The sequence below is a fragment of the Mobula birostris genome, chromosome 10 (genome assembly GCF_030028105.1).
Source record: "Mobula birostris isolate sMobBir1 chromosome 10, sMobBir1.hap1, whole genome shotgun sequence".
NCBI lineage: Eukaryota > Metazoa > Chordata > Chondrichthyes > Myliobatiformes > Myliobatidae > Mobula > Mobula birostris.
Window position 1 is genome coordinate 147,677,122 of NC_092379.1, and position 243,793 is coordinate 147,920,914.

The 243,793-nt window shown below is 44.4% G+C and overlaps 1 protein-coding gene across 14 annotated transcripts; it reads right to left on the bottom strand.

Annotated features, from left to right (window-relative positions):
- Positions 1-47,310: 47,310 nt before the first annotated feature.
- On the bottom strand, positions 47,311-242,050 carry ints6l (integrator complex subunit 6 like). Of its 14 annotated transcripts, none has more exons than XM_072271086.1 (18): positions 241,866-242,047; positions 241,703-241,780; positions 213,537-213,686; positions 199,692-199,781; positions 189,912-190,095; positions 178,466-178,594; positions 175,857-176,017; positions 172,706-172,858; positions 163,624-163,756; positions 161,595-161,689; positions 144,695-144,808; positions 140,819-141,034; positions 140,535-140,661; positions 121,495-121,637; positions 109,362-109,590; positions 98,650-99,036; positions 79,047-79,140; positions 47,311-49,404 (listed from the first exon to the last, which is right to left on the bottom strand). In XM_072271086.1, the coding sequence occupies exons 1-18, from the start codon at positions 241,974-241,976 to the stop codon at positions 49,305-49,307; spliced, it is 2,694 nt and encodes an 897-aa protein (XP_072127187.1). In that variant the 5' UTR covers positions 241,977-242,047; the 3' UTR covers positions 47,311-49,304. The 14 variants fall into 14 exon arrangements, 12 of the variants coding, with proteins under 12 accessions (XP_072127187.1, XP_072127188.1, XP_072127191.1 ...); XM_072271088.1 differs by lacking the exon at positions 47,311-49,404 and adding an exon at positions 94,273-94,335 and having other exon boundaries at positions 79,060-79,140; XM_072271087.1 differs by lacking the exon at positions 199,692-199,781.
- Between the last annotated feature and the right edge of the window lie 1,743 nt (positions 242,051-243,793).

Sequence of the window (243,793 nt, forward strand, 5' to 3'; positions counted from 1 at the left end):
ATTGTAAACTTTGGAGAGAATATATTTACTGATAAGTACATGATATTTAAAGACTGTTTAATTTCCTGATGGTGTTTTGGAAGCATTCTGGGGTCAGGGCAGCGATTCAACTGTGAGTCATTGTTAGTGGAATTTAAGGTCATTACAAGCCCAGAGCAAAATGAGACAGCAACAAACACTTATAAATTGTCCTGAAGAACGGACTCAGCCCAAAATGTCAGCAGTTAATTCCTCTCCATTAACACTGGCCGACCTGCTGAGTTCCTCCAGCGGTTTGTGTGTGTTATACAGATTGTATGTTCCATTCTCCATCTCAAAGGGCTCACTTTAAATGAGAACCCATAGCAAACGATACAACTTAAATCAATAGCTTAAAATGTGAGTTTTAATGAAGCTGCATTATAATTACGAAGTCTCAGAGATATGGAACACTACAGGCTCTTCAGCCCATAATGCTGTACTGACCCTTTAGCCTGGATAAATCTAACCGTTCCCTCCTACACAGCCCCCAGTTTCTCTATTATCCATTTGCTTAACAGTTTCTTAAATGCTGCCCCTGCCACCACCCCTGGCAGAGTATTCCACGCACCCACCACTCTCTGCGTTAAAAAAAAAACTATCTCTGACAACCCCTCTATACATCCCTCAAATCACCTTATAATTATGACCCTTGTATTAGCCATTCCCATCCTGGGAAAACATCTCCAGCTACCCACTCAATCTTTTCCTCAAGCAACACACATCAAAGTTGCTGGTGAACACAGCAGGCCAGGCAGCATCTCTAGGAAGAGGAATTTGAATTTCAAATCTCTTACTAATTCTTTCTTCAGTTAGTCCTGACGAAGGGTCTCGGCCTGAAACATCGACTGTACCTCTTCCTAGAGATGCTGCCTGGCCTGCTGCGTTCACCAGCCACTTTGATGTGTGTTGCTTGAAATTCCAGCATCTGCAGATTTCCTCCTGTTTGCAATTTTTTCCTCCATCAGGCTGCTTTTCATCTTCCTGCACCTCGCTTACTCAGCCTATCCTCATAAGACACCCTCTCTAAACCAGGCAACATCCCGGTGAATCTCCTCTGCACCCTCTCTAATCTAGCCAGCATCCCGGTGAATCTCCTCTGCACCCTCTCTAATCCAGACAGCGTCCCGGTGAGTCTCCTCTGCACCCTCTCTAATCCAGACAGCATCCCGGCGAATCTCCTCTGCACCATCTCTAATCCAGACAGCATCCCGGTGAATCTCCTCTGCACCATCTCTAATCCAGACAGCGTCCCGGTGAATCTCCTCTGCACCCTCTCTAATCCAGGCAGCATCCTGGTGAATCTCCTCTGCACCCTCTCTAATCCAGGCAGCATCCCGGAGAATCTCCTCTGCACCCTCTCTAACCAAGGCAGCATCCCAGTGGCTCTCCTCTGCACCCCCTCTAATCCAGGCAGCATCCCAGTGGCTCGCCTCTGCACCCCCTCTAATCCTGGCAGCATCCCGGCGAATCTCCTCTGCACCCTCTCTAATCCTGGCAGCATCCCGGTGAATCTCCTCTGCACCATCTCTAATCCAGACAGCATCCCGGTGAATCTCCTCTGCACCCTCTCTAATCCAGACAGCGTCCCGGTGAATCTCCTCTGCACTCTCTCTACACCAGGCAGCATCCTGGCGAATCTCCTCTGCACTCTCTCTAATCCAGCCAGCATCCCGGCGAATCTCCTCTGCACCCTCTCTAATCCAGGCAGCATCCCAGTGAATCTCCTCTGCACCCTCTCTAATCCAGGCAGCATCCCGGTGAATCTCCTCTGCACCCTCTCTAATCCAGGCAGCATCCCAGCGAATCTCCTCTGCACCCTCTCTAATCCAGGCAGCATCCCGGCGAATCTCCTCTGCACCCTCTCTAATCCAGGCAGCATCCCGGTAAATCTCCTCTGCACCCTCTCTAATCCAGGCAGCATCCCGGTGAATCTCCTCTGCACCCTCTCTAATCCAGGCAGCATCCTGCTGAATCTCCTCTGCACCCTCTCTAAAGCTTTGCCATCCTTCCTGTAATAAGGCGACCAGAACTGAACACAATTTTCCAGGGTTTAGAGGTCTAACCAGGATTTTATGGAGCTGAAACATTACCTCATGGCTCATAATGCAATCCCCCATAAAAATTGTTAGTACGTTTGCTGATGACACAAAGGATGGAGGTGTTGTGGATAGTGTGAGGGGCTGTCAGAGGTCACAGTGGGACATTGATAGGATGCAAAACTGGGCTGAGAAGTGGCAGATGGAGTTCAATCCAGGTAAGTGTGAAGTGGTTCATTTTGGTAGCTCAAATATGATGACATGGCATGGCATGTGGCCTCCATCGGTCGTGGTCGACCATGGGTACCGCGCCTCTGGTAGTCACTGGTTTGTCGAGCAGCATCGACTGTGGCTATTGAGGCCAATTGTGGAATAGCAGGCTCTGCCACAGTTGCTGCATGTGTAGGGCATTGTGGAATTGTTGTCCGCTGTCCGCTGTGCCCTCCGTTTAGCTCTCTGTTCCTCAAACTGACTCAGGATCACTCTTTCACCTTGCTCTAGGTGTTGCTGAAGAGTACCTTGCCATTTGTTGCGGTCATCTGCTGTATCCTCCCAGCACTCTGTGTTGATTTTTAAGGCTTTCATGTCGCGCTTGCAGAGGTCCTTGAAGCGAAGCTGGGGTCTACCAACGTTCCTCTTGCCTGTTGCTAGTTCTCCACAGAGGATCTCCTTTGGCAGTCTACCATGCTTCAAACGACGGACATGGTCCAGCCAGCGCAGTCTGTGTTGTCTTAAAAGCGTGAACATTGCGAGAAGTGCAGCGCGGAAGAGGACCTCAGAGTTTGGGACTTTGTCTCTCCAGGTGATGCCGAGGATGCGCTGAAGGCTGCGCAGGTAAAAACTATTGAGCTTCCTCTCCTGTTTGGAGTAGATGGTCCAAGTCTCGCTATCATACAGGAGGGTGCTGATAACGCATGCAATGTACATGGCAGTCTTGGTCTTTGTAGTGAGCTTCGGATTTCAGATGATGGCAGAATATAGCATTAATGGTAAGACTCATGGTAGTGTGGAGAATCAGAGGGATCTTAGGGTCCGAGTCCATAGGACGCTCAAAGCAGCTGCGCAGGTTGACTCTGTGGTTAAGAAGGCGTACAGTGTCTTGGCCTTCATCAATCGTGAGATTGATTTAGGAGCCGAGAGGTAATGTTGCAGCTATATGGGACCCTGGTCAGACCACACTTGGAGTACTGTGTTCAGTTCTGGCCACCTCACTACAGGAAGGATGTGGAAACCATAGAAAGGATGCAGAGGAGATTCACAAGGACGTTGTCTGTATTGGGGAGCATGCCTTATGAGAATAGGTTGAGTGAACTCGGCCTTTTCTCCTTGGAGCAAAGGAGGATAAGAGGTGACCTGATAGAGATGTACAAGATGATGAGAGGCACTGATCGTGTGGATAGTCAGAGGCTTTTTCCCAGGGCTAAAATGACTAGCACGAGAGGACACAGGTTTAAGGTGCTTGGAAGTAGGTACAGAGGAGTTATCAGGCATAAGTTTTTTATGCAGAGAGTGGTGAATGTGTGGAATGGGCTGATGGCGAAGGTGGATACAATAGGGTCTTTTAAGAGTCTGTCATGGTCCGGTCCATGAAGTCCGTATTCCGGTTCACGGTCCTGTCCATAGCTCCTTATTCCAGGGTTTCTGGTTTTCCCCAGTTTCTGTTGTAGGCACATGTTTCTCATTTTGGGGCTGAGACATAAATACCTCTGTAAACCAGGGATTCTCTGCTGGACTGTCCTGTTCCCCTCCCTGTCTTTTCCCCCTCGCCTGCACCACTGTCGAGTTCAATCGCCAATGCAGAGATGGAACTGTCTGTCGTTCTTCGGTTTTAGTCTCTTCTTGTCCTCGTCTCCGTGGGGTAAGTCAGGCCGTTCTGCCGTTGCCCTGCAGCGGGATCTGTCTTGTCTTGTCCTCGCCTCCACGGGATAAGTCAGGCCATTCTGCTGTTGCCCAGTGGGGGGATCTGCCTAGTCTTGTCCTCACCTCCGTGGGGTAAGTTAGGCCGTTCTGCCATTACCCGATGGATGGTCCTGTCCCACCTTGATGTGGAGATGAAGTTGAGTCCCAGCTTGTCTAAGTATAAGACCCAGCTCTGTGTCTATGTACTGTCCTGTCTCATGTTGGAGTTGTGTTGAAGATGAATCCCGGTTTTTCGAAGGATCAGTCCTGGCTCCATGTTGATGTACAGTTCCCAGTCTGTCTCCGAGTTCCAGCCTCCAAGTTATTACTGTCAATCCTCAAGACCCCAAGCCTGTCTCCAAGCCTCAAGCCTCAAGACCCCAAGCCTGTCTCTAAGCCTCAAGCCTCAAGACCCCAGCCTCCAGTCCTGCAGTCATAACATGTCCTTGCCTGGTTCTGGGGCCTGAGCCCGAGACAAGACCCAGGTTCTGGGTCCTTGTCCAGTCTCTAGCTCGGGGTTCAAGCCCAGGCTCCTAGTTCATAGTTCCTTGTCCAGTTTCCCTGTTCCTTGTCCATGTCCTAGCCCAAGTCTGCGTTCTTGTCCTTGCTCCTTGTCTGTATCCTGTCACGTCCCTACCCTAGTCAAGTCCTGTTCCTTGTACTTCAATGTCTGTGTCTTGCATTTGGGTCCACCATCAACAACACCCTTTGTGACAGAGACTCCTGGACAGGTACATGGAGCTTAGAAAAATAGAGGGCTATGGGTAACTCTACGTAATTTCTAAGGTAGGGACATGTTCGGCAGAGCTTTGTGGGCCGAAGGGCCTGTATTGTGCTGTAGGTTTTCTATGTTTCTAAATGGTTCCATTATGAATTGAATGCCAGTTGAAATTCTGGAGATGTGGAAAGCAGGTGATGTATGGTGGGAGCTGGTCTAAGTGACCAACAGCAACTTCATACCAACGTTGGCTCAAAGCTGAGATGAAATCTGAGCTGGCAACACCGTGATGCATCATGTCCGTTGGGTTAGAAGCAGACAGTAAATGACAGGTGAATCTGCTACAAGTGTAGGCGGCTCTGACTTCCGTCTTGTCCTGAGATATGAGTTATTCACTGCCTGTGGAAAAGCACTGAGGACAGAGGGTGGGTGAGTGAGTGAGGGGAGGAGACCAGAAACTGGAGTGAGGGGAGGAGACCGGGAACTGGAGTGAGGCGAGGAGACCGGGAACAGGAGTGAGGCGAGGAGACTGGGAACAGGAGTGAGGCAAGGAGACTGGGAACGGGAGTGAGGGCAGGAGACCGGGAACGGGAGTGAGGGGAAGAGACTGGGAACGGGAGTGAGGAGAGGAGACTGGGAACAGGAGTGAGGAGAGGAGACTGGGAACGGGGGTGAGGAGAGGAGACTGGGAACGGGAGTGAGGGGAGGAGACTGGGAACATGAGTGAGGAGAGGAGACTGGGAATAGGAGTGAGGGGAGGAGACTGGGAACAGGAGTGAGGTGAGGAGACTGGGAACAGGAGTGAGGAGAGGAGACTGGGAACAGGAGTGAGGGGAGGAGACTGGGAACAGGAGTGAGGTGAGTAGACTGGGAACGGGAGTGAGGGGAGGAGACTGGGAATAGGCTTGAGGGGAGGAGACTGGGAATAGGAGTGAGGAGAGGAGACTGGGAATAGGAGTGAGGTGAGGAGAGTAGATTGAGGACAGGAGTGAGGGGAGGAGACTGGGAATAGGAGTGAGGTGAGGAGAGTAGATTGAGGACAGGATTGAGGGGAGGAGACTGGGAACAGGAGTGAGGGGAGGAGACTGGGAATAGGCGTGAGGAGAGGAGACTGGGAACGGGAGTGAGGGGAGGAGACTGGGAACGGGAGTGAGGAGAGGAGACTGGGAATAGGAGTGAGGAGAGGAGACTGGGAACGGGAGTGAGGAGAGGAGACTGGGAATTGGAGTGAGGTGAGGAGAGTAGATTGAGGACAGGAGTGAGGGGAGGAGACTGGGAACAGGAGTGAGGGGAGGAGACTGGGAATAGGCGTGAGGAGAGGAGACTGGGAACGGGAGTGAGGGGAGGAGACTGGGAACGGGAGTGAGGAGAGGAGACTGGGAATAGGAGTGAGGAGAGGAGACTGGGAACGGGAGTGAGGAGAGGAGACTGGGAATTGGAGTGAGGTGAGGAGAGTAGATTGAGGACAGGAGTGAGGGGAGGAGACTGGGAATGGGAGTGAGGGGAGGAGACTGGGAACAGGAGTGAGGTGAATAGACTGGGAACGGGAGTGAGGGGAGGAGACTGGGAATAGGCTTGAGGGGAGGAGACTGGGAATAGGAGTGAGGAGAGGAGACTGGGAATAGGAGTGAGGTGAGGAGAGTAGATTGAGGACAGGAGTGAGGGGAGGAGACTGGGAATAGGAGTGAGGTGAGGAGAGTAGATTGAGGACAGGATTGAGGGGAGGAGACTGGGAACAGGAGTGAGGGGAGGAGACTGGGAATAGGAGTGAGGTGAGTAGACTGGAAATGGGAGTGAGGGGAGGAGACTGGGAATAGGCGTGAGGAGAGGAGACTGGGAACGGGAGTGAGGGGAGGAGACTGGGAACGGGAGTGAGGAGAGGAGACTGGGAATAGGAGTGAGGTGAGGAGAGTAGATTGAGGACAGGAGTGAGGGGAGGAGACTGGGAATGGGAGTGAGGTGAGTAGACTGGGAATAGGAGTGAGAAGAGGAGAATGGGAATAGGGGTGAGGGGAGGAGACTGGGAACGGGAGCGAGGGGAGGAGACTGGGAATAGGCATGAGGAGAGGAGACTGGGAATAGGAGTGAGGGGAGGAGACTGGGAATAGGAGTGAGGAGAGGAGACTGGGAATAGGGGTGAGGAGAGGAGACTGGGAATAGGAGTGAGGTGAGGAGAGTAGATTGAGGACAGGAGTGAGGGGAGGAGACTGGGAATAGGAGTGAGGTGAGGAGAGTAGATTGAGGACAGGAGTGAGGGGAGGAGACTGGGAATGGGAGTGAGGAGAGGAGGCTGGGAACAGGAGTGAGGAGAGGAGACTGGGAATAGGAGTGAGTGGAGGAGACTGGGAATGGGAGTGAGGGGAGGAGACTGGGAATAGGAGTGAGGACAGTAGATTGAGAACAGCTCTGATTGGGTCAAACCATGTCTTACATGTGGGAGCTGTTTAATGACCAGCCGGTCAGAACTTTTGGATCAATGTGTTGTTGTGGTGCAGACTGACAAGGCTGTCAAGGTTTGGAAACCTTGTCTGTCTGATGAGAGATGTAAATTTAGTCAAAACGCAAGAAGACGCAAATGTGAGGTTTAGGAATCTGAAACTGGACAATGTCACCAAGGAATATTAAGGAAAACAGGCAGAAACTGGGAAGTAGGAGGGCTAAAATGGGCCATGGAATGTCCTTAGGAGGTAGGATTAAGAACAATCACAAGGCAGGTTATAGTTACATTAAACACAAGAGGTTAACACAGGAGATGGTAGGACCACTCAAGCACAGAGATGGACATTTATGCCTTGGGTCACAAGAAGTCTCCAGGACTTTCTATTGGAGCATAGGGAGGAGTTTTCTCATATTCTAGGGTGCATTGATAACAAAAAGGAGATGGTATTGGTTCCCTTGAAGGCCTTAAATTGGATGGGATTTATTTGAGGTTATTGATAAAGGTGAGAGAGGAGGTTGTTGGAAATCTGACAAAGATATTTATATCCACTTTGGCCACAAGCAAGGTCCCAGAAGGTGGGAGAACAGTGATTGCTGTTCACATGTTAAAGATGAACAATAAAGACATACCAGGAAACAATAGGCCAGTGAACCCCACATCTGCAGCAGGAAATTACTGGTGAAGATTCTTAAGGATCTGATCTGATCTCATTTGAAAAAGCAAAGATTAATTAGCAGAGATCATGTCTCATAAATATGATTGAATTTTTTTTGTGTGGGTGGAAGATAATTACTGAGGACAAAGTTGTGGATGTTGTCTACATGGAGTTTAAACCTTTTAACAATGTTTTTCATGGTGGCTGGTCCAGAAAAGTAAGCCACATGCATCCAGGGATACTCAGCAGATTAGATTAAAAATTGGCTTGGCCACTGAAGACATGGGGTAGTGGTAGAGAAATGTTATCCTGACTATGACGAGTGATCCTCTGTAGAAATCAATGCTGGGAGCCCTGCTCTTTGTGATGTAGATTAATAGAGGATTTGGATGAAAAATGATGTGAGCTGATCAGTTAATTTGCAAATGACATGGAAACTAGCTGCATTATTGATGGCATGGAAGGTTGTCAAAGGATTAATCAGGATACCGAGCAGTTGGAGATATGGGCAGAGAAATGGCACATGCAGTGTAATTCAGACAAGTGTGAGGAGTTGCTGTTCAGGGTGCCAAATGCAAGAGGAAAGTGGACTGTAAATGGCAGGACCCTGACGACCACTGACACACGGGGATGTCGAGGTGAAAGTCCACAGTTCTTTGAAAGGGACAGTGTGGTAAAGAAGGTTCATTGGTTAGTAGTCAGAAATTCATGTGTAATGCTTTGGTTAGGCTACATCTGGAGTACTGTGTGCAGTTCTGGTCACCCAGGAAGGATGTGGAGGTTTGGGCGGGGGGGAAGAGGAGGTTCACCAGGACGCTGTCTGGAATAGAGGCCATGTGCTGTAAGGGGAAATCGGAAAAACTCCGGTTGTTTCTTCTGGAGAGGTGGAGGTTGATGACAGATCTGATAGAGGTTTATAAGATCATGAGCAGCATAGATAGAGAGTTTGTCAGAGTCTTTTACCCTGTGTGAAAATGTCAAATACTAGAGCGCATAGCTTTACGATGAGAGGGGAACTGTTTAAGGAAGATTTATGAGCAAGTCTTATTTTACACACAGAGGGTGGTAGGTGCCTGAAACAGGCTGCCAGAGGTGGTGGTGAAAACAGATTTGATAGCAGTGTTTGAGAGTCATTTAGCCAGGCGCAGCAAGAGGCTGGGAACAGACAGATATAGAATAGATGCAGGCAGATGTGCAGTTTAATCTGACACAGACACGATGGCCAAAGAGCCTGATTCTGGCGCACTATTTGATGTTCTGTGTAATCCTTACAACAACATCCCGGGCGGGGTTCTCAGCAACAGAGGAACAACAAGTTATAATTAGCACAGGGCGACAGTTGCTATTTCTGCAAAAGCTGTCATAGAACAAACATCACAGGAGTGTTATCACAGCGAGAGCCCAGTGATAGGGCATCTTGATGGAGGGGTGAGAGGTGAGGAGGAACTGGGAGTTCGGAGGGGGGGAGGATGGTGGGTTTCCCACAGGTCGTGCCTCCTATTCCTATGTGGAAGTCCGCGTGGAGCTCCGTGCACTTCTGGCCACCCGATTGCACAAAGAATGTGACTGAGCTGGGGAGGGTGCCGGAAGGATCTGTGAGGACTGGAGGGCTTGAGTTATAGAACAGTAACTCAACAGTGGACACAACAGCGTGTGTGTCCTTGAGCAAGGCACTTAATCACACATTGCTCTGCGACAACACCGGTGCCGAGCTGTATGGGTCCTAATGCCCTTCCCTTGGACAACATCAGTGTCGTGGAGAGGGGGGAATTGCAGCATGGGCAACTGCTGGTCTTCCACTTTGAACAGTACAGTCCCTGAAGCTCACGATATTGTGCTGACCTTTTAACCAAATCTAAGATCAATCTAACCCTTCCCTCCACATAGCTCTCCAATTTTCTATCTTCCATATGCCTGTCTAAGAGTCTCTTAAATGTCCCTCATGTATCTGCCTCTCCCACCACCTCTGGCATGGTGTTCCACACACCCATCACTGTCAGTGTAAAAACCTACTTCTGACATATCCCTTTCCTTTCCTCCAATCACCTTAAAAACCCTCTCATATTAGCCATTTTCAGCCTGGGGAGAAGTCTCTGGCTAAACACATTATCTTTGCCTTTTATCAACTATCAGTCACCTCTTGTCCTCCTTCACTCCAAAGAGAAAATCCTAGTTCACTCAGCCTCGCTCCTGCCATGCTCTCTAATCCAGGCAGCATCGAGGTAAAACTACTCTGCGCCCCCTCGAAAGCTTCCACAACCTTCCTACAATGTGACCAGAACTGAACACAATATTCCGAGTGTGGTCTAACCAGGGATTTCTGGAGTTGCAACATTATCTCGCGGCTCTACAACTCAATCCTACGACTAATGAAGGCCAGCATGCCATATGCTTTCTTAACCACCCTATCAACTTGCGCAGTGACTTTGAGGGAGCTATGGACGTGAATCCCAGGATTCCTCTGTCCATCCACACTGTTAAGAATCCTGCTAGTAATCCTTTATGCAACACACATCAAAGTTGCTGGTGAACGTAGCAGGCCAGGCAGCGTCTCTAGGAAGAGGTACAGTTGACGTTTCGGGCCGAGACCCTTCATCAGGACTAACTGAAGGAAGAGTTAGTAAGAGATTTGAAAGTGGGAGGGGAGGGGGAGATCCAAAATGATAGGAGAAGACAGGAGGGGGAGGGATGGAGCCAAGAGCTGGACAGGTGATAGGCAAAAGGGATATGAGAGGATCATGGGACAGGAGGCCCAGGGAGAAGGAAAGGGGGGGGGGAGGACCCAAAGGATGGGCAAGGGGTATAGTGAGAGGGACAGAGGGAGAAAAAGGAGAGAGAGAGAGAAAGAATGTGTGTATATAAATAAATAACAGATGGGGTACGAGGGGGAGGTGGGGCATTAGCGGAAGTTAGAGAAGTCGATGTTCATGCCATCAGGTTGAAGGCTACCCAGATGGAATATAAGGTGTTGTTCCTCCAACCTGAGTGTGGCTTCATCTTTACAGTAGAGGAGGCCGTGGATAACATGTCAGAATGGGAATGGGACGTGGAATTAAAATGTGTGGCCATACCAGATCTTTGAATTTGACCTTCCAAAGTGAAGCACTTAACACTTTTCTGAATTGAATTCTATCCACGTTTCTGAATTGAATTCATGTTTCTGAATTGAATTCCATCTGCCACTTCCCAGCCCAGCTCTGTCCCTTTTTGTGAAGATAATTTATTTTGCACTTGAGCTTTATATTTAGAAGTTCCAGTTTTTGTTGTTTTCTTTCTCTCAGTATCTTGGTCTGCTGCACCCTTTACACACTTGGCACAGATTGCAAACAAGCAGGCATTTGCTTGGACCTTGCTATTCGCCGCATCCTCTGTTATTACCCGTGCTCTCTTCTTTTTGACCATAAGACATCAGAGCAGAATCAGGCCATTCAGCTCCTGCACATTCTTAATTGGCATGGCTGAGTGGTCACTTTAATTCCTTCAGCTGAAAAATCTCTTTCCTTGGGCGTAGCCCTCCTTCCCACAGTGACGCTTTCTGCGCCATTCCCCTGCCCTTTTAGTAGGATCGCAATATCATAATCCCACTGAGTTGAACCCAAAAACAAGACATTTTCCTGTTGTGAACAAGGCAGCAGTGTTGTTTTGGGGCCAGTAATTCTGAGCTGAATATTTCATGGTGGAAGTGTGTGTGTGAGTCATTGTTATAACTTCAGATGTTTTCCCTGTTGCTAAGGACAGCACATAACGCAGAGGAGATAAGTATCTGACACTTCACACAGCTGTTAGCATAACTGCCTTCTGTAGCCAGACTTATCCAAGGCTACATCTAACATCAAAGATCGCCACCATCTGATCCACGTCTTCGTCCACAGCTCCCATCGGGCAGGAGATATGAAACCCTGAAGCCCCACACCTCCAAATTCAAGAGCAGCTATTCCCTGCAACCATCTGGCTCAACCCTAATCATTACCTCAGTACAACAACGTTGGCCTAAAATATTTGTTTTACTCTACTAGTACTTTCCTGAATGTATGTTTAATCTGGTTTTCTTGTAACTGCTGCTTATCTAACGCTCTGTACCTGTGATGCACCTACAAGTAGTGTAGCCATTAGCATGACGCTGTTACAGCTCGGGGCATTCTGAATTCAGAGTTCATTTTCCAGCACCGTTCAGTAAGGAGTTTCTGTACATCCTCCCCGTGGAATGCATAGCTTTTCTCCAGGTGCTCTGGTTTCCTCCCACAGTCTAAAGACATCCCCGCAGGTTAACTGATTGTTGTAAATTGCCCTGTGATTAGGTTAGGGTCAATCGGGTTTGTCCAGGTTTGCAGCCAAAAGGGCCGACTATGTGCTGTGTCTCTGCACCTGTGCACACGTGGACCTGTGGCTATGACCATAAACTTGACTTTGACCCCACACTGAGGAAACACAGAGACTGAACTGGGCACAGACAGGAGCCAGCATTTTGTCTGGTGGAACCTGGCCTCACTCTCAATAAAATCTCCTTTGGCTACTCCCACTTCCTTCAAACAAAAGCTGTGGCCATGGGCACTCGCATGGATCCCAGCTACACCTGCCTGTTAGTCGGCTATGTAGAACAGTCTATGTTCCCAGCCCAGTCTATATATCGCAAACACCAGGAAATCTGCAGATGCTAGAATTTCAAGCAACACACATAAAAGTTGCTGGTGAACGCAGCAGGCCAGGCAGCATCTCTAGGAAGAGGTACAGGAGATGTTTCGGCCGAGACCCTTCATAGGAAGGGTCTCGACAAAGGGTCTCGGCCTGAAACGTCAGCTGTACCTCTTCCTCGAGATGCTGCATTCAGCAGCATTTTTTGTGTCTGTTGCTCCAGTCTATATATCACTCACCAACGTTTCCCACGCCACATCGACAACTGCATTGGTGCTGCTTTCTGCCCCCATTCTAGGCTCATTGACTTCATCAACTTTGCCACCAACTTCCACCCTGCCCTCAAATTTACCTGATCCATTTCCGCCACCTCCCTCCCCTTTGTCGATCTCTCTTTAACTATCTCTGGAGACAGCTTATGTGTGGATATATTTCATAAACCCACTGATTCTCACAGCTACCAGGACTACAGCTCTTCCCACTCTGTCACTTGTAAAAATACCATCCCCTTTTCTCTGTTCCCCCATCTCCACTGCATCGCTCTCAAGATGAGGGTTTTCATTGCAGAATGAAGGAGATGTCCATCAAAGAAAGAGGCTTTCCTTCCTCCACCATCAATGCTGCTCTCACCCACATCTCTTCCGTTTTCCACATGTCTGCCTTCACTCCACCCTCCCGCCACCCCACCAGGAATGGGGTTCCTCTTGTCCTCACCTACCACCCCACCAGCCTCCATGTCCAGCACAGAATTCTGCAGAACTTCCACCATCTGTAACTGAACCCACAAAGGACATCTTACCTTCTCCTCCCCCCAAAACTTTCCACAGGGATCGCTCCCTGCACGACTCCCTTCCCCACTGATCTCCTTCCTGGTATTTCTCCTTGAGTCCTTCCAGGTGAGGTGACACTTCACCTATGAGCCCGTTGGGGTCACCGACTGTATCCGGTGCTCCCAGTGTGACCTCCTATATATTGGTGAAACCCGACAGTAGATTGGGATACCCCTTTGACTGGTACCTATGCTGCTCCCCCAGAAAAAAAAGGGATTTCCTGGTGACCAACCATTTCAATTCTACTTCCCATTTTCATTCCGACATGTGTATCCCTTCTCCAGCCCTTTATCTCTTTCACCCATCAATTCCCAGTCCTGCTGAAGGGTTTCAGCCCAAAACGTCAACTGTACTCTTTTCCATGGATGCTGCCTGGCCTGTTGAGTTCCTCCAGCATTTTGTGTGTGCTGTCCAGCACCTCCCCCCCCCCCCGCCAGTTTCACCTATTACCCAGCACCTTGTACCTCTTCCTCTCCTCTCCCTCTCCTCTCCCAACCTTCTTATCTGATTTCTCATCTTTTTTCCCAGTCCTGATGAAGGGGTCCAGCCCGAAACGTCGACTGTTTACTCTTTTCCATAAACGCTGCCTGGCCTGCTGACTGCCTTCAGTATTTTGTGTGTGTTTAATGGCATCCTTCCTGTTCCCCAGTGATCAGAAGAGTACACAACAGTGTTTGTACACGATAGAATAGATTGATTCTGCAGCTTTTCCAGAGGTGAAGAATTTCCGTGGACGAGCGTGGAGAGTGTGCCAGGGGTACACCAGCGTTCCAGAGTCCTGCAACAGTTCCAGCCGCTCTCTCCTTGCTGACTTTTTAACTAATGTTGCAACCATATTTTCTGCAAAAAAAATTATCCTAACTTAATTGTTCTAGTAAACAATTCGAGCGTTTTCTTCCCAGCGAGGGTGTGGTGAAGGTCCGGTCGCTGTGGCGCAGTAGCCCCGCCGTGTGGACAATACGGTCATTGCAGTCAGCGGGCGTCGCACTGCCGGCGGCAGCAATGAATCTGAGGGAATTTCTGACTCAGAGCGGCCTCTCCAGCAGAGGTAGGAACCCTCACCCTCCACCTCGACCCGCCCTCTCACACCCCGCATTTCATTCAAACTCATTCCGTATCACAAAACAACAAGCTAATTGAAACGTCCCAGTGGTGTGGACAGGCTGCGTGCTCGGACCCGCACCTGTTGCGGGTAGGGCTCCGTGCCCTGCCTGCCTGGGGCATTTCAAAAACCGGCTGCTGGAAGATGGCCGGTTCCGCGTTTCGTTCCGTCAGTTTTGGAAGACTTAGCAGGCAGGACAGAGGAGTTTCCCTCCCTGAGATTCTGGTGGGATATGGGCAAGGTTCACGTTCACGTCCGACTGTCCTGCTCGTGGATCGACCAAGCGGCGGAGGTCTGGGATCGATCGGCTTGAGGACCTGATCGACTTGGAGTCCCAGCTAGGACCGACCGATGGGGAGCAGCCCTGGGGAATGAGTACAGTACCAGAGGAAGAAGGAGGCGCTGAGGCACCTACCAGAGCTCCCGAGGCGCTCAAGTGAGGTCACCGTTCCAGAAGGTGCAGGATCTGGACCACGCTTCGCCCTTCTTCTACTCTTTCTCGCAGAGCTGCTGGCTCCTCCGTCATGGATCCGGCAAAAATTATTGCAGGCCCATTCCTCAAATGAGGCTCTGTTCTCGCCATGTAGTGAGGACGCAAGCAAGGCTCCGGGGGAGGGCTTGCCAAGGGTGCTGAGCGGTGAGATGCTTCACTATCTTTGGAGGAGCTGACCCGTGCCCTCAACCAGCTGCAGAGAGGCGAGTCCCAGGGCTCGACGGGTTGACCGTTCAATTTCTCCGGGCCTTCTGGGACATCCTGGGGCCTGATTTGCAAGGATATTTCGGGAAAGCACGGCGACGCGTGAGATAGCCCTGTCTTGGCGCACAGTTGTAGCCCTGCTGTCAAATCTCTGTTGCCTAAATAAATGGCGTCCAGCATCTCCCCTCGGGCGGAGTATTAGATCGTTGCCCGGGCAACAGCCAATCGCCAGGGTTCTGTGCCGGTTCAAGTGATCCACCCTGATCCGAGCGCGATCCCTCCAGGGCAACATCCGCCTTCGCCGGGATCCGAATCACCTGTGCCGGGAGGCTGGTCTGTCAGTCACCTCTCCCTGCCTCGACCAGGAGAAGGCGTTCGATAGGACACCACCACTGCCTTTTGGGACTCTGCAAGCGTTCGTGATCGCGCCTCGTTTTCTGCCACGCTCCCAACTGTTGTACACCGGTGCGGAATGCCTCGTTAAGCTGAATGGATCTTTGACAGAGCCCTTGGGCCTTAGGAGTGTTTCAGGGGTGCCCCATTTCGGGGCGGTTGTATTCTATTTCTGTGGAACCATTTCGGTGCTTCCTCCGTAGCAGGTTGACGGGTTTGGTTCTACGCGAAACAGACAGGGAGGTTGTCCTGTCGGCTATGCCGATGACATCCCCCTCATGGTCACCGAGCTGATGCGATACAGCCAGCAGATCTTCTCGGCCGCGTCCTCTGAAAGGGTTAACTGGGAGACGAGTGCGAGCCTCTTGGGTTTGTGGCAGGTGGACTCCCTACCAGACGGGTTGAGGCCCGATCGCATCTCTTCAACTTGGTGGTCAACCTGAGCTCAACGGAGGATGCCTGGCTGACGAATTCGTGGGACTTGGAGACAAAAATCTCTGCCCGTTGGGACCTCAGTCAGGCCTCCTTCGTGCAATCTCATACCGAGTTAGAGCGTTGGTCGTGATTCAGATGGCCACCTTCATAATATGATACCGGCTGATCGCTTTAATCCCGCAAACAGCTTTTGTCTCCAGGACCCAAACGAATCTGGTGAACCTCTGGGGAAATATGAAGCATTGGGTCTTTGCTGCAGTCCTGAGTCTTCCGACTGCAGACCCGGCTGGTGGCTCTCCGCCTCAGGATGCTGCAGAGATACCCTTCGAGGTGGCATACGCTGGCCAGGCACTTTCTCCAGCGGGGACATTGCCTTGCTGGAAAGCACGCAAGCTTCAGCCGCGCCGCTTTGCGAGAACTATCTCCGCTTATTGAGATCTGCTGTGGGTATTAGGTTTAGTCTCGTCCAGCCAGTGCGCTGGTGCGGGATGGTGCTCTGGCTGTGAGGAGGACTGGTCCCCATCCCATTACGGTGGATGCCGAGGAGGCTGGAGGCTGCACTAACAGCTGGTTAGCCGGAATTGCTCATTGTACCCAGGCCTCGAGATACTTCACGGGACCGGGTCCAACATAACGTCTCGGGGTGATGCCCACCGTGAAACTCCAAAGCGTTTCTTGTACGGGCTGCTCCTGCACACCTTTCACCTCCTTGCCGACCAGACTCGCCTTGGCAGTCTGTTTTACCATCTACCGGCAGGGTAGGTCGCCAGTGGAAATCTCTTTATGCTGGGGTCCTTCCCCTGTACATTGGGGACCTGGGGTGGAAGGTGTTGTATAGGACAGTACCGTGCAACAGGTTTTTGAGCAGGTTCTCTGACACCCCGTCCACCTGTCCATTCTGTGGCTGGGAGGAGTCATACATGGAGTGTGAGAGGTTTAAATATCTGAAGCGGTCGCTCCTCGGGTTCCGGTTACATTTCAGCCCTGCGCTCCTTATATATGGACACCCATTCCTCTCTCTTTCTCTCTGTATCTTGTTTTACGACGGTTGGCATCCAGCTTAATGGTGCATTACTGCCACCCTCTGCTCCAGAATGTGCACTAGACATACATACTAAATCCCTTCACCCAATCTCTCTCTCACACACACACATATATATATATATATATATATACATATATATACAAACCTACGCTTCACCCTCCCATCTTTGACCATCCTAGTATCCTATTCCTGTTTATTCGTCATATTCTATAAAAAAAAACCCTGTACCCCTTAAAAACGCTAAAAATACCTGGACGTGCTCTCTCACCCATGCCCAGCATCCCTTTTAATGTGAATTCCTGCATCCCCAACTCCCTTAATTTATTTCTCATCATCTCTCTCTGTATCCCATACTTCCTGCAACACAAAACTACATGTTCTACTGACTCCTCTTCCTGACATTCCTCACACAATCCTGTCTGGTGTTTCCCTATCATTTTCAATGTTTTGTTTAATGCACAATGCCCCAGCCTTAGCCTAGTCCACACAATTTCCTCTCTTCTGTTTCCATTACCTACCCTAGTAACTGCAACACTCTTTTGTATTTGATATAAATGCCTCCCTTTCCCCTCCCTGTCCCATCTTTCTTGCCACATTTGGTTGACTTTTTCCCCAGATTACACACTTAACCTCTGCTTTACTGATACTAATGTGCATTTCCACATTTTCTTTCTTTAACGCCCTCTTTGCCAACTCGTCCACCCTCTCATTCCCCTTCACCCCTACATGTGCTGGAACCCATAGAAATTTTACCTGACCTCCCTGATTTGCAATTCTTGTAACTAACTGAAGGACTTCATAAAGTACATCTTGCCGACTGTTTGTGTGAAAAGACCTTAAACTTGCTAGAACTGAGGATGAATCTGAACATATCAATGCTTTGGCTTGTCTGGCTTTCTGCACCCATTGCAACGCAACCAACACTGCCAGCATCTCCACTGTAAGCACCCCTAACTTATTAGATGTTCTTCTGCTGATTCCAATTTCTTTTGCTGGTATTACCACCCCAAACCCTGTCACTCCTGTTTCAGGTTCCTTCGCACCATCCGTATAAATGTGAGTATAATCACTATACTTTTCCATCACATCTGTTTTATATCTTTCTTTCCTTTTTACCTCTAACAAATGCCAGTCTGTATCAGGCCATACAAGCTTCCATGGAGCTACAACCGGATAAACTACTGAAGGACTTATCCTCAGATCAAATACTCCACATTCTTTCATTCCCTACCCGACTAAGGGTATCCCTCTGAAACCTCCCATTTTCCCAGCACTCCTGCAACACTCCTTTAGTAGGGTGAGAATCATTGTGCCCCTGCAAGTTAGCCCAGTAGTTTGCCATCAGTTGCATCCTTCTTAGTTCCAAAGGTATTATTCCCATTTCTACCTGTAGGGCTGACACTGGTGACATTTTAAAAGCCCCACTGCACACTCTCAAGGCCTGAGCCTGAATCACATCCAGTTTCTTTATAAGAGACCTAGCTGCTGATCCATATACTATATTTCCATAATCCAGTACAGATCTTACTAAAGCCACATACATTCTCTACAATGCTGAACAACTTGCTCCCCATTCCCTACCAGTCAAACATCTCATCACATTTATTACTTTTTTACATTTCTCCTCAACTTTCCTGATATGGTCTGCCCATGTTAATCGTGAATCAAATATAACTCCCAGAAATTTAAATGATGCAACCCTTTCTAATTCAACCCCATACATCCTTAACTTCTTCCCTACCTCAACCCTTTTCCTGGTAAAAAATACAGTTTGAGTTTTGTCTACTGAAAATCCACATCCCCAATCATAACCCCACTCCACCACTTCATCAATTGCTTCTTGTAGTTTCCTGATTATATGGTCCATGTTCCTGCCTCTTTTCCACAAGGCCCCATCATCCGCAAACAGTGACCTACCTATATCCACTGGTACCTTTGTGAAGACATCATTGATCATAATGATGAAAAGTAACAGGCTAATCACACTACCTTGAGGTGTGCCATTTTCCACTATGTACTGTTTTGATAATTCTGATCCAATCCGAACTTGAATTTTTCTACCAAACAAAAAATCTTTAATCCAATTAAAAACTCTCCCACCAACCTCCATCTTGTGCAGTTTAATTAATAATCCTTCCTTCCACATCATATCATAGGCTTTTTCAATGTCAAAGAACACTGCCACTACTGACTCTCTATTTGCCTGGGCCTTCCTTATTTCAGTCTCTAACATAATCGCTGAGTCCATGGAATTCCTTCCCTTTCTAAAACCACTCTGATAACTTGCCAGCATTCCCCTTTTCTCAAGCTCATATGATAACCTTTCTGTTATCATCCTTTCCATTATCTTACATATACTTGATGTTAATGCAATTGGTCTGTAGCTAGTGGGTTTTGACAGATCCTTGCCAGGCTTCCTTATTGGAATTACTACTGCTTCCTTCCATGCACTTGGTAATCTTCCCTCCTCCCACACTCTGTTATAAAAATGCAGCAACTTCAAGAGCGCTCCTTCTCCTAGATTTTTTAGCATCACAGAGCATATCAGATCTTTCCCTGGGGAGGTTGGTCTCGATCTCTTTATTGCTCTCACCATTTCTGCTAATGTAAATGGATCATCAATTATATCATCTGTTCCTTCCCTCCTGCTTAACACACCTGGGTGTTGGCTCATTATTCTTTCCCTTCTTCTTCTCCCTTCTTCAGACAAATTTTCTGAACTGTGTATCAGTACAAATGACTTGGCCATGACCTCAGCCTTATCCCTACTGGAGACTGCAGTTTCCTCCTCAGATATCATTACTGGATATTCCCATTCCCTTCTATCTCCTCCCATCCTCTTAATCATTCCCCATATCTCTCCCACAGGTGTTGTTCTTCCTACCTTGTCGCAAGAACTCCTCCAACTTGCCCTTTTAGCTTGACGTATAGTTCTTCTCACCACTGCCTGTGCTTTCTTATATTGAACCAAATGCTGCATATTATGGGTTCTTTTAACTAGTCTGAATGCTCTATTTCTGTTTTTTACAGCCTGACAACATTCCTCTGTCCACCATGGTACCAGTTTTCTATTCATCCTATTTTTACTCCTAGGTATAGATCCTTCTGCTGCCATGATAATTGCTGAAGTCACCTGACTGTTTAATTCATCTACATTTCCAGAAATATCAATCTTTGTCAACCCTTCTTCACTCAACTTCTGGAACTTACCCCAATCAGCTTTTTCAAACACCCACTTTGGGGTTCCACCACCTGGTCTTACTTCAACTCTTTCACCCACTGAACACAAAACTGGGTAGTGATCACTGCCTACTGTTGAAGCAGTCCAAACTCCCCAGTTACTAACGCCAGCCAAGGTATTAGACACTAACGTAATATCTAACACTGACTCAGTTCCTGTTGTTATATCTATCCTTGTGCCGCTACCATCATTCATACACACCAAATCCCTTTCTTCCATCAAATCTTCAATTACCTTTCCATTTGGATCTGTAATCTGATCCCCCCATATTGTGCTATGAGCATTGAAATCTGCACACCACACTACTTTATGTCTGTTTTGTCCTTGTATCTTTAATAGGCTATCCAAATCCAATCTTTTACATGGATTGTAGTAGTTAATTATAACCACTCCCTCCCCTCTCTCCCACACTTCCACCACTATGTATTCCTGATCATCTCCTTTTTCCAGTACCCTGTATGGTATACCTTGCTTGATTAACATAGCACAACCCCCTCCTCCCCCTAGATTTCTATCTTTCCTTATCATACCCATATACCACAAAGTCTAAAGTTGGTTTTAACCAAGTTTCCTGAATACACACTACATCCGGTTTTACAACCATTTCTTTAATAAAGTGCTTGAATTCCTGGCTATTGGCCAGTAAGCTCCTTGCATTCCATTGTAAAAGAATCACCATAATTAGTATTAACGAACACATGACACTTCCTGGCTTGACTGATTACTGACGTTCTCCCTCACTTCCTCCCATGTCAGTCCTACTAACCCTAAATGGTTTACTGCTGCTTTTACCACCAGCTGAATTTTGTCACTTTTTGACTTTACCTCAGCTGTACTATTAATCACTCCTGCAATGAATGTTACTAGAGCCTTTTTGTCTACATAAATCCTGTCATTTGTTCTTTGTTGTATCTCTCGTATCCCTATTGCTCCCTGTTCATTAGGGGCATTATTCTGTTCTCTTGACATTCTTACAGCTTCTGCAGAAGTGATCTTTCTTTTCACTCTTATTTCTTGAATTTTAGTCTCCCGTCTGACAACCTCACACCCACTATATACAACATTATGAGCTCCTCCACAATTGCAACATTTTGGTTGATCTCCTGTTCCGCACTTTCCATATTCATGATCACCCCCACATCTAGCACATCTCCTCTGCCTTTTACAGTTTTTAGCCACGTGTCCAAACCTTTGACAATTATAGCACCTCAGTGGCTTTGGCACATACGCCCTTACTGAGTAACTCATGAAACCCAGGAACATCTTCCTTGGCACTCCTTCAAATTCAATCAATACTGATTCACTTTCCTTTTTCACTCCCTCCTTTGTTGTTTTCAGTCTTTGAACATTCATTACTTTCCCTCCTTTGATATTCCTCTATCTCCTCCATATTTATACTCATTGGTATCCCCGTGATCACTCCTTTACAACCACTGTTTTGTGCTCCCACCCTCCCAGTGTATTCCACCTTGCATTTTCCTATCTCTTTTAGCTTGAGTGCTTTCTCAAGTTGTTCCTCATTCGCACATCTTACCAATAAGTTGCCATCATTAAGGACTTTTGCAAATACTATTTCCCCTACCTTATTTGTCAGAGTTGTTGTTAGCACAAACGGGTTAATTTTCTTCATATGTCCCTGAGCCTTCTCATTAAACCTAATTATGACAACACCTCCTCTCTGAGCTTGTTCATCTTCCTCACTTTCAGAGCTTTCTCCGCTATCATTTCTTATTCTTTTATTCCTTTTGTCTTGGTTTTTATTCATCCGACCCCTCACTACCTCCTCATTCCCTTTATTTCTCCCTTCACAATAATCCACCTCTCCCCAGCTGCCTATCTCTGGTCCCAAGTCTCTATCCCTCTCCTTCTCCACTTTCTTTCCCTCAACCCCACCTCTTATCTTGTCCGCCATTACCGGACCCACACAACCCCCTCCCAGCAATTTCCGTTCCTTCCCCACTCTCTTTCCCTCAACAGGTTCCAAACCACATTCGCGCATCAAGCAAAACACAGCCAGTTTCCAGTCGAGCCAACTCAGCCGGCCTCCCTAGCCTCGCCAGAGTCCTGATCCCCAGATACCCATTCCAGAAGGGGGAGGGTCTTTTGGAGGATTTACCGGTGGGCTTGCTCCCAGGCCTGGCCAAGATAGCCAATCACGGGTTCAGGCCGCGATAGCCAATCAATCACGGGTTCAGGCCGCGATAGCCAATCACGGGTTTAGGCCGCGATAGCCATTCACGGGTTTAGGCCGCGATAGCCATTCACGGGTTCAGGCCGCGATAGCCAATCACGGGTTGAGGCGACGGACGGTCGCGGGCTCTGTTGGCGCCGACTGCCTGCCCCTCTCCTGGGGATGTGTCGGTGCCCAGCTGCCCTTGGAGAGGGTGAATGCGGTCACAGTGGGTCCAGTGGGGAATTTCCGCAAACGGTGCCCCCGGGGAATTGACTGTTTTATAGACAGTAATAATCATATTTTAATTTGAATTTGTTCACTGTCTTGTAAATACTTGATGTTTCTATTTTGTGTAAATTAACTTATGTAGTTTTGTGTAAGCGGCGGTTCTGGGGGGGTGGGGGAGATACCGAGGGAGCACTATGATGTGGGAGAGGTGATACTGAACGACGGGGGTGGGGTTAGGGACCCCAACGTCTTCCCTCTCCCCTTCCCCCGAAAGATCGGCAGCTACAGGCGCTGTCCGAGCCGTGGGTTCCCTAGCACCCTGATCCTGTGTGTCTACGGCAGTCTGGCCGGTCAGTCCCGGTAGGGCCCGGGGCCGCGCCTGGTGACCAGCCTCAAACCCCGGCAGGAGAAATCGCCTCTCTCCCCTCCGGCCCACAACCACGCCCGCCCCCCCCCCCATCTCGCAGACTTCCCCATCTTAACAATGAACTTCGGGCAGAATGGTCGTTCCGATCTGCTGTCATTGGTACTGAAGCCCTCCTCCTCGCCCGATGACCGCTCGGCCCTCCCTGGCGTGCCTCTCCCCTCCGCAGAGTCCATACCCCGGTCTGATTCTGAGGACATCCCAGAGCCGTCCCGCGCCCGAAGCCATTGGTCCCGCACCTCACCGTGGACAAACGTGGCAGCACCGAGCGCGCCGGGACAAGGCAATACCAAGTTAGAGGGTCTAAATCCACAGCGAGATGCCAGCGCCTCAGCCGATCTACAGACCGAATGTCCAAAAGCCTCAGCAGAATGAATATGGAGAGGAAGTTTATGGTGAGGAAGTCTAGGACCGGAGGACACAGCCTCAGAATAGTGACTCGTCCTTTATGAGATGGAACCTCTTTGGCTAGATGGTGGTGAATCATAAGACCATAAGACATGGGAGCGGAATTAGGCCATTCAGCCCATCGAGTCTGCTCCACCATTCCATCATGGGTGATCCTGGATCCCACTGAATCCCATACACCTGCTTCAATGAATCTGTGGAATTCATTGTCACAGATGGCCATGGAGGCCAAGACATTGGGCATATTTAAAGCAGAGATTGATAAATTCTTGATTGGTCAGGGCATGAAACGAATCGGGGAGGAGATTGGGCCTGAGAAGGAAAAAGAATCAGCCATGATGAAATGGCAGAGCAGACTCGATGGGCCAAATGACCTAATTCTGTTGTCACATACCCCGTGACGGGTTAAAGAACCAGCAGAAATGGAAAACACTTTGGAGTCCAGTATTGCTATTAACTAATGGTATTTATTAGGGGAGGGAGGGAACGTCGACTCAGACCATGAGAGGCCTGCATCGGACATTTTCATGCCTTACAAGGGGCAGATTGGAAGTCTGTGTAGGGCGCCACTCCTCGCACAGATACTAGAGCAATGTGTGGTTAAGTGCCTTGCTCAAGGGCACAAACACGCTGCCACAGCTGAGGCTCAAACTACGACCTTGAGGTAACTAGATGAACGCCTTAACCACTTGGCCACATGTAACTATGCAATACGGTAATATAAATGCAGATATATCAAATAGGTTAGCAATAAATAAATAAATAAATATATGGAAATCAAGCTTCTTCAAGTCTATGGGTAAATAGATAGTCTTACGATGATGAGTAAAGTTCAGTTCAGTTCGTGCTATTGAGTTGAGTAGTGATGGAGAGAGAGAGAGAGGAAGAGATTTGAGTCTTCAGGTGAGCTGACGCTGTCGATCTTCCCGTTGTCCTCTGAAATCCTTTAGAAGTCACCGACTGTGACCACAACAAAGGGGACCGGTCTTCTGTGGTGGAATTACCAACCCAGGCGAGGGTTGGACACACCCTTCTCACACTGACAGCCTAATGATCCTCCAAAACCCACCCTTTTTGTGGGCACATCAATGTAGTCACGCTGATACACTACGAGTGAAAACATCACAACACACTGACTCGACCAGGGTCGGGTGGACCATTTACTGTTTGAATCGGCGCGCACTTAACTACCAGCTCCCAGCAACCGCTGCTCTTTGCGGGGCAGAAGCGATGTCGGCTTCCAGGCCAAGGTCTGCCCCGCACTCAGAGTCCTCCCGGTTGCCGCTGGCTGCGGGCTCGCCGGCGACTGCTGGAGCCGGTTCGCTTGCTGCGTGGGCGAGCCACCACATGACCCCCCCTCCCCCAGAACCGGCGCTAGGAGGTGCAGAGTCCGCAGCCTGCACACTCCCAGCTCTTTTAGGTGGCCGGCCTCGACATCGTGGGCACAACAAAGCTCATTCAGTGTCCAAAACCAAGTGTCTGTAGGTCTATCATCTGACTTTCTATTTATCTCACCGTGCTGAATACCAACTGTCTCTCAAGTAGCTCCTCCCTTCTGTCAGAACTTACAAGCAGGCAGTGTCCTTGTAGAAAGTATAAACAAACTGTGAGCAGTCCTCCCCTCTCTCTCTCTTTCTTTCTCTTTTTTTAACAAGGTGTCTGTGTTCCACAACTCCCTCTCTGTCTTTTAAAAGCACAGTTCATAGGAGTAATTCAGGACCTGTCAAACTGTTCTCATATCTTATGGTCCAGGTAGGCCTTTCAACGTTAAATAGGTTTCAATGAGGTACCCCCATGTTCTCAAACAACAGAAAGTCTGCAGATGCTGGAAATCTGAGCAACACAGACAAAATGCTGGAGAACTCAGCAGGCCAGGCAGCATCCATGGAAAAGAGTGAACAGTCGACGTTTCAGGCCAAGACCCTTCATCCCCACTTATTCTAAACTTCAACAAGAAAAGGCACAGAGCCATCAAGGTCTCATGTTAACCCTCTCACTCCCAGAATCATTCTCATGCCAGCACATCTTTTCTGAGATAAGGGGCCCAAATATTGTTCACTATACCTCGAGTGCAGTCTAACCAATGCCTTATAAAGCCTCAATCCCTGCTGGGATTTAAGAAATCTGTTCTTAACTATCTGCAATGGCTTATCCATTTACTTTTCGGTCTCTTGATGGCCTTTTAGAGAAATTTCAGACCTAACTATTCACAGAATCCTTTATCTGACCAGGAATCACGTTTATTATCACAGGCATCTGTTGAGAAATTTGTACCTAGCAGCAGTTCAATGCAATACAAAACAGAAGAACAAAACAAAATAAAATAATACGGAGCCTTTATTGTCGCTGGGGACTTTAATCATTGTAACCTACGTACCATGCTTCCAAGATTTTACCAAACTATATCATGCACCACAAGGGGAAATAAAACCTTAGATCATGTCTACACAAATGTGGCTGATGCTTACAAAGCCACTACCCTCCCCCACTTGGGACAGTCCGACCATCTTTCATTCTTTCTGCTTCCCAAGTATAGCTCGGTCATTAAACATGTGAACCCCACAATGAAGACTATTAAGATCTGGCTGGAAGGTCCTGACTCTGCTCTTCAGCACCAATTCCAGCACACAGACTGGGGTGCGTTTGCTGCCCATGCCACCACAGACTCTCAGATTAACATTGACTTATATACCAACTCTGTCCTTGAGCACATCAACAAGTGTGTAGATAGAGTGACATCACAAAAACAAATAAAACTTTTCCCCAGTCAGAAACCATGAATGAATAGAGAAGTTCACCTCCTGCTCAAAGCCAGAGATTCAGCCTTTAGGTCTGGAGACCGGGAGGCTTACAGCTCAGCCAGGGCCAACCTGAGGAGGCACAACAACAGGCTAGACACACATACAAACAGAGAATCGAGGAGCATTTCAACTCCTCGGACCCCCGGTGCATGTGGCATGGCATACAGGTCAATACAGACTTCAAACCATCTAGTACTGTGCCCCCTCCCAGCTCTGCTTCCCTCCCTGATGAGCTCAATTACTTCTACGCTCGCTTTGACTGAGAGAACAAGGAGGTCACCCTCAAAGCGGATCTCCCACCTGGTGAACTGCCTCTCTCACTTCCCACCTCCGATGTTTGCGCCACCCTGAGCAGGGTGAATGTACGGAAGGCAGCTGGTCTGGATGGAATACCTGGCCATGTACTCAGAGTCTGTGCAGGACAGTTGGCCGGGGTCTTTACGGACATTTTTAATCTGTCCCTGGCCCAGGCAGTTGTCCCCACAAGCTTCAAGATCGGCACCATCATACCCGTGCGGAAGCATTCCACAGCCACGGGCCTGAATGCACTCACCCTCATCATTGCAAAGTGCCTTGAGAGACTGATTCTATCACATCTGAAATCCTGTCTGCCCACTGCTCTGGACCCCCATCGATTTGCCTATCGCACCAACAGGTCAACAGAGGACACCATCTCCACGGCACTTCACTCTGTCCTGACCCACCTGGACAGCCCCAACTCTTACGTCAGAATGCTGTTCATTGACTTTAGTTCGACATTGCATACTATGATCCCCTCCAAGCTGATCACCAAACATCGCTAGCTTGGTATCAGCTCATCCCTCTGCAATTGGACCTTGGACTTTCTGACTAACAGACCCCAATCAGTTAAGTTAGACAACCTCTCCTCCTCCACTCTCACCCTAAACACCGACGTGCCCCAAGGCTGTGTGCTGAGCCCTCTTCTGTACTCCCTTTTCACCTATGACTGCATTCCTGTACATGGTTCTAACTCCATAATCAAGTTTGCAGACAACACCACGGTGGTTGGCCTGATCAGAGGAGATGACAAGACGACCTACAGGGACGAGGTCCAGCACCTGGCTGCGTGGCGTGCCGACAACAACCTGGCCCTTACCACCCAGAAGACCAAGGAGATCATTGTGGACTTCAGGCATGCTAGGAGCTACACTCACGTCCCCAGCTACATCAATGGAGCTACAGTGGAGCATGTATCAAGCTTCAAATTCCTTGGTGTCGACATTTCCGAGGATCTCACCTGGTCCCTCAACTCCTCCATCCTGATCAAAAAGGCGCTACAGCGCCTTTATTTCCTGCGGAGCATGAAGAAAGCTCACCTCTGTTCCAGGATACTGACGGATTTTTACTGCTGTACCGTTGAGAGCATACTCACCAACGGCATCTCAGTGTGGTATGGCAATTGTCCCGTATCGGACCGCAAAGCACTCCAGCGTGTGGTGAAAACTGGCCAGCGGATTATCAGCACCCAGTTGCCCACCATTGAGAACATCTACCATAAACGCTGCCTGGGCAGGGTGAAAAGCATTATCAGGGATGCATCTCACCCAAACCATAGACTTTTTCCTCTCCTCCCATTCGGTAGGCGCTACAGGAGCCTTTGCTCCCACACCAGGAGGCACAGGAAGAGCTTCTTCCCTGAGGCTGTGACCCTGCTGAACCTCACATCACAGTGCTAAGCAGTATCGCACCCATACTTCTATATTTGTGTGGTGTAGCACTTACTTTTTATTCACAGTTATTTTGTAAATAACACTATTCTTTGCATTTCTGGTTAGATGCTAACTGCATTTCATTGGCTTTGTATCTATACTTGGCACAATGACAATAAAGTTGAACCTAATCTAATCTTTCCCCCTCTACCCCTCTCCGCTTTCCGCAGGGATCGGTCCCTCCGCGACTCCCTGGTCCACACGTCCCTCCCCACAGATCTCCCACCCAGCACTTATCCCTGTAAGCGTAAGTGCTACACCTGTCCCTACACCTCCTCTCTTGCCAACATTCAGGGCCCCAAACAGTCCTTCCAGGTGAGGCAACACTTCACTTGTGAGTCTGTTGGGGTCATCTATTGCATCCGGTGCTCCCGGTGTGGCCTCCTCTACATCGGTGAAACCCGACGCAGATTGGGGGACCGCTTCGTCAAGCACCTCCGCTCCGCCTGCCAAAACAGACAGGATCTCCCGGTAGCCACCTATTTCAACTCTGCTTCCCACTCCCTTTCAGATATGTCCATACATGGCCTTCTCTACTGCCATGATGAGGCTAAACTCAGGTTGGAGGAGCAACACCTCATATACCGTCTAGGTAGTCTCCAGCCCCTTGGTATGAACATAGAATTCTCCAACTTCCAGTAATTCCCTTCCCCCATCCCAGTTTCACTCTTCCCCCTCCCCCAGCTGCCTATCACCTCCCTCATGGTTCCCCCTCCTTCTACTACCCATTGTGTTTTCCCCTATTCCTTCTTCACCTTTCCTGCCTATCCCCTCCCTGCTTCCCCTCCCACACCCCTTTAACTTTCCCCTTACTGTTTTTTCACCTGGAACCTACCAGCCTTCTCCTTCCCACCCTCCCCCCACCTTCTTTATAGGGCCTCTGCCCCTTCTCTCTACAGTCCTGACGAAGGGTTCTGGCCCGAAACGTCGACCGATCTTTTTCACGGATGCTGCCCAACCTGCTGAGTTCCTCCAGTGTGTTGTGAGTGTTGCATAGGGTCTTTTAAGAGACTCCTGGATAGTTACATGGAGCTTAGAAAAATAGAGGGCTATGGGTAACCCTAGGTAATTTCTAAGGTAAGGACATGTTCAGCACAGCTTTGTGGGCCAAAGGGCCTGTATTGTGCTGTAAGTTTTCTATGTTTTATGTTTCTTTCCCTACCCTTCTGAGCCACAGGGCCAGACTCTGTGCCAGAGGCACAGACACTGTTGCTTCCCCCAGGTAAGTCGACCCCGCCAACAGTACTCAAACAGGAATATTTGCTGTTAAGGGGGGCAGCCACAGGGGTACTCTCTAATATCTGACTCTTGCCCTTCTCTCTTCTGACTATTAACCACTTAATTGTCTCCCGAGGCCCCGGTGTGACTACTTGCCTATAGCTCCTCTCTATCACCTCCTCACCTTCCCTGACCAGCCAAAGTCATCTAGCTGCATCTTCAATCCCTAACACGGTCCCTGAGGAGCTGCAGCTTGACACACCTGGCGCAGACGTGGCCATCTGGGAGGTTGGGAGTCTCCCTGAAATCCCACACTTAACACCCAGTACAGAACACCAGCCTCACAGACATACTTCCTATTCCTCACAAGTAGCTTACCTCGCATCAACCGGCTATCAACGAAGCCCTGTTGATCCAAAGCCCTCCCACTCTTTCTCCCTCTACTCAGTCGCCTGCTCTATAACACTGTCTTCTTTTAAATCCTTCCCGCCGGTCTAACTTGTTGACATCCATGCCCTTGTGCAGTTGTGCCTCGATCAAAACCATGCCACTTTGGTAGTGATATACATCCCACCTCAGGCCAATATCAATCAGGCTTTAGATGATCTGAGCAATGGGATCAATATGCACGAAACAGCTTCACCATCGTTTTGGGGGATTTTAACCAGGCTAAAATGAAAACATCACTAAGTCGAGGATCCATTTGCAGAGGGAGATACAGAGGCCCAGGTTCCGCAACTTCTCAACCAGGATTGTGGGAATGATGGTATTAAATGCTGAACTATAGTCGGTGAACAGCATCCCGACATAGGTATTTGTATTGTCCAGGTGGTCTAAAGCCGTGTGAAGAGCCATTGAGATTGCATCTGCTGTTGACCTATTGTGGCGATAGGCAAATTGCAATGGGTCCAGGTCCTTGCAGGAGGAGTTCAGTCTAGTTATGACCAACCTTTCAAAGCATTTCATCACTGTCAATGTGAGTGCTACTGGACAATAGTCATTCAGGCAACTCACATTATTCTTCTTAGGCACTGGCATAATTGTTGCCTTTTTGAAGCAAGTGGGAATTTCCGTCCGTAGCAGTGAGAGGTTGAAAATGTTCTTGAATACTCCCACCAGTTGGCACAGATTTTCAGAGCCTTACCAGGTACTCCATTGGGACCTTCCACCTTGTGCGGGTTCACTCTCTTTAAAGACTGTTTAACATCGGCCTCTGAGACAGAGATCACAGGATCATCAGGTGCAGCGGGAATCTTCACAGCTGGAGTTATATTCCCCCTTTCATTGCAGGCAGAGAAGGCTTTGAGTTCTGGTACTGAAGCATTGCTGCCATTCATGCTATCTGATTTTGCTTTGTAGGAAGTAATGTCTTGCAAACCCTGCTAGAGTTGTTGTACATCTGATGTCACCACCAGCCTCGTTCGAAATTGTCTCTTTGCCCTTGAAACAGCCCTCCGCAAATCATACCTAGTTTTCTGGTACAGGCCTGGGTCACCAGACTTGAATGCCACAGATCTAGCCTTCAGCAGACAACGTACTTCCTGGTTCATCCACGGCTTTTGGTTTGGGAATATAGGCACACACTTATCCACACAGGTTTTAATGAAGTCGGTAACAACTGCGGCATATTCATCCAGATTCAAAGATGAATCGCTGAACACAGTCCAGTCCACCAATCCAAAGCAGTCCTGTAGGTGCTCCTGTGCTTCATCCTTCAATTATGTGAAGAACAAAAGGATGACAGGAGTGAAGGTAGGACCGATTAGAGATAAAGGCGGGAAGATGTGCCTGGAGGCTGTGGCAGTGAGCGAGGTCCTCAATGAATACTTCTCTTCGGTATTCACCAATGAGAGGGAACTTGATGATGGTGAGGACAGTATGAGTGAGGTTCATGTTCTGGAGCATGTTGATATTAAGGGAGAGGAGGTGTTGGAGTTGTTAAAATACATTAGGACGGATAAGTCCCCAGGGCCTGACAGAATATTCCCCAGGCTGCTCGACGAGGTGAAGGAAGAGATCGCTGAGCCTCTGGCTAGGATCTTTATGTCCTCGTTGTCCACGGGAATGGTAACGGAGGATTGGAGGGTGGTGAATGTTGTCCCCTTGTTCAAAAAAGGTGGTAGGGATAGTCCGGGTAATTATAGACCAGTGAGCCTTACGTCTGTGCTGGGAAAGCTATTGGAAAAGAGTCTTAGAGATAGGATCTATGGGCATTGTGGTAAACCATGTATATAGGTTGTAACTGAGTTACCTGTCTGGACACGCCCTTCTGCCGACTGCTCCTGTGGCTCCTCCCACAGGATCCCTGAATAAAGGTGATTGTGCCACTGCTCCTCCCTCAGTCCAGGACAGACATACAGCATGGACGTGGATCCATTTTACTGTTAATAAAATTGATGCACTATCAATTACTCCAAAAGACTGGAAGTACAGTAAATACTGAAAGGCTTTTATTAACAGTACAATGGATCCACGTCCATGCAGTATGTCTGTCCTGGACTGAAGGAGGAGCAGTGACACAATCGCCTTTATTCAGGGACTGTGGGAGGAGCCACAGGAGCAGTCGGCAGAGGGGCGTGTTCAGACAGGTAACCCAGTTACAACCTATATACATGGTTTACCACATTCACCCCTCCTTTTTAAAAAGAGTTCCACAGGGTGAAGTGACTGACAATATTTAAAACAAGTATATTTACAGGTCAAGTCTATCAGGCGGTCGAGTCCGTCACTGTGATCTATGTAGCCCCGGTGGTGATTGCATCGGTGACGGCGGTTGTGCTGGCTCCAGCCTGACTTGAGGTGCCAGCACGTTAGGCGTCGGTAATCCCTCGTGCGTGTGCATCGCGCCCGGTATGGGAGTGTCGTGTGGTGTCTGTGTTAGGCTTGGAGTGCGCGGTGTCTCATGGGTATATGTATCAGTGGGTATGGGGTTAATAGTCACCACGGAGTGTTCAGGGTAAGGGCCCAGTACTCCTGCGGGCGCCAGGTCACGGATGGAGACCGTGTCCTCCTGCCTATCAGGTAAAACCATATAGGCATACTGGGTGTTCGCATGAAGTAAGTGAACCCTCTCGACCATCGGGGAGTATTTATTGGTCCTCGCGTGTTTCCGGAGCAGCACTGGCCCCGGGGATGTCAGCCAAGATGGTGGGGTGGTTCCAGTGGTCGATTTTCTGGGAAAAGAAAAGAGCCGCTCATGAGGGGTGGCATTGGTGGCTGTGCATAACAGGGAGCGGATGGAGTGGAGTGCCTCGGGAAGGACCTCCTGCCAGCGGGAGACCGGCAGTCCCTTTGACCTGAGGGCTAAGAGTGTGGCTTTCCACACCGTGCCATTCTCCTTCTCCACCTGTCCATTCCCCCAGGGACTATAGCCAGCAGGTATTGGTACAACACTCAGTCCCTCAAAGGGGCGGGTGGCCTTGATAAGTTGTGCCTTTTTGGGTCGGCAGAAGTGCGGTTTGCACTCTGTGCAGACTTGGCAGTCCCTGGTCATCGTTCTGATCTCCTCAAGGGAGTAAGGCAGATTCCGGGCTTTCACTAAGTGGAAAAGCCGGGTAACCCCCGGGTGGCAAAGATCTACATGTAGGGCGTATAGCCGGTCGATCTGCGCGCTGGCGCATGTTCCCTGGGATAGGGCATCGGAGGGCTCATTGAGCTTCCCAGGCCTGTACATGATGTCATAGTTGTAGGTGGAGAGTTCAACTCTCCACCTCAGAATTTTATCATTTTTGATTTTGCCCCGCCGTTGGTTATTAAACATGAATGCAACTGAGCACTGGTCAGTCAGCAGGGTGAACTTTTTGCCGGCAAGATAGTGCCTCCAGTGCCTAATAGCTTCCACTATGGCCTGGGCCTCTTTCTCCACCGCAGAGTGCCGAATTTCAGGGCCTTGAAGGGTACGGGAGAAGAACGTCACTGGTCTTCCTGCCTGGTTGAGGGTAGCAGCCAGCGCAAAGTCGGAGGCGTCACTCTCTACTTGGAAGGGAATGGCCTCATCCACCGCATGCATTGCTGCTTTGGCAATGTCCCCTTTTATGCGGCTGAAGGCCATGCAGGCCTCGGCAGAGAGGGGGAATGTGGTGGACTTGACCGGGGGCGGGCCTTGCCTGCATAGTTAGAGACCAATTGGGCGTAATATGAAAAGAAGCCCAGGCACCTTTTGAGGGCTCTGAGGGTGTTGGGAAGAGGGAGTTCCAACAGGGGGCGCATACAGTCGGGGTCAGGGCCAATAACTCCATTCTCCACGACACACCCAAGGATAGCAAGTCGGGTGGTCCTGAACTTGTCCTTGTTATAGGTGAGATTGAAAGCTTTGGCCAATTGGAGAAATTTTCAGAAGTTGTTGTCATGATCCTGCCGGTTGTGACCACAGATGGTGATGTTATCCAGATATGGGAACGTGGCCTTCAGTTGGCACTGGTCCACCATCCGGTCCTTTGCCCTCTGGAAGACAGATACACCATTCGTGACACCAAAGGGGACGCACAGGAAGTGATAAAGCCTGCCGTCTGCCTCGAAGGCGGTGTAAGGGTGGTCCTCCCAGCGGATGGGGAACTGATAGTAAGCAGATTTTAGGTCTATGGTCGAGTACACCTTGTACTGTGCTATCTGATTGACCATATTTGCGATGCGGAGTAGAGGGTACGTATCAAGCTGCGTGAACCTATTGATGGTCTGGCTATAGTCCATGACCATCCTATTCTTCTCCCCGTTCCGAACAACAACGACCTGCGCCCTCCAAGGACCTGTGCTTGCCTCAATGACCCCCTCCCTGAGCAGCCGCTGCACCCCCGACTTAATGAAGGCTCTGTCCCCCGCGCTGTACCTCCTGCTTTTAGTTGCCACAGGTTTACAGTCGGGGGTCAGGTTAGCGAACAGCGGTGGGGGAGGGATCTTGAGGGTGGAGAGGCCGCAAGTGGCATCGGTAGTGCAGCAGTTGGCATGATGTTGGGTGGGATGCGCGGGTCGGTGTGTGTGTGTGGTCAGTTGCAGGGTATGTGACATATTCCTACAAAACTGAGGATTTCTGACAGTGATTGATGGGAGGGGCCCATCATACTCCATTATCACGCTTTTCAGTTGGCTCTGTAGGGGCACATAGTTGAGACATTACCAGTAATGTAAAGTCTTGATATTCTGTGCCCTGCACCACTAGCATCGCTACATAACCCCCCCGGATGTCTGTTGTATGCAACCCAGAAGCCACAGCGACCCTCTGGCTTACCGGCTGTATCGCGAGTCCGCAACGCTGCACCGTGTCCAGGTGAATAAAACTCCCTGTGCTGTCCATGTCAAATAGGCAGCTTGTCCTGTGCCCCTCCACCAGGATGTCCATCATTGACCTTGCGAGCTGGTGGGGAGCGCTTTGGTCGAGGGTCATGGAGGCCAGAGGTGAGTTGCTGTCTTGGTCCAGCGCGGTGGGGTGCCTGGTGAGCACCCATGGGAATAGGCGGCCTTAGCTATGTTTCACTCGTTTCAACTGAAACGGGCCCCACCCTCCCAGGGGCCCCCGATTGACATGCAAAAATTTAATGCACAGCTCTCAGACGCCACAATATTCTCCTGCTATTGCCAGCCAAACCACCAGTGGGCATTCGCTGACTGACATCTGAGAAAATACATTAAGATATTTACTTCACTTCTAAACATTGCTCCTTGCAAAGAAGGCTGCTTTTCGATGAGAGGAAAATGAAACGCTCCTATCCTAGTGGTACTGAAAAACAGAAAATATTAGACAACGAAACAAAACGTCTAAATAATCTCCCAAAAGTTACATCTTTCTTTGGTCCAGCATCTGTAAAAGGCCTGCCGACTGCAGTTGCTGCTGCACCATCGTCACAGCATGGGGCTGCAGTGCCAAGTGACAGTGTAAGCGGTACAGGAGATGCTGATAATCAAAGCAATGAAAATGAGAAGAACAATTCTACTCAAACAGATGGTGATAATGATGACCAAACGTCGTTTGATGAACAAGCACCACAGCATGATGACAGTCCTACAACTGAGACAGGTGAGGGAGATGCCACCACCAGCACACCAGACAGAGAGAAAGCCCCACTAACATTCACAGACACCGATCCGGCACGTTGGCCAATGTATATTACCAGTGACTAATGGATCGACATTGTTAGGAGAGAGGTAGAGATAAGGATTTCTGTGGCAACAGGCGGGATTTAAGGATGGTGTGTTGCCTCCCTGGTGCCAGGATCCAGGACATCACGGACCAATTGCAGGGCATCCTCAAGGGAGAAGGTGATCAGCCGGAGGTGGTGGTGCATGTCGGCACAAATGACGTCGGGAAGAAGATGAGAGACATTTTGCAGCATGACTTCAGAGGACTCGGAAGAAGGCTGAAAAGCAGGACCTCCAGGGTGGTTATCTCGGGTTTGCTTCCAGTTCCTTGTGCTGGAGAGGACATGAACAGGGAGATAGGGGATCTGAATGTGTGGCTGAGGAGCTGGTGCGGGGAGCAGGGATTTAGATTCTTGGACCACTGGGATCTGTTTTGGGGTAAGGATGAATTGTACAAAAGGGAGGGGTTGCACCTTAACAGACGGGGGACCAGCATTCTGGCAGGCCGGTTTGCCACTGCTACACGGGTGTGTTTAAACTGAGTAGTGGGGGGCGGGGGGGGAGGGGACTAACTGGAAATATAAGGATGGAGTTAAAGGGAATGAGAGAATAAGAAAAGTTAAGGAAGACAACAGAATCAAAGGGGCAGAAAGATCAGGAAGGGATCGGAGAGTATGGCCAAGTGCAATAGGAATCGATGTGAAAGGTGAGGGGAGTAAAAGTATTATTTTAAAAGGATTAGAAGTATTATATATGAATGCACAAAGTATAAGAAATACAATGGATGAGCCTGAGGCTCAGTTGGAAATTGGCAAGTATGATGTTGTGGGAATAACAGAGACATGGCTGCAAGAGGACCAGGGCTGGGAAATGAATATTCAGGGTTATACATCCTATCGAAAGGACAGACAGGTTGGCAGAGGGGGTGGGGTTGCTGTGTTGGTGAGGAATGAAATTCAGTCCCTTGCGGGGGGGGGGGGGGACATAGAGTCAGGAGATGTAGAGTCAGTATGGATAGAACTGAGAAACTGTAAGGGCAAAAAGACCCTAATGGGAGTTATCTACAGGCCCCCAAACAGTAGCCTGGATATAGGGTGCAAGTTAAATCAAGAGTTAAAATTGGCATTTTGCGAAGGTAATGCTACAGTTGTTATGGGGGATTTCAACATGCAGGTAGACTGGGAAAATCAGGTTGGTACTGGACCCCAAGAAAGGGAGTTTGTGGATTGCCTCGGAGATGGTTTCTTAGAGCAGCTTGTATTAGAGCCTTTCTGGATTTAGTGTTGTGTACTGAACCGGATTTCATAAGGGAACAGGCAATTATAGACCAGTTAGTCTGACATCAGTGGTGGGGAAGATGCTGTAATCAATTATAAAAGATGTAATAGCGGCATATTTGGATAGCAGTGGCAGGATAGGTCTGAGTCAGCATGGATTTACGAAGGGGAAATCATGCTTGACTAATCTTCTGGAATTTTTTGAGAATGTAACTATGAAAATGGACAAGGGAGAGCCAGTGGATGTAGTGTACCTGAACTTTCAGGAAGCCTTTGATAAGGTCCCACATAGGAGATTAGTGTGTAAAATTAGAGCAAATGGTATTGGGGGTACGGTACTGACATGGATAGAAAACTGGTTGGCAGACAGGAAACAAAGAGTAGGGATTAATGGGTCCTTTTCAGAATGGCAGGCAGTGACTAGTGGGGTACCGCAAGGCTCGGTGCTGGGACCGCAGCTATTTACAATATACATTAATGATTTAGGTGAAGGGATTAAAAGTAAGATTAGCAAATTTGCAGATGACACAAAGCTGGGTGGCAGTGTAAAATGTGAGGAGGATGTTATGAGAATGCAGGGTGACTTGGACAGGTTGGGTGAGTGGGCAGATGCATGGCAGATGCAGTTTAATGTGGATAAATGTGAGGTTATCCACTTTGATGGCAAGAACAGGAAGGCAGATTATTATCTGAATGGTGTCAAGTTAGGAAAAGGGTTAGTACAACGAGATCTAGGTCCTTGTTCATCAGTCACTGAAAGCAAGCATGCAGGTAGAGCAGGCAGTGAAGAAAGCTAATGGCATGTTGGTTTTCATAACAAGGGGAGTTGACTATAGGAGCAAGGAGGTCCTTCTGCAGCTGTACAGGGCCCTGGTGAGATCACACCTGGAGTATTGTGTACAATTTCGGTCTCCAAATCTGAGGAAGGATATTCTAGCTATTGAGGAAGTGCAGCGTAGGTTCACGAGGTTAATTCCCAGGATGGCAGGACTGTCATATGTCGAAAGATTGGAGCGACTGGGGTTGTATACACTGGAACTTAGAAGGATGAGAGGGGATCTGATTGAAACATATAAGATCATTAAGGGATTGGACATGCTAGAGGCAGGAAACATGTTCCCAATGTTGGGGGAGTCCAGAACCTGAGGCCACAGTTTAAGAATAAGGGGTAGACAATTTAGAACGGAGTTGAGGAAAAACTTTTTCACACAGAGGGTTGTGGTTCTGTGGAATGCTCTGCCTCAGAAGGCAGTGGAGGCCAATTCTCTGGATTCTTTCAAAAAAGAGTTAGATAGAGCTCTTAAAGACAGCGGAGTGAAGGGATATGGGGAGAAGGCAGGAAAAGGATACTGATTGTGGATGATCAGCCATGATCACAGTGAATGGTGGTGCTGGCTCGAAGGGCTGAATGGCCTACTCCTGCACCTATTGTCTATTGAGAGGTCCCGTTCAGTTAGAGGATATTAACTTTCCACAGAGACAATCACGCTGTCGTTTTACCAAGGACAGATAGCTTATGAAGATGAAAAATGGAGAAACCATTTGTAGGTCATGGTTACTGTACTCAGAATCATCTGATTCAATCTTCTGTTTCTGCTGTACCTTATTTGACAAGCGAAATCACAGTCTCACTTGCGGAGGTTTCAGAGTGTGGGAGCGACTCACTCTCACACTCCAGGATCATGAGAAGTCAAATGCGCACCGTGCCAACATGAATAGCTGACGCGAGCTGGAAACTCGCTTAAGAAAGCACAGTGCCATTGACAGCACTTACCAAGAAATGCAAAAGCTGGAAAAAAAACACTGGAATGATATCATGAAGAGGTTCATTGCCATAGTCTGTCACCTTGCAGAACGAAACCTTGCTTTCCGTGGCCACAATTCCACCCTACATGAACCAAATAATGGGAACTTTCTAGGTCTGGTGGAGCTGCTTGCCGAGTTCAACCCAGTGATGAGCGAACATGTCAGACAAGCAGAGAAAAAAGAGATCGCTGACCACTACATGGGGAAAACCATACAAAATGAGTTCAACACACTTATTGGAGACAAGACACTGGAAGCGATAACAGAGAGTAAAACAATCATGTTACTACGCGGTGATAATGGACTGCACCACTGACGCTGCACACACAGAGCAGTTCTCTGTGACACTGCGCAATGTCACATGCCAAGTCAATGTCGAAGCTTAAACACGAGGAATTCTGCAGATGCTGGAAATTCAAGCAACACACATCAAAGTTGCTGGTGAATGCAGCAGGCCAGGCAGCATCTCTAGGAAGAGGTACAGTTGATCTTTCAGGCCAAGACCCTTCGTCAGGACTAACTGAAGGAAGAGCTAGTAAGAGATTTGAAAGTGGGAGGGGGAGATCCAAAATGATAGGAGAAGACAGGAGGGGGAGGGATGGAGTCAAGAGTTGGACAGGTGATTGGCAAAAGGGATATGAGAGGATCATGGGACAGGAGGCCCAGGGAGAAGGAAAAGGGGGAGGGGGGAAAACCGAGAGGATGGGCAAGGGGTATAGTCAGAAGGACAGAGGGTGAAAAAGGAGAGAGAGAGAGAAAGAATGTGTGTATATAAATAAATAACGGATGGGGTATGAGGGGGAGGTGGGGCATTAGCGGAAGTTAGAGAAGTCAATGTTCATGCCATCAGGTTGGAGGCTACCCAGACGAAATATAAGGTGTTGTTCCTCCAACCTGAGTGTGGCTCCATCTTTACAGTAGAGGAGGCCATGGATAGACATATCAGAATGGGAATGGGATGTGGAATTAAAAATAAGGGTCCCTCCACTGGGAGATCCTGCTTTCTCTGGTGGACAGAGCGTAGGTGTTCAGCAAAACGATCTCCCAGTCTGCGTCTGGTCTCGCCAATATATAGAAGGCCACATCGGGAGCACCGGACGCAGTATATCACCCCAGCCGACTCACAGGTGAAGTGTCGCCTCACCTGGAAGGACTGTCTGGGGCCCTGAATGGTGGTAAGGGAGGAAGTGTAAGGGCATGTGTAGCACTTGTTCCGCTTACAAGGATAAGTGCCAGGAGGGATGGGGGGGACAAATGGACAAGGGAGTTGCGTAGGGAGCGATCCCTGCAGAAAGCGGGGGGGGGGGGGGGGAGGGAAAGATGTGCTTAGTGGTGGGATCCCGTTGGAGGCGGCGGAAGTTACGGAGAATAATATGTTGGACCCGGAGGCTGGTGGGGTGGTAGGTGAGGACGAGGGGAACACTATTCCTAGTGGGGTGGCGGGAGGATGGAGTGAGAGCAGATGGTGAAATGGGGGAGATGTGTTTGAGAGCAGAGCTGATGGTGGAGGAAGGGAAGCCCCTTTCTTTAAAAAAGGAGGACATCTCCCTCGTCCTTGAATGAAAAGCCTTATCCTGAGAGCAGATGCGGCGGAGACGGAGGAATTGCAAGAAGGGGATGTCGGAGCTACTGTTAGTGAGCATCTTGTCGGTTTCCTACCAGTGCTCGACACAACAGGTGCAGGCCTAACCGACGTTTTCTTGACGCATATGGAGAAGTTGGGATTAGATACCTCAAAATGCAAGGGGCAGGCATATGCTAACAGGAGCAATATGCCGGGGAAAATAGCGGGGCGCAGAAGAGGGTGCTAGGTATTAACAAAAAAAACAGTTCATGCCATGCGCCAGCCACAGCCTAAACCTAGTCATTGTCGATGCTGCAAAATCAACAGTGGAGTCTGTGAGCTTCTTTGGGGTGCTGCAACATCTATACACACTATTCAGCTCATCGACACAGAGACGGGGGCTTTTCAAAGAGAACGTGCCACAGATGACCCTCAAGGCCATATCCAACACGCGATGGGAGTGCCACATGGAAAGTGTTAAAGTCCTGCGCTACCAGCTTCCTGATGTTGGCAATGTGCTCCTGTCACTGATTGAACATGCCACGCAGAAAGGTGACAGTGAAACTACATCTGCAGCCAGAGGCCTAGAACAGGAGATCATGTCATGGAAATTCCTGCTGACTGTTATCATCTGGTACAAGGCTTTACATGAGGTGAATCATGTCAGCAAGCTGCTCCAGAGCCCACAAGTGGGAATCGATGTGCTACAGCGCGAAGTGGAATATGTTCTGAAATTTCTCAAGGAATACCGAGAGAACGGCCTTTCATCCACCCAAACAGATGCCAGAGACATAGCTGAAGAGATAGGGATGCCAATGGTCTTTCCTGCTGCACGAATCAGAAAACCAAAACGTCAGTTCCAGTACGAGTCCCAAAGTGCAGATCCTTCCTTGACGGTGGCACCCAAGGAACGGTACAAGAGAGAAGTTTTCCTTCCACTAGTGGACTCTGCCATCACAGGCATTAGTGAGCACTTCAAGCTGATGGAGTCATTTGACAGTCTGTTTGGCTTTATTTATGGAAGAGGGGAAATGAAAAAAGCCACCCAAAGTCGCACACTGCATAAACATGGAGAGGACACTTGGTGATGTGGGTGCTGAGGACCTTTTGCGCGAGGTGTCGGCTGCTGTCAGTGCCGTGCCTGCAAAAGAAACCACTAGCCTGCAGATTCTGAGCTACATTTACAGCAACAATCTGGTTGAACTGTATCCTAACCTCACCATTGCTCGAAGACTCATACTGACAGTGCCCGTGACTGTAGCGAGTGAAGAGAGAAGTTTTTCGAGGCTAAAGCTCATCAAAACGCATCTGAGGACAACCATGCTCCGGGAGCGTCTGACAGCTCTTGCTCAGGTATCAATTGAGCATGAAATAACAAGATTGCTGGACAAGGATAAGCTCATTAAAGCATCCTCAGCACTCAAGCACAGGATGGTGAAGTTCTAGTGGTAAGTCTTTTAACACATTTTTAGCAGAAATAAAGTTTATAATTAAAATAATAAAATAAACCACGTATTTCACTCAAAATGTGTATAGGCGATTAGGCGGCGTTTCCGCAAATCATAATTTCTCTCTCCCGCTTGCGTCCCCTCTCTCTCTCTCCTCCTGTTCGCTCTCCAGGCCTTACATGAGCTGTCCGTGGTGCTGAAAGAGTGCGAGACAAAGTTTGTTGTAAACTTCCAGTAGTTAACTTTCAGACACTGTCCATTGAATAAATAAAGTATGAATTTTCATTAAATATGATATTGCTTTTGTTATTAATTTAATTAGTGTGAAATTGTTTAAGCTGTTGTTATGTCAGCTGATACCTAACACATAATGCCATTCAATGCAGACTATTTGCTGAAAAGGGCGAGGCTTCTCACTCCAAAGCAAAAAATGTCATTTTTTCAGTTTTTAATTAAGAGAATTGTTTGGATTATGTTGAGCTGTCTGTCCATTATGCTGAAAGTGCATATAATGCATCAACGTTTAAGTCCGAAATTATACCATTATTGATGCAAACCAACTTGAATATTCACCTTTTTAATTTTTTTTTTTTTGGGAAGCGGGGGTAAGGGCCCCACATTAACTCTTGAAACGGGCCCCCAGATGCTTAAGGTCACCTATGCCCCTGGGTCGTAGGCGGTGCGAGGTGGTGCCGACCAAGATGGCGACCTCCATGCCTTGCACGTGGTGCTGCTCGATCCCGGTCACAGTTTGGACTTACGGGCCTTGATGAAGTGGCCCTTCTTTCTGCAGCTGGAGCAGGTAGCTTCTCGGGCCGGGCAGTGTTTCCGGGGGTGCTTCTCCAGTCTGCAGAAGTAGCACTTTGTGGACTTGCGACTGGCAGCAGCCATGGTCGATGCGCTGGCAGGTTGCGGGGTCTGCGGCATCCATGAGGCTGTTGGGAGATCGCGTGCCTGGAGAGTGTCAGAGTTGTGCAGAGCCAGCCTCCAGCATGTCGGCCAGCTCAATCGCTGAACGTAAGGTAAGATCGGCGTGTTCCAGCAGCCGCTGGTGCACATATACTGACCTGGTCCCCATGACAAAGGTGTCTCTTACTAGGAGCTCTGCATGCTCTTCGGCCGTCAGCCCCCGGCAATCGCAGGCCCGCAGGAGTGTCTGTAGGGCCCGGACGAACTCAGTGCTCAACTCTCCAGGCCGCTGCTGCCGCGTCGCTGAGCGATGTCACGCATAGACAGTGTTTACCGGCCGCAGGTATTGTCTTCTAAGAACGTTCATCGTGCCGTCGTAGCCCGGCTGGTCTCTAATCATTGAGTAGACCTGTGGACTGACCCTGGAGAGGAGAACTCTGCGTTTCGCGGCGGACTTGGTCACTTCAATCTCCTCCAGGTATGATTCGAAGCAGGTCAGCCAGAGTTCAAAAGCGTTTCTGGCTTCAGGTGTTTGCGGGTCGAGGTCTAACTTGTCGGGTCTCAGAACCTTAAAATTATTGTTAATAAAATTGATGCACTATCAATGACTCCAAAAGACTGGAAGTACAGTAAATAATGAAAGACCTTTATTAACAGTAAAATGGATCCACGTCTATGCTGTATGTCTGTCCTGGACTGTGGGAGGAGCAGTGACACAGGCATTTAGAGAATCATGGTCTGATCAGGGACAGTCAGCATGGCTTTGTGAAGGGCAGATCGTGTCTAACAAGCCTGATAGAGTTCTTTGAGGAGGTGACCAGGCATATAGATGAGGGTAGTGCAGTGGATGTGACCTGTATGGATTTTAGTAAGGCATGTGACAAGGTTCCACATGGTAGGCTTATTCAGAAAGTCAGAAGGCATGGGATCCAGGGAAGTTTGATCAGGTGGATTCAGAATCGGCTTGCCTGCAGAAGACAGAGGGTGGTGGTGGAGAGAGTACATTTGGATTGGAGTGCTGTGACTAGTGGTGTCCCACAAGGATCGATTCTGGGACCTCTACTTTTCGTGATTTTTATTAACAACCTGGATGTGGGGGTGGAAGGGTGGGTTGGCAAGTTTGCAGATGACACAAAGGTTGGTGGTGTTGTAGATAGTGTAGAGGATTGTCAAAGATTGCAAAGAGACATTGATAGGTTTCAGAAGTGGGCTTAGAAGTGGCAGATGGAGTTCAACCTGGAGAAGTGTGAGGTGGTACACTTTGGAAGGACAAACTCCAAGGCAGAGTACAAAGTAAATGGCAGGATACTTGGTAGTGTGGAGGAGCAGAGGGATCTGGGGGTACATGTCCACAGATCCCTGAAAGTTGCCTCACAGGTAGATAGGGTAGTTAAAAAAGCTTATGGGGTGTTAGCTTTCATAAGTTGAGGGATAGAGTTTAAGAGTCGCGATGTAATGATGCAGCTCTATAAAACTCTGGTTAGGCCACATTTGGAGTACTGTGTCCAGTTCTGGTCGCCTCACTACAGGAAGGATGTGGAAGCATTGGAAAGGATACAGAGGAGACTTACCAGGATGCTGCCTGGTTTAGAGAGTATGTATTATGATCAGAGATTAAGGGAGCTAGGGCTTTACTCTTTGGAGAGAAGGAGGATGAGAGGAGACATAAGACCATAAGATGAAGGAGCAGAAGTAGGCCATTCGGCCCATCGAGTCTGCTCCGCCATTTTATCATGAGCTGATCTATTTTCTCCTATTTAGTCCCACTCCTCTGCCTTCTCACTACAACCTTTGATGCCCTGGCTACTCAGATACATATCAATCTCTGCCTTAAATACACCCAATGACTTGGCCTCCACTGCTGCCTGTGGTAACAAATTCCATAGATTCACCACCCCCTGACTAAAAAAATTTCTTCGCATTTCTGTTCTGAAAGGGCACCCTTCAATCCTTAAGTCATGCCCTCTCGTACTAGACTCCCCCATCATGGGAAACAACTTTGCCACATCCACTCTGTCCATGCCTTTCAACATTCAAAATGTTTCTATGAGGTCTCCCCTCATTCTTCTAAACTCCAAGGAATACAGTCAAAGAGTGGACAAACGTTCCTCATATGTTAACCCTCTCATTCCCGGAATCATTCTAGTGAATCTTCTCTGTACCCTCTCCAACGTCAGCACATCCTTTCTTAAATAAGGAGACCAAAACTGCCCACAGTACTCCAAGTGAGGTCTCACCAGTGCCTTATAGAGCCTCAACATCACATCCCTGCTGCTATACTCTATTCCTCTAGAAATGAATGCCAACATTATATTCGCCTTCTTCACTACTGACTCAACCTGGAGGTTAACTTTAAGGGTATCCTGTATGAGGACTCCCAAGTCCCGTTGCATCTCAGAACTTTGAATTTTCCCCATTTAAATAATAGTCTGCCCATTTATTTTTTCTGCCAAAGTGCATAACCATACACTTTCCAACATTGTATTTCATTTGCCACTTCTCTGCCCATTCTTCCAATCTATCCAAGTCTCTCTGCAGACTGTCCGTTTCCTCAGCCCTACCGGCCCCTCCACCTATCTTCGTATCGTCAGCAAACTTAGCCACAAAGCCATCTATTCCATAATCTAAATCGTTGATGTACAATGTAAAAAGAAGCGGCCCCAACACTGATCCCTGCGGAACATCACTGGTAACCGGCAACCAACCAGAATAGGATCCCTTTATTCCCACTCTCTGTTTCCCGCCAATCAGCCAATGCTCTATCCACGTTTGTAACTTTCCCGTAATTCCATGGGCTCTTATCTTGTTAAGTAGCCTCATGTGTGGCACCTTGTCAAAGGCCTTCTGAAAATCCAAATATACAACATCCACTGCATCTCCCTTGTCTAGCCTACTGGTAATTTCCTCAAAAAACTGTAATAGTTTTGTCAGGCAGTATTTTCCTTTAAGGAATCATTGCTGAGTTCTGCCTATCTTGTCATATGCCTCCAGGTACTCTGTAACCTCATCCTTCACAATCAACTCCAACAACTTCCCAACCACCAGTGTCAAGCTAACAGGTCTATAATTTCCTTTTTGCTTCCTTGCCCCCTTCTTAAATAGCAGAGTGACATTTGCAATCTTCCAGTCCTCCGGAACCATGCCAGAATCTATTGACTTTTGAAAGATCATCGCTAATGCCTCCGCAATCTCCACAGCTACTTCCTTCAGAACACGAGGGTGCATTCCATCTGGTCCAGGAGATTTATCTACCTTCAGCCTATTCAGCTTCCTGAGTACTTTCTCTGTCGTAATTGTGACTGCGCACACTTCTCTTCCCTGCCACCCTTGAGTGTCCGGTATACTGCTGTCTTCCTCAGTGAAGACTGATGCAAAATACTTGTTCAGTTCCTCTGCCATCTCCTCATCTCCCATTACAATTTCTCCAGCATCATTTTCTCTCAGTCCTATATCTACTCTCACCTGTCTTTTACTCTTTATATACTTGAAAAAGCTTTTAGTATCCTCTTCGATATTATTTGCTAGCTTCCTTTCATAGTTAATCTTTTCTCTCTTAATGACCTTCTTGGTTTCCTTTTGTAAGGTTTTAAAAACTTCCCAATCCTCTCTCTTCCCACTAATTTTTGCTTCCTTGTATGCCCTCTCTTTTGCTTTAACTTTGGCTTTGACTTCTCTTGTCAACCACGGTTGCATCCTTTTTCCACTCGAAAATTTCTTCTTTTTTGGAATATACCTGTCTTGCACATTCCTCATTTCTCACATAAACTCCAGCCACTGCTGCTCTGCTGTCTTTCCCGCCAGTGTCTCTTTCCAGTCAACTTTGGCCAGTTCCTCTCTCATGCCACTGTAATTTCCTTTACTCCACTGAAATACCGACACATCAGATTTCGGCTTCTCTTTTTCGAATTTCACAGTGAACTTAATCATGTTATGATCACTGCCTCCTAAGGGTTCCTTCACCTCAATCTCTCCAATCACCTCCGGTTCATTACACAATACCCAATCCAGTACAGCCGATCCCCTAGTAGGCTCAACAACAAGCTGTTCTAAAAAGCCATCTCACAGACATTCTACAAATTCTCTCTCTTGAGATCCAGTGCTGACCTGATTTTCCCAATCTACTCGCATGTTAAAATCCCCCACAATTATCATAACACTGCCCTTCTGACAAGCCTTTTCTATTTCCCTCATGATAGAGGTGTACAAGATAATCAGAGGAATAGATAGAGTGGATAGCCAGCGCCTCTTCCCCAGGGCACCACTGCTCAGTAAAAGAGAACATGGCTTTAAGGTAAGGGGTGGAAAGTTCAAGGAGGATATTAGAGGAAGGTTTTTTTTACTGAGAGAGTGGTTGGTGCATGGAATACCCTGCCTGAGTCAGTGATGGAGGCAGATACACAAGTGAAATTTAAGAGTCTACTAGATAGGTATATGGAGGAATTTAAGGTGGGGCGTTATATGGGAGGCAGGGTTTAAGGGCCGGCACAACATTGTGGGCCAAAGGGCCTGTACTGTGCTGTACTATTCTATGTTCCCTTGTCCATACCTTCTTGGTCCTCACTACTGGTGCTGCCCTCTTCAGTCTCTGCCTATACTCAGGGAGTTGTAGAAGTACAACCAGGTGATCAGACTTCCCAAAGTGAGGGCGTGGAATAGCACGGTAGGCATTCTTGATGGTGGTGTAGCAATGGTCCAGTATGTTGTTTCCTCTGGTATTGCAAGTGATGTGTTGATGGTAATAGGAATGTATATTGCGACCAAAATTGCACCGTTATTACATTTAACCCATCTAAAATAGCCTGTACTTGGTTGTTTCCACAAAGTATTGTTCAAAGTAACTATCCCAAATACACTGGGATCTTATTCCCCTTATAGAACATAGAAATCTACAGCACATTACAGGCCCTTCAGCCCACAATGTTGTGCCAACCATGTAACCTACTCTAGAATCAGCCTAGAATTTCCCTAGCGCATAGCCCTCTATTTTTTTATGCTCCATGTACCTACCGAAGAGGCTCTTAAAAGACCCTATTGTATCTGCTCCACCACCACCACCAGCAGTGCATTCCATGCACCCACCACTCCCTGTGTGAAAAACTTACCCCTGACATCCCCTCGGTACCTATTCCCAAGCACCTTAAACCTATGCCCCCTCGTGTTAGCCATTTCAACCCTGGGAAATTGCCTCTGGTTATCCACATGATCAATGCCCTTCATCATCTTATACACCTCTCTCAGGTCACCTCTCATCCTCCACCCACCTTATAAGGAAAAGATTCTCATGATCAAACAGTAAAGTGCATTTGAGTTTACAGTCAACTCAGCCCGAACACTGTCATCTGCTATGAATCTGTAGGTGTTGAACTTCTCACTGTTCAGGACATTTACAGAGACAGGTGTGAAAAAAGGGCCTGAAGGATCATTGGGGATCCGAGTCACCTCAAGCACAAACCGTTCCAGCTGGTACCATCTGGGAAACTGTACCGCAGCATAAAAGGCAGGACCAACAGGCTCCAGGACAGCTTCTTCACCAGGCCATCAGACTGATTAACTCATGCTGACACAATTGTATTTCTATGTTATAATGACTGTCCTGTTATACATACTATTTATTATTAATTAATATAAATTGCACATTGCACATTTAGACAAGAGACGTAACGTAAAGATTTTTACACCTCATGTATATGAAGGACACAAGTAATAAAAGTAATTCAATTCAATTCCATTCCAGAACGTACATGCAAATCCTCAGTGCAGAGTGACCATACCAAAATTATTCAGAATCACACACAAAATTCAGGAGGAACTCAACAGTCAGATAGAGGAATAATGAGTCCATGTCTCAGGCTGAGACCCTTCATCAGAACTGGGAAGAAGCCAGAAAAAGAAGGTTGGGGAGGAAGGTAGGGGGAGCAGGTAATAGGTAAACAGGTGGGGGTGAAATGAGAAGCTGGTAGGTGATAGGTGGAAAATGTGAAGTGACCTGATAGGTGTAGATCACGGGAGAAAGCGAAGGGGAACCAAAGGGAGATGATGGGAAGACGAGGGGAATGGAAAAAGACTGAATGGGGAGGAGAGAAATTACCAGAAGTTGGAGAAATCAATGTTTATCCCATCAGGTTGGAGGCTACCCTGATGGAATATCAGGTGTTGCTCCTCCAATCTGTGAATGGCTTCATAATGACGATGATGCAGTGGGAATATTCCTAGCCTGTTACTAACCTGCATGTGAATGTGGTTGTGCTGTATGCAGTCATAGGCATTTCATCTGTTGAGGAGCTGAACATCCACTGACCTTGGTCAGTGATTAGCTGGAGATGGCTGGGTTAAGGACAATATTCTGAAGAACACCTGTAGTAGTGTCCTGGAGATGATAGACCACCAACACCCTCACCCACCTTCCTCTGTGTAAGGTCTACCTCCAACTGTGTAAGCTCAGCTCTGTGACACTGCACCTGCACGTGATCACCAGTATAAAACTCCATGATAGACGCGTTTATTTTTTCAATAGATAAGTTACAAAAGTAATTTTACCCTTAAAAATATGACAATTTGGTGTTTTAGTTTGTAATAATGTAGTCAAAAATAATCTCTCAAATCAACAATAAAAAGGTGAAGATACCCATGCAGCGTTCATGCACCGTACAAAGCACCTTGTGTACAGGCTGTGCACAGTACGGATGAATCGGTCACGTCATTATCTACAAAATTGTAAAGTGACTCTGAGGTAGATGGTGTCCTCCACATATTTAACTTTTTATTTTCTCTTAAAAATAAAAATTCACATTTCTTCCCTACAGCACAGTGCTTAGATCATGTGCCAAAGGTGGCACCATAACTGAATGCGGAAGCCTTCAACAACCAGGTGAACAATAGTACCAAAAAGGTAATTATTTTAAATCATCAGTTGTTCTTTCTGCCACTCCTTGACGTTCACCATATCCATCGCTAAAAACAACAGCTCCCACAGAACCTAAATCGGTGTTCAGAGACTCTGTGCTGTACCACAATGGGCTGACAGGATGCCCAAATCAAACTGGTTATGAGCAATTCAGTATGACAGGGAAGTAAACTGCTGGTCCTTCATCCTACAATTGAACTACCTATTGTTGACATGGTTGATCTGCCCTGCCAGAGACCTTGAAGTAACATCTTCCAGTACTCTTTCTAATTGCTGGATTAATACTCGTCTTTTAAACCTAGGGAATAAAATGAGAGCAAGAATTAGGACAAAATATTTACTTTCTACATTATATTCAACACACCCAAATGTTTACGACTATTCAAACAGCATCAAACATCTCAGATCAAATTATGAACACCAAACATTTAATGAAGTGTTATAAACCTGAAACCTTTACCCTCTGTGAATATCACCAGACTTGTGGACTACTTCCTGCCTGTGGATAACATTGGAGCCACCGACTATTCCATCTGTGGATACTGTCGGACCCACCGACTATTCCGTCTGTGGATACTGTCGGACCCACCGACTATCCCGTCTGTGGATACTGCCGGACCCACGGACTATTCCATCTGTGGATACTGTCGGACCTGCAGACTATTCCGTCTGTGGATACTGTCGGACCCACTGACTATTCCGTCTACGGATACTGTCGGACCCACCGACTATTCCGTCTGTGGATACTGTCGGACCCGCAGACTATTCCCTGTCTGTGGACACTGTCGGACCCGCAGACTATTCCCTGTCTGTGGATACTGTCGGACCCGCCGACTATTCCGTCTCTGGATACTGCCGGACCAGCCGACTATTCCGTCTGTGGATACTGCCGGACCAGCTGACTATCCTGTCTGTGGATACTGTCGGACCTGCAGACTATTCCGTCTGTGGATACTGCCGGACCCACCGACCCACGGACTATTCTGTCTGTGGATATGTCAGACCCACCGACTTTTCACTTTAAGTTGGGTGGGACTACAACCAGAAGTCATGTGCTAAGAGTGAAAGGTAAGAAGTTTAAGGGGATCACCAGAGAAACATCTTTGTCAGAGCATCATGAGAGTGTGGAATGAGCTGCCAGCACAAGTGGTACATAAGGGCTCGATTTCAACACTTAAGTTTGGATAAGTACATAGTAGGGATATGGAGGACCACGGTCCTGGAGCAGGTCGATGGGAGTAGGCAGTTAAAACAGTTTCAGCATGGGCTAGATGGGCGGAAGGGTCTGCTTTGGTACTGTACTCCTGACTCTATAACCCGCAGACTATTCCCTGTCTGCAGACACTGCTGAATCCGCTGACTATTCCATCTATGGATACTGCTGGAGCCACAAAGAATCCCATCTGTGGATACCGCCGGATCTGCAGGCTATTCCCTGTCCGTGAATACTGCTGGACCCGCCAACTATTATGTCTGTGGATACTGCTCAAGCTGCGGATCATTCCCCACCTGTGGATACTGCTGCGCTCATGGTCTATTTACAGCATATTTTATTTTAATTAAACAATATTACAGAAACAAAGCTTCTCAATCCTCTATCTTCCTGCTAATTTTTGCTTTGATGTATGCTCTCTCTTTTGCTTTTACATTAGCTTTGACTTCCCTTGACAGTCATGCATTTTGCCATTTGAGTATTTTGTCGTTTTGGAATATATCGATCATGCACCTTCCTGCTTTCCAGAAATTCATGCCAATGCTGCTCTGTTGTTGTCCCTGCCAGACCGTCCACCGACCGCGGTGGGTCTCATCAGCAAGAACAACGAGTCAGCATACAGAGAGGAGGTAAGAGATGGTTGTTGACTTCAGGAGGACACGGAGCGACCACTCTCCGCTGAACATCAACGACTCCTCCATTGAGATCATTAACAGCACCAAATTTCTTGGTGTTCACCTGGTGGAGAATCTTACCTGGTCCCTCAACACCAGCTCCATAGCAAAGAAAGCACAGCAGCGTCTCTGCTTTCTGTGAAGGCCGAGAAAAGTCCATCTCCCACCGCCCCCCATCCTCACCACATTCTACAGGGGTTGTATTGAGAGCATCCTGAGCAGCTGCATCACTGCCTCGTTTAGAAATTGCACCATCTCGGATCGCAAGACCCTGTAGCGGATAGTGAGGTCAGCTGAGAAGATCATTGGGGTCTCTCTTCCCGCCATTACAGACATTTACACCACACGCTGCATCCGTAAAGCAAACAGCATTATGAAGGAGCCCACGCGCCCCTCATACAAACTCTTCTCATGGTGGCCGAATAGGAAAAGGGAAGGTGCAATGAGACCTGGGTGTCATTATACACCAGTCATTGAAAGTGGGCATGCAGGTACAGCAGGCGGTGAAAAAGGCGAATGGTATGCTGGCATTCATAGCAAGAGGATTCGAGTACAGGAGCAGGGAGGTTCTACTACAGTTGTACAAGGCCTTGGTGAGACCACACCTGGATATTGTGTGCAGTTTTGGTCCCCTAATCTGAGGAAAGACATTCTTGCCATAGAGGGAGTACAAAGAAGGTTCACCAGATTGATTCCTGGGATGGCAGGACTTTCATATGATGAAAGACTGGATCGGCTAGGCTTATACTCTCTGGAATTTAGAAGATTAAGGGGGGATCTTATTGAAATGTATAAAATCCTAAAGGGATTGGACAGGCTAGATGTAGGAAGATTGTTCCCGATGTTGGGGAAGTCCAGAATGGGGGGGTCACAGTTTGAGGATAAAGGGGAAGCCTTTTAGGACCGAGATGAGGAAAAACGTTTTCACACCGAGTGGTGAATCTGCGGAATTCTCTGCCACAGGAAACAGTTGAGGCCAGTTCATTGGCTATATTTAAGAGGGAGTTGGATATGGCCCTTGTGGCTAAAGGGATCGGGGGTATGGGGGGAAGGCTGGTACAGGGTTCTGAGTTGGATGATCAGCCATGATCGTACTGAATGGTGGTGCAGGCTGGAAGGGCCGAATGGCCTACTCCTACACCTATTTTCTATGTTTCTATGTTTCTCCCTCCTGCCATCTGGCAAAAGGCACCGAAATATTCAGGCTCTCATGACCAGACTATGTAACAGTGTCTTACCCCAAGTCATCAGACTCCTCAATACCCAGAGCCTGGACTGACACCAACCTACAGCCCTCTACTGTGCCTATTGTCTTGTTTATTATTTATTGTAATGCCTGCACTGTTTTGTGCACTTTATGCAGTCCTGGGTAGGTCTGTTGTCTAGTGTAGTTTTGTGTTGTTTTACATAGTTCAGTGTAGTTTTTGTATTGTTTCATGTAGCACCATGGTCCTGAAAAACATTGTCTCTTTTTTACTGTGTACTGTACCAGCAGTTATGGTCGAAATGACAATAAAAAGTGACTTGACTTGACTTGACTTGATCTCCTTCCAATTCACTTTAGCCAACTCCTCTCTCATACCACCATAATTTCCTTTACTCCACTGTACAGGGTCCCTAATGCTACATCAGACTTTACTTTTTCCCTATCAAATTTCAAGTTGAACGCAATCATATTGTGATCACTGCCTTCTAAGGGTTCTTTTACCTTAAGCTCCCCAATCATCTCTGGTTCATTACATAACAGCCAATCCAGAATAGCTGATGTCCTAGTAGGCTCAATGACAAACTGCTCTGAAAAGACATCTCATAGGCATTCAACAAATTCACTCTCCTGTTCTCCTGAAATCCATTATCAACTTGATTTTCCCAATTGACCTGCAAGTTGAAATCTCCCATGATTATTATAACATCGCCCTTTTGACATACTTTTTCTATTTTCTGTTGTCATCGAGGGTTCACATCCCAGCTACTGTTGGGATGCCTGTACATAACTGCCATCAGGGTCCTTATACCCTTGAGGTTTCTTAACTCAACCCACAAGGATTCAGCATCTTCCTATGTCATATCTTTCTACCTCTTTGATGTCATTCTTTACCAGCAGATTCGCACCCCCACCCACTCGCCTACCTTCCTACCTCTCTGATACAACGTATTAACCTTGGACATTCAGCTCCCAACTACAACCATCCTTCAGCCATGATTCAGTGATAGCCACAACATCATACCCAACAATCTGTAAAAGTGCAGCAAGATAATCCACTTTATTTCTTATACTCCATGCACTGAAATATAACACTTTGAGTACTGTATTTGCTACCCTTTTTGATAATGTATGCCTAATGCACTGATATTCACCCTGCTGCTGAGTATCATCTGCCTGCCCTTCCTGACAGTCTGACTGAATGCTATCTTTGCTTTTTTACCATCCATCCTACCCTGAGTCTCTTCGCTCCAGTTCCCACCCCAACCTGCCAAATTAGTTTAAACCCTCCCCAACAGCTCTAACAAACCTGCCTGCGAGAATATTGGTCCCCCTTGGGTTCAGATGCAACCTGTCACTTTTGAACAGGTCATACCTCCCCCAGAAGAGATCCCAATGACCCAAGTACCTGAAGCTCTGCCCCCTGCACCAGTTTCTCAACCACACACTAATCTGCCAAATCATCCTGTTTCTTCCCTCACTGGCATGTGGTGGAGGCAGTAATTCAGAAATTACTACTGGGAGGTCCTGCTTCTTAGCTTTCTTCAAAGCAAGAAGGCTGCAAGTGGAATGGCTAAGAATTTCCAGAGTGAAGGCATTTTACTGCTCGAGGTAAAGAGAGGCAAGACTGCGCAGGCATGTGATGTCAGCCAGAAGAGTGGGAAAAGTTTAAAAAGAAGGCTGCCATATCCAGCGGCAGCAGAGTGAGAGGCAGCAGAGCGATAGGGCTTTGGCTCAACGGGCTTAGGCGGTAACGAGACGAGGCGAGGTAGGTTTACCTGTGTTAATTGCGGAAAGGAAGTATGTGTGTGAGGCCGGTGTTCTGTGTTTGGTGGATGTGGGAAGTCCTGGAGTCTCCCAGCCTCCCGGAGGGCCATACCTGCACCCGGTGTGTCAAGCTGCAGCTCCTAAGGGACCGTGTTAGGGAACTGGAGTTGCAGCTCGATGACCTTCGTCTGGTCAGGGAGAGCGAGGAGGTGATAGAAATGAGTTATAGGCAAGTAGTCACACCGGGGCCACGGGACACAGACAAGGGGGTAACAGTCAGGAGAGGGAAGGGGAAGAGTCAGGTATTAGAGAGTACCCCTGTGGCTGTCCCCCTGAACAATAAGTACTCCTGTTTGAGTACTGTTGGAGGGGACAGCCTACCTGGGGGAAGCAACAGTGGCTGTGCCTCTGGCACAGAGTCTGGCCCTGTAGCTCAGAAGGATAGGGAAAGGAAGAGGAAGGCAGTAGTGATAGGGGACGCTATAGTTAGGGGATCAGACAGGCAATTCTGTGGACGCAGGAAGGAAACTCGGAATGGTAGTTTTCCTCCCAGGTGCCAGGGTCCGGGATGTTTCAGATCACGTCCAAGATATCCTGCAATGGGAGGAAGAACAGCCAGAGGTCGTGGTGCATATCGGTACCAATGACATAGGTAGGAAAAGGGAAGAGGTCCTGAAAACAGACTACAGGGAGTTAAGAAGCAAGTTGAGAAGCAGGATCGCAAAAGTAGTAACAGTGAGAATACTTTATACTTCATAGTCGCCAAACAATTGGTACTAGAACGTACAATCATCATAGCGGTATTTGATTCTGCGCTTCACACTCCCTGGATTACAAATATTAAATATTAAAAATAGTTAAAATTAGTAAGTATTAAAAATTTAAATTATAAATCATAAATAGAAAATAGAAAAATGGAAAGTAAGGTAGTGCAAAAAAAACCCGAGAGGCAGGTCCGGATATTTGGAGGGTACGGCCCAGATCCAGGTCAGGATCCATTCAGCAGTCTTATCACAGTTCGAAAGAAGCTGTTCCCAAATCTGGCCGTACGAGCCTTCAAGCTCCTGAACCTTCTCCCGGAGGAAAGAGGGACGAAAGGTGTGTTGGCTGGGTGGGTCGTGTCCTTGATTATCCTGGCAGCACTGCTCTGACAGCATGCAGTGTAAAGTGAGTCCACAGATGGAAGATTGGTTTGTGTGATGTGCTGCGCCGTGTTCATGATCTTCTGCAGCTTCTTCCAGTCTTGGACAGGACAACTTCCATACCAGCTTAAGATGCACCCTAGAAGAATGCTTCCTTCTGCGGATCTATAAAAATTAGTGAGGGTTTTAGGGGACAGGCCAAATTTCTTTAGTTGTTTCAGGAAGTAAAGGCGCTGGTGGGCCTTCTTGGCAGTGAACTCTGCTTGGTTGGACCAAGTCAGATCATTTGTGATATTGACCCCGAGGAACTTAAAGCTTTTGACCTGTTCCACTTGCGCACCACTGATGTAAATTGGGTCGTGTGGTCCGCTACTCCTGAAGTCAACAACCAATTTCTTCATCTTGCTGACGTTGAGGGATAGGTTATTGTCTTCGCACCATGCCACCAGGTTCTTAATTTCCTCTCTGTACTCAAACTCATCGTTACCCAAAATACGGCCTACAATTGTTGTGTCATCAGCAAACTCATATATTGAGTTTGATGGAAACTTGGCTACACAATCATGGATGTACAGTGAGTACAGCAGGGGACTGAGTACACAGCCTTGTGGGGCACCGGTGTTCAGAGTGAATGTAGAGGAGAGCTTGTCCCCTATTTTTACAGCCTGGGTCCTGTCTGTGAGGAAGTTGAATATCCAGCTGCAGATCTGAGTGCTAATAGGAATAGAATGAGGTGGAGGATAGGCAGGTGATAGAAAAGGGACGCACTCAGACCGACGGTTTGAGATGTGTCTATTTTAATGCAAGGAGTATTGTGAACAAAGCGGGTGAGCTTAGAGCGTGGATCAGTACTTGGAGCTATGATGTGGTAGCCATTACAGAGACTTGGATGGCTCAGGGACAGGAATGGTTACTTCAAGTGCCAGGTTATAGATGTTTCAGAAGGACAGGGAGGGAGGCAAAAGACGTGGGGGCTTGGCAGTGTTGATCAGAGATACTGTCACGGCTGCAGAAAAGGTGGACGCCATGGAGGGATTGTCTACGGAGTCTCTGTGTACTGGGTGTTTTTTATAGGCCGCCCAATAGTAACAGGGATATCGAGGAGCAGATAGGGAAACAGATCCTGGAAAGGTGTAATAATAACAGAGTTGTTGTGGTGGGAGATTTTAATTTCTCAAATATCGATTGGCATCTCCCTAGAACAAGGGGTTTAGATGGGGTGGAGTTTGTTAGGTGTGTTCACGAAGGTTTCTTGACACAATATAGATAAGTTTACAAGAGGAGACTGTACTTGATTTGGTATAGGGAAATGAACCTGGTCGGGTGTCAGATCTCTCAGTGGGAGAGCATTTTGGAGATAGTGATCATAATTCTTTCTCCTTTACAATAGCATTTGAGAGAGATAGGAATAGACAAGTTAGAAAAGCATTTAATTGGAGTAAGGGGAATCATGAGGCTATCAGGCAGGAACTTGGAAGCTTAAATTGGCAACAGATGTTCTCAGGGAAAGGTACGGAAGAAATGTGGCAAATATTAGTGGGATTGTATTACAGACCACCCAATAGTCAACGAGACTTGGAAGAGCAAATCTGCAGAGAGATAGCAGGCAACTGCAGGAGACATAAAGTTGTGCTGGTAGGGAATTTTAATTTTCCATACATTGATTGGGACTCCCATACTGTTAGGGGTCTAGATGGTTTAGAGTTTGTAAAATGTGTTCAGGAAAGTTTTCTAAATCAATATATAGAGGGACCAACTAGAGGGGATGCAATATTGGATCTCCTGTTAGGTAACGAATTAGGGCAAGTGACGGAAGTCTGTGTAGGGAAGCACTTTGGTTCCAGTGATCATAACACCATTAGTTTCAATTTGATCATGGACAAGGATAGATCTGGTCCTAGGGTTGAGGTTCTGTACTGGAAGAAGGCCAAATTTGAAGAAATGAGAAAGGATCTAAAAAGCGTGGATTGGGACAGGTTGTTCTCTGGCAAAGATGTGATTGGTAGGTGGGAAGCCTTCAAAGGGGAAATTTTGAGAGTGCAGAGTTTGTATGTTCCTGTCAGGATTAAAGGCAAATTGAATAGGAATAAGGAACCTTGGTTCTCAAGGGATATTGCAACTCTGATAAAGAAGAAGAGGGAGTTGTATGAAATGTATAGGAAACAGGGGGTAAATCAGGTGCTTGAGGAGTATAAGAAATGCAAGAAAATACTTAAGAAAGAAATCAGGAGGGCTAAAAGAAGACATGAGGTTGCCTTGGCAGTCAAAGTGAAGGATAATTCAAAGAGCTTTTACAAGTATATTAAGAGCAAATGGATTGTAAGGGATAAAATTGGTCCTCTTGAAGATCAGAGTGGTCAGCTTTGTGCGGAACCAAAGGAAATGGGAGAGATCTTAAATAGGTTTTTTGCGTCTGTATTTACTAAGGAAGCTGACATGAAATCTATGGGATTGAGGGAATCAAGTAGTGAGACCATGGAAACTGTACAGATTGAAAAGGAGGAGGTGCTTGCTGTCTTGAGGAAAATTAAAGTGGATAAATCCCTGGGACCTGACAGAGTGTTCCCTCGGACCTTGAAGGAGACTAGTATTGAAATTGCGGGGGCCTTGGCAGAAATATTTAAAATGTCGCTGTCTTTGGGTGAAGTGCCGGAGGATTGGAGAGTGGCTCATGTTGTTCCGTTGTTTTAAAAAGGATCAAAAAGTAATCCGGGAAATTATAGGCCGGTGAGTTTAACGTCAGTAGTAGGTAAGTTATTGGAGGGAGTACTAAGAGACAGAATCTACAAGCATTTGGATAGACAGGGGCTTATTAGGGAGAGTCAACATGGCTTTGTGCGTGGTAGGTCATGTTTGACCAATCTGTTGGAGTTTTTCGAGGAGGTTACCAAGAAAGTGGATGAAGGGAAGGCAGTGGATATTATCTACATGGTCTTCAGTAAGGCCTTTGACAAGGTCCCGCATGGGCGGTTAGTTAGGAAAATTCAGTCGCTCGGTATACATGGAGAGGTGGTAAATTGGATTAGACATTGGCTCGATGGAAGAAGCCAGAGAGTGGTGGTAGAGAATTGCTTCTCTGAGTGGAGGCCTGTGACTAGTGGTGTGCCACAGGGATCAGTGCTGGGTCCATTGTTATTTGTCATCTATATCAATGATCTGGATGATAATGTGGTAAATTGGATCAGCAAGTTTGCTGATGATACAAAGATTGGAGGTGTAGTAGACAGTGAGGAAGGTTTTCAGAGCCTGCAGAGGGACTTGGACCAGCTGGAATAATGGGCTGAAAAATGGCAGATGGAGTTTAATACTGACAAGTGTGAGGTATTGCACGCTGGAAGGACAAACCAACGTAGAACATACAGGGTTAATGGTAAGGCACTGAGGAGTGCAGTGAAACAGAGGGATCTGGGAATACAGATACAAAATTCCCTAAAAGTGTCGTCACAGGTAGATAGGGTCGTAAAGAGAGCTTTTGGTACATTGGCCTTTATTAATCGAAGTATTGAGTATAAGAGCTGGAATGTTATGATGAGGGTGTATACGGCATTGGTGAGGCCGAATCTGGAATATTATGTTCAGTTTTGGTCACCAAATTACAGGAAGGATATAAATAAGGTTGAAAGAGTGCAGAGAAGGTTTACAAGGCTGTTGCCGGAACTTGAGAAACTCAGTTACAGAGAAAGGTTGCATAGGTTAGGACTTTATTCCCTGGAGCGCAGAAGAATGAGGGGAGATTTGATAGAGGTGTATAAAATTATGATGGGTATAGATAGAGTGAATGCAAGCAGGCTTTTTCCACTGAGGCAAGGGGAGAAAAAAACCAGAGGACATGGGTTAAGGGTGAGGGGGGAAAAGTTTAAAGGGAACATTAGGGGGGGCTTCTTCACACAGAGAGTGGTGGGAGTATGGAATGAGCTGCCAGACGAGGTGGTAAATGAGGGTTCTTTTGTAACATTTAAGAATAAATTGGACAGATACATGGATGGGAGGTGTATGGAAGGATATGGTCCGTGTGCAGGTCAGTGGGACTAGGCAGAAAATGGTTCGGCACAGCCAAGAAGGGCCAAAAGGCCTGTTTCTGTGCTGTAGTTTCTATGGTTTCTATATTTGTGTGGAGTTCTGCATAGGTACATTCCAATGAGACAGGGAAGTTATGGTAGGGTATAGGAACCATGCTGTACAAAGGCTGTAGTAAATCTAGTTAAAAAGAAAAGAAAAGCTTACAAAAGGTTCAAAGAGCTAGGTAATGTTAGAGATCTAGAAGATTATAAGGCTAACAGGAAGGAGCTTAAGAAGGAAACTAGGAGAGCCAGAAGGGGCCATGAGAAGGCCTTGGCAAGCAGGATTAAGGAAAACCCCAAGGCATTCGACAAGCATGTGAAGAGCAACAGGATAAGACGTGAAAGAATAGGACCAATCAAGTGTGACAGTGGGAACAACAGGAATTCTGCAGATGCTGGAAATTCAAGCAACACACATAAAAGTTGCTGGTGAACGCAGCAGGCCAGGCAGCATCTCTAGGAAGAGGTGCAGTCGACGTTTCAGGCCGAGACCCTTCGAAGTTAGTCCTGACGAAGGGTCTCGGCCTGAAACATTGACTGCACCTCTTCCTAGAGATGCTGCCTGGCCTGCTGCGTTCACCAGCAACTTTTATGTGTGTGACAGTGGGAAAGTGTGTATGGAACCGGAGGAAATAGCAGAGGTACTTAACTAATACTTTACTTCAGTATTCACTATGGAAAAGGATCTTGGTGATTGTAGTGATGACTTGCAGCAGACTGAAAAGCTTGAGCATGTAGATATTAAGGGAGAGGATTTGCTGGAGCTTTTGGAAAGCATCAAGTTGGATAAGTCGCCGGGACCGGATGAGAGGTACGCCAGGCTACTGTGAAGGACAAGGGAGGAGATTGCTATGCCTCAGGCAATGATCTTTGCATCATCAATGGGGACAGGGGAGGTTCCAGAGGATTGGAGGGTTGCAGATGATGTTCCCTCATTCAAGAAAGGGAGTAGAGATAGCCCAGGAAATTATAGACCAGTGAGTCTTACTTCAGTGGTTGGTAATTTGATGGAGAAGATCCTGAAAGGCAGGATTTATGAACATATGGAGAGGCATAATATGATTTGGAATAGTCAGCATAGCTTTGTCAAGGGCAGATCATGCCTTATGAGCCCGAGTGAATTTTTTGAGGATGTGACTTAACACATTGATGAAGGAAGAGCAGTAGCTGTAGCGTATATGGATTTCAGCAAGGCATTTGATAAGGTACCCCATGCAAGGCTTATTGAGAAAGTAAGGAATCATGGGATCCAAGGGGACATTGCTTTGTGGATCCAGAACTGGCTTGCCCACAGAAGGCAAAGAGTGGTTGTAGACGGGTCATATTCTGCATGGAGGTTGGTCACCAGTGGTGTGCCTCAGGGATCTGTTCTGGGACCCTACTCTTCGTGATTTTTATAAATGACTTGGATGAGGAAGTGGAGGGATGGGTTAGTAAGTTTGCTGATGACACAAAGGTTGGGGATATTGTGGATAGTGTGGAGCGCTGTCAGAGGTTACAGCGGGACATTGATAGGATGCAAAACTGGGTTGAGAAGTGGCAGATGGAGGTCAATCCAGTTAAGTGTGATGTGGTTCATTTTGGTAGCTCAAATATGATGGCAGAATGTAGTATTAATGGTAAGACTCTTGGCAGTCTGGAGGATCAGAGCGATAGAAACATAGAAAATAGGTGGAGTAGGCCATTCGGCCCTTCAAGCCTGTACCACCATTCCATATGATCATGGTTGATCATCCAACTCAGAACCCTGTACCAGCCTTCTCTCCATACCCCCGATCCCTTTAGCCACAAGGGACATATCTAACTCCCGCTTAAATATAGCCAATGAACTGGCCTCAACTGTTTCCTGTGGCAGAGAATTCCACAGATTCACCACTCTCTGTGTGAAGAAGTTTTTCCTCATCTCGGTCCTAAAAGGCTTCCCCTTTATTCTTAAACTGTGACCCCTCGTTCTGGACTTCCCCAACATCGGGAAGAATCTTCCTGCATCTAGCCTGTGCAATCTCTTTAGGATTTTATATGTTTCAATCAGATCCCCCCTCAATCTTCTAAATTCCAGAGTGTATAAGCCTAGTCGATCCAGTCTTTCACCATATGAAAGTCCTGCCATCCCAGGAATCAATCTGGTGAACCTTCTTTGTACTCCCTCTATGCCAAGGATGTCTTTCCTCAGATTAGGGGACCAAAACTGCACACAATATTCCAGGTGTGGTCTCACCAAGGCCTTGTACAACTGCAGTAGTACCTCGCTGCTCCTGTACTCGAATCCTCTTGCTATAAATGCCAGCATACCATTCGCCTTTTTCACCACCTGCTGTACCTGCATGCCCACTTTCAATGACTGGTGTATAATGACACCCAGGTCTCGTTGCACCTCCCCTTTTCCTAATCAGCCACCATTCAGATAATAATCTGTTTTCCTGTTTTTGCCACCAAAGTGGATAACTTTACATTTATCCACATTAAATTGCATCTGCCATGAATTTGCCCACTCACCTAACCTATCCAAGTCACCCTGCATCCTCTTAGCATCCTCCTCACAGCTAACACTGCCGCCCAGCTTTGTGTCATCCGCAAACTTAGAGATGCTGCATTTAATTCCCTCATCCAAGTCATTAATATATATTGTAAACAACTGGGGTCCCAGCACTGAGCCTTGCGGTACCCCACTAGTCACTGCCTACCATTCTGAAAAGGTCCCGTTTATTCCCACTCTTTGCTTCCTGTCTGCCAACCAATTCTCTATCCACATCAATACCTTACCCCCAATACCGTGTGCTTTAAGTTTGCACACTAAGCTCCTGTGTGGGACCTTGTCAAAAGCCTTTTGAAAATCCAAATATACCACATCCACTGGTTCTCCCCTATCCACTCTACTAGTTACATCCTCAAAAAATTCTATGAGATTCGTCAGACATGATTTTCCTTTCATAAATCCATGCTGACTTGGTCCGATGATTTCACCGTTTTCCAAATGTGTTGTTATCACATCTTTGATAACTGACTCTAGCAGTTTCCCCACCACCAATGTTAGGCTAACCGGTCTATAATTCCCTGGTTTCTCTCTCCCTCCTTTTTTAAAAAGTGGGGTTACATTAGCCACCCTCCAATCCTCAGGAACTAGTGCAGAATCTAAAGAGTTTTGAAAAATTATCACTAATGCATCCACTATTTCTTGGGCTACTTCCTTAAGCACTCTGGGATGCAGATCATCTGGCCCTGGGGTTTTATCTGCCTTTAATCCCTTCAATTTACCTAAAACCACTTCCCTACTAACATGTATTTCCCTCAGTTCCTTAATCTCACTGAACCCTCTGTCCCCTACTATTTCCGGAAGATTATTTACGTCCTCCTTAGTGAAGACAGAACCAAAGTAATTATTCAATTGGTCTGCCATGTCCTTGCTCCCCATAATCAATTCACCTGTTTCTGTCTGTAGGGGACCTACATTTGTCTTAACCAATCATCTGCATACTTACTAAACCAATTTACCACCCCATCATCCAGATCATTACTATACATGACAAACAACACCGGACCCAGTACAGATCCCTGAGGCACACCACTAGTCACCGGACTCCAATCTGACAAACAGTTATCCACCACTACTCTCTGGCGTCTCCCATCCAGCCATTGCTGAATCCATTTTACTACTTCAATATTAATACCTAACGATTGAACCTTCCTAACTAACCTTCCCTGTGGAACCTTGTCAAAGGCCTTACTGAAGTCCATATAGACAACATCCACCACTTTACCCTCATCAACTTTCCTAGTAACCTCTTCAAAAAATTCAATAAGATTTGTCAAACATGACCTTTCACGCACAAATTCATGTTGACTGTTCCTAATCAGACCCTGTCGATCCAGGTAATTATATATACCATCTCTAAGAATATTTTCCATCAATTTACCCACCACTGACATCAAACTCACAGGCTGATAATTGCTAGGTTTACTCTTAGAACCCTTTTTAAACAATGGAACAACATGAGCAATATGCCAATCCTCCGGCACCATCCCCGTTTCTAAAGACATTTGAAATATTTCTGTCAGAGCCCCTGCTATTTCCACACTAACTTCCCTCAAGATCCTAGGGAATATCCTGTCAGGACCCAGAGACTTATCCACTTTTATATTACTTAAAAGCGCCAGTACTTACTCTTCTTTAATCGTAATACTTTCCATAACTACCCAACTTGTTTCCCTTACCTTACACAATTCAATATCCTTCTCCTTAGTGAATACCGAAGAAAAGAAATTGTTCAAAATCTCCCCCATCTCTTTTGGCTCCGCACATAGCCGTCCACTCTGATTCTCTAAGGGACCAATTTTATCCCTCACTATCCTTTTGCTATTAATATAACTGTAGAAACCCTTTGGATTTATTTTCACCTTACTTACCAAAGAAACCTCATATCTTCTTTTAGTTTTTCTAATTTCTTTAAGATTCTTTTCATATTCTTTATATTCCTTGAGCACCTCATTTACTTCAAGCTGCCTATAATTATTGTAGATCTCTCTCTTTTTCCAAACCAAGTTTCCAATATCCCTTGAAAACCATGGCTCTCTCAAACTTCTAACCTTTCCTTTCATCCTAACAGGAACATAAAGATTCTGTACCCTCAAAATTTTACCTTTAAATGACCTCCATTTCTCTATTACATCCTCTCATAAAACAAATTGCCCCAATCCACTCCTTCTAAATCCTTTCGCATCTCCTCAAAGTTAGCCTTTCTCCAATCAAAAATCCCAACCCTGGGTCCAGACCTATCGTTCTCCATAATTATATTGAAACTAATGGTGTTGTGATCATTGGACCCAAAGTGCTCCCCGACACAAACTCAAAATAATCTTCAGTCCTGACGAAGGGTTCCGGCCCGAAACATTGACTCACCTTTTCCACGGATGCTGCCCGACCTGCTGAGTTCCTCCAGCCTGTTGTGAGTGACCCCAACACAAACCTCTGTCACCTGACCTATCTCATTCCCTAACAGGAGATCCAACACTGCCCGTTCTCTAGTCGGTACCTCTATGTATTGCTGCAAAAAACTATCTTCCACACATTTTACAAACTCCAAACCATCCAGCCCTTTTACAGAATGGGTTTCCCAGTTTATGTGTGGAAAATTAAAATCTCCCACAATCACAGCCTTGTGCTATCTGCTATCTCCTTATAAATTTGCTCCTCCAATTTTCTCTCCCCATTAGGTGGTCTATAATACACGCCTATGAGCGTTATTACACCTTTCCCATTCCTCAATTCCACCCAAATAGCCCCCTAGACGAGTCCTCTAATCTATCCTGCCAAAGCACCGCTGTAATATTTTCTCTGACAAGCAATGCAACACCTCCCCCTCTTGCCCCTCCAATTCAATCACACCTGAAGCAATGAAATCCAGGAATACTTAGTTGCCAATCACACCACTCCTGCAACCATGTTTCACTAATCACTACAACATCATACTTCCAGGTATCAATCCATGCTCTAAGCTCATCCACCTTTCTTACAATGCTCCTAGCATTAAAAGAGATGGATTTAAGAAGCTCTCCACCTCTTACTCTCCGTTTATCCCGAATGGTGCAAACAACTGTATTATCTTTTTCTTTCTTCTCCCCTACATCTTTGGTCTGAGTGCTCCCGTTCTCTGTCCCCTGCCCATCCTCCTTCACACACTGTCTACTGGCTTTCTCTATTTGTGAACTAACCTCCTCCCTCCTAGTCTCTTCAATTTGATTCCCACCCCCCAACCATTCTAGTTTAAAGTCCCCCCAGTAGCCTTCCACTAGGGAGACTTCTAACCTTTCTCCCACTGAGTCAGGTGCAGTGGGGGGGGGCGGGGGGAGTGCTATCTGTGGACAGCCTGGGTTGCAGCAGGACCCTGCAAGGGATGAAGTGGGGCTTGGCCACGGGACCGAGGGGTCCGAGTTGCAGGTGGGTGCGAGTGATAGGCCAGGGAAGGCCTTGCCAGGCAGACCCAAAGTACCTCCAGTAGTGTCTGAACCTGAAGAGTTAGCTGGGGGGGTGGGGGGGATGAATTGAGGTCTCAGAGAATTAGGAGACCACCAGATAGGCTGGCCTACGTAGCACTAGGAGAACAGAGTGTGACCCCTACCGTTTTGGGGAACTATGTCACTGCCTTTTACAGCTGGGTTTTACACTTTGTGCTTTGCAGGAAGGGTTGGCGAATTATCTCAATGCCATGAGGACATGAATAAATTTGGTGGGGGGAGAGTGTAATGCGCTGTAATGTTACACTGCTAAGGTAACGGTTTCTCTGTAGCAGCAATGTTTGGGTTATGAATAGAGATAATGGGGGTTTTGGAGTGTACGCCATCCAATGAGAGGCATGTTGTTCTTTCTTCTGGGTCTGAGAGAAGGGATTTTGTGGTCTTTTGTTGGCAAGAGATTAAGAGAGAAGAAGCGAGTGGAGAAAGTTGGTAGACCGCCAGACGGAGTGAACCAAGGGTCAGCAACACTCAGAGGAAGTCGATGGGGAAGAAATGGACGGAACCGTGAGGTCCAACGTTCACATTAGACTGTTTCATTAAAATGGGCCCTTGTTCTTTTTATTTTCTTTACTAACCCTATAGTCAGATTAAGATTTATAAAGTTCAATTGTTTAATTGCATATGGTGTACTGCCTGACATTTTGCGGTACGGACTTGTAACCGGGCAACACATCACGCAACATCCACCCAAACGAGATTTCTCAGTTTGGCTGGGCCAGAGGCTGTCTTCCCCCAGACACAAGCATGCTGGTCGAACCTGAGAGTTACATAAAGAAAGCACGGCAGCACCTCTACTTTCTTTGAAGTTTGTGAAGATTCAGCATATCATCTAAACATTCTGACAGACTTCTTTACATTTGTAGTGTAGAGTATAGTGACTGGTTGCATCACAGCCTGATATGGAAACACCAATGCCCTTGAACAGAAAAGCCTACAAAAATTAACGGATACAGCCCAGTCCATCATGGGGTAAAGTCCTCCCCTCTACTGAGCACAAGATGCATACATCAAGGAAGCTCTTTTTGATTACAGCTCAGCATTTAACACCATCATCCCCTCAAAACTAATCAGTAAATTCCAAGACCTGGGCCTCAAAACTCCCATGTTCAATTGGATCCTGGATTTCCTCACTTTTAGACCCCAGTCAGTTTGGATTGGCAAAAATATCTCCTCCACAATCTCCATTAGCACAGGAGCATCACAGGGATGCTCTACTTGGTTTTTGCCTTTAACTGTGACAGCTCCAACATGATAGAATATAGATATTGCAACAGCTTCAGCCTGATAAAGCATCTGGCCCTGACCAGATTCCAACTAGGGTCTTAAAGGAATGTAGTGCAGAACTTGCAAGTCCTCTGTACTGCCTCTTCCAGCTATGCTTCTCGAGTGGTGTATTCCCAGAACAATGGAAAATAGCATCAGTAACACCAGTACACAAGCGGGATTCCAGAGCTGATCCTACAAATTACCGCCCCATATCTTTACTCAGTGTCATCAGCAAGGTAATGGAAGCAGCAGTCCACAAACAAGTTCAGAACTATACCTACTCCGTAACAACTTAATTTCAAGTAGGCAGTATGGATTTAGACCTGATCACAGTACAGCCGATCTCCTCACCACCTTATCTCAAATGTGGAACACCTCCTTAGACAAAAGTGGAGAAGTGTGTGTCATAGCCCTGGATATCAAAGGAGCATTTGACAAGGTCTGGCATAATGGACTCTGTGTTAAGCTGAGATCCAAGGAATATCTGGAAAGCTGCTTAGATGGCTGCAGAGCTACCTTCATGGACAGACCATCAAAGTTGTTATCTCTGGTCAGGCTTCTGATTCTTCAACCATCAACGCATCTGTACCACAGGGTTCAATACTTGGGCCACTTCTGTTTTCCATCTTTATTGACGACTTGATTGATGCATGCAGTAACGAGCTATATCTGTACGCTGACGACTCCACACTATTTGCACCGATTAGAGCAGGAGAGAGTAATACAGTGGCAGCAGGCCTGAATAGGGATCTTGACAGGATGAAAGCCTGGGCAGACGACTGGAATGTCACCTTTGAGCCTACTAAGTGCAAGGCGATGGTGATGTCTAGGAAGAGGAATCCATCTAACCCTGACCGGTATTTTGGGAACTGCAAGCTGGATTTAAAGAAGGAGCTAGTAATCCTTGGTGTTAATATTGACAGCAAGTTGGTGTGGGATAAACACCTTTCCACTATTTCAAACAAGGCTGGACAAAGGCTTGGAGCCCTGCGGAAAGTGGCATCCAAGCTAGACAAAGAGGACAGAGCAACTGTTTACAAAAACCAGGTACGAAGTATCATGGAGTATGCCTGCTTATCATGGATGAATGCCTCACAGAGTGTCCTCAGCCAGCTTAATTCAATTCAAAGAAAGGCTCTCAGGATTATAGGTGTAGATGAAGCCACAGCTCGTGAGAAGCTAGCCATCAGTAGCTTACACCACAGACGACAGGTTGCTGCAGCTACTGTGCTGTACAAAATGCACACCAGCCACAGCCCTGCAGACCTTCACACCATGCTGCCTTCATCTTATGAGAGATGGCGCACCACACGATCAAGTTTATCTCTGCCTACTCATGCTGTTTCTATGCCTGATGCGAGAACCTAGACACTGGATAGAAGCTTCCTTCACTGTGCTATCAGAATTTGGAACAGCTTCCAGATGCTGTGGTTGGAAACATCTGCGACAATAGGGTTTATCGATGGCCTTCAAGAGTCAAGTGCACAAACACCTATCATCTCTGGGAGGGAAATCACATGCTTCTTCATAAGCTATCATGAAGGGGTAAGGATGGCAATGCTTGGTCGTTGGTTGACTTTCAAGAGCACTTGTGAGTTATGTTCCAGCTGGACTTAGTCCTTAAACAGCTGGAGAACAGTGCGGAAAGAACAGGTGCTGTTTTCACCCGGTAGGGATTAGTTTTTAGTTCCAAGTGCTCCTGCCACGTTTTATCACCCTGCAACCTTATCCCTCAATCTCTTTGAATTATGGAGGACAGCATGTGTATAAATGTCTCTCTCCAGCAGACTTCATCATGACTCCAGTATTTCTACTATTTTTTACTGTTTCTTAATTGTATATATGATTTTTTTGTGTTCTATCGCTGAGCAGCAGTGAACCATCTGATCGGCGTATCAGAGCTCTCTTTGGGAACTAGTTGACTTGATCAGCATTTCTGATCTGGCTATTGTTCACGATTGCACTTAATAAAAAAAAAAGGAGGGAACCACAACTGAAAGTAGAGAGAGGTTAAAGAATGTTTACAAATACCCCCACCGGTTGATCTGCACAGGATCTAACATGGGCAGGGACACCATCTGGGCCAGATGCCTTCTAAGGGGTTCACCCTCCAAATGACTGATCTTACATCCAAAGTGGTGACTGTAGATTCTGTCAGGGTGGGTGGTGACGTATCGATTCCTTTCTATTCAAAATGTATACAGAATATGTTCAGCTTATTGGGAAAGGATGGTGCTGTTATTGGCACTAATTCCCAACTTCATTTTGTAGCCCATTAGAGCATGCAAGCCCTATCACAACTAACAGCTGGTCTGAGACTCTACTTTGGACTGGTGCTGTCTCTTTGCTTTACGAAGCCGTATCTCGATTTCTTCTAAAGATCAGGTCCTCTGATTTGAATGTTGCAGACCTAGACTTCAGAGACAGTGATCTCCCAGTTCATCCATAGTACCGGCTTGGAAATACTCTTGCTGATAAAAGTTGTCATGGTGGTGAAATACTCGTCTAGGCTGGCTGCTGAGTCTTCGAATACAACTCTAAAGACAAACATCATAAGACCGCAATAGATAGGAGCAGAATTAGGCCATTCAGCCCAGAGTCTGCTCTGCCATTCCATCATGGCCAATCTGGATCCAACTCAACCCAGTACACCTGCCTTCTCGCCATATCCTTGAATGCCCTGACTATTTGAAGCTATCAAATTCCACTTTAAATATACCAAGGGACTTGGCCTCCATCGTAATCTGTGGCAGAGCATTTCACAGATTCACCACCCTCTGGCTAAAAAACTTCCTCCTTGCCTCTGTTCTAAAAGGTTGCCCTGCTAATTCTGGATACTTTCACCATAGGAAACATCTTCTCCATATCCACCTTATCTAGTCCTTTCAACAATGGTACGCTTCAATGAGATCCGTCTGCATTCTTCTAAATTCCAGTGAGTACAGGCCCAAAGCTGCCAAACACTCCTCATATGTTAACACCTTCATTCCCAGAATCATCCTTGTGAACCTCCTCTGGACTCATCAATCACAACAAATCCTCTCTGAGATAAGGGGCCCAAAACTGTTGGCAATACTCCAAATGCAGCCTGCCCTGTGTCTTATAAAGCCTCAGAATTACTCCGTGCTTCTATATTCTATTCCCCTTTAAATAAATACCAACACTACATTTGCTTTCTTTACCACAGACACAACCTGTAAATTAAGTATAGTGTAGAGGATTGTCAAAGATTGCAGAGAGACATTGATAGGATGCAGAAGTGGGCTGAGAAGTGGCAGATGGAGTTCAACCTGGAAAAGTGTGAGGTGGTACACTTTGGAAGGACAAACTCCAAGGCAGAGTACAAAGTAAATGGCAGGATACTTGGTAGTGTGGAGGAGCAGAGGGATCTTGGGGTACATGTCCACAGATCCCTGAAAGTTGCCTCACAGGTGGATAGGGTAGTTAAGAGAGCTTATGGGGTATTAGCTTTCATAAGTTGAGGGATAGAGTTTAAGAGTCGCGAGGTAATGATGCAGCTCTATAAAACTCTGGTTAGGCCTCATTTGGAGTACTGTGTCCAGTTCTGGTCGCCTCACTATAGGAAGGATGTGGAAGCATTGGAAAGGGTACAGAGATTTACCAGGATGCTGCCTGGTTTAGAGAGTATGCATTATGATCAGAGATTAAGGGAGCTAGGGCATTACTCTCTGGAGAGAAGTCATAGTCATACTTTACTAATCCTGGGGGAAATTGGTTTTCGTTACTGTTGCTCCATAAATAATAAATAGTAATAGAACCATAAATAGTTAAATAGTAATATGTAAATTATGCCAGTAAATTATGAAATAAGTCCAGGACCAGCCTATTGGCTCAGGATGTCTGACCCTCCAAGGGAGGAGTTGTAAAGTTTGATGGCCACAGGCAGGAATGACTTCCTATGACGCTCAGTACTGCATCTTGGTGGAATGAGTCTCTGGCTGAATGTACCCCTGTGCCCACCCAGTACATTATGTAGTGGATGGGAGACATTGACCAAGATGGCATGCAACTTAGACAGCATCCTCTTTTTAGACACCACCGTGAGAGAGTCCAGTTCCATACCCACAATATCACTGGCCTTACGAATGAGTTTGTTGATTCTGTTGGTGTCTGCCACCCTCGGCCTGCTGCCCCAGCACACAACAGCAAACATGATAGCACTGGCCACCACAAGGAGTATGAGAGGAGACATGATAGAGATATACAAGATATTAAAAGGAATAGATAGAGTGGACAGCCAGCGCCTCTTCCCCAGGGCACCACTGCTCAGTACAAGAGGACATGGCTTTAAAGTAAGGGGTGGGAAGTTCAAGGGGGATATTCGAGGAAGGTTTTTTACTCAGAGAGTGGTTGGTGCGTGGAATGCACCACCTGAGTCAGTGGTGGAGGCAGATACACTAGTGAAATTTAAGAGACCACTAAATAAAATATGGAGGAATTTGAGGTGGGGGGGTTATCTGGGAGGCAGGGTTTAAGGGTCGCCACAACATTGTGGGCCAAAGGGCCTGTATGGTGCTGTACTGTTCTATTAACCTTCTGTGAGCCTTACACAAGAACTTCCAAGTCCTTCTACACCTCTGATGTTTGAATTTTCTCCTCATTGGATAATAGTCTGCATTATTATTAGATAATACTCTGCGGAATGATAGAGCGGAGGAAGGGGAAAACTGAAATAAATCTAAGATAGTGAGCAGTAAAGATGTCAGGAAAGACAGGCAGGTGATGGGGCAAATTTGTAGCCATTGGGATGAGTTGCAGTGCAATAAAGTTGCAGTGAAATCAAAGCGTAAAGTACCAAATACTGGTCTTAAGGTGTTATACTTAAATGCATGCAGCATAAGCAATAAGGTGGATGACCTTGTCGTACAGCTACAGATTGGCAGGTATGATATTGTGGCCATCACTGAGACATGGCTGAAGGATGCACATCTCTGGGAGCTGAACGTCCAAGGACACACGGTGTATCAGAAGGATACGAAGGTAGGCAGATGGGGAGGCGTGGTTTTATTGGTAAGACATGATATTAAATCATTAGAAAGAGGCGATATAGGATCGGAAGGCGCAGAATCTTTATGGGTTGAGCTAAGAAATCGCAGGGGTAAAAGGACCCTGATGACAGTTATTTACAGGCCTCCAAACAGCTGCAGTGATGTGGACTACAAATTACAACAGGAAATAGAAAAAGCTTGTCAGAAGGACAGTGTTATGATAATTGTGGGGGATTTTAATATGCAAGTGGATTGGGAAAACCAGGTCGGCACTGGACCTTAAGAGAGAGAATTTGTAGAATGTCTGTGAGATGGCTTTTTAGAACAGCTTGTTGTTGAGCCCACTAGGGGATCGGCTGTACTGGATTGGGTATTGTGTAATGAACCGGAGGTGATTAGAGAGATTGAGGTGAAGGAACCCTTAGGAGGCAGTGATCATAACATGATTGAGTTAACTGCGAAATTTGAAGAAGAGAAGCTGAAATCTGATGTGTCGGTATTTTAGTGGAGTAAAGGAAATTATAGTGGCATGAGAGAGGAACTGGCCAAAGTTGACTGGAAAGGGACACTGGTGGGAAGGACGGCAGAGCAGCAGTGGCTGGAATTTATGAGAGAAGTGAGGAAGGTGCAAGACAGGTATATTCCAAAAAAGAAGAAATTTTCGAATGGAAAAAGGATGCAACCGTGGCTGACAAGTCAAAGCCAAAGTTAAAGCAAGGGAGAGGGCATACAAAGAAGCAAAAATTAGTGGGAAGAGAGAGGATTGGGAAGTTTTTAAAAGCTTACAAAAGGAAACTAAGAAGGTCATTAAGAGGGAAAAGATTAACTATGAAAGGAAGCTAGCAAATAATATCAAAGAGGATACTAAAAGCTTTTTCAAGTATATAAAGAGTAAAAGACAGGTGAGAGTAGATATAGGACCGATAGAAAATGATGCTGGAGAAATTGTAATGGGAGATTAGATGGCGGAGGCACTGAACGAGTATTTTGCATCAGTCTTCACTAAGGAAGACATCAGCAGTATACCGGACACTCAAGGGTGGCAGGGAAGAGAAGTGTGCGCAGTCACAATTACGACAGAGGAAGTATTCAGGAAGGTGAATAGTCTAAAGGTAGATAAATCTCCTGGACCAGATGGATGCACCCTTGTGTTCTGAAGGAAGTAGCTATGGAGATTGCGGAGGCATTAGCAATGATCTTTCAAAAGTCGATAGATTCTGGCATGGTTCCGGAGGACTGTAAGTTTGCAAATGTCACTCTGCAATTTAAGAAGGGGGCAAGGAAGCAAAAAGGAAATTATAGACCTGTTAGCTTGACATCAGTGGTTGGGAAGTTGTTGGAGTCGATTGTCAAGGATGAGGTTACAGAGTACCTGGAGGCATACGACAAGATAGGCAGAACTCAGCATGGATTCCTTAAAGGAAAATCCTGCCTGACAAACCTATTACAATTTTTTGAGGAAATTACAAGTAGGCTAGACAAGGGAGATGCAGTGGATGTTGTATACTTGGATTTTCAGAAGGCCTTTGACAAGGTTGCACACATGAGGCTACTTAACAAGATAAGAACCCATGGAATTACGGGAAAGTTACATACGTGGATAAAGCGTTGGCAGATTGGCAGGAAACAGAGAGTGGGAATAAAGGGATCCTATTCTGGCTGGCTGCCGGTTACCAGTGGTGTTCCACAGGGGTCCGTATTGGGGCCGCTTCTTTTTACCTTGTACATCAACGATTTGGATTATGGAATACATGGCTTTGTGGCTAAGTTTGCTGACGATATGAAGATAGGTGGAGGGGCCAGTAGTGCTGAGGAAACAGAGAGTCTGCAGACAGACTTGGATAGATTGAAAGCGTGGGCAAAGAAGTGGCAAATGAAATACAATGTTGGAAAGTGTATGGTTACGCACTTTGGCAGAAGAAATAAACAGGCAGACTATTATTTAAATGGGGAGAGAATTCAAAGTTCTGAGATGCAACAGGACTTGGGAGTCCTCGTACAGGATACCCTTAAGGTTAACCTCCAGGTTGAGTCGGTGGTGAAGAAGGCGAATGCAATGTTGGCATTCATTTCTAGAGGAATAGAGTATAGCAGCAGGGATGTGATGTTGACGCTCTATAAGGTGCTGGTGAGACCTCACTTGGAGTACTGTGGGCAGTTGGTTCCTTATTTAAGAAAGGATGTGCTGACGTTGGAGAGGGTACAGAGAAGATTCACTAGAATGATTCTGGGAATGAGAGGATTAATATATGAGGAACGTTTGTCCGCTCTTGGACTGTATTCCTTGGAGTTTAGAAGAATGAGGGGGGACCTCATAGAGACATTTTGAATGTTGAAAGGCATGGACAGAGTGGATGTGGCAAAGTTGTTTCCCATGATGGGGGAGTGTAGTACAAGAGGGCATGACTTGAGGATTGAAGGGCGCCCATTCAGAACAGAAATGCTAAGAAATTTTTTTAGCCAGAGGGTGGTGAATCTATGGAATTTGTTGCCACGGGTGGCAGTGGAAACCAAGTCATTGGGTGTATTTAAGGCAGAGATTGATAGGTATCTGAGTAGCCAGGGCATCAAATGTTATTGGTGAGAAGGCGGGGAAGTGGGACTAAATGGGAGAATGGATCAGCCCATGATAAAATGGTGGAGCAGACTCAATGGGCCGAATGGCCGACCTTTGCTCCTTTGTCTTATGGTCTTATTATTGTTCCTTTTACTAAAATGCATTTCCCAACACTGTGATCCATCTGCCAGTTTTTTGCCAATTCTTCCAATCTGTCTAAATCCTGTTGCAATTACACTGCTTCCTCAGCACTACCCACCACTCCACCTATCTTTGTATCATCCGCAAACTTTGTCACAAAACCATCAATTCCATTATCCAAGTCAATGACAAAAAATGTGAAAAGTAGCAATCCCAATACTGACCCCTGATGAACAGCACTAGTCACTGATAGCCAACCATAGAAACCCACTTTATTCCCACTCACTGCCTCCTGCCTGTCAGCCATTCCTCCATCCATTCCTGTTTAACTCCATAGAAGTTAATCTTGTTAAGTAGTCTTATGTGTGGCACTTTATCAAATGCCTTCTGAAAATCCAGGTAAATGATATCTACTGCCTCTCCTTTGTCCACCCTGCTTGTTACTTCCTCGAAGAACTCTGACAGATTTGTCGGGCAAGATTTCCCCTTTACAGAAACCATGCTGACTTTGACTTATTTTATCATTAGTCTGCAAACACCCCAAAACTTCATCCTTAATAATAGACTGCAACACTTTCCCAACCACTGAGATTAGGCTAACTGGCCTACAGTTTCCTTTCATTTGCCTACCTGCCTCAGTGAAGAGACATTTGCAATCTTCCAGTCCTCTGCGACCATGCCAAAATCAAAAGATTCTTGAAAGTTCATGACCAATGCATCCATTCTCTCTTTAGCAACCTCTCTCAGGGCTCTGGGATGAAGTCCATCTGGTCCAGGTGACTTATCCATCTTAAGAACTGCCAGTTAGCCTAGCATTTTTTCCTTTGTAATAGCAATGGCATTCACTCCCGCTCCTTGGCACTCACGAGCCTCTGGGACACTGCTGCTGTCTTCCACAGTGGAGACTGATGCAAAGTACTCATTAGGTTCATCAGCCATTTCTTTCTCCCCCATTACTACCTCACCAGCAGCATTTTCCAGTGGCCCAATATCAACTCTTGCATCCCTTTTACTCTTTATAAAACTGAAAAAACTTTTGGTATCCTGCTTTATACTATTGGTTAGTTTGCCCTCAATTTCATCTTTTTCCTTCTTATAGCTTTTTAATTGCCTTTTGTTGGATTTTAAAAGCTTCCCAATCATCCAACATCCCACTCACTTTTGCTACCTGATATGCCCTTTCCTTGGCTTTTATGCAGTCTTTAACTTCCGTTGTCAGCCACGGATGCCTTCCCCTGCCATTTGAGAACTTCTTCTTCTGTGGGATATATCTATGCTGCACCTTGTGATCTATTCCCAAAAACTTCAGCCATCTCTGCTCTGCCATCATCCCCGCCTGTATCCTCCAATCCATCCGGGCAAGCTCCTCTCTCATGCCTCTGTAATTCCCTTTATTCCATTGTGATACTGATACACGTGACTTGTGCTTCTCCCTCTCAAACTGCAGATTGAATTCAATCATATTATGATCACTGCCTTCCCAGGGTTCCTTTACATTAAGCTCACCAATGAGATCTGGGTTGTTACACAACACCCAATCTAAGATAGACCTCCCAGAGTAGGCTCAAGCACAAGCACAAGCTGCTCTAAAAAGCCATCTCACAGGCATTCAACAATTCCCTCCCTTGCAATCAAAAACCAACCTGATTTTCCCAATCTTCTTGCATATTGAAGTCCCCATTATAATCATGATATTACCCTTATTACATGCTTTTTCCAGATCTCTTTGCAATCTCAACCCCACAACTTGGATGCTATTTGATTTGTATTGTACATGATACCTTGACAATAAAATGAACCTTGAACTTTGAACACAGACCTCTCTACTGACTCATCTATTACCTCAGATCGGTACCGTATGACTTTCTGTATTGGATCCTCCTGTTTTATCATCTGTTTGATGGCAGGGAGAAGCAACACAGCCTGGTGGTCTGATTTACCAAAAGTGGAAGGGGGTGGGGGGGTTAGCTCAGTAGATGACTTTGATGGTTGTATAGCAATGGAATATAATGTCGGAAAGTGTATGGTCTTGCACTTTCCAGCAACACACACAGAATGTTGGTGGAACGCAGCAGGACAGGCAGCATCTATAGAAAGAAGTACAGTCGACGTTTCGGGCCGAGACTCTTTGTCAGGACTTTCTCATGTTTGGTCATGCACTTTGATAGGAGAAATAAAAGGGTAGACTATTTTCTAAATGGACAGAAAATTTAAAGATCTGAAGCACAAAGGGACTTGCAAGTCCTGTAGCAGGATTCCCTAAAGATTAATTTTCAGCTTGATTCTGTGGTGAGGAAGGCAAATACAATGTTAACATTCATTTCAAGAGGACTAGAAGATAAAAGCAAGAATGTAATGTTCAGGCTTTATTAAGCAATGGTGAGGCCTCACTTGAGCAGCTTAGGGCCTCGATAGAGTGGATGTGGAGAGGATGTTTCCTGTAGTGGGAGAGTGTCGTACCAGAGGACACAGCCTCAGAATACAGGGACGTCCTTTCAGAACAGTGATGAGGAGGAATTTCTTTTGCCAGAGAGTACTGAATCTGTGGAAGTTTGTTGCCACAGGCAGCTGTGGAATCCAAGTCTTTACGTATATTTAAAGCAGAAGTTGATAGATATGTAGCCCCCTGGTAAGCCTCAGGCTCGCTCAGCTCGCTTTTGTCTGGGGGAGCAGCCTTCAGCTCCGCCAAACTGGGTAATCAAGTTTGTGTGGATGCTGTGTGATGTACCCCACCCCGCCAAATAACAGACAATACATCATATGCGAGTAAATGATTACAATTTATAGATCTTGCTGGAACTATGTAATTAATAGAGATAAAATATAAAAGGAAAATAAAAGGCGCCAAACTTATCAAAGTTCAACCACTTCATGCACAACAGTTGGAGCTCAAGTAACGGAGCCTTCTTTCTACCATTTGATCCCCTCCGACCCCCTCGACCTGCCACGGTGGTTGACCAGACGCTCCACACAAGTCTGTCTTCACCTCCTCTCCTCGCCAAAGACCCTGGGCCTCGGAGTCCCGCTCGGGGTCTGTCCCGTCAGCCAGCTTACAGCATCGCGTCCATTGTCTCTGTCCCCATCGCACCTTCTCCCCCAAAGCCTGCGCAACACAATCGCTTACAGACACACGAGAAAGAATAACATCTATCCCAATTGGTTTGTTCCCTCTCTTATCAATAATATAACCCAAACAAGGGGGGGGGGGGAGAGAGAGAGAGGAGAAGAGAGAGAGAGGGAGAGAGAGAGAGAGCGCAAGAGAGAACGAGAACTCCTTACATCGCAGTTATTTCAGAAAAGCCATTTTAATTATAACATAACAAAGAAGCCATTTTGAATAGCCTACGCAGTAACATAAAAGAAGGAACCCCTTACAGATACTTGACTGGTTAGGGCATGAAGAAATTTGGGGAGAAGACATGAGATTGGGGCTGAGAGGAAAAATGGATTAGCCGTGATTAAACGGCGGAGAAGGCCCGATGGCCCGAATGCTCTAATTAGGCTCCTATATCTTATGGTGTAGGGTGTTTAAGCCCCCGATGGGATATTTCCAACTGCTGACAGCCTCTCTCACCATCCACATCTCTACCATTTGTGTCTTCCATAAACTTGTTTATCATTCTACATACAGTACATATTTATTGAAAATCATTTTTATGTATCATGAACAGAGGTCCCATCACTGATTCTTGTAGAACCTACTGGTCACAGACCTCCTGCCAGAATAACACTCCTCCACCAATACCCTCTGTTTTCTAATGGCTAAGTTAATTTTGATTCCAATCTACCAAGGCCTCAAGGAACCCACACACCTTAATCTTCTGGTTAAGCCTATACTGAGGGATCTTGTCAAAACGTTACTAACATCGAGCACCTCCGCTCAGTCCACAACAGATAGGATCTCCCGGTAGCCACCCACTTCAGCTCTGCTTCCCACTCCCATTCAGATATGTCCATACATGGCCTCCTCTACTGCCATGATGAGGCTAAACTCAGGTTGGAGGAGCAACACCTCATATACTGTCTAGGTAGTCTCCAGCCCCTTGGTATGAACATAGAATTCTCCAACTTCTGGTAATTCCCACCCCCTCCCTTCCTCTATCCCTATGTCACTCTGCCCCCTCCCCCAGCTGCCTATCACCTCCCTCATGGTTCCGCCTCCTTCTACTACCCATTGTGTTTTCCCCTATTCTTTCTTCACCTTTCCTGCCTATCACCTCACTGCTTCTCCTCCCCCACCCCTTTGTCTTTCCCCTTACTGGTTTTTCACCTGAAACCTACCAGCCTTCTCCTTCCCACCCTCCCCCACCACCTTTATAGAGCCTCTGCCCCTTCCCTCTTCAGTCCTGACGAACGGTTCCGGCCCGAAACATTGACTGATCGTTTCCATGGATGCTGCCCGACCTGCTGAGTTCCTCCAGCATGTTGTGGGTGTTGCTTTGACCCCAGCATCTGCAGAGTATTTTGTGTTTACTAACATCCATTCCCTTCCCTCAACGATTATCTTCGTCTCCTCCTTAACAAACTCAATCATGCTTGTACGACAGAAACTGGCCTGCACATAGACATGCTGACTATTCCTAATAAATATTTGCTTTTCCAAAAGCAGGCAGATCCTGCCCCTTCTTCAATAATTTTTCTGTTGCAAATCTCAACTGGGATAATTTGCACTTCATAAACAAAGGAAAAACACTTGTTATTCTCTAGTCATCTGGGATCTTGCCTGTGGGTAACAATGACCTGCCCCAGCAATCTCCTCTCTTGCGTCTCTCAATAACCTGGAACAGATCTCATCACCCTGAGACTCAATTTTAATGCTCTTCAAGAAACCAAATCTCTCTTTTTTTCAGGGAGCTAGAGATTTAAATTAGTGATGGTTTGATTACAAACATACCTGGCAGCTTCTTTGATGGTATTCTGAATAAAATTCCTATGAATCTCTGAAGGACCTTGTATGTGCTCCAATAATCTGAAGAGTCTGTCATAATCTGAAATTAAAGATCAATCAATGAATCTGCAAAATGGAGGAGAGATTCCAAACCATTAAGGTAGATTAAGTGGCCACTGTAAATCATTCCAATGAATCAAAAAGGAGTTGATGAGACACAATAAATTACAGATCTAGAGGGAAATAAAGAGAAGGGGAAAGGAACTGATAAGACTGCTGTTGGAAGCCAACATGAATTTAGACTTCCTCCTGTCACAGCATGGAAAAGCATTTTCTGCAAAAAAAAGTGTTGCATTTTATTAAACTGAAGTTTAGTTTTAAAAGTTTTCAATTATGAAGCAACAAGACCATAAGATATAGGAGCAGAATCAGGCCATTTGGCCCATCCTGTCTGCTCTGCCATTTCATCATGAATGATCCAATTTTCCTCTCAGCCCCAATCTCTTGCCTTGTTCGTGTATCCCTTCATCCCCTGACCAATCAAGAATCTATCAACCTCTGCCTCAATTATACATAAAGACTTGGCCTCCACAGCTGCCTGTGACAAAGAATTCCACAGATTCACCACTCTTGGGCTAAAGAAATTCTTCTCATCTACATTCTAAATGGACACCCCTCTATTCTGAGGCCCTGTCCTCTGGTCTTAGACTCAACCACCATAGGAAACATCCTCTCCACATCCACTCCATCAAGGTCTTCCACCATTTGAAGGGTTTCAATGAAGTCACTCTTCCTTCTTCTGAATTGTACTGAATAGAGGCCCAGAGCCAACAAACGCTCTTCATTTATCAAGCCCTTCAATCCTGGAGTCATTTTTGTGAACCTCCTTTGAACCCCCTCCAGTTTTAGCACATCCTTTCTAAGATGAGGGGTCTGAATCAGCTCACAATACTCCAAGAGAGGCCTCACCACTGCTTTATAAAGTCTCAACATTACATCCTTCCTTTTATATTCTGGTCCTCTTGAAATGAATGCTAACATTGCATTTGCCTTCCTCACCACAGGCTCAACCTGCGATTAAACTTTAAGGAATCCTGCACAAGCACTCACTAGTCCCTTTCTTTACACCTCAGTTTTTTGTACTTTCTCTCCATTTAGAAAATACTCAACCCTTCATTTCTTCTGTCAAAGTGCATGACCACACACTTCCCAACACTATATTCCATCTAAAAGAGAAAATCTGCAGATGCTGGAAATCTGAGCAACACCTGGCAAAGGGTTTCAGCTCAAAACGTCAACTGCACTTTTTTCCATAGATGCTGCCTGGCATGCTGAATTCCTCCAGCACTTTTTATGTGTTACTGTATTCCATCTGCCATTTCTTTGCCCATTATCCTAATCTGTCCAAGTCCTTCAGTAGCCTCTCTACTTCCTCAAAACTACCAGCCCCTCCACCTATCTTCATATCATCTGCAAACTTAATAACAAAGCCATCAATTCCATTACTCAAATCGTTGACATATAACGTAAAAAGAATTGTTCATACATAGATCCCTGTGGAACACCACTAGTCACTGGCAGCCAGCCAGAAAAAACTGCCTTCATTCCCATTTTTGCCTCCTGCCAATAAGCCACCACTTTGTCCATGCTAGTATCTTTCCTGGTATACCTTAGGCTCATAGCTTGTTAAGCAGCCTCATCTGTGGCACCTTGTCAAAGGCCTTCTGAAAATCCAGGTACACAACATCAACTGACTCTCTTTTGTCTATCCTGCTTCAAGAATTCCAACAGATTTGGCAGGTGAGATTTTTCCTTGAGGAGACCATGCTGCCTACTGCCTATTTTGTCATGTGTCTCCAAGTACCCTGAGACCTCATCCTTAATAATCAACTCCAACATCTTCCTAACCGCTGAGGTCAGACTAACTGACCTATAGTTTCCATACTTTTGCCACTCTGCCTTCTTAGCTAAGATAGACTGGCAAATGACACTTAAAAGGGTTGACGGTGGATATGCAATGGCAAGCATTTCAAGATCGCATGGATGAACTACAGCAATTGTTCATCCCAGTTTGGCAAAAGAATAAATCAAGGAAGGTAGTGCACCTGTGGCTGACAAGGGAAATTAGGGATAGTATCAATTCCAAAGAAGCAGCATACAAATTAGCCAGAAAAAGTGGCTCACCTCAGGACTGGGAGAAATTCAGAGTCCAGCAGAGGAGGACAAAGGGCTTAATTAGGAAGGGGAAAAAAGATTATGAGAGAAAACTGGCAGGGAACATAAAAACTGACTGTAGAAGCTTTTGTAGATATGTGAAAAGAAAAGGATTGGTTAAGACAAATGTAGGTCCCCCACAGACAGAAACAGGTGAATTGATTATGGGGAACAAGGACATGGCAGACCAATTGAATAATTACTTTGGTTCTGTCTTCACTAAGGAGGACATGTAATCTTCCAGAAATAGTAGGGGACAGAGGGTCCAGTGAGATGGAGGAACTGAGGGAAATACATGTTAGTAGGGAAGTGGTGTTAGGTAAATTGAAGGGATTAAAGGCAGATAAATCCCCAGGGCCAGATGGTCTGCATCTCAGAGTGCTTAAGGAAGTAGCCCAAGAAATAGTGGATGCATTAGTGATAATTTTTCAAAACTCTTTAGATTCTGGACTAGTTCCTGAGGATTGGAGGGTGGCAAATGTAACCCCACTTTTTAAAAAAGGAGGGAGAGAGAAACCAGGGAATTATAGACCAGTTAGCCTGACATCAGTGGTGGGGAAAATGCGAGAGTCAGTTATCAAAGGTGTGATAACAGCACATTTGGAAAGCGGTGAAATCATCCGACAAAGTCAGCATGGATTTGTGAAAGGAAAATCATGCCTGACAAATCTCATAGAATTTTTTGAGGATGTAACTAGTAGAATGGATAGGGGAGAATCAGTGGATGTAGTATATTTGGATTTTCAAAAGGCTTTTGACAAGGTCCCACACAGGAGATTAGTGTGTAAACTTCAAGCACACTGTATTGGGGGTAAGGTATTGATGTGGATAGATAATTGGTTGGCAGACAGGAAGCAAAGAGTGGGAATAAACGGGACCTTTTCAGAATGGCAGGCAGTGATTAGTGGGATACCGTAAGGCTCAGTGCTGGGACCCCAGCTGTTTACAATATATATTAATGACTTAGATGAGGGAATTGGAATAAGGAACCTTGGTTCTCAAGGGATATTGCAACTCTGATAAAGAAGAAGAGGGAGTTGTATGAAATGTATAGGAAACAGGGGGTAAATCAGGTGCTTGAGGAGTATAAGAAGTGCAAGAAAATACTTAAGAAAGAAATCAGGAGGGCTAAAAGAAGACATGAGGTTGCCTTGGCAGTCAAAGTGAAGGATAATCCAAAGTGCTTTTACAAGTATATTAAGAGCAAAAGGATTGTAAGGGATAAAATTGGTCCTCTTGAAGATCAGAGTGGTCGGCTTTGTGCGGAACCAAAGGAAATGGGGGAGAACTTAAATAGGTGTTTTGCGTCTGTATTTACTAAGGAAGCTGGCATGAAATCTATGGAATTGAGGGAATCAAGTAGTGAGACCATTAAAACAGTAAAGATTGAAAAGGAGGAGGTGCTTGTTGTCTTGAGGAAAATTAAAGTGGATAAATCCCCGAGACCTGACAGAGTGTTCCCTCGGACCTAGAAGGAGACTAGTGCTGAAATTGTGGGGGTCCTGGCAGAAATATTTAAAATGTCGCTGTCTACGGGTGAAGTGCCGGAGGATTGGAGAGTGGCTCATGTTGTTCCGTTGTTTAAAAAAGGATCAAAAAGTAATCCGGGAAATTATAGGCCGATGAGTTTAACGTCAGTAGTAGGTAAGTTATTGGAGGGAGTACTAAGAGACAGAATCTACAAGCATTTGGATAGACAGAGGCTTATTAGGGAGAGTCAACATGACTTTGTGCGTGGTAGGTCATGTTTGACCAATCTGTTGGAGTTTTTCGAGGAGGTTACCAGGAAAGTGGATGAAGGAAAGGCAGTGGATATTGTCTACATGGACTTCAATAAGGCCTTGACAAGGTCCCGCATGGGAGGTTAGTTAGGAAAATTCAGTCGCTAGGTATACATGGAGAGGTGGTAAATTGGATTAGACATTGGCTCGATGGAAGAAGCCAGAGAGTGGTGGTAGAGAATTGCTTCTCTGAGTGGAGGCCTGTGACTAGTGGTGTGCCACAGGGATCAGTGCTGGGTCCATTGTTATTTGTCATCTATATCAATGATCTGGATGATAATATGGTAAATTGGATCAGCAAGTTTGCTGATGATACAAAGATTGGAGGTGTGGTAGACAGTGAGGAAGGTTTTCAGAGCCTGCAGAGGGACTTGGACCAGCTGGAAAAATGGGCTGGAAAATGGCAGATGGAGTTTAATACTGACAAGTGTGAGGTATTGCACGTTGGAAGGACAAACCAACGTAGAACATACAGGGTTAATGGTAAGGCACTGAGGAGTGCAGTGGAACAGAGGGATCTGGGAATACAGATACAAAATTCCCTAAAAGTGTCGTCACAGGTAGGTAGGGTCGTAAAGAGAGCTTTTGGTACATTGGCCTTTATTAATCGAAGTATTGAGTATAAGAGTTGGATGTTATGGTGAGGTTGTATAAGGCATTGGTGAGGCCGAATCTGGCGTATTGTGTTCAGTTTTGGTCACCAAATTACAGGAAGGATATAAATAAGGTTGAAAGAGTGCAGAGAAGGTTTACAAGGATGTTGCCGGGACTAGAGAAACTCAGTTACAGAGAAAGGTTGAATAGGTTAGGACTTTATTCCCTGGAGCGTAGAAGAATGAGGGGAGATTGGATAGAGGTGTATAAAATTATGATGGGTATAGATAGAGTGAATGCAAGCAGGCTTTTTCCACTGAGGCAAGGGGAGAAAAAAACCAGAGGACATGGGTTAAGGGTGAGGGGGGAAAAGTTTAAAGGGAACATTAGGGGGGGCTTCTTCACACAGAGAGTGGTGGGAGTATGGAATGAGCTGCCAGACGAGGTGGTAAATGCGGGTTCTTTTTTAACATTTAAGAATAAATTGGACAGATACATGGATGGGAGGTGTATGGAGGGATATGGTCCGTGTGCAGGTCAGTGGGACTAGGCAGAGAATGGTTCGGCACAGCCAAGAAGGGCCAAAGGGCCTGTTTCTGTGCTGTAGTTTCTATGGTTCTATGGTTCTAATTAAATGCAGCATCTCCAAGTTTGTGGATGACACGAAGCTGGGTGGCAGTGTCAGCTGTGAGGAGGATGCTAAGAGGATGCAGGGTGACTTGGATAGGTTAGGTGAGTGGGCAAATTCATGGCAGATGCAACTTAATGTGGATAAATGTGAGGTTATCCACTTTGGTGGCAAAAACAGGAAAACAGATTATTATCTGAATGGTGGCCAATTAGGAAAAGGGGAAGTGCAACGAGACCTGGGTGTCATTATACACCAGTCATTAAAAGTGGGCATGCAGGTACAGCAGGCGGTGAAAAAGGCAAATGGTATGCTGGCATTCATAGCAAGAGGATTCGAGTACAGGAGCAGGGGGGTACTACTGCAGTTGTACAAGGCCTTGGTGAGACCACACCTGGAGTATTGTGTGCAGTTTTGGTCCCTTAATCTGAGGAAAGACATCCTTGCCATAGAGGGAGTACAAAGAAGGTTCACCAGATTGATTCCTGGGATGGCAGGACTTTCATATGATGAAAGACTGGATCGACTAGGCTTATACTCATTGGAATTTAGAAGATTGAGGGGGAATCTTATTGAAACATATAAAATTCTAAAGGGATTGGACAGGCTAGATGCAGGAAGATTGTTCCCGATGTTGAGGAAGTCCAGAACGAGGGGTCACAGTTTGAGGACAAAGGGGAAGCCTTTTAGGACCGAGATTAGGAAAAACTTCTTCACACAGGGAGTGGTGAATCTGTGGAATTCTCTGCCACAGGAAACAGTTGAGGCCAGTTCATTGGCTATATTTAAGAGGGAGTTAGATATGGCCCTTGTGCCTAAAGGGATCGGGGGTATGGGGGGAAGGCTGGTACAGGGCTCTGAGTTGGATGATCAGCCATGATCATACTGAATGGCGGTGCAGGCTCGAAGGGCCGTCTGCTGCACCTATTTTTTTCTAAGTTTTCTACGAAGAGCGGAGTGACATTTGCAATTTTCTAGTCTTCCTAAACCATTCCGGAATCTAGTGATTCTTGAAAGATCATTACCAATGTCTCCCATAATCTTTTCAGCCACCTGTTTCAGAAATCTGGGATGTATACCCATCTGGTTCAGGTGGCTTATCTACCTTCAGACTTTTCAGTTTCCCAAGAACCTTCTACCTAGTTATGGTAACCACACACTTCATGCCCTGACACCTGGAACTTCCACCAGATGGCTAGAGTCTTCCACAGCGAAGACTGATGCAATACGTATTCAGTTCATCTGTCATTTCCTTGTCCCCCATTACTACCTCTCTAGCATCTTTTTCCGGCAGTCCGATATCCACTCTTGCACTATGTATCTGAAGAAACTTTTGGTATTATATTCAATATTATTGGCTAGCTTACTTTCCTATTCCATCTTAATGACGTTTCTGTGGACCCACACAAAAAAAAACAACTATTTTTAGTGTTGTTTTATCCTTAATAGAGCTGCATAAAGGGAACTGAGGAGCAATGTTTATCACACAGGGGGTGGTGTGTATATGGGATGAGCTGCCAGAGGATGGCCGGTACAACAGAATAATTGAAGAGGAATTTGAGTAAATACATGGAGGGAGGGGCCTGGAGGGATATAGGGTTGAACACAAAATTACAACTGTCAACATTGTAGGTGAAAGCCCTGCATCAGGCCTGTGATGCTTGGTCCTTTTTCACAGCTCTGAGCATTTCCTGAAGTAATGTTCTGGAATGGGATGGATCACCTCCAACTATCTTCTTGAACGGCAAAAACTAACTGGTTTGTTTTGTTTTTCTGCTCTTTATGAGCAGGGCATACTTGGGCTAGTTTCCACATTATTGGGTGATGTCTGGAAATGTAGGTGGTTCTGCACTTAGCTTCAGACTACAGTCACAGTGGTGTATGATTGCCTAGCCTTCGCAATATCCAATGCTCTCAGTGGCCTCTTGCTATAGAAACACAGAAAACCTACAGCACAATACAGGCCCTTCGGCCCACAAAGCTGGGCGGAATATGTCCTTACCTTAGAACTACCTAGGCTTACCCATTTTTCTAAGCTCCATGTACCCATCCAGGGGTCTCTTAAAAGACCCTATCGTTTCCGCCTCCACCACTGCCGCTGGCAGCCCATTCCATGCACTCACCACTCTCCGTGTAAAAAACTTACCCCTGACATCTCCTCTGTACCTACTTCCAAGCACCTTAAAGCTATGCCCTCTCGTGCTAGCCATTTCAGCCCTGGGAAAAAGCCTCTGACTATCCACATGATCAATGCCTCAAACATGGAAGGAATCAAACTGGCTAAATTGCTGGTAAGTATATTTGGTATAGATGGATACTTGATGCGCAAGAGATGAACAAGCTTGTTTCCGTGTTCTGTGAGATTATTTAATCAAAACTTTGTATTGTTTTTCTCTATGCATCTGCATCTGTTGAAATTGTAGGATGGCTGCGAAGAAATGTAAACAAGTTGACTTCCTTACCCACTTGCCAAAAGAACCAGCAACCCCACTACTTCAGTCCACTGATAGTTTTATGTCCCCCATGCACTCCCAGAGTCTGCTGTATCCATCCAATCCCAGAACACAAATGTTTCACCCAGTCACGAGGAATGTGAAGTTGGTTGACTTGGGGCAGCAGGAATCATTGCCCACTAATCTGAAATATCCCGGCTGGTTATGGTGAGCGGAAAAGGACAAAATGAGTGACAATAAAATTGTTAAGAATGGGAACAAGAGGCTGAATGCTGACCCAGTATGAGCAGATGGACAGATCATCCAGGAAATAATAACATACACTTTCACTGCAACTCCTGAAGTAATGTTTTCTGCAGATATGTCTACATGCTTCAATTAGTCCAGTGGACGCATTGTTTAATAGTTATTCTGTGCATTTGGTCCAAATGCCTTAGTGTACTTCAGCAGACGGCTTACTGGAGTTTTTTCATCAAACTGACTGGCATCAACTCCCAGTTTGAAATATTTTCATTAATTCATCAAATGTGGTTATGTTAGATTCATAGAGTAATACTACATGGAAATTCTCCCTTCTGCCAAACACATCAATGCTGACCACAATGCCCATTTTAACTAGCCCCATTTGCCTTTGTTTGACCTACATCCCTCTAAACTGTCGAAATGTCTTTTAAATGTTGTTATTGTATGTGCATCAATCACTTTCATAGATTTCACAGAGAAGAACAGCACAAAAACAAGCCCTTCGGCCCCATCAGCCTGCAGTGAGACCATAGCCCTCCATACCCCTACTATACATGCACCTATCCAAACTTCTCCTAAATGTTGAAATTGACCTCACATGCACCACTTGTGCTGGCAGCTCATTCCACACTCTCACAACCCTTTGAGTGAAGAGGTTTCCCCTCACGTTCCCCTTAAACTTCTCACCTTTCAATCTTAACCTCTGGTTGTAGTCCCACCCACCCTCATAAAAGCAGAGTTAGGCCATCTGGCCCATCGAGTCAGCTCCGCCATTCAATCATGGCTGATCCTTTTTTTTAAATCTCCTCCTCAACCTCAGTTCCCGGCCTTTTCCCTGTAACCTTTGATGCCATATCCAATCAAGAACCTATCAATCTCTGCCTTAAATACACCCAACAACCTGGCCTCCATAGCTGCATACGGCAACAAATTCACCACCCTTTGGCTAAATAAATTTCTCTGCATCTCTGTTTTGAATGGGTGCCCCTCTATCCTGAGGCTGTGCCCTCTTCCCCTAGACTCTCCCACCATGGGAAACATCCTTTTCACATCTACTCTGTCTAGGCCTTTCAACATTCGAAAGGTTTCAATGAGATTCCCCTCATCCTTCTAAATTCCAGTGAGTACAGACCCAGAGCCATCAAATGTTCCTCGTATGATGATACTTTCATTCCTGGAATCATCCTTGTGAACCTCCTCCGGACCCTCTCCAATGCCAGCACATCTTTTCTAAAATGAGGGGCCCAAAACTGTTCACAATACTCAAGGTGAGGCCTCACCAGTGCCTTATAAAGCCTCAGCATCACATCCTTGCTCTTGTATTCTAGACCTCTTGAAATGAATCCAAACATGGCACTTGCCTTCCTCACCACCGACTCAACCTGTAAGTTAACCTTCAGGGTGTTCTGCACAAGGACTCCCAAGTCCCTTTGCATCTCTCCGTTTAGAAAATAGTCCACACATTTATTTCTACTACCAAAGTGCATGACCATGCATTTTCCAAATTGTATTTCATTTGGCACTTTCTTACTCATTCTCCTAATCTGTCTAAGTCCTTCTGCATCCTACCTGTGTCCTCAACACTACCTGCCCCTCCACCAATCTTGCATCATCTGCAAACTTGGCAACAAAGCCACCTATTACAACATCTAAATCATTTATAAATCATTTTTTTTCTTCGGCAGTTGAACAGGGCACGACTGCGCAAGCGCGTGTAAGTCGGACCATGAGGCAGTGGGAGTATTTAAAAGAGAGCAGATTAACGGAGCGGGCGACGAAGTAGACAGAGACAGAGTAGGAAGGCTTTGGCTCCTGACGATTCATCGAGCAGAGGTTGAGGAAGAGCTTCACTCCAAGTAAAGTAAGGCCGGGTAAGTTCCTTTAATAAATCTAATTAACTTAAGAGTAGATAATGGAGGCAGCAGTCAGGGCAGTTGAGTGCTCCGTTTGCAGGATGTGGGAAGTCAGGGACAGCACAATTGTCCCTGATTACTACACCTGCAAAAGGTGCATCCAGCTGCAGCTCCTGACAAACCGAGTTAGGGAACTGGAGCTGGATGAACTTCGGATCATTCGGGAGGCAGACGCAGAAATAGAGAGGAGTTACAGGGAGATAGTCACCCCTAAGAGTCAGGAGACAGGTAGCTGGGTGACTGTCAGGAGAGGGCAGGGGAAGAGACAGAATGAGCAGAGCACCCCTGCGGCCATTCCCACTAATAATAAGTACATCGTTTTGGATACTGTTGATGGGGACGACCTACCAGGGACAAGTTGCAGTGGTTGTGTCTCTGGCGCTGAGATGGGACCCTCAACTCAGAAGGGAAGGAGGGAAAAGAGGAGAGCAGTAGTGATAGGGGATTCTATAGTTAGGGGGACAGATAAGAGGTTCTGTGGAAGAGATCGAGAATCCCGGATGGTCTGTTGCCTCCCTTGTGCCAAGGTCTGTGATATCTCAGATCGAGTTCTCGGAATTCTCAAGAGGGAGGGTGAGCAGCCGGATGTCATGGTCCACGTAGGGACCAATGACATGGGTAGGAAGAGTGAGGAGGTCCTGAAAGGCGAGTTTAGGGAGTTAGGCGCCAAGTTAAAGGACAGGACCTCCACGATAGCAATCTCAGGATTGCTACCAGTGCCATGTGCAGGCGGGTTTAGAAATAGTAAGATAGCGCAGATCAACACGTGGCTGAAGGCATGGCGCAGGAGGTAGGGCTTCAGATTTATAGATAATTGGGCAGTTTTCCAGGGAAGGTGGGACCTGTTCCGGCGGGACGGTCTACATCTGAACTGGACGGGGACAAATATTCTTGCGGGTAGGTTTGCTAGAGAGGCTCCAGTGGATTTAAACTAGATACAAGGGGGGAGGGGAACCAGAGTGTAGGAACAGTTGTAGGGAAGAAGGAAGAAAATAGTAAAATTGTTGGCACAGTTCATGATAAACAGAGAGTAAAAGGTGGAAAGTTTCTTAAATGCATTTATTTTAATGCTAGGAGCATTGTAAGAAAGGTGGATGAGCTTAAAACATGGATTGATACCTGGAAGTATGATGTGGTAGCTAATAGTGAAATACGGTTACAGGAGAGGTGTGACTGACAGCTAAATATTCCTGGATTTAACTGCTTCAGGTGCGATAGAATCGGAGGGACAAGAGGGGGAGGGGTCGCATTGCTTGTCAGAGAAATTATTACAGCGTTGCTATGGCAGGATAGATTAGAGGGCTCGTCTAGGGAGGCTATTTGAGGAATGGGAAAGGTGCAGTAACTCTTATAGGGATGTATTATAGACCACCAAATGGGGAGCGAGAATTGGAGGAGCAAATTTGTAAGGAGATAGCAGATATTAGTAGTAGGCACAAGGTTGTGATTGTGGGAGATTTTAATTTTCCACACGTAGACTGGGAAGCCCATACTGTAAAAGGGCTGGATGGTTTGGAGTTTGTAAAATGCGTGCAAGATAGTTTTTTGCAGCAATACATAGAGGTACCAACGAGAGAAAGGGCAGTGTTGGATCTCCTGTTAGGGAATGAGATAGGTCAGGTGACGGAGGTTTGTGTCGGGGAGCACTTCGGGTCCAGTGATCACGATGCTTTTAGTTTCAATATAATTATGGAGAAATTATAGATCTGGACCCAGAGTTGAGATTTTTGATTGGAGAAAGGCTAACTTTGATGAGAGGCGAAAGAATTTAGAAGGAGTGTATTGGGACAATTTGTTTTATGAGAAGGATGTAATAGAGAAATGGAGGTCATTTAAAGGTGAAATTTTGAGCGTACAGAATCTTCATGTTCCTGTTAGGTTGAAAGGAAAGGTTAAAAGTTTGAGAGAGCCATGGTTTTCAAGGGATACTGGAAACTTGGTTCGGAAAAAAAGAGAGATCTACAATAAATATAGACAGCATGAAGTAAATAAGGTGCTCCAGGAATATAAAGAATGTAAAAAGAATCTTAAGAAAGAAATTAGAAAAGCTAAAAGAAGATATGAGGTTGCTTTGGCAAGTAAGGTGAAAGTAAATCCAAAGGGTTTCTACCGTTATATAAATAGCAAAAGGATAGTGAGGGATAAAATTGGTCCCTTAGAGAATCAGAGTGGACGGCTATGTGTGGAGCCAAAAGAGATGGGGGAGATGCTTAACAATTTCTGTTCTTTGGTATTCACTAAGAAGAAGGATATTGAATTGTGTAAGATAAGGGAAACGGGTAGGGAAGTTATGAAAACTATGAAGATTAAAGTAGTAGTAGTACTGGAGCTTTTAAAGAATATAAAAGTGGATGAGTCTCCGGGTCTGGACAAGATATTCCCTAGGACCTTGATGGAAGTTAGTGTGGAAATAGCAGGGGCTCTGACAGAAATATTTCAAACGTCTTTAGAAATGGGGATGGTGCCGGAGGATTGGCATATTGCTCATGTTGTTCCATTGTTTAAAAAGAGTTCCAAGAGTAAACCTAGCAATTATTGGCCTGTGAGTTTGACGTCAGTGGTGAGTAAATTGATGGAAAGTATTCTTAGAGATGGTATATATAACTATCTGGATAGACAGTGTCTGACTAGGAACAGTCAACATGGATTTGTGAGTGGAAGATCATGTTTGACAAATCTTATTGAATTTTTTGAAGACGTTACTAGGAATGGACGAGGGTAAAGCAGTGGATGTTATCTATATGGACTTCAGTAAGGCCTTTGACAAGGTTCCACACCGAAGGTTAGTTAGGAAAGTCCAATCATTAGGTATTAATATTGAAGTAGTAACATGGATTCAGCAGTGGCTGAATGGGAGACGCCAGAGAGTGGTGGTGGAAAACTGTTTGTCAGATTGGAGGCCGGTGACTAGTGGTGTTCCTCAGGGATCTGTACTGGGTCCAATGTTATTTGTCATATACATTAAAGATCTGGATGACGGGGTGGTAAATTGGATGAGTAAGTATGCAGATGATACTAAGATAGGTGGAGTTGTGGATAATGAAGTAGGTCTTCAAAGCTTGCAGAGAGATTTATGGCAGTTAGAAGAGTGGGCTGAAAGATGGCAGATGGAGTTTAATGCTGATAAATGTGAGGTGCTACACTTTGGTAGGACTAATCAAAACAGGACATACATGGTAAATGGTAGGGCATTGAAGAATGCAGTAGAACAGATGGATCTAGGAATAATGGTGCACAGTTCCCTGAAGGTGGAATCTCATGTGGATAGGGTGGTGAAGAAACCTTTTGGTATGCTGGCCTTTATAAATCAGAGCATTGAGTATAGGAGTTGGGATGTAATGTTGAAATTGTACAAGGCATTGGTGAGGCCAAATTTGGAGTATTGTGTACAGTTTTGGTCACCAAATTATAGGAAAGATGTCAACAAATTAGAAAGAGTACTGAGAAGGTTTACTAGAATGTTACCTGGGTTTCATCACCTAAGTTACAGAGAAAGGTTGAACAAGTTGGGTCTTTATTCTCTGGAACGTAGAAGGTTGAGGGGGGACTTGATAGAGGTATTTAAGATTATGAGAGGGATAGATAGAGTTGACGTGGATAAGCTTTTTCCATTTGAGAGTGGGGGAGATTCAAACAAGAGGACATGAGTTGAGAGTTAAAGGGCAAAAGTTTAGGGGTAACATGAGGGGGAACTTCTTTACTCAGAGAGTGGTGACTGTGTGGAATGAGCTTCCAGCAGAAGTGGTTAAGGCAGGTTCAATGTTGTCGTTTAAAGTTAAACTGGACAGCTATCTGGATAGGAAAGAAATGGAGGGTTCTGGGCTGAGTGCACATTGGTGGGACTAGGTGAAAGTAAGAGTATTTGTCATATGGTTATATATGGTTACAGCATAAAATGAAGTGGTCTCAACACAGATCCCTGCAGAACACCACTAGTCACCGGCAGTCAACCAGAAAAGGATCCTTTTATTCCCACTCGCTGCCTCCTACCATTCAGCCAATGCTCTAACCATGCCAGTAACCTTCCTGTAATACCATGGGCTCTTAGCTTGGTAAGCAGCCTCACGCGTGGCACCTTGTCAAAGGCCTTCTGAAAGTCCAAATATTCAACATTCACTGCATGCCTTTTATATCCTACTAATAATCTCCTCAAAGAATTCCAGAAGGTTCATCAGGCAGGATTTTCCCCGAAGGAAACCATGCTGACTTTGTGCTATCTTGTTCTGTGTCACCAAGTACTCCATCACTCCAAGTACTCACCACCTTCTGTGAAAAGCGGTTCCTCCTCACCTCTGTCCTAAATCTACTCCCCCGAATCTTAAGACCATATCCCCTAGTTCTAGTCTCACCTATCAATGGAAACAACTTTCCTGCCTTTATCTTATCTATCCCTTTCATAATTTTATGTTTCTATAAGATCTCCTTTCATTCTTCTGAATTCCAGTGAGTACAGCCCCAGATGACTCAATCTCTCCTCACAGTCTAACCCCTTCATCTGTAAAATCAACTTGGTGAACCTCCTCTGCACCGCCTCCAAAGCCAGTATATCCTTCAAGTAAAGAGACCAGAACAGCACATAGTACTCCAGGTGCGGCCTCACCTGTACCATTGCAGCATAACCTCCCTGCTCTTAAATTCAATCCCTCTAGCAATGAAGGGCAACATCCCATTCGCTTTCTTGATAGTCTGCTGCACCTGCAAATCAACCTTTTGATTTGCAAGCACTCCCAAGTCAGTCTGCACAGCAACGTGCTGCAAATTTTTACCATTTAAATAATAATCTGCTCCATTTTTCCTTCCAAAGTGGATGACCTCACATTCTCCAACATTGTATTCCATCTGCAAAAGCCTTGCCCACTCAATTAACCGATCTATATCTATCTGCAGGCTCCCCATATCTTCTGCACAATTTGCTTTTGCACTCAATTTAGTATCATCATCAAATTTTGATAGAGTACACTCTGTCCCCTCTTCCAGGTCGTTAATGTATACCATGAAGAGTTGTGGGCCCAGTACCAGCCTGCACTGTTTGCCAACCCGAGTAAAACCCATGTATCCCAACTCTCTGCTTTCTATCAGTTAACTAATCCTCTATCCATGCTAATACATCACCCCCAACTCTATGCATCCTTATCTTATGGATAAGTCTTTTATGTGGTACTTTATCAAACGCCTTCTGGAAATCAAGAAAATAACACCCATCTGTTCCCCTCTATCCACTATGCTCCTTATATCCTCGAAGAACTCCAGTAAGTTTGTCAAACAGGGCCTGCCTTTGGTGAATCCATGCTGCGTCTGTCTGATGGATCCATTTCTTTCCAGATGCCTCACAATTTCTTCTTTAATGATAGGTTCAAGCATTTTCCCAGCTACAGATATTAAACTAACTGGCCTACAGTTACCTACCTTTTGCCTACATCCTTTTTTGAACAGTGGCGTGACATTCGCCATCTTCTAATCCGCTGGTACCTGCACAGAGTCCAAAGAATTTTGGTAAATTTTCACCAAAGCCTCTACTATCATTTCTGCCATATCTATCAGTACCGTGGGATGCATTCCATCAGGACCAGGGAACTTAACTATCTTTAGGCCCACAAGTTTGATCAGCACTACCTCTGCAGTGATAGCTATTGCATCGAGATCCTAAGGCAGAAGGAGATGAGTTATTAACTTCAAACTTCCTGCATTTTCACTCAAAGAGATGAACTGCACATGCATGTAATGAGAGCTCTATAACTCATCTCCTTCTACCTTAGGCTACAAACTATCAATCACCCCTGCTGTAGACCACCTGGAGGTCCAAGACACTCTCGTTATATGTACGTGCAGTTCAACTCTTTGAGTGAAAATGCAGAAAGTTTGAAGTTAATAACTCATCTCGTTCTACAAACTTATCAATCACCCCTGCTGTGGACCACTTCTACAAAGAAGAGATCCATATGCTCTATGACCACTGGACTAAGTGTGCACATGTAGGAGGGGACTAGGTTGAAAAATAAACGTGCTGGGTTTTCTAAATTTGACTCTTTCTACCTTAGGCCACAAACTTATCAATTACCCCTCATCTTTCATTTGCCACTTTCTTGCTCAATCTCCTAAACTGTCTAAGTCCTTCTGCAGTCTATCTATTTCTTCAACACTACCCACTCCTCCACCAATCTTCATATCATTTGCAAACTTGCCAACAAAGTCATCTATTCCATCATCTAAATCACTGATATACAACATAAAAAGCAGGACCAACACTGACACCTGCGGAACACCGCTCGTCACTGGCAGCCAACCAGAAAAATCGTTTGATTCCCACTCACTGCCTCCTGCCAATCAGCCAATGCTTGAACCATGCCAATAACTTTCCTGTAATACCTCTTAACTTGGTAAGCAGCCTCATGTCTGGCACCTTGCCGGAGGCCTTCTGAAAATCCAAATATACAACATCCACCACATCTCCTTTACCTTTCCTATGTGTAATCTCCTCAGAGAATTCCAACAGGCATGTCAGGCAAGATTTTCCCTTGAAGGAAACCATACTGACTTTATGCTGTCTTGTCCTGTGTCACCAAGTACTCCATAACCTCATCCTTAACAATTGACTCCAATATCTTTCTAACCACTGAGACCAGGCTAAATGGTCTATAATTTCCTTTCTGCTGCCTCCCTCTTTTCTTAAAGAGTGGAGTGATATTTAAAATTTTCCAGTCCTCTGGCACAATGCCCATACAATGATTACTACTGCCTCCACAATCTCTACCACTACCTCTTTCAGAACCCTAGGGTGCAGTTCATCTGGTCCGGGTGATTATGTACTCTTAGGTCTTTCATCTTTTCGAGCACCTTTTCCCTTGTAATAGTAACTGCACTCACCTCTCTTCCCTCATATCCTTCAACACCTGGCACACTGCTAGTGTCTTCCACAGTGAAGACTGATGCAAAATACTCAGTTAGTTCATCTGCCATCTCCTTGTCCTTGCCTTATTTCTCCGGTCTCATTTTCTAGCAGTCCTACATCCACTCTCATCTCCCTTTTATTTTTATATCCTTGAAAAAGCTTTTACTATCCACTTTGTTTTCCAGCTTGTTTTCATATTTCATCTTTTTTCTCCTAATGATTCTTTTGGTTGCTCTCTGTAGGGTTTTAAAAGCTTCCCAATTCTCTATCTTCCCACAAATTTTTGCTTTGTTGTGTGCCCTCTCTTTTGTTTTTACATTAGCTTTGTCTCCCCTTGTCAGCCACAATTGTACTATTCTGCCATTTGAGCATTTCTTCATTTTTGGAATACATCTATCCTGCACCCTCCTCACTTACTTCCTGTGTCCTGCACCTTGGGTGACTATCTCTCTTTATGTCCTATCCATCATCCCTTCAGCCTCCTGAATGATCTGGAGTTCATCCAGTTTCAGCCCCAACTCTTAACATGGAATGTTAGAAGCTGCATCTGGATGCACTTCTCACAGTTGTAGTTGTCAGGAACACTGGAGATCTCCTTGTCTTCCCACATCTTACGAGAGGAGCAGTCAATTGTCCTACCTGGCATCTCTGCTATGCTAAGCACATATAAAGAAGGGAAGCGGAAAAAAAAAACTTTACCTATAGTTTTTCCTTTTTCCTTCTCTGACTGAAGCCTCAAGGAGCTCAGCACCTGGCTGTGTCGTGTGCCAACAACAACCTGGTCCTTAACACCCAGAAGACCAAGGAGATCATTGTGGACTTCAGGCATGCTAGGAGCTACACTCACGTCCCCAGCTACATCAACGGAGCTGTAGTGGAGCGTTTATCAAGCTTCAACTTCCTTGGTGTCCACATTTCTGAGGATCTCACCTGGTCCCTCAACTCCTCCATCCTGATTAAAAAGGCACAACAGTGCCTTTATTTCCTGCAGAGCATGAAGAAAGCTCACCTCTGTCCCAGGATACTGACGGACTTTTACCGCTGTACCATTGAGAGCATACTCACCAACTGCATCTCAGTGTGGTACGGCAATTGTCCCGTATCGGACCACAAAGCACTCCAGCGTGTGGTGAAAACTGCCCCGCAGATTATCAGCACCCAGTTGCCCACCATTGAGAACATCTACCATAAACGCTGCCTGGGCAGGGCAAAAAGCATTAACAAGGATGCATCTCACCCTAACCATGGACTTTTTACTCTCCTCCCATCCGGTAGGCGCTACAGGAGCCTCTGCTCCCGCACCAGCAGGCACAGGAAGAGCTTCTTCCCTGAGGCTGTGACTCTGCTGAACCTCACATCACAGCGCTAAGCAGAATTGCACCCATATTGTACTGTCTCAGTACTTTTATATTTGTGTGCTGTAGCACTTACTTTTTATTCGCAGTTATCTTGTAAATAACACTATTCTTTGCATTTCTGGTTGGATGCTAACTGCATTTCATTGGCTTTGGATCTGTACTCGGCACAATGACAATAAAGTTGAATCTAATCTAATCTAAAGCCTCACCTCGCTAACTCAGAATATGGCCGTTGTGCTTGTCTTCCTTAAATTCGCTCTTGCTTATCAATCCCAAATGCCAATTGGTCACTGGTCACTGGTCAGAGCTCAAATAAGCTACAGTGATCTGGCGCTGCCTTTTTCTACTCAGGCAGTGGACATGAGTGAAATCCCCTCCTCGCAAACTTCCTAGTTGTCCAGCAAGGACCGACAGTGCCACCCTCAGTGACTGAGTTGGCATCAAGCACACTGGAGCATACTCGTGACTGGAACATAGCGGTCAACCTTGACAAAAGGCTAATATTGCCCCCGGAGATATCCACTACCACCCTCAGACCAGACTTGGTCTTGTGGTCCAGCAGTCTGAAGGCTGTAGTAATTTCAGAGCTCACAGTGCCCTGAAAAGATGCAGTCTGTGAGGCGTATTAGGGGGAACATGTAAGATACGCTGAGCTGGCCACAGGGGCGAGGCAGTGTGGATGGAAGGTGCAGATTTTCCCAGTGGAGGTTGGCTACTTCCATGGTCAGATTGCTGAAGGGATTGGGAATCCGTGGCCAGGGCCGGCGGCAAGCTATAACGAACTTTCGGAGGCAGCTGAGCGAAGCAGCCACTGGTTATGGACGAAGAGGAGTGATGGCAGCTGGGCCCTAAAATGACCCATGGGTGGCCAGATGTGGAGGGGGTACACTTGGGATGCCAGGTCGCACTGTTGAGCCCTCTGGAGATGTAGTGGGCTTAAATTGACAAAACATCTGGGAGGGGTGCTCACCTGATGACCCCAGGAAGCATCTGCCACCCACCAAGCCCTACCTCAAGATCTCTATGCTCTAGACCTGAGGTAGGACCTGCTTATCAAAAGGATTGAAACATCTAGTCCCATGAGCTCAAACTGATGTCTGGATTGGCTGGTCGCCAGAGCTCAAATAAGCTGCCGCAATCTCTGGTAGCTAAGCCTCTCTGAAATTGCCACACATGTCCTGTTTAAATCTTTCCCTCTCACTAATACCTATGCCTTCTAGTTTCCTATTCCCTGGGAAAAAGACTGTGTGCATTCACCCTATCTATGACCCTCATTATGCACTTCTATAAGACAGTTCCTGAGTTTCTTACATTGCAACGAATGAAGACTTAGTCTGCCCAACTGGTACCTGTAATTTAGACCCTTGAGTCCCAGCACCATTCACATAAATCTTCTTTACACTCTTTCCAGGTTAATGACATATTTCCAGTAACAGGGTAGCTAAAACTGAGCACAATGTTGTCAAGAGATTTTGATCAATTCCTGCTCTTCACACATCAATTCTGAGATCAATGAGCAGTGTAAGGTACACTTACTCCTTCCAGGTTTGCGAATCTCCTTCATGACTTTGATCCTGAGCTCTGCATTATTCTCTTCTGCCACGGGCTGAACTTGCTCTGCGTTCATGGTAGGTGAGGATATACCCAGGATGCCCTCCCGTGTCACATCTGCTTCAACATCACTCTTAGATGGGCTCTCCAAGCAGTTCCTCATTTCAACATCCAGCCCAAATTTATAATCCAGTGTATCATCAGACACGTGATTGAGTTCTGGCACAGAGTGGCAGTCAGGGGGCACTGGGGGGGCTGATGCTGAAGCAGGTATTTCAGCAGGTGCTGCTTCCACTGCATCACCAATGGCTTTACCCAGGAGCTGCCACACATCCTTTTCTGTGCTCACTTCATTTGTTGCACCACTTGTATCTACATGTGAAAGAACAAAACTTCAGCAATAAATCTAGTTTTAATGCTAGTAAGTAATGAACAATTCTTCATTGGCATACGAAAACAAGGACAGGCCAGATGCCCCCTTGTGCTTCCCCTGCAAGGTCTTTTACATCCATGCAACTTTCTTGCACAAATCCTATCATATTGATTACTTTAATTAATCAGCACCATCAGTTCACAAGAATACAAAGAGGCAAGGGGAGAGAAGGGCTAGATTGATCTTGGAGTAGGTTAAAGGGTCAGCACAACATTGTGGGCCAAAGAGCACGTACTGTTCTGTTCTATGAGGCTGCCCCATATTCACATAACAACCTGGCTCACCTTCTGACTCAATGCCACTTTCTTGCATTAATGTCCTGTTGTTATCCAAAAATTTGCTGACCTGCCTTGAATGTCCTCAGATTGAGTCTCCATGTTCCTCTTTGGTACAGGATTCTGAAGATTCAGTATCCTCCAGGTGAAGAAATTTCTTCTCATATGTGCATTGAGCTCAACACTTTGAAACATAGAACATAGAAATCTACAGAACATTACAGGCCCTTCAGCCCACAATGTTGTGCCAATCATATAACCTAATCTGGAAACTGCCTAGAATTTCCCTACCACAGAACCCTCTATTTTTCTAAGCTCCATGTACCTACCCGCCTCGACCACCATCACTGGCAGTGCATTCCACGCACCCACTATTCTCTGTGTGAAAAACTTACCTCTGACATCCCCCTCGTACCTACTTCCAAGCACCTTAAAACTATGTCCCCTCGTGTTAGCCATTTCAGCCCTGGGAAAAGTCTCTGGCTATCCACACGATCAATGCCTCATCATCTTTTGGGGTCTAACTAAGGTCTTATATAGCTGTAACATTACCTCATGGCTCTTGAACTCAATCCCATGATTGATGAAGACCAACCCTCTAAACCCCTTCATAACAACACTGTCAACCTGCGCAGCAGCTCTGAGTGTCCTATGGACACAGGCCCCAAGATCCCTCTGACCCTCCACACTGCCAAAAGTCTAACAATTAATATTATATTCTGTCTTCAAGTTTGACCTACTGAAATGAACCACTTCACACTCATCTGCCACTTCTCAGCCCAATTCTGCATGCTATTGATGTCGCATTGTAACCTCTGACAACCTTCAAGACTATCCACAACATCCCCAACGTTTGTGTCATCAGCAAACTTTAACCCACCCTTCTACTTCCTCATCCAGATCACTTATAAAAATCGCAAAATGGAGGGGTCCCAGAACAGATCCCTGTGGATCTCCGTGCAGAATATGAACCATCTACAACCACCCTCTGCCTTCTATGGACAAGCCAATTCTGGATCCACAAAGCAAGGTCTCCTTGGATCCCATGCCTCATTACTCTCTGAATGAGCCTCACATGGGGAACCTTACTGAAATCCATATACAGTACATCAACTGCTCTACCTTCAATGTGTTTGGTTACATCCTCAAGGAAGTCAATCAGGTTCCTAAGGCATGACCTGCCTTTGACAAAGCCACACTGACTATCCCTAATCAGATTATTCCTCCCCAAATGCTCATAAATCCTGCCTCTCAGGATCTTCAACAACTTGCCCACCACTGAAGTAAGATTCACTGGTCTGTAATTTCCTGGGTTATCTCTACTCCCTTTCCTGCACAAGGGGACGACGTTTGCAACTTTTCAATCCTCTGGTACTTCTCCCATCCATATTGATGCAACGATCATTGCCAGAGGCTCAGCAGGCACTTCCCTCGCTTCCCACAGCAGCCTGGGGTACATCTCGTCTAACTTTTTTTCTAAGGCACCCGTTAGTCTCGTAAGACCATGGATTTGTGCCTTGGAAGGTTTCCAGGGCGCAGGTCTGGGCAAGGAAGACCAGCAGTTGCCCATGCTGCAAGTCCCCCCTCTCCACACCACCAATGTTGTCCAAGGGAAGGGCATTAGGACCCATACAGCTTGGCACCGGTGTCGTCGCAGAGCAATGTGTGGTTAAGTGCCTTGCTCAAGGACACACACGCTGCCTCAGCCAAGGCTCGAACTAATGACCTTCAAATCACTAGACGAACGCCTTAACCACTTGGCCACACGCCAACACAACGTCTCAGTTAATACCTTTCAAAAGCTCCAGCACATCTTCTTTCTTTTTTTCTCAACAATATTTTTATTGTTTTTTTAAATAAAGAGAGCATAGTATAAAGGAGATTTGTGCAGTGCATAACAAGTGTATCAAATGTACAATTCATATTTATGAAAATGATGCACCCAGAGTACAATCATTCTTTGATTATCTCCTCACTCCTCCCAGTCCCCAACTCCAAGCCATCATTGCATTAGCAAATAGAGTTAAACAAAATCTTTGTCCCCACAGAGCTGCATTGGTATGGAGAACCCACATCAAAGTTGCTGGTGAACGCAGCAGGCCAGGCAGCATCTCTAGGAAGAGGTACAGTCGATGTTTCAGGCCGAGACCCTTCGTCAGGACTAACTTCGTCAGGACTTGTTTGGTATAGAGAAGGTGTATTTTCCTGATACATAGACTGTTGTATGTTTACAAGTCTGAGTCCACAGAATTTTACTGGAAAATGCTGGAGGTCAGGGATTTATTTACTGAGGAAAGAAAGAAAGGATGGACCTTTAGTCTGGCTGAGAATTCTGAAAATATTCAGGAAAGGGTCCCCACACCTTTTGGAACTTTATGTCTGAGTTGAGAATTGAATAATGGATCTTCTCAAGGTGTAGACTGGACATGATGTCTCTGAGCCACTGAACGTGGGCGGGTGGGGCAGCATCCCTCTACCTGAGCAAGACTGCGCGCCTGGCCAACAGAGAGGCAAAAGACAGTGTGCACCGTTTGGTCGGACTTAGGTGCATGTCCCGCTCTCCAGAGGTGCCGAAAAGAGCAATCAAAGGGTTAGGTTCCAAATTGTAATTAAGAATTTGGGATGGTGTTTGGAAAACATCTTTCCAGTATTTTTCCAAGCTAGGGCATGCCCAGTACATGTGAATAAGGGAAGCCTCACCCCTTTTGCATTTGTCGCAACAGGAATTAACATCTGGGTAAATGTGAGATAATTTAGTTTTAGACATATGGGCCCTGTGTACGACCTTGAACTGTAACAGGGAGTGGCGGGCACATAAAGAGGTTGCGTTAACTAACTTGAGAATTGCATCCCATACCTCATCTGACAGTGAGGAACTTAAATCTTGCTCCCAGGCAGTTTTAATTTTGTCAAGGGGGGCTCACCTCAGAGCCGCTAGCTTGTTGCAAATAGCAGATACTAGACCTTTGCGCAATGGATTCATGCAGAGAAACATATCAATGACGTTTGTGTCGGGTGTCTCAGGGAAGTTTGGTATCAGAGGGCTGATAAAGTGTCTAATTTGCAAATATCTGAAGCAATGAGTGTTGGGTAGGTTAAACTTTGCAGACAGTTGTTCAAATGATGCAAAGCAATTGTTTATAAAAAGATTTTTAAGGTGCCTGATGCTCTTTCTGTACCAGTCTTGAAATGTTGGATCATGTATAGAAGGCTGGAAGAGATGATTATATAGAATAGGACTTGAAAGAGAGAAGCCATGGAGACCACTATGCTTTCTGAACTGAGCCCATACTCTCAGGGTGTGCCTGATAACAGGATTAGTAATTGGTTTAGGCGTAAGAAAAGGGAGTGCGGAGATGGAGACTTTTTTTTGGCATGTACCTGCGTGCGTGCAAGTCTGTGCATGCGCGTCTGCGTGTACGTGTATGCATCCATGATGATGTCTTTTTCATGGCTTTTTTACAGATATTTACAAGGCGCAGAGCGAGAGAGAGAGAGACTGTGTGGCGCGCCACTCCTCACACAGCCATTTCGCAGTATTCTTCCCTTTATTTTTTACGAGGTTGAGTTGTGATCTCGACACTCAACCCGGCACGGATGGAAAGTGTACTTGGGAGCGGACCCAGCTGGTTTCGGACCTGGGAGCCTCTGCTCCCGGGTCCAGCGCCGATGTCATTGCGCCACCAGCCGGCCCAGGAGCCGGAGACATTCTCAATAGAGTTCAGCTCATTGTCACCCATACTGGGCAGTCAGATTGGTTGTAAAAATGAGACCAAAAGATGAGACAGTGTATGTTAGCTGCCCAGTAATATAAGCGGAAATTGGGCAAAGCCATGCCCCCATCTCTTTTAGATTTTGAACATGGACTTTATTCAGTCGGGAATGCTTGCCCTTCCATAAGTAGGACGATATGGCTGAGTCTATTGAGTCAAAGAAGGCTTTAAGAATGAAAATTGGTATGGATTGAAAAAAATATAAGAAATTAGGAAGGATGTTCATTTTGACAACATTGATTCGGCCCATCAGGGACATGGACAGGGGTGACCATTGTGCTAGGCCCTGTTTTGTATGATTTAACAAATTAATAAAATTTTCTCCAAAAAGACACTTATGTTTCCTTGTTACTGTGACGCCAAGGTAAGTAAATTGGTTATTCACTACCTAAAAAGGGAGGTTATGGAACTCTGATGTTTGTGCTTCTAGATTTATTGGAAAAAGTTCGCTCTTGTCCAAGTTAAGTTTGTATCCTGAAAACTGGCGAAATTTGTTATAGTGAGAACATGGAGTGGGGGTTAAGGAGGTGATCGGGTTTGACATAAAAAGTAAAAGATTGTCAGCATAAAGGGAGACTTTGTGCTCAACTCCCTCCCTGCAAATCCCTGTCAGATCCGCACAACTACAGAACTCAATCGCCAGTGGCTCTATGGCCAGATCGAAAAGTAAAGGGCTTAAAGGGCACCCTTGGCGGGTTCTGCGTTTGAGGTTGAAAAGTTGGGATTTCTGAGAATCAGTCAAAACAGAGGCAGTGGGACGCAAATATAACAGTTTAATCCACGTTAAGTCAAACTTTTCTAAAACAGCAAAGAGGTAATTCCACTCCACACGGTCGAACGCTTTCTCTGCGTCTAAAGAAATGACACATTCAGATCCCAACTGAAGGTGAGTATAAAATATTTAAGAATATGTTAAAAAAGGGGAGGCAGTTTTTGACAAAGCCGGTTTGGTCTTCAGCAATCTACGGGCCAAAACTTTAGCTAAAATTTTGACATCGACATTTAACAGAGAGATTGGCTTGTATGAGGAGCATTCTACTGGATCTTTGCCTCTCTTCGCTAAAAGAATGATGCATGCCTCATTAAATGATGCTGGCAGTTTACCTTGTTTAAACGAATCAGATAGAACCAAAGTTAGTTGAGGTAAGAGAAGTGACAAAAATGATTTGAAGAATTCAATAGGGAACCCGTTGGGTCCTGGAAATTTACCAGTCTGCTGTAACGAGATGGTTGAGGATATTTCCTATAATGATATTGGCTCATTCAGTCTCATTTTGAGATGAGGAGAGAGCGTGGGGATATTTAAGCCGTTTAAAAAATTCTCGACCGAAATGTTTCATTTGGGGATTCAGAAGTGTAAAGTCAGGAGTAAAAATTCCTGAATGTGTCGTTGATTTCAGAATAATTCGAGGTGAAGCTTCCGTTATCCATTTGAATTTCTGTGATGTGTTGTTTGGCTTTCAGGCCTCTTAATTGGTTGGCTAAAAATTTGCCAGATTTGTCACCATGGATATAGAACCAGCTCTTGCTCTTCAAAAGTTGGCGTTCAATTGGATGAGTGGTAATAAGGTCAAATTTAGTTTGGAGTTCCACTCATTTTTTGTACAGTTCCGGATTTTTAATTTGAGCATATTGTTGGTCTATTTCTTTAATTTGATTAGTTGTTCTTTATGGGTCTTTCTTTTCATATTCGCAGTGTAGGAAATTATTTGACCCCTGAGGTATGCTTTCATAGCGTCCCAAACAACTAGACTTGAGGTTTCAGGTGATGTATTGGTGAAGGAAAAAAATTATCTGGTCCTCCATAAATTTTACAAAATCATTATCTGACAGTAAGGTTGAATTAAAACGCCAATGCTTATTTATTTGAGGAAAGCCAGGAAGAATTATAGACAGGACAACCGGAGTGTAGTCTGACAACACTATACTCTGATAAACACAGGAACAGACCGATGGAATCAGCTGATTATCGACTAAAAAGTAGTCAATTCTAGAAAAGGTGTGATGGACGTATGAGAAGAAAGAATATTCTCTCTTATTTGGGTGGAGAAAACGCCATACATCGGAGATGCCATAGGTGGACAGGAAGGACTGAGCTAATGACGCAGATTTGCTTAGTACTCTAGGCATAGGAGACGATCAGTCCAGCACTGGATCTAACCAACAGTTGAAGTCTCCACCAAGTGTGAGAGAGTATGAACTCAAGTCAGGCAGCACAGAAAAAAAACGTTCAAAGAAGCCCACATCATCCGAGTTAGGCGCATATATGTTAGCCAACACTACCAATGTGTTACATAATTTCCCCGAGACAATGACAAAATGGCCATTTGTGTCTGATATTGTGTTGTGAAGCTCAAAGGGAACATTTGGGTTTATGAGAATTGAGATTCCCCTGGCTTTAGCCTGAAAAGTGGAGTGGAGTGGAAGTGCTGCCCCGCCCATCGTGACATAAGACGGGCATTATCAGAACTGCGAATGTGTGTTTCTTGTAGAAATGCAACTGCTGTATTAAACTGTTTGAGATGTGAGAACACCTTCCTTCTTTTAACAGGGTGATTCAGCCCCTTGACATTCCAGCTCACAAAATTTAACGGACTCAACATTCTCCTTTAAATAAGATACAGATTGATAGGCATAAGCGCTGTCAAGATTACCGGTATCAGCTCTGAGGCAAAAGTGTAAAACAAAGAGAAACAGGGCAGAAATAGATCCTGTATAACAAAAGCTTCTAAGGGTTCTTAAAACAGTACCAGCATTGGAGTACCCTCCTCCCACCGCACCCCCCCCAACCCACAACAAGACAGCTGTCAAAGAACATAGCAGCAAGCTCTTAAGAACAATAGTCATCCAACAGTACAACTTCCTGTCACTCATAGCGTCATCTTCAACTCCATTATTGTTATTTAAAGGAAACAGTAAGCATTTAATACCCCTAAACTGACATTATACTTAGTGAGAGATAAACAATTCCCCCAAGGTTTGTTAAACATGTCTCTGAAAAATGAACCATAAAACAGAAATATAAGCTTATATTTGAGAAAAGTAAAAAATAAGCAGATTTTACCCAGTGCTCTTCCCGCGGAAGGTTGTAGAGTTCATTGAATTGGAGGTAAAAGAAAAGAAAAGAAAAGGAGAGAGAGAGAGAGAGAGAGAGAGAGAGAGAGAGAGAGAGAGAGAGATAGATATCGAGAGATCTGAGTGAATTATTATTCCACCTATCATAGTAGTCAGTACCTAACCCGGCCAAGTCAGACCAGACCTCGCTATCCAAGCACTACTAACGTTACCTGCGGAGGGTATAGGAGAAAAGTATTTTATTGAGAGATCAATGTAGTTGGGAGGCTATCGATGCATTTCCCTGCTTCATCCACTGAGCGTAGCCACTGCTTGTCACCGCTGGGAAGTGTGATGCGGAGCCGTGCAGGGTATGGTAGAGAAGGCCTGAGTCCTCGGTTGTATAGCTCCATCATTACTTCTCTGTACTCAGCTCGCAGGCTCAAAACTTCGGGAGAGTTATCCTCCACAACCTGAATCTGCTGGCCGTGGTATTCTAGCTTCCCTCGTTGCTGGACCTCTCTAATCAGATGATCTTTAATCTGGTAGCGGTGCAGGCGAAGAATAACCAGACGCGGTCTCTGTCCTGGGGTTGGTTTAGCTGCTCATGAACGGTGGGCTCTACCAATCTCCGGCGGGGATGAGAGTGTCTCCTTCCCGAAGATCTCACAAAGCAGACTGGAAAAAAATTCAGTAGGACGCCCGCCTTCAATAGATTCTGGCAGGCCCAGGATGCGTAGGTTCTGCCGTCTGCTCCGGCCTTCCAGGTCACTAACTTTAGCCATTAGCTTGATATTATTTTCACATAAGCTGGAGCAGATATTTTCCAGTTCACTGGTGCACTGGCTCAGGTCGTCCATAGCGAGCTCGAAAGAGGGTAAGCGTTGGCCATGGTCCTCCACTTTGCATTGAATTTGGTCGAGTTTCGTTTCCAGCAGACTGGAAGAGGATTCAAATTCGGCCGCTAACACGGCACGGTGTTGGCCTAGCAGCGTGCAAATAGCCTTTACTCTCAGGCCAGCCGCCGAATCGTCTTTTTTCCTGGGTTTAGTACTCTTTGAAGTCATTGTGAAGCGAGCGTAATCACAGGCGGGGGGAGGGCAAAAAGTTTGGTATGAGAGAAGGGGGAAGAAGGAGTGTGGAGATAAAAAATAGGACGGAGCGCTCGTTCTCTGCGACTACTCCATGCAGCCGCCGACCGCAAGTCCAACCAACATGGTTCACATCCTCTTTCTTAATGTCTACACACTCAAGCATTTCAGTTCGCTGTAATGAACATTTCAAACATCTTCTGTTCTTAACATAGAAAATAGGTGCAGGAGTAGGCCATTCGGCCCTTCAAGCCTGCACCGCCATTCAGTATGATCATGGCTGATCATCCAAATCAGAACCCTGTACCAGCCTTCCCCCGATACCCCCGATCCCTTTAGACACAAGGGCCATATCTAACTCCCTCTTAAATATAGCCAATGAACTGGCCTCAACTGTTTCCTGTGGCAGAGAATTCCACAGATTCACCACTCCCTGTGTGAAGAAGTTCTTCCTAATCTCGGTCCTAAAAGGCTTCCCCTTTATCCTCAAACTGTGACCCCTCGTTCTGGACTTCCCCAACATTGGGAACAATCTTCCTGCATCTAGCCTGTCCAATCCCTTTAGGATTTTATATGTTTCAATAAGATCCCCCATCAATCTTCTAAATTCCAACGAGTATAAGCCTAGTCGATCCAGTCTTTCATCATATGAAAGTCCTGCCATCCCAGGAATCAATCTGGTGAACCTTCTTTGTACTCCCTGTATGGCAAGAATGTCTTTCCTCAGATTAGGGGAACAAAACTGCACACAGTACTCCAGGTGTGGTCTCACCAAGGCCTTGTACAACTGCAGTAGTACCTCCCTGCTCCTGTTCTCGAATCCTCCTGCTATGAACGCCAGCATACCATTTGCCTTTTTCACCGCCTGCTGTACCTGCATGCCCACTTTCAATGACTGGTGTATAATGACACCCAGGTCTCGTTGCACCTCCCCTTTTCCTAATCGGCCACCATTCAGATAATAATCTGTTTTCCTGTTTTTGCCACCGAAGTAGATAACCTCACATTTATCCACATTAAATTGCATCTGCCATGAATTTGCCCACTCACCTAACCTATCCAAGTCACCCTGCATCCTCTTAGCATCCTCCTCACAGCTAACACTGCCGCCCAGCTTCGTGTCATTCGCAAACTTGGAGATGCTGTGTTTAATTCCCTCATCTAAGTCAGTAATATATATTGTAAACAACTGGGGTCCCAGCACTGAGCCTTGCGGTACCCCACTAATCACTGCCTGCCATTCTGAAAAGGCCCCGTTTATTCCCACTCTTTGCTTCCTGTCTGCCAACCAATTCTCTATCCACATCAATACCTTACCCCCAATACCATGTGCTTTAAATTTGCACACTAATCTCCTGTGTGGGACCTTGTCAAAAGCCTTTTGAAAGCCTTATGTTAGACTTTCACACCAATTATTTCCCTCTTGCACTTTTGTTTAATGAACTCTACTTTGAATTTAGACTTAGTCTTGTTACTATCCTTTTGTTACTCATCCTTTCGAGGAAGCCCTAGTGGAGATACTTGCCTTCTTGTTAGCCACTGGTGAAGTTCCAGAAGACTGGAGGGCAGCTAATGTTCAAGGGTAGCAAAACAGGCCAGTAAGCCCAACTTCATTTTTTGGGATGTTACTGGAGGGAATTCTGAGGGACAAAATCTACCATCACTTGGACAATCAAGGCCTGATCTGGAATAGTCAGCATGGTTATATGTGCAGTGGTCACATTTGACAAATCTTTTGGAATTTTTCAAAACGTAAGGTGACAGATGAAGGTAGGGAAGTAGATATTGTCTACATGGACCTTAGCAAGGCCTCCGGCAAGGTCCCACACATCAGGCTGATTTGTAAGTTTAGGTTGCATGCGATTCAGAATTGGCTCAAAGATAGGAGACAGCAGGTGATAGTTCGAGGTCGATTCTCCACTGTAGGGTGACTCAGGGATCAATGTCACTCATTACTTGTGAGTGTTGTTGATAGTGAAGCAGGTTACAGGGAACTGTATAAGGTCTTGACAGCTGGAACCAAGAGCCAGGCATACAATTTCTAACACTGCAGAAATAGAAGTGCCCTTACCATTATGTATTTCCAGAGGCTTCACAGGACAGCCCTGAGATTGGACTCCTGCAGTCAGAGGTCCCTTTCCTCCAACGTAATTAATGACAGGTGAAGTCTGAGGTCGTCGCAGTAATGGCGACATGCTATGTCTTCTCTTCAGTGACCCTGGTGCGTTGTACCCTCCAGATCGTTTCACCTTGTTCTGTGGACCCGCAACAAACTCATCAGCTTCATCGATCATCATTCCCTTTAACAGAAAATAAAACACAATTATAGCAAAACCAAACTCATGAGAGCTGTAAGATGAGATTAAACAGAACACATGGTTAATGCTCACTCCTCTCTTATGGTATTTAATAGAACGTCAAATGATCAGAAACTAGAAGATCAAAGAATAGACAAGTGAACCCTGAAAAACTTCTGTTATCTGGAACAGCTCATTAGATCAGCAGCCGGTTGACAAATGTTTCTTATGTCATGGGGTGGTGAGTGAGCGATGGGCGCGGTGGGTGGATATTAGTGAGACGACATGTTTTGAGGCATTAGATGCTTTGAGAAATGAGACAGCCATAAGTGGAAAAGAGTGGTTGTAGGATTTAAGAATGTGATGCTGGGAATTAATGTTTTAAAGTTCAAGTAACGCAACCCAAAGAAGGCCAGCTCTAGTACATGCTGGCCTGGAACTTGCTCAGGCAGGTCACCTTTAGAATATAGAAAATAGAATAGTACAGCACACCCTTCGGCCTACAACGTTGTGCCGACCCTTAAACTCTGCCTCCCATATAACCCCCCCCACCTTAAATTCCTCCATATACCTGTGCACTAGCAACAAAGCAGGACTTATCCATGGGGATCTGTACTGGCACCTCTGTTGTTTGTCATATAAATAAATGATTTTGATAAAAATGTGATAGGGTTGGTAAGTTTGCAGATGACACAAAAATTGGTGTTATGGTTGGCAATAGAAGATTGCCAAAGAATACAGCAGGATATAGATCCAGAGTAGATACTTTATGGATGGAGAAGTAGTAGATAAAGTTTAATCCAAGCAAGTGTTCACTCGAGTGAGTAACCTGCACCATCCAAGAGCCAAAGATGTGCTAATAAAGATAACAGTGGTGAACAGATATGAAACATAATTTGCCTCATTTGCTGTAATTGTCACAGATGAAGAACCTGAAGAAAAATGGTGAATGTTGTGATCCTCACAGCACACCATGAATCTCTTTAATAAAAAGTTTTTTCAGAAATTCAAACAGCCAACACTCCAGAGTTGCTTGAGAATTTCTGAGCCATAGAGGGGAAGAGGTGGGGTTAGAGTTAGGGTTTTTTTCCCATTGGGTGGTTCCGGAGCATGCGTGTTTTCTATGCGGTTGTATTCTTCATCGCCGCCATTTTTGATCATCCCATATTGGTATGTGCTCTGCGCATGTATAAAGTAGAATAGAATTAGAGTATGGTATTTAAACGGATTAATGTAATAAGTTGGAATGTACATGGTTGGAATCATCCTATCAAACAAGAAAAGACTTTCAAAAATCATTAGCCAATTCCAACCTGATACAATTTTTGCCCAAGAGACACATATCAGGGCGGGACATCAAAACAGATTTTTTTGGATGGTGGAGGGATTTGCAGTTTCACTCCACTTCTCAGAGTAAAACTAAGGGAGTGTCCATCTTTATTAAATCCAATATATTTCCTCAAGAGGATATTGAGTAAGATTTTAATGGTAGATTTTTAATTCTTAAAGGAGTAATCTGTAACAGAAAAGTTGTTTTGGTCAATTTGTACGGTCCTAACTTAGATGATCCTTCTTTTTTTAAAAAGGTATTTGCTTTACTGCCTGATTTAAATGAATATATGTTGATAATGGGTGGGGATTTTAACTGTTGTTTAAATCCTTTGATTGACAAGGGCTCAACCAATCAGCGACTTCCAAATCACTCCGTGTCACTTATTGACTCCTTTTTGACTGATTTTGGATTGATTGAATTATGGAGATATCTACACCCTGATAACAGAGAATATTCTTTCTTTTCACGTTTATAAAAATAATTCGAGGATCTATTATATTATAATCGATCCTCACTTCTTACCTAGTGTTAAAAATTGTGAATATGACGCTATTGCTATATCTGATCATGCATCTTTGAATTTGTCTTTTCAATTTGATGATGTCATTCTTGCCCCGTCCACCATGGCGCATGTTTCAGACATTATTGCAAAACTCTGACTTTGTCAGCTTTATTGAAACCTAGATAAAAGAATTTTTTCTTTTTAATGATATGGGGGTATGCCTAAATTAATCATATGGGATACATTTAAAGCATTTTTAGGTGGTCGGATCATTTCTTATTCAGCTAAGCTAAAAAAAAAATGGACTACAGTAGAATTAGATAAGATTTCAAAACAAATTAAAGACTTTGATAATATTTATGCAATTTCCTCTAATACTGATTTATTTAAACAAAGGGTGGAACTTCAATCACAATATAATCTATTATTAACTCATCCTATTGAAGGCTATTTGCTTAAGTTAAAGAGCCAATTTTATATGTTTGGAGATAAAAATCATAAACTGCTTGCATCTCAATTAAGAACGGCTAGAGCCAAAAGGCAAATTTTGAAAATTCGTAGGAAAGATGATACCCTGGCTTGGGAATATGAAGAAATTAATAAGATTTTTCAAGATTTTTATACTGAACTTTATAAATCTCAACGTCCATCAGATTCTTCTAAAATGAATGCTTTTGTACGAAAGATTGCTTTTCCTAAAATTTCTGTTGAGGATCAAAAAACGCTTGATGCCCAAATTACTAAAGCCGAAATTCGTAAAGCTATTTTTTCAATGCAATCTGGTAAGGCCCCTGGACTTGATAGCTATCCTGTAGAATTTTATAAAAAATTTGGAAAATTGCTTTCTCCGTGTATGTTGGAAATATTTAAAGATTCTTTTGTGAAAGGTGACTTACCCTCTACTTTCTATGAGGCTTCTATTTCTTTAATACTTAAAAAGGATAAAGATCCTACTGATTGTGCCTCATATAGACCTATTTCATTATTGAATGTTGATGCGAAGATTCTGTTAAAGATAATGGCCAATCGGTTGGAGAATATTTTGGGTAAAATTATTTTTAAAGATCAAACGGGCTCTATAAAGGGTTGTTATTCTTTTTCAAATGTTCAGAGATTATTTAACATTATATATTCGTCCTCTTTTAAAACTCCACAATGCGTCGTCTCTTTGGATGCTGAAAAAGTGTTCGATCAAGTTGAATGGAAATATTTATTTAATGTTTTAGAGAAATTTGGCTTTGGTGTTAATTTTAATAATTGGATTAGAATGATATATAAAACTCCGATTGCTACTGTTATTACTAATAACTGTAGGTCTCCTTTTTTTCAGCTTTCATGGGGGACAAGACAAGGTTGTCCATTAAGTCCTTTGTTATTTTATTTAATATTAGAACCCCTTGCTATTGCTCTTCGTGCAGCTAAAGATATTTATGGGATTTTTGTAAATGAGACCATTCATAAGATTTCTCTTTACGCTGACGATTTATTGGTTTATATGTCCAGTCTCAATGAATCTATTCCTGCCTTGCTAAAATTATTTAATGAATTTGGAGATTTTTTGGGATTATAAAATAAATTTTAGTAAAAGTGAATTGTTTCCTTTAAATGAATCTGTTTCTATATATGATAACACTCCTTTCAAAGTCACGGATTCTTTTAGATATTTAGGTATTATTATCGCTAAAAAATGAGGATCTTTATAAAGCTAATTTTGTTCCCTTGGTAGATTCTATGAAGTATTTATTTAGTAGATGGAATCCACTTACATTTTCACTTGTTGGTCACATCCATATAGTCAAAATGATGATTTTACCAAAATTTTTATATTTATTTCAGAATATCCCTTTTTTTTGACTAAGAAGTTTTTTGATCGGATTGATTCTATTATTTTATCTTTTATTTGGAATAATAAAAACCAAGAATTAGTAAATGTCATTTACAAAAGTTGAAAAAGGATGGACATCTCGCTTTGCCTAATTTAAGAATGTATTACTGAGCTGTTAATGTGCGATACGTGTCAATAGACAATAGGTGCAGAAGTAGACCATTCGGCCCTTTGATCCTACACTGCCATTCTGAGATCATGGCTGATCATCTACTATCAATACCCGGTTCCTGCCTTGTCCCCATAACCCTTGATTCCCCTATCCATAAGATACCTATCTAGCTCCTTCTTGAAAGCATCCAGAGAATTGGCCTCCACTGCCTTCTGAGGCAGCACGTTCCACACCTCCACAACTCTCTGGGAGAAGCAGTTCCTCAACTCTGTCCTAAATGACCTACCCCTTATTCTTAAACCATGCCCTCTGGTACTGGGCTCTCCCAGCATCTGGAATATATTTCCTGCCTCTATCTTGTCCAATCCCTTAATAATCTTATATGTCTCAATCAGATCCCCCCTCACTCTCCTTAATTCCAGCGTGTACAAGCCCAGTCTCTCTAACCTCTTTGCGTAAGACAGTCCGGACATCCCAGGAATTAACCTAGTGAACCTACGCTGCACCTCCTCCACAGCCAGCATGTCCTTCCTTAACCCTGGAGACCAAAACTGCACACAATACTCCAGGTGTGGTCTCACCAGGGCCCTGTACAAATGCAAAAGGATTTCCTTGCTCTTGTACTCAATTCCCTTTGTAATAAAGGCCAATATTCCATTAGCCTTCTTCACTGCCTGCTGCACTTGCTCATTCACCTTCAGAGACTGATGAACAAGTACTCCTAGATCTCTTTGTATTTCTCCCTTACCTAACTCCACACCGTTCAGATAATAATCTGCCTTCCTGTTCTTGCTCCCAAAGTGAATAACCTCACATTTATTCACATTAAACGCCATCTGCCAAGTTTCTGCCCACTCACCCAGCCTATCCAAGTCACCTTGAATTCTCCTAACATCCTCATCACATGTCACACTGCCACCCAGCTTAGTATCATCAGCAAACTTGCACCTCTTCCTACAGATGCTGCTTGGCCTGCTGCGTTCACCAGCAACTTTGATGTGTGTTGCTTGAATTTCCAGCATCTGCAGAATTCCTGTTGTTTGATGTTGTTCACAATGCCTTCCTCTAAATCATTGACATAAATTGTAAACAGCTGCGGTCCCAATACCGAGCCTTGTGGCACCCCACTAGTCACCACCTGCCATTCCGAGAAACACCCATTCACTGCTACCCTTTGCTTTCTATCTGCCAACCAGTTTTCTATCCATGTCAATATCCTCCCCCCAATGCCATGAGCTCTGATTTTACCCACCAATCTCCTATGTGGTACCTTATCAAATGCCTTCTGAAAGTCAAGGTACACCACATCCACTGGATCTCCCGCGTCTATCATCCTGGTTACATCCTCGAAAAACTCCAATAGATTAGTCAAGCATGATTTGCCCTTGGTAAATCCATGCTGGCTCGGCCCAATCCTATCACTGCTATCAAGATATGCCGCTATTTCATCTTTAATAATGGACTCTAGCATCTTCCCCACTACTGATGTTAGGCTAACAGGGCGATAGTTCTCTGCTTTCTCCCTCTCTCCTTTCTTAAAAAGTGGGATAACATTAGCCACTTGCCAATCCTCAGGAACTGATCCTGAATCTAAGGAACATTGGAAAATGATCACCAATGCATCCGCAATTTCCAGAACCACCTCCTTTAGTATCCTAGGATGCAGACCATCTGGACCTGGGGATTTGTTGGCCTTCAGTCCCATCAGTCTGTTCATCACCGTTTCCTTCCTAATGTCAATCTGTTTCAGTTCCTCTGTTACCCTATGTCCTTGGCCCATCCATACATCTGGGAGATTGTTTGTGTCTTCCCTCGTGAAGACAGATCCAAAGTACTTATTAAATTCATCTGCCATTTCTCTGTTTCCCATAACAATTTCTCCCAATTCATTCTTCAAGGGCCCAACATTGTTCTTAACTATCTTCCTTCTCTTCACATACCTAAAAAAAACTTTTGCTATCCTCCTTTATATTCCTAGCTAGCTTGCGTTCATACCTCATTTTTTCTCCCTGTATTGCCTTTTTAGTTAAGTTCTGTTGCTCCTTAAAAATTTCCCAATCATCCGTCTTCCCCCTCACCTTAGCTCTGTTATACTTCTTTTTTAATGCTATGCTATCTCTGACTTCCTTTGTCAACCACTGTGGCCACTTTCCCCCCTTTGAATCCTTCCTTCTCCGGGGGATGAACTGATTTTGCACCTGTGCATTATTCCCAAGAATACCTGCCATTGCTGTTCCACTGTCTTTTCTGCTAGGATATCCGACCAGTCAACTTTGGCCAGCTCCTCCCTCATGGCTCCATAGTCTCCTTTGTTCAACTGCAATACTGACACTTCTAATCTGCCCTTATCCCTCTCAACTTGCAGATAAAAACTTACCATATTATGGTCACTACCTCCTAATGGCTCCTTTACTTCAAGATCACTTATCAATTCCTGTTCATTGCACAACACTAAATCCAGAATAGCCTTATCCCTGGTCGGCTCTCAAAAAAGCTGCTCCAAAAATGCATCCCGTAGGCACTCTATAAACTCCTTATTCTGGGGTCCAGTACCAACCTGATTTTCCCAGTTCACCTGCATGTTGAAATCCCCCATAACTACTGCAACATTTCCTGTGCCACATGCCATTGTTAACTCCCTATTCAACTTGCACCCAATATCCATGCTACTGTTCGGGGGCCTGCAGATAACACCTATTAGAGTCTTTTTGCCTTTACTGTTCCTCAGTTCTATGCACACTGATTCTACTTCTCCTGATTCTATGTCCCCCCTTGTCGTTTTGGTTACATTGGGTTGATAAGAATGATCGGTCAGTTTGGGTAGATTTGGAATTGAAAGCTGCAAAAGAGTTTTATTTAACCTCATTATTGGGAGCTGCTTTACCTATACAATTAACTAAAGTTGCTAATTTAAATTTATACCCTGTGATTAAGCATTCTTTACAAACTTGGCTCCAGTTCCACAATTTTTTTAATCTTAGAAAATTTAAACTTTGTAGTTTATTTTATCAAAATTACTTTTTTAAGCCTTCTTTGAGTGATCCAAATTTTTACTTTGGAAAAATAAAGGTATTAATTCTTTTTTGGATTTATTTAAAGAAGATGTCTTTTGAACAATTAGTTGATAAACATTCTCTTCATACTGACACTTTTTACAATACCTTCAAGTTAGACATTTCTTACAAAAATATTTAAGTAATTTTCCTTACGTATTGGATGCTGACCTGTTAGATATTATTATGAGTATGATCCCTTCGATGAAGGGTTCCATTGGAAGAATTTATAATTTACTATTACAATGGGATAAGCATCCCATTTAAGATTAAACAAGATTGGGAAAAGGAACTCAATTTGACTTTTATGACGGAGGATTGGATGCGGATTCTGAAACTGGTTAACTCTTCTTCGATCTGTGCTAGTCATTCACTGATTCAATTTAAAATTGTACATCGTTACCATTTGACGAAGGAGAGATTGTCTAAAATATTCCCTAATGTTGATAGTCATTGTGATAGATGTAAAACTGAGACAGCTACACTAACACACGTTTTGCTCTTGTTCTATACTGGAACAGTTCTGGAAGTCAGTTTTTTCGACAATTTCTAAAGCACTTAAATTAATTTACAACCTAACAAATTAACTGCGCTTTTTGGAATAATTCCTCAAAATATCCGTGGTATCTCTTTGTCTGACCAACATGTTATTGCATTTGTTACATTGATAGCTAGGAGGGCCATTTTGTTGAAGTGGAAGGATACATTGGCTCCCACTTTGTCACAATGGTTCTCTCAAGTGATGCTATGTCTTAGTTTGGAGAAAATTAGAAGTTGAACCTTTGAACCTATGTTTGAATTTGAGAAAAGATGGGGTTCATTTGCTCGTTATTATCATTTGGGTTAAAATTCCTCCACGATCTAATTGTAAATTTTTGGTACATTTTTTTTCTTGTTGGCGATTTGATATTTATCTTTGGAAGCTTTTTGTATGAAGCATGGCTCTGGGGTTGAACACCTAATGGGTTTTTTTTTCTCACTTTCTCTTGCTTAGTAGGGTTTTCCCCCTCTTTTTTTAATCACCAAAAATTTTTCAATCTTTAAAATAATATTTTTTTTTTCTTGAGACATTGTAAGTGTTGCTTACTTCGATGTACTCTCGTTAATTTTGGATAATAATTAACCAATCGGCAGGAGGAGAAGATGGCGGCGCGCAGCGTGTGCGCAGCTCTCCGGTGAAAATGATATCGTATCTGTTAAATAGGGGCCGTGGACAATTCTGATTTGATGGAGAATGGATGTGAAAGCACAGAGGAACATCTGGAGAAATTTCTGAAACGCCCGTTCGCTGCTGTCGTTACTGTGTGGTCATGAATCTGTCGGAGAGTAGGCCTCAAAATCCCTGGCCTTGCCTACTTTTGGCGACCGAGAAGGAGGTCGACTCGTTCGGACAGAGATGGCGCTCAGTACTCAGTGTCGGAGAGCTGATCAGAGCTCGAAGTTTTCGGATGACTCAGAGTCTGATTGTGGTCAACATGGCAGGGAGAGTTTTTCTTCCTTCTCCCGTCTGCGTGAGATGCGAGACATTTGAGAAACGTTGAACTTTACTGTGCTCACGGACTTCTTCTTCAAGTTATGGTATTGTTACACTGTTTGTAACTATATGTTATAATTATGGGGTTTTGTCATTTTTTTCAGTCTTGGTTTGTCCTGTGTTTTGTGATATCACACCGGAGGAAATAATTTATCATTTCTTAATGCATGTGTACGGGGTCTTTCTTTTGTTACATTTAAAATGGCGATTTTGTTATGTTAATCTGTGGAATGCGGCTTTGTTGTGTTTTAACGCTGCAGAGAGTTTGCGCTAACAGTTTGTTTTACTTTAAATGAGATAACCAGGTTCTATTAGCCAATGGGTGGTTACGTATCGTTTTGTTTTCGGATGCCATGCTGTATGATATGACTGTGGACTGAGTTTTGGCGGGGAGTCGGAGGAGAGACGAGGAGGACGGCGGACGTGCGGAGAGGCTCCGGTCGATCACTTCGGGTGGTCCCGAGCCGTGGGTCGACGGAATTCGGGTGGTCGTCTGACGTCGAACTTGAGCTCCAATGGTAGCGCACGAAGAACTTGGACTTTGATGTTGGCGCCTTTTTTTTTCCCCATTACTTTCCTCTCTGTATCAAATGTATATTAATACCCTAGAATTAGTAATATCTATAAAGTGTATGTGTTAAAATTTACTGGGTGTGCTGGCTGATGATTGATGTTTGTGATTGATTCGGGCGACAATTGACCCTGAGGGGAGTGTTGAAGCAGGTGCTGGGCGGGATTTCCCCTAGACATTCACAAGCCAATATAACGGAACGTTACAAGTGGGGGCTACCGTCGGGGATTTGGATTTTTTTTTCGGGAAAGTTGTACTTGTTGTTGCGGTAAGTGGTGTGAAGATGGAGCGAGACTGATAAGGAGAAGACAGCCTTTATCTGTCCCCTGGGGTTTTTCCAGTTCGAACGAATGCCCCAAGGTATCTCGGGGGCCCCAGCCACCTTTCAGCGGCTCATGGAGCGGACAGTGGGGGACATGAACCTGCTGGAGGTATTGGTGTACCTGGACGACCTGATAGTGTTTGGATCTACGTTGGAGGAACATGAGGAGCGGCTGCTGAAGGTGCTGAGTCGGCTGAAAGAGGAAGGGTTAAAACTTTCCCTGGATAAATGCCAGTTCTGTAAGACGTCGGTCAGCTATGTCGGGCACATAATCTCGCGAAATGGAGTGGCCACCGATCCGGGTAAGATAGCCGCAGTCACCACCTGGCCGAGACCTCAGAAGGTGAGCGCCTTACGCTCGTTTTTGGGGTTTTGCGGATATTACCGGCGATTCGTGAAAGGATATGCGAAAATGAGTCATCCATTGAACCAGCTACTGTGTGGCTATCCACCTGTGGGGAGGAGGAGGAAGGGAGACTGAGGGTCGGAGGTAGGAGGATACTTGAACCCAGGGGAGCCTTTTGGATTGAGGTGAGATGCTCAATGTGAGGAGGCGTTCCAATCTCTAAAAAGGGCGCTGACACAGGCCCCAGTGTTGGCTTTTGCTGATCCCCGGAAGCCGTATGTTCTACACACTGATGCCAGTCACGACGGTCTGGGGGCTGTTCTGTACCAGGAACAGGGAAACGGATTGAGGCCAGTGGCGTTTGTCAGTCGGAGCTTGTCGCCATCTGAGAGAAACTATCCCACTCACAAGCTGGAGTTCTTGGCGTTGAAATGGACGGTGGTGGACAAGTTGAGTGACTACCTATACGGGGCCCAGTTTGAGGTGAGAACTGATAACAACCCATCACTTATATCCTGACCTCGGCGAAGCTGGACGCTACTGGGCACCGGTGGTTAGCAGCCTTGTCTGCCTATGAGTTCAGCCTGAAGTACCGCCCGGGGAGTCGGAACATCGATGCAGATGCCCTGTCTCGTCGGGCGCACGATGAGTCGGGCACGGCCGAGGAGTGGAAGAGTGTCCCTGCCCAGGGAGTAAAGGCCATGTGTCAAGTTGGGAGCAACGGGGAAGTAGGAGCACAGATGGGAACGGATCGAGCAGTAGATCAACTGGGGGCTGACGATGACGCGCTACCCACTGTTTACTGGTAATGTGACTGCTCTGAGGAACAGGCAGCTGCCGGAGTTGAGTCCCCAGGAAGTAAAGGCGGCTCAGCGTGATGACCCAAGCATTGGCACTATCTGGTACGCGGTTAGCCGGGGTGATATGGGGCAGGTGGAGAAGGCGAAACATGCCTCCGTTCCTCTACTACTGAAGGAGTGGCCCCGGTTGAAGCTGAAGAACCACGTCCTGTACCGAGTCACATCGCCTCCGGACCACCCCCGGCGCTGGCAGCTGGTCATGCCTGAGAAGTATCGAAAGGCTGTGCTTCAGGCTCTACATGATGATTCCGGGCACTTAGGGGTAGAGAAGACCTATGGATTAGTCAAGGACCAGTTTTACTGGCCCTGGATGAGGGGGGAGGTGGAAGAATACTAAATGACAATAAAAGAGGACTACGTGTCTTCATAATCATCATCATAATAATAAAAAGATTTGAAAAGAAAAAGAAAGGAATTTCTGAGCCAGTTAGTGTTTCTTAAGTGTGAAATTTCAACACTGATTTGAGGTCTCATTTGAAACCTCTCCTATTCCAATCTGGACAACCAAGTGAAACCCTGCTGGATTCCTTGCTTGCATAAGTCTAGGGAATACAGTCTCCGGTCCCGCCAAATCCATGAGATTGAGACTGCTCTCCCACCTCAAACCCCGGTTTGTGTGGATGTTGTGTAATTTGCTACTCTGTAACAAATTCTGTGCCAAGAAATAACAGACAGCACACTGCATACAAATGAGGAATTCTATTTAATGAATCTTAACTGAAGGGTAGCAAAGAAGAAAATACAAAAAAAAGGGCACATTATAATTAAACAGTCAAATATGCACAAGTTGGAGCTCAAGTCTTTCAAAGGCATACTCACTGATCCTCGGTCAACTGTGGACTCTTGCTCCATCAAAGCACAGTCCCCCACCAGGTCGAATCTTATGATCAGTTCTCTCCAGCGTCCTCTCTCTCCATTTCCCGCCACACAAAGGACGCAACTCACATTCCAAAGCACCCGTTATCTCTAACCATAACCCAAACACTGCTTCTACAGAAAAACCATTACGTTGGCAATGAAACCTTTCCCAGGGAGTTACAGAAGCATCCCCACTAATCCTCACGATCTGTGGGAGAGCCCTTAGCCATCTCACCACCACACTCAAGAGTTTTCACTAGCTTTATTCCACGTCTTCAAATGACTAATTCTATTGTCTGTTCAATTGGTGTTAAGATACATTGTGAGCAGCTGATGGCCACTTCTAAGAACAAGCTAACCCAAACAAGATTTCAAAATATCATGGTCAGCTCCAAATTTGAGAGGATTTCACAGCCTATGTCTGCTATTTTATTGCTTGAAGTTGGTTAGGGTGCATAGCACAATTTCACATCCCATGCTCTAAATTTGCTCCATCTAACACAAAACTTGGAGATGCATTCAGCAGCCTACCTTCTTGTTCTGCTTGAAAGGATTCCCAAATGTGTGGAGTCGTTTAGGTTGGTCTGGATCAATCTCCCGAAGAGGCAGGGGCATAAGTTTCAAGTATTCTTGATAGTTGCCCATTTGTGCCACAGGAATACTGTGCAGAAAATCTGAAATAAAGGTGGCACTAATTGCTACAGATTTGTATAGCAGTAACATTGCTACAATGCATGTCTGTAGTTTTAATTATTAACAAGTCATAGAATCATAGGAAAAGTACAGCACAGAAACAGGCCTTTTGGCCCATCTAGTCCATGCTGAAACATTTAAACTACCCAATATGATTGCTATATTGTATTGAAGATAATAAAATAATTCATATATTTTGTCTAAATTCATTCTCATGACATGAATGTTTAATTAGATCTGCAGCATTTTTTTTTAGATGAGGCACACTAAGTTATCGTTCCGCCAAATCATGCATCTCAATCTAGTGATTCTACAACCTACAGACTCACTTTCAAGGGCTCTTTACAACTCATGTTCTCAGTATTATTTTTATCTGCAGTTTGCCTTCTTTCCTATATTGATTGTTCATCAGTCTTGTCTGTTAATATATAGTTTTTCATGAAATTCTACCGTATTTCTTTTTTCCTCAAATGCCTGCAAGAAAATGAATCTCAGGTAGTATATGGTAACATAGTAGTGCAATCGCTTGAGTCGAGTAAGATGTTCTCCCAGGGAGTTGTCTATTGGTGGGTTTCCAGGTGGCTGTAGAAGCTGGTCCAGGATCCACATATTCTGGTACAGTGTGGGCAAGAGCAAGTGGTGGCTGTGGTTAGGTCTTTTGGTTGTTCAGTCTCTCCTTTCACAGCTGCCAGTTGTTCTCTGCGGCACAGCAGAGGTCATTCTCATGTAACACAGATCTATCTTGAACAGATTTCCTTCAGGTGTATCTATTGTGTGCAATGTCCTTGCAGCTTTTAGATGTAATGTTGGATTTCTTCAGGCTGATTTTGATGTTATCTTTGATACGTTTCCTTTACCACCAGAAGCTCTCTGACCTTTCTTCAACCGAGAGTAAAAGATCTGTTTGGGAAACTGCAAGTTAGGCATCTAGCCAGAGAGTAGTAAATCTGTGGAATGTTCTGCCACAGACTGCGGTGGTGGCCAAATCCATAGGTATATTTAAGGCAGAAGCTGATCGTTTCCTGATCGGTCAGGGCATCAAAGGATATGGTGAGAAGGCAGGTGTATGAGGTTGAGTAAGATCCAGGCTCAGTTATGATGGAATGGCAGACAGATTCAATGGGCTGAATGGCAAATTTTGCTCCTATGTCTTACGGTCTTATATAGATGACACGACCAATCCATCAAAGTTGGGACTGTAGTGGAGATGCTGTTCATGTTGGCCACCTTCAGTACGCTGGTACGCTGTCCTTCCAGCTGATCCTTAAAATCTTTCATTAGGATCTTTGGTGGCACTGTTTCAGGGCTTTCAGAAGCCAACTGTACATGGTCCATGATTCAGGTCCATACAGTAGTGAAGGGAGGACAACTGTTCTATAGATCAAAAGTTTTGTTTCAACCTGTACATTGCCACCTTCAAAGACTCTTTACCTTAATATTGCATAGGCACCACCAGCACAACTCAGGTGGTGGTTGATCTCTGAGCCAATGTCTGCTTTTGAGGAGTGACTGCTGCCAAGGTAGGGAAAGTGGTCTACATTTTCAAGGGTGATAGATGGTAATATGTTCAAAGTACATTTATTATCAAAGTATGTATGCAGTATACAACCCTGAGATTCTTCTTCCCATAGAAAGCCACGAAACAAAAAAACACCATGGAACCTGTTAAAAAAAAATCAAACACGCAACATGCAAAAAAAAAAAAAAAAAACAAATCATGCAAACAGCAAACATACGTATTTTGGTAATAAATTTACTTTGAATTTTAGGAATGAATTATTTCAGCTGTAGGGTTCAACGAATGTGCGGGGGGGGGGGGGTGCTCTCCCTGGAGCAGAGAAAGCTGAAAGAAACATGAAATGGTGGAAACACTCAGTAGGTCAGGCAGCAACTGTGGAGAGAGTAACTGAGCTAATGCTTCAGGTTGAAAACGTAGTCAGAACTTGGGAAGAGAGTAAACAAACTTAATATTAATGAGTATAATCAACTCAAGCTGCTAGCCCAAAATATTTCAAAGTTCATAGTAAAATTTATTATCAGAGTACTTACATGTTTCCACATACAACCCTGAGATTCTTTTTCTGCGGGCATACTTAGCATATCTACAGAACAGTAACTGTAAGCTGTAAACATCAGGAACTGTTAACTGTAAACAAACTGCAAATGCTGATATAAACAAATAGCAATAAATAACAAGCAAGAAATAACAATATAGCAGTCCTTAAATGAGAGTAGCTATCCCCTTTTGTTTAACAGCCTGATGGTCGAGGGGTAGTGACTGTCCTTGAACCTGGTTCGTCGTTCGCCCATTGTCGTCGTCAATGAAGATCTCAACACCATTAGTCACTTTGAGACTGGATGCGGTGTCCGAAGATGACTGGTCAGGCCGATTCGGGCATGAAATGTCCTGGCACATGTTGGGCAGACATGTGTGGACACTGCAGTTGTTGCGCTGGTGGCTCTGGACTTGCGCAGCTCGCACTTATGTTCTGCTTCAGCAATGTGCCTTGCTTCGTAAGCTTGACAGTCCTTGTGGATAAGGCCGTGCCAGGTAGGGCGGTTTTGTGCCAGCGTTTCTCAGGTGGTTGTGTCTATGTCAAGCACTTCAGGGAGGCCTTCAGTGTGTCTTTGTAACGTTTCTTCTGCCCTCCATGCAAGCGTCTTCCAGCAGAGAGTTCCCCAAAAAGGAGCTGCTTGGGTATGCGCTCGTCCGGCATGCGGATGACATGACCTGCCCACCGGGACTGTGCTCTCATCAGCAGTGAGTGGACTGATGGTAGACTTGCTCTAGAGAGAACTTCAGTGTCTGGTACTTAAAATTGCCATCTGATGCCTAATATTCTGCGAAGACAAGTCATGTGGAAATGGTTGAGCTGTCTTGCATGCTTTCGATACACAGTCCATGTTTCACAGGCATACAAGAGGGTAGCAAGTACCACGGCTCTGTAGACCTTCAGTTTTGTTGCTGTACAGATTCCTCGGTGTTCCCATACAGTGCAGCGCAGTCTACCGAAAGCAGAACTTGCCTTTGCTATTCTGCAGTTAACTTCTGTACCAATTGTCACTGCTAACTTATGTATCAATAGTCAGTGCTCGGGAGAGGGTGCTGCCAAGGTCAGTAAACTGGTCAACTGCCTGCAGTTTCTGTCCTTTGACTGTGATTTTCAGTTCTGTGTACGTGAACCTGGTGGTGCGAGACCCAAGGCACCTGTACCTTCTACCTGATGGTAGCAGTGAGAAAAGAGCATGGCCTGGTTGGTGACAATTTTTGATGACTGATGCTGCTTTTTTATGGCACCGTTTCATGTAGATGTGTTCAGTGGTGGGAGGGTTTTACCCGTGATGTACTAGGCTGAATCCACTATCTTTTGTAGGATTTTCCGCTCAAAGGCATTGGCATTCCAAAACCAGGCCTTAATGCAGCAGGATAGATTAATTTAAAAATATACATTAAAAAATCAGATAGTAAATATGGAGGAATTTAGTCGAAATGATTGCATCACAGAGTGGTTTTCAGGGAATTGCTCAGACACAAGTTGAGATGCACCATGTGTCCCAGATGGAGGGAGTACACAGTAACCAATGGAATAACACAGGACAGCAAATTTTTTCGTAAGTGTTGCTTCCTCAGAAATTCTTTTGTTTGTGATAAGACCATCAGACATAGGAGCAAAATTAGGCTATTCAGCCCATCAAGTCCCGTCCACCATTTCATCATGGCTGAGCCCGGATCTCATCCAACCCCATACACCTACCCTCTCACCAGACCCCTTAATGCCTCAACCAATCAGGAAACTATCAACTTCCACCTTAAATATACACACGGACTTGGCCTCCACTGCAGTCTGTGGCAGAATATTCCAGATTCACCACTCTTTGGCTAAAAAAACTCCTTTTTTCTGTTCTAAAAGGTCACCCCTCAATTTTGATGCTGTGCTGTCTAGTTCCGGATATGCCCACAATAGGAAACATCCCCTCCAAATCCACTTTATCGGACTTTCCAGGGGGACGCTCATGGAGTGAGCTGTATTTTGGCGTCGCTCCATACCCTTTATCTTTTTTACATATAACCACTCTTATTTACTTTACCTATACCTACACTAAACGATTTATACTACAAATATATCTTTGAACTTTGACTTTTACTTACTGAAAACACTTACCAAAGCACGAGAAGTTAAAAACGGAAAGGGCTCCGGCGGGAACGGAAAAAAAAGATGGTGATCCTGAAGCATCGAAGGAGGCTCCACTAACTGCTGAAGCAATGAAGAAACTTCTAGACTATACAGTTAATCGAAGACTTGCCGTAATTGAAGGTGTGGTGAAGACGACTCAAGATGATCTTAAATCGTTCAGACGTGACATCAATCAACAACAAATTAGAATCACGGAACTAGACGAAGATGGCTGCAAATGGGTTCGAAAACTTGAAGCTCTTGAAAAAAAAATTAACTGCGGTAACTCAGCAGTTGGAGCGTTATAAAGCTAAGACTATTGATCTTGAAAATCGTTCTCAACGACAGAATCTGCGAATAATCGTTTTTCCTGAAGATGTTGAGATGGGAGATCCTACTAAATACTTCTCTAAGTTGTTAGCGGATGTGTTTGGTCCAGATATATTGGAGGAACCCCCACTGTTAGACCGTGCACACCGTTCTTTACGTTTTAAACCGGCGAAACAGGCTAGACCAAGGCCAGTCATCATTCAGTTTCATTATGTTCATGATAAGGAACAGGTGATTCGAGCTGCTCGGCAGAAAGGCATGATTGAGTTTCAAAGTTTTAAATTTCTAAATGTTGAGGATTACAGCCAAGAAGTACTGAAAAAACAGATGGTTTTTAAACCACAGATGTCAGAATTTTATCATCAGGGCTATAAAATAGCGTTACTGTTCCCAGCCTGTCTGAGAATTGTTCTGCTGGACAACTCTCGTCATTTGTTCAAAAGTCCGACCAAAACTCAAAGTTTTCTCGACAATTTGTCTTCCTCTGTCCAGGACCAATTAATGCACTGTTTTTTTCCCCCATCCTTGATCTGTTTTTCATTTCCTTTCTTTTTTTAAAAAAAGTTAATATTTAGCTTATAAAATTAGAACTTTATATTCTGAGGGTTTGTGCCTTGATCTCGTAGCGTAGGTACGTTTTACATTCTTAAATGATCGTACGCTTTTTTCTAGTGATTTTGTATATCTCACTTTTAATATTTTTTTCTTTTTGAGAGTTATTTAGTTACAATTTTAATGCTTGTGTTCCTTTTTTTTGAATTGTTATTGGAGAAGTATTATATTTTAAGATGGTGGATTGCTTCCTCCTTCTTCCTAGGATTCTCTCTTTTTTCTCGCGTCACTTCCAATCATTTATATACGAAAAACTAATAATATGAACTGGCGCTTGGTCTTTTTTTTTTTGAAATATGAGTAAGAAGTAACTATTTTATGTTTGTAATTGCTTTTCCTTACCTTTATAGTAATTTTTTCTTCACTTTTTTGAATATGGATGGTGTTTCTTATGATAAACATATTTCTTTTGGGTTGCCTTCTGGAAAGATGGGGTTAGACTTAGCTGTAGATTTAGCATTGGCCACTTTCTGGCTTTTTTCCGATTTTTTGTGGGAGGAGGGTGACATTTTTGTTCTTATTTTTAATTTTCTTTTTCTTTTTAAACGGGCTGACCTAAAACTACCAAAATGTCCAAAATCTCGTAACTTCCGGTTCCTCTTTGGACCTTTTTCCCTCTTCTGGAGTCATGAGTTTGTACTCTGGTTAACTCTTTACATACCTTATGCTTGAGTTCAGTACGATGGATAAGATTATTAATTTGGTTTCTTGGAATACAAATGGTTTAAACCACCTGATTAAATGGAAGAAAATTTTTAAAGTATTCCATAGGATGAATGCTCACATTATCTTTGTACAAGAAACTCATGTCCGCAAAGAGGATAATCAGCGGTTTTTTAGGTTCTGGAAGGGCCAACAGCACCACTCAAATTCACAGGCCAAAGTAAAAGGCGTTTCTATTTTTATAGAACCATCAATTTCATTTCTGCACTATGAGACGGTTTCAGACCCGAATGGCAGATTTTTGTTGATTACTGGTTTGTTATTTAACAAAAAAGTTGTTATGCTTAATGTTTATGCCCCAAATATTGACTGTCCCGATTTTTTTAAGAACCTCTTAACATCGCTTCCTAATTTAAATGATTATATGTTGATTATGGATGGAGATTTCAACTGTTGTTTAAATCCTTTGATGGATAGATCCATGTCCAATCAAGTACTTCCGAATAAATCGGCTACTCTTATTAACTCTTTTATGACTGACTCTGGAATCTCAGAAATTTGGAGATTCTTCATCCAAATGAGAAAGAATTCTCATTTTTTTCACATGTATATCATCACTATTCAAGAACTGATTATTTTCTTATCGATTCTCGATTAATTCCACTTGTTACTGGTTGCAAATATGATTCCATTGCTGTTCCTGATCATGTGTCGTTGAAACTATCTATTAAGTCAAGGGATACATCTTCTAGTTCTAGACAATGGTAATTTAATACCACTTTGCTTCAAGTTTCGGAGTTTGTCAAGTTTATTGAGGAACAGGTTAATTTTTTCTTCACAACGAATTCTACAGAGGATATTTCCAGTGGGACACTATGGGATACTTTTAAAGCATATATTTGTGGACAAATTATTTCATATACTGCTGGATTAAAAAAGCGAACTAATAATGAAATACTTAAACTAGTTGACAAGATTAAAGAAATTGACAAGAAATATTCTATAGCCCCTAATCAGGAGCTTTACAAAGAGAGAGTTGAACTTCAAATGGAGCATAATCTATTACTATCATCTTCCACTGAAAGTCAATTAACCAAAACTAAGAGTCAATTCTATATACACGGTGATAAAATTGGGAAACTATTGGTTAATCAATTGAAATCGGCCTCAGTTAAGTGACAGATTGTTAAGATTCGTAAACAAGATGGCACTTTGATGGTTGACCATGACGAGATAAATAAATCCTTTCAAGAATTTTATACCTCCTTATATCAATCAGAATTTCCTGATGACTCCACTATACTGCATGAATTCTTAAAGAAATTGAATATTCCAAAATTATCATCTAGTGAACATTTAAAACTAGATGTACCTATTACGGTAGAGGAAATTAAAAATGCTATTCTTTTGATGAACTCAGGTAAAGCACCTGGCCCAGACGGATATACAGTAGAATTTTTTAAATTTTTCTCTACTACACTGACTCCTTGGTTATGTAGAATTTTTAGGGATGCAGTATCTATAGGTAAATTACCACAATCTTTTTATCGAGCTTCTATTTCTCTAATTCTAAAAAAGATAAGGATCCTACTGAATGTGCATCTTATAGGCCTATATCTTTGTTGAATGTGGATTCTAAGATTTCTTCTAAAATATTGGCAATGAGATTGGAGAATGTATTACCTCAAATTATTTCTGCTGATCAGACTGGATTTATTAAAAATTGTTACTCTTTTTTTAATATTAGAAGATTAATGAATATTGTTTATACTCCTTAACCCAGAATTCCAGAATTCATTGAACGCTGAGAAAGCCTCTGACAGAGTTGAATGGACATATTTATTTAATACCCTTGAGAAATTTAATTTTAGTCCGATATTTATATCTTGGATTAAATTGATATATCTTACTCCTTTGCCTTCGGTATTTACTAATAATCAAAGATCTCCCCTCTTTCATTTATTTCGTGGTACTAGGCAGGGTTGCCCTCTTAGTCCACTACTATTCGATATTGCCTTGGAACCGCTAGCTATTGCTATCCGTGACTCCCCTAATATATCTGGCATTACCCATGGAAATGAGACACATAAATTATCTTCCTTTCTTTTCAAATCTTTTTACTGTATATATAGGAAAAATAAGATGAGTACATCGAAGTAACAACACTTACAATGCCTGAAAAAAACCCATCATCTTAAAGATCGAAAACAAAATTTTGTGATAACAAAAAAAACCTACTAAGCAGAAAAGTGAGAAAAAAAAAGAGAACCCATAGGTGTACAACCCCGGAGCCATGTGTCATACAAAAAGCTTCTAAAAATAAACATCAAACCGCCAGCAAGAAAAGAAAATATACTAAAAAAGTTTACAATTAGATCGTGGAAAAATTATATCAATTAACTCAAATGATAATAACGAGCAAATGAGCCCCATCTTTTCTCAAAATCAAATACAGGTTCAAAGGTTCGACTTCTAATTTTCTCCAAACTAAGACACAGCATCACTTGGGAGAACCATTGTGACAAAGTGGGAGCTGATGTATCCTTCCACTTCAACAAAATGGCCCTCCTAGCTATCAATGTAACAAATGCAATAACATGTTGGTCAGACACAGAAGTACCATGAGTACTTTGAGGAACTATTCCAAAAAGCACAGTTAATTTATCAGGTTGTAAATTAATTTTAAGTGCTTTAGAACTTGTTGAGAAAACCGACTTCCAGTACTGTTCCAATATAGAACAAGAGCAAAACATACATGTCAGTGTAGCTATCTCAGTTTTACATCTATCACAATGACTATCAACATTAGGAAAGATTTTAGAAAGTCTCTCCTTTGTCAAATGATAACGATGTACAATTTTAAATTGAATCAATGAGTGGCTAGCACAAATCGAAGAAGAGTTAACCAACTTCAATACCCGCATCCAATCCTCCGTCATAAAAGTCAAATTAAGTTCCTTTTCCCAATCCTGTTTAATCTTAGACAAAGGACGCTTATCCCATTGTAATAATAAATTATAAATTCTTCCAATAGAACCCGTAATCAAAGGATTCATACTCATAATAGTATTTAACAGGTCAGCCTCCAATATGTAAGGGAAATTACTTAAATATTTTTGTAAAAAATGTCTAACTTGAAGGTTTTGCAGAAAGTGTGAGTATGAAAGAGAATATTTATCAATTAATTGTTCAAAGGACATCAATCTATCTTCTTTAAATAAATCCAAAGAAGAATTAATACCTTTATTTTTCCAAAGTAGAAAAATTGGATCACTCAAAGGCGGCTTAAAAAAGTACTTTCGGTAAATGAAACTACTAAGTTTAAATTTTTTTTAAGATTAAATAATTGCAGAACTGGAGCCAAATTTGTAAAGAATACTTAATCACAGGATATAGGTTTAAATTAACAACTTCACCTAATTGCATAGGTAAAGGAGCCCCCAATAACGAGGTTAAATAAAACTGTTTTACAACCTTTAGTTCCAGGTCTACCCAAATTGGCCGATCACTCTTATCAACCCAGTGTAACCAAAAAGACATATATTGCAGTTTAACAGCCCAATAATACATTCTAAAATTAGGCAAAGCAAGACCTCCATCCTTTTTCAATTTTTGTAAATGACATTTACTAATTCTTGGTCTTTTATTATTCCAAATAAAAGATAAAATAATAGAATCAATCCGATCAAAAAACTTCCTAGTCAAAAAAACAGGAATATTTTGAAATAATATAAAAATTTCAGTAGAATCATCATTTTAACTATATGAATACGACCAACAAGTGAAAATGTAAGTGGACTCCATCTACTAAATAAATACTTCATACAGTCTACTAAGGGAACAAAATTAGCTTTATAAAGATCCTTATATTTTTTTAGTAATTATAATACCTAAAGTATCTAAAAGAGTCTGAAACTTTAAAAGGAGTATTATCATATATAGAAACAGAATCATTTAAAGGAAAAAATTCACTTTTACTAAAATTAATTTTATATCCTGAAAAACCTCCAAATTCATTAAATAATTTTAGCAGGGCAGGAATGGATTCGTCAGGGTTAGATATATAAACCAATAAATTATCAGCATAAAGAGAGACATTATGCATGGTCTCATTCACAAAGATCCCATGGATATTTTTAGCCTCACGAAGAGCAATAGCAAGGGGTTCTAATATTAAATTAAACAACAAAGGACTTAATGGACAGCCTTGCCTTGTCCCCCTGACACATAAATTATCACTATATGCAGATGATTTACTATTATATATTTCTAACCCAGGGAAATCTATTCCGGCAGTATTAACTCTACTTGCTCAGTTTAGTAGTTTTTCTGGTTATAAATTGAATCTAGGTAAGAGTGAACTTTTTCCATTAAATATTCAAGTTTCCATTTACAGATGTTCTCCATTCAGAGTGATTATTGACTATTCTACTTATTTGGGAGTTAAAATTACTAAGAGACATAGGGATTTATTCAAGTTCAACCTTTTACCATTAATTAGTCAGGTTAAACAACTGATTACTAAGTGGTCCCCACTGTCTCTATCACTGATTGGTCAAATTAATGCTATTAAAATGATTATTTTACCTAAATTCTTATATTTATTTCAAATGATACCAATTTTTATTCCTAAATCCTTTTTTGATACTATTGATTCTAAAATTTCCTCTTATATATGGCAGAACAAAAATCCCAGATTAAGTTAGAAATATTTACAGAAGTCCAAAAAAGATAATGGTTTAGCGCTGCCTAATCTAAGAATCTATTATTGGGCAATTAATATTCGATATTTAATATTTTGGACACAAGATTGGAATATAATTCCAAGCCCACACTGGGTAAACCTTGAAGGCTACTTTGTATAAGGGTTCTCTTTGGCTTTTCATTTTAGGAACTTCATTTCCTTTTGTACTATCTAAATTGAATAAACAAATGGTTAATCCAATAATTAAACATACATTACGAATATGGTTTCAATTTTGTAAATTTTTTGGCTTGAACAAATTTATATTATCAAGCCCTATTATATCTAGTTTTGTTTTTCAACCTTCAGTTATGGACCAAGCATTTCTGATATAGAAAATGAAAGGTATAACATGTTTTCGTGACTTATTTCTAGATAACTGTTTCACGTCTTTTGAACGGTTATCTAGCACAGGGGTCCCCAACCTTTTTTGCACTGTGTACCAGTTTAATATTGACAATATTCTTGTGGATCGGCCAACTGGGTGCCGGGGGGGGGGGGGGGGTAGGGTTGCCAACGCACAAGAGTAGCAGTCAAATACATTGAGCTCACCCCGAGAAAGACTACAATTACTATGAAGCCTTGCGCGGGCACCAGTGCGCATGCATGATTTTTTTCTACAGATCGTTTTTGGCGATTCTGTATTCTGTTCGGGGGGCGGGGGGGTTGTTAATCACGACCGGAATAGGTGATAAGTGGCTAATACACTCAATTTCGTTTATAAAAGGGTTTATCTAACGAATTTAATATTAAACACACAGCGCATATTTCCCTCGCATGAATATAGTGATGTCAATTATAAGTCACTTATAAGTCAATAGCATCATAACATTTTAACTAATGTTTGGATATTAAACACACAGCACATATTTTTCCCGTATGAACACATAAAATCATTGCAACACACCAATATCGCTGAATCAGTGGGAGCACTGGGCTTGTTTCCCTGCAACACAACGGTCCCATCGAGGGGTGATGGGAGACAACGATACTCCAAGGGAGTTCCTTATGTCCAGTCTATTCTGCAATTTAGTTTTTGTTACATTCATTGCAGAAAACCCCACTTTGCAGAGATATGTTGGAAATGGAAGCAACGTTTTCAGTGCTTTTGTGGCTATCTCAGGATATTTAGCCTTAACTTTGATCCAGAATGCCGGCAGAGATGTTATGTCAAACATACTTTTGAGCCCGCCGTCATCTGCAAGCTTGAGGAGTTGATCTCCTTCCCGCGCTGACATGGATGACGCATGCGTAATGACCTCGCATGCGTTCAAATTCAACAGTGCGTGACAGGGAATGAGGAAAGGTGCAGCTGACTCATATCATCTCCTCGCGGCCCGGTACCGGTCACAGGCCTGGTTGTTGGGGACCGCTGCTCTACGAAATTTGATTTGCCTAGATCCCATCTTTTTTTAAAGATATTTACAAATAAGAAATTTTTTAAATACCATGTTGCCTACCTTCCCGACTTCATACCCTACTGATATCATCGATAAAATTTTAGGTTTAAATCCTCTTCAGAAGGGATTAATAGCATCTATCTATGATATAATTATGAAATTACAGACAGGTATATCTGATAAAATTAAAAATGAATGGGAAAGGGAACTTCAACTTTGCCTACCGATAGAGAAATGGGATAAAATTTTTCAATTAGTCAGTACTTCTTTTATATGTGCTAAACATACATTAATACAAACTAAAGTAGTGCATAGGGCCCATATGTCTAAAGATAAATTAGCCCATTTTTATTTCCATATAAACCCTATTTGTGACAGATGTCACTCTGAGGTGGCTTCTTTAACTCATATGTTTTGGTCCTGTCCTCTTTTGGAAAAATATTGGAAAGATATTTTTGATATTATCTCAACAGTTCTGTGTTTTGATTTACAACCCCATCCTATTACAGCAATTTTTGGATTGCCAATGGTAGAACATAGATTTTTATCTTCTTCAGCCTGTTGGATGATTGCATTTGTTACTTTAATGGCCAGAAGGTCCATTTTATTGAACTGGAAGGAGACCAATCCTCCTACTACATTCCAATGGTTTTCCCAAACTATATTATGTCTAAATTAAGAAAAAATTAGAAGTGATATTTTTGATCCTTCAGTTAAATTTGAAGAGACTTGGAAACCATTTATTCAACGTTTTTATATGATGTAATTTGACCTTTCCAAATCCTTCTTATTAACTTATTCAGCCATTCCGAATTTATATTGATATGTGGAACTAGGGGGCCGTGCATCAATCCGGATTTGATGGGGACAGCCGTGAGAAGCGCAGAGGAACATCTGGTGAAACTTCTGAAATGCCTGCTTCGCTGCCGCTGCTATTGTGCAATCGAGAATCTCTGGAGACGGAGGCCCCAAATCCTCGGCTTTGCGTATCGCCTGTTGCCGGGGCCGGGATCGAAATGCTCGGCAGAGATGGTGCTCAGTGCATTGGTGTCGGGGAGCTGGTCGGAGGCTCGGGTTTTTCGGACGGACTCGGACTGTGGTCGGGTGCTTCCAGGATGCTGCATCGGCAAGTTGGTGGCGCTGGGAAGTTTACCGTCTGCGTGAGATGACGGAACTTTCGAGTGACTCAGACTTTTACCGTGCTATGGTCTGTTCTTATCAAATTACGGTATTGCTTTGCACTGTTGTAACTATATGTTATAATTATGTGGTTTTTGTTAGTTTTTAAGTTGGTTTGTCATGTGTTTTCGTGATATTCCGGAAAAACATTTTTATCATTTCTTAATGCATGCATTACTAAAGGACAATAAAAGGGGACTGCGTGTCCTCATAATCATAATAAAAATATATGAATAGAGGAGCAGAGTTGACGACATTATTGAACGTGTTCGATTTAAGATAATGGTCTAGCCTTGTTTTGTTCCGTTTGCTTGTTTGGGTTTAGTATTTAGTTCTTTTCTTTTGTTTCTTTTTGGGGTTTTTCTTTGTACTTTTTCCTTTTTATTTCTTTTTTCTCTATGATTAATTACATCATGAGTTTGGAAGTCTATTATACCTGTGTTATCTGAAATCTTTTCTGTACATGCTCATTAACAATAAGATTATTCCAATCTCTCTGTATCAACATTGTTATTTTGTTTATAACTTTGGAAAATTAATAAAAAGATCTACAAAGAAAGAACAAATCCACTTTATCTAGTCTTTCGATAGGTTTCAATTAGATGTGGAATTAAAATGTGTGGCCACTGGGAGATCCTGCTTTCTCTGGCGGACAGAGCGTAGATGTTCAGCAAAGTGGTCTCCCAGTCTGCGTCGGGTCTCGCCAATATATAAAAGCCCACATCTGGAGCACCGGACGCAGTACATCACCCCAGTCGACTCACAGGTGAAGTGTTGCCTTTACCTGGAAGGACTGTCAATATATAAAAGGCCACATTGGGAGCACCGGACCCAATATATAAAGGGCCACATCGGGAGCACCAGACCCAATATATAAAAGGCCACAATCCTGGTGAGGCAACACTTCACCTGTGAGTCGACTGGGGTGATATACTGCGTCCGGTGCTCCCGATGTGGCCTTTTATATATTGGCGAGACCCGATGCAGACTGGGAAACCGCTTTGCTGAACATCTACGCTCTGTCCGCCAGAGAAAGCAGGATCTCCCAGTGGCCACACATTTTAATTCCACATCCCATTCCCATTCTGACATGTCTATCCACGGCCTCCTCTACTGTAAAGATGAAGCCACACTCAGGTTGGAGGAACAACACCTCCAACCTGATGGCATGAACATCGACTTCTCTAACTTCCGCTAAGGCCCCACCTCCCCCTCGTACCCCATCTGTTACTTATTTTTATGCACACATTCTTTCTCTCAGTCTCCTTTTTCTCCCTCTGTACCTCTGAATATACCCCTTGCCTATCCTCTGGGTCCGCCCCCCCCACCCCCCGTCTTTCTTCCCGGACCTCCTGGTCCATGATCCTCTCGTATCCCTTTTTACTAATCACCTGTCCAGCTCTTGGCTCTATCCCTTCCCCTCCTGTCTTCTCCTATCATTTTGGATCTCGCCCTCCCCCTCCAACTTTCAAATCCCTTACTCACTCTTCCTTCAGTTAGTCCTGACGAAGGGTCTCGGCCTGAAACGTCGACTGCACCTCTTCCTACAGATGCTGCCTGGCCTGCTGCGTTCACCAGAAACTTTGATGTGTGTAGCATACAGAGTAGAGCAGTGGGCTAAGCACAAACCCCTGAGGTGCACCAGTGTTGATCGTCAGCAAGGAGGAGATGTTATCACCAATCCGCAGAGATTGTGGTCTTCCGGTTAGGAAGTCGAGGATCCAATTGCAGAGGGAGGTACACAGCCCAGGTTCTGCAACTTCTCAATCAGGATTGTGGGAATGATGGTATTAAATGCTGAGTTGTAGTAGATGAACAGCATCCTGACATAGGTGTTTGTGTTGTCCAGGTGGTCTAAAGCCATGTGAAGAACCACTGAGATTGCATCTGTCATTGACCTATTGTGGCGAAAGGCAAACTGCAATGGGTTCAGGTCCTTACTGAGGCAGATGTTCAGTCTAGGCATGATCAACCTCTTGTACCCAGTTGCCCTTATACCATTTCTCCATGACCGCAATGTCCTGGTGAAACCTTTCAGCATGCTTGTCACTGACACCGCCAAGATTGCAGTAAAAAGTCTAAATAGCAATACAGAAAGTAAACCTTTAGTGACATGTTGCACTTCATGGTTTTTTATGCTTGAAGCATGTTGTCAACCAGCTGCACGTAGTTTGGTGCTCTGTAGTTGCTGAAAAAATTTTCAACAACATCCTTGAATGCCTTCCATGTGATTTTTTCCAGTCCCACTGGAAGTTCTTTGAGTTGCCTTTCAGTGATGACCCGTTTGATTTGTGGACCAACAAAAATGCCTTCCTTAATCTTGGCATCAGCTTTTCTGGAAAACATGTGACTCAAATATCTAAATCCTGAACAGAATTTTTTGTGCCTGCTAACAGCAGATTGTTAGTCCTTCAGTCTTGAACTCAGTAATTCTGGTTTTGTCTTTGACAAACCCATCTCTGAACAATCATTTAGTTCACATTGAGTTATCAGATAAGACTCACTCGACATAAAGGGTTCAAAATCTGTACTGGTATCAGTGTTGTTTTCCATTCCTGGCTTGTGCATCATGGCACCTTTGTCTGCCTCCACTAGACTCCACGTCTCTGGTGGCTTCAGTATCATCATGTGGCACAGGTCTCATGGCTGAAGCGAGATTGGGGTAGTCAATGGATTTCTTGTTTTTAGCAGAGGAACCACACAGTGGTCAGACAGAAGTAGCGGTCTGTCACATGATCCTTCTGTTCTCGCCATATCGGGACAGTGAACAGCACTGACTTCCAAGTGCCTCTGACCTAAGCTCTCAGATTGACAGTGCATCTTGCGTAACAACTATGAGGAGCCCAGGCTTTATCTTGGTCATCAATTTTACACCCAAAGTAAAGATCATAGGCTTTTTTAATAAGCGGCGTCATGTTCTGTCTTTGCGATTTAAGCGTACATTGTGCGCGTTTTAATTGACTTGAAATAACAAATACAGTATAGGCAATTTCAAAAAAATGATGGTGATGGGGCAGCCCCAAATCCACAAGATACACCCAAAAGTATTCAGGAAGCAATATCTTTGTTGTCCAGTAATTCCTCTTCATACGGATTGCATTTTAACTATTATTAAATAACAGGTCTGGTTCTTAATGACATTCATACAAACACAGGATTTATTTTAGTTTTAGGTTATTTTATTAACTGATTTTAAATTTACTAGCTAGAGGTGGGATTTAAATGTTAGACTGGATTACTAGGAACACCTGAGATGTTGAAGGAACTCAATGGTCAAACAGTATCTACAGTTGAAGTCAGAAGTTTACATACACCTTAGCCAAATACATTTAAACTCAGTTTTTCACAATTCCTGACATTTAATCCTAGAAAACATTCCCTGTCTTAGGTCAGTTAGGATCACAACTTTATTTTAAGAATGGGAAATGTCAGAATAATAGTAGAGAGAATGATTTATTTCAGCTTTTATTTCCTTCATCATATTCCCAGGGGGTTAGAAGTTTACATACACTTTGTTAGTTTTTGGTAGCATTGCCTTTAAATTGTTTAACTTGGGTCAAACATTTTGGATAGTCTTCCACAAGCTTCTCACAATAAATTGAGAGCAGAGTCCATTGCCAAGAAGGCCCACCAGCGCCTTTACTTCCTGAGAAAGTTAAAGAAATTTGGCCTGTCCCCTAAAACCCTCACTAATTTTTATAGACGCACCATAGAAAGCATTCTTCTAGGGTGCATCACAACCTGGTATGGAAGTTGTCCTGTCCAAGACCGGAAAAAGCTGCAGAAGATTGTGAACACAGCCCAGCACATCACACAAACTAATCTTCCGTCCTTGGACTCACTTTACACCGCACGCTGTCAGAGCAGTGCTGCCAGGATAATCAAGGACATGACCTACCCAGACAACACAGTTTTCGTCCCTCTTCCCTCCGGGAGAAGGCTCAGGAGCTTGAAGACTCATTCGGCCAGATTTGGGAACAGCTTCTTTCCAACTGTGATAAGACTGCTGAATGGATCCTGACCCGGATCTGGACCATACCCTCCAAATATCCGGACCTGTCTCTTGGTTTTTTTTTGCACTACCTTACTTTCCCTTTTCTATTTTCTATTTATGATTTATAATTTAAATTTTTATTATATTTACTATCGATTTGTACTCCAGGGAGCACAAAACGTAGAATCAAATATCACTGTGATGATTGTACGCTCTAGTATCAATTGTTTGGCAACAATAAAGTAATTTTGTTCTATTCCTCCAGACAGATCTGGTGTAACTGAATCAGGTTTGCAGTCCTCCTTGTTCACACACACTTTTTCAGTTCTGCGCACAAATTTTCTATCTGATTGAGGTCAGGGCTTTGTGACGGCCACTCCAATACCTTGACTTTGTTGCCCTTAAGCAATTTTGCCACAATTTTGGAGGTATGCTTGGGGTCATTGTCCATTTGGGAGACCCATTTGCTACCCAGCTTTAACTTCCTGACTGATGTCTTGAGATGTTGCTTCAATATATCCACATAATTTTCCTTCCTCATGATGCCATCTATTTGGTGAAGTGCACCAGTCCCTCCTGCAGCAAAGCACCCCCACAGCATGATGCTGCCACCCCCATGCATCACGGTTGGGATGGTGTTCTTCGGCTTGCAAGCCTCACACTTTTTCCTCCAAACATAACGAAGGTCATTATGGCCAAACAGTTCAATTTTTGTTTCATCGGACCAGAGGACATTTCTCCAAAAAGTAAGATCTTTGTCCCCATGTGCACTTGCAAACTGTAGTCTGGCTTTTTTTATGGTAGTTTTGGAGCAGTGGCTTCTTCCTTGCTGAGCAGCCTTTCAGGTTATGTCGATATAGGACTCATTTTACTGTGGATATAGATATTTGTCTACCTATTTCCTCCAGCATCTTCACAAGGTCCTTTGCTGTTGTTCTGGGATTGATTTGCACTTTTCGCACCAAAGTACGTTCATCTCCAGGAGACAGAATGCGTCTCCTTCCTGAGCGGTATGATGGCTGCATGGTCCCATGGTGTTCATACCTGCATACTATTGTTTGTACAGATGAACAAGGTACCTTCAGGCATTTGGGAATTGCTCCCAAAGATGAACCAGACTTGTGAAGGTCCACAATTTTTTTTCCTGAGGTCTTGGCTGATTTCTTTTGATTTTGTTTGTAAACTTCTGACCCACTGGAATTGTGACATAGTTAATTAAAAGTGAAATAATCTGTCTGTAAACAATTGTTGGAAAAATTACTCGTGTCATGCACAAAGTAGATGTCCTCAATATCTTGCCAAAACTATAGTTTGCTAATATGAAATCTGTGGAGTGGTTAAACAATGAGCTTTAATGACTTCAACATCAGTGTATGTAAACTTCCGACTTCAACTGTACGTAGGAAAATGGATGTTTCAACTTGGCTCAAGATCCTTCATCTGAACTGAAAGAAGGAATTGGGGAGCGAGGAGGTGGCTAATATAAGAATGGAGAAAGGAGCAAGAGTAAGAGCTTTCACCAGCTGATCAGTACAGCTGTGACAACCTTCCTGTTGTTCTTTCTCTGCTTGGTGGGACAGGCACCACTGTTCTCCACTTCTGTCTCTTTCCATCACCTGTAGTCTTCAACTTCTCAAGATCCCGAGTCTACAGGTTTTCCCTACATTTGACGCCATTTTTGCATCTCCAACGTCGTAGCTTACAATGGCCCCTCTGTATTCAGCAAGATGTAAAAGGAGTTTGCCTGCATTATTTAGGACTATCTCAGTAATTTTCCTTACCTTCATCTTGCCCTTGAATCAATTTCTGTGTAGTTTTCAGTAGATTTGATCTCATTCTAGTTAGCTGATCCAACAGGTTCCAGCGAGAAATGTCATAGGCATTCCTATAACTCTGAGGTTTAACATCCTGTGTTTGAAGACAAGGCCACTTTTAAGTGAATTTCTTGCGAAGATTTTCCAAAAAAACATTTATCAAAATATTTCATAGGTCAACAAACCTTCTGCTCCAGCACAAGAAGCTAATTTTATTTCCATGGACATTACAAAATGGAAGCATCATTTACCTTGTTTAGGATTGCTATCTGAAAGCCACCAAATTCCTTCATGCTCATCTCCAAAGGTCGGAGAGGTGCTTCCCCTGTGATTCCTTGCAGAAGTTGCTTAAAATCTTTGCGATAAGCCAGAGACAGTACACTAGATTGGTTCTTAACCTTGATTCCCAGCTGCTGAGGAGTCTTTTTCCCAACAGATGCAACGATACGATCTGACTCGATTTTGGCCTGAAACACACATCAACTCTTATCATGGCAAACAAATATTTCAAATCTGAAAATGCTAGACCATACTTATACATCGTTCAGATCACGGGTTCCCAGCCTTTATGCCATGGACCAATACCAAGACCAAAGGTCCAACTGCTGGTGAATCAGAATCGTGACAAAAACTACACCAAGACAAAAAGAACACTCCAAACAACTCACCAAAAGCTAATTGAAAAACACAAGTCAGGAGATGGATACAAGAAAATTTCCAAGTCACTGAATATCCCTTGCAGTACAGTTAAGCCAATAATCAAGAAATAGAAAGAATATAGCACAGCTGGAAATCTGTCTAGAGCAGGCCGTACTCAAAACTGTGACCATGCAAGAAGGGGACTAGTAAGGGAGGCCACCAAGAGACCTATGAAAGCTCTGGAGGAGTTACAAGCTTCAGTGGCTGAGATGGGAGAGTGGCAAAGAGAAAGCCACTGTTGAAAAAACTTACATGAAATCTCGGTTAGTTTGCCAGATGCATGTGGGAACTTTGAAGTCAGAGCTGGAAGGTGGTTCTATGGTCTGATGAAACCAAAATTGAGTTTTTTGGCCATCAGACTAAATGCTATGTTTGGCGTAAGCCAAGCATCATACACCATCTCAACTGTGGCATCATGCTGTGGGGATGCTTCTGGAAGGCTTGAGAAGGTAAAGGGCAAAATGAATGCAGCAAAATACAGGGAAATCCTGGAGGAAAACAGGATGCAATCTTCAAGAGAGCTGGGACTTGGGAGAAGAATTATTTTCCAGCAAGACAATGACACCCAAGCATAAAGCCAAAGCTACACAAGAATGGCTTAAAAACAACATGATTAATGGCCTGGAGTGGACAAGTCAGAGTCCAGACCTCAATCCAATTGACAATTTGAGGCAGGCCTGGAAAAAGGCTGTTAATTCAGGATCAACATGCAATCTGACAGAGCTTGAGCAATTTTGTAAATGTAACGCCTTGGGAAAGGTTTCACTGCTAATGTAATGGTTTCTCTGCAGCAGTGTTTGGGTTATGACTAGAGATAACAGGGGCTTTAGAATGTGCGGCGTCCAATAAGGGGAGAGGTTTTCTTTCTTCTGTGCCTGAGAGTGGGGGATTTGCAGGCTTTTATTCGGTGGAGACCAGAACAGACAGGTCGTAGACTGCAGGACTGAGTGAACGTGGAATGGGGTTGGGAGTCAACGACACCTGGGGGAAATTGATGGAGAACGAACTGCTAGGAAAGTCGTGAGCTCCAACGTGCACATTAGACAGTTTTATTAAAATGGGCCCTTTTCCTTTTGTTTTCTTTACTAACTCTCTAGTCAAATTAAGAATTATAAAGCTATATCGTTTAATTGCATATGGTGTACTGTTTGTTATTTCATAGAACATATTACAGTACAGCATAGTACAGGCCCTTTGGCCCACAATGTTGTGCCGACCCTCAAACCCTGCCTCCCATATAACCCCACACCTCAAATTCCTCCATATACCTGTCCAGCAGTCTCTTAAATTTCACTAGTGTATCTGCCTCCACCACTGACTCAGGCAGTGCATTCCACGCACCAACCACTCTCTGAGTAAAAAACATTCCTCTAATATCCTCCTTGAACTTCCCACTTCTTACCTTAAAGCCATGTCCTCTTGTATTAAGCAGTAGTGCCCTGGGGAACAGGCACTGGCTGTCCACACTATCTATTCCTCTTAATATCTTGTATACCTCTATCATGTCTCCACTCATCCTCCTTCTCTCCAGAGAGTAAAGCCCTAGCTCCCTTAATCTCTGATCATAATCCACACTCTCTAAACCAGGCAGCATCCTGGTAAATCTACTCTGTACCCTTTCCAATGCTTCCACATCCTTCCTATAGTGAGGTGACCAGAACTGGACACAGTACTCCAAGTGTGGCCTAACCAGAGTTTTATAGAGCTGCATCATTACCCCGCGACTCTTAAACTCTATTCCTCGACTTATGAAAGCTAACACTCTATAAGCCTTCTTAACTACCCTATCTACCTGTGAGGCAACTTTCAGGGATCTGTGGATATGTACTCCCAGATCCCTCTGCTCCTCCACACTTCCAAGTGTCCTGCCATTTACCTTGTACTCTGCCTTGGAGTCTATCCTTCCAAAGTGTACCACCTCACACTCCTCCGGGTTGAACTCCATCTGCCACTTCTCAGCCCACTTCTGCATCTTATCAATGTCTCTCTGCAACCTTCGACAATCCTCTACACTATCCACAACACCATCGACCTTTGTGTCGTCTGCAAACTTGCCAACCCACCCTTCTACCCCCACAGGTTGTTAATAAAAATCACGAAAAGTAGAGGTCCCAGAACAGATCCTTGTGGGACACCACTAGTCACAACCCTCCAATCCGAATGTACTCCCTCCACTACGACCCTCTGCTTTCTGCAGGCAAGCCAATTCTGAATCCACCTGGCCAAACTTCCATGGATCCCATGCCTTCTGACTTTCTGAATAAGCCTACCGTGTGGAACTTGTCAAATGCCTTACTAAAATCCATGTAGATCACATCCACTGCACTACCCTCATCTATATGCCTGGTCACCTCCTCAAAGAACTCTATCAGGCTTGTTAGACACGATCTGCCCTTCACAAAGCCATGCTGACTGTCCCTAATCAGACCATGATTCTCTAAATGCCCACAGATCCTATCTCTAAGAATCTTTTCCAACAGCTTTCCCACCACAGACGTAAGGCTCACTGGTCTATAATTACCCGGACTATCTCTACTATCTTTTTTAAACAAGGGGACAACATTCGCCTCCCTCCAATCCTCCGGTACCATTCCTGTGGACAACGAGGACATAAAGATCCTAGCCAGAGGATCAGCAACCTCTTCCCTCTCCTCGTGAAGCAGCCTGGGGAATATTCTGTGGTACCGATTTGTAACAGGGGAAAACATTATGCAACATCCACACAAACGAGATTTCACAAGTTTGGCGGGCTGGAGAGTGTCTTTCCCTAGACTAACACAGCCCACTGAACCTGGAGGTTACATAAAGAATGGGAAAAATTGCAGTGTCCAGATGTCCAAAGTCTATCCACACAGACTCAAGGCTTTAACTGCTACCAAAGGTGCATCTACTAAATACTGATTTGAAGTGGGTGAGTAAGTATACAATTATTTTGTGTTTAATAATAGTAATAAATTTAGACCAACTTATAGAAATTTGTTTTCACTTTGACACGAATCTTTTCTGTTGATCAGTGTCAAAAAGCCAAATTAAATCCACTGTGATTCAATGTTGTAAAATAATAAAACATGAAAACTTCCAAAGAGGGGTGAACACTTTTTATAGGCACTGCATATAGTCACTGGGGTGATGGTTTAGAATTGCTATCTGCAAGCCAGCAAATTCCTTCCTGCCCATCTCCAAAGCAGTATTCAAAAACAGTATTCCGATCTGTTACCAGACTTGTATCCTTCCAGTATTATACAGTTCATGTTGTACCATGCTGTTTTCCCCATCACTGCCTCCACCAACACCTCGCTACCCTTCCCTCCTCTGCAGTCATTTCCTGTACAGAAATAACCATTATCATTCCGTGCCTTACGGAGTCATGTTTTGCAATGCCCTGCAGGCAGCCTGTCCCATACCAAATACTGAGAGGAAGCATTTACCTGCTGGCTAAGTTTCTTGAGGTAAGAAATTACACTGTAACTCAGTCCACAATCCAGGCTGCTATCGCTGATTAAGTTGGGAACCCCCATCATCCGCAGTGCCTTCTTCAGTGGCTGCAACCATAAACAAATATCAGACATCAGAAGACAGGACAACAACTTAAATATATCAACTATATTATATTGTTAATTATCACAAAATAAAGTTTTTGAATTCCTTGGGTACTTAGGACAATTGTGCAAGACAGTGACTTTGCAGAGGCAGGAGGCTGCAGTGAAAGGTTGTGGTAGCATACCCCATTTACTAGTGGATTTCTATGGCCAGTTGCAGTCAATAAGGAGATGATTACATTTGAACATATCTTAACCCTCATCTGCCTATATTTTCAAATAGTTATACTGTGTACAGTCTGATATTGAGTATGGAAACCACACTGCAGCTGCACTGGGAGCAATGTGTGCAATTCTGGTCACCACATTACAGAAGAATGGGAAGGATACAGAAGATGCTGTCTGGAATAGAGGGCATGAGGTATATGGAGAAACTGGACGGAACTGTCGGATTGTTTCCTCTGGATCATTGGAGGCTGAGGGAAGATCGGATAGAGGTTTGTAAAATTATGAGAGGCAGAGATAGGGTAGACAGATAGGGAAAAAATGTCAAATATTAAACACGAGTTCAAGTTCAAAGTAAATTATCAAAGTACATGTATATCATCATATACAACCCTGAGATTCACTGTCGTGCAGGCATGTTCAATAAATCCAATAAACATAATAGAATCAACGAAAACCTGCACCAACTGGGCTTTTAACCAATGTGTAAAAGACAAACTGCGCAACTAAAAAAAGAAAAAAGAAATAGTAATAATAAATATACAGGCAATAAATATCGAGAACATGAGATGACAGATCCTTGAAAGTCAGTCCATAGGTTGTGGAAACACTTCAATGATGGGGCAAGTGAAGTTATCCCCCCTGGTGCAAGAGCCTGATGATTGAGGGGTAACAACTGTTCCTGAACCTGGTGGTGTGAATCCTGTACCTCCTTCCTGATGGCAGCAAAGACCTTGGCCTGGGTGGTTGTGGTCCATGATGCTGGATGCTGCTTTCTGTGACAACGGTCCATGCATATGTGCTCAGTGGTGGGGAGAGTTTTACCTGTGATAGACTGGGCATTATCCACTACTTTTTGTAGGATTTCCTTTCAAAGACATTGGTATTTTCATAACAGGCTCGGCCACACATCTAGAAGCTTGTCCAAGTTTCAAATGCCATGCCAAATGTTGACAAATCTCTAGGGAAGTAGAGGTACTGCCATACTTTCTTTGTAATTGCACTTATGGACAGGTCCTCTGAAATGAAAACACTGAGGAATTTAAAGTTGCTGACCATCTCCACATCTGATGCCCCAATTAGGACTGGCTCATGGACCTCCAGCTTCCTCCTCCTGAAGTCAAATCAGCTCCTTGGTCTTGCTGACATTGAGTAAGAGGTTGTCACTGCACCACTCAACCAGATCTTCAATCTCCCTCCTATATGCTGATTCCTCACCACCTTCGATTCAGCCTACAACAGTGGTATCATCACCAAACTTAAAGATGGCAGTGAAGTTGTGTTTAGCCACACAGTAATAAAGTTAAAGTGGGTAGAGCAGGGGGATAAGCATACAGCCTCGTGGTGCACCTGTGTTGATGGGAGATTGTGGAGACATTGTTGCTAATCTGAACTGACTGGGGTCTTTAAGTGAGAAACTTAAGGATCCAATTGCACAAAGGTTATTGCATCTTAAATCAGTTTAGCAGTTGTACTGTGAACGGTCAAGCCTTGAGGAGCGATGTGGAACAGAGGATCCTAGGGGTACAAGAGAAAAATTCACTCTAAACACAAGTAGACAGGATGGTAAAGCAGATGTTTGGCACGCTGACCTTCAGCAGCCTGGCAGTGAGTTGAGGACTGTGGATGTTATGTTGCAACATCTTTGGTGAGACTGCATTTAAGAGTATTGTGTTCAGTTTTGGCTACACTATTACATTAAATATATTACACTGGAAAGAGTGCAAAGATGATTTAAGAGGATGCTGCCAGGACTCGAGGACCCAACTTATGCGAAAGAAGTTGTGCAGTCTAGGACTTTAATCTTTGGAACGTAGGAGATTGAGTGGTGATCTTATAGAGGTGTATACGATCATGAGAGATAGGGATAGTGTCTAGATAAAGATCTATCACACAGATAAAGCTGGAGGACACAGGTCTGTCACACAGATGAAGCAAGATGTCACAAGTTTATCACACAGATAAACCTAGAGGTCACAGATTTAAGTTGAGAGGACACAGGTCCATCACATAGATAAAGCTAGAGGACAAAAGTCTATCACACTGATAAAGCTACAGGACAAATTTCTATCACACATAAACTTAGAGGTCATGGGTTTAAGTTGAGAGTCACAGGCCCATCACACAGATAAAGCTAGAGAACAAAGGTCTATCACACGTAAACCTAAAGGTCATGGGTTTAAGTTGAGAGGACACAAGTCTATCACATAGATAAAGCTGGAGGGCACAGGTTTATCACACAGATAAAACTAGAGGATAAGTACATGGATTGGAGGGGTCGAGTGGGATATGGACCAAATGTAGGCAAAAGACTAGCTTGGTGGGCACTATAGTTGGAACATAGGGCTTATTTCCATGCTGTAGTGCCTAATGACTCACTTTGAGCAACTCATGCTTAACTGCGCTTTCCCTTTTTCCCAATCTATCAGAATTAATATCACCAGCATGTGTCTTGAAATTTGTTATCTTTACAGTAGCAGTACAATCAATACATGACAACATAGAGAAAAAAGGTAAATAAGTAAATCATTAAAGTATATATTTATACATTAAATAGTTAAATTAAAAATACTACTGTCCATTTAGGAATCGGATGACAGAGGGGAAGAAGTTGTTCCTGAATCACTAAGTGTGTGCCTCCTTCCTGGTGGTAACAATGAGAAGAATTACTTTACCGTCAATGCCCTGGGTGACTGGGGTCATTAATAATGGACGCTGCCTTTCTGATTCACTGCTCCAGGAAGATGTCTTGGATATTATGGAGGCAAGTACCCAAGATGGAGGTGACTAATTTTACAACTTTCTGTAGCTTCCTTCAATCCAGTGCAGTAGCCCCTCCATACCAGACTATGATGCATAATGCTCTCCATGGTATATCTGTAGAAGTTTGAATGTTTTAGGTAACTAACCAAATCTCTTGCCTTTTTTTAAAATATATAGCTGCATCAATATGTTAGGACCAGGTTAGATTCTGAGAGATATCAACATCCAGGAAGTTGAAATTACTCACACTCTTCACCTCTGATCCCTCAGAGGATTGGTTCATGTTCCCTCGTCTTACCCTTCCTTAAGTCCACAATCAGCTCTTCGGTCTGACTGATGTTGAGTGCAAAGTTGTTACTGTAACACCACTCAAATAGCTGGTATATCTTGGTCCTGTATGTCCACTCCTCTTCATCTGAGATTCTGCCAACAATGGTTGTATCATCAGCGAATTTATAGATAGGATTTGAGTTATATGTAGCCACAGTCATGGGTATAGAGAGAGTAGAGCACAGACACCTGAAGTCAGCCAGTATTGATGGTCAGCGAGGAGGAGATATTACCAATTTGTACAGGTTGTGGTCTTCCGGTTAGGAAGTCGAGTATCCAATTGCAGAGGGAGATACAGAGGCCCAGGTTCTGTAGCTTGTCGATCAGGACTGTTGGAGTGACTATGTTAAATGCTGAGCTATAGTCAACAAACAGCATTCTGTCATAGGTGTTTATATTGTCCAGGTGATCCAAGGCTATGTGAAGAGCCATTGAGATTGCGTCTGCGGTAGACTATTGTGGCAATAGGGAAGTTGCAATCAGTCCAGGTCCTTGCTGAGGCAGGAGTTCATTTTAGCCATGACCAACCTCTCAAAGCATTTCATCGCCACAGAGTGAGTGCTACTGGACGATAGTCATTAAGGCAGTTCACACTACTCTTCTTGGGCACTGAAATAATTGTTGCCCTTTTGAAGCAGGTGGAAACTTCCTACTGTAGCAGTGAGAGGTTGAAAATGTCCTTGAATGCTCCCGCCAGTTGGTCAGAGCTTTACCAGGTACTCATGGGGGCCTGTCATCTTGTAAGGATTTATCCTCCTTAAAGACAGCTTGACATCAGCCTCCGAGGCAGAGATCACAGGGTCGGGTGCAGCAGAGATCTTCACAGCTGTAGTTATATTCTCCTTTAAAGCAGGTATAGAAGGTGTTGAGCTCATCTGGTAGTGAAGCATCACTGCCATTCATACTATTGGGTTTCACTTTGTAGGAAGTAATAACCTGCAAACCCTGCCAGAGTTGACATGCAATTGATGTCACCTTCAACCTCGCTCGGAATTGTTTCTTCACCCTTGATATAGTCCTCCGCAAGTCATACTTGGTTTTCTTGTACAGACAAAGGTCACAAGACTTGAATGCCACAGATCTAGCCCTCAGCAGACAATGAACCTCCTGGTTCATCTATGGCTTTTGGTTTGGGAATGTACAGCAAGCTTTCATAGGTACACACTCAGCCACACAGGTTTTAACGAAGTTGGTAATAGTTGCGGCATACTCATCCAGATTCAAAGATGAATCCCTGAATACAGTCCAGTCCACCATAGAAACAAAGAAAACATATGGCACAATACAGGCCCACGGCCCACAAAGCTCTGCCGAACACGTCCCTACCTTAGAACTTCCTAGGTTTTACCCATAGCCTTCTATTATTCTAAGCTCCAGGTAGCCATCCGGGAGTCTCTTAAAAGACCCTATCATTTCCGCCTCCACCACTGTTGCTGGCAGCCCATTCCACACACTTACCACTCTTTGTATAAAAAACTTACCTCTGACATCTCCTCTGTACCTACTTCCAAGCACCTTAAAACTATGCCCTCTCGTGCTAGCCATTTCAGCCCTGGAGAAAACCCTCTGACTATCCACACAATCAATGCCTCACGTTATCTTGCACACCTCTGTCAGGTCACCTCTCATCCTCCATCGCTCCAAGGAGAAAAGGCCAAGTTCACTCAACCTATTCTCTTAAGGCATGCTCCCCAATCCAGGCAACATCCTTGTAAATCTCCTCTGCAGCCTTTCTATAGTTTCCACATCCTTCCTGTTGTTGTATGCTGGGGCAGCAGGCTGAGGGTGGCAGACACCAACAGAATCAACAAACTTATTCAAAAGGCCAGTGATGTTGTGGGGATGGAACTGGACTCTCTCACGGCGGTGTCTGAAAAGAGGATGCAGTCTAAGTTGCATGCCATCTTGGTCAATGTCTCCCATCCACTACATAATGTACTGGATGGGCACAGGAGTGCATTCAGCCAGAAACTCATTCCTCCAAGATGCAGCACAGAGCGTCATAGGAAGTCATTCCTGCCTGTGGCCATCAAACTTTACAATTCCTCCCTTGGAGGATCAGACAGCCTTGTGCTGATAGGCTGGTCCTGGACTTATTTCATAATTTACCGGCATAATTTACAGATTACTATTTAACTATTTATGGTTCTATTACTATTTATTATTTATGGTGCAACTGTAATGAAAATCAATTTCCCCCTGGGATCAATAAAGTATGACTATGACTATGACTGTAGTGAGGTGACCAGAATTCAGCACAGTACTCCAAGTGGGGTCTGACCAAGGTCCTATATAGCTGCCACATTACCTCTCGGCTCTTAGACTCAATCCCACGGTTCCTGAAGGGAAATGCACCATATGCCTTCTTAACCACAGAGTCAACCTGCGTAGCAGTTTTGAGTGTCCTATGGACTCAGACTCCAAGATCCCTCCGACCCTCCACACTGCCAAGAGTCTTACCATTAATACTATATTCTGCCATCATATTTGACCTACCAAAATGAACCACCTCACACTTATCTGGGTTGAACTCCATCTGCCACTTCTCAGCCCAGTTTTGCATCCTCTCAATATCCTGTTGGAACACCCAACCTTTGTGTCATCAGCAAATTTACTAACCCATCCCTCCACTTCCTCATCCAGGTCACTTATGAAAATCACAAAGAGTAGGGGTCCCAGAACAGATCCCTGAGGCACACCACTGGTCCATAAGACCATAAAACCATAAGACAAAGGAGCAGAAGTTGGCCATTTGTCCCATCGAGTCAGCTCCGCCATTTTATCCTGAGCTGATCCATTCTCCCATTTAGTCCTACTTCCCCACCTTCTCACCAGAACCTTTGATGCCCTGGCTACTCAGATACCTATCAATCCCTACCTTAAATACACCCAATGACTTGGCCTCCACTGCTGCCCGTGGCAACAAATTCCACAGATTCACCACCCTCTGGCTAAAAAATTTTCTTCACATTACTGCTCTGAATGGGCGCCCTTCAATCCTTAAGTCATGCCCTCTCGTACTAGATTCCCCCATCATGGGAAACAACTTTGCCACATCCACTCTGTCTATGCCTTTCAAAATTCGATATGTTTCTATGAGGTCCCCCCTCATTCTTCTAAACTCCAAGGAATACAGTCCAAGAGCGGACAAACGTTCCTCATATGTTAACCCTCTCATTCCCAGAATCATTCTAGTGAATCTTCTCTGTACCCTCTCCAACATCAGCACATCCTTTCTTAAATAAGGGGCCCAAAACTGCCCACAGTACACCAAGTGAGGTCTTACCAGCGCCTTATAAAGCCTCACCATCGCCTTATAAAGTCTCACCATCACATCCCCACTCCTATACTCTATTCCTCAAGAAATGAATACCAACATTGCATTCGCCTTCTTCAACACCAACTCAATCTGGAGGTTAACCTTAAGGGTATCCTGCACGAGAACTCCCAAGTCCCATTGCATCTCAGAACTTTGAATTCTCTCCCCATTTAAATAATAGTCTGCCCGTTTATTTCTTCTGCGAAAGTGCATAACCATACACTTTCTAACATTGTATTTCATTTGCCACTTCTTTGCCCATTCTCCCAATCTATCCAAGTCTCTCTGTAGACTCTCTGTTTCCTCAGCACTATCGGCCCCTCCACCTATCTTTGTATCATCAGCAAACTTAGCCACAAAGCCATCTATTCCATAATCCAAATCGTTGATGTACAACGTAAAAAGAAGCGGCCCCAACACGGACCCCTGTGGAACACCACTGGTAACCGGCAGCCAACCAGAATAGGATCCCTTAATTCCCACTCTCTGTTTCCTGCCAATCTGCCAACGCTCTATCCTTGTATGTAACTTTCCCGTAATTCCATGGGCTCTTATCTCGTTAAGTAGCCTCATGTGTGGCACTTCTTGCCCCTTTCTTAAATAGTGGAGTGACATTTGCAATCTTCCAGTCCTCCGGAACCATGCCAGAATCTATCGACTTTTGAAAGATCATTGCTAATGCCTCAGCAATCTCCACAGCTACTTCCTTCAGAACACGAGGGTGCATTCCATCCGGTCCAGGAGATTTATCTACCTTTAGACTATTCACCTTCCTGAGTACTTTCTCTGTCGTAATTGTGACTGCGCACACTACTCTTCCCTGCCACGCTTGAGTGTCCGGTATACTGCTGATGTCTTCCTCAGTGAATTCTGATGCAAAATACTCGTTCAGATCCTCCGCCATCTCCTTATCTCCCATTACAATTTCTCCAGCATCATTTTCTATCGGTCCTATATCTACTCTCACCTGTTTTTTACTCTTTATATACTTGAGAAAGCTTTTAGTATCCTCTTTGATATTATTTGCTGGCTTCCTTTCATAGTTCACCTTTTCCCTCTTAATGACCTTCTTAGTTTCCTTTTGTAAGCTTTTAAAAACTTCCCAATCCTCTGTCTTCCCACTAATTTTTGCTTCCTTGTATGCCCTCTCCTTTGCTTTAACTTTGGCTTTGACTTCTCGTCAGCCACGTTTGCCTCCTTTTTCCATTCGAAAATTTCTTCTTTTTTGGAATATATCTGTCTTGCACCTTCCTCACTTCTTGAATAAATTCCAGCCACTGCTGCTCTGCTGTCTTTCCCGCCAGTGTCCCTTTCCAGTCAACTTTGGCCAGTTCCTCTCTCATGCCACTATAATTTCCTTTACTCCACTGAAATACCGACACATCGGATTTCAGCTTCTCTTTTTCAAATCTCACAGTGAACTCAATCATGATATGATCACGGCCTCCTAAGGGTTCCTTCACCTCAATCTCTCTAATCACCTCCAGTTCATTACACAATACCCAATCCAGTACAGCCGATCCCCTAGTGGGCTCAACAACAAGCTGTTCTAAAAAGACATCTCGCAGACATTCTACAAATTCTCTCTCTTGAGATCCAGTGCTGACCTGATTTTCCCAATCCACTCGCATGCTAAAATCCCCCACAATTATCATAATACTGCCCTTCTGACAAGCCTTTTCTATTTCCTGTTGTAATTTGTAGTCCACAGCACTGCAGCTGTTTGGACGCCTGTATATAACTGCCATCAGGGTCCTTTTACCCCTGTAATTTCTTAGCTCAACCCATAAAGATTCTGCACCTTCCGATCCTATGTCACCCCTTTCTAATAATTTGATATCATTTCTTACCAATAAAGCCACACCTCCCCCTCTGCCTACCTGCCTATCCTTCCGATACACCATGTATCCTTGGACGTTCAGCTCCCAGAGACATGCATCCTTTAGCCATGTCTCAGTGATGGCCACGATATCATACCTGCCAATCTGTAGCTGTACGACAAGGTCATCCACCTTATTGCTTATGCTGCATGCATTTAAGTATAACACCTTAAGACCAGTATTTGGTACTTTACGCTTTGATTTCACTGCAACTTTATTGCACTGGAACTCATCCCAATGGCTACAAATTTGCCCCATCACCTGCCTGTCTTTCCTGACATCTTTACTGCTCACTATCTTAGATTTATTTCTGTTTTCCCCTTCCTCCGCTCTAGCATTCCGGTTCCCATTCCCCTGCCAAATTAGTTTAAACCCTCCCTAACAGCTCTATTAAACCTTCCCGCCAGGATATTGGTCCCCTTCGGGTTCAGGTGTAACCCATCCATTTTGAACAGGTCATACTTCCCCCAGAAGAGATCCCAATGATCGAAGAATCTGAAGCCCTGCCCCCTGCACCAGTCTCTCAGCCACGCATTCATCTGCCTGATCCTACTATCCTTGCCCTCGCTAGCACGTGGCACAGGTAGCAATCCTGAGATTACTACCCTGGAGGTCCTGCTTCTCAGCTTCCTTCCTAACTCCCGGAATCTCTCTTCAGGACCTCCTCCCTTCTCCTATCTATGTCATTGGTACCAACATGTACCAAGACAACTGGCTGCTCGCCCTCTCCCTTCAGAATATTCTGAACCTAATCCGAGACATCCTGCACCCTGGCACCTGGGAGGCAACACACCATGCATGTAGTCACCAGCCTCCATGCAGAATATGACCTGTCTACAACCACTCTTTGCCTTCTGTGGGCAAGCCAGTTCTGGATCCACAAAGCAATGTCCCCTTGGATCCCATGCCTCCTTACTTTCTCAATAAGCCTTGCGTGGTGTACCTTATCAAATGCCTTGCTGAAATCCATATACACTACTTCTACAGTTCTACCTTCATCAATGTGTTTAGTCACATCCTCAAGAAATTCAATCAGGCTCGTAAGGCACGACCTGCCTTTCACAAAGCCATGCTGACTATTCCTAATCATATTATGCCTCTCCAAATGTTCATAACTCCTGCTTCTGAAGGACCCCACGCACCCCTCATATAAGCTCTTCTCCCTCCTGTCACCTAGAAAAAGGCACCGAAGCATTCGGGATCTCACGACTAGATTATGTAACAGTTTCTTCCCCCAGGCCATCAGACTCCTCAATACCCACAGCCTGGCTTGACACCAACCTACTATACCCTCTACTGTGCCTTCTGTCTTGTTTATTATTTATTGTAGTGCCTGCACTGTTTTGTGCACTTTATGCAGTCCTGGATAGGTCTCTAGTCTAGTGTAGTTTTTGTGTTTTTTCTTACACAGTTCAGTGTAGTTTTTGTATCATTTCATGTAGCACCATGGTCCTGGAAAATGTTGTCTCATTTTCACTATGTTCTGTACCAGCAGTTGTGGTTGAAATGACAATGAAAGTGACTTGACTTGACTTGATCTTCTCCATCAACTTACCAACCACTGAAGTAAGACTCACTGGTTTATAATTTCCTGGGCTATCTCTATGTCCTCTCTTGAATAAGGGAACAACATCAGCAACCCTCCAATCCTCCGGAACCTCTCCCGTCCTCATTGATGATGCAAAGATCATTGCCAGAGGCTCAGCAATCTCCTCCCTCGCTTCCCACAGCAGCCCGGGGTACATCCCGTCCAGACCTGGTGACATATCCAACTTGATGCTTTCCAAAAGCTCCAGCACACCCCCTTTCTTAATATCTACATTCTCAAGCTTTTCAATCCACTGCAAGTCATCCCTACAATTACCAAGATCCTTTTCTGTAGTGAATACTGAAGCAAATTATTCATTAAGTACCTCTGCTATTTTCTCTGGTTCCATACACGCTTTTCCACTGTCACACACCAGATTGTCCTATTCTGTCACGTCTTAGCCTCTTGCTCTTCACATACCTGTAGAATGCCTTGGAGTTTTCTTTAATCCTGTCCGTCAATGCCTTTTCATGGCCCCTTCTGGCTCTCCTCATTTCATTCTTAAGCTCCTTCCTGCTAGCCTTATAATCTTCTAGATTCCTATCATTAACTTGGTTTTTGAACCTTTCGTAAGCTCTTCTTGATTAGATTTTCTTGACACCAATTCAAAGAAGTCTTGTAAGTGCTCCTGTGCTTCCCTTATCCATTCCTTCTTGGTCCTCGCTGCTCAGTCTCTGCATATACTCGGAGTAAAAGCACAGCCAGGTGATCAGACTTTGAAGTGTGGGATGGAATAGCACGGTAAGCACTCTTGATGGGGGAGTAACAGTGGTTACTCCCCCATCAAGAGTGGGGGAGTTTTCTGGTACCACAAGTGATTTGTTGATGATAATTATTTAGTGACTTTTTCAGGCTGGCCTGGGTAAAATCCCCCAAAATGATGGTGAAGATTTTAGGCTGTGCTGATCACATTGCTCAGATCATCTAGATACCGGCCTGAAGCAGAGACGGAAGCGGAGTTAAGATGGTGCTAAACAGCAACTACTTTGTTAGCATCTTTGGAAACTTCTCTATTCCCATCTTTAATATCTTTATTTTTCCCTTCCAGAGTTCTTTTAAAGAACCTGACCTGTAGTTATACATTGACTTTGGTTCTTTGCAGGAATGGGACTTGTTCTCGGGGTTTCAGGACCAACCGATGTTCAGCACACCAAGGGTTAGGCCTGAGAGGCAGCCTTGTGTTTGGAAGCCTAAGATCTCGGGGCTCTGGATACGGGCGGATCGAGGGTCGATGTCACGGCAGGAGACTCATGTGTCATCAGAAAGGTCGAAAAATCTTTTGCTGTGGCCCCGAAGACCTGAGGTCTTTGCGATCTTCGGGCACAGAGCTCACAAGAAGCCAAGGAAAGGACTTCTTAACATCATAAACCAGCAGGTTGTTGCTATGTCTCCCGCTTGCTGTGAAAATGGGAGGACACTTCCCTCTCTCTTATGAGGGACAGAGAGAACATTTGGATTGCCAAATGCCAGATGAATTGCGATAGTCTTTGGGGTAACTGCAAGGTCTGTGTCTTTGCTATCGTTTCGCTCACGTTTGTGCTTAGTAGCGGGTGAGCATTTTGTTTTGCTGGTGGGGGGGGTTGTTTGCCGCCACGTACACGTGGGAGGGGAAGCTTGGGTGGGGGACTTTGAGGTGCTCACGTTTAACTGTCATTCATTCTTGGGGTACTTCTGTGTTTTCGTGGAAGTTTTGCAAAGAAAAAGCATTGCAGCATGTATATTGTATACATTTCTCTGACAATAAATTGAACCTTTGAGGTGGAATGTACACCGCTACCAAAGTCTCCCCCACGGCAGGTAAATTGGCTGGCACTTAATTCCAAGTCTGGTGGGACATCACTGACACATTAGTACACCATGAGATGTTGATCGTGAGGCACACACTTCCACCTCTGCTTTTGAGACTCGACAGTCCAATCCTGACAGTGTATAGTGAACCTATCAATCTGAATCACCAAGGCTGGTACTTATAGAGGCTTATAGAATAGTACAGCACAGTACAGGCCCTTCGGCCCACAATGTTGTGCCGACCCTCAAACCCTGCCTCCCATATAACCCCCCGACCTTAAATTCCTTCATATACCTGTCCAGTAGTCTCTTAAATTTCACTAGTATATCTGCATCCACCACTGACTCAGGCAGTGCATTCCACGCACCAACCACTCTATGAGTAAAAAATATTCCTCTAATATCCCCCTTGAACTTCCCACCCCTTACCTTAAAGCCATGTCCTCTTGTATTGAGCAGTGGTGCCCTGGGGAAGAGGCGCTGGCTACCCACTCTATCTATTCCTCTTAATATCTTGTATACCTCTATCATGTCTCCTCTCATCCTCCTTCTCTCCAAAGAGTAAAGCCCCAGCTCCCTTAATCTCTGATCATAATCCATACTCTCTAAACCAGGCAGCATCCTGGTAAATCTCCTCTGTACCCTTTCCAATGCTTCCACATCTTTCCCACAGAGAGGCGACCAGAACTGGACAGAGTACTCCAAATGTGGCCTAATCAGAGTTTTATACAGCTGCATCATTACCCCATGACTCTTAAACTCTATTCCTCGACTTATGAAAGCTAACACTCTATAAGCTTTCTTAACTACCCTATCTACCTGTGAGGCAACTTTCAGGGATCTGTGGACATGTACTCCGAGATCTCTCTGCTCCTCCACACTACCAAGTATCCTGCCATTTACTTTGTACTCTGCCTTGGAGTCTGTCCTTCCAAAGTGTACCACTTCACACTTCTCTGGGTTGAACTCCATCTGCCACTTCTCAGCCCACTTCTGCATCCTATCAATGTCTCTCTGCAATCTCCGACAATCCTCTACACTATCTACAACACCACCAACCTTCGTGTCATCTGCAAACTTGCCAACCCACCCTTCCACCCCCACATCCAGGTCATTAATAAAAATCACGAAAAGTAGAGGTCCCAGAACCGATCCTTGTGGGACACCACTAGTCACAACCCTCCAATCCGAATGTACTCCCTCCACCATGACCCTCTGTCTTCTGCAGGCAAGCTAATTCTGAATCCACATGGCCAAACTTCCATGGATCTCATGCCTTCTGACTTTCTGAATAAGCCTACAGTGTGGAATCTTGTCAAATGCCTTACTAAAATCCATATAGATCACATCCACTGCACTACCCTCATCTATATGCCTGGTCACCTCCTCAAAGAACTCTATCAGGCTTGTCAGACACGATCTGCCCTTCACAAAGCCATGCTGACCGTCTCTGATCAGACCACGATTCTCTAAATGCCCAGAGATCCTATCTCTAAGAATCTTTTCCAGCAGCTTTCCCACCACAGACGTAATGCTCACTGGTCTGTAATTACCCAGACTATCCCTACTACCTTTTCTGAACAAGGGGACAACATTCGCCTCCCTCCAATCCTCTGGTACCATTCCCGTAGACAACGAGAACATAAAGATCCTAGCCAGAGGCTCAGCAATCTCTTCCCTCACCTCATGGAGCAGCCTGTGGAATATTCCGTCAGGCCCTGGGAACTTATCCATCCTAATGTATTTTAACAACTCCAACACCTCCTCTCCCTTAATATCAACATGATCCAGAACATCAACCTCACTCATATTGTCCTCACCGTCATCAAGTTCCCTTCCATTGGTGAATACCGAAGAGAAGTATTCATTGAGGACCTCGCTCACTTCCACCGCCTCCAGGCGCATCTTCCCACCTTTATCTCTAATCGGTCCTACCTTCACTCCTGTCATCCTCTTGTTCTTCACATAATTGAAGAATGCCTTGGGGTTTTCCTTTACTCTACTCGCCAAGGCCTTCTCATGCCCCCTTCTTGCTCTTCTCAGCCCCTTCTTAAACTCCTTTCTTGCTTCCCTATATCCCTCAATGGACCCCTCTGATCCTTGCTTCCTAATCCTCCTGTATGCTGCCTTCTTCCACCTGACTAGATTCTCCACCTCACTTGTCACCCATGGTTCCTTCACCCTACCATTCTTTATCTTCCTCACCGGGACAAATTTATCCCTAACATCCTGTAGGAGATCCCTAAGCATCGACCACATGTCCATAGTACATTTCCCTGCAAAAACATCATCCCAATTCACACCCATAAGTTCTAGCCTTATAGCCTCATAATTTGCCCCTCCCCAATTAAAAATTTTCCTGTCCTCTCTGATTCTATCCTTTTAAATGATAATGCTAAAGGCCAGGAAGTAGAGGTCACTGTCCCCCAGATGCTCACCCACTGAGAGATCTGTGACCTGACCCGGTTCATTACCTAGTACTAGATCTAGTATGGCATTCCCCCTACTCGGCCTGTCATCCATCCTGGACACACTTAACAAACTCTACCCCATCTAAACCCTTGGAACTAATCAGGTGCCAATCAATATTAGGGAAGTTAAAGTCACCCATGATAACAACCCTGTTATTTTTGCACCTTTCCAAAATCTGCCTCTCAATCTGCTCCTCTGTATCTCTGCTGCCACCAGGGGGCCTATAGAATACCCCCAATAGAGTAACTGCTCCCTTCCTGTTCCTGACTCCCACCCATACTGACTCAAAAGAGCTTCTTGCTACATTACCCACCCTTTCTGCAGCTGTAATAGTATCCCTGGTACAGAGAAGGTTAAACAGAATTCTGTGAAGCAGAGGACGCAGTGGTCCTCATGTCTCTCTGATACAATACCCTAGCTCTGAGATTGCCAATTTTATTTATCAGAGATTGTTTGCCAGCAATATAGCCTGTACTGGGAGTCGAAAACCTAGTTTTTTTTTAAACGTACTTAGCCCAGACAGGCAGCCACATTTCCTTCAAGGAGTCCAACAAGAAGACCTGCCACAATCGGCATTATTTCCATCGGTTTTAAGCAGAGATAGATTGTTCAATTGCATTAAAACATCTATTAACTGTAAAGACCTTGGAAACAATTGCGATTCTCAGTAGTAGCAGGCTGAAGGGGAATATGCAATCCTATCCATCTAGCTTCACCACGAGTCCGCCTCAAGATGTCACTAAAGTGAATCACCACTCACAATAATGACATTTCCCCCTAAGAACCACCCCTATCTGTTCAAATACCTGTTTAAATGCCTCTTAGATCTGCTTCCACCACCTCCCCTGGCACCTACTACACTGTCAAAAACCACTTACTGTGTAGATCTCTGTTAAACTTTCACCCTCTCACCTTAATGCTCTGCTCTCTATATTTAACTTTTCTACCCTGCGTAAAGAATTCATTTACTGTCCATACCTCTCAATTTTATATACTTCTTTTAGGTGGCTCTGCAGCCTCCAACACTGCAGAGGAAAAAAAAAGTCCAGCAGTCCTTATTGCTAATACTCTAATCCAGGCAACATACTGATGACATAAGAGAATCTGGAAGGAACACAAACAAGTGAAGGAATGCAGCATCGGTGGAAGGAAATGGACAGCCAACGTTCTGGGTCAAAAACCTTTGTCTAGATTGAAAGATTGGGAGGACGTAGACAATATAAAGAGTGAAGGGAAGGAAAGGGGCATTTACCGCAAAGGGCAAGGAAAAGAGATTCAGCAGTGATAGGAGGGCCTCTTTCTTTACCCGGAGAGGGGCAAGTATTTGGAATACATTGTCTGAGAGTGGTTGAAGCTGGGTCGCAAACAGCATTTAGGATGTGTCTTAATGATCACTTGAATAGCTTAGGCATGGAACGCTATGGACCAAATACTGGATGATGGGATAGAAGATCACACACTGGTCAGCACAGATACGCTGGAATAGAAGAACACCACTGGTCAGCAAGGACACGTTGGAATAGAAGAATGTCACTGGTCAGCATGAACACAATGGGAAAGAAGAACACCCACTGGTCTACATGGACATGTTGGGATAGAGCAGCCACTAGTCAACTGGGACACATTGGGATAAAAGAGAGCCACTGATCAGCCTGGACACATTGTGATAGCAGAACACTCACTGGTCAGCATGGACGCGTTGGGGATAGAAGGACACCCACTGGTCGGGATAGAAGGACACCCACTGGTCGGGATGGACACATTTGAATAGAATGGGTTAGAAGAGAGCCAATTGTCAGCATGGACACCCTTGGGATAGAAGGATGCCCAATGGTCACCACGGACACAGTGGGATAGTATATCACGCACTGATCAGCATGGACACATTGGGATACAACACCCACTGGTCAGCATGGACACACCGGGATAGAAGAACGCTACTGGTCAACAAGGACACGCTGGGACAGAGCTCCACTGGTCAACATGGACATGTTGGTATAGATCAGCCATTAGTCAACTTGAACATGGTGGGACAGAAGAACATCACCGATCTGCATGGACACGTTGGGGTAAAAGACAACCCACTGGTCAGCGTGGACACATTAGGATAGAAGAACACCCGTGGTCAGCGTGGACACATTAGGATAGAACACCTGTGGTCAGCGTGGAAACGTTAGAATAAAACACCCATGGTCAGCGTGGAAACGTTAGGACAGAACACCCGCAGTCAGCATGGACACGTTAGGATAGAACACCCGTGGTCATCGTGGAAACATTAGGATAGTAAAACACCCACTGACTAACTTGGACATGTTGGGGTAGAAGAGCACCACTGGTCAGCACTGGAATATACATTTCTCATTTGCCATCTCTAGGACAGGTAAACAGACAAAAGCTGACGTGTTTTCAGCATTTACAACATACCAACAGGTAGTATGGAGGCATAATCTTCAAGTAATTATCAAAGGTTTGACGCCACTTCAGGTTTGGTTTTAGTTTGTGCACTTTGAGCAGATCATCTGTAACGCAAATTAATCCGGTCTGTAAACCAAAATAGCTTAGAACATAACAGTACACAACCAAATGATCCCCATATCAACACATCTAAATGATTTTAATTAAAAACATACACTGTTAAAATTGCATATATTATTTGGCCGTACCAGAAAACACAGAAAATAGGAACATGTCACCATCCTCCACTCGAGTCCCTTGTTGGTGCACTCTCCGAGTGACCCTTATCTCTTCACTATCAAGAAAAATATATTTAATGTGCATCATTTTCTGCAGTAGAAAATTTCACAAGCTCAGTGCCCTTAGCATAAAGAAACCTCTCTTGATCTCAATTCTAAGTAGCACATTTGATACCCGAGGATATAACTCTCCTCAGCCATCAGGATCTAGTCAGAAATAACCAGTCAGGACTTTATGCGTTTTTTTTAAATGAAGTTTCTTCTCATTCTTTTGAACTCCAATGAAAATAGGCCTAATTGATCCAACCTCTTCAAGTCAGCCCTGCCATTCTAGGAATCAATCAATTAAACCTTTACAAAATTTAATAATCTATTACTAAACTAGCCCTGTGGAGAGTAATCCATCATCCTCTTGACTTCTTTCATAGATAGTGGAAAGGCTTAGGAATGTCAGGAGACAAACCACTAACTGTGGGGTATTTAGAAATATGAGATGGTGCGTTTCGGTAAGTTAAAGGCCAAAACGAAAGTGGCAGGATCATTTGGAGCATTGATGTACAGAAGTTTCAATTGAATTCAAGTTCATAGCTCACTGATAGTGCTGCATGGGTAGGAAGGGTAGTAAAGAAAGACTATGATATGCTTGCTTTTATTAGTCAGGCTATTAAGTTGAAGAGCCAGAAAATTGTGTTGCAGATTTATAGAGCTGAGGCAAGGTGCATGTGGAAGATTGCATTCCATTCTGATTGCCCCATCATTGGAACGATGTAGAGGCTTTGGACAGGTTGCAGGTTTGCCCGGATGGTGCCTGAATGAGAAGGTATTGTGCTATAAAGGGAGGTTAGACAAACTTGGGCTGTTTCTCTGGAGTGACGGAGGATGCGGGAAGACCTGACAGAAATAATGCAGTTCAAATGAATATTCCTTTCCTTCCCTTCACTGTGCCCTAACTATCCCAATTACTAAACTTACTCTGGCTGGCTGCTCCCTTTACCCATGACTTGTTCAGAGTTCCAATCCCCTACCAATCTAGTTTAAACCCTCCATGTAGTATTAGCAAATTTCCCTGCAAGGATATTAGCCCCTCTCTGGTTCAAGCATGGAACTGAGCAAACTGGCATCAGTAGTTCTATACCTGTGTCAGCTGTTCACAAATCAGATGATCTTGAACTTCTGCATATACATGACCAAACGTGCAAGTCTGCAAAGACAGATGTGCCTGAATAGAGCTGGAAGGACAGATTGCACTTCGCATTCATTCCCCCTCAGTGTTATGCTTGTATTTGCTGGCTACAGATGCTACTCATATAGTGCTCCTAACTCTGTAGAAGTGCCAGGTAAGTGAATTATTTTAAGGTTTCAATTACTTTTAAGCATTTTAAGCCATTATTAGTCCAATTTCTTTGTAAAGCTAATTTTTAATATCATGTGTTATTTATTTTAAAAAGTCTCTTGACTACAAACATGGAATTGAAGGCCATCAGGTTCCAGTGGCTGGGCCTCAGCTTATGCCACCTACTCACCTCATACAGCTGCTCTGCTTCCCAGGTAAAACAGACCTACTCTTTCAATCTTTTGCATCCAAAGAAGATAAAGTGCAGGTTAATATCAGCCTGAGCATTGAACTTGATTCAATATAAGCTGGCCCTATGCAAAATGCACAATAAATAAATCTACATCTTCTTTAAATGGTTGTTTTTTTTTTACTGACAATTATAACATACTTTACAATTGCATAGTTTAAGTTGTAATGAACATACCAAGCTGTGGGAGTAGTACTGGGTAATTGTAAGGCATTACAAAGAAATTCACACAGGTTAATGTTGTGCTTGCCTTCAGGTAACCAAATGGGTGTCCCAGGTCACTGTATTTTCCACTATTGCTCACAAATACCTGGGAAAAGAGTTTAAAAGAAAATTAGCAAAGCAAAGAACTGCATATAAACAATGAATTAATGGTGTTATTTGAAAGGAATATTCAAAGGAGATTAAAAAGTACATGAGAAAGAACAAGAAAGTAGAATTAATTTCAAAACAGCTGGAGACGACAATGGGTTGATTGGCCTCACTGTACTGAATACATCAATGATCCAAATATATATGGAATATAAATCATTTATCATGGCGCTTGAATGGATTGCAGTAATTCCAAACTGATTTTAACAGGAATACTGATTCTCAATTCTTTAGTGCCTTCCTTCGCACGCAAGGACTTAGTTTCATTATCCTGAAGTCAACCAAATACAACCAATTTAATTCACATTAGAGAATCATTAATTATTGCCAGCCCTAACTGTACTTGAACAGAACAGCATTTAGTTATCTTTCCAATCCTGTAGTACTCTGCACATTTACAGTCGACCTATTGGCATGGTGCAATTAAACACAGTGATTATACTTGAAATCAGAGTGGCTGAAGACACAGAGCTCTGAAAATTTTGTGATGATAAATCAATCTGCGAATTAACTCCCCGTGCTAGAGCTCTAACTGGGAAAATGGCCATCAGCCCCTGCAGGAGACAAGGCCAACCACTTTCTGAATACTCACACAGAATTATAGTTTAACCAGGTTAGACCACAAGCCTTGACATAGGAGCAGAATTAAGCTATTCAGCCCATGAAATCTGCTGCTTCATTCCATCATGGCTGATTCTGAATCCCACTCAATCCCATACAACCGCTTTCCTGTCATATCCTTTGATCTTCTGACCGATCAGGAAACTATCAACTTCCGCCTTAAATATACCCACAGACTTGGCCTCCACTGAAGTTTGTGGCAGAGCTCCACAGATTCACTACTCTCTCGCTAAAAAATTCATCCATACCTCTATTCTAATTACACATAAAAGTTGCAGGGTGAATGCAGCAGGCCAGGCAGCATCTCTAGGAAGAGGTACAGTCAACATTTCGGATCCGAGACGGCCCAAAACGTCGACTGTACCTCTTCCTAGAGATGCTGCCTGGCTTACTGAGTTCACCAGCAACTTTTATGTGCGTTGCTTGAAGTTCCAGCATCTGCAGATTTCCTCGTGTTTTCTATTCTAATTGGTTGCCCCTCAATTCTGAGGCTGTGCCCTCTAGTTCTGGATACCCCCACCATGGGAAACATCCTCTCTACATCCACCCTATCTGATCCTTTTAACATTCGGGAGGTTTCAGTGCAATCTCCCGCCCCCCCCCCCCACCCACCCGCGTTCTTCTAAATTCCAGTGAGTAAAGGTCCAAAGTTGCAAAATGCTCCTCACATGTTAACCCCTTCATTCCCAGATCATCCTCCTGAACCTCCTCTGGACTCTCTCCAATGACACACATCCTTTCTGTGATACGGGGCCCAAAAGTGTTGACAATACTCCAGGTGCAGCCTGACTAGTGTCTTATAAAGCCTCAATGTCATCTCCTTGCTTTTATCATAGAATCATAGAAATCTACAGCACATTACAGGCCCTTCGGCCCACAATGTTGTGCCGACCATGTAACCTACTCTAGAAACTGCCTAGAATTACCCTACCGCATAGCCCTCTATTTTTCTAAGCTCTATGTACTGAAGAGTCTCTTAAAAGACCCTATTATACCCGCCTCTGCCACTGTCGTTGGCAGTGCATTCCACACACCACCAGTCTGGGTAAAAAATAACTTACCTCTGACATCCCCCTGGTACCTACTTCCAGGCACTTGTGTTAGCCATTTCAGCCCTGGGAAAAAGCCTCTGGCTATCCACACGATCAATGCCTATTTCCCTTGAAAGAAATGCCAACATTGCATTTCTCTTTCTTATCACAGACACAACGAGTAAATTAATCTGGGAGTCATGCACCAGGACTCCAATGCCCCTCTGATGTTTGAACCTTCTCCCCATTTAGATAAAAGGAACAATAGTGTAGACTATTACCAAAATGCATTATTGTACGTTTTCCAATATTGTATTCAATCTGCCACATTTTTGCCTAAGTCCTGCTGCAATCGCATTGCTTCCTCAGCACTAGCTACCCCTCCACCTACCTTCATATCCTCCACAAATTTTGCCACAAAGCCCTCAATTCCATTATCCAAATTATTGACAAACAATGTCAAAAGTAGTGGTCCCAATACTAACCCTTGAAAAACACCAATAGTCACAGGCAGCTAACCAGGAAAGGCCCCCCTTTATTCTCACTTGCTGCCCCCTGGCAGTAGGTCATGCCAGTATCTTTCCTGTAATGCCATAGGATTTTATCTTCTTAAGTAGCTCATGTGCGGCACCTTATCAACCACCTTCTGAAAATCCGAGTAAGTGACATCCACTGCCTCTCCTTTGTCCACCCTGCTTGTTACTTCCTCAAAGAACTGCAACAGATTGTCAGACAAGATTTCCCTTCAGAAACCATGCTGACTTTGCCAACTCAGTCTGCAGGCACCCCAAAACCTCATCCTTAATAATAGACTACAACACTTTTCCAACCTACTGAGGTAAAGCTAACTAGAAACATAGAAAACCTACTGCTGTTCAATACAGGCTCTTTAGCCCACAAAGCTGTGCCGAACACGTCTTTACCTTGGAAATTACCTAGGGTTACCCATAGCACTCTATCTTTCTAAGCTACATGCAGCTGTCCAGGAGTCTCTTAAAAGACCCTATCATATCCGCCGCCACCACTGTCGCTGGCAGCCCATTCCACGCACTCACCACGCTCTGCGTAAAAAAACTTACCCCTGACATCTCCTCTGTACCTGCTTCCCTGCATCTTAAAACTGTGCCCTCTCGTGCTAGCCATTTCACCACTGGGAAAAAGCCTCTGACTATCCACACGATCAATACCCCTCATCATCTTATACACCTCTATCAGGTCACCTCTCATCCTCCGTCGCTCCAAGGAGAAAAGGCCGAGTTCACTCAACCTTTTCTCATAAGGCATCCTCCACAATCTAGGCAACATCCTTGTAAATCTCCTCTGCACCCTTTCCATGGTTTCCACATCCTTCCTATAGTGAGGCAACTAGTACAAAGCACAGTATTCCAAGTGAGGTCTGACCAGGGTCCTATATAGCTACAATATTACCTCTCAACTCCTAAACACAATCCCACGATTGATGAAGGCCAATGCACCAATTGCTTTCTTAACCACAGAGTCAACCAGCGCAGCAGCTTTGAGTGTCTATGGACTCAGACCCCAAGACTCCTCTGATCCTCCACACTGCCAACAGCCTTACCATTAATACTATATTTTGTCATCATATTTGAGCTACCAAAATGAACCACTTCACAGTTATCTGGGTTGAACTCCATCTGCCACTTCTCAGCCCAGTTTTGCATCCTATCAATGTCCCGCTGTAACCTCTGACAGCCTCCCACCTTATCCACAGCACCTCCAACGTTTCTGTCATCAGCGAATTTACTAATCTATCCCTCCACTTCTACATCTAGGTCATTTATGAAAATCACGAACAGTAGGGGTCCCAGAACAGATCCCTGAGGCACACCACTTGTAATCAACCTTCATGCAGAATATGACCTGTCTACAACCACTCTTTGCCTTCTGTGGGCAAGCCAGTTCTGGATCCACAAAGCAATGTCTCCTTGGATCCCATGCCTCCTTACTCTCTCAATAAGCCTTGCATGGGGTACCTTGTCAAATGCCTTGCTGAAATCCACATACAGGTGTCCCCCACTTTATGAAAGGTCGCTTTACGCCACTTCGCTTTTACGAAAGACCTACATTAGTACCTGTTTTCGCTAACTGAAAGAGGATTTTCGCTTTTACGAAAAAAGGCACCCACTTTAAACTTGTGTTTACCCCTAGAAAGACTACCGTGACCGTGAGCCTTGCGCGGGCAGGTGTGTGCGCATGCATGTACGTGCCGTTTTTTTTTCTACAAGTCAGTTTTGGCTAAATCTTCCCGATTCTGGCAAGCGAAACTACACTGTACATACATTATTTCTACTTTATATAGGCTGTGTATTTATCATATCATTCCTGCTTTTACTATATGTTAGTGTTATTTTAGGTTTTATGTGCTATGTGGCATGATTTGGTAGGTTTTTTTTGGGTCTGGGAACACTCAAAAATATTTCCCATATAAATTAATGGCAATTGCTTCTTCGCTTTACGGCATTTCAGCTTACAAATGGTTTCATAGGGACGCTCTACTTTCAGATAGTGAGGGAAACCTGTACACTACATCTACTACTCTACCTTCATCAATGTGTTTAGTCACATCCTCAGAAAATTCAATCAGGCTCGTAAGGCACGACCTGCCTTTCACAAAGCCGTGCTGACTATTCCTACAACACACATCGAAGTTGCTGGTGAACGCAGCAGGCCAGGCAGCATCTCTAGGAAGGGTCATCTCCTGACGAAGAATCTCGGCTCGAAACGTCAACTGTACCTCTTCCTAGAGATGCTGCCTGGCCTGCTGCGTTCACCAGCAACTTTGATGTGTGTTGCTTGAACTTCCAGCATCTGCAGAATTCCTGGTGCTGACTATTCCTGATCACATTAAGCCTCTCCAAATGTTCTTAAATCTTGCCTCTCAGGATCTTCTCCATCAACTTACCAACCACTGAGGTAAGACTCACTGGTTTATAATTTCCTGGGCTATCTACTCCCCTTCTTGAATAATGGAACGACATCCGCAACCCTCCAATCCTCCGGAACCTCTCCCGTCCCCATTGATAATGCAAAGATCATCGCCAGAGGCTCAGCAATCTCCACCCTTACCTCCCACAGTAGCCTGGGGTACATCTTGTCCAGTCCTGGTGACTTATCCAACTTGATGCTTTCCAAAAGCGCCAGCACACCGCTTTCTTAATGTCTATATGCTCAAGCTTTTCAGTCCGCAGTAAGTCATCCCTACAATCGCCAAGATCCTCTCCCGTAGCAAATACTGAAGCAAAGTACTCATTAGGTACCTCTGCTATCTCCTCCGCTTCCATACACACTTTTCCAATGTCACACTTGATTGGTCCTATTCTCTAACGTCTTATCCTCTTCCTCTAACTAGCCTATAATTTAAATTTAAGAGACTACTAGACAGGTATATGGAGGAATTTAAGGTGAGGGGTTATATAGGAGGCAGAGTTTAAGGGTCAATAGACAATAGGTGCAGGAGTAGGCCATTTGGCCCTTCGAGCCAGCACCGCCATTTACTGTGATTATGGCTGATCATCCACTATCAGTATCCAGTTCCTGCCTTATTCCCATAACCTTTCATTCCACTATCTTTAAGAGCTCTATCCATCTCTTTCTTGAAAGCATCCAGAGACTTGGCCTCCACAGCCTTCTGGGGCAGAGCATTCCATATATCCACCACTCTCTGGGTGAAAAAGTTTTTTCTCAACTCCATTCTAAATGGCCTACTCCTTATTCTTAAACTGTGGCCTTTGGTTCTGGACTCATCCATCAGCGGGAACATGCTTCCTGCCTGCAGCGTGTCCAATCCCTTAATAGTCTTATATGTTTCAATAAGGTCCCCTCTCAGCCTTCTAAATTCCAGAGTATACAAGCCCAGTCGCTCCAATCTTTCGACATATGACAGGCCCGCCATCCCGGGAATTAACCTCGTGAACCTACGCTGCACTCCCTCAATAGCAAGAATGTCCTTCCTCAAATTTGGAGACCAAAACTGCACACAGTACTCCAGGTGTGGTCTCACCAGGGCCCTGTACAGCTGCAGAAGGACCTCTTTGCTCTTATACGCAATTCCCCTTGTTATGAAGGCCAGCATGCCATTAGCTTTCTTCACAGCCTGCTGTACTTGCATGCTTGCTTTCAGTGACTGATGTACAAGGACACCTAGATCTCGTTGTACTTCCCCTTTTCCTAACTTGATTCCATTTAGATAATAATCTGCCTTCCTGTTCTTACCACCAAAGTGGATAACCTCACATTTATCCACATTAAACTGCATCTGCCATGCACCTGCCCACCCACCCAGCCTGTCCAAGTCACCCTGCATTCTCATAACATCCTCCTCACATTTCACACTGCCACCCAGCTTTGTGAGCCAAACATTGTGGGCCAAAGGGTCTGTCCTGTGCTGTACTATTCTATGTTCTATGAAATTTCCTTTCTTTTGCCTTCCTCCCTTCTTAAAGAGTGGAGAGACATTTGCAATCTTCCAGTCCTCTGGGACCATGCCAGAATCAAGTGATTCTTGAAAGATCATGACCAATGCATCCATTATCTCTTTAGCAACCTCATTCAGGGTTCTGGGATGTAGTCCATCTGGTCCAGGTGATTTATCCACCTTAAGATCTTTCAGTTTGCAGAGCATTTTTTCCTTTTTAATAGCAACAGCACTTATTCCTGCTCTCTGACACTCACGGACCTCTAGCACACTGCTAGTGCCTTCCACAGAGAAGACTGATGTAACGTACCCATTACGTTCATCCGCCATTTCTTTGTCCCCAACTGATACCTCACCAGCATCATTTTCCAGTGGTCCAATATCAACTCTCAGCTCCTTTTTAGTACTGATATAACTGAAAAAACTTAGTATCCTGCTTTATATTATTGGCTAGTCTGTCTTCATATTTCATCTTTTCCCTTCTTATAGCTTTTTTATTGCCTTTGTTACATACCTCATGGAGATTGTGACTTTCTTGTGAGAATGATGTAATGGTCTTTTGGAGGTCACCTGATGTAATTTCCCCGCTGATGTGAGGTCACGTGATGACATGTTCACCACGGGTATAAAAGGGAAGACCCCTGGTGCTGCAGTTAGTTTTCCAGTTAGAACGTCAATGAGATACTCCGCTCCGTTGCATATTTGCATTATGACAGTTTTGATTTTAAACCGAGTTTTATGTTCTATTGTCAGGTATAGAAGTCTGGGCCAGCAGTTTGACCAATCGCTGCCAGGTTTGTTAATGTATCTTTTCAGTAACATTGGAGAGTGAAGATGGGACCCTGAAGGAGACGTTCAACGGGTTTGGAAAGGATCGACCATTATTGAATTCGTTCAAGAAAGAGCGATCGGCATGAGATAGCTTCTGCTAAAAGTGGCAGAAAAGGCTGTGCAGGATCTATTGTACAGAGGAAGAGGTCAGTGCCTTTAAAACCGTTTTATTTCTGTCGTCGTGACTCCTGCAGACAAGGCAGGATCCGGTTGGGAGCGGCAGTGACATTGTGTCTTCGAGGAATTCGTTACTTCATGAAAGTCTCTCCTAATTGACTATATAAATCTCTTGGACTTTAAAATTTACCATTCGAAGAACTGTGTTTGAATTTATCACTTTAAGAACTGATTTTGCATTTATCGCTTTAAGAGTTAGTACTGAGTAGCGGTTTACTGAATGGCCGCATATTTGTTTACTTCTGGTTAGGGTTTTCGTTTGTTTGTTTTTCATTGTTTATCAGGGTTTAATAAATGCTTGTTTGTTTATAAATCCTGATTCAATATATTCATTGTTGCCGATCACGTGACACCTTTTGTTGGATTTTAAAAGCTTCCCAATCATCCAACTTCCCACTCACTTTTGTGACCTTATATGCCCTTTCCTTGGCTTTTATGCAGTCCTTAACTTCCCTTATTAGCCGTGGTTGCCTAGCCCTGCCATGTGAGAACAACTTCTGTGGGACATTATCTATCCTGCATCCAGGAACTTCAGCCATCAGCCCTGCCCGTATCCTCCTCCAATCCACCTGGGTAAGCTCTTCTCTCATGCCTCTGCAATTTCCTTTATTGCATTGCGATACTGATACATGTGAGTGATGCTTCTCCCTCGCAAAGTGCAGAATGCAGGAAGTTACTCAGAAGAACAGAGTAAGAGACCCCCCGCACCACACATGTTCACACCTCAAGGCAACATTTTCTATGCCTCTCAGGAAGGGATATTGCTCCAAACCCCCCAGCAACAGCCATTGTACGTTTGTTTACACATACACCTGCCTCTAACAAAAGTATCTGAGAGGGAGAATGTTGCAAGGGTTGCAATTCCAACAGTCTTAGCATTGTGCTTGTAACAGCTCTTTCAAGCTGCAATCTATGCTGATAAGATGTACAACGCGACCAAATATCTATAAAACAAAACAGTTGGAGATGGATCCAGAGCTGAACTTGGGCCCAGAAGATTAGATTCCGCTGGACATAGTATCTTAGTTGCTGAGCCCAGCATCAAGCAAATTCCCTTAAACTACAGCCACAACACCTGTCCCATCCATTGGCACTTCATATGTCCCATTCGTTTAAGGAAATGTTGATTTCTCAACATTATGGTAAGCCACTGGTGGAGGCAACTGGTCAGCATGGGCAGAAACAGATTTTGCAGTTGTGGTTGAGAACTAATTGATGTATGGGGGACCCATCTCATGGGCTGATAATATAAACTATGGCTACAATAATAATAGACTTGGAATACACAGAACCACCTGTAAGGTCAAAATTTAATAAATGGAAGGTTGTAATTCAGCTGAATATACAAGCTCCCACAAACACCAATAGTATAAATGCCCAGATAAGCTCTTCTAGATGCTGCTCATGAATAAATATGTGAGGATAGTTGGAGAACACCTTGTTGTTCTTCGAACAATGACAGAGGATCTTTATAATCACCTATACAGGTACATGGAACCTAGCTAACAGAGAAGAACATTCCTATCAAAGCAGCACCTGGAATCACAAGTCAGTTTTGATGAGGTGAAGAGTCTTGAAATGGATGACTTAACAAGAGCACAAGGACTCTACTGGCATGGTATATGTAGATGTGTATCACCCACCTGAGCACTCTGCAGTTGGGTAGCAGACAGCATTCAATTATCCACTCCCTGTCAATATTACAGGAAGAATATATATGAGAATGACCTAAAGGAAAAGACTATAGGCATAAATACAGAATAAGCAGTCACCACTGCAGTAATACACTTACCTGCCAGCAGGTGTGAGGAGATTTGCGCTCCAGAATGTACTGAGTCAAAGGTGAAGGTTCAAGTTCGTATTTATCAAAGGGTAATTTATCAATGACCATTGGTTCACAATCAGCACAGGAGAACCTTACCACAGGATGAGCTGTACGTGGAGGCTGAGGAGCAAACAAAATGGAGCATATTTAACATTGCTGTGCTATGTGAATGAAAGAGTACAGACCAAGTGTAGGTACATAGGTGCAGAGTGAGCAGAAGGGCTTGTTATCAAAACACATCTATCATTTGAATTAAAATACAAGATTAATAAACCTAAACTCTAGACAATCAATCAATATATGAAGGCTCATGCAAAGTATTGGTTTTAACTACTGTATCTGCCAATTCCTTGTTTCTGTTATTAATTTTCAATTTCCAGACATCCCATACTTAGTCACACAGCACAGAAACAGGTCAGGCCCTTCAGCCCAAAAGTATCCTCCCTCTTACTCCCAGTTGGGCATATTTGGCCCACAACCCTCCAAGACCCTCTCCCTCCATGTACCTATCTAAATGTATCTTAAATGTTGCAGTTGTACCTGCCTGACCACTTCTTCTGGCAGCTCATTCCAAGTACTCACTACCCTTGATGTAAAGTAGTTATCTCTCAGGTCCCTTTTAAATCTCTCCCTCTAATCTTGTATTTGTCCCTTCCTGTTTTGGACACTCTAACCCTGGCAGAAAGACTATGACTTTCCATCTTATCCATACCCCATCACAATTTTACAAACTGAGGTCACCCCTCATTCCCCTGTGCTAAGAATAAGCATGGCCAACCTCTCTTTACAACTCAGGCACTCTAGTCCAAGTAGCATCCCTGTAAATCTCCTCTTCAACCTTTTCAGCTTGACAATGTGTTTCCTATGACAAGGTGACCAAAATGGAAGGTATTAGCCTTTACTCTCCATTTTACACATCAAACTAGTTGCCGCTACTTCCATATCGACCTCCTCTGCTGGTTCCTCAAAATCTCCAGACCACTGGCCCACCAATATTAGAATCAGGTTTGGTACCTGTATCACCATCTAATGGTGGTGGGGAAAAAGCCGTTCCTGAAGCATTGAGTGTGTCTTCAAGCTCCAGTACCGCCTCCTGATGGCAGCAATGAGAAGAGGGCATGTCCTGGGAGAAAGGGGTCTTTAATGACTAATGTCACCATTTTGAAGCATCACCTTTTGAAGATAACCTTAATGCTGGGGAAGTTAGTGCTCATGATGAAGCTGGCTGAGCTTACAACCCTCTGCAGCTGCACTAAACTAGCACACCACCCTGTACACTTCAGCCCCAGAATGATGATACAGCAAAGAAATGAGTCTGTTGGCCCACCACGCCCATCCTTAACAGAAAACACCCATCCATAGCAATCCCATTTACCAGCACTTGACCCATAGATTTACATACCTTGACAGTTCAAATGCTTGTCTAAATAGGTGTTAAAAATCATGAGAACACCTGCATTCGCCTTTCACTCAGCCAGTACATTCTAGATAGTCAAAGATACAGAATCTCACAGCACTCAATGCTGGCAAGGCTATATCCAAAAGCTTCACCTGACATCCTAGCTTTTTTCACCAATAACTACCTGCTACTGATTTCTGGCTTTTGGATTTTAAATGCCAATTGAACTTTATGAAATACAGGATGAAACACTTATCTGGATGGCAAAAATTGTCCCCAATCATTTTCCTCTGAGCCAGAGACACTCCCTGAGTCATGCTCGGGCTCAGATATCGGTCAGCCAGCTGAAACTCCCACAAGTCTGAATGCTGTCAGCTGAGATCACAAAGGTTGCTCTGGTAGGGTTGGTAGATACCTTGGTTAATTTTAGATTTTATTTGAATCTTACTCAGAATTAGTTATTTCAGACAGGTATGTACCACAGATTCAGAAGATTCCGGACCAGAGAGTTTAAAACTGTAGTTCTATTCGTCACTCTTTCAAACAGCTTTCTAAACACCAGGCCTGTGCATCTGGAATTTCACATTATTCTGATTATTTGATTGTTTATTACTTTTCTATATTCCCTGGATTCTTTAATCAATTTGAGTTAAGAACACAGGACATCAGAGTAGAATGAGGACATCCAACCCATCAAGTATGTTCTGTCATCCATCATGGCTGATCTATTATCCCTTTCAACCCCATCCTCCTTCCTTCTTCCCATAACCTTTGGCATCCTGACTAATCAGAAACCATCAACCTCCACTTTAATTATACCCGATGACTCAGCCTCCACGGCTGTATGTAGGAATGAATTCCACAGATTCATCACTCTCTGACTCAAACAATTTCTCCTCATCTTTGCTCTAAATAGATGCCCCTCTATTCGGAAGCTGTGTACTCTAGTCCCAGACTCATGTACTACAGGAAACATCCTCTACAAGTTCATTCTATCTAGACCTTTCAACATTCGATAGGTTTCAATAAGATAATAATACTTTATTGATCCCGAGTGGGAAATTCTGTCATTACTGCAGCAACATTTAAAAACACACTTAGCGGTGTGCAGACTTAACTAATAATAAAGTACAGAATAATAATATACACAATAATTTACCAATGTGTAGTAATTTGCAATAATGTGCAACAATAATGTACAAAATAATAAAACAGAGACTATTGTATTATGAAATGTGTTCTCCTGTTGCACAAAGATTAATTGTTGCATATGCCTATTGCATTTGGTAGGAAAGATTTTCTGTTACAACCCTTGTAACAGGGGAGCTGAATGTGTCTGTTCGAAAGGGTGCTCTGCTGCTTATTCAGTAGGTCATGGAGAGGATGTGCCAGATTATCCATAATGGATAAGTTTGTTTAGTGACCTTCTCTCTACCACTAACTCAAAAGAGTCGGAGTTGTAGCCAAGGACAGATCCAGCCTTCCTGATGAGATCCCTCTGTCATTCTTCTAAACTCCAGCAAGTACAGGACTAGAGCCATCAAACACTCCTCATATGTTAACCCTTTCATTGAATTTCTGACCTTTAAATGTATTTTCTTTATGTGCAATATTGGAGTCAACCACATATTCAAATTACTAATTTGAATAGAAAATATTAATTAGTCAAGGAGCAAATAATTTCTGAAAATAATCACTTCCTATGTCACTGATACTCACCAATGTTGGGGAGTTTTGATCCGGCCAAAAGGATTCAGGAATTGGCCAGTGTCCAACAGGTACTCCCGTTTTAGGATTAGGTCGCACATATATCAACTTGTGACAGCTATGCCAAGCTTGAGGAGTACATAAAGTTGCTCGAGGTGGTTCAACCACACCATCTGAAACAAAGAGACAAAGGAAAAGGAACTGTCCACTGCTTGTTGACCAGACAAGAGACTCAAAACAGTAAAGGAGAGCACAATATTCTGAGACACATATAGTGAAAAAAGATGGTCACACATACAACATGGCAGTACAGATTAAGGCAGCTAATACAGTAGTGGAAAAAGGCTTCCTAAATGAAGGAAAGAATCCATATGATTAGAGTATAGTTGCAAGAATAACGCATCATGGAGTCATTCTATAAGTCATCATATAATGAGAAAAAAATTAGATAGGTACTAGAGTTGCACATGCCAGTACTGAGGGAAATATCACATTACAAAAGAGGTGGTGCTGGCGGTCTAAAAGCACATAAAGATGGACAGATTCTCAGGGCCTGACCAAGTGTGTCTGATAAGATTCAGATGCTTGGGATCCATGGTGACGTGGTAGTTTGGGTTGATCATAAGACAGAAAGTAGTGAAGGAAGAATGTTATTCTTGCTGGAGGTCTCCAAACATTAGTGCTTTCAGTACTGGAACCCATCATTTGTGACATACAAAATGTCTTGGATAAAAATGTAGACGGACAGATTAGTAAATTTGTCCACAACACAGATTGATGAAGTAATGAACAGTGAAGAAAATTGTCTATGGATACATCAGTAGGAACTCAGCAGGTCAGACAGCAACTATGGAGAGGAATGAACAGTCCAAGTTTCAAGCCAAGCATTGACTGTTCATTCCCCTCTATCGATGCTGCCTGACCTGCCGAGTTCTTGCAGCATTTTCTTTGCTCCTCTGGATTTCCAGCATCTGCAGACTTTCTTGTGTATATAGATCAGTTGCAGGTAAGGCTGAGAAAAAGCAAATGGAATTTAATACACGCAAATGTGAGGTGTTGCATTTTGGGAGTCAGATACAAGGTGAAAATATAAAGTTAATGACAGAACCCTTAACAGCATTGATCTACAGAGGGATCTGTCTGTAGCTGCCCAAAAGTAGCCAGGCAAGTAGACAGGGTGGTAAAGAAGATCACAGTAAGTCTGTCTTTGTCAGTTGGGGAGTGGAGTACAAAGGCATGTTGCAGCTATATCAAACTTAGTGGTATATTGGACAGTGAAGGAGGTGGTCTAACAGGATGGGAGTGAAGGAATAGCAGGTGGTATTTAATTTGGCCAAGTGACTTAAGAGTTTATGGCAGGGCCCTGAAGAGTGTTGTACAACAGAGAGACTTATGGGTACAAGTACATAGTTCTCTGGAAGCGGCGATGCAGATAGATAAAGTGGTGAAACAATTAGGCATACTTGCCTTCAAGCAAGGATGTAGGGGTGGAAGGGTGAGTTGGCAAGTTTGCAGACGACACAAAAGTTGGTGTTGTATAGTGTAGAGGATCATTGAAGATTGCAGAGAGACATTGATAGGATGCAGAAGTGGGCTGAGAAGTGGCAGATGGAGTTCAACCCGGAGAAGTGTGAGGTGGTACACTTTGGAAGGACAAACTCCAAGGCAGAGTACAAAGTAAATGGCAGGATACTTGGTAGTGTGGAGGAGCAGAGGGATCTGGGGGTACATGTCCACAGATCCCTGAAAGTTGCCTCACAGGTAAATAGGGTAGTTAAGAAAGCTTATGGGGTGTTAGCTTTCATAAGTCGAGGGATAGAGTTTAACAGTCGCGAGGTAATGATGCAGCTCTATAAAACTCTGGTTAGGCCACACTTGAAGTGCTGTGTCGCTTCACTATAGGAAGGAAGTGGAAGCACTGGAAAAGGTACAGAAGAGATTTACCAGGATGCTGCCTGGTTTAGAGAGTATGCATTATGATCAGAGATTAAGGGAGCTAGGGTTTTACTCTTTGGAGAGAAGGAGGATGAGAGGAGACATGATAGAGGTATACAAGATATTAAGAGGAATAGATAGAGTGGATAGCCAGCGCCACTTCCCCGGGGCACCACTGCTTAATACAAGAGGACATGGCTTTAAGGTAAAGGGTGGGAAGTTCAAGGGGGATATTAGAGGAAGGTTTTTTTACTCAGAGAGTGGTTGGTGCGTGGAATGCACTGCCTGAGTCAGTGGTGGAGGCAGATACACTAGTGAAATTTGAGAGACTACTGGACAGGTATATGGAGGAATTTAAGGTGGTGGTTATATGGGAGGCAGGGTTTGAGGGTCGGCACGACATTGTGGGCCGAAGGGCCTGTACTGCGCTGTACTATTCTATGTTCTATAAGCAGTGCACTGAGTGTAAGAGTTAGAAAGAATCCTTAAGGTTTCTATAACAAAACTTTTCTTTCACTCTTACAATCTGGAAATCACGGCCTTTGGCAGTCAATCAGATCTTTCCAAGAGAACTGATAGGCACAAAGGGAAATAATTTGCAAGGTTCATGAGACAACCAATTTCCCTTCAAGGAGCCAGCATGTATTTAAAGGGTTCAATGGCTGTAAAATTTTTATCATTCTTACCTTCACTGATTGGTGCTGGGTCTGATCCAGTTTTTTCAAAATTAATAACCACTCCACTTTGAACTTTCTGCACCAAGGATTCTAGACACTGGTTTAACATCCGCTGCGTGCGCACACAGTAGGACCGACCTTTAAGAGAATTAAAATAAAATACTAAGTTAAGTACACTGTGCACATTAAAATTTAGAAATAATAGATGCTGTAGCTCAACTCCGTTGGATGAAATGTACTCCAAAACACTACTTTTAGTCCTTAGGAGGACAGAATTGACACTGCGGAAACTGAAAATGCACACAATATGCAAAAGGATAATGGATAAGTATGAGTGGCAATGATTGATTGAATTATCTAATTCTTCCTTACAGTTTCCTCCTATGTAAATTACATTTAGTAATCATAGATAATTTACCGTAGATTGCCTCTTCCTCATTCTTTGTGTGAAGTTCAACCTCCACACACAAATAGGTATTTGCTCCATCCTATGAGAAACCACTCTCTGGGGCACTGTCCCCAAAAATTTTCATGTTGATCTTCCCCAGCTCTGCTGATTCACAGCCTCACTCGGGAGCAGATCCACTTGTCTGCCTGTAGAAACAACAAGTAGGGATCTTCAAGCCCTGTGAAAGCACAGAAGAATGCTAATTGCAATCTGCACTCCCACAAGTTGCAGTACTGACAGGTCAAATGCTCTGCCTGCACTGGTATCAGGTACATAGCAGGCAGGGGACCAATTAATTCCTTTCTTTCACTGTTTAAAATAAAGTGGCACTGGCCCATATTTTATAACCACAGAAATAAGGTATTTTGGACACCTGCAGAATGACCCGATGGACTCAAAACAAAAGAATATTTACAACACATTGAGAACTTAGCAAGAGTGCGGTTCAAATAACAATGAAGAAACACACCACCCAGGACCAAGCAGTCTGCTTGACCGGTATTCAATGACCATAATGAACCATCACCTTCTCAATTACCTGTACACTGCAGGTGTCATTTTATTATCAACATGACACACTGCAGCAATCTGACAAGGTTTATATAGAAATGAATAAAACTGAAGATTGCATTAAAACTGATTTCATGCAACGAAGCAAATGCATTTATGGAAAACTGGGGAAATTAGCAAAAGGGCAACACAATAGGGTAGTGAAAACTGATACAGTTCATCACATTAGTTTCAGTGGCTGTGTGGCCTCAACAAAAACAATAAGGAATAAATACATAAACTGGACTATAAAATTTAATAAGATAGAAAAGCAATGTGTGTGCAGCTTCTAGTGATGGCGACACAAAATACTCTGCAGATGCTGGGGTCAAAGCAACACTCATAACACACTGGAGGAACTCAGCAGGTCGGGCAGCATCCGTGGAAACGACCAGTCAACGTTTTGGGCCGGAACCCTTCATCAGGAGTATAGAAGGAAGGGGCAGAGGCCCTTTAAGGAAGGTGGGGGGAGGGTGGGAAGGAAAAGGCTGGTAGGTTCTAGGTGAAAAACCAGTAAGGGGAAAGATAAAGGGGCAGGGTAGGGGAAGCAGGGAGGTGATAGGCAGGAAAGGTGAAGGAGGAATAGGGGAAAACACAATGGGTAGTAAGAAGAAGGCGGATCCATGAGGGAGGTGATAGGCAGCTGGTGGAGGGGGCAGAGTGAAACTGGGATGGGGGAAGGGAGGGGGAGGGAATTACCGGAAGTTAGAGAATTCTATGTTCATACCAAGGGGCTGGAGACTACCTAGACGGTATATGAGGTGTTGCTCCTCCAACCTGAGTTTAGCCTCATCATGGCAGTAGAGGAGGCCATGTATGAACATATCCGAATGGGAATGGGAAGCAGAGTTGAAGTGGGTGGCTACTCGGAGATCCTGTCTTTTGTGCTTCCCATTCCCATTCGGATATGTCCATACATGGCCTCCTCTACTGCCATGATGAGGCTAAACTCAGGTTGGAGGAGCAACATCTCATATACTGTCTAGGTAGTCTCCAGTCCATTGGTATGAACATAGAATTCTCCAACTTCCGGTAATTCCCTCCCCCTCCCTTCCCCTATCCCTATTTCACTCTGCCCCCTCCCCCAGCTGCCTATCACCTCCCTCATGGTTCCCCCTTCTTCTACTACCCATTGTGCTTTCCCCTATTCCTTCTTCACCTTTCCTGCCTATCCCCTCCCTGCTTCCCCTCCCACACCCCTTTATCTTTCCCCTTACTGGTTTTTCACCTAGAACCTACCGGCCTTCTCCTTCCCACCCTCCCCCCACCTTCTTTATAGGGCCTCTGCCCCTTCCCTCTACAGTCCTGATGAAGGGTTCCGGCCCGAAACATTGACTGATCTTTTCCACCAATGCTGCCCGACCTGCTGAGTTCCTCCAGCATGTTGTGAGTGTTTTTAGTGATGGGGAGAAATGAAACAAAGCATGACTAAACAAAAGCTCAAAAGGAACATTTGAAATACATCAAAAATCAGCTCAGTTATATTAGGAAAGAGGATCTGCAGGGAAACAGCATGGAAAATGGTAATACTTTAATACTTCCTAACAACATTCATTTCATTCAGCATACTCAGTGGGTCAAATGGCCTAATTGTGCTCCAATTTCTTCTGGTCACTCAGCCCATAACAGTTCTCAGGGCATTCCCATAAATTCCAGTTCCCATTTATTTGCCTGTAACAATCACTCACCTATGAAACAAAATACAGCTATGTTAAATAGTAGTTGATACGCCCTGGCATCAGGAGGCATTTAATGGTTATTGGAACTGTACTCAGGAGCTCTGGTGAAAATGAAATCAAGGCTTAGAGAGGAAAAGACTCCAATGGCTAGAGTAAAACCTTGCACAACAGAAGATAATTGTGGGTGCAATTAATAATTACAACCCCCAAGACATAAATGAGTACAAAACCCAAACATTGGAATAGCTCCAATAATAACCTGCATTTCACCAAAAGCACAGAAGTGCGGACTTTTTCCAGATGATTGCATAATATTCATTTGCATTGCCAGCTCCTCGCCAAATACAACAATCCATGCCCCATGCAGCAAGACTCAGACAAGTCTGGGCTGAGAAGTAGGAAGTTAACACCTACACCAGAGAAATATCAGGCAACGGCCATGTCTAACAACTATGAATAACTATTTCCCTAAAACCATGTCATGCTCCTCAACAGCAACAGCCTGGGTGATCAGGAATTTAACTGGACCAGCAAGATACACATTAAGGCTACTGGAAAATATCAGTCTGTATTTCCAGCACCTACTGACTCACTGCTTTTCTGACATCTCAAAGGTACCTCAGGAATGCAACTGAATATTCACAACTCACTTGGATTAATGCTTCAACAAATTCAAAATCAACACCATCCAAGCCAAAGAATCACATCTGATTGAGAGCCTTTGCTTTAAACAGTACTTCATTTGATGAGCAGGTCATCTACTAGACGGCAGACTGCAGCTACTTAATTGTTCATCTAGGGTACTCTGACAGCATCTCTGAACCCATGCTCTCTAGCAACAAGTTCTAAAGCAGCAGGCACATGGCAACCCCAAGTCGTGGCTGAAAGAAGACCATAGTTGGGAGCGGAAAGAAACTGAAAAAAGATCAAAGTATGTCAAAGGATATACTTTGCATTGGAAAGACAGGCAGGAAGGCACAGGCGGTGGTGTGGTTCTGTTGGCAAGAGATGGAATTACATCTTTAGAAAGAGGTGACATAGGGTCACAGAATGTCAAATCTTTGTGGTAAACACAAAGTACTCTGCAGATGCCGGGGTCAAAGCAACACTCACAACACGCTGGAGGAACTCAGCAGGTCGGGCAGCATCCGCGGAAGTGATCAGTCAACGTTTCAGGCCGGAACCTTTCGTCAGGACTGAAGAAGGGGGCAGGGGCCCTATAATGGTGGGGGGAGGGTGGGAAGGAGAAGGCTGGTAGGTGCCAGGTGAAAAACCAGTTGTGGTGACAGGGGGATGGGGTTTCCCTTCTGCTGTCATCAATGATGCCCTTACCCGCATCTCCTCCATTTCCCGCACTTCGGCCCTCACCCCTCACCCCATCCTCCCATCACCACAAAAGGGACAGGGTTCCCCTTGTCCTCACCTACCACCCCACCAGCCTCCAGATCCAGCACATTGTCCTCCGCAACTTCCGCCACCTTCAACAGGACCCCACCACTAAGCACATCTTTCCCTCTCCGCCCCTCTCCGCTTTCCGCAGGGATCGGTCCCTCCGCAACTCCCTGATCCACACATCCTTCCCAACAGATCTCCCACCCGGCACTTATCCCTGTAAGCGTAAGTGCTACACCTGTCCCTACACCTCCTCTCTTGCCACCATTCGGGGCCCCAAACAGTCCTTCCAGGTGAGGCAACACTTCACTTGCGAGTCTGTTGGGGTCATCTATTGCATCCGGTGCTCCCGGTGTGGCCTCCTCTACATCGGTGAAACCTGACGCAGATTGGGGGACCACTTCGTCGAGCACCTCCGCTCCGTCCGCCACGGCAGACAGGATCTCCCAGTTGCTACCCACTTCAACTCTGCTTCCCATTCAGATATGTCCATACATGGCCTCCTCTACTGCCATGATGAGGCTAAACTCAGGTTGGAGGAGCAACACCTCATATACCGTCTGGGATGTCTCCAGCCCCTTGGTATGAACATAGAATTCTCCAACTTCTGGTAATTCCCTCCCCCTCCCTTCCCACATCCCAGTTTCACTCTGCCCCCTCCCCCAGCTGCCTAACACCTCCCTCATGGTTCCCCCTCCTTCTACTACCCATTGTGCTTTCCCCTATTCCTTCTTCACCTTTCCTGCCTATCCCCTCCCCCACCCCTTTATCTTTCCCCTGACTGGTTTTTCACCAGGCCCCTACCAGCCTTCTCCTTCCCACCTTCCCCCACCTTCTTTATAGGGCCTGTCCCCACTCCCTCTTCAGTCCTGACGGAGGGTTCTGGCCTGAAACGTTGACTGATCATTTCCACAGATGCTACCTGTCCTGCTGAGTTCCTCCAGTGTGTTGTGAGTGTTGCTAAATCTTTGTGGGTGGAGATAAGAAACTGCAAAGGTAAAAAAACATTATGGGAATCATATATAGGCCTCCAAATAGTAACCAAGATTTGGGGTTGAGATTGCAAAGGGAGCTGTAAAAGGCATGTAATAAGGGTAATGTCACAATTGTAAGGGGGGGGGGTCTTCAATATGTAAGCAGATTGGGAACATCAAGTTGATGTCGGATCACAAGAGAAGGAATTAGTTGAATGCCTATGAGATGGGTTTTTAGAACAGCTTGTGCTTGAGCCTACTCGGGGAAACACAGAAACAGAGAAAACCTACAGCACAATACAGGTCCTTCAGCCCACAAAGTTGTGCCGAACATGTCCCTACCTTAGAAATTATTAGGGTTACCCATAGCCCTCTATTTTTCTAAACTTCATGTACCTATCCAAAAGTCTCTTAAGAGACTCTATCGTATCCTCTTTCCAGTACTTTTATTATTAATATTAGAATAGAGTACAAGAAAAAAATATGTATCAATACATAATACTAAATCGCATATAAAGACTCCTTCCCTATATTCATACAAATTAATTAATTCGTAACATTGAAACATAGTAATCTTATTATAATAAAAAACTAACCCACTACCAAGACCGAAGCTGATTAGTAAAGAAAAAAAGGAAAAAACTATTAGTCATCATCTGTGCTTTAGCAGCAAATCAAAGGTTTCGAAAACAATTCAAAAAAGGTCCCCACAATGTTTGAAAGTCTTGGCTAGATTCAGAGATTGAACATTGAATCTTCTCTAAATTTAAACATGACATTACATCACGTAACCATCGAGCAGGAATAGGAGGGGCCACATCTTTCTATTTAAGCAAGTGCGTCCTTCTGGCCATAAGAGAAATAAAATCCAAAATGTGCAAGTCAGATGACTCCAAAATAGTATCCTTTCCTCCAACAATACCAAATAAAGTGGTCAAATGATTAGACTTAAAGTTTACTTCTTTCCAATATTTTCCAAGACTCAGACATGTCCAAAACATATGAATGAATGAAGCTTCTCCATTATTACATTTATCACAATACAGAGATATATCTAAATAAAAACGAGACAACTTATCCTTGGTCATGTGGGCCCTATGGAGCACTTTAAATTGTAGGAGAGAGTGGCGGGCACGAAAAGATGAAGTGTTAACCAATTAAAAATTTTGATTCCAAGTTTCCTCAGAAATTGAAGTCTATAAATCTTGTTCCCAAAGATTTTTAATTTTATCTACAGGATCACTTCTCATTCCCAACAGCATATTATAAATATTAGATATACATCCATTATAAAAAGGTTTCAAATTAAAAATTACATCTAGTAGATTCTGATCAGGACTTTTAGGAAATGTGCTTATTTGAGACTGTAAAAAATCTCTTATTGGTAGGTATCGAAAAAATGAGTTTTGGGTAAACTATATTTAGCTGACAGTTGTTCAAACAAAAAGAGACTTCCCTCTACAAACAAGTTCTGAAAGCATTTAATACCTAATCTATCCCATTCTTTAAAAGCCACATCAATCATAGAGGGTTTAAAAAAAAATTAGAAGAAATGGGACTTGAAAGAGAAAATCTCAATAAGCCAAAATATTTTCAGAATTGTATCCAAATTCTCATAGTGTGTTTAACTACCAGATTATCAGTTAATTTACTCAGAGACAAAGGAAGTGAAGATCTAAGAAGAGAAATAATAGAAAATTTATTGACAGAGTTCGCTTCTAAAAAAACCCACATTGGGCAATCCTCCACCACCCTTGCCGGCAGCCCATTCCACACACTCACCACTCGCTGCGTAGAAGACTTACCCCTGACATCTTCTCTGTATCTACTCCCAAGCACCTTAAACCTGTGCCCTCTTGTGGCAGCCATTTCAGCCCTGGGAAAAAGCCTCTGACCATCCACACGATCAATGCCTCTCATTATCTTGTAAACCTTTATCAGGTCACCTCTCATCCTCCGTCGCTCCAAGGAGAAAAGGCCAAGTTCGCTCAACCTGTTTTCATAAGGCATGCTCCCCAGTCCAGGCAACATCCTTGTAAATCCACCCTCTGCACCCTTTCTATAGTTTCCACATCCTTCCTGTAGTGAGGCGACCAGAACTGAGCACAGTACTCCAAGTGGGGTCTGACCAGGGTCCTATATAGCTGCAACATTACCTCTCGGCTCCTAAATTCAATTCCACGATTGATGAAGGCCAATACACTGTATGCCTTCCTAACCACAGAGTCAACCTGCGCAGCTGCTTTGAGCGTCCTATGGACTCACACCCCAAGATCCCTCTGATCCTCCACACTGTCAAGAGTCTTAGCATTAATACTATACTCTGCCATCATATTTGACCTACCAAAATGAACCACTTCACACTTATCCAGGTTGAACTCCATCTGCCACTTCTCAGCCCAGTTTTGTATCCTATCAATGCTATCTTAGATTGGGTGTTCTGTAATAACCCAAATCTTATTAGGGAGCTTAATATAAACAAACACTTAGAAGGCAGTGATCATAATATGATTGAATTCATACTGCACTTTGCAAGGGAGAGTCACAAGTATCAGTATCGCAATGGAATAAAGGGAATGATGGCTGAAGTTTCTGGGAATAGTTCACAAAGCACAGGATAGATATGTCACACAGAAGAAGTAGTTCTCAAATAGCAGGGCTAGTCAACCATGGCTGACAAGGGAAATTAAGGACTGCATAAAAGCCAAAGGAAGGACATATAAGGTAGCAAAAGTGAGTGGGAAGTTGGACGAATGGGAAGCTTTTAAAATCCAACAAAAGGTAACTAAAAAAGCTACAAGAAGGGAAAAGATGAAAAGCAGGAAAGCAGGATACTAAAGTTTTTCAGTTATATAAAGATTAAAAGGGAGGTGGGAGTTGATATTGAACCACTGGAAAATTATGTTGATGAGGTAATAAGGGGGACAAAGAAATAGCACATGAACTTATCAGTCTTCACTGTAGAAGACACTAGCAATGTGCCAGAGAACCGTGAGTGTCAGGGAGCAAAAGTGAGTGCCATTGTTATTATAAAGGAAAAAGTGCCAGGCAAACTCAAAAGTCTTAAGGTGGATAAGTCACCTGGACCAGATGGACAGAGTTCCTGAGAGAAGATGCTGAAGAGATGGCAGATGCACTGGTCATGTTCTTTCAAGAATCACTTGATTCTGGCATGGTCCTGGAGGACTGGAAAATTGCAAATGTCACTCCACTCTTTAAGAAGGGAGGAAGGCAACAGAAACGAAATTATAGGCCAGTGAGCCTAACCTCAGTGGTTGGGAAAGTGTTGAAGTCTATTATTAAGGATGACATATCAGAGTACTTGGAGACCAATGATAAAATAAGTCAAAGTCACCATGGTTTATGTGAAGGGAAGTCGTGCCTGACAGATCTGTTAGAGCTCTTCGAGGGAGTAACAAGCAGGATGGACAAAGGAGAGGCAGTGGATGTCATCGACTTGGATTTTCAGAAGGCATTTGATAAGGTGCCACACATGGCTGACAGGCAGGAGGCAGTGAGTAGGAATAGAAGGGGCCTTTTCTGGCTGGCTGCCAGTGCTGTTGGTGTTCCTCAGGGGTCAGTATTGGGATCGCTACTTTTCGCATTGTTTGTCAATGATTTGGATAATGGAACTGATGGCTTTGTGGCAAAGTTTGCGGATGATACAAAGATAGGTGGATAGGTAGGTAGTGCTGAGGAAGCAATGCGATTGTAGCAGGACTTAAGACAAATTGGAAGAATGAGCAAAAAATGGCAGATGGAATACAGTGTTGGGAAATGTATGATAAATGCATTTTGGTAAAAGGAACAATACTGCGAGCTATTATCTAAATGGGGAGAAGATTCAAACATCAGAAGTGCAGTGCATGATTACGGGAATGAAGGGGTTAACATATGAGAAGCATTTGGCAACTTTGGGCCTGTACTCATTGGAATTTAGAAGAATGCAGGGAGATCTCATTGCACCTACCAAATGTTAAAAGGACTAGATATAGTGGATGTGGAGAGGATGTTTCCTATGGTGAAGGTATCCAGAATTGGAGGGCACAGCCTTAAAATTGAGGTGTGTCCTTTCAGAACACAGGTAAGGAGGAATTTGTTTTTAGCCAGAGAGTAGTGTATCTCTAGAATGCTCTGCCACAGACTGCAGTGGAATTCATGGGTATATTTAAGGCATCAAAGGATATGGCGAGAAGGCAGGCATGTGTGTGGGGTTGAGTGGGATCCAGGATCAGCCATGATGGAATGGCAGAGCAAACTCGATGGGCTGAATGGCGCAATTCTGCCCCTATGTCTTATGGAAATATCCCTTGTCCAAGTCAGACCACCTCAGATGGAAATATAGTGCTGTTCCTTCATCAACATTTGGTCCATATCCCTACGAGATTGTCAAGGGAAAACCGGGGTGGGGGGTGTTGCTCCAATTTTTTTTTATGCCATGGACCTATACCATTAAGCAAGGGATCTGTGGACTGCAGTAGTTCAGGATTACAGGTCCACATCACTTTCTGCAATTTAAAATGAGAACACTGAGTACAGTGTGGACAAGCTAGGCAAGCAAACTAAGTTGTCATTAATACTATAGAGAACAGGTACAGTATATGGGCATATAAAAATGAATGGCTATCCTACATTGCTGAGGAACCAGCTAGAAAACAGGCCATATTAGATTGAGTATTGCACATTGAGAAATAATTGATTAATAGAACAGTTTAGCATGGGAACTGATCCTTCAGCCCACAATGTCTCTGCTGACCATGATGCTAACCCAAACTAAACCTACATGCTGGCACATGGTCCAAATCCCTCCATTCCTTGCTTGTTCACGTGTCTGTCTGAAAGTGTCGTGTGTTCTAAGCTGGTAGTATCTAATTCTGATAAACCTTTTCTGTACCCTCCTTAAAGTCTCTGCACCCTTCTTGTAACACGGCAAGAGAATTGAACGATATACAAAAATTTGGTAGTTCAGCGGCTTTTAGGAAACAGTAATCACAGTGATTTAGTTTAATCTGCAAAACAAAATCAAACCTCCAATCTTAAGACATAATTTAGCAAAGGCAGATTGGGAAACGCTATTAAAAAAGAATGACAATAAACAAGCAGCTTCTACATGGATTTCAGGCTGCTCCAGAACATTACATCACAACAGTCCACGGCAAGTTGGTAAACTGGATCCAAAGTTGGCTTGGTCCTCAAAAATAGAGAGTGGTCACAGAGGGTCATTTCTCTGGTTGCACAAGGGCGGGGACCTCCACTGTTTGCAATAATAATACCTGGATGAAAATGTAGGTGCCCCTACGCTCATCAATAAAAATAGTACAATATACTGTACAAAATCTTATAGAGTTAGGGTGTCCAAGAGCTTTGCACAGTACTGTATTTGTCAACATAGAGCAGAGAGTGAGTATGTGAATCTGGTAGGAGCAAAGGATGTTGGTGATTGTGAGGTGGAGCATCGTGGGAGGATGTGGGGTAGGAGGCAGAGGAGTGCCGAGGTGGTGGATGGTGGCACAGGTACAGACACACCCAGCCCTGAGAGACCAGGAAAGGTCATTTGATTCCAAACAATGGTTTATTGATCATTACAGACTCCCTCTCTGGTGCTTCCCACTCCCTCCTCTCCCCCTACCACTCCCCACTCTCAGTCCACAATAAAGACCCATATCAGAATCAGGTTGATCATCATTCATGTTATGAAATCTGTTTTTTTTTGCGGCACTAGTACAGTATATAAAATTATATAGTACTCTGCAAATGACTTGGGTATTTTAGCTATGCAGTATATTCTGTCGACTGTTTATTCATGCCCACACATGCAGCCTGACCTTCTGAGTTCCTCCAGCATTTTGTGTGAGATGCTCTGGATTTTCTGCATGTGCAGTTTCTCGTATTTATGACCAGCAAAACATATGTGCCCAAAGCCTTTGCACAGTACTGTGTATATGTACAGTACAATATGAGCATTCAGGGTATGAAGGATGATTAGCTTTTATACGGTTACAAAATTACACCAGGCTAAAAAATAAACATTTTCATTATTCTAACTTCGTATGTGAACAGACTAGTGTTAAATTCTCCAGTTTTGACCAACAGAAACCGGGAATACAAATCAATTGCTTTCACTTTAAATCGATGCCCTTTAGTACTAGTCTCACCCAACCTCAGTGCAAAAAGCCTGCTTGCACTTGCCCTACCCTAACCATACCCCCTCATAATTTTGTATACCTCTATCAAATCTCCTCTCATTCTCTTACACTCCAGTTCAAACTTCCTCTACAACATTTTTTTTATCTTAATGTCTGACAATTACAGCTTTAAACACCCAGAAATTTCCAATGCCACCTCAGCAAAAGAATAAGGTTGAAGAACTGAAAGTAATTACTTTTCTTTGTATAGATGAAACGTTAACTTACCTCCAGTCACTTCGCACATCTGGGTCACAGCAGACTCATCTGAAGGTACACTACCAAGCTGCTCTGCTTCAAGAGATGATGCACCAGGGAGGCGAAGAACCAATGCAAACAGCCTCTGATCCCAACGGAATGGCTCTTTTGTCAATTCACTACCAGGCAGGGGAGAATTTAATGGCAAGTGCAGCTAAAAAAGGAAAAGCAGCTTCATGTTGCATGGATCAAATTTAGGCAAGTTAATGTCCAAAACCATCATAACATTTCATTCATAAAACTGGAGAGACCATAGAAATTACAGCACAGAAACAGGCCCTTTGGCCCTTCTTGGCTGTGCCGAACCATTTTCTGCCTAGTCCCACTGACCTGCACACGGACCATATCCCTCCATACACCTCCCATCCATGTATCTGTCCAATTTATTCTTAAATGTTAAAAAAGAACCCGCATTTACCACCTCGTCTGGTAGCTCATTCCATACTCCCACCACTCTCTGTGTGAAGAAGCCCCCCTAATGTTCCCTTTAAACTTTTCCCCCCTCACCCTTAACCCATGTCCTCTGGTTTTTTTCTCCCCTTGCCTCAGTGGAAAAAGCCTGCTTGCATTCACTCTATCTATACCCATCATAATTTTATATACCTCTATCAAATCTCCCCTCATTCTTCTACGCTCCAGGGAATAAAGTCCTAACCTATTCAACCTTTCTCTGTAACTGAGTTTCTCAAGTCCCGGCAACATCCTTGAAAACCTTCTCTGCACTCTTTCAACCTTATTTATATCCTTCCTGTAATTTGGTGACCAAAACTGAACACAATACTCCAGATTCGGCCTCATCAATGCCTTATACAACCTCATCATAACATTCCAGCTCATGTACTCAATACTTCGATTAATAAAGGCCAATGTACCAAAAGCTCTCTTTACGACCCTATCTACCTGTGACGACACTTTTAGGGAATTTTGTATCTGTATTCCCAGATCCCTCTGTTCCACTGCACTCCTCAGTGCCTTACCATTAACCCTATATGTTCTACGCTGGTTTGTCCTACCAACGTGCAATACCTGTGGAATAAAATGATATCCAAACTGGATCTCCCAAACAATAAACAGTAGCCAACTAATTGCACAAAATGTGACAAAAGATGTGAACAAAAAAAATAAGGTGCAGCGTAGCAAGAGGCACTACTGATTTCAATCTTACTAGCCTGTTTCATTCCACAAGATTCAAATAAAATTGTTCCACAAAACTGAAAAAGGCAAAACACCATCAGCAAAGGACAGAAGTCTAAGCACCTCAATGTACATGTAAACAGGAAATAAGCATGAGACTGATCATGGACTAGAAGATATACAGAGTCAGAGAAAATGAGGTGGAGTACATCAGTCTTTACCAAAGGAGGATATTCTAGAGTCTTACCTCTGAGACATGATATATGCAAGAATGTTAATAAATTATAAAGACAGGCTAGGTTTAAAACAGAAAATGCCAGAAATACTCAGGAAGCTCCTATGGAGAAACAGTTACCTATTTAGTTTGAAGACATGCTTAAGACAATGCTGGATAGATTTTTGCATAGTAGGGAAATTAAGAGTTATGGGGAAAAGGCAGGTAGGTGGAGGTGAGTCCATGGCCAAAGCAACCATGATCTTACTGAATGGTGGAGCGGGCTCGAGGGGCCAGATGGCCTATCTCTGCTCCTATTTCTTATGTTCTTTCACTAAAACTAGCAAATGGCTATCAATTAGATAAAAATGAAGTGCAAATATATGACCAGTGAGCCTGCAAGGTAAAGTACTTCCCAAATAAAAACCCACTACTTATCAAAAACACTGTGTGGTATGAACTGCAAGCACAAACAAAAACTGATTAATTTGCTGTTTGGCTCCCACACCAAAAAATCAAAACTGGCAACAAGTTAATAAGCAGGAATTTATTTTCATCTATGTTTATTTCTGGCTTGAACTATCATCATAAAATGCTCTCCAGATTTGCAGAAGTTTTAGTCTGATAATAGCTCATACACTTGTAAGGAGGTTTCGATTTTTATGTTACTGCGGAGGCTAATTAAAATGGCGTCTTTGTTATGTTAATCTGGGGAATGCGGCTTTGTTGTGTAAAACGCTGAGAAAGTTTGCGCAAGCAGTTTGTTGTGGTTTAGAGGGCGATAAGAAATACGTTATTAACCAATTGGGATAGTTGTTATGGTTTTGGTGTATTTGAAGATACTGTATGCGCGGGGTTTTGGGGAGAAGGCGGGAGAGCGAGACAGAGGATGGACGAGGTGCTGTGAGTCCGCTAACGGGGTCGGACCCCGAGCGCAACGTTCGGCGAGGAGACAGAGACGGACTCGTGTGGAGCGTCTGGTCGACCACCATTGTTGGTCCCAGGCAGCTGGTTGAGGTGGTCCGAGGGGTCGCAGGGTGAAGAAGAAGGCCCTTGAGCTCCAACGGCTTTTATGCATGAAGAGATTGAACTTTGATAAGTGTGGCGCCTTTTATTTTCCTTTTATATTTTATTCTCTTTTAATTATATAGTTCCAGTAATATCTATAAACTGTAAATCATTTAATTGCATCTGGTGTATTGTCTGTTATTTGGGCGGGGTGGGGTACCTCACACAGCATCCACACAAACGAATTATCCAGTTTGGCGGGGCCGAGGCTGTTTCCCTAGATGACAGCGAGCCGAGCGACCCTGAGGGTGGCCAGGGGGGCTACATTGTGTGGGCTTTGTCCGGGATTGAGTCTGCTGGTCCGCTGTGTGGGTGCCCTGTTTAAATCTGTAATGTGTGTCTCTGTGGGTTATTTGCTGGTGATTGCTGTATGCGTGGTGAGTGAGGTCTTTGTTCGAGTTCAGACTAACATTGACGAGTTGGAGGTGGCGCTAGGGGCTGTCCATGCGGTTGGGAGAGAGAGGAAAGAGTGGTCTGATTTGGAGGTAGAGTCTGCGAATAAATGTTCTAGCTCTGGCAGGCTCCGCCTGGCACTTGGGATAGTGTCCACCCCAAGAGGGGCAGAGGCGTGCGAGATGTGGGCGGAGTGGATCTCTGTTATTAGATGAGTGGCAGTGCTCGGTGGAGGGAGAGCGACAGGGATTGGTTGAAAGTTTGAGTAGGCGGGCTGGTGACAGTGTTAGAACTGTCAGGTTCACTTACACCGTAGTGACAGCTGTCAGTTATTTGAAGGGGGGGGGGGAGTTTTCAGTGTGTCTTCTCTGGCTAGGAGGGCGGCTAAATTGCTTGCAGTGCCAGGGGGATCATTTCAGGGGATCAGCCCCTCCTTCAGTTGTTCGGCTGATCAGAGAGGTGTCGGGAAACTTAGTGGAGACCCAGTGGGGGAACGGCTTGGGGTCTCTGAGGAAGCACGTTCCCAGCAATGTACCGATGAACTTCTGAAAGGAAAAGACCCTATTCCTAAAGGCTTAGAGGGACCACGCCCCAGGGTGTTGTTACAGATAGAGGGAAGCGATGCTAAAGCTATCCTCGACCCCGGGACACAGATCAAGTTGTTGTACAGTTCATTTTACAACCGGTGTCTGAAGCATTTATCCTTGACAACGCCAAGGGTACCGGAGACTTTGGGTACTAGTGGCAGTAGTTATCCAGAAGATGATGATTGGTTAATGACCCTGGAGCTCATGGAGGCATTTTCTGGGCACCCAGTGCGTCCAGTTGCTTCTGAGGACGTGTATAGCAGCCTTGAGCCGGTACCGAATTTAAACGAGACCCAGCGGTGATACAGCTTGGGGAAAGTAGCTGAGGGTGAGACCCTCTTAGTAGACGCTCCGAACCACCACGAGGGAGGGGAGTTGACCGCTGAAGACACCTCAGTGAGAGAGAGGTCACGGCAAATGTACCCCAGCAGCGTGGAAGATGAAGGCAGCGTGTGTGGGGATGATGCGATGTGGTTTAATGGGCTGCATCTGAGGAGTGGATGTTTCCAGATCCTGAGGAGTGCGGCTATTGAACCGAAGACGGCCATTACTAGTTCCCTAGGATTCTTCCGATCCGAAAAGATGCCCAAGGGCATATCCGGAGCCCCTGCATCCTTCCCGCGGGGCATGAGGAAGACCATGGGGTAAGTGAAGGTGTGTGGAGTTTTGACGTATGTGGATGACCGCCTAGAGCTTGGATTCACCTGGGGGGACTATGAGGCGAGGCAAGGCGAGGCGAGTGGCTGAGCCCAGGTGACCGAAGCGAAGTGTCAAATGTGGAGGAGTTTTTGGCCGGAGGGGTTTGGTGCAATATGAGGAAAATGACCCAATTTACCAGTTGAACTTCCTGGTGTTGGGACAGACGGTGGTGGACCGGGGGATGGAAACCCAGGTCGTCAATCTGAATGAGACACAGGGAAGAGAGGGGATTTGCACCGCACTGCGGTCATGTACTGATGAATTAATCCAGCAAGAAGAAACAATGACCCACCTTCAAAGGGATCAGCAGAAACTCAAGACATCCATTCAGAACAGATTGGAAGATTTACAAGTTGGGGAAGATCAAGGAAGTGTTCTGACTAAGGTCAACAGAAAACTGAGAGCCCAGGGAGGGGAGTTTGACTACACTCCCGAGGAGGTGAAGAAATGGAGGACAGATCTCGGAAAAGGGAGGCGGACGCTTGAAAGGAACCTGAAGGTGACTATCGCGAGTTTAAATGAAGTGGAAAAACTGAAAGTTGATGTGGAAGACGCCCTCAGGAAGAAACAACCGGAGGCTGAACATTTTTTAACTGCTGCTTTTCAGGTCAGGGTGGAAGAAGCTGGTGGGGTAACTGCAACCCAGATTGAGATGGTCAGGAACCCTGAGTCAGAACTGCGGAGGCTGTGGCGAGAGTTGAAGGAGTCCCCGAAGAAGCTGACGTCTCGACTGCAGGAGGCTGAAGGGGTAGCCCCGGTTAAATGTTTCAGTTTGGAGAAACTCAAGCAGCTACCGATCGAGGGAATGAGGAAGGATACGGGTTCGAAGGATGATGTGCTGCACATGTGGTACATGCTGCCTTTCGCTAACTTCCCCGTGATTGAGGAAGGGACCTTTGGCCCTTCTCCCACTGAGTCAGGTGTAGTGGGGAGAGCTAGCTGTGGGCAGTCTGAGTTACGGCAGGATCAGGAAGGAGGAGAGGCGGGGCCCCGGACACGGGACTGGGGGCTCCGAGCTGTAGTGGTGACCTGTATGAGAGAGGAGTTGGCAAGCCGGCCCGAGGTATCCCTAGTAGTGTCTGAGCCTTTTGGGTTTAGGTGAGGGGGTACAGAGGTCTCAGAGGATTAAGAAGCTCCCAGATAGGTTAGCCTATTTAGCGCCTGTGGGACGGGAGTAAGGTCCACTGCTTGGGGAGCACTGTCACTGTGTGTATCTGTGTATTGCGTGTCTGTAGAACTGGGTGGCGAGTTATTTAGAAGTCATGAGGATATGACTTTATTTGGTGGGGGGAGAGTGTAAGGGCGTTTCGATTTTTATGTTACTGCGGAGGCTAATTAAAATGGCGCCTTTGTTATGTTAATCTGGGGAATGCGGCTTTGTTGTGTTAAACGTTGAGAAAATTTGCGCTAGCAGCTTATTGTGGTTTAGAGGGTGATAAGAAATACGTTATTAACCAATTGGGATAGTTGTTATGGTTTTGGTGTATTTGAAGATACTGTATGCGCGGGGTTTTGGGGAGAAGGCGGGAGAGCGAGACAGAGGATGGACGAGGTGCTGTGAGTCCGCTAACGGGGTCGGACCCCAAGCAGGATGTTCGGCGAGGAGACGGAGACAGACTCGTGTGGAGCGTCTGGTCGACCACCGTTGTTGGTCCCAGGTGGCCGGTCGAAGTGGTCCGAGGGGGTTGCAGGGTAAAGAAGAAGGTCCTTAAGCTCCAACGGTTTTTGTGCACGAAGAGATTGAACTTTGATAAGTGTGGCGCCTTTTAATTTCATTCTCTTTTAATTATATAGTTCCAGTAATATCTATAAACTGTAAATCATTTAGTTGCATCTGGTGTATTGTCTGTTATTTGGGCGGGGTGGGGTACCTCACACAGCATCCACACAAACGAATTATCCAGTTTGGCGGGGCCGAGGCTGTTTCCCTAGACGACAGCGAGCCGAGCGACCCTGAGGGTGGCCAGGGGGGCTACACACTATTCAATGTTTCTTCATATTGTAACGGTTCATGCTTTACCTTCAGCATTTCCTGATCACCTTTGACAGCAAACTGTTAATTCTCTAAGGAAATTACATATTTTACTTATATGGCACCAACTTTTCAGGTACCTGAAGGCAAAAGCGCTTCCAAACTCACAGAAGTTCTTTTTATTGAACACCTATGCTTCATCCAGAAAAAGCAGGATTTCTGGTGGCCAACCATTTTAATTCCTATCCCTATTTCCACATCAATCCATAGCCTCCTCAACTGCCATGATGAGGCCACTCTCAGGGTGGTACAAGAAACATAGACTCAATGTTTCAGGACCAGATTCTTCCCCTCCACTATCAGATTCCTGAATGGAACATGAACCAATGTACACTACCTCACTAATTTTCCTCTTTTTCCACCACTTATTTAATTTTATTTATATATTTCATGACATATGCCTGTGATATTAAACCTGTTAGGCACATCCAGGTAGGTGTTAGAAACCATAGAAACCACAGAAAAACTACAGCACAGAAACAGGCCCTTTGGCCCTTCTTGGCTGTGCCGAACCATTTTCTGCCTAGTCCCACTGACCTGCACACGGACCATATCCCTCCATACACCTCCCATCCATGTATCTGTTCAATTTATTCTTAAATGTTGAAAAAGAACCCGCATTTACCACCTCGTCTGGTAGCTCATTCCATACCCCCACCACTCTCTGTGTGAAGAAGCCCCCCTAATGTTCCCTTTAAACTTTTCCTCCTTCACCCTTAACCCATGTCCTCTGTTTTTTTTCTGCCCTTGCCTCAGTGGAAAAAGCCTGCTTGCACTCACTCTATCTATACCCATCATAATTTTATATACCTTTATCAAATCTCCCCTCATTCTTCTACGCTCCAGGGAATAAAGTCCTAACCTATTCAACCTTTCTCTGTAACTGAGTTTCTCAAGTCCCGGCAACATCCTTGTAAACCTTCTCTGCACTCTTTCAACCTTATTAATATCCTTCCTGTAATTTGGTGACCAAAACTGTAAACAATACTCCAGATTCGGCCTCACCAATGCCTTATACAATCTCATCATAACATTCCAGCTCTTATACTCAATTCTTTGATTAATAAAGGCCAACGTACCAAAAGCTCTCTTTACCACCCTATCTACCTGTGACGCCACTTTTAGGGAATTTTGTATCTGTATTCCCAGATCTCTCTGTTCTACTGCACTCCTCAGTGCCTTACCATTTACCCTGTATGTTCTACCTTGGTTTGTCCTTCCAACGTGCAATACCTCACACTTGTCTGTATTAAACTCCATCTGCTATTTTTCAGCCCATTTTTCCAGCTGGTCCAAATCCCTCTGCAAGCTTTGAAAACCTTCCTCACTGTCCACTACATCTCCAATCTTTGTATCATCAGCAAATTTGCTGATCCAGTTTACCAGATCATCCAGATCATTGATATAGATGACAAATAACAATGGATCCAGCACTGATCCCTGTGGCACACCACTAGTCACAGGCCTCTCAATCCTCTACTACCACTCTTTGGCTTCTTCCATTAAGCCAGGTCTAATCCAATTTACCACCTTTCCATGTATACTTAACGACTGAATTTTCCTAATTAACCTCCCATGCAGGACCTTGTCAAAGGCCTTACTGAAGTCCATGTAGACAATATCCACTGCCTTCACTTCATCCACTTTCCTGGTAACCTCCTCGAAAAACTCCAAGAGATTGGTCAAACATGACCTACCAAGCACAAAGCCATATCCTCTTTTGCTGCCACAGAATCTCCTACCTGTCCCCCTAACTATTGAGACCCCTAAGACTATTGCTTCACCTGACTTCACCCCACCCTTCTGAGGATCAGAGCCGACCACGGTGCTATTGGTCTGGCTGCTGCTGCCTTGTCCAGACAGGTCATCCCCCTCAGCAGTATCCAAAGGGGCTCACCTGTTATTGAGGAGAATGGCCACAGGGAGACTCTGCACTGACTTCCTTCTCCCTTTAGCTCTCTTGGTGTTCACCTGTCTCCTCCCCGAGTTCTGCACTCTGGGTGTAACAACCTGCTCAAAAGCCATATCTATCAATTGCCCTGCCTCCCAGATGATCCTTAGTTCATCCAGCTCCAGCTCCTTTATGCAGTCCTTCAGGAGCTGGAATTGACTGCACTTCTCGCAGGTGTAGTTATCAGGGAGACCTTCAGGTTCCATGAATTCCCACATACTACAGGAGCAGCATTCCACACCTATATCTGCCATCCTGCCTGCACCATACAATGGGCAACCAAGACCAAATCAGCAACAACGAAAGGGAACACTAACCCTTTTAACCTGTTTATTTGGTCTCAGCCTCTTCTCGTCGAAGCTTCTTGAGTGGTGCTCCTACTCTCACCACTGGCCTACCAGCAATGGCTGCCCTGCTTGTCCCTTCTTTACTTTTATTTAATTCACAGTGGCTTGCTCCCTCTGCTGATTGGGCCTCTGCCCACGAAGCTCTCCTTTTATAAAAGCTTTGCCGACCTGCACAGTAACCTCCTCAAGGTGCTCTGCTCCTGCCACTGATTGGGCCTCTGGAATGGAGTGTTCTCTGGGGCCAAGATACTAAACACATTACCAACAGCACCAAAAAGCACATATGGTTACGTAACACCCTGGGAAAGGTTTCACTGCTAATGTAATGGTCTTTCTGTAGGAGCAGTGTTTGCGTTATGGTTAGAGATAACGGGTGCTTTGGAATGTGAGCCGTCCAATGAAAGGAGTGTGTTTCGTGTCGTGTGCCTGACACCGGCGTGATCTAGGTCTTTGTTCGGCGGGAGAAGACGCCGGAATGGAGAGGCCGTAGTTCTCGACCCAGAGTGGTGCCATGATCCGCTGAAGGCTGGGGAGATCAAAGGAGGATCGGTGAAGTGGAAACCCTGAGCTCCAACTTGTGCATATTAGACTGTTACATTAAAATGGACCCTTTCCTTTTTTCTGCTTTTTCTTTACTAACCCTTTAGTCAAATTAAGAAATAAAAAGCTAAATTATTTAATTGTGTATGGTGTACAGTCTGTTATTTCATGGTACTGATCTGTAACAGGGGAACAAATCACGCAGCATCCACCCAAACAGGGGGTTTCAGGAGAGCTTACACCTCAATCTCACAGGTTTGGCGGGGTCAGAGACTGTCTTCCCTCGACTTATGCAGCCGATAGAACCAGAGTGTTTCAGTTACGATTTCAGAAAAATATACAGTAATAAAGAAAAGGAAATACAGCCCTGAGTGTACTTACTGTGCATGCTTGCAAGAAAATGAATCTCAGGGTTGTATATGGTGATATATACTTTGAACCTTTGAATAGGGAGGGGAATTAAAATCACTTGCAACTGGAACCATGACAGACAAAGTGCAGGTGCTTGGCAAAGTGGTTGCTAGGTCTCACTGATGTTGATGAGGCTACATCCACAGCAAGGACTGGAATAAACAAGGTTGGAGGAGGTGCAAGTGAATCTGCCTGACTCACTGAGTTCCTCTAGCAGCTGATTTTTGGCAAGAAGTAGGAAGACTGAAGCCATTAAAATTCAGTAAAATCAAACAAGCAGCTGTAGGAATTGGGATTACCAAATAGAAGTAATGTTAAATTCTAGGTTACAACTGCAAATCCATGTACAAATGCCTCAAGGCTCTGCATTTTACCTCGTCTTGCACCCCTCCATTGTTTGTCATTCTGCTTCCATCAGAGATAGTGATTATAACAGACGGTTCAAGGAAAAACGGATTCCTCCCCTGAAGAAAAGAAACCACATTTTACAAACTGCAGCACACGGATTTCAGAAAGATCTGCACGTGCTGACTAGCACAGCAGGTTCATTCACAGTTTCACAATGAATGCCTGCAAATAAATAGAATCAAGTCACTCACGTAGAGAAGGTTAATTATAAACAGAAATCAAAAGATTTTCTGAAGCAATTTTATGCTTTGTGGCTTTTTCAAATAACTCTTTTAACTTGTCAATGTTATTAAGTAATGATTTCATCTCAAAACACCTTGAAAGACTTTTGTTTTTGGTTTAAGAGGATGGCGATCATGGAATTCCCCACCTCCAAGGCTGCAGTATAGTCATCAAGTTAATTTAACACAGAGATTCTGGATGTTAAAAAAGGCAAAGTATATGGAAAAGTGCCGGAAAATAAAGCTGCGGTAAAAGATTAGCCATTATTCTGCTGAAACTCCAAGAGAGTAGAGGGATGAAATGCATTACCACCCTAAGGGCATAACTTTGTGCAGGGCAAACCTCATTTAACTAATCTGAGTTTTTTTTGAGGAAACTTAAATGATTGATGAATGCAGGGTGGTAGACACTGTCTTAATGGATTTTAGTAAGGCTCTGACAAGGTCTGCATGGTCCAGAACGTCAAGGCACATCGGATCCAGAGTGAGCTAATTAACTGGGTTCAAAATTAGCAATTAGAAACTAATGGGAAAAATTTCCAGTTGGAATTCTGTGACCAGTGCTGTACCACAGAGATCAGTGCTGGGACCCTTGTTATTTGTGATACAGTGGTGCGAGAAAGTTTGTGATCCCTGTAGAATTTTCTCTACTTCTGCATAAATAAGACCTGTGATCAGATCTTCACACAAGTCCTAAACTAGATAAAGAGAACCCAATTAAATAACATTATACTTGTTCATTTATTTATTGAGAAAATGATCCAGTATTACATGTATTTGTTGGAAAAAGTATGTGAACTTCTGGGGTAGTGCCTTCTACAAAAGCTCTTTGGAGTCAGGTGAGATGAGATTGGAAGTGTGGATTGTACAGGTGCCTGTCCTATAAAAATGACACACAAAGTCAGGCTCCTGACAGAGCCTGCTCTTCTCAAGAAAGATCTATTCATGTGCACCATGCTTCAATCAAAACAACTTTCAGGAGACCTTTGAAAAATTGTAAAGCTGCACAGAGCTGGAAAAGGCTATAAAAGGATTTCTAAAGACCTGAGTGTTCACCAGTCCACAGTAAGAAATTGTCTACAAATGGAGGAAACTGAGTACTGTTGCTAGGAGTCGGCATCCTGCAATATTGTGAAAGGACCTGAAGCAAGCAGTTCGTGCAAGGAAGTCCACCAACATCCCAGAGTGGAAGCAGTTTTTTAAGGAGAAATGGCCTAAAATTTCTCCAAACCGGTGTGCAGGACTAATCAACAGTTAACGGAAACGTTTGAAGTTATTGCTATACAAGAGGGTCACACCAGTTACTGAAGGCAAAGGTTCACACACTTTTTCCAACAAGCACATTTAATAATGGATCATTCCGGCAACCCAATCAGCAGCAGAAGCAGGCCAGAGCCACGAGGTTTTGCGCAGGTCGGCGACACTTGTTTAAAAGGAGACCCTTGTGGGTATTCGGGCTCATTCCAGCAGCCCAATCAGCAGCAGGAGTAGGCCAGAGCGACAAGGTTTTTCACAGGTCGGCGATGCTTGTTTAAAAGTACAGAACGGACAAGCAGGGTGGCCATTATTGGGAGCAGGTGAATGGTGAGAGTAGGAGTGTAGGGTTTTGACTCAAAGGAGGCTTCAGCTCAGAAGAGGTGTTGGCTTTGGACAAGTTTCTGTTAAGGTTTTCGTTTTTTTCTTACTGTACTTAGTGTAGTAAATGGCCGTTGTCTGCTCATTGTGCCGGATGTTGGGGTCCTGGAGGACCCAGAGTCTCCCACGGAACTACACTTGCGTGAAGTACATCCAGCTTCAGCTCTTTGAAGACCACGTTAGGGATCTGGAGCAGCAGCTGGATGACCTTCGGCTCGTACAGGAGATTGAGGAGATCATGAGAGTGATAGGGACGTAGTCACCCCTAAGTTGCAGAAGGCAAGAAGCTGGGTGACTGTCAGGAGAAATGGAAACGTGAATAGACTGTTAGTGCAGAGCACCTGTGACCATTCACCTTAATAACAACTATACTGTTTCGGATACTGTTGTGGGAGATGACCTCCTTGGGGAATGCTATGGAGACCAGGCTCCTGGCACTGAGGACGAGGGAGATGTCTTCATTTTTTAAAGAAAAGGGCTTCCCTTCCTCCACTATCAACTCTGCTCTTAAACGGATCTCCCCCATTTCACGTACATCTGCTCTCACTCCATCCTCCCGCCACCCCACTAGGAATAGGGTTCCCCTGGTCCTCACCTACCACCCCACCAGCCTCCGGGTCCAACATATTATTCTCCGTAACTTCCGCCACCTCCAACGGGATCCCACCACTAAGCACATCTTTCCCTCCCCCCCCTCTCTGCATTCCACAGGGATCGCTCCCTACACAACTCCCTTGTCCATTCATCCCCCCCATCCCTCCTCACTGATCTCCCTCCTGGCACTTATCCGTGTAAGCGGAACAAGTGCTACACATGCCCTTACACTTCCTCCCTTACCACTATTCAGGGCCCCAAACAGTTCTTCCAGGTGAGGCAACACTTCACCTGTGAGTCGACTGGGTGATATACTGCGTCCGGTGCTCCCGATGTGGCCTTCTATATATTGGCGAGACCCGACGCAGACTGGGAGACCGCTTTGCTGAACATCTACGCTCTGTCCGCCAGAGAAAGCAGGATCTCCCAGTGGCCACACATTTTAATTCCACATCCCATTCCCATTCTGACATGTCTATCCACGGCCTCCTCTACTGTAAAGATGAAGCCATACTCAGGTTGGAGGAACAACACCTTATATTCCGTCTGGGTAGCCTCCAACCTGATGGCATGAACATCGACTTCTCTAACTTCCGCTAAGGCCCCCTCGTACCCCATCTGTTACTTATTTTTATGAACACATTCTTTCTCTCACTCTCCTTTTTCTCCCTCTGTCCCTCTGAATATACCTCTTGCCCATCCTCTGGGTCCCCCCCCCCCTGTCTTTCTTCCCGGACCTCCTGTCCCATGATCCTCTCGTATCCCCTTTTGCCTATCACCTGTCCAGCTCTTGGCTCCATCCCTCCCCCTCCTGTCTTCTCCTATCATTTTGGATCTCCCCCTCCCCCTCCAACTTTCAAATCCCTTACTCACTCTTCCTTCAGTTAGTCCTGACGAAGGGTCTCAGCCTGAAACGTCGACTGCACCTCTTCCTAGAGATGCTGCCTGGCCTGCTGCGTTCACCAGCAACTTTGATGTGTGTTCCTGGCACTGAGCATAGGTTCGTGGTGCAGAAGGGAAAGGGGGAGAAGAGGGAAGTGGTAGTGATAGGGGACTCAATAATCAGGGGAACAGACAGGAGATTCTGTGGATGTGAACGGGTACATTGCCTTCCAGGTGCCAGGGTCAGGGATGTCTCAGATTGCGTCCACAATATTTTGGAGAAGGAGGGAGAGCAGCCAGATGTCTTAGTATAGGTCTTAGTACCAATGACATAGGAAGGAAAAGCAAAGAAATCCAGAAAAGAAATTCTAGAGAACTAGGGAGAAAAGCGAGAAGCAGGACCTCCAGGGTAGTAATTTCTGGATCGCTGCCTGTGCCACGCACCATTGAGGGTTGAAACAGGATGGTCTGGCAGGTAAATGTGTGGCTGAGAAGCTGGTGCATGGGCAGGGCTTCTGGTTCATGGATCACTGGGATCTCTTCTGTGGGAGGTATGACCTGTTCAAAAGTGACGATTTGCCCTGAACCCGAAGGGAACCGGGTATTCTCATGGCCAGGTTTTTTTTTTAGAGCTGTTGGGGAGGGTTAAACTAATTTGGCAGGTGGGTGGGAACCAGAGTGAAGAGCTTCAGGATAGGACAAATGGTAAAAAGCAAAGATAGCATGTAGTCAGACTGTTCGGAAGGGTAGGCAGATGATTGGATATAATTGCAGCCAGCAGGGTGGGTATCAGTGTATTAGGGATACAAAATCAAAAAGGGTAACAAATACAGTACTCAAAGTGTTATATCTCAATGCATGGAGTACAAGAAATAAGGTAGATGATCTTGTTGCACTGTTACAGATCGTCAGGTATAATGTGGGCATCAATGAAACGTGGCTGAAGGTTGGTTGCAGTTGGGAGCTAAATGTCCAAGGTTACATGTTGTATCGGAGGGATAGGAAGGTAGGCAGAAGGGGTGGTGTGGCTCTGCTGGTAAAGAATGACATCAAATCAGTAGAAAGATGTGACATAGGATTGGAAGATGTTGAATCCTTGTGGGTTCAATTAAGAAACTGCAAGGGTAAAAGGACCCTGATGACAGTAATATACAGGCTCCCAACAGTAGCTGGGATGTGGACCACAGATTACAACAGGAAACAGAAAAGGCCAATGTTATGATAGTCATGGGAGATGGGGAAAATCTGGTTGGTAATGGATCGCAAGAGAGTGAGTTTGTTGAATGAATGCCTATCAGATGGCTTTTTAGAGCAGTTTGCTATTGAGCCTACTACGGGATCTGCTGTACTGAATTGTGTGTTATGTAATGAACCAGAGGTGATGAGAGGGCTTAAGGCGAAAGACTCCTTAGGAGGCAGTGATCACAATATGATTGAGTTCAACTTGAAGTTTGAAAGGAAGAATGTGCAGTCTGGCATAATAGCATTTCAGTGGTGTAAAGAAAATTAGTGGTATGAGAGAGGAGTTGGCCAAAGTAAATTGGAAGCAGATGCTGGCAGGGATGAGAGCAGAGTAGCAATGGCATAATTTTTATGCTGTATATCAATGATTTAGAATCAGTGGTCCCCAACCAACGGGCCACAAAGCATGCGCTTCTGGGCCATGAGGAAACGATATGATTTGGCGATATGAAACGATATGAGTCAGCTGCACCTTTCCTCATTCCCTGTCACGCCCACTGTTGAACTTGAATGCACGCGAGGTCATCAGTCAGTCATTAACCAACAACTACTCAATGAGTGAAAAAACAAATGTCACTTGAGAGTTTCTTTGGAAGAGGTGGTAGGGGACATAAAAGGCCTAACGATGATGATAACGCAGAGACAGCTGAGGCCGAGACTGCAAAAAAAAAGAAAGCTTCCTTCAACAGAAAATACAACAAGTCATACATAAAATATGACTTTATTGCGACCGGTGACCCACACACTCCAGGCCTCCTGTGTGTGATATGTGGAGCCACCACCTCCACAAATGCTACTGCTCTGAGAGCGTCATGGCTAGCCATATTGCTAAAGCTAAGAAGCCTTCCACTGTTGGTGAAGAATTGATTCTGCCTGCTGCCAAGGACATGTGCCATGAACTGGTGGGAGAAGCTGCAGATAACAAGATGGCACAGATTTCTCTTTCAGCTACCACGGTTTCAAGGAGAATCGATGACATAGTGGAGGACATCGAAGCACGGCTGTTGGAACAGCTTAACGAGTCACCATGGTATGCTATCCAGGTCGACGAGTCTACTGATGTCGATAACAAGGCAATACTGCTGGTTTATGTGCGACATATATTTCAAGACGATGTGCACGAGGATATGTTGTGTGCACTGCCGCTGCCAACTAACACAACTGGAGCAGAACTATTCAAGTCTTTGAATGACTACATGTCAGGCAAACTGGACTGGTCATTCTGTGTTGGAATATGCACAGATGAGGCTGCAGCTATGACTGGACGGCTGTCTGGTTTCACTACCCGAGTCAAAGAGGTTGCTCCTGAATGCCAGTCTACACACTGTGTCATACACAGGGAAGTGCTGGCTAGCCAAAAAATGTCACCTGATCTTAACAGCGTATTGAGTGCAAATGTTGAAGTTATCAATCACATCAAAGCAAAATCCCTTAACTCATGTCTGTTTGAACAGCTTTACAAGGAAATGGATGCAGAGCACAACGCCTTCTCTAACACACTGAAGTCAGGTAGCTATCAAGGGGGAGAGCTCTGGCCAAGGTTTTTGAGTTAAGAGAGCAGCTACAGAGATTTCTTTCAGGAAAAAAGTCACCACTGGCAGCACACTTCAGTAACGAGGAGTGGACAGCAAAACTCGCTTATCTGGGTGACGTAAGCACGAGGAATTCTGCAGATGCTGGAAATTCAAGCAACAATCTCTTACCAGCCCTTCCTTCAGTTAGTCCTGACAAAGGGTCTTGGCCCAAAACGTCGACTGTACCTCTTCCTAGAGATGCTGCCTGGCCTGCTGCGTTCACCAGCAACTTTGATGTGTGTTATCTGGGTGACATCTTCAACCTGCTCAACGAACTCAATTTGTCACTTCAGGGGAGAATGACAGCTGTCTTCAAGTTGGCAGATAAAGTGTCTGCTTTCAAAGCCAAACTGGAACTGTGGGGACGGCCAGTGGACAGGGGCATATTTAACATGTTCTTAACATTAGCTGGGATTTTGGGAGAGACTGAGGTTGCACCATCCTTCTCACAACTGGTGCGCAATCACCTATCTTCACTGTCGACAGAATTCGAGCATTACTTCCCAACCGCAAATGACCCAAGACATGCAAAGAAATGGGTCCGTGACCCATTTGTGAATGTCCCTGGTGAATCATGCATGTCAGCGCGGGAGGAAGATCAACTCCTCGAGCTTGCAAATGACGGTGGGCTGAAAAGTATGTTTGATATAACATCTCTACCAGCATTCTGGATCAAAATCAAGGCTGAATATCCTGAGATAGCCACGAAAGCACTGAAAACGTTGCTTCCATCTCCAACATCATATCTCTGCAAAGCGGGGATTTCTGCAATGAATGTAACGAAAACTAAATTGCGGAATAGACTGGACATAAGGAACTCCGTTCGAGTATCGCTGTCTCTCATCACCCTTCAATAGGACCGTCTTGTTGCAGGGAAACAAGTCCACGGCTCCCACTGATTCAGCGATATTGGTGTGTTGCAATGATTTTATATGTTCATACGAGGAAAATATGTGCTGTGTTTAATATCCAAACGTTACTTAAAATGTCATGATGCTATTGACTTATAAGTGACTTATCACTATATTCATGCGAGGAAAATATTGTGTGTTTAATATTAAATTCGTTTGATAAACCCTTTTAGAAACGAAACTGAGTGTATTAGCCACTTATAAGTGACTTATAGTTGACTTATCATCTATATTCCGGTCGTGAATAACACACTCCACCCCCCCCCCCCCCCGCCCGGTCAGCCAGTCCGCAAGAATATTGTCAATATTAAACCGGTCCGCGGTGCAAAATAGGTTGGGGACCCCTGATTCAGATGATGGAATAGAAGGCTTTGTTGGCAAGTTTGCAGGTCACATGAAAATTGGTGGAGGGACAGGTAGAGTTGAGGAAACAGGTAAGCTGTAGAAAGACATAGGTTAGGAGAATTGGCTAGAAAGTGGCACATTAAATAAAAGGTTGGAAAATGCATGGTCATGCACTTTGGTAGTAGAAATAAATGTGCAGACAATTTTCTAAACCAGGAGAAAATCCAAAAATCTGAGATGCAAAGGGTCTTGTACAGAACACCCTAAAAGCTAACTTGCAGGTTGAGTCGGTGCTGAGGAAGGCGAATGTAGTGTTAGCATCAATTTCAAGAGGTCAAGAGTACAAGAACAGGGATGTGATGCTGAGGCTTTATAAGGCACTGGTGAGGCCTCACCTTGAGTACTGTGAACAGTTTTCGACTCCTCATCTAAGTGAAACCTTGCTGATTTCCTTGGCTGTGTAAGTCTAGGGAATACACACTCCGTCCCTCCAAACCCGTGAGATTGAGACGACTCTCCCACTTCAAACCCTGGTTTCTGTGGATGCTGTGTAATTTGCTACCCTGTTACAACTCAGATCTAGGAAATAACAGACAGCACACTGCAGATGATTAATGGAATTATATTTCTGAATCTTAACTAAAGGATTAATAAAGAAAAAAAAAACAATTGAACAGTCAGATGTGCACAAGTTGGAGCTCAACTCTTCCCAAAATTCACATGCACTGATCCTCAATTGATCTTGGCACCTGGCTTCATTGATTCACAGCCACCCACCAGGAAAATCCTACCACCGGTTTTCTCCAATGGCTCCTCTTCATCTCTCACTGAACAAAGGACCCAGCTCACATTCCAAAGCACCCAGTATCTCTCATCATAACCCAAACACTGCTTCTACAGAAAGCCCATTACCTTAGCAGTGAAACCTTTCCCAGGGTGTTGCATAAGAGAAGATATGCTGGCATTAGAGAGGGTCCAGAGGTGGTTCACAAGGATGATGCTGGGAATGAAAAGGTTATCATGCGAGGAATATTTGATGGTTCTGGGTCTGTACTTGCTGAAATTTAGAAGGATGAGGAGGGATCTCACTGAAACCTTTCAAATGTCGAAAGGCCTAGATAGAGTAGATGTGGAAAGGATGTTTCCTATGGTGCGGAAGTCTAGGACAAGAGGGCACATCCTTAGGACAGGGGGGCATCTATTTAAAACAGAAATGCAGAGAGATTTCTTTAGCCAGAGGGTGGTAAGTTTGTGGAATTTATTACCACAGGCAGCTGTGGAAGCCAGGTCGTTGGGTGTATTTAAGGCAGAGCTTGATACTTTCATGATCGGACACGGCAAAGGTTACGGGGAGTGGGGCTGAAGAGAGCAAAAACAGATCAGCCATGACTGAAAGGTGGAGCAGACTCAATGGGTCATATAGCCTAATTTTGCTCCCATATCTTATGGTCTTATTAAATCTTCTGAATAAGAATGAGTAATTATATCAAGAATTTGGAGAGGGTGCAGAAGAGGTTTACCAGGATGCTGCCAGGTGCTAAAGAATGAGAGGTTGGACAGACTTGGGTTGTTTGGAGGCAGATACACTAGTGAAGTTTAAGAGACTACTAGATAGTTATATGACGGAATTTAAGGTGGGGGTTATATGGGAGGCAGGGTTTGAGGGTCAGCACAACATTGTGGGCCGAAGGGCCTGTACTGTGCTGTACTATTCTATATTCTATGTTTTCTCTGCAGCAGCGGAACCTGAAGAGAGACCCAATAGAAGTTTACAAGCAAGTTTATGAGAGGTGTAGGAAGAGTAGACAGACAATGTCTTATCCCCAAGATTGAAATGTCTAACACCAGAAAATGCAGTGGTGGGTGCCTGGAATGCATTGCCTGTGGTAGTGGTAGAGACAGATACTTTAGGTACTTTTAAGAGACGTATGAATGTGAGGAAAATGGAAAGGTATGGACATTGTGTAGGCAGAAGAGGTTAGTTTAGTTAGCTATTTGATTACTAATTTAATTGGTTCAGCAAAACATTGTGGGTCTAAAGGCTGAAGCATTTGCAACAATCTTCAGTCAGAAAGGCTGAGTAAATGATCCAGTTTGGCCTCTTCTAGAAGTTCCCAGCATCCCAGATGCATCAGTATTCAGCCAATCTGATTCACTCCATGTGATGTTGCCTGGATTGGAGAGCAGGCCTTATGAGAACAGGTTGAGTGAACTTGGCCCTCTCCTGAAAGAAGGAGGCTACCAGAGCAGGTCAAAGGCTAGGAATCCTACAGTGTGCAACTCACTTCCTGACTCCCCAAAGCCTGTCCACCATCTACAAGGCTCAGGTCAGGAGTTTAAAGGAATGCTTGCCTGGATGAGTGCAGCTCCATCAACACTCAAGAAGCTTGACACCATCCAGTACAAGGCAGCGAACTTGATTGGTACCCCTTCCACAAGCATCCAATCCCTCCACCACCGACAAACAGTTGTAGCAGTGTGTACTACCTACAAAGTGGACTGCAACAACATACCAAAGTTCCTAAGGCAGCACCTTCCAGACCCACGACCATTACCATCTAGAAGAACGAGAACAGCAGATACCTGGGAACACCACCACTTGGAAATCCTCCTGCAAGTCACCCGCCATCCTGAGTTGGAAACATATCGCCGTTCCTTCATTGTTGCTGGGTCAAAATTATGGAATTCCTTCCCTAACAGCACCGTGGGTACACCTACACCTCAGGGACTGCAGCGATTCAAGAAGACAGCTCATCACCACTTTCTCAAGGGCAACTAGGGATAGGCAATAAATGCTGGCGTATCTGGTGATGCCCACATTCCGTAAAATGAATAAATAAATAATATTCTTGTGAAGTACTGTTCTATGTAATAACACTGAGTGAAAATCTTTTCTCATCTCTCACGGCCCATCTAATCCTCCTAGTAACTTTAAACCTCTGGAGATTTTGACCCTTCTTTCCTACGTGTTTATCCAGTCCACTTATAAAGCAAAGAGCCAATACAAATAAATAACTGATAACAAATAACAATAACAAATAAATAATCTCTAACATGGAAAAGACGTCTAAAAATTGATAGGAAAACAGATGTGTCAAAAAGGCAGATTACCCAATTCAAAGGATAATTTTCCAATTGATAGAAACCATAGAAACCCTAGAAACTACAGCACAGAAACAGGCCTTTTGGCCCTTCTTGGCTGTGCTGAACCATTTTCTGACTAGTCCCACTGACCTGCACACGGACCATATCCCTCCATACACCTCCCATCCATGTATCTGTCCAATTCATTCTTAAATGTTTAAAAAAGAACCCGCATTTACCACCTCGTCTGGCAGCTCATTCCATACTCCCACTACTCTCTGTGTGAAGAAGCTCCGCCTAATGTTCCCTTTAAACTTTTCCCCCCTCACCCTAAACCCATGTCCTCTGGTTTTTTTCTCCCCTTGCCTCAGTGGAAAAAGCCTGCTTGCATTCACTCTATCTATACCCATCATAATTTTATACACCTCTATCAAATCTCCCCTCATTCTTCTACGCTCCAGGGAATAAAGTCCCAACCGATTCAACCTTTCTCTGTAACTGAGTTTCTCAAGTCCCGGCAACAGCCTTGTAAACCTTCTCTGCACTCTTTCAACCTTATTTATATCCTTCCTGTAATTTGGTGACCAAAACTGAACACAATACTCCAGATTCGGCCTCACCAATGCCTTATTCAACCTCATCATAACATTCCAGCTCATATACTCAATACTTTGATTAATAAAGGCCAATGTACCAAAAGCTCTCTTTACGACCCTATCTACCTGTGACGCCACTTTTAGGGAATTTTGTATCTGTATTCCCAGATCCCTCTGTTCCACTGCACTCCTCAGTGCCCTACCATTAACCCTGTATGTTCTACGTTGGTTTGTCCTTCCAACGTGCAATACCTCACACTTGTCAGTATTAAATTCCATCTGCCATTTTTTAGCCCATTTTTCCAGCTGGTCCAAGTCCTTCTGCAGGCTCTGAAAACCTTCCTCACTGTCTACTACACCTCCAATCTTTGTATCATCAGCAAACTTGCTGATCCAATTTACCACATTATCATCCAGATCATTGATATAGATGACAAATAACAATGGACCCAGCACTGATCCCTGTGGCACACCACTAGTCACAGGCCTCCACTCAGAGAAGCAATTCTCTACCACCACTCTCTGGCTTCTTCCATCGAGCCAATGTCTAATCCAATTTACCACCTCTCCATGTATACCTAGCGACTGAATTTTCCTAACTAACCTCCCATGCGGGACCTTGTCAAAGGCCTTACTGAAGTCCGTGTAGACAATATCCACTGCCTTCCCTTCATCCACTTTCCTGGTAACCTCCTCGAAAAACTCCAATAGATTGGTCAAACATGACCTACCACGCACAAAGCCATGTTGACTCTCCCTAATAAGTCCCAGTCTATCCAAATGCTTGTAGATTCTGTCTCTTAGTACTCCCTCCAATAACTTACCTACTACCCACGTTAAACTTACTGGCCTATAATTTCCCGGATTACTTTTCGATCCTTTTTTAAACAACAGAACAACATGAGCCACTCTCCAATCCTCTGGCACCTCACCTGTAGACAGCGACATTTTAAATATTTCAGCCAGGGCCCCTGCAATTTCAACACTAGTCTCCTTCAAAGTCCGAGGGAAAACCCTGCCAGGTCCCGGGGATTTATCCACTTTAATTTTCCTCAAGACAGCAAGGACCTCCTCCTTTTCGATCTGTACAGTTTCCATGATCTCACTACTTGTTTCCCTTAATTCCATAGACTTCATGCCAGTTTCCTTAGTAAACACAGACGCAAAAAACCTATTGAAGATCTCCCCCATTTCCTTTGGTTCCGCACATAGCCAACCACTCTGATCTTCAAGAGGACCAATTTTATCCCTTACAATCCTTTTGCTCTTAACATACCTGTAAAAGCTCTTTGGATTATCCTTCACTTTGACTGCCAAGGCAACCTCATGTCTTCTTTTAGCCCTCCTGATTTCTTTCTTAAGTATTTTCTTGCACTTCTTATAAGCACCTTATTTACTCCCTGCTTCCTATACACGTCATACAACTCCCTCTTCTTTATCAGAGTTGCAATATCCCTTGAGAACCAAGGTTCCTTATTCCTATTCACCTTGCCTTTAATCCTGACAGGAACATACAAATTCTGCACTCTCAAAATTTCTGCTTTGAAGGCTTCCCACCTACCGATCACATCCATGCCAGAGAACAACCTGTCCCAATCCACGCTTTTTAGATCTTTTCTCATTTCTTCAAATTTGGCCTTTCTCCAGTTAAGAATCTCAACCCTAGGACCAGATCTATCCTTGTCCATGATCAAGTTGAAACTAATGGTGTTATGATCACTGGAACCAAAGTGCTCCCCTACACAGACTTCTGTCACTTGTCCTAACTCGTTTCCTAACAGGAGATCCAATATCGCATCCCTTCTAGTTGGTCCCTCTATATATTGATTTAGAAAACTTTCCTGAACACATTTTACAAACTCTAAACCATCTAGACCCCTAACAGTATGGGAGACCCAATCAATATATGGAAAATTAAAATCCCCTACCACCACAACTTTATGTTTCCTGCAGTTGCCTGCTATCTCTCTGCAGATTTGTACTTCCAACTCTCTTTGACTATTGGGTGGTCTGTAATACAATCCCACTAATGTGGCCATACCTTTCCTGTTTCTCAGCTCCACCCACAAGGACTCAGCAGACAAGCCCTCTAATCTGTCCTGCTTGAGCACTGCTGTAATATTTTCCCTAACAAGCAATGCCACTCCCCCACCTTTCATTCCTCTGCCTCGATCACATCTGAAACATCGGAACCCTGGAATATTAAGCTGCCAGTCCTGCCCCTCCTGTAGCCAAGTTTCACTAATTGCTACAACGTCATAATTCCATGTGTCAATCCACGCCCTCAACTCATCCGCCTTCCCCGCAATACTCCTAGCATTGAAATATATGCACCTCAGAAGATTTTTACCACCACTCACAACCTTTCTATTAGTGAATTTGCTTGAACTTTTAACATCATTTATTTTCACCCCAGCCACACTGTCAGCTCTGATGCAAGTGCTTTGGCTAGAACTGACTGCCAAATACCAAAGTATGGCTATTGACCTAACTTGCTTTGCAATATACATATATACCTCTAGATTTTAAACTTCATTTCTGCTCTACAGTGACTGAATCTGAGAGATTATTGACTTAAAAGTATTTCAGATATAACTGAATACAAGACAAATTTCAAAGTAAGCAATGCCAAATTCTACAATTTTCAGTCCCAACAAAATGGGTTTACATTTAAACTGTGAATCTCAGTGACATGGGGTTAAGTTTTAAAATGTTGATTGGACTTACTTGACCATAATTGTCTATTCCTGACACTAAACGGTTCAAATTCAGTAAATCGAAGGATGCCCGCAGGGCTTGCCCAAGCGTAGTGAGTCCAGTCGCCTGAAGATTCTTCAGCTCATTCATGAAAGTCGTATGATTTTCTTTCCAGCCAGCCTGGAAAATATGAACATAAGTAAATATAAATATAAGAAATAGGAGCAGGAGTAGGCCATCTGGCCTGTCAAGCCTGCTCCGCCATTCAATAAGATCATGGCTGATCTGGCCATGGACTCGATCTAATCAAATACACATAAAAATTGTGTAAAATTCAGTAAGGGCAAATGTTTTCTGAGGATGGTTAAACATTAAATTAGAGAAACAATATTTCTTTCATTTAGTTTAAATGCTCACTATATTTATACCCAAATTAAAATATCCTGAATTCAAAATCATGTAGTCATTTCTCTGCACTTCAAACATCTTATCTATCACTTAAGGATTCATACACATCTGAAGCCAAAAAGCAAGTCTGAGACACTTATGACAATTACAAAAAAGACACCAATTACTTCAAGAAACAAATTCAGATTCAATACCCAGATTTATGAATGAAGAACTATCCACTAGCAGCTCATTCTGACACGTAGGCCAGTAATTTTGTGCAGATGGTGCCATATGGACTTCCCTGAAAGACAACTTGAAAGATGTCATCATAATCACATCTAAAAGACCATTGAGCCTATACAAGGGCTTTGAGGAAACCGTTAGGAAATAATATGTCATCCAATGACACAAGCAAACAAGCAAATGCTTGATCAAAAGCAGGGCTAAAGGAACTTTGTAAAAGAAAGGCAGAGCAGAGGTGTCGTGATTAAATAGAGTCATAGATAAATACTCACAGAAACAGGCCCTTTCACCTATCTAGGCCACGTCAGATCATTTAAGCTGCCTATTCCCATTGACCTGCACCGGGACCATCATCGTCCATACCCTGACCATCCATGTACCTATCCAAACTTCTCTTAAAACGTTGAGATCATGTTTGAAATGCATTACTTGCGCTGGTAGCTCATTCCAAACTCTCACGACCATATGAGTGAACACCTGCCCCAGCAAGGACCTGGACCCACTGCAATTTGACTATTGCCACAATACGTCTATGGCAGACACAATCGTATTTTCTCTTCACACTGCCATACATCACCTGGACAATATAAACACCTAAGTCCAAATGCTGTTCGTTGACTGTAGCTCAACCATCATTCCCACAGTCCCATTTAATAAGCTACAGAACTTGGGCATCTGTACCTTCCTGTACAATTGGAACCTTTACTTTCTAACCAGATACTAAATTGAATAGAAAAGCAAATTGTGTAGAAAATACAGAGAGCCTGCAGAGAGATATAGATAGGTTAAGTGAGTGGATAAGGGTCTGACAGATAGAATACAATGTTGGTAAATGTGAGGTTATCTACTTTGGAAGGAAAAATTGAAGATCACATTATTATTTAAATTGTAAAAAATTGCAGCATGTTGCTGTGCAGAGGGACTTGGGAGTGCTTGTGCATGAATCACAAAAAGTTGATTTGTAGAAGGCAAATGGAATGTTGGCCTTCATTGCTAGAGGGATTGAATTTAACAGCAGGGAGCAACACACATCAAAGTTGCTGGTGAACGCAGCAGGCCAGGCAGCATCTATAGGAAGAGGTACAGTCGACGTTTTGGACCCTTCGTCAGGACTAACTCAAAAAAGTTGAAGAGCCAAAGAAATTACAGATGGGGAGCAGTGAGAGATGGCTTCACTGAACTCCCGTCAAAGAGAAGATTTAAACTTCTTCAGTGTAGGCATCACCGGAAGAGGCTTCGCAGAAGTGAATTTAAAACGCAAACACGAGGAATTCACAGGAAGAGGCTTCGCAGTAGTGAATTTAAAAACCGGAAGAGGCTTTGCAGCAGTGAATTCAAAATTCACATTAGTCCTGACGAAGGGTCTCGGCCCAAAACGTCGACTGTACCTCTTCCTATAGATGCTGCCTGGCCTGCTGTGTTCACCAGCAACTTTGATGTGTGTTGCTTGAATTTCCAGCATCTGCAGAGTTCCTCGTGTTTGCGTTAAGAGCAGGGAGGTTGTGCTGCAACTGCACAGGGTACTGCTGAGGCCACACCTGGAGTACTGGTGCAGTTCTGGTCTCCTTGCTTGAGGAAGGATATATTGGCTTTAGAGGCAGTGCAAAGGAGGTTCACCAGGTTGATTCCAGAGATTAGGGGGTTAGACTATGAGGAGAGATTGAGTCGCCTGGGACTGTACTCACTGGAATTCAGAAGAATCTTATAGAAACGTATAAAATTATGAAAGGGATAGATAAGGTAGAAGCAGGAAAGTTGTTTCCACTGATAGATGAGACTAGAACGAAGGGTCATAGCCTCAAGATTTAGGGGAGTAGATTTAGGATGGAGATGAGGAGGAACTGCTTTTCCTGGGTTGGTGGGGGTGGTGAATATGTGGAATTCTCTACCCAATAAAGCAGTGGAGGCCACCTCAATAAATAAATTTAAGACAAGGTTAGATAGATTTTTGCATAGTAGGGGAATTAAGGGTTATAGGAAAAGGCAAGTAAGTGGAGATGAGTCCATGGCTGGATCAGTCATGATGTTATTGAATGGCTGAGCAGGTTTGACGGGCCAGATGGCTGACTCCTGCTCCCACTTCTTATGTTCTTATGTCTTATGAATGCCGATGAGATGGGCTTTTACAGCAACTTGAGCTTAAGCCACCTCAGGGAAAGGCAATCTCAGATTGAGTGTTGTGCAATAACCCAGATCTTATTAGGGAGATTAATGTAAAGGAACCCTTAGGAGGCAGTGATCATAATATGATTGAATTCATACTACAATTTGAGAGGGAGCAGCACAAAGTCACACATATCAGCATCTCAATGAAATAAAGGTAATTATAGAGTTATGAGAGAGAAGCTTGCCCACGTGGATTAGAGGAGAATACCGGTGGGGATGATGACAGAGCAGAGATGGCTGGCTGAAGTTGCTGGGAACACTTCAGAAGGTGCAGGATAGGTATACCCCACAGAAGTTGTGACAAATGGCAGGGGTAGGCAACGGTGGCTGACAAGGGAAGTTAAGGACTGCATAAATGCCAAGGAAGGAGCATATGATCAGGTCCAATCAGCATAGGGAGCAGAGCACTTCAAATTAAATAAGAGTACAGAAGGGGCAAGCAGGGCAACCATTGTCAGGAGTGGGCCAGCAGTGAGAGGAGGAGCATCAGGCTTTGACTCAAGAGGCTTTAATGAGAAGCAGTTGAGGACGAAGACACAGGTTAGAAGATTTGGTCTTGGTTGCCCATTGTACAGTGCAGGCAGGGTGGCAGATATGGCAGTGGAATGTTCCTCCTGTAGGATGTGGGAATTCATGGAACCTGATGGTCTCCCTGATGACACCTGCAGGAAGTGCAGCCATTCCAGCTCATGAAAGACCACATCAAGGAGCTGGAGCTGGATAAACTAAGGATCATCCGGGAGGCAGAGCAATTGATAGATATGACTTTTGAGCAGGTGGTTACATCCAGAGTGCAGAATTCAGGGAGTAGACAGGTGAACACAGAGAGCTGAAGGGAGAAGGAAGTCAGTTCAGGGTCTCCCTGCGGCCATTCTCCTCAGCAACAGCTACTGCTGAGGGGGATGACCTATCTGGACAAGGCAGCAGCAGCCAGACCGATAGCACTGTTGTCAGCTCTGTCCCTCAGAAGGGTGGGGTGAAGTCAGGTGGAGCAATAATCATAGGGGTCTCGATAGTTAGGGGGACAGATAGGAGATTCTGCAGCAGCAAAAGGGATACCAGGATAGTGTGTTGCCTCCCGGGTGCTAGGGTCCAGGATATCTCTGAGCGGTTGCTCAGAGTTTCTTGAAGAGGGAGGTGAGCAGCTGGAGGTCATGGTACATATTGGTACACCAATGACATAGGCAGGAGAGGGTTAGGGCCTGAGCAGTAAGTTTAAGGATTTAGGAAGGAGGCTGAAGAGCAGGATCCCCAGGTGGTAATCTCCAGATAACTCCCAGTGCTACGAGTTAGTGAAGGACTGAACAGGAAGATGGTGCAGATAAATTTAGTGCCTGAGGAGATGGTGCAGGGGACAGGGTCTCAAGTTCTTGGATCATTGGAACCTTTACTGGGGAAGGGGTGACTTGTACAAGTGGGACGGATTGCATCTGAACTGGAGGGGAACCAATATCCTGGGAGGGAGGTTTGCTAATGCTATTTGGGGGAGTTTAAACTAGATTTGCAAGGGGTGGGAACTGAAGTGGAGAGGTAGAGGATGGGTTGGCACACAAGCAGTGACAGCTTGTAGGGATTTGTGAGGAAGGTTAGGCAGATGATAGAGCAAAGAAATACTCATCCAGCTGGTTTGAGATGTGTCTATTTTAATGCAAGGAGTATCATAAACAAGGCGGATGAACTTAAGAGCATGGATCAATATGTGGAACTGACACTGTGGCCATTACAGAGACTTGGATGTCTCAGGGGCAGGACTGGCTGCTGAGTGTGCCAGGGTTTAGATGTTTCAAAACGGACAGGGAAGGAGGCAAAAGAGGTGGGGGAGTGAGATTGCTAATCAGGGATAGTATCATGGCTGCAGAAAAGCAGGAGGTCATGGAAGGATTGTCTACTGAGTCATTGTGGGTGGACGTCAAAAACAGGAATGAGGCAATCACTCTACTGAGTGTTTTTTTAAAAGACCCCCCCCCCCCCCCCCAATAGTAACAAAGACATTGAGAAGCAGATAGGGAGGCAGATTCTGGAACTGTGAAACAAAAATAGGGTTGTTGTGATGCGTGATTTTAACTTTCATTGACTTTCATCTCCTTTGAGCAAGGGGTTTAGATGGGTAGAGTTTGTTATGTGTGTTTAGGAATGTTTTCTGATGCAGTATGTAGATAAGCCAAATAGAGGAGAGGCTGTACTTGATCTGGTATTGGAGAATGAACCTGGTCAGGTGTCAGATCTCTCAGGGGAACAGTGTTTTGGAGGTAGTAATCACAACTCTTATCACCTTTACCATAGCGCTGGAGAGGGATAGGAGCAATTTGGGAGAACATTTAATTGGGGGTTGGGGTAAATATGATGCTATTAGGCAGGAACTTGGGAGCATAGTACTGTGCTGTACTATTCTATGTTCTATAAATTGAGAGCAGATGTTCAGGAAATGCACAGCAGAAATGTGGCAAATATTCAGGGAACATTCGCATGGCATTCTACCTAGGTATGTTCCATTGAGGCAGGGAAAGGATGGTAGAGTAAAAGAATCATTGTGTACAAAGGATGTAAAAAATCTAGTTAAGAAAAGCTTATGAAAGGTTCAAGAAACTTGGTTCTGTTAGAGCTCTAGAAAATTTCAAGGGTGCCAAGAAGGAGCTCAAGAATGAATTAGGAGAGCTAGAAGGGGCCATGAGAAGGCCTTGATGAATAGGATTAAAGAAAACCCCAAGGCATTCTACAACTATGTGAAGAGCAAGAGTGTGAGGCGTATGAAAATAGGACTCATCAAGAGTGATAGTGGAAACATGTGCATAGAGTTGGAGGAGGTAGCGAATGTACTTAATGAATACTTTGCTTTAGTATTCACCAGTGATAAGAACCATGGCAATTGTGGGGAGGACTTGCAGTAGGCTGAAAGACTTGAGCGTATGGATGTTAAGAAAGAGGATGTGCTGGAGCTTTTGAAAGGTATTAAGTTAGAAATGTTGCTGGGACCAGTCAAGATATACCTCAGGCTACTGTAGGAAGCAAGGAAGGAGATTGCTGAGCCTCTTGTGATGATCTTTGCATCAATAGGGACAGGAGAAGTATCAGAGGATTGGAGGGTTGAAGAAAGGGAATAGAGACAACCCAGGAAATCATAGACCAGTGAGTCTTACTTCAGTGGTGGGCAAGTTGTTGGAGAAGATCCTGAGCGGCAGGATTTATGAGCATTTGGAGAGACATAATCTGATTAGGAATAGTCAGCATGGCTTCGTCAGGGGCAGGTCGTGCCTTACGAGCCTGACTGAATTCTTTGAGGATGTAACAAAACACATTGATGAAGGTAGGGCAGTGAATGTAGTGTATATGGATTTCAGTCAGGCATTTGTACGATAATGTATTTTAGTAAAAGGAACAATAGTGCAGACTATTAGATTCAAACATCAGAGCTGCAGAGGGACTTAGGAGTTCCTGTGCAAGATTCTCTGGAGGTTAATTTGCAGGTTCAACCTATGGTAAAGGCAAATGCAAGGGGAATAGAATGTCAATGCAAGGGGATAATGCTGAGCCTTTATAAGACACTAGTCAGGCTGTACTTGGAGTATTGTGAACAGTTTTTGGGCCCCTTATCTCAGAAAGGACGATGTGTTGTCATTGGACAGAGTCCAGAGGAGGTTCACGAGGATGATTCTGGGAATGATGGTGTTAAAATATAAAGGAGCGTTTGGCAGCTTTGGGTGTGTACTCACTGGAATTTAGAAGACTTGGAGGGTGGGGGGGAGAGAGAAATCTCATTGAAACCTACTGTATGTTGAAAGACAAGGTGGATGTGGACAGGATGTTTCCTATGGTGCAGGTATCCAGAACTAGAGGGCACAGCCTCAAAACTGAGGAGCCGACATTTTAGAACAGAGGTAAGGAGGAATTTTTTTTTTAATCCAGACAGTGATGAATCTGTGGAATGCTCTGCCATGGACTGCAGTGGAGGCTAAGTCCGTGGGTATAATGCAGAAGTTGATCGTTTCCTGATAAGTGAAGGCATCAAAGGATAGGGCGAGAAGGAAGATGTATGAGGTTGAGTGGGATCTGGGATCAGCCATGATGGAATGGTAGAGCAAACTCGACAGGCTGAATAGTTACTGAATTCCTTACCACCACCCAGGTGTCATCACCAATGAAAAGGTTGTCGCATTATTGTGCTTACTTTTTAAATACTTGTGTCAGCAATGCACCTTATGCTAAATGTCCATCTTCTGGAACACATTTTATTATGTGTCAAAATATTTGTGATAACACTACTTCATGTTGTGTCAGAGTTATAAGTAATGTGTGTGAGTTATACAGAGTCTATTAAAAAGTATTCGTTTCCCCCCCCCAACCAGAAGTTATCAAGTTTTATTGTTTTAAATCGAATCACAGTCAATTTAACTTGGCTTTTTTTTTGACACTGATCAACAGAAAAAGACTCTTTCATGTCAAAGTGAAAACAGATCTCTACAAAGAAGACAAAAAACACTCCAAGCAACTTTGCAAAAAGGTTATTGAAAAGCACAAGTCAGCAGATAGATACAAGAAAATTTCCAAGTCACTGAATATCCCCTGGAGTACAGTTAAGTCAATCATCAAGACATGGAAAGAATATGGCACAGGTGCAAATCTGCCTAGAGCAGGCTGTCCTCAAACTGAGTGACTCTGCAAGAAGGGGACAAGTGAGGGAGGCCACCAAGAGACCTATGACAACTTCTGTGATTGAGATGGGAGAGACTGCATATACAACAACTGTTGCCCGGATGCTTCACCAGTGACAGCTTTATGGGAGAGTGGCAAAACTGTTAAAAAAAAACTCACATGAAATCTCAGCAAGAGTTTGCCAGAAGGCATGTGGGAGACTCTGAAGTCAGCTGGAAGGTGGTTCTATGGTCTCATCACCATCATCAGGTGCCGTGCCCAGTTTGAGCTTTGACTGTCATGGCCCACACACTCCTGTTTTGGGTCAAGTGGATCAACTCATTGGTATTCATTTCCAGTTCTCTGGCTGCTGTCTCCATCATCATTTGTCTTCCTCTTGCTTTCTTCCCTTCAATCTTTCCCATAATTACCGTGCATTCTAACTCCTCTTTCCTAATCACATGTCCAATGAAGTTACATTGCCTTTTCATGATCTCATACATTATTTCTCTTTTTGTGTTTGCTCTGTTCATGACATCCTCATTGGATATTTGTTTCGTCCATGATATTCTTTGCATCCCCCTCAAAAACCACATCTCTGCTGCTACAATTCGTTTCCTCATGTTACTAGATATTGTCCAACATTCTGAGCCATATAACATAACTGGATAAGTGTAATATTTCAGTACTCTGAGGCCGGTTGTCATGCCTAGTTTAGTATTGATCAGTATACTCTTCATTCTCATAAAGGTCTCTTTTGCAATCCCTATTCTTCTTTTGACGAAGGGTCTCGGCCCGTAATGTCGACTGTACCTCTTCCTAGAGATGCTGCCTGGCCTGCTGCGATCACCAGCAACTTTTATGCGTGTTGCATGAAATTCCAGCATCTGCAGATTTCCTCGTGTTCGCGTTTTTAACTTCAGTAGGCTAATTTGAGCAGATCCAAGTCACCACTCAGACAGGAGCTCATATGCTTCAACACCAGCTTCTCAAAACACTTCATCACAATGAATGCAAATACCACTGGGCAATAGTCATTTAAACAGGTTAACACACTCTTCTTGGGCACAAGTACGATTGAAGCAGGTCCGCACCACACACTGCTGGAGCAAGAGGTTGAAGATATCCATGAATATACCAGTCAATTGGTTGGCACAGGTCTTCAGTACTCGACCAGGTACTCCGTCCAGGCCAGATGCTCTCCTTGGATTCACTCTCTTGAAGGTAGCCGCATGTCATCTTCAGATACCGAGACCAAAGGATCATCAAGAAACATGAGGGCATGTGATGGTTCCTCCCAGTTCTGGTGGTCAAAGTGACCATAGGAGGTATTGAGCTCATCTGGAAGTGAAGCTCTGCTGTCCCATATGGCACAAGATTTAGCTTTGTAGATGGTTATGGCATTCAAACCTTGCCACAGCTGTTGAACATCCCTCATTGATTTCAGTCTGGTCCAAAATCTCCACTTTGCCCGAGAGATGGCTTTCTGGAGATCATACCTGCACCTCTTGTAACATTCTTGATTTCCAGACTTGAATGCCTCTGATCTGGCGCTCAGCAGATTCCAGATTATATTGTTCATCCAGGGCTTCTGAATGGGGAGAACCCTGAACAATGTTGTGGACACACACTCATCCACAGCCATTTTAATAAAGTCTGTAACAATCCTGGTGTAGTCATTCAGGTCCTCAGATGAGTTCTTGACTCAAGGCAATCCTGTAACCACTCCTCAGCCTCCAGCAGTTGTCTTGAACTCTGGAGCATTGCTCTTTAGGCTTTTTCTGTATGCAGTTAGCAGGAGTACAGGTAAATGATCCGACTTGGCAAAATGTAGCCTGGGAAGGTTTACAGGAGGTATCAGAGAAAGGTCTTTTTTTTAAAAGAGAATTGTGGGTGCCAGGAATGGTGGTAAAAGCTGATACAATAGGAACAGTTAAAACATGGATATAAGAAAAACGGAGGTTTATGGGCTGTATCGGAAGGAAGGATTATATTGATTGTGAAGTAGGTTTATATTCGGCGACACAACATCAAAGGCCTCTAGTATGTTCTATGAAACCAGTTAGAGGTAAATAGTACCTCCTCATTCCCAGAATGCGACTAAATCCAAAAGAATAATATAGACGGAACTTGCCCAAATCATATATTCTATTCTACTGTTTCAGATTCAGATGCCATTTAGATGTTTCCTTTAACGTTCCTATTAAACCACTTTTCTCTTTTTTTTAAATTTTATTTTTATTTGGATAAGGAATTCACAAGTATCATGTACTTTTTTCACACGTATAACCTTTTCCATTTTTTTATATGTATAAAACTATAATTATTTATACATTCTTAAGTACACATTGAGATGATATAAAAGGAAATTAGATACTTAAATAGATAATTATGTACAGTGGTAATTCTAAGCTATTAGGCTAAGTAATGGTATTAGTTGTTAAGAAAAATAGTAATAATAGTTTCCATATATCTCTCTTGGGCCATTTCTACTGGTCCAAAATGTTGTATGTAAGCCTATGTAACAACCATTGTAGGTGTTTATATCCTAATCTGTTCATGCTTGCTTCTGCCCCCAGACATAACTATCCAATCCCTATGTACTTATTTACTTAATTTTATCATTTTTTATCCCTTTCCCAAATCTTTTCCTTTACTTGTATTAATTCTCTACTTTCCAAAAGAAAACAAAAAACAGTAAACATTTAGACTAGGGGTGCTTACGTTAGCAATATTACTGTGTTGATGAGAAGAGCAGTATAAATCATTAGGAGAGTCATCTAAAGTCTGCTCGCTATTAAACCACTTTTCATCCATCTTCTGCAAGCTTGTTGAAAAACAAATATCTCAGTCCATTATCAGAAGCAAAGCAATATGCAAATAAAAACTATGTAGGAACACCAATATCAAAATCCTTGGTTAAAAAAAATGCTTTAAAAGTCCACTCTTCATATCTCTTGCAGCAGATTGCTCATCTGCCCACTAGTTAGCCAGCTTGTTTCCTGTTAGAAGCACATATCCAAGGCAAGTGAAGGCAACCTGATGATTCCACACCAACTAGCATTTCTGATCCACTATGAGTCAATTACACAGCACAGAAACAGGTCCATCAGCCCAAACTGTCCATACTGACTAAGGTGCCTTTGACCCATATCCCTCTACATGTACAACTGCAAGAAAACGTTTGTGAACCCCTTCCAATTACTTGGTTTTCTCATAAAATGTGGTCTAATCTTCATTTAAGTCACAATAATAGACAAACAAAATCTGCCTAAACTAATAACACACAATTGTACTTTTCATGTCTTCATTGAATACATTGCTTAATCATTCAGCTCAGGCTGGAAAATGTATGTGAACCTTTGTACTTAATAACTGGTAGAACCTCCTTTAGCAGCAATAACATTCACCAAACATTTCCTGTAGCTGCTGATCAGACTTGCACAATAGCAAGGCAGAATTTTAGACCATACCTCCATACAAAACTGTTCCAGTTCATCAATATTTCTGAGGTACCTTGCATCCCCAGCATCTTAATTCAGTTAAGGTCTGGACTCTGACTTGGCCATTCCAAAAAACAAATTTTCTTCTTTTTAAACCATTCTGTTGTTGATTTACTCAATTCGGATCATTGTCTTTTTGTATCATCCAACTTCTATTAAGCTTCAGGTGATGGACTGCTATCCTGACATTCTCCTGTAAAATGTCTTGATATAATTTTGAATACATTGTTCCCTCAATGATTGCAATATTTTATTTGGAGAGCAGTGCTTTCCTTCTATGAACACCATTCATGTTCAGTGTTTTTCTTATAGTGGACACATGAACAGAGACCTTAGCAAGATCTAAAGATTTCTGCAAGTCTTTTGCTGTTACCCTTGGTCTTTTTCACCTCTTTCAGCATTGCACATTGTGCTCTTGGTGTGACCTTTGCAGGACGCCCACTCCTAGGGAGAGTAGCAATGGTACTGAATTTCCTCCATTTGTATACAATTTCTCTTACTGTGGACTGATGATCACTCAGATCTTTAGAAATGTTTTTGTAGCCTTTACCAGCTTCATGCATCTCTACAATTCTTCTTCTAAGGTCCTCTGATAGTTGTTTTGATCGAGGCATGATGCACATAATCAGATCCTTCTTGAGAAGAGCAGGCTGTCAAAAACACACTTTGGATGTCTTTTCTTCAAATAGGGCAGGGTATCTCAATAACCCACACCTCCAAGCTCAACTCATTGATCAGAACACTCAACTCCAAATAGCTTTGGTTCAAGGCATTACATCGGAGGTTCCTACTTTCTGGAACTTAGACTGTGATTGTTAAAATAGTGTACTCAATATTGATGAGAAGTAGTACAATTGTTGGCGTGTGTTATTCACTTAGGCAGATTGTGTTTGTCTATTATTGTGATCTAGACGAAGATCAGATCACATTTTATAAGAGCATAAGACAAAGGAGCAGAATTAGCCCATTGAGTCTGCTCCACCATTCAATTATGGCTGATCCTTTTCTCCCCTCCTCAACCCCAATTCCCAGCCTTCTCCCCATAACCTTGATGCCGTGTCCAATCAAGAACCTATCAACCTCTGTCTTAAATACACCCAACGACCTGGCTTCCACAGCTGCCTGTGGTAATAAATTCCACAAATTTACCACCCTCTGGCTAAAGAAATTTCTCTGCATCTCTGTTTTAAATAGACGCCCACCCCCCCACCCCCGCCGGCTTGAGGATGTGCCCTCTTGTCCTAGACTTCCGCACCATGGGAGACATCCTTTCCACATCTACTCTATCTAGGCCTTTCAACATTTGAAAGGTTTCAGTGAGATCCCTCCTCATCCTTCTAAATTTCAGCAAGTACAGACCCAGAGCCATCAAATATTCCTAGCACGTGAACCCTTTTTATTCGAGGAATTATCCTTGTGAACCACCTCTGGACCCTCTCTAATGCCAGCACATCTTCTCTTATGCAACACCCTGGGAAAGGTTTCACTGCTAAGATAATGGGCTTTCTGTAGAAGCAGTGTTTGGGTTATGATGGGAGATACTGGGTGCTTTGGAATGTGAGCTGGGTCCTTTGTTCAGTGAGAGATGAAGAGGAGCCATTGGAGAAAACCGGTGGTAGGATTTGACCTGGTGGGTGACTGTGATTCAAAGAAGCCAGGTGCCAAGATCAATTGAGGATCAGTGCATGTGAATTTTTGGGAAGAGTTGTGCTCAACCTATGCACATTTGACTATTCAATTATAATGGGTCCTTTTGGTTTTTTCCCTTTATTAATCCTTTAGTTAAGATTCATAAATATAATTCCATTAATCAACTGCAGTGTGCTGTCTGTTATTTCCTGGATCTGAGTTGTAACAGGGTAGCAAATTACACAGCATCCACACAAACCAGGGTTTGAGGTGGGAGAGTCGTCTCAATCTCACAGGTTTGGAGGGACGGAGTGTGTATTCCCTTGACTTAGACAGCCAAGGAAACCAGCAAGGTTTCACTTAGATGAGGAGTTCAAAACTGTTCACAATACTCAAGGTGAGACCTCACCAGTGCCTTATAAAGCCTCAGCATCAGATCCTTGTTCTTGAATTCTAGACCTCTTGAAATGAATGCTAACATTGCATTTGCCTTCCTCACCACCGACTCAACCTGCAAGTTAGCTTTTAGGGTGTTCTGCACAAGGACACCTAAGTTCCTTTGCATCTCAGATTTTTGGATTTTCTCCTCATTTAGAAAATAATACCAAAGTGCACGATCGTACATTTCCAACATTGTATTTAATTTACCACTTTCTTGCCCATACTCCTAATCTGTCCAAGTCCTTCTGCAGCCTACCTGTTTCCTCAACATTACCTGCCCCTCCACCAATCTTCATATCATCTGCAGACTTTGCAACAAAGCCATCTATTCCATCATCTAAATCATGGATATACAGCATAAAAAGCAGTCCCAACGCCAACCCCTGCGGAACACTACTAGTCACTGGCAGCCAATCAGAAAAGGATCCTTTTATTCCCGCCTGTAAAAACACCATCCCATTCTCTCAATTCCTCCTTCTCCGCCACATGTGCTCTCAGGATGAGGTTTTTCATTCTAGGACGAAGGAGATGTCCTCCTTTTTCAAAGAAAGAGGCTACCCTTCCTCCACCATCAACACAGCCCTCAACTGCATCTCTTCCCTTGCACATCTGCTCTTACCCCATCCTCCCGCCATGCTACCAGGGATAGGGTTCCTCTTGTCCTCATCTACCACCCCACCAGCCTCCACGTCCAGCACATAATTCTCCAAAACTTCCGCCACCTCCAACTGGATCCCACCAAGCATTTCTTTCCCTCCCCACCTACTCCACTTTCTGTTTTCTGCAGGGATCGCTCCCTTCGCAACTCCCATGTCCATTCATCCTTCCCCGCTGATTTCTCTCCTGGTACTTATCATTGCAAGTGGAACAAGTGCTTCACCTCCTCCCTTACTAACAGTCAGGGCCCCAAGCAGTCCTTCCAGGTGAGGCAACACTTCAAGTGCAAGTCTGTTGGGGTCATATACTTAGTTCGATGCTACTGGTGCGGCCTTTTGTATATTGGTGAGGCCCATAGAAACAGAGAAAATAGGTGCAGGAGTAGGCCATTCAGCCCTTCGAGCCTGCACCGCCATTCAGTATGATCATGGCTGATCATCCAACTCAGAACCCTGTACCAGCCTTCCCTCCATACCCCCGATCCCTTTAGCCACAAGGGTCATATCTAACTCCCTCTTAAGTATAGCCAATGAACTGGCCTCAACTGTTTCCTGTGGCAGAGAATTCCACAGATTCACCACTCTCTGTGTGAAGAAGTTTTTCCTCATCTTGGTCCTAAAAGGCTTCCTCTTTATCCTCAAACTGTGACCCCTCATTCTGAACTTCCTCAACATCGGGAACAATCTTCCTGCATCAAGCCTGTCCAATCCCTTTAGAATTTTATAAGTTTCAATAAGACCCTCCCTCAATCTTCTAAATTCCAACGAGTATAAGCCTAGTCGATCCAGTCTTTCATCATATGTAAGTCCTGCCATCCCAGGAATCAATCTGGTGAACCTTCTTTGTACTCCCTCTTGGCAAGAACGTCTTTCCTCAGATTAGGGGAACAAAACTGCATACAATACTCCAGGTGTGGTCTCACCAAGGCCTTGTACAACTGCAGTAGTACCTCCCTGCTCCTGTACTCGAATCCTCTTGCTATGAATGCCAGCATACCATTCGCCTTTTTCACTGCCTGCTGTACCTGCATGCCCACTTTCAATGACTGGTGTATAATGACACCCAGGTCTCGTTGCACCTCCCCTTTTCCTAATCAGCCACCATTCAGATAATAATGTTTTCCTGTTTTTGCCACCAAAGTGGATAACCTCACATTTATCCACGTTAAATTGCACCCGCCATGAATTTGCCCACTCACCTAACCTATCCAAGTCACTCTGCATCCTCTTAGCATCCTCCTCACAGCTAACACTGCCGCCCAGCTTCGTGTCATCCACAAACTTGGAGATGCTGCATTTAATTCCCTCATCTAAGTCATTAATACATATTGTAAACAACTGGGGTCCCAGCACTGAGCCTTGCGGTACCCCAATAGTCACTGCCTGCCATTCTGAAAAGGTCCCGTTTATTCCCACTCTTTGCTTCCTGTCTGCCAACCAATTCTCTATCCACATCAATAACTTACCCCCAATACCATGTGCTTTAAGTTTGCACACTAATCTCCTGTGTGGGACCTTGTCAAAAGCCTTTTGAAAACCCAAATATACCACATCCACTGGTTCTCCCCTATCCACTCTACTAGTTACATCCTCAAAAAATTCTGTGAAATTCGGCGGACATGATTTTCCTTTCACAAATCCATGCTGACTTTGTCCGATGATTTCACCGCTTTCCAAATGTGCTGTTATCACATCTTTGATAACTGACTCCAGCATTTTCCCCACCACCGATGTTAGGCTAACCAGTCTATAATTCCCCGGTTTCTCTCTCCCTCCTTTTTTAAAAAGCGGGGTTACATTAGCCACCCTCCAATCCTCAGGAACTAGTCCAGAATCTAAAGAGTTTTGAAAAATTATCACTAATGCATCCACTATTTCTTGGGCTACTTCCTTAAGCACTCTGGGATGCAGACCATCTGGCCCTGGGGATTTATCTGCCTTTAATCCCTTCAATTTACCTAACACCACTTCCCTACTAACATGTATTTCCCTCAGTTCCTCCATCTCAGTAGACCCCCTGCCCCCTATTTCCAGAAGATTACTTATGCCCTCCTTAGTGAAGACAGAACCAAAGTAGTTATTCAATTGGTCTGCCATGTCCTTGCTCCCCATGATCAATTCACCTGTTTCTGTCTGTAGGGGACCTACATTTGTCTTAACCAATCTTTTTCTTTTCACATATCTATAAAAGCTTTTACAGTCAGTTTTTATGTTCCCTGCCAGTTTTCTCTAATAATCTTTTTTCCCTTTCCTAATTAAGCCCTTTGTCCTCCTCTGCTGGACTCTGAATTTCTCCCAGTCCTCAGGTAAGCCGCTTTTTCTGGCCAATTTGTATGCTTTTTCTTTGGAATTGATACTATCCCTAATTTCCCTTGTCAGCCATGGGTGCACTACCTTCCCTGATTTATTCTTTTGCCAAACTGGGATGAACAATTGTTGTAGTTCATCCATGCAATCTTTAAATGCTTGCCATTGCATATCCACCGTCAATCCTTTAAGTATCACTTGCCAGTCTATCTTAGCTAATTCACGTCTCATACCTTCAAAGTTACCCTTCTTTAAGTTCAGAACCTTTGTTTGTAAATTAACTATGTCACTCTCCATCTTAATGAAGAATATCCACCATATTATGGTCACTCTTACCCAAGGGGCCTCTCACGACAAGATTGCTAATTAACCCTTCCTCATTGCTCAATATCCAGTCTAGAGTAGCCTGCTCTCTAGCTGGTTCCTCGACATGTTGGTTAAAAAAACCATCCCGCATACACTCCAAGAAATCCTCTTCCTCAGAACCCTTACCAATTTGGTTCACCCAATGTATATGTAGATTGAAGAGAGACCGCTTGGGAGATCGCTTCGCTGAGCATCTACGCTTCATCCGCCAGAACAAGCCGGATCTCCCAGTGGTCACCCACTTTAATTCTACTACCCATTCTGATATGTCCATCCATGGCCTCCTCCACTGCTGGATAAGGCTACACTTAGGTCAGAGGAACAGCTCCTTATATTCCATTTGGGTAGCCTCCAACCTGATGGAATGAATATCGACTTCTCAAACTTCCAGTAATGCCTCCTTACACCCCCCTCACCATTTCCCATTCCCTTGTCCTTCTCTCATGTTATCTCCTTGCCCACCCATCGCCGCCCTCTTGTGCTCCTCCCCCCTTTCTTCTATAGGCTTCTGTCTCTTTCACCAATCAACTTCCTAGATCTTTGCTTCATCCCTCCCCCTCCAAGTTTCACCTGTTGCCTGGTGTTTCTCTCTCCCCTCCCCCCAACTCTCAAAACTACTCAGCATTTTTTCTCCAGTCCTGCCAAAGGGTTTCAGCCTGAAACGTCGACTGTACTTTTTTCCATAAATGCTGCCTGGCCTGCTGAGTTCCTGAGCATTTTGTGTGTGTTGCTCCTTTTATTCCCACTCACTGCCCCCTACCAATCAGCCAATGCTTTAACCATGTCAGTAATTTTCCTGTAATACCATGGGCTCTTAACTTGGTAAGCAGCCTCATGTGTGGCACCATGTCAAAAGCCTTCTGAAAGTCCAAATATACAACATCCACTACATCTCCTTTATCTATCCTACTTGTAATCCTCTTCAAAGAATTCCAACAGGTTCGTCAGGCAGGATTTTCCCTGAAGGAAGCCATGCTTAATTTGTACTATCTTGTCTTGTGTCACCAAGTACTGCATAAGCTCAACCTTAACAATTGACTTTAACATCTCTCCAACCACTGAGGTCAGACTAACTAGTCTATAATTTCCTTTCTGCTGTCTCCCTCCTTTCTTAAAGAGTGGAGTGACATTTGCAATTTTCCAGTCCTCTAGCACCATACCAGAGTCTGATGATTTTTGAAAGATTATTTCTAATGCCAGCACAATCTCTATCACTACCTCTTTAAGAACCCCAGAGGGCAGTTCATCTTGACTGGGTGACTTATGTACACTTAGGTCTTTTAGGTTTTTAAGCACCTTCTCCCTTGTAATAGTAACTGCACTCACTTCTCTTCCTTCGCATACCATGATATTTGGCACACTGTTAGTGTCTTCCACAGTGAAGACTGTTGCAAGATATTCACTTAATTCACCTGCCATCTCTGTTTTACATATTTGAAAAACTTTTACTATCCACTTTGATATTATTTATTAGCTCGCTTTCATATTTCATCTTTTTCCTTCTAATGATTCTTTTAATTGTTCTCTGAAGGTTTTTAAAAGCTTCCCAATCCTCTATCTTCCTGCTAATTTTTGCTTTGTTGTATGCCCTCTCTTTTGTTGTTACATTAGCTTTGACGTCCCTTGTCAGCCTATGGTGGTACTGTTTTGCCATGGATATTTTGTTGTTTTGGGAATACATCTACCTTGCAACTCCCTAATTTTTCCCGGAAACTCATACTATTGCTGCTCTCCTGTTATCCCTGCCAGCATCTCCTTTCAATTTAATTTGGCCACCTCCTCTCTCATTCCATTGTAATTTCCTTGACTCCACTGCTACGTCAGACTTTACTTTTTCCCTATGAAATTTCAAGTTGAACGCGATCACTGCCTCCCAAGGGCTCTTTTACCTTAAGCTCCTTAATCACTTCCGGTTCATTACATAACACCCGATGCAATAGAGCTGATCCGCTAGTAGGCTCAACAACAAACTGCTCTAAAAAGCCGACTCGTAGGCATTCAACAAACTCACTCTCAAGATCCATTTACAAACTGATTTTCCCAATCAACCTGCATGTTAAAATCTCCCATAACGATCATGACACTGCCCTTTTGACACGCCTGTTATGTTGTAATCTGTGGTCCACATCCCAGCTACCATTGGGAGGCCTGTATATAATTGCCATCAGGGTCCTTTTACTCTTGCAGTTTCTTAACTCAACCTACAAGGATTCAACATCTTCCGATCCTACGTCACATCCTTCTACTGATTTTTACCAGCAGAGACATGTCACCCCCTCTGCCTACCTTCCAATCCCTTTGATAAAATGTGTAATTTGAACATTCAGCTCCCAACTACAACCTTGGGCACTTTTGAGACTGTTACTAACACCCGTACACACCTTGTTTTTCTTCGTATGTAATAATCTACTTATCTTTGTCTTGAGTACACTTGGTGGCTGATACTCCAGGATGCAACAGTGGCACAATTATTCAATTATGAGTAATTAATGCAGAAAACTGGTAATTGCAAAGGTTCTCAAACTTTTTCTAACAAGTGTACTTGACCAAATATCCTTCAAATAATATCACTGTATTTGCCTCTTGCACCTCCACTGGCAGCTTGTTTCACATATCCACCATCATCTGTGTGGAAAATCCCGCCCCTCCTCACACCTCCTTTAAGTCTTTTCCCTCACCTTAAACTTGCGGCCTTTAGTTTCAGACTCAGCTACCTTAGAAAAAGATAGACTGTCCTTCGAACAAGGTTGGATGCGACATCGGATGTACGGCAATTCTGGCAAGGTTTGCAAGATATTACTTCCTACAAAGTGAAACCCAATAGCATGAAAGGCAGTGATACTTCACTACCAGATGAACTCAACACCTTCTATGCCTGCATTGAAAGGGAGAATATAATTACAGCTGTGAAGATCCTGGCTGCACCTGATGACCCTGTGATCTGTCTCTGAGACCGACGTTGAGCTGTCTTCAAAGAGAGTGAACCCTCGCAAGGTGGAAGGTCCTAATGGAGTACCTGGTAAGGCTCTGAAAACCTGTGCCAACCAACTGCTGGGAGTATTGAAAGACATTTTCAACATCTCACTGCTACGGGTGGAAGTTCCCACTTGTTTCAAAAAGGAAACAATTATACCAGTGCCTAAGAATAATAATGTGAGCTGCCTTAATGACTATCGCCCAATAGCATTCACATCTACAGTGATGGAATACCTCAGCAAGGACCTGGACCCATTGCAATTTGCCTATCGCCACAATAGGTCAACGGGAGAAGCAATCTCAATGGCTCTTCACACAGCTTTAGACCACCTGGATAACACAAATACCTATGTCAGGATGCTGTTCATTGACTATAGCTTAGCATTTAATACCATCATTCCCACAATCCTGATTGAGAACTACTGAATCTTTGCCGCTGTACCTCCCTCTGCAATTGGATCCTTGACTTCCTAACCGGAAGACCACGATCTGTGTAGATTGGTGACAACATCTCCTCCTCACTGACAATCAACACTGGTGCACCTCAGAGGTGTGTGCTTAGCCCACTGCTCTACTCTCTCTATACCCATGACTGTGTAGCTAGGCGTAGCTCAAATACCATCTATAAATTTGCTAATGATACAACCATTGTTGGTAGAATCTCAGATGGTGACGAGAGGGCGTACAGGAGTGAGATATGCCAACTAGTGAAGTGGTGTTGCAGCACTCAACTTCAGTAAGACAAAAGAGCTGATCAGGAAGGGTAAGACGAAGGAACACTCACCAATCTTCAGAGGGATCAGAAGTGGAGAGAGTGAGCAGTTTCAAGTTCCTGGGTGTCAAGATCTTTGAGGACCTAACCTGGTCCCAACAAATCAATGCAGTTATAAAGAAGGCAAGACAGTGACTATACTTCATTAGGAGTTTGAAGAGATTGCATCACTGTCTGGTATGGAAGGTCTACCGCACAGAACCAAAAGAAGCCGCAAAGGGTTGTAAATTTAGTCGGCTCCATCTTGGGTACAAGCTTACAAAATACCCAGGACATCTTCAAGGAGCGATGTCTCAGAAAAGCAGCATCCATTATTAAGGACTCCTAGCACCCAGGGCATACCCTTTTCTCATTGTTACCATTAGCTAGGAGGTACAGAAGCCTGAAGGCACACACTCTGCAATGCAGGAACAGCTTCTTCCCCTCTGTCATCCAATTCCTAAATATTCATTGAACCTTTAAACACTACCTCACTTTTTTAATATCTGTTATTTGTCAAGTAGGGGACCGTGCACAATTCTGATTTGATGGAGACGGACGTCAGAGTACGGAGGAACATCTGGAAAACTTCTGAAGTGCCCGCTTTGCTGCCGCTGCTACTGTGTGGTAACTGGAATCTCCGGAGCAGAAGGTCCCGAAATCATCGGCTTTGCTTGTTTCAGCGGCCGGGGCTAGGTCGAAGGCGCTCAGGAGGCTGTATCGGAAGGGCTGGTCGGAGGCTTGAAGTTTTCGGACGGATGGACTCAGTGTCGGCTGTGGTCAGCTGCTTCCAAGGCATCGGCAAGTTGACGGTGCCTGGAAGTTTATGGCAGGGAGTTTCTCCCTTTTGCTGCCTGCTATCGGGGACTCGGAGTCGATTGACTCGGGGACTTCTAAGACTTTTTTTTTCACTGTGCCCATGGTTTGTTCTTCATCAAATTATGGTATTGCTTTGCACTGCTATAACAATATGTTATATTTATGTGGTTCTGGCAGTGTTAGTCTTTGGTTTGTCCTGTTTTTTGTGATATCACTCCGGAGAAACATTGTATCATTTCTTAATACATGTATGCATTTCTAAATGACAATAAAAGAGGACTGAGTGTTCTCATAATCTAATCTAATATATATTGTTTGTTTTTTGCACAATTTTTAATCTATTCAATATACGTATACTGTAATTGATTATTATATTTTATTTTGTTTCTTCCATATTACGTATTGCATTGAACTGCTGTTAACAAATTTCACGACGCATGCCAGTGATAATAAACCTGACTCCGATTATCTACACTCCTCAGTTTTATAAACCTCTATTACGTTACCTGGCAGCCTCCTTGGGCCAAGGAAAAACAATCTCACCTATCTGTTCTATCCTCGTAACTCATCTACATCCTTATTTATCTTTTCCACAACCCCTCCAGCTTACGAGGAGCATCAAAAATAAAAATCAGTGCCACACCACAGACTGAAGCTCTTAGACCAAACTTTGGTCATAGCAATACAGGAGAATCAGACAAGGTAGAGACAGAGGGAAGGATTCCACAGATTACTGTTTTGGTGGATGATGTCGTGGCAAGCACTTGCAGAGCAAATAACACTAGTTTTGTTCAAGCGGATGGAATTGGAGCAGTGCAGGCATATACTCCTATGGCAGGGCCACCAAGAATACAAACTCATGTGAGGGCACCACCCTGGCTGAGGGATAGGAAACAGGACATAAAGCTTTTCTCAGTAGTGAAGTAGCACAGGGACCAGCATCTGGACCTTGTTTTTCACAATATATATCACTGATTTGGACAAAACAATAGAAAACAGTATTGTTGAGTTCACAAACACAAAAGTGGAGGGATTGTTCACACTTGGGTCAAAACCCTGCAGTCAGGACTCGGATTGTAAAGTCAGCCAGCATAGAGGTGAGAGGGAAGAAAATGGCAGGGGCTAGCTGGTGATAGGAGGAGGGGAATGATGGGCAGATGTGGAGGAGGAAGGGAGACAGTGGTTGGTAAAACCAGATAAGGAGAGGAAAAAAAGGGGAAAACAGAAGGCAGCCAAAGCCAGGCAAGGGAAGGCGAAGGTTGGAATGTGATAAGGAAACAAATAAAGGCTGCAAATGCTGGACATAAACACAAGAGAAGGTGGTGAAGTTGTGGAATTTGTTGCCACATGCAGCTGTAGAGGCCAGGTTATCGGGTATATTTAAAGCAGGGATTGAAAGGTTCTTGATTGGACATGGTATCAAGGGTTATAGGGAGAAGGCTGGGAGCTGGGTTGAGGAGGAGATAGAAAAAAGGATCAACCATGATTGAATGGTGGAGCAGACCCGATGGGCCAGGTGGCTTAATTCTGGTCCTGTGTCTTATGGTAATGGGGGGGATAGAATACAAGCTGGCAGATGATGAGGGGGAAGATGTTGGGGGGAGTCCAAGGCCCTTTTCCACAGATGCTGTCTGACCAGCTGAGTTCCTCCAGCATTTTGTGTGTGAAGTGGTTCATTTTGGTAGGTCAAATATAATGGAAGAATATAGTATTAATGGTAAGACTCTTGGCAGTGTGGAGGATCAGAGGGATCTTGGGGTCCGAGTCCATAGGATACTCAAAGCAGCTGCGCAGGTTGACTCTGTGGTTAAGAAGGCGTACAGTGTATTGGCCTTCATCAATCGTGGAATTGAATTTAAGAGCCGAGAGGTAAAGTTGCAGCTATATAGGACCCTGCTCAAACCACACTTGGGAAGCACTGTGCTTAGTTCTGGTCACCTCACTACAGGAAGGATGTGGAAGCCATAGAAAGGGTGCAGAGGAGATTTACAAGGATGTTGCCCGGATTGGGGAGCATGCCTTATGAGAATAGGTTGAGTGAACTCAGCCTTCTCTCCTTGGAGTGACAGAGGATGAGAGGTGACTGATAGAGGTTTACAAGATAATGAGAGGCATAGATCGTGTGGATAGTCAGAGGCTTTTTCCCACGCCTGAAATGGTTGCCACAAGAGGACACAGGTTTAAGGTGCTGGGGAGTAGGTACAGAGGAGATATCAGGGGTAAGTTTGTTACACGGAGAGTGGTGAGTGTGTGGAATGGGCTGCCGCAATGGTGATGGAGGTGGATACAATAGGGTCTTTTAAGAGACTTTTAGATAGGTACATGGAGCTTAGTAAAATAGGGGGCTGTAGGTAAGCCTAGTAATTTCTAAGGTAGGGACATGTTGGCACAACTCTGTGGGCTGAAGGGCCTGTATTGTGCTGTTGGTTTTCTATGTTTCTATGTGTTGCTGCAGAGAATAGAAATCTAGAATAAACCAGACAATGTCAGGAAAAAGAAATGAGGTCAAGCAGAGTTTTCTCAATACTTTGTTTTTATTTACAAGTAAATAAAAGGTTCAGAACAAATTCATCATGGTGCTCTTTGGAATAGAGAGGATTAGATTGTTTTCTCTGGAGTGTCATAGACTGAGTTTACAAAGCAAGTCTGTTTTTATTATTTTATACAGAGCATGGTAGGTGCCTGGATCACACAGCCAGAGGAGGTGGTGCAAACAAATGTACTTAGACAGGCAAATGAACAGCAAGCTATAGACCAGGTGCAGGAAAAATTGGATTAGCTTCAATTGGCATTGTGATGGGTACAGACACTGCAGTACTTTTTAAAGTTACAAGTCATGTGGAAAGAAAGCAAGAGAGTGTACACAGTTGCAGGGAGAAGGTGCAAACTGCAGATGGGCAACAGCTATCAGGAACAAAGCTGGAACTGAAGCAGCAGTGACACTACCTATGCCACTGTGCACCCTGGAGGATCAGCCACCAAGTGCACTCAAGACAAAGGTAAATAGATTATTGCACATGAAAAAAAGGAATATATTGCAGTTTGTAACAGTGACAGATCAGGTACCCAGGTCAAAATGGCTTGCTCCTACTTGCGCACCCTGAAGGGCACACAAGCAAACTAATAGAAAAATCAAGCCACACACATCAAAGTTGCTGGTGAACACAGCAGGCCAGGCAGCATCTCTAGGAAGAGGTACAGTCGACGTTTCGGGCTGAGACCCTTCGTCAGGACTAACTGAAGGAAGAGCTAGTAAGAGATTTGGAAGTGGGAGGGGGAGGGGGAGATCCAAAATGATAGGAGAAGACAGGAGGGGGAGGGATGGAGCCAAGAGCTGGACAGGTGATTGGCAAAAGGGATAAGAGAGGATCATGGGACAGGAGGTCCGGGAAGAAAGACAAGGGGCGGGGGGACCCAGAGGATGGGCAAGGGGTATATTTAGAGGGACAGAGGAAGAAAAAGGAGAGTGAGAGAAAGAATGTGTATATAAATAAATAACGGATGGGGTACGAGGGGGAGGTGGGGCATTAGCAGAAGTTAGAGAAGTCGATGTTCATGCCATCAGGTTGGAGGCTACCCAGACGGAATATAAGGTGCTGTTCCTCCAAGCCGAGTGTGGCTTTATCTTTACAGTAGAGGAGGCCGTGGATAGACATGTCAGAATGGGAATGGGATGTGGAATTAAAATGTGTGGCCACTGGGAGATCCTGCTTTCTCTGGCGGACAAAGCATAGGTGTTCAGCAAAGCGGTCTCCCAGTCTGCGTCGGGTCTCGCCAATGTATAGAAGGCCACATCGGGAGCACCGGACGTAGTATATCACCCAAGCCAACTCACAGGTGAAGTGTTGCCTCACCTGGAAGGACTGTCTGGGGCCCTGAATGGTGGTGAGGGAGGAAGTGTAAGGGCATGTGTAGCACTTGTTCTGCTTACAAGGATAAGTGCCAGGAGGGAGATCAGTGGGCAGGGATGGAGGGGACAAATGGACAAGGGAGTTGCGTAGGGAACGATCCCTGCGGAAAGCTGGGGGGGGGGGGGAGGGAAAGATGTGCTTAGTGGTGGGATCCTGTTGGAGGTGGCGGAAGTTACGGAGAATAATATGTTGGACCCGGAGGCTGGTGGGGTGGCAGACTCCAGAGCCTGCTGGCCCTGAAACTAGCAGGCATGAACTTCAGATTGCCCCTGCCATTGATTTCGCCAGCTCCAACACCTCAGGGCATATTCAAAACCCGGTCTCCAGCAACGACCATGGACACCTTCACAGCGATCGCGCAACCACCAACTGCGACTCCAGCCTTGAACTCCAGGCCGGGTCTTTATCTGCTATTGTGACTCCTGTCTCCCCTTCCCCCACCAATACTCTGCAATCTCGTCTCCTTCAGATCCCATCGTCAACTCCTGGGTACTCAGAGGCTCCACCTTCCTCTCACCCCAACCCTCCCCTCTCCACTGACACCCCCAGCCTCCCCTCTCCCCCTCTGATCCCAGCTCTCATCCGTGCTGCATCTTTACCATCCCCTCCGACCTTCAACTGTCGGAGGCAGAACGCTCTGTCCTCAGTAAGGGCCCCACCTTTGTCCCCCTTCGCCCACACCTCAGCGAGTTCTGTGTTCGCCATGATGCGGAACTCTTCTTCCGCCGTCTCCGTCTCCGAGCATATTTCTTCGGCAAGGATTCTTCCACCCCCACCGATGACCCCTTCTCCCGTCTTCAACCCTCCTCTTCTTCATGGACACCCCACTCTGGTCTTCTGCCTGCTCTGGATCTTTTTATTGCTAACTGCCGACGGGACATCAACCGTCTCCACTTCACCACACCTTGTCCCCATTCCAACCTCACTCCTTCGGAACGCTCTGCTCTCCACTCCCTCCGCACTAATCCTAACCTTACTATAAAACCCGCCGATAAGGGGGGTGCTTTTGTAGTCTGGTGTACTGACCTCTACCTTGCCGAGGCACAGCGACAACTCGCGGATACCTCCTCTTATTTACCCCTCGATCGTGACCCCACTAAGGAGCACCAGGCCATTGTCTCCCACACCATCACCAACTTTATCCGTTCAGAGGATCTCCCATCCACTGCTACCAACCTTATAGTTCCCACACCCCGCACTTCCCATTTCTACCTCCTACCCAAGATCCACAAACCTGCCTGTCCTGGCCAACCTATTGTCTCAGCTTGCTCCTGCCCCACCAAACTCGTTTCTGCATACCTTGACACGGTTTTATCCCCCCTTGTTCAATCCCTTCCTACCTATGTTCGTGACACTTCTCACGCTCTGAAACTTTTCAATGATTTTAAGTTCCCTGGCCGCCACTGCTTTATTTTCACCATGGATGTCCAGTCCCTATATATGTCCATCCCCCATCAGGAAGGTCTCAAAGCTCTCCGCTTCTTTTTGGATTCCAGACCTAATCAGTTCCCCTCTACCACCACTCTGCTCCGTCTAGCGGAATTAGTCCTTACTCTTAATAATTTCTCCTTTGGCTCCTCCCACTTCCTCCAAACTAAAGGTGTAGCTATGGGCACTCGTATGGGTCCTAGCTATGCCTGCCTTTTTGTTGGCTTTGTGGAACAATCTATGTTCCGTGCCTATTCTAGTATCTGTCCCCCACTTTTCCTTCGCTACATTGACGACTGCATTGGCGCTGCTTCCTGCACGCATGCTGAGCTCGTTGACTTTATTAACTTTGCCTCCAACTTTCACCCTGCCCTCAAGTTTACCTGGTCCATTTCCGACACCTCCCTCCCCTTTCTAGATCTTTCTGTCTCTATCTCTGGAGACAGCTTATCCACTGATGTCTACTATAAGCCTACTGACTCTCACAGCTATCTGGACTATTCCTCTTCTCACCCTGTCTCTTGCAAAAATGCCATCCCCTTCTCGCAATTCCTCCGTCTCTGCCGCATCTGCTCTCAGGATGAGGTTTTTCATTCCAGGACGAGGGAGATGTCCTCCTTTTTTAAAGAAAGGGGCTTCCCTTCCTCCACCATCAACTCTGCTCTCAAACGCATCTCCCCCATTTCACGCACATCTGCTCTCACTCCATCCTCCTGCCACCCCACTAGGAATAGGGTTCCCCTGGTCCTCACCTACCACCCCACCAGCCTCCGGGTCCAACAAATTGTTCTCCGTAACTTCCGCCACCTCCAACGGGATCCCACCACTAAGCACATCTTTCCCTCCCCCGCCTCTGCTTTCCGAAGGGATCGCTCCCTACGCGACTCCCTTGTCCATTCGTCCCCCCATCCCTCCCCACTGATCTCTCTCCTGGCACTTATCCTTGTAAGCGGAACAAGTGCTACACATGCCCTTACACTTCCTCCGTCACTACCATTCAGGGCCCCAGACAGTCCTTCCAGCTGAGGCAACACTTCACCTGTGAGTCGGCGGGGTGATATACTGCATCCAGTGCTCCCGATGTGGCCTTCTATACATTGGCGAGACCCAACGCAGACTGGGAAACCGCTTTGCTGAACACCTACGCTCTGTCCGCCAGAGAAAGCAGGATCTCACAGTGGCCACACATTTTAATTCCACATCCCATTCCCATTCTGACATGTCTATCCACAGCCTCCTCTACTGTAAAGATGAAGCCACACTCAGGTTGGAGGAACAACACCTTATATTCCGTCTGGGTAGCCTCCAACCTGATGGCATGAACATCCACTTCTCTAACTTCTGCTAATGCCCCACCTCCCCCTCGTACCCCATCTGTTACTTATTTTTATATACACATTCTTTCTCTCACTCTCCTTTTTCTTCCTCTGTCCCTCTAAATATACCCCTTGCCCATCCTCTGGGTCCCTCTGCCCCTTGTCTTTCTTCCCGGACCTCCTGTCCCATGACCCTCTCGTATCCCTTTTGCCAATCACCTGTCCAGCTCTTGGCTCCATCCCTCCCCCTCCTGTCTTCTCCTAACATTTTGGATCTCCTCCTCCCCCTTCAACTTTCAAATCCCTTACTCACTCTTCCTTCAGTTAGTCCTGACGAAGGGTCTCGGCCTGAAACATCGACTGCACCTCTTCCTAGAGATGCTGCCTGGCCTGCTACGTTCACCAGCAACTTTTATGTATGTTGCTCGCCTTTACTCTCCTTCAGTTCACCGCAGCCTTACACGACATCAGCCAGGAGACTCACACTCACACCACCCCAAGCCTAACACACCCAGCCCCACCCTCACACCATCCCAGACATTCATTCACTCCGCTGGCAGTCCAAACCCAGCCCACAAACCCTCTCCCCAAACCCAGCCTCAGTCCCTGGGCGCCCTCCCCTTCCATCCAGCAGCTAAGCCCCGCCCTCGGCCGGAAGTCCTCACCTTGATTGCGAACGGCGCCTCGTCAAACGTCACTAACATGTACCTGTCCGCCCGACTGGCCGGGTCGCGGGCGCGTAGCTGTGAGGAGAGAGAACGCAGGGTGAGGGCGGGAGCGATGACAGGCGGCACCGGCGCTGATTGTACTACATTTAGTCTTTTTTACCTTCATGAAAAGCTCGACAGCGCCCTTAGCGATGTCCAAGTAAGTGATGCCCAGGTACGAGCGCTGATTCATGGACGCCGACGTATCGATGAGGAAAAGGAGAATGGGCATCTTCCCCCCAGGACCCGACCCGACGCCGCTCGAACAGGCGCACGAGGCCTGCGCGCTCCACCGGCGGGCGGTCCACGTGATTCGGCGGCCTCTCATTGGTGAATGTCGCACACAAGCATTGAGCAAGGGGCTCTGGGAGTTGAAGTCTTCTACTCTCTCAGCAAGGACTCTTAGCAGATTTGGTAGCACCCATCCGTGAAAGGAAACGCTCGAAAACCTTTAGTCAGAACTGGAAAGGAAACATCAAGTTTGATGATTGGTGAAATTCTCCACCAAAGTTTCAGGTAGAGTCCTGGGCGTCATTCTTCGCCTCTACAGCGTCCTTTAGGATTTATAAAACTGACAGTAAAGATCTCATGAAGAAAATTAGGAAAATAGGTAGGGAGCATGAAAAGTCCCTAGCAAGTAAGACTAAACTGAATCCCAATGCATTCTATAGAAACGTCAAAAGAAAGAGGATAACTAGGGACCAAGGATAAACCGAGATAAACGTGCTCTGGATGCACATGACACATTTCTTCCTGCTTTGACATCGCTTTTTTTTGCTCACCTGTCACTTAATCTGTGAGAGCGTTGATGACTTCCAGAAGCTAACATCTTTTCTTAGGAAAGCTAGTCGCTTTTCTCCTCCATTCCAAAACCAGACTTTCCAAGGATCCTCCTTTTTTCAATCAAGAGAGACACAAACAATTCCTTTTCCATTATCAGGCTCATTTGATGGCTGAATTCAATTCCAACATTGGTCAACTTCTCACTCAACATTATCACCTCTGACATTTCCTTTTCTCTCTTTTACCTTTTGGGAGAAGATCCATGAGCTTGAAAACCTAGACATTCAGACTCAGGAACAACTTCTTCCCCACTGTCATCATTTTTCTGAAGCAATGATTTCTTTCACACTCTCTTTCAGGTGATGCTGTCACGTTTTCAGACACCTCTCTCAGTCACTTTAGCACTACTACAGATTGTACTGTTTTTGCATCATACCATTGCTTTGTGCCAATTGCTGCGTTTATTGTTTACTCTGTAAGCTTAACGTGAGCAGGTAATTTCATTGCATCCTGGTGTATACAACAAACTCATCTGTTCTGATCACGTTCTTCTCATTAGCAAAGGGAATGCAGATCAGGCTATGATACGCCCAGCAAGAGATGAGACTAGCATCAATCCTGGTCAAATCTGTGCAATTACTCTATGCCACATTATCTTGTGTGCTTAATTCAGGTGCTTTTTTGAGTGCAAACATGTGTTAAATAAAAAAATAAACGTAGAATAGTACAGCATTGTACGGGCTCTTCAGTTTGCCTATGTAAACGTACTCCATGATCAATCCAACCCTTCATCCTACATAGCCCATAACACTCCATTTTTCTATCATCCATGTGCCTATCTCAGTGTCGCTAGTGGATCCACCACTAACCACCCCCACCAGTGCATTCCCAACACCTACCACTCTATGTAAAGAAAATCTTCGCCTGACATCTCCCCTAAACTTTCATCCAATCAATTTAAATGGATGCCATCTGATATTGACTATTGCTACCTTTGGGAAAAAGTGCTGGCTGTTCACTCTATCTATTCCTCTCATTATTTAATATACTTCTTTCATTTTGCTTCTCATTTTCCATCACTCCAAAGAGAAAAGCCCTAGCTCACTCAACCCCTTCTTATAAAACGTGTCACGCAATTCTGGCAGCAAAATGGTAATCTCCTATGTACCTTCTCTAAAGCTTCCACATCCTTCCAATAATGAGGTGACCAGAGCTGAACGTAATACTCCAAGTGTGGTCTAACCAGAGTTTTAGAGAGCTGCAACA

Bases quoted from the DNA above. Each gene is read 5' to 3' on its own strand.
- ints6l (XM_072271086.1), bottom strand. From the start codon at position 241,976: ATGCCCATTCTCCTTTTCCTCATCGATACGTCGGCGTCCATGAATCAG. The intron at 190,096-199,691 runs GTAAAATGCAGA...TTCCTTTTTTAG, and splicing joins ATGGAGGGGTGCAAGACGAG to CTGCACTTGCCATTAAATTC. The intron at 141,035-144,694 runs GTAAATGCTTCC...TGTGTGTTTCAG, and splicing joins TCAAGAAACTTAGCCAGCAG to GCCAAAATCGAGTCAGATCG.